Source organism: Gymnoscopelus microlampas (assembly GCF_963454915.1).
Source record: "Gymnoscopelus microlampas genome assembly, chromosome: 22".
NCBI lineage: Eukaryota > Metazoa > Chordata > Actinopteri > Myctophiformes > Myctophidae > Gymnoscopelus > Gymnoscopelus microlampas.
This window is the reverse complement of record NC_139959.1, coordinates 6921257-7209614: the sequence shown is the minus strand read 5'-3', so window position 1 is coordinate 7209614 and position 288358 is coordinate 6921257. Positions and strand designations below refer to the sequence as shown.

At 41.8% G+C, this 288358-nt stretch overlaps 3 protein-coding genes and 1 long non-coding RNA gene across 5 annotated transcripts in view; 2 read left to right on the top strand and 2 right to left on the bottom strand.

The window, feature by feature from the left end:
- nphp3 (nephronophthisis 3) overlaps positions 1 to 20016 on the top strand; it is a 26062-nt gene extending 6046 nt beyond the window's left edge. The window contains exons 9-29 of one of the 2 annotated variants that reach the window (XM_084048412.1): positions 398 to 554; positions 977 to 1051; positions 1267 to 1437; positions 1792 to 1895; positions 3053 to 3167; positions 4835 to 4978; positions 9942 to 10039; positions 11325 to 11427; positions 12350 to 12432; positions 13011 to 13146; positions 13447 to 13611; positions 13735 to 13829; positions 14071 to 14193; positions 15551 to 15740; positions 15988 to 16229; positions 16532 to 16607; positions 16696 to 16823; positions 17574 to 17814; positions 18640 to 18765; positions 19262 to 19377; positions 19485 to 20016. In XM_084048412.1, the coding sequence (XP_083904538.1) occupies positions 398 to 554; positions 977 to 1051; positions 1267 to 1437; positions 1792 to 1895; positions 3053 to 3167; positions 4835 to 4978; positions 9942 to 10039; positions 11325 to 11427; positions 12350 to 12432; positions 13011 to 13146; positions 13447 to 13611; positions 13735 to 13829; positions 14071 to 14193; positions 15551 to 15740; positions 15988 to 16229; positions 16532 to 16607; positions 16696 to 16823; positions 17574 to 17814; positions 18640 to 18765; positions 19262 to 19377; positions 19485 to 19653 (2857 nt within the window). In that variant the 3' untranslated portion in view covers positions 19654 to 20016. Of the gene's footprint in view, positions 1 to 397; positions 555 to 976; positions 1052 to 1266; positions 1438 to 1791; positions 1896 to 3052; positions 3168 to 4834; positions 4979 to 9941; positions 10040 to 11324; positions 11428 to 12349; positions 12433 to 13007; positions 13147 to 13446; positions 13612 to 13734; positions 13830 to 14070; positions 14194 to 15550; positions 15741 to 15987; positions 16230 to 16531; positions 16608 to 16695; positions 16824 to 17573; positions 17815 to 18639; positions 18766 to 19261; positions 19378 to 19484 lie in introns of both variants that reach the window. The other variant, XM_084048411.1, reaches the window with a different exon arrangement.
- A 590-nt stretch (positions 20017 to 20606) lies between these two features.
- On the bottom strand, positions 20607 to 22480 carry LOC311038702. The gene is made up of 2 exons (XR_014600074.1): positions 21990 to 22480; positions 20607 to 21914 (listed from the first exon to the last, which is right to left on the bottom strand). It is a non-coding gene; the product is annotated as an uncharacterized lncRNA (long non-coding RNA).
- A 101238-nt stretch (positions 22481 to 123718) lies between these two features.
- On the bottom strand, positions 123719 to 251633 carry LOC311038960 (phospholipid phosphatase-related protein type 5-like; the record flags this gene model as incomplete). Its single annotated transcript, XM_084048591.1, has 6 exons — positions 251424 to 251633; positions 193662 to 193794; positions 167243 to 167493; positions 142265 to 142441; positions 130565 to 130699; positions 123719 to 123748 (listed from the first exon to the last, which is right to left on the bottom strand). Exons 1-6 carry the CDS (start codon positions 251625 to 251627, stop codon positions 123719 to 123721), a joined length of 930 nt encoding a protein of 309 aa, XP_083904717.1. The 5' UTR covers positions 251628 to 251633.
- LOC311038959 (uncharacterized protein C14orf93 homolog) lies at positions 247522 to 248824 on the top strand. The gene is made up of 4 exons (XM_084048590.1): positions 247522 to 247578; positions 247905 to 247996; positions 248206 to 248324; positions 248432 to 248824. Exons 1-4 carry the CDS (start codon positions 247556 to 247558, stop codon positions 248699 to 248701), a joined length of 504 nt encoding a protein of 167 aa, XP_083904716.1. The 5' UTR covers positions 247522 to 247555; the 3' UTR covers positions 248702 to 248824.
- Positions 251634 to 288358: the final 36725 nt, after the last annotated feature.

Below are 288358 nucleotides of genomic sequence, written 5' to 3'. Positions count from 1 at the left end.
AATACAGAAATTATGTACAAAGGATAAAAAGGGGGAAGAAGCGGCATTGAATGACACCTCCTTTCTATGGGAAAATTCATTTATCCCCCTTGTGGTCTCCTGATAGATGTTTTTTCAAGCCAGTTTTGAAAGAATCCAGTAATTTACATTTTGTAATGGATGGTGTGGCATGGGCATTCCACATTTTGTTGGCAGAATGAGAATCTTCCCATGTTTGTTCTATATTTGGGTAGTACCAGATCATTTTAACTCCCTCTAGTATTATGGCTGTGTGTGACACTAATACTCTCAGTAGAGTTGCCACAGTGTGTCCATACAGGCCCTGCCATCATCCTCACTGATATAAACAATGTATTTTTATTATGTCTTTTTGTGCACATGCACCATGTGTGTGTAGCTCTGTGGTGGAGGATTCTGAGGAGGCCTTTGTGAAGAACCCGGATGGCTGCCCCCTGGTGCTGTATCTCAGGACCGGAGAAGACCACCCTCTCACTGGATCCACCAGACAGCTGCTGGAGAGGGTCAATGCGGCAGACAAGGCAGCAAAAGTCAAGGTGTGTGTTTCTGTGTGTGTTTCTTTGTGTGTATGTGTGCGTGTTTCAGGTGTAACGTTGCTGATTCTCAAGTGCAGAATTCCTCCACGATTCTTTCACATCAGCCAGTCATAAGGCCGTTTCAGACCGGGAGCGATTAACGCGCCTTAGTAATTCGTTTTCAATGAGAGGCGGGCGATTATTTGGGACGCGCAGAGAAGTTGAAGGGCGGAGAGGCAAGCGGGTGCGGTCCCGTGAAATTCTCTCGCTCGTGCTCGTTTCATGCACACGCCACGCTACGCACAGGAGGACCAAACAACAATGATCGCTGCGCAATCCCCGCTGATCCAAGCGAGAACGGCCGCGTCAATAGTCCCCTGTCTGAAACGGCCTATACACAGCCTTTCTGTATACTATGATATATGTGTACATTTCACCTATAGGTGGTGGATCACAGTGGTTCCCCAGAGGACGGAGCAGCCTTGATTTACGCCCAGCTGGAGAAAGTCGTCAAACAGGTACAAACCTCTGACCATTGGATAGGGCAGACACTAATATACAGTATTATGTCATTGCTGTTGGGCAGAAGCCTTGTATGTTTTTGTCACAGGTTATTTTTGTCCATTTCCTTAAAAAAACGTATTTGGACGTACAAGGCCTGATAGTGACGATATGTGTCTCCACCCCTGATTCGTCTCACATGCTGTTATCCTCTTCCTCTGTCACTGCTCAGGAGTTGCTGGGCCTGGAGGGGACAGACGTCGACTCCAAGGACTCGGGCATAGACGAGGGACACGAGGAGGACTCGGGCGACGTGCTGTGGGACCTGCACGACGAGCAGGAGCAGATCGAAGCCTACCAGCAGGCGTGCAGCACCAGTTCCTCTCAACTAGGCTTCCAGAAAGTAGGGCAGATCTCCTCCTCGTCTCAGATCCTTATAACCTCGTCTCTCACTTCTCAGTCACTGATTGCAGTCTGAACGTTTTTCTAATTAATAAAATGTTATTTGAACCAATCTCTATGTTAATGCCAAAATAATTGTGAAAAGGATGAGACCGCACAGCTCTTAGCCATGATGCAAAAATGTATTAAAAGGTACAGGAAACCAACTATTTGTCAATATAGTCTTCCTCAGGGTTGAAAAAACTCCCGGGCAAACATCTAATTTCTCTTTTGGGGTCTTGAGCTAAAACGTTTGGGAACCAGTGCTCTTCTACAGTAGTTAAATATGTGTTCTTTGATGTCTTCCTGTCCTCAGTATATAGATCGTCTTAATGACATGGTGGCAGCCCCTCCACCAACCCCTCCACTGCTGGTGTCTGGCGGTCCAGGCTCAGGGAAATCTCTCCTGCTCTCCAAATGGTAACGACGACTACTTCACCATCCAATCGACTGTTAATATAGGTTGCATCCCCACAGGCAGATTAGATTTTTATTTTAGCTCAGATTTATATAGCACTTTTCTACCCAAAGTCGGTTTTCATAAAAGAAAGGGAACCAACTCTATTAACCCATTAAGACCTGGAACTGTGTCATTTTTAGATTTGAGCTAAAAAGCATTATTTTACACTTTGGGCTATTCAAAAATAGCAGATATACAAGCTCATAGCGCGGCACCGAGTGCCGCGCTATGAGCTTGTAGATCTGCTATTTTTGAAAATTCGTGAAAATGTGTGCAAGTCTTTGAATATATATATTTTTAAAGCGAACATTTTTAACTCAAATCGTTGCTTCTGGGGGGTCCCTGGAACAGAATATTTTGATGGGGGTCCGCGGCCAAATACATATAATTTTGGGGGTCCTTGACCTGAAAAAGATTGAGCACCACTGATATAGAAACATACGTCTTTCAGAAAACTGTTGGGGTTTAGGAGACATGTAGAATCGGCTTCAGGTCTCAATGGGTTAAAATTAATAAAAGGTTAAGTATGGGTTGGGGAGACATCTTAACTCGACTATTAGAGCTGTCAATGTTGAGTGTGAAGTTCTGGGTGGAGCAGGTGCGGTAGTCTGGGCCAGAGATTATGATTTCCAGTTGAGTTTGAGAAAGTTATTTTGCATCCATGTTTTAATGTCTGTGAGGCAGGTGGAACGGGTGGCAGCGTTGACAGTTTTGAGATAATCACATATTTGCTGGGTGAAGGCAGAAAAGTTCATTTCTCTCCCCTGGCGACCTTTCCCTAATGGCACAGTGGACTCTCTCAAGAGAGAAAGCTTTCTTTGTATTGAATTCATGATCTCTGTTTTCCCCCCATTCTCTACTCTGTTTGGAGAGTTATATACTTAAAATAGTATGTCTTATTTTCATTTGGGAAGTGGGAGTCATTGCCCTCATAGTTCAACATCTCAGATAGTGTTATACATTTTGGTGATCAAGGTTTTACCCACTACCACTCAAATGGTGCCATTATTTGCTTTTCATAGTGTACTGTCAGCTTTTCTGAAATGGTAACAATATTTTAGCATCATCCTCCATTGACCCTGTCTGTCTGTTGTAACTGCTCTGTAATGTCCTCCAGGATTGAGCTTCAGCAGAAGCAGGCCCCCAACACGTTATTCCTCTATCATTTTGTTGGTCGGCCTCTGTCCGCCAGCTCAGAGCCGGTTCTGATCATCAAACGCCTCACAGTCAAGGTAAGGTGGCCTTCAGTTCCCACAGAGTCAAGCTCAGCATTTTGTCACGGTTAACATACTGTATATATTGTCGCTAGCCTGTCGGGCAGAAACCTTGTATCGCTGGATTTCATTTTAAAGCTTTTTTTTAAAAGCAGTACTATGCATAAATATATGAATAAAATGTAATTTTTCCAATCTGTATGGTAGAGTATGTTAATACAATATAACTTATACAATTTGGGTGGTTGTATTTTGTCTCCCTGCTCTTCTATTGAGACATTTAGATCGTGTCAAAGGTCATGTCTCACCTAGACACAGGATCTGACACGAATTTTGACCTGATGGTCAAGATTCAATTTATCCCCTGAGCAAGCAGGCAGGCTCTATTAGCTCAATGGTAAGCATTTCAGCACTTGCGCAGGAAACCGGGTTCAAATCCAGGGTAGAAGAGGAACGTTACATAGTGCTTCTCAAGAGCTTGTGACTAAATAGTAACTAGTATTATATATTATATCTCTGCTGTCCAGCCAGAAACTGCTAACTCCAAAACGCTCATTGTTCAGGAAACGCAAAAACAAAATATACGTTTTTCAGGAAATGAAGAAAACCTTATATTTTTAAAACAAAGCAACACTGCCTCATCAAAGTTGGTATAGTGACTTTATATATTGTCAGATACTTGCATGTGTCATTATATTATCAACACTTTAACCAAATCGCGGGTAAATCAACACTTTACCCAGCGCAAGTGGAGTTAGCAGTTTCAGACGAGCAGAAATCAAGCTGAAGTGGAGTTAGGTGTCCAAACAACAATAGCTCCACTCGCTGCTAAGGGAGAGGTTTCTGAAGGGTACAAATTCTCAAAAGCTAACAATGGATCTCCAAGCTCACAATGCATCACAACAACGTGTGAATTAATGCCCTGATGCTTCATGCCACTTATTATATAGGCCTACAATAATAAACAGGACTTTAAATATTACAATAACTTCTGCAAAGAGGTAGTAGAATAGCGCGACAGAAATGCTATGAACGCCTTTCTTCTTGTCACATTGCTCTCCTCATTAAACACTTAATAGATTTTAGAAATATAATTACTTGTTTTCATAACATTAGCGTCAGTGCTAAGTTTGATAAACAGGTACACTGCATAGTTTTAACAGACTACGGGGAGCTTGTTTACGTGATCCTCCTCCTTGTTCACTGCGCAACGCGCTCTACTCATGCTGTTGAAAAGCAGCGCTGTAGAGGAGAGGGGGGAGTTGTTTGTTTTTGACGGACAGTTTGAGGATCCAATGGAGTTGGGAGTTTTCGTCAGAGGAGCTTTTTAATACTTTTCATTGGTTCAAATGTTTTGATATTTTACACAGACCTAAAGGGTGTTCAATAGCCTTGATTTATGAAAAAAAAAAAAAAAACTGAAAATGGAGTTAGCTGGTCCTGGCTGGACACCGACGATATTATATATAATAGTAACTAAATAGTAACTAAATTACATCGGATCCATTGGAACACTTTTCTCAGTTATGTTTCCATTCCCTGAAAAGTAACAGTTTTGTACATACAAAGTTTACGCTCGACAGCAACCGTTATGTAAGATTTTATTATTATCATTATTTTAATGACAGGTTTTGATTCCTTTTTTTTCTTTTCTTTTTTCTTGTCTGGTTAATGTTGGCTCATAGTTGCTGCAGCACTTCTGGTCCATCTCAGGTCTGTCCATGGAGCCTAGTAAGATCCTGGAGGAGTTCCCACGCTGGCTGGAGAGACTGTCGGCACGCCACCAAGGAAACATCATCATCATCATCGACTCCATCGACCAGATACAGGTATACAGACCAGTGATGCCATGTCTGCTTATTATAAGCGACTTTGGGCTTGTTCTTCTGTAAAGTCGCTTGTAAATATTATTTGCGTTTTTTTTTTGGGCTTGTTTCTGAAGTGTAGTTGATTATTTGGGCTTGTTTCCAATACTTTTTGAGTGGTGCCAACCACTCCTATATCTGACTTTGTCTGTGTGTCCGGGTGTATGTCCAATAAACAAACATTGATGACAACATCAATATGGGGCTCATCAAAGGCACCACTCTCTTCACACAGGGTGTGATTTTTAGCGGCGCTAGCCGCTCTATACCTGACTTTGTCCGTGTGCGTCAACGTTCTGATTGGTCAGGTGCGTCAACAAAGTGATTGGTCAAGCTATAAACACATTATAAACACATATCGATGACAAAATGTATCAAAGGCGCCGCTACCTTCACACAGGGTGTGATTTTTTTAATTTCTTTTGGCTATTCAAAAATATCAGATTTACAAGCTCATAGCGCGCGCTACAGTACTACTGTACTACAGCTACTGTTGCACTACAGCTACTGTTGCGAACGTTCAGGGCATACTTGCCAGCACTGGCCTATATATGGATATTCCCATAAATGGAGACGATCGACCTACGAAGTCGTCATAGAGACCCAAGACGTGCGATAGATACGGGGTCTGACATCAGCGAACCCTTCTCCGAGACTCCATATATGGAGATGGCCGTCACGTCCAGGACCGACGTCATGGTCCCATACTTGGGCATAACTGACATGGGCAGCTCCATGTATGGAGATGTCTGACACTCTCTGACATCACCGTGGTGACATCAGGGGCACAGCCAGCAGTATAAGGGTAGCTGGATGCCCTGGTTAAGGCAGTGTCCTCAGCGACGCTCGAAGATCATCTTAACTCTCTCCAGAGTACCAGGAGATTAGCTGGCCTTACAACCCAGTTAATCACGGATTGCATATTCAGTGGCTAGCTGGCCTTACAACGCAGCTAGGCCTTCACAGTGGTTCTTGAGTCCGGTTCTAAACAACCAGCCGATTATCAGTTTAACAGCTACTGTATGAGCTTGTAGCGCTGACATTTTTTGAAAAATAGTGAACATTTGTGCAAATATTTCAATATATATATTTTTAAAGGGAACATTTTTGACTCAAATCTTTGCTTCTGGAGGTCCCTATTACAAAATATTTTGAGATGGGGATCCGGGGGCCAAATGCATATCATTTTGGGGGTCCTTGACATGAAAAAGTTTGAGAACCGCTGATATAGAAACATACGTTTTTTCAAAAAACTGTAGGAGAAGCAAAGATTTGAGTTACAAATGTTCGCTTTAAAAAATAACATGTATACAAAAGATTTGCACAAACTTTCACTATTAAAAAAAAATAGCAGATCTACAAGCTTGCAGATCTGCTAGTATTTTTGAATAGCCCAAAGAAAAAATGACGCGTTCCCGGTCTTAACGCATTGACTGCCATTGACGGGTTTGACAGGTTTTTTCCCAAAGAAAATGCCTCAAGGCATTCAAAGAGAGACTTCAGGGAATAATCCTCTCTGTCTTCCAACGGAAGGTAGATTGGCTATTGTCAGTATATAGGCCGTAAGTGGTTAACAGTAACACACATGCAGACATTACACTTGAAGCTGTCCACCCTCTCCACTGGTTCCCCTTCACAGTTTCACAGTTTATTTGTTGCCTTTAGCAGCCTCTCTGTTAAGCTCACTTATTATATTCATTCCTGCTTGCCTGTCGGTCTGTCTGCCTCTCGGTTCTAGAGATGCGTGAACTATGACTGTGGCCTTGAAATTCAAATAGTTGGGAATCACTGCACTGATTGCAACGGTGTCTGCGTAAATCATTGTAGGCAGGAATGCTTGGCAACGGTTTGTGTTGCGTTTGACATCAGACCAGAGCTCTGGTCTGCCTATATAAGAGTCCACTGGCATACTCTACTAAGACAGTTGAGGTGAGAAAGGCAGAGATTTACAGTATCGAGATAAATAAGTACAGAGGGAGAAGATAGAAGGAAAAATCTCGAAGAGAAGAGAAGAGAAGAGATATATCTCCGTCCACATCACAGTCCATGGAAAACAGCAGCTTTAACAATGAACCAGCGGAGGTTCAAATGTCCAGCTCTGTAGCGGGCCAGGAACAAGGAGACCACACAGGCCAACCAAGATCATACCAAGACTTAAACTCAGCCGCAACAAGTAAAGATACATCCGATGGCTTACACAGGAAAGACCACCACATATGTAATACGTGTGACAAGAGATTCAGTCAGTTAGGTAACCTGAAGGTACACCAGCGTGTCCACACCGGAGAAAAACCTTACCACTGCAAACGGTGTGACAAGAGTTTCAGCTTGTTGGTTGGCTTACAGAGGCACCAGCGAAGTCACACCGGAGAAAAACCTTACCAGTGTAAACAGTGTGACAGGAGTTTCGGTCAGTTGCGTACCCTACAGATACACCAGCTAGTTCACACTGGAGAAAAACCTTACCAGTGTAAAGAGTGTGACAGGAGTTTCGGTGACTTGTCTACCCTACAGACACACCAACGTATTCACACCGTAGAAAAACCTTTCTACTGTAAACATTGTCACAAGAGTTTCAGTTTTTTAAATGGCCTACGGACGCACCAGCGTATCCACACTGGAGAAAAACCTTTCTACTGTAAACATTGTCACAAGAGTTTCCGTTTTTCAAATGGCCTACGGACGCACCAGTGTATCCACACTGGAGAAAAACCTTTCTACTGTAAACAGTGTCACAAGAGTTTCAGTGTGTTAAATAGCCTAAAGACGCACCAGCGTATCCACACTGGTGAAAAACCTTTCCACTGTAAACAGTGTGGCAAGAGCTTCCGTCAATTAGGTAACCTGAAGGTACACCAGCGTGTCCACACCGGAGAAAAACCTTACCACTGCAAACGGTGTGACAAGAGTTTCAGCTTGTTGGTTGGCTTACAGAGGCACCAGCGAAGTCACACCGGAGAAAAACCTTACCAGTGTAAACAGTGTGACAGGAGTTTCGGTGAGTTGTTTCACCTGAAGGTACACCAGCGTGTCCACACCGGAGAAAAACCTTACCACTGCAAACGGTGTGACAAGAGTTTCAGCTGGTTGGTTGGTTTACAGAAGCACCAGCTAATTCACACCGGAGAAAAACCTTACCAGTGTAAACAGTGTGACAAGAGTTTTGGTCAGTTGCGTACCCTACAGAGACACCAGCGTGTTCACACTGGAGAAAAACCTTACCAGTGTAAAGAGTGTGACAGGAGTTTCGGTGACTTGTCTACCCTACAGACACACCAACGTATTCACACCGGAGAAAAACCTTTCTACTGTAAACATTGTCACAAGAGTTTCAGTTTTTTAAATGGCCTACGGACGCACCAGCGTATCCACACTGGAGAAAAACCTTTCTACTGTAAACATTGTCACAAGAGTTTCCGTTTTTCAAATGGCCTACGGACGCACCAGCGTATCCACACTGGAGAAAAACCTTTCTACTGTAAACAGTGTCACAAGAGTTTCAGTGTGTTAAATAGCCTAAAGACGCACCAGCGTATCCACACTGGTGAAAAACCTTTCCACTGTAAACAGTGTGGCAAGAGCTTCCGTCAATTAGGTAATCTGAAGGCACACCAGCGTATCCACACTGGAGAGAAGCCTTACCACTGTAAACGATGTGACAGGAGTTTCCGTTATACAAAGGGTTTGAAGAAACATTTGCGTGTCCACTCTGAGCAAGAGTGTGACAAGAGTTTCCACGACGAATAATAACCCATTAAGTAGGGGTGTGTCGATATATCGTGCCACAATATATTCTGAGGAAAACCTGACAGTAATTGGATCTTAAAGTGGGGAATATAAAACCTTATAATACAAAAAGGGCAAGGACATGTCTTGCCACGACACACTGATGACTCCTGACATAGACACACAGATAACTCCATATATGGGCATAAAAGGATGCACAGATACAGATATCTCCATATATGGGCGTGAAGGGTACACACACAGACACAGACGGCACCTGGGGTGACAGGGCTTTCTCAGTTGCCGCCCCCTCCTTATTTGTTTGTTCTTTAACACAGTGCCTGCCAAAAACGGACATGTCCGTCTTTTAAAATACACCCGTTTACCGCCGAAGACGGACATGTCCGTCTTTTCAAGCAGATTTACTGCTCCATGCACTCCCTGGTTAACTTATTACTTCAAAATCCTGTATCTCGGCTCCTGTGTACTTTTTTTGTGTATTGTGTTTGTATTTTTTGGTGAAACATGCTATTTTCAACTGCAATTATGGAACGGATTACCGCACTCGGATTTTTTCCCCCCCACGATTCTACAAGACTCCTGTGTGTGTGTGTAATGAGGGGATCACCGTGGGGACGGTGATCACGAAATATTTTTATTATGGTTGAAACCATTTTCATGTCAAGGATGCGAACAACGTAATTTATGAAAAGGCTACTATAGACTACAGTGAAGTCGGACTGAATGACTGGAACGTTTTTTCTTTTTTTACTCTATTGGTGTTTTGTTGTAGGGGATTATCTGGCACATGTATCTGTTATGAAAGAGAAATTGTATCATGAGTGAAACGGCTAGTTGCCATATTTGCATTTCCTTACAGATTACAAATTCCTTACATTACAAATCCTTATAAGCTATATATTTCTGGGATGCATAGTAGCTGAAACTCCACAAGATATTGATTCCTCTACACTTACTGTATATAGAGAGAACATCGCTCCTCCTGTTGAGAGCATCTCAGCACTAGAATCCCAGTGCTCATGTAGCCTAGTCACTTCTTTTGGGCTTGTTTTCATACACCTGGTTGCTTGTTTTTTCCCCCCGCAATTCCTGGCAACACTGGTATAGACACCCCACTGGAGGGGATGTTCACAATCACAATGCTCTCATCACAGTTAAAGATTTTCTCTTCTGCTTCCAGCAAGCTGAAAGGCACATGAAGTGGCTGATTGACCCTCTGCCCGTCAATGTGAGAGTGGTGGTGTCTGTCAACGTGGAAACATGTCCTCAGGCCTGGAGGTGAGACACACTTGGAAAATAGACCACGTATCTAACATAAAAACATTCAGCTGTTGTCACTGAAACTACGTGCAATCGCGCACAGTATGAATGTGTTATCTGCAGTGGCGTGCACAGACATTTTGAGGGGCAGGCTCTCAAGTAAATTATACTTTTTTTTGTTTACTTGGTCTGCTCTTTTTTCTTTCCCTCTACACCTTTACCTCTTTGCCAAAAATATTTGTGGCTAAAGTTCTCCTCAGAAAAGGGATGCTAGGTTTCGAGTGGTTATGGTAAAAAGAAAAATCATATCACATAAAGATTTGGCGGACCCCCTGTAGTAACTCTGAGGATCCTCTAGGGGCCCAGGACCCCCTGTTGAAGACCCCTGCTGTAAACTGAAAAAGAGAAAAAACTTTTTTTTTCCAAAAGGGCACTTCTGGTCAAGAGGGCAAAGGGCAGGTGCTCTAGCACCACCTAGAGTCTATCTGTGCACGTCCCTGGTTATCTGTTCCAATGCTACCATATCTAAATACCTTTCTGAACAAGCAATAACATGCAAGAGCGAGTACTATACTGTGATATATATTGACACTGCTGTGCCTATATTTCACGGTATAGCGGCGGGTATGCTCTGTTATTGCTTTTAGACCACACTTTTGTAATTGTTTATAGGACTAACTTCAACAAAGCGCTGGGTTAGTGTAATAAAGTCCGGGACTTCCCCACAGTGCGTGTAAGGTATGTGTGCGGCAAGAATAATTTGTTTTAGCGTAGTTAGTTAATTTATGCTCTGTTGCATGTCAGTGCCGCACGCTAAAAATCAGTGGTGGAAAAAGTACTCATATTTATTACTTAAGTAAAAGTATCAATACTGCAGTAAAGAAATACTCTGTTACTCTGTAAGTAGAAGTCTGGAATTCTAAATGTACTTGAGTTACAGTACAAAAGTATTTGGCATCAAAATGTACTTAAAGTACCAAAAGTAAAAGTACTCTTTTTTTTTTTATTATGCAGAATGTCCCTTTTCAAATTTTCAAATGTATAAAAGTATTTTGAAAATTTCTAGATCTACAAGCTCACAATGCGTCGCATCGCGAGCTTGTTAGATCGGCTATTTTCAAATGGCCGAAATCTATATAGGGCTGAAGTGGTGCTTTCCACCACTGCTGAAAATAGCTAATCTACAAGCTCACAACTAGTGTGTGTGTGTTGTGAGCTTATTGCTCGGCTATTTTAGTCGTTCGATACCGTTGTAGGACAAAGTATAAATCTGTCTTTAATTGTGATGGTTGTGTGTACTCAGGTTGTGGCCCACCCTCCACCTGGACCCACTGAGTGCCAGGGAGGTGAGGAGTGTGGTCAACGCAGAGTGCCAGGCCATGGAGGTCAAACTCACCAAGGACCAGGTGAGTGCTGACCCCTGCCGTGTGCTCGCTAAATGCCGCGGGACAAAAGCTCTTAGCAAATGAGACAATGTCCATTCAACCATGGACCTTTTTTTGGTAAACGTTTAACCTTTGGAATGTGGGCGGTTAACCGCTGTTAACCGTCTATGACGTCATATCGATAAATAAAGTTGCAGTCCTACGTGTGTCCAGTAATAGTCGTTAATATTTTATTTATTTTTATATGACTTAATTTTGGTCCTAACCGTTTAACCGGTTAACCGGTTAAACGGTCCGTTTAACTGTCCCATCTCTCGGAGACATGTGAATGTAAGGTTGCCAGTTTGAATCTCCTATCCAGCTTATTAAAAATCTGGGTGGGAAAGGTAATAAGAAACGCTGCGATGTCAGACTGTCCCTGAGCAAGGCACTTACCCCTGTAACTGCTCTGATGGAGCCGGTGAGTCAACGGGGCAACTCCCACGTGTCCCATGTGAATATCCGTAACTGTATGAATGAAGCATTGCATCACTCGCAGCGCAATACATAACAATTACTTCATTACAGAACCCAGGAATGAGAATGATTTTGAATGATTTCTGGAGCAGGGTCAGTTAAAAACAAAAGTGTTATTATATGGAAGAAGTAGAGAACAACAGTCCCTGGACAGACAGAGAAATTATCTAGGATATTATTATGAATCCTTTGTCATTATGTTGTTACATCGTAACCACAGCAACCTAACCAGTTTAAATCAGTTTGAACATACAAATCAGCTCTGATCACTTGTGCAAATAACATTGTGGGCAGACAGTCCTAAAGATCGGCTTTGACAAACAAATCGGATTTGACTGCCGTCTGAACAAGGCCTTAGGTGCAGCAGGGATTGAACCTACAGTATTATCACCTCTCTGTTACAATCTCTCTGATCTCTTTGTTATAGGAGAAGAAACTGGAGAGGCATTGTCGTTCTCCATCCACCTGCAACGCGTTGTATGTAACGCTACTGGCAAGGACGATCACCAGGTGAGTGCACACAACATTTTCTGATGTGTGTATGAAAGCTGCATTCCATAGATCAAGGGTGGGCAACTTTGATGATGGAGAGGGCCACTATATTTCCACACTCAATCACTCACTCCAGAGGGCCACATTGCATATACTGTCAGGCCATTCTATGTCACACAAAAGTAGCAAAAATAGTCGATCTACAAGCTCAAGATCTGCTATTTTTGAATTGGAATCCTGATATTTTTTTGCTATTTTTGAATTGAAATCCTGAAAAGTAAAATTTGTATTTAATTTCAAATGCATTTAGTTATACTTATGTTAACTTTAAGAACTTAAATACAAATACATTGGACATAAAAAAGAAAATGTAATTTTAATAGTCATTAAGCTGCTAATATAGACTGAATTAATTAAAGGGGGTCATGTTTGGAATAGTAACAGCTGAAATAAAAAATATATCAATATTCCGATATTAACCTGCGGGGCGCATAAAGTGAAGGTGGGGGCCGCATGTGGCCCCAGGGCCGCCAGTTGCCCATGTATGCCATAGGTGTTATTCTTTCCATACAACATGTTGTGTTCATGTCCAGCAGTAGGTCATGCTCGTCGTTGGAGAGCAGTCTGGAGCAGTGTCTCCTGTGTCAGGACACCATGTCACTGTACCGTCTGGGCCTGACCATGACTCTGGACACCCTCAGCACAGACAGGGAGAGACACATCATGAGGGAGGTAAACCAAACAAACATCATTGAAATACACCGCTGTTCATGAATAGGCTTTAGAGCAGGGGTGCCCAAAGTTTTCCATGAAAGAACTACCAAATTGTCTTTATTTGCGAGATGGCATATCATTTTTATTTGTTCAGTTTCCCTTCCTTTCAAATGGCCGTCTCTGCTAGATGATATCAGAGATTCCATGAATAACTTAGACTGCTATGTAATTTTCTTATGCTTTCTTGTCAATCTCTTCTGTTCTTTTACAGGCTTGTTTTTTCTTTGTGGTTTTTTTTTTTTTCTGTTCCCTCGTCAGATGCTGTGTTTGGTGTGCGCCAGTCATAATGGCATGAGTGAGTCAGAGGTTCTGGACCTGCTCCCAGAGCTGGACATGCCCTTCCTCTCCTCCCTGCTCCATGAGCTCAACAGGCTCTGTATTGTGGCTCTGGGCTGTGGACTCATCAGGTTCCAGCACCTTCAGGTACACTGGGTTCTTCTGCCTTGGGGGACGTTAACATTTCTCCCATCATGTTCTTGAATGAATGTCACATCCATGGGAAAGGCCTCACACTGACAAGTAAATGTTTTTCTGTCTGTCTGTCAGGCTTGGGAGGCAGTCAGGCTGGAGTTTCTGAATGGAGGGACCAGTACTGCTGCTTACAGAGAGAAACTGATCCACTACTTCAGCCAGCAACTCAGGTATAACACAGTATGGTTCAACACATGAATACAGTGTATACTCCTCACAACTCAGGTGAGCTCAGACTTTAATCACCACAACTGTGTGTGTGTGTGTGTGTGTGTGTGTGTGTGTGTGTGTGTGTGTGTGTGTGTGTGTGTGTGTGTGTGTGTGTGTGTGTGTGTGTGTGTGTGTGTGTGTGTGTGTGTGTGTGTGTGTGTGTGTGTGTGTGTGTGTGTGTGTGTGTGTGTGTGTGTGTAGTCAGGACGGGGTGACGTGGCGTGTAGCGGACGAGCTGCCCTGGCTGCTCCAGCAGCAGGAGGACAAGGCCAAGCTACAGCTCAGCCTCCTTAATCTGTTTGTCTCCCAGAACCTTTACAAGAGGTACACACTGAATCAAACCATGTGTACTATACACTACACTGAATCAAACCATGTGTACTACTCAGTACACACTACATTTAATACTACCATGCACACTACACTGAATAAACCCGGCATACTACACCATTCACTATACCGATTCGAGCATACTACACGGAATCAAACATGCATTCTCAGAAAGTAGCACCTCTACAAGAGGTACACGTTACACTGGTGCAAACCATTGCTGCGTGCGAAATCCCATGCTAGTACATACTAATCAGTATGCTATTTTCCATCATGCCTTTGAGTGCATGCACATTAGTATGGACTATACTATCAGACCACACAGAATGTTAGGAAAGTGCTCCATCTTGTGAAAAATCAGAGGTACTACAAATACATGTTTCTGTTTCATCACTGTGTGTATAGCAGTTAAAGGTTGTTTGCTGGGGAGCATGTCATCGGTTTCAACAAGTAACTACATTCTAGTATTTAATAGAAGAGTAATTGATGTTACGTCTGAGGTTTGGACACTGCACACTACGTACAGTTTGTTGTTGTTGCAGCTACCGCTTTGCATTGTGGGACATTCATATCTGCGTAGTGTCCAGTATTGCATACTGTAATGTTACTGTAATATTATGCATTACTGTAATATTATGCAATACTAAAATGCAATACAAAAATTATGCATTTTCGAAATATAGTATGCATTTCACATTTCAAAAGTAGCTACTAAGCTTTTGGACACACTAAAAAGTCTCGCACACTAAATAATATAGTTACATTACATTACATTACGGTCATTTAGCAGACGCTTTTATCCAAAGCGACTTACAATAAGTGTATTCAACATAGGTAGGGAACGAAAACTACTAATCACCAGAAGTTTTAAGTACATTTCCTGCAAAAACAAGCAACCAAGAGTATACCTAGCGCTAAGGTAAAAGTGCAATATATCAGCTACCTACTTTCTTAAACAGATGAGACAAAAAATGGCAAAATCAAATGAGCACGAGCTAAAACAAATAAGTGTATCGACTAAACAAGATCCAATAAAACAATACAAAAATAAAACAAGAGTTCGTACAACTAGTTAAGTTCGTATGGAATTTCGTACACAGCCCATGAAAGTAGTTTCATCAGTGGAAAACAAACAGAGATTTACTACAGCCTTGAATTCATGGAGATTTCTTTGATTTAGTCATTTTTGGGTAGATGTACATGGCACTAAGTGACGAGCGGTGAACTTGTAGATCTGCTATTTTTGAATAGACAACGCAACAATCTAAAAGGCTTTTCCGGTTTTAATGGGTTAAAGCACTCATGGCTGATTCTTCTCTTAAATGTTCCATTTGGTGCATGATGCGCCTAGGGGTCATTTCTCCGAGCTGCTGGCCTACTGGCAGTACGTGGGCAAGGACAAGAGCTCCATGGCCACGGAGTACTTTGACTCTCTGAAGCGCTACGAGAAGACCTGTGAGACTGAAGACAGCATGATGATGCTGTCCAACCTGTATGAAACCCTGGGACGCTTCCTCAAGGACCTGGGCCTCCCCAGCCAGGTAGAACATAACTATGACATTTAAACCACTATATCTCAAACCACTATATTATTTGGTATTGTTGTTGTTTTTTGATGTTTTAATTTGTTTTCTGATATGCACTGGTATTTGTATTTAATAAAGGTTTTGGTTTTCATTTTATTTCTTATCCTACTATTCTACTTAGAAAACTCTATATTTCTGCCCTTCTGTGTGTCTGAATCCATTTATTCCCTCAATTGGGAATCATTGGGTCTTGTGGGTTTAGGCCGTAGCTCCTCTCCAGAGGTCGCTGGAGATCAGAGAGACGGCGCTGGATCCGGACCACCCCAGCGTGGCTCGCTCCCTGCACCAGCTGGCCGGGGTTTACGTCCAGTGGCGGAAGTATGGCAACGCCGAGCAGCTGTACAAGCAGGCCCTGGAGATCAGCGAGAACGCCTACGGGGCCGAGCATGCCAGCGTGGCACGAGAGCTGGAGTCACTCGCCATGCTTTACCAGAAACAAAACAAGTAAAGGAGAACTGGATGCTGCTTTTTTTTTGCTTAGTTTTTTATTGTCAAATGTACTCTTATTAGAATACTGCTTCATGTTTGTGGGATTCACTGTAAGTATATGTGACTGGATAAAGAGTCCTTCCAGTTATGTGGTTCACTACCGTAACCCACAACTTAATAGCAGAGCCCGAAGCTCGTTGCTGAAACGGCTGCATTGGTTTATGAAGATGCCAGCCACTGGTTTGCACGTGTTTTGAGATGAGAAACCACACAGGAACTATTTCTATTGTGCAATTATGTTTTGTTTTTATTACCAGGTATGAACAAGCGGAAAAACTCAGGAAGAGATCGGTGAGGATACGTCAGAAGACCGCACAGCAGAAAGGTCACATGGTGAGTATGTGTAAGTCACTCATTCAGTCAGTCAGTCACTGACTCATACACTCCTTTATTAATTGTCTCTTTCTCTTCCTCTTGGCAGTATGGTTTCACTCTGTTGAGGCGCAGAGCCCTGCAGCTGGAAGAGCTGACTCTGGGTAAAGACTCGACTGACTGTGCCAAGACTCTCAACGAGCTGGGAGTCCTCTACTATCTCCAGAACAACCTGGAGTAAGACCCCCACCCCACACACACACACACACACACACACACACACACACACACACACACACACACACACACACACACACACACACACACACACACACACACACACACACACACACACACACACACACACACACCCACACCACACCACACCACACCACACCACACCACACCACACCACACCACACCACACACACCACACACGCACACACACACTCATGCACACATGCACACACTCAGACCTACATACGATAAATTCTTCCATCTTTACAGATGGTAAATATGAAGCTATATATATGTGTGTGTGTGTGTGTGTGTGTGTGTGTGTGTGTGTGTGTGTGTGTGTGTGTGTGTGTGTGTGTGTGTGTGTGTGTGTGTGTGTGTGTGTGTGTGTGTGTGTGTGTGTGTGTGTGTGTGTGTGTGTGTGTGTGTGTGTGTGTATAGTGACCCCTGGGAACCCCCTCAAGGACCCCGGGCCCCGGACCACGCTTGAGACCACTCTCAAGTGTGGCCACCCGGACCACTCCCTTACGGGTCCATTTGGTTTCATTTTACACTCTCAAGAGTTAAAGATCTATAAGGGTCCATTTGGTTTCATTTTACGCTCTCAAGAGTTAAAGATCTATAAGGGTCCATTTGGCTACCAACTCTCCATCATTTAGCTGGGGACCACCTGGAACCCCCTCAAGGACCACTTGAGGGGGTTTAGATCACCACTGGTGATCTAAACCCTCCACTTCCTCTCCCCCCCAGGGCAGCCAAGGTGTTTCTTGCCCGCTCGCTGGAGATGCGTCAACGCGTCCTGGGTCCCGACCATCCGGACTGCGCCCAGTCACTGAACAACCTGGCCGCGCTGCACACGGAGAGGAGGGAGTACGAGACCGCCGAGGACATGTACGAGCGAGCGCTGGACATACGCAAGAAGGCCTTGTCGCCGGACCACCCCTCACTGGCGTACACACTCAAACACCTGGCCATGCTCTATAAACGCAGGGTGAGACTTGTCGGGTGCTGTTGACTCTTGGCTAACACGTTTTCTTGACGTTGCATATTGTAATGCATCAGGAGTACAACCATAACCATTTAAATGCAACTTAGCATCATATTCTTACTTTATTATCACTTTGTGCATTATACTGTAAGTGGGGGCATGCGTTGTAATATTACCACATTTGTGTTTAATAGTTCTATAATGCTGTATAAGGTAGCTATTGCAGTGATTTGAATACTCTCACATTGGCTCTCAAATTTTGCATGTGATGCCTTTTCTGTATAAATGTGTTGTATCGAATTGGTTCATATTGTCTCTAGTATTATCGTTAATAGGCTCTATGCACAGCAGCCATATTGGAAAGAAATTGGGCCTCTTTCTTACTTCCTTCACAGGTGTTACCAATGATACTATTTAAGGCTCTGTTCCATTCTGGTCAAACAGAGTCAGGGTGCTGATATTGTGCATGTTGGCTCACTGGAAACACTGCTACACCAGTGGGTCTCAAAGTGTGGTCCAGGTACCCTCATCTTTCCTTGGGGTGGTTCTACATGGACCCTTACGAGTGTGTAACTCTGAGAGTGTACAAATGGAAACAAATGGAACCCGTAAAGGTCCATTTGGTTCCATTTATACACTCTCAGAGTTATGGGGGTCCTTGAAATTAAAATGTTTGAGAACCACTGTGCTACACTAAATAGTAAGGAAGTAAGGAAGAGGCCCAATTTCTTTCCAATATGGTTGCTGTGCATACTACAGCCTATTGTTGCCTCATAATACCGATTGCAGAGGTTGATTAAATGAAGCCACTCTGCGTGTGTTGTGCAGGGAAAGCTAGAAAAAGCTGCTCCGCTGTATGAGCTTGCACTGGACATCAGGGAGAAGAGTTTTGGGCCCAAACACCCCAGTGTGGCCACAGCCCTGGTCAACCTGGCCGTCATCTACTGCCAACTGGTAAGACTGGTCAACATAAGAGTCTATGTCATTCAATAACACGTTAAGCACCAATGCATTTCTGTGTCTGTGTGTGTGTTGGTGTTTGTCAGGCTCTTGAGGAGAGGAGCTAACTCGGGCTGCAACTATCAATTATTGTATTAGCCATTATTCAATTGATATCTTTTTCATCGAATAACTGAGAACCATGTTTGTTTGTTTTTGTAACAGGTTGATGCAAAACAATTATATTTGATTAGTCCTTTATGTTTCGTCGTACAACAGTGTCACGCAAGAATAGCCAATCTACAAGCTCAAAACGTGCCGCGTCATGATGGGATGCGTTGTGTAGTGAGTCTGTAGATCTGCTATTTTTGTTTTATCTTTGCCTCCTATAATGACAAGCAAAAAAACTTTTTTTATTTTTTGGTGATTTCCCGCCTTAAAATGTATGAAATCGATTAGTTTTTATACATTGTTGCATCCCTAGAGCTGACTATTATTGTGTCTCATATAGAAAAAGCACACTGAGGCCTTACCCCTGTATGAGCGAGCTCTGAAGGTGTATGAGGACAGTCTGGGCCGCTCCCATCCACGAGTTGGAGAAACCCTGAAGAACCTGGCTGTACTCAGGTAACCGGGGAGGAGAAGGGTGCACGGCGATATCAAAGCAACGGTTGAACGACAAACAAGTCTAGGGAATCGCAGTAAAAATTCACAAAGCGCTCGTTTTCTTTCAGCTACGAGGAGGGCGACTTCGAGAAAGCAGCGGAGCTGTACAAGCGAGCGATGGAGATCAAGGAGGCGGAGCCGTCGCTGGTATGTGGCCAGGCCCCATCTCGCCACTCCTCCAGCGGGGACACGGTCAGCCTGCGAGGACCCGCCCCTCTCCCGCACGCCCACAGGTGACTCCAGCCGCCGCCCGCCCCACTCATCGCCACGGAGCGGCGGGGGGGTCTGACGGACAGCTCTGACTCTCGGTGCATGTTGATTGCTGAGCAGAGACCCCTGTGGTGTTTCATCATCAACAAAAGGGATCATCCTCATCACTTTGCTGTGGTGCGGTCGAATGTAATGTTCACTGCCATTGGAATTATGATGTGTACTACAGTATTAGTCTATGATATTTGCCAAAAGAAAAAGTATTTATTGATATTTCTAGAGTATTAATGTAATCGTTTTTTATCAATGTAGGAATAATGTGAACTAAAGTGGGACCAGTCCTTTAACCCATTGAGACCTGGAACTGTCTCATTTTTAGATTTGAGCTAAAAAGGCATTATTTTACACTTTGGGCTATTCAAAAATAGCAGATATACAAGCTCATAGCGCGGCACTGAGTGCCGCGCTACGAGCTTGTAGATCTGCTATTTTTGAAAAATCGTGAAAATGTGTGCAAATCTTTGAATATATATATTTTTAAAGCGAACATTTTTTACTCAAATATTTGCTTCTGGGGGTCCCTGGAACAAAATATTTTGATGGGGGTCCGTGGCCAAACACATATTATTATGGGGGTCCTTGACATGAAAAAGATTGAGCACCACTGATATAGATTAGAAACAAACGTTTTTCAGAAAACTGTTGAGATTTAGGAGACATGTAGAATCGGCTTCAGGTCTCAATGGGTTAAGGGCCTGGAATTCAGGTTGAGTTTCCAAATTCAGATATCCCTTCCAATTTGCAGTGACATATAGGGTAAGGTAAAAAAAATAACGTAAAGGCCCTCAACCTGAAAGACAGCTGGTTCAATACTGTTATGGCTTCCCAGGCATGGAACACTCTAGCTAAGAGGGCATATTCAATATAGAATAATAGGTGCTAATCTGAACTATTTCCCTCCATAATCCTGTATTTCTTTGAGGTAGCACCATGTGGGCTATGCAGTTATCCATATGTGCACAAGCTAGGATTCAGTGGTTCTCAAAGTGGGGTCCAGGGACCCTCAGTATTCCTTCGGGGAGTTCCGAATGGACCCTTACAGGTCTGTAACTGTTGAGAGTGTACAAATGGAACCGAATTGACCCTTATGTCCATTTGGTAACCTCATTTGGTTCCATTTGTACATCTTTAGAATTATGGGGGTCCTTGAAATTTACTTTAGTAATAATCAAGCAATCGTGCCATGTCTACATAAAGTACATACAATACATGTGGTTCAGCATGGAACCTCATGTTTAATTCCATTTCTGGGAACTAGTTAACGGTTCTAATGATCAAACGTTTACCGCGGGGTATTTCAGGGGGTGATTTCCCAGACATAACTAGGCAAAATTCTAGAGGAATCTTATGTGAGGGGAAATCACTCTACATTTCTGACTTCATACAGTATTTATGCAAAATTACATGATGTACAGTAGTTATTAATCTGTCTGAAGGGGATTCTTGGGAATCTCAAAAACATGATGGTGCCACATACAGTAATTGTACTGTACACATTTTTATTCTGCCAGGCTTAATGTTTGAGGCCATAAGGGACACAATTTCAATTCGAAGGAGCTTTATTGGCATGAGAAAACATATGTTTACTTTGCCAAAACAAATGTCAAAATACAATAAAAACAGGGACACATTCTCTTATCACTGACTTTACTTTACTTTATTTGTTTATTTGGACAGGACAATGCATATTAATGGACGTAAATACACCGGATTTAGCAAAGATGCTAGTTTTCAATCGCAGTCCTCACAAAAAAACATAAAATCAGAAAACAGACAAACAGTGGAATACATTTACATAACATTACATAGGGAACACAGCATAAAAATAAACCTAAAACAAGATCACAAATGGTTGCAGCTTTGGTTTTCAAGCAACCATCTTTTCAGATTGAATTTAAAAGATGGAAATGTAGCACAATCCCTTATACGCAGAGGGAGGCCATTCCATGCCAACACTGGGCCTATTACACGAAAGGAGAATTAAATAAGCCTGGATTTAAGTCAAATCCAGGTTTGACAAAGTCTGGTCCGTACAGCCTGGTTTATTCCGTTCCATGAACACCAAGCCAGGCTGAAAAGGAGCGACTTTGTCGAGCTAGACCTTGTCGAGCCAGGATGGTAAAGCCAGGCTTCACGTATTCCTATAAAAGACCATGAAAGTCGATAGCAGAATCCTTGAACTTGACCAATCATGGAGCCCAAAACCAGAGCAGCGTTCTTCTCTGTGGCTGAACAGCAGCTCATGGAACAGTGGCGTTCCCGGGAATTACATTTAGGACAGGCGAGATTCCCCCCGGGGGTACTCGGGGAAAAATCTCGGGGGAAACAAGTTAACAACAACACTACACACACTGACTACAAAACTGAAAAACGTTAATAAAAACAATATGCAAGTATAATCAATCAATCAATTCTTCAGCAGTGGTCTCTTTATGTTGTAGTTTAGTAATGAATGGCTCAAGCTGCTCTCAGAGCCCCTTTTATGCCAGGTGAGTGCAGGTGATGGCCCAGACCCCCCCCCACCCCTGGCACTCCTGGTACCCCATGAAGACAAAGGCATACATTTGCATCACTATATAGGCGAGGGTCGCTTTGCTGAATGGATACGGTGGTGATTAGCTGCCTGCCCGCGTGAATGGACAAGGAGGCGGGCTAATGGTCTGACGGCTACTATTCTGTTTGGATTTTTTTCACTGCCTGTCTTTCAGTCAGTCTTTTACTTCATTTTCTAGGGGAGGCGAGATTTTAGTTCCTGCCTCTACGGTGGGTATGCCACTGATAGCGTCACAATCATTTTTAACCACTTAGCTTTGGCTATTCAAAAATCTTGAAAATGTGTGCATATCTTTGAAATATATATACATTTTTAAAGCAACATTTTTAACTAAAATCTTTGCTTCTGGGGGTCCCTGGCTCAAAACATTTTCAGATGGGGGTCCGCAGCCAAATGTATATCAATTTAGGGGTCCTTGGCATGAAAAAGGTTGAAAACCACTGTTCTAAATGGCAGTGGTTCACAAACTCCGGCTCCCGGGGATACATCAAATTTCTCTTTTGGGTCTGAGTCCCAAGCCTGTGAACCAGAATGTTATAGGTTTGATTCCTATACCTGAGATTGTGTGAAAGTATCGACAAATTTGGGGGGGAAAAAAAAATCATTTTTTTTCACATGGGGGTTGCACACTATGCAAACACTCTATCCATTCACCTACAGCTGTTTCTATGATATCTGTGGATCTAAAACATTTTGAGGTCAAGGCCCCCATGTGAAAAGATGTAGTGTCAGGGCCCCCATGATAAAGATTTATATTTAATGCTTAAAAATAATATATATATATTTTTTCCAAATTTGTTGATACTTTCACAATAACAGGCCGGCTGTGCCTTGCCATGGATTGGCAAGGCACTTTTTTAAAGTTTTAAATACAAATCTTTCTTATGGGGGGCCCCTCATAAGAAAGATTCGTACTTCATTCTTTTTTTTAAAGTGCACGGAACAAGACACTTAAAAGAATAGTTCACCCCAAAAATACTCATTTTTTGTTTTACACACTCCATGAAGCCTTGATTTCACAGAGATTTTTACCAGCTTGCAAAGCTGGTCTAGGAAGAGACAGACCAACTTTCAACACATTACAGATTTGCATTCAACACATTTGATTTGCATTCGACACATTTGCGTGATTGGCTGTCCTTTAAGCCAATGGGGATACTTTCCCCTTTCCCATACTCTGAACGGCCCCCCCCCCCTTGCAGCAAGCCTTAGGGCCATTAGCTGTGCAAACAAAAGACCTGCTTGAATGGAATGTTAAGGAGGCATCTCTCTCTCTCTCTCTCTCTCTCTCTCTCTCTCTCTCCCCCCCCCCCATTGGAGTGGCTGAGATTTTATTTTAAAGACAACTTTTACATTTTGTGCTGCAGATTGGGGCAGAAAAAGCCTCCCGCAAGCTGGTATATTATGACTTTGTCATTTCTTGTTTTGTTTTTGACACATTCCTGATCCTGAGCACAGACTCAGACATATAGACGGGTTTCCGAGCGACGTCATCACAGAGCAGAATGCGCAATCTGCGCATGCCTGGGGGTGGAAGGCGCGTTCGAAAATACAGCCCTGAGCGGCAGTGAGCGCACTGGCCAATACAAACTAATAGGCGAGTGTGCTCCGGTGCGTAATTTCCAAACGCACCCATAGGCTTCCCCCCGCAGCTGCGCGGTCATATTCCTCTCAATGTTTACTAACAGGAAACCTGTCTATTGGTTGGATGCATGGCGCATAAAATAGGCTATCGCATTGTAGATTAGTAGGCGATAATTCCAACATTCACTATACACTCCTCATGTTTAAGCCTAACTGAATTATATATTTATGGACTTGTATATAGATTGTATATATTTTTGGACGACTTGTGCATTTAATTTGTCGGCAGTACTTTGCCACGCTTTCTCCCTGGATCAATTTATTGCAGCCGGGTTTCCTTTCTTGCTTATTATACATTTTACTTCCTCTTATGATTCCAGGAGACATAAAATTTCTCTTTTGGGTCTTGAGTCAAGACCGAGGATCCCGGGGAGACATCAAATTTCTCTTTTGGGTCTTGAGTCCCAAGACTCAAGACCCAAAAGAGAAATTTGATGTCTCCCCGGGATCCTCGGTCTTGATTCAAGACTCTTTTGGGTCTTGAGTCTTGGGACTCAACAAGTGGCTAGGGGCTAGACAAGGTCTAGCTCGACAAAGTCGCTCCTTTTCAGCCTGGCTTGGCGTTCATGAAATGGAATAAACCAGGCTGTACGGACCAGACTTTGTCAAACCCGGATTTGACTTAAATCCAGGCTTATTTCATTCTCCTTTTGTGTAATAGGCCCCTGGTTCGATTCCAGGCCAGGACACATGTTAAGGCGTCACTGAGCAAGACATTGGAGTTGGAGTGGAGTTTCTAGGTGAAAGTGTTTTTTTGAGGTCCCAAAATCTTCCATCGGCCTCCATTATAAATCTCTGAACTTTTAAAGGAGTACAATTCTAAAACTATGAAACATTTCAAAGATTCCTTTTCAGACAAACGTGTCCCCATTAAGATAAACATTTTAAGGTTTGAATGGGGGTTCTAGGTGTAAGTATGTACACTGTGGTATTCAGTGAAAGATTAGATAAAGGTAAAAGCCCCAGGTAAAAGTTTGAAATATGTCCCTGAGCGATTTGAACTCAGGACCTTCTATGTGCAAGGCTTGTATCTTAACCACTGCTCCACCATGGTTCATGCTTTCTCTGGTCTCTTGCACACGCTTAACTTAAAGATCAGATAAAGGTGCAAGAGTCAGGTAAAAGTTGGAAAACTGTCCTTGCAGGACTTGATCTCAGGCCCTTCTATGACTGATCTGTAAGCACTAAAAGACAAATCTGGGGTCGAGCAGGAAAGTTATATAATGAAGCTTTAAATAATAGAGTATTTCAGTGTGAGTGTTGAGTGTTGCTGTGGCGGTCTAATGGTCTGACTTCATGAGTGACAGTGGCTCAGGGGCAGAGTGGCCGGTAGAGCAGCAGGATGGCAACAGTGAGGTTCCCAGTTTGATCCCGGTCTCCCCCGGAGAAAGTGTCCTTGAGCAAGACGCTGAACCCATAATTGCTCCCTATGAGCAGGTTGGTGCCTTGCATGGTTTTCTCCACCATCGGTGGGTGAATGTAATGCACATTCTATGTAAAACTCTTTGGATAAAAGCGCTATATAAATGCACCATTTACTTTCAGCATGCAGCATAATGCAGCTTTAAATGCTGAAGTATTTCAACAGAGATTCCATGTTCAAATCTAACCTGACTCTGCCAGATGGGGGCGGTATTGAGTAACTATGTTCCTCAAGACAGCATAAGCTGTGAAACAAATGTGTGAACCAGGCTTTTTGGATCTGGTTGTGTCAGGTTAGTTCAAATCAGCATTTCAATGAAACTTTACCAACTAAAGGCTTATGCAGGGTGGTAGTGTATATGGTCTAACTTTGGTCTTAGTTAGATCTGACTTTGGTCTGACTTTCATCACAGAGGTTTCATGTTCAAATCCTTGTCCTCCTATAGTTCAATGTTGGAGTACTTTGGAATTTTCAAGGCCAAAATATTAAATATCAACTCAAAAGCATTAGAAGACACCTGCTGAGGGCCCAACGATGCCTTGGTGCAATGGTGTGATGTGCTTGATCGGTTGCCTCTGCTACAGACAGTTTGCAGGTTTAAGTCCCGTTTCCATCAAGGTACTGGAGGACCACCGCACATATCCCCCTGTTTCCTTAGAAGTAACGGTGGGCGGTTATGTTTGAAAGAACTCTGTCCAGTGGACTTTTTATGGAAATAAATTATTATATTTTGTGCCACCGACCCCATAAGTGAAAAATGATTCCAGATTTATTCGACAAGCTGCTTGTTAACTTGTCTTCTGACATCAAAGACAAGTGTCCCAAAGGGGTTTTGAACCGAGGTTTAAAGTTTCACTGGCAGTTGCACTAACTACAGTAGTTGGCTAAAGCACCAGGCCCACTAGGGAGCAGACATGCAGCTATTGGTCATTTATACCAAGCTCATGGAAGCAATGTTATTGGGCATCCAGGTGTCAATCAACTCTAGTCGACATAGCAGGTTCTGACAGGGGGTGGGACTAAAAAAAAGCAGGAAGGAGAGAGAGAGAGAGAGAGAGAGAGAGAAAGAGGTGAAAACAGAGATGTTTATATATTCAATAATCTTGTAGATGAAGAGCTAGGGATTAATATCAGTGATCAGCATGTTTATGTGTTTGGAGCTGGGTTTTCACTCAGTATTTCTACCATAACCAGCTGACAATAATAACTACAATATGGACTGTGGCTGGTCAACTAACGGTAACCAGACATTTCGCCCTAAAACCATTTCGCCCCCGTTTTTGAGCGGACATTTCGCCCACCCCCAGACATTTCGCCCGGACATTTCGCCCTCCCCAGACGTTTTTCCCAGACATTTCGCCCACCCCCAGACATTTCGCCCGCCCACCTCCAGACACTTCGCCCAGACATTTCGCCCTGCAATTATATTGTGCATAGCTCCGTTTACAACTTGTTCTACTGTTTGATTGATGGCAGTTTGCATAGGAAAAGGTACAAACGCCTTAACTGATCACCAGCTATCTGTGTACTTTAATTGCTTTAATTGGCGGCAGATGGCCCATTCCGCACCTCCTGGATCTAGGTCTATTGAAATGAAAATGTTCCTTTTCTCCTGTCTTAGCGTGTGTGTGTGTATGACTCCTGGCAAACCTGTTCACCGCTGCTGCATGTCAGAAGTCATCTCCACTGTTCCTATGTCATGAGCAACAGACACCGTTGGCTTGTTTTACAAATAGGCCTAAAACATGTCTACAACCCAGTCCAGAACTGACAGAATACAAACATTTAGATTCTGCTGGATCTTCGTCTGAGGAATCAAGCATGACACGTAAATCAATCAAACAATGCACTGAAAAACAGGCCACTGAGTCGATAATATAATCTATCCCCAGCCTAAATTGTTGTAATTGTTAGATTTGGCTTGAATCATTCTTTCTGAATGATTACACTTGAAAACAAATTAGATTTAGGAATGTTATTCCTAAAGGCTTCAGAAATTAATAAAAAACATAATGATGCATGGACAGTTTAGCTATATCCTGTCTTTTGATTGGCATTTTTGTTTTTTATTTGCTCCGCAGTCACAGCGGTATATGGAGAACGGGGTAAGATGAACCACTTTTTACTTATGTTGACCTCTAGGCAAGGAAAAATTAGATGGAAGTAAAATCTAAACATTTACTAAAACTTCAAGATGTTTTCTATCAATTGAAATCATGAGTGTGCATCTATGACAAATGGTTGTAAAAATATGGGTTCTTAAAAAAAAGTGGTAATGTGGTTCAACTTGCCCCAGGTAAGGGGTAAGTTGATCCTAGTCAAGGGGTAAATTTACCCATATGATATTTTGCATTTTGAATTTTTGAACTTCAACAAATAATGTATTCACGTATCAACAATAATTTAATAACACATTTCCCTTTTGCAAATAGTCTTATTTATTGTCTTAATGGTATTTAAACAATATAAAACCAATTAAATAATGTTTGTTATTCAGAACCTTTAATATTTGCAAGTGTTAATACAATATTGAAAACTTACTCTTAAATGAGTGTATTCCTCCAAATGAAAGGTCATACAGCATCATTTGAGAAGCAAATACATAATAAAAAAATATGAATAGTGATTAACATCAGGTCAATTTACCCCAAGGCATTTGGTTCATCTTCCCCCATGGCCACCATTTTGACCTAACCTGGCTAAATTAATGCTTCAGGCTTTTCTTTAGCTAAATGATTCACATGGTTTTATACATTGGAATATCACCAACATGCGCTGCGCTGCACGTGCGCTGCACGCAAGGTGTTTCCTGGCATGGTTGGCCACGGATGTAGTTTTCATTGGGCTCAGGCTGTCTGGCGTAATATCCAGCACCTGGGCTTGGCAGTGCCCTACAAAACCAACCCAGATGTCAGGAAATACATAAAGCAACTGCTTGCCCTTCCGTATCTCCCTGCCCATGAGATTGAAGGAGCATTCAATCTCCTCACATTGTCTGCCACAGAACTGCTAAAACCCCTGACTGAGTACATCAAATACACCTGGATAGATGGCCAGTGGCCACCAGAGAATTGGAGCGTGTACAAACGTGCCATTAGGACGAACAATGACGTGGAAGGATGGCATCACAGGCTAAACCGGCACGCAGTGCGAGCAAACTTGCCGATGTATATGCTTGTAACGTTGCTGTATAAGGAAGCTGACCATATCCCCTACCAGATGCGAATGGTCTCAGAGAACCAGCTACGCCGCTACCAACGGAGGGCAACTAAGCAGACCGAGGGCAATTTGGCCCAGTTATGGAAGGCCTTTGAAAGGAACCAGATATCCGTCATGCAGCTACTGAAGAAGGCATCTCGCCAGAGTGTCCCGCCCTATCTCCCTCCCAGAGCAACCCAGTGACACCTGTGGGACAGTAGCACAGAACAGAACTTTTTTTTGTATTTTTAGACATTATCTTTGAAAAAAAAAACATGTTTCTTATTTTTTATTTTTTACATTTGTAACTTTTTTTTACATCTGTACTTTTTGGAAACTAACGTTTTCTTCTATTATTATTATTACAGTTCAGATACATTTGGCACTACAGTTATGTCATAACTAGAGTTTCGGGGGGCTACGCCCCCCTCAACCCCAGCCGCGCACGGGGCCCAGCGTGGCCGTGTGTATATTGGGGGACCCAAATCGCCGGAGTGAAACTGTGGAAAAGTTTTTTTGAAAAAGGAAAAAATTTGAAGAAATAATATTTGTTATGTTTCAGGGGGTCCACAGGGGGTCCGCGGACCCCCTGATGGTCCACTGACCCCCTGTGGAGTGTTGGGACGCGCGGGGACACCCCTGGAACATTGCGGACCATTTCGGTGTTTTTTTTTTTTTCATGAAGGTGGTTGCTTGTTTCTGGCGCAGGCTGTGCAAACCTGGCAACCCAGCGCATGCTGCCGCACGTTTAAGTGGCGTAGCGTCATGAGGGTCAGTGGGGCCGTGGCTCGGTCAGTGAAGACCCTGTAGTGCGGATGATATGTGGCATAGAGGGGCAGATTGCAAATCCACAGAGGAAACATCCGTGGGCTACCATTGGTTCAGCGATGTGTGCGGTCGCCCTGCGGCCCCTCCTCCTCCACCAATGTGCAGTATTGAGAGCCCTGACGTCACAACAATTGGAGCGATGGGCACTGCACTGTGGTTGGTTAGGGTACACCTAGGGCCCAGGTAGAACCCAGTTAAAGCCTGCATGGGCAAACCCAGTTAGGACCCGCCTTGGTCCCACATAAACAGGGCTAGTTGGGGCCCACCTAAGGGCCAGGTAGAAGCTACTTATAGCCTGCATGGGCATCGCAGTTGGGACTGAAGTGGATACCGCTGACATTGCTGACATGGGGTCCATATGGTTTAGCCCACCTTGAAACCATATGGGAACTACGCTGGCATGCTGGCTGTAATGCAAACGCTGCATCATACCTGCAGTGTGTAGTTTGATGTTGTGTGTGTAGCAGATATACCTGCAGTGTGTAGATCAATGTCCATAGGAAAGTCAATGGCCAGCAGTGTTTTTTTTCCCCAGCAGAGTTTCTAGTGTCTCTGTGTCTCTGTGGAAGAGGTTGCACATGAACTCTGCAGCCGCACTGAGGCGCTCCAACACAAACACTCTGACATTAAGCTGCTTCACACAACAAACATCAGCACCACGCTGCTGTTTGTCCAAAAGACACAATATCTCCTCTCCCACCGACGTCATGTGTTCATTTAGCGACAGCCGTACAGACTCCTTTTGACACATTTTACGTCGTTTATCCAGCTCTCACTGACTCTCCACATCGGGCTGTTATTTTGCTGCGATCAAGTCAACGATGTGAGAGATTAGCTATCACAGACGGACGGACAGGGGGTGAAACATAGTCTTGCGCCATGCCTTTCGGCCTGGCGGAGACAATAAAAAACCGAAAGTAAAGGAAATGGCCATTTCTGCAACAGAAGTAGTCAATAAACTATGCTATGAAAACATGGGCCACATTGGCAAAGAATGTAAGAAAGAGGCAATCATGTAGAAAATAGCCGATCTCCAAGCTTACAAAGCCTCTCAACGTGAGGCGTTTCGAGCTTGTAGATCGGCTATTTTCACAATATTTACTTGTGGAACGGAGTCAAACAGAATGGGGGGGTCCCAGATCAAGTACGTGTATTTGGGGGGGGGGGGGGGGGGGGGGGGGGGGGGGCGTGAAAGGGTTGATAAACACTGCTCTAGTCGGAGCGAAATTATCTGAAATTACTACATGACCATAATGCAGCCTAACATGCGTTGCACGGGGCGGTCCTGCCATTACGTTAGTTACTGTAGTTGCTGTGGAGCTACATAGTTCTCCAGAAGACACACACAAACATACACCATCTACAATGGACGAACTGAGCAGCAATATAGACATTCACCACACGAACGTGCTTTGTTGACAAAGTGATTGCACAGCCGCTGCAGGCATGACAACCACGTTAGCGTTAGCGACATGGCAGCTATCACAGCGCCCTGTCCGTCGTGCTGCAACTGCCTGTGATGGCTACAGCAGTAACAGCAAGCTGTCTGCGATGCCATTGTCTGGAGACTGCTCTTAGCGTGACAGGACCAATGAGAGTGAGCGCTGTAGTTGTTGCTAAGATACGGTGGCGTCTCTGCCCCATAGCTTGTAGATCTCTCACACATGATTGGCGTAGGCTGCGTTGCCAGGTCAGACTTTGTGTCTAAGCAATGGTCGGCTTATTTTTGCGCGCCTTTGGGCTCGTTTGCATTGTGCGCACGGCAGCGCTTGTTTAGCGTACGTCAGCGCGACGTGGCAACGGACGTGGCAACGTGAAAGGTGATTGGCTGGTGAAAAGAAACACCCGACGTTACACCAGAAATGGTGCCTGGAGAAAATGGTGACCAAAAAAAAAGTTTGGAAAAAAAGGAAAAAAACCCCGCAGCGGCTGCCTGCTGTTGTGGTGATGAGGTCGTGCGCACGGTAAACGGTACGAAGCTGCCTCCCCTTCCGTTTTGTCCGACATTTGGTGAGTAGAATTAATTATGTTGCGCGGTGGAAACGGTGTAGTGAGCAGTGAGATGTCCCCTACGCGAGGCGTAAATTCAGCGCGGCCACTGTGGCGAGTCAGTAGGCGACATGTGGTCTGGCGGTGCGTTGTTTAGTCGATAACAGAGCTGTGGGGTGTCGCCACCGAGGGTGCGGAAGTTGCTCGCCATTTATATAGTTAGATAACTGTGTTGACCTGTTCTCTTTTATTTTGTCAATAAACTGATATATATTCCTACATTTGACCTATTTTGTTGTGTTGCTTTCATATGGATCTCTTGTTATGTGAGTCAGTTTGATTGATTGATTGAGGTTTTTATTATCAGTTTGCATAGGAAAAGGTACAATTTCATGACAGTACAATTCACTGGTACAAGGTCAACTAAAAGGATAAACACCACAAGAAAGCTTCTAGGCTTGTTTCAATTGGGGTCCTTAAAAGGGACACACACACACACACACACAGAGAGAGAGAGAGAGAGAGAGAGAGAGAGAGAGAGAGAGAGAGAGAGAGAGAGAGAGCTTTTATCTAACCATAACCCTCTCTCATTCTCGCACACAAACGGCCAGCTAGCTTCACTATCTATGGGCGAAATGTCCGGGCGAAATGTCCGCAAAAATGGGCGAAATGTCCGGGCGAAATGTCCGCATTTTTGGGGCGAAGTGTCCGGGCGAAATGTCCGACTTTTTGGGCGAAGTGCGGAAAGGGCGAAATGACTGGTATTCCAACTAACACACTAGCCTGGAGGAGAAGAGAGTGTGTGAGACATTTCAACACGTTTCTGAGTGAGTATGGACGCTATCTGAGAACTTTAATGACATGGACATTTAGTTAAAGTATAGGACCTTTAGAGCCCTAGAAGGCTCTGACAGACAGACATGTGGGGTACTGGGTTCTCCAGCACACACACAGACAGACAGACAGACAGACAGACAGATAGACAGACAGACAGACAGACAGACAGACAGTAAAAGTACGAAAGTATTGGTATCAAAATGTGCTTAAAGTACCAAAAGTAAAAGTACTAAAATGTTTGAAAATAGCAGATCTACAAGCTCAGGACGCGTTGTTTTAAAATGTATATTTAAAAATGTAATCATTTATATCTGTAATGTAACTAGCAACTCAAGTTTTCAAATAATTGTAGTGGAGTAAAAGTACAATATTTGCCTCTGAGATTTAGTGGAGTAGAAGTAAAAGTATAGACAATTTGAAATACTCCAGTAAAGTAAAAGTACCTCAAAATTGTACTTAGGTACAGTACTTGAGTAAATGTACTTAGTTACTTTACACCACTGACTGTGAGTACAGACAATATGACGATTACTGTTTAAAATGTTTCCTTTGGACTGGATGGTCCTTCATGTTAGAATCATTTAGAAATGAAAGCAGAGTGATCCACTGCTTCTTTCTCTTTCATCTGTGATTGAAGTGTCACTGAATTTTAGATTGCATCATATAAGAACTGTGTTCCAAAAATAAACAAATCAACCCGGCGATTCAGGTATTTGACTCTGTCGTTTATTATATTGAGTTACCTTTGATAAAGTCTGTTTTTTGGTTAAAAATGTATTTATTTTTGGATATATTATTACTTTTTCACCGTCATTTGATGCTTCATATCCATATGAGTAAAATCGTCCCATCGCTCATTTGTTTATTTTTGGAACACAGTTCTTATATGACAGGCGATTTAGGATTTCTCTATGGAATTTTCAATAGAAGAAATAACTAGTGGCCTCTAGTGGCAGTGATGTCACACTGCATATAGTTCTCTCTATATATATAGACGGGTTTCATGTTTGTAAACATTGAGAGGATATGACCGCGCAGAGGAGGGGGTAAGCCTATGGGTGCGTTTGGAAATTACGCACCGGAGCACACTCGCCTATTAGTTTGTATTGGCCAGTGCGCTCACTGCCGCTCAGGGCTGTATTTTCGAACGCGCCTTTCCCCCAGGCATGCGCAGATTGCGCATTCTGCTCTGTGATGACGTCGCTCGGAAACCCGTCTATAGCATTAATGTGATCCAATCTGGAACACAAGCGATCCGGAAACAAGCTCTGAAAATGCAGCGCGGACCACCTATCTGACCACTTTGTTTCTTTTTAGATTTTCAAGTGGGCCCTGATTCAGAAACAGTTTGAGAATCGCTGGTGTAGAGGGAAAAAGGTTGGGAGCATCTGGTGTAGAGGGAAACAAAGGTTTGAAACGGCTTGTGAAGAGGGTAAATAGGCTGGCAACTGCTGGTGTAGAGGAAAGAAAAAAAAAAGTTGGAAACCTCTGGTGTAGAAGGAAAAAGGTTGGAAACTGCTGGTGTAGAGGTAAAAAAAAAGGTGAAAACCTCTGGTGTAGAGGGAAAGGGTTTGAAACCTCTGGTGTAGAGGGGGAAAAAAATGTTGGGAACCTCTATAGAGGGAAAAAGGGTTGGAAACTGCTGGTGTAGATGGAAAAAAGGTTGGGATCTGCTGATCTACTTCACGGCGTTCAGTTTAAGTTTTGCTTTGAAGATTAAAAAAAAACAGTTTGTTTTTGATTATTATTTTTATTACATGATGTTTGTTAATCTAATTGTTTATGTGCTGCAGGTGTCACAGCAGATAGAGGTTTGACATTTGTTTAGTGTGTTTTTCCCCAGACCTGTTTGACTTCATGTCAATAAAATAATACATGTTTAACGCTTTGTATAATGGACTGTTTTCGATTAATTAATGACGTGATACATTTTTGATACAGTTATGTCTGTGTCCATGTGGTCCATACCAGAGCCATACAAACACAGTTATGTCTGTGTGGCCCATACCAGAGCCATGTGGTCCATACCAGAGCCATACAAACACACAGTTATGTCTGTGTCCATGTGGTCCATACCAGAGCCATACAAACACAGTTATGTCTGTGTCTGTGTGGCCCATACCAGAGCCATACAAACACAGGTATGTCTGTGTGGTCCATACCAGAGCCATACAAACACACAGTTATGTCTGTGTCCATGTGGTTCATACCAGAGCCATACAAACACACAGTCACTTCAACCCTCTAGACTTAGTACACTGGACCTGAGTTGTCTTATTTCCTGTCTACACCAAATCTCTTCGCCAAAAATAGCCGATCCTCAGCTCACAATGCGTCACATTGCCACGCATTGTGAGCTCTGCTACTTTGTGGCTAATGTTCTCTCCAGAATATGGATGCTGAGGTCCAAGTGGATTAGTGTGAGGGTCCGTGTTGGTCAGTCCACACTGTGAAGTTAGTTTAGTGTTGGTCAGTCCACACTGTGACTTTAGCATTGGTCAGTCTACAGTGGGTACATCCACACATGTCCGTACGCTAGCGTGCAACGGTACGCTACGTGACGGTAGCCCCGTCCACTCCCATGTTAAAAAAAATCACACCCAGTGTGAGTAAGCGGTGCCTACTCTATTTGATGAGTGTGTGCTGTCATTCAGTTGGTACAAATCTATTTGATGTGTGGGCGCTGGCATTCAAACTGGTATTGAGGCGGTACTAAAAGAGTATTTGTGTAGTAATTTTTACTCATTTGAAGTACTACTGAGTATTTTTTACTCAATTTAAGTACTTTAAGTACTCTTAAGTATTGTTACTCAATGTTGTGGAGTCTCGCTCCAGTCCCGCCGGTCAGGTGAGTTTTCCTACAGTGAGAGCCAGAGTGAGGAGCCTAGAGTCCAGCACCTCAGACAGCCCCGTTGCCTAGGGCAACTGATTGAGGGGCGGTACGTGCCACTCTGCATCCTCAGTCAGTTGGAAATGATGACACCTGCGTGCTGGGCAATCAGAAGGCAGCTGGGCTGAGTTTACTAAAGCAGCTCACTCAGGCTCACTCACTCCTGACTCTCCCTGGGGAAACACCGACCGGCGGTAAGCGATACACTCCACTCATTTCTCAGTGTTATGTGAGATCAATGCTATGTTTGAATACAAGTGTTGTTTCTTTTGTTTTGTAGGCAATGTACGAGCGCTCATGAAGCCTACACTGCATCTCCTAAACCCTACTAACCCCTGATATGGGAAGAATCTAAGTCGTTTTTGCGTGAGATGCATGCCCCATGAACTGTTAAGTTTTCCCTTAAATAAATTGAGCTTTGAAGCCTGAACTGTTTCTATTCTCTGTGCCGGGTTGGAGTCAGACACCACATATGGTGGAGCTAATACGGGTAGTCTGACCCACACCAAACACAGATCATGGAACATGCAAATGCGCTCACAGCTTTGCTCAAGAGCCAAAAAGACTTACAAGATGCTGTGCAGCAATTGTTAAAAAAAATAGATACGGATGCTACGGCTCCCCGCCCTCCAAGTGACGTGCTGACCAAATTAGGCCCTGAAGATGACATTGAGGCCTACCTCGAGCTGTTTGAACGGACGGCTACTCGGGAGCATTGGCCAGCAGGAGACTGGGCCAGCATCATCGCCCCATTTCTGACGGGGGAAGCCCAGCGCGTCTGCCGCGATCTCTCCCTGGCCGACGCCCGAGACTACAATAAGCTAAAGACTGCCATATTCTCCAGCCAGGGCTACAGCCTGCCTGCCAGGGCCCAGCGCGTTCACAATTGGAACTACTGTGCCACCCAGCCCCCGCGGCCGCAGGTCGCGGCCCTAACGCGGCTCACTCGCAGTTGTCTCACCAGTGCGGGGGAGCCCCCGTGGATTGAAAGACTTATAATTGACCGCTGTATCCGCTCATTGCCGCCGGAGGCTCGTAAGTACGCGTCCCAAGTTAGTCCTGCCTCGGTAGATGAACTCGTGGCCCTGCTCGAGAACTACCAGGTCAGCTCGGAAATGCTGAGGACTACAAGGATAGAGACGCCGAAACCCGCCCAGGAAGAGAGACCCAGCCGAGATCGTCGGAGAGGAGCGCCGCCCCCTCCACAGCCGAAGCCTGCAACCCCGACTGAGAGAGCACCTCGGGGCCCCCAGCCCCAGAGGAGGTGCTATGTCTGTGGGCAGGCAGACCACATTTCATGGGCCTGCCCAGATCGAGACAGAGACGTGTCCATGCCGTCTGCAGCGAGCTCCGAGGCTCCACGTCCCTGTCTCCACTCCGGAAGCGCCGGCCAACAACACGCCACCCTGCCGGTGAAGGTGGATGGTGTCGACACCCACGCCCTCATCGACTCCGGGAGCGTGGTCACCCTTGTCCGAGCTGACCTGGCGGGGCCGGTCAGCGACGCCACCGTACCTGTCACCTGTGTACATGGAGACATGCGGCGCTATCCGGTATGCCACATCCGGGTCCAGACTCCCAGAGGTGACGCTGTCGTTCCAGTGGGCGTCGTCCCAAACCTCCCGGTACCACTACTCATCGGGACTGACTGCGTCATCTTCGACCGGTACTGGGCGCCCGGCTTGCGTACAGGGCCACCCCGACGAGGGCGACGCCGAAGCCGCCGCCCAACCCCCAGGGCCGCCTGTCCGGCTTTTTCCGCCCCATGTCCGCCGTACCTCTGAGCGGGAGCTCAGGGGATGACGACGGCGCCGCCAGTGGGAGGGAGGGAGAGAAGTCCACCACACCAGAGGAGGGTGACCCGTTTGCAGAGTTCCCTGAAGCCGAGGCCGGGGGCCCCGGCCCGAAGGGTGAATTTGCTACGTCCCAGTGGTCTGACCCCAACCTAGAGGCGGCACGTCAGACTGTGTCGGCCATAGACGGCCAACTATGCGTGGGGGTGAGTGAACTTGCAATACCTCATTTTATGGTAAAAAATGGCTTACTGTATAGGGGGGTGAAAGCTAAGGGGGGGGACCTGGTTGAACAATTGTTGGTTCCAAAGAATTATGTCTCACGAGTCCTCTATCTAGCGCACACTCATCAACTGGGGGCACACCTGGGGGTCCAAAAGACCTATGACCGCATCCTGGCTCGCTTCTACTGGCCCGGGGTCAAACGAGCGGTCGAGGACTTCTGCAGAGGCTGCCCCGAGTGCCAGAAGTCAGCTCCACGGCCTAACCAACGCAACCCGCTGGTCCCCCTACCCATCATTGGCACACCGTTCACTCGCCTGGCCATGGACGTCGTCGGCCCCCTGCCGAAATCGGGCCGAGGACACAGATACATTCTGGTGATACTGGACTACGCCACCCGCTATCCCGAAGCTATACCCTTACGTGCCGCGACAGCTAAAGCGGTAGCGAGGGAGCTCTTCTTGTTGTTTAGCCGGGTGGGAATCGCAGAGGAGGTGTTAACGTACCAGGGCACGTGTTTTATGTCAAGGGTAATGACGACATTATATAGGTGGTTGAACGTTAAGCGAATTCGCACCTCGGTGTACCACCCCCAGACTGATGGATTAGTCGAAAGGTTCAATCACACCCTGAAGCAAATGTTGAAAAAGCTGGTGGAAGCTGACGGCAAGAATTGGGACCAGCTGCTGCCCTACATCCTGTTCGCCATACGGGAGGTGCCCCAGGCGTCCACGGGCTGCTCCCCGTTTGAACTGCTCTATGGCCGAAACCCCCGGGGCCTCCTGGACCTGGCCAAAGAGGCGTGGGAGAGCCAGCCCTCGCCCCACCGCAGCGTAATAGAACAGGTTGATGTCTTACAGGAGAGGGCGAGGCGCGTCTGGCCCATTGTCCGGGAGCACATGGAGAAGGCGCAGGCGGCCCAATGTCGCACCTACAACCGGGGGGCCCGTGTCCGAGAATTCCAAGTGGGGGAGAAGGTCCTAGTTCTAGTGCCTAGCAGTGAATGTAAGTTCCTCGCCAAGTGGCAGGGACCCTATGAAATCGTGGAGAAGGTGGGGCCTGTCAACTACAGGGTAAGCCAGCCGGGCCGGCGGAAAGGTAATCAGTTGTACCATGTAAACATTCTTAAAAAATGGACCCCGGCTGGTCCTCTGCCCTCCTCGGCCCTGTTAACGTCCGTTTCTCCCCAGGCCCCACCCCCAGTTGTCATAGGAGAGGACCTCGCACCCGCACAACTCCAGGACATCAAGGAGATGCTGGGTCGGAGCCGCGATGTTTTCTCCGACCTCCCCGGCCGGACCAGTGTCATCCAGCATGATATCCAAACCTCGCCAGGGGAGGTGGTGAGGCAACGCCCCTACCGCATCCCGGAGGCCCGAAGGGAAGCGATCAGAGAGGAGGTCAAGATGATGCTGCAGCTAGGTGTCATCGAAGAGTCATTCAGCCCGTGGTCTAGCCCAATAGTGATTGTGCCAAAGCCAGACGGCTCTCTAAGGTTTTGTAATGACTTTCGCAAGCTCAATGACATCTCCGTCTTTGATGCCTACCCCATGCCCCGGGTGGACGAGTTGATCGAGCGGTTAGGCCCCGCCCGATTCGTCAGCACCTTAGACCTGACCAAAGGCTATTGGCAGGTGCCCCTGACCGAGAGGTCCAAACCAAAGACGGCTTTCACCACCCCAGACGGTCTCTTCCAATACACAGTCCTCCCATTTGGTGTCCACGGAGCCCCCGCTACATTCCAGCGCCTGATGGACAGAGTACTCCGACCCCACCGTGCCTATGCTGCTGCTTATCTTGACGACATCGTCATTCACAGCGCCACCTGGACTGACCACCTGCTGCACCTGGAAGCCGTCTTGGGGGCCCTACGACGAGCAGGGCTGGTTGCTAATGCAAAGAAGTGTCGGGTGGGATTAACGGAGACAGACTACCTGGGGTATACCATAGGGCGAGGCTGTGTGAAGCCACAAGAGAGGAAAGTCGAGAAGATACGGAATTGGCCCCGCCCTGTCACCAAAAAGCAGGTGAAATCATTTGTTGGTTTAATGTCTTACTATCAAAAGTTTATTAACCACTTTGCTACAGTTGCAGCCCCCCTGTATGACTTAACCCGGCAGAAGTTGCCAAACCATGTAAAATGGACAGAGGAAAGTGAGCAGGCATTCCAGACGCTAAAGAGTGCCCTCTGTGAAGAGCCAGTGCTGGTGGCCCCTGATTTTAAGAAGCCCTTCGTTCTCCACACGGACGCGTCCGGGACGGGTCTGGGAGCCGTCCTGTCCCAGGTTATCGACGGGGACGAACACCCGGTGACGTTCATCAGTAGAAAACTGCTAAAACACGAGAGGAATTATGCAACGGTGGAGAAGGAGGGCCTTGCAGTGAAATGGGCCATCCACCACCTTCGATACTATCTCTGGGGTCGAGAGTTCACCCTTATCACTGACCACGCCCCGCTGAAGTGGATGGCCACTAACAAGGACCGAAATGACCGCATCACCCGCTGGTTCCTAGAGTTACAGAACTACCGTTTTAAGGTCTAGCATCGGCCCGGGAAAGCCATTCAACACGCCGATGCCATGTCTCGCCTTTATGAGGAAGGAGGACCTGAAGCTCCCGGCACGAGCGGCGAGCTTAGGGGGGGGATGTGTGGAGTCTCGCTCCAGTCCCGCCGGTCAGGTGAGTTTTCCTACAGTGAGAGCCAGAGTGAGGAGCCTAGAGTCCATCACCTCAGACAGCCCCGTTGCCTAGGGCAACTGATTGAGGGGCGGTACGTGCCACTCTGCATCCTCAGTCAGTTGGAAATGATGACACCTGCGTGCTGGGCAATCAGAAGGCAGCTGGGCTGAGTTTACTAAAGCAGCTCACTCAGGCTCACTCACTCCTGACTCTCCCTGGGGAAACACCGACCGGCGGTAAGCGATACACTCCACTCATTTCTCAGTGTTATGTGAGATCAATGCTATGTTTGAATACAAGCCTCATGTGTTGTTTCTTTTGTTTTGTAGGCAATGTACGAGCGCTCATGAAGCCTACACTGCATCTCCTAAACCCTACTAACCCCTGATATGGGAAGAATCTAAGTCGTTTTTGCGTGAGATGCATGCCCCATGAACTGTTAAGTTTTCCCTTAAATAAATTGAGCTTTGAAGCCTGAACTGTTTCTATTCTCTGTGCCGGGTTGGAGTCAGACACCACAATGTATTTACTTGAAAGTATTTTTTATCACTTTATTAACTTTAAAGTATTTTTATTCATTTTTGCAACTTTTAAGTATTTTTACTCTTTTTATCAACTTTTAAGTATTTTTACTCATTTTGAGTACTTTTAAGTATTTTTAGCGGCGCTAGCCGGTATAGAGCGGATATTAGCCCTCTATACCTGGCTTTTGCGTCAACGTTCTGATTGGTCAGGCTCGCCAAGGTTCTGATTGGTCAGGTCCGTCAACGTTCTGATTGGTCAGGCTCGCCAAGGTTCTGATTGGTCAGGTCCGTCAACGTTCTGATTGGTCAGGTTCGCCAAGGTTCTGATTGGTCAGGTCCGTCAACGTTCTGATTGGTCAGGCTCGCCAAGGTTCTGATTGGTCAGGTCCGTCAACGTTCTGATTGGTCAGGCTCGCCAAGGTTCTGATTGGTCAGGTCCGTCAACGTTCTGATTGGTCAGGCTCGACAAGGTTCTGATTGGTCAGGTCCGTCAACGTTCTGATTGGTCAGGTCCGTCAACGTTCTGATTGGTCACTATTCATGACATCATAGTGCAGTGTTGTGCCTGAACGCGTTCAATGAACGATCGTTCATGAACTTGTTCGTATTTTGGGCGAACGTGAACTGAACGTACTGTATATCCGCTAGATGAACGTTATTGTGAACGCGTTCATTCTGGCGTTTGTGAACGGCGTTCTCTCTTCGTTCAAGAGTGTCCCAAAATTCCATGGTTACATCGGTTTGTCATGTTGTATTTCATCCTATTCTGTGTTTCCGAGGCGTCTTGAACGCACCATCAGCCAAACGAAGAGAAAAGCAAGGCGGCGTCTCACATTCATGTGCGCAGCGCGGAGACCGACTCCGAGTGAACAGTCTCATTGCACTTGCAGCGACAGCTAGTGAACAGCACAGACAGTTACGGCCACTCGGCCAGGGCGAAGAGCTGACACTTTATCCGCTCTGCGAAGCTCATTTCCCGGCCACAAGCATTTGGAAGTTGACTTGTGTCTCTTCCAAAGTATCGGTGTTGTTTCCTTGGCTTCACTGCCGACAAAATTAACTTGAAGCTGGGCTGAATTAATAAAGTAAACACCGCGGAACGGCGAAATGAGTTTGGGATGTTACAACAACATGTCCGGACCGTGGCTGATGCGTCGTGCACCGTAGCCTACAGCCGACTTTAGGACGGTAGCCCCGGCCCCCGAACCTCTGAATGAACGTATTGTAGTCTGGACGTCCGACCCGACTTTATTTTGGCATTAAAAGTGGACTTCCGCACCTGGCTTTTGATGTTAACAGTGTCATACACTCACTTTGACAAGCCCCCAGCCCCCCCGCCAAGATGAATGAAAAATTAAAACACCATTACATTATTATGCATTACATTAGTATTAACCACATGAACCCCAGATGGGGGGAACATAAGCCAAAAATAGCCGATCTACAAGCTCACAACGTGTTGCAGCGCGACGCGTTGTGAGCTTGTAGATCTGCTATTTTTGGCAGAGAGAAAAAAAGCGTCCAAGAAAAGTAGGCCTCCCACCAAGATGAATGAAAATCTTTAGAAAATAGCAGATCTACAAGCTCACTGTGTCGCACCGTGACCTGTTGTGAGCATAGAGGTATAGGTTGTGAGCTTGTAGATCGGCTATTTTCCAATAGCCAAAACTTAAATAGGGCTGAAGTGATTCATGTATTTGCAAAACCTACATAGTAACTAGTAACTTCAGTTTTCAAATAATTAAAAATAAGTACAATATTTGCCTCTGAGATGTAGAGTAGAAGTAAGTAAGTACTGAAAACTGCTAATACTCTAGTAAAGTAAAAGTACCTCAAAATTGTACTTAAGTACAGTACTTGAATAAATGTACTTAGTTACTTTACACCACTGGAAATAATAAATATAGGGTGCTTTGTGTATGTACACCAGAGAGGATATAATGTATAAGAAAATTAAATAAATAACATTGGTTTTATAATGTATTGGATAAAAAATAAAAGTATAGTAATAATAATAAATAATAGATTCGGATGCATCCTGCTCCATATACAATACAATACAATGCACTGCTTTTCAGTTAATCATTCAAGTTTGAGACAATAAAAATATGCGATTAATAAGCGATTAATCGCGCGATTAACTACACAAATCATGCGATTAAAAATTTTAATCGCCTGACAGCACTAATATATATTGAAAAAAAAGAACGAAAAAGAACTGAACTAGTTCATTTTTTGAACCATGAACTTTAGTTCAAAATTTTGAATTATGAACTGAACTTTGAACTAGTTCATTTTAAAATTTGTGAACTGAACTTTGAACTAGTTCATATTTTAAGTGAACTTTCCCAACACTGTCATAGTGATGTCATGAATAGTAACATAGTGATGTCATGAATAGTGACCAATCAGAACGTTGACGGACCTGACCAATCAGAACGTTGACGGACCTGACCAATCAGAACCTTGGCGAGCCTGACCAATCAGAACGTTGACGCAAAAGCCAGGTATAGAGGGCTAATATCCGCTCTATACCTAAAGGTATATCTGCTACAAAAAGCTACGAAGATAGAAGCTGATAGAGTGGGTACCTAAAGTTTATTTTTTAGGTACCCACTCTATCAGCTATGACAGATCAGTTTTTGCCACTTACCTTGGAATGCATTTGGTGATTCGCTTCCAATGGCACTATTTAGTGCCACTGGAAGCCTTTTAATATTGTTTCTCTAGTAGAAACACATATCTATGACAAAATATATCAAAGGCGCCGCTACCTTCACACAGGTGTGATTTTTATTTACTCAATGTAAGTACTCTGAAGTATTTTTACTCAAGGTATTTACTTTTAAATATTTGTACTCACTTTATTTACTTTTAATAATTTTTACTCACATTGTAGATCGATCGTTTTTGTGTGGGTGTGTGGTTGGGTGTGTGTGGTTGGGTGTGAGTGTGTGTGTGTGTGTGTGTGTGTGTGTGTGTGTGTGTGTGTGTGTGTGTGTGTGTGTGTGTGTGTGTGTGTGTGTGTGCGTGCGTGCGTGCGTGCGTGCGTGCGTGCGTGCGTGTGTGTGTGTGTGGTTGGGTGTGAGTGTGTGTGCGTGCACACGTGTGGGCCTGTGTGTGTGTGTGTGTGTGCATGTCTTTCAGTGGCGCACGTGTTGCAAAGGTGCGCCTCGCAGGACCGTGTGTGTGTGTGTGTGTGTGTGTGTGTGTGTGTGCAGTGCTGGCTTGTGTGTGTGTGTGTGTGTGTGTGTGTGTGTGTGTGTGTGTGTGTGTGTGTGTGTGTGTGTGTGTGTGTGTGTGTGTGTGTGTGTGTGTGTGTGTGTTGAAGTGGCGCATGTGTTGCTTCTTTGCCGTGCTCAAACATATGGAGTTAGTTTAGCGTTGGTCAGTCCACACTGTGAAGTCAGTTTAGCGTTGGTCAGTCCACACTGAAGTTAGTTTAGCGTTGGTCAGTCCACACTGTGAAGTTAGTTTAGCTTTGGTCAGGTGAAGTTAGTTTAGCATTGGTCAGTCTACACTGTGAAGTTAGTTTAGCTTTGGTCAGGTGAAGTTAGTTTAGCATTGGGTGAAGTTAGTTTAGCATTGGTCAGGCTACACTGTGAAGTTAGTTTAGCTTTGGTCAGGTGAAGTTAGTTTAGCGTTGGTCAGCCCACACTGTGAAGTTAATTTAGTGTTGGACAGACCAACACTAAATTAACTTCACCTGACCAAAGCTAAACTAGCTTCACAGTGTCGACTGACCAATGCTAAACTAACTTCACAGTGTGGACTGACCAACGCTAAACTAACTTCACAGTGTGGACTGACCAATGCTAATCTAACTTCACCTGACCAAAGCTAAACTGACTTCACAGTGTGGACTGACCAATGCTAAACTAACTTCACCTGACCAAAGCTAAACTGACTTCACAGTGTGGACTGACCAATGCTAAACTAACTTCACCTGACCAAAGCTAAACTAACTTCACAGTGTGGACTGACCAATGCTAAACTAACTTCACCTGACCAAAGCTAAACTAACTTCACAGTGTGGACTGACCAACACTAAACTAACTTCACAGTCTGACCACACTGTGAAGTTAGTTTATTTAAAATGTTTTGGTATTTATTTATTTATTTGGTAAAACTACTATATTCTGATAGTAATCATTGCTACAATCATTGCTAAATCTTGTGCGGGCTCCATTTTTGTAGGATTGTGTAGGATTCTGTGAGAAGACAGAGGATAGAGGTGCTGTAGAGTGAGAACAGAAGACCCCAAAACAACCCAACAGCAGCCAATCACTGGCCAGCACAGGATACGCCATCAACCAATTAACCCTTTGTCATGTCCTGCACCGCACATTGTCCCGCCCCTATTCTTTTTCAGTTGCCTCGTATTGATATACAGTATATTGTATTCAATTCTTATTTTAAACGTGGGCTTAGTAAAAAGGAACATGTCAGCAGTAGGGATTGGGCATAACACGTTTATTTTTATTTGTTAACACATTGCGTGCCAATCGCGTAGATCTACGCGAACCTTAATAATTGCGCAGCGTGCCAGTCGCGTAGATCTACGCGAAGTGGTCTTTTTTTTCTTTTTTTCCTCACAGGTTCACATTTCATTTTAGGCCTCCCTCGCAGTGACACATTTCATTGTAGCACACCCGGATATGGAAATATCCGTATTCGGAGATTTTCATTCACACCCGCCGTCGCTCTAAATCTTCCCCTAATCCGCCATTATCTCGGTTGCTGTTTAACATAAACCGCGACTACTGCGAAATGGAATGTCACCAATTGAAACGGTCTTCTCTGGGCCACTCACACAGCTACCCTGTGTGTCTACAAACAGTTTAACGCACGATCTTAAGGTATTTAGTGAGGTCTGTGGTGACGTGAAAAAAACTAAAAAACAACAATAAATCGCTGGCACTGGTGAGTACATTATGATGACAGTTTTACAGTTTGAGAACCACTGTTATAAATGAGCGAGTCAGAAAAGTGACATTGACTCATGGGGACGTGGGGTGTCAATCCATGATGGAAGAGTCCCCTCATAGAGTTACAGTCGAGGTGTCTCTCCACGGAGGCCCCGAGACAAAACCACTGATGTGTGATTTGTGTTGAGAGTGAGGCGTCTTAAATCTATTTAATTCACTCCTGACAGACCCTGAAAAATGGTAGGAAAGGGGAAACGGAAGGATTAATGACCCATATTAATTAGGATGATTTCGCCCTTGGCTGTAGCTTGCATCATGCTTGTCACTGTGCACACTCACATTTCAAAATTAAGTTGGAAATGAGACTTTTTAAGCCCTATTTGTATGACAGTATCGGGCAACAAATAGCAGACATAGCTAGTCTAAAAGCTCACGACGTGTCGCATGCTTGTAGATCTACTACTACTACTACTAGATTTAGAAAATCTTGGAACATTTTGGAGTGCTTAACTTTCAAGAGGTATTTAGAAGTTAAGACTTTCTATGAAACACCATAATCACAGTCAGCTCAAATCATGGAGGTAGACTAGAGCAGAGTTTCTAATAAAAGAAGAAATGTGAGTATACTTTTACTTTGGTACTGTATGTATTTTTTGATGCCAGTACTTTTACTCAAGTAAAAATTGTAATACAGCTCTTCTACTTGTAATGTGTGTGTGTGTGTGTGTGTGTGTGTGTGTGTGTGTGTGTGTGTGTGTGTGTGTGTGTGTGTGTGTGTGTGTGTGTGTGTGTGTGTGTGTGTGTGTGTGTGTGTGTGTGTGTGTGTGTGTGTATGTGTAGTGGTATGGCTACTTTTACTTAAGAAAACAATCAGAGAACTTCTTCCACCACTGCAGACGACGAAGCCACAACTTTCCAGAAAGAAGGAGCCATCTAACCTACAGTACAACGTAGACATCCTGCCTGTTTACTGGTGCATATGGGCACCTCAGGTGAGTGACACAATTAATTCCTCTCAAATCCTAAACAAACGTGGGTAATTGTACGTTGAGGGCTATACTTACTTTACTTACTATATGTGACAAAGATTGCTGTGCATAATTCAGTGTTAAAATGACCCCAGAGAGGTGTTCTTAAGTGAAATACCCAAATGAATTCAATGCATTCAATGCATTATTTTCAGAAAAAAACATGACACCCGTGTGATTTAGCTGCACTTTATTGTGTGCATCAATTAATGAGCTATGGATGTCACACTCTCATGTTACGATACGTTGACATGGAAAACATGTCCCTAGAAATGACTAATTTCTTTCCCCGAGCAATCGAGCGGCAGTGTCTTTCATTAGCCTTCTCCCTGCGTCACAGAGGACCCCTAAGTGTTCCAATCAATAGAGGAATAGTTGTCTGTAGATTACAATTATTATCCACCTGTCTGCGGTGGCAGGTTATCATTGTGCGACCATATGTGAAGACGTGTTCGCTGAGGCTCCGGTGAGCACGGGCACGCTTAGTCATAACCAGTCTGACATTTGCCCAGACTTAAGGCATATGAAGAGTCACTCAGCACGCACGCACGCTCACACGCTATGGAGAGCTCTTGTATCCCCCTTGTTACAGACTGCAGTGGTATTGATTGAGCCACCTTATCAAGGCAGTAGCAGAGGGAGCAGGTCTATCCATCACACTGGGAGAGCAGGTGTCCCCATAGAGTGCTGGCAGACGGTCAGCTGCACTTGTCACTGTTAAGGGCTTTTGCTGGTAATTCATTTTCAATGAGAGGCGAGCGGGCAGGTTGGGAGGTGCCGGTGCGGGCATATCTGACAGGTCGGAGCGGCCATAGACTGTAAAATCGAGAATATGGACAAAGGGATTCGTGCCGCCACCAATTGGTTTCTGCAGACCCATTTCACGTTGTGTTCTTGTAGATCGGCTATTTTCAAATAGGCAAATTGTGTATAGGGCTGAAGTGATTAATGTATGTTTTGTAATAATAATGAAAATGTACAATGTAACTAAAGTTTTCAAATAATTGCAATGGAGTAAAAGTACAATATTTGCCTTTGAGATGTAGTGGAGTAGAAGTAAAAGAATTGGAAATTGAAAATACTCCAGTAAAGTAAAAGTACCTCCTCATTATACTCAAGTACTACTTTTGTTAAGGCCTTGCTACCAGTAATACCCTTAGTAAATATTGATCCTGCTTTGTACATTGAAGTTCTTCTAAATCAGCAAGATACATGGTTTTGAAATCAAACTGTGCACACTTCTCCAAAATGGAACCACCAAAGGGCAACCCCAACAAATATGAAAATTGTTCGCCATTGTCTCCCCTCAGGATCTCCAACAGTCAGACTGATTCCAGTATTTGCTTTTCTGCACTGAAGTGCAGAAGAAACAAGTCACATTTTGCTAGCGTGGGGGAACTAGTCATTTTTCATTGGTGCTTGCATATTATAAATGAACTTGCCCAACACTGATTGTGAAATGCTCAGAATAGGGACACTAGGGTTCATTTGGTTAGTACAGCCGCAGAACTGCCTGATCTATCCATGGGTTAGCATGACAACAACACATATTGATTGCAACCAGACAAAGCCAACAGTATGAAAAACTGTTTGGCATTTAATATATGTGATGATAATTATTTAGTTCAGGGCATCACACACATTAGATACATCCTGGTTAAGCTGAGCTAGTCAGCCTGAAGCAGCTCTGTAGGCGTAGGAAAGTGATAAGGATTTTGTTGCTGTCGGGTGGAAACCTTGTATGTCCAAAACAGTTTATTTTTTATCATTATTTTCCCCAAACAAATAGTGAAAATAGACGACCGACGATCTACAAGCTCACAACGCGATGCGTTGTGAGCTTGTAGATCTGCTATTTTCACTACTTTTGTGTGACTGCTGTGACACTCTTGTATTGTATGATGAAGTAGGGCATTATTTTACCAAAGAAAAAAGCATAAAAAGTTTAGAATAATGGAGATACAAGGTTTCGGCCTGATAGCGACAATGTTGTGTTTGCTGGAGACAACGGTAGCAAAAAAAAAGTTTTTATTTTCAATCCGAAATGCCCCAGAATATGACCTAACATTTAATATAATTTCAATATTTGCCAAATGGAAATAAAGACTGCTCTCGTCTCGCACACGAAAGGATAGGATAATACTGTTTGCTTATTCCGAGTATAATTGAATGGCTTGGAGGCGGAAGGAAACGGGATGTTTACCATCATCATCATCATGCAGCACCGATTCTTATTTCTGAATTTTCTATATTTGGAAACAGGCCATGTCTGCCCAGGCTTTGTCATTCACCAGCGGAGATGAATCATCCTCATGTTTTTTGACAGGTCAGCAGTTCATCAGCAGAACAGTAGTACACTCAGTGTTCCATTTGTACAAAATCAATAAATACATAAATAATAAATAAACAAACAGAGGAGAGGCATTTTCTTAACCACAAACCCACAATATGTTTCGGAACGCCCGGGGGAGAAACGCTACAGGGGTCTTCAATGTGGACCCCTTATAACTGCTGGTGAGAGACAGAGAGAGGGAGAGAGAGAGAGAGAGACAGACAGACAGACAGACAGACAGACAGAGAAAGCGAGAGTACCGTAATCAAAGAGGGAAGAAGAAGTAGAGAGATGCAGCCCCCTTGATTCAGATTAATGATCGCAGAGTGCAGCAGAGACAAAGACAAACAACAGAAAGAGACAGAGAGAGAACCAACCAACCAGCCAACCGACCGACCGGAGGGGACAGCAGGAGTGAAGTGATTAAGCTGTTAGGCTGACAATAATTTACTCTTTTATAGTTTTGTTTTGTCTTTTTTGGAGCCTAAAGCTCAATTTATACTTGTCACTTGCCACCGAGATGGGCTCGTATTTCGAATTTCAAGCTAACAATGCGGCGCGGGGCAACACGTTGTTAGCTTGAAGTTCTGTCCGCGTTGGCTAGCGCCACAACCGTGCAACGGAATATAAATTGGACATTAGCACTCGTTCAGGGCCGAGTTTTTGTGAGATTTATGTTTGGGGGGTTTTCTGGCTTGGTGTGTCGCCAGCAGATGGTAGCAATGCCTCAGTTTTATGAGGACATCACAAATAATTACCTCTTGAAAAGTTCTGGTCCTTGGAAGGACTTTGAAAGTGTAAATGCAGATGACTTTGGTGTCTTAACAATTAAAGGGAAGTGGACTCACTGAAACATTTTTGTTATTTTGGGTAGTAAAAACAAAACAAAACATCAACATAGACATTCAAAGATTAAAGCAGCACTATGTAACTGTCCTCTTCTACCCCGGATTTCAACCCGGTTTCCTGCACAAGTACTGACATTTTTGCGATTGAGCTAATAGAGTTGACTTTCAGGTCAAACATGAAACATTGAAACATGACCTTTGACACAATCTAAATGTCTCAATAGAAGATTATACAAAATGTTGTATAATCGCTGTCAACATTTTACACGTGTCCCCTGTGTGTCCGTCTCCAACAGAACAGTACAACACACAGTTATGTAAAAACAGACCCCGGCGGCCACATGACGTTCATCTGAGCTGGGTCTATAAAGCGGTTGGATGATGACAACATGCTGGCTATAAACAGCACTCTAGTATAATGGGACTGTGTTGTTGGAAGATGGCCTAGACATATTTACTGTTGCTGTTCTCTCTTAAAAAACACTTTGTTCGTGTCTTTGTTTGTGTTTGTGTGTGAGAGAGTGGACGAACATTTTGTGCGTGCACTTGTGTGTGTCTGTACGTCAGTGGTGGACCGTGGACAGTAACTAAATACATTTACTTCAGTACTGTACTTAAGTATTCTTTTTAGTGGGCCAAATCTATCTCCTCCTGGGATTTTTTTGCATTCTGCACGAAACTTTCTACACATGAACTTTGGACCAATATCAACAAAAAAAATCGTACTGAAATGCTTTTAAGTGAAAAAAAGTAAGCTTTTATGAGCCAATTAATATTGCAGTTTTATTGCAATTATTCTTCTGCCCATAACTACATAAATGCAGAGTACATTTTTTATGAAACTTTGCGATAAGTAAGAGAGTCATTCCAAACAGTGCTGAAACCAATCTTACTCCAATTGGCCAAAGAGGGCTACTAGAAATCGTTTGAAAATACCAAACTTTGAACAGGCTTAATTAATGCCTTGTTTGTCCGAAAGCCATGAAAGTTGCTTATCTAAAAAAAAAAGTTGTAATATTTTAATGAGATACTATATCATAGATCAGTGGTTCTCCTCATAGGCTGCGACCCCCCAAAATGCCTCAAGCACTTGTTCAGGCATTCTTTTTTTCTTCTTTTGTTGTATGATTTAGACACAGATATTAGACAAGCAGTGTTGTATTTTCTACAATAGATACTGAAACACAGTGGAACGTACAGGGAGAGCCAACAACACAACAGCTGCCTGTGGATGCAAAGGTTTAAACATGTATTTCCAAGGGTAACATTATCACTTGGCACTTGCTCACCCCTTAGGCCTTCCTGTCACCATGGCAGCAGTAATGGGAACTGATTTGATAACTGTTTCTTATCTGTTTCTTATCAGGAAAAAAGAAGAAAAGAAAGTGTGGCTGACATAAGGACTACGATGGCTGATATGACATTGTTGTCCATAGTCATTACACCTTTTTCACCTTATCTCATCCTCCCTTTATGTATATGTTTTGTTGCGGAATAATCAGTGTAAAGGCAGATATATGCATGGTGATACGTGATGCGGGGTATGTTGCTGCGAGCCTTGCTGTTGTGCATTTTGCATTGTGTGTCGGTTTATCGTAAATGTGTATCTGTTACATATTGGTCTGTGGATATGTAATGTGTTGGGAACAGGAGTAGAAGACTAGCAGCATAGGTCCAACAGTTAGTCCTTGACAGACCATGGATATAACGTCAACACAGGTGGTTTATTTACCAGCCAAAAATGTAAACATCGACCATATGAAGCCAGGTCTCACGCCACTAATATATTAAACAGGAACATGCAGCCTTTACTCTGCGCGCCAACATACTACAGAGAATATAGTGGAAGTGACGTCACATATATTGTACACACTCTGAAGAACAGCAAAAACAAAAGGAAGTCTGTCAGTAGGTCTGTCTGTTAACAGCTAATCTTGAAACTTTGCACGCCTATACCAACTATACCAAGGAAGAACCTCTACACCAATTTTGGTTTAGGTTTATAACTCTTGAACCATAGGTCTGTACGTCTCTGCACCAGGCCTGGTTTATACAGTGTATCTTGGTTTCCGCCTTGTTTCTTTTGTGTAACATGAGTGGTTTACACAGAGGCCTAACTAAGACATTGTGGTAATACAAATAATTCAACAGCACAATAATTACCTTGTGACCATGTGACTGCTAAGTAACCCTCTTTACTGGATACAGAAAGAATATCAAATACAAGATATTCTGCTTGTAGCCTGAAGCGGTTTTAATTTTTGTAATCTTCCCTTAAGGGCAACGTTGGGTTTGGAGGAATCGTTTTTTTTATGATGGATTACAACTCGTACTCGTGGTTACAGCCCATGCCAGGGAATGCCTTGCATATGCATGAATCTTAATGTTCCTTCCAAGGACGGAAATGTGAATGAATTTTGAGCTGGGGAATGCCTGAATATGTTTAATGGGTGTATTCAGGATTCAGGTGACTATATTGAGACAGTGATTGTCGACGTCGGCCCAGCAATTCCTCGAAGGTCCTTGATAATCGCTGGAGTTTGACTTGGCATAACCTGCGTCAAGCCTCTGTGTGCCGCCCTCTGGGGACGAGGACCGCTAACAGGAACTCGTCAGTGGATATAGAGCACGTGCTCTGGATTGTAACTTTTTTATTGAAAAATAACCATTCTAAGTGGGAAAACAACGGCACTCTAAAAATGATGATGCATGACGGAAAGGCTCTGAAGCAAAAATATTTGTATTCTGGGTAACGTGTTCGGCTGTTAGCCTTCCTCAGACTTTTTATCTGCTCAGAGGAAAACTAATGGCCGAAACGTGTTAGCCAGAATAAAAAAGATATATATATATATTTTGCAAGGAGCTTGCCAGTCTCAGAGATGATATTGGTATTCAGATGCAGATGTTGAACTAGCTGCAAGGCTCAATGAATGATTAATGGATCCCAAGCGCAGACAGACAGACAGACAGACCCATACGAATATAATAATAGACAGTTCCTTGGAGGGCACATCTACAACCTGAGATTCAGAGAGAGAAAGTTCTCAGATTTATTTTTTATTAAGTGAACGTAGCAATACCACAGTGTAGAGATACTCTCTTACAAGTAAAAGTCCTGTATTAAAAATGTACTTGAGTAAAAATACAAAAGTATTGACATCAAAATGTACTTATAGTACTAAGAGTAAAAGTACTCATACGTTTCTTTATAATAGCAGATCTACAAGCTTTCTAATACGTGAAGTGTAAGATAGGGGTTAATTGGTTAATGTATGTATCTAAATCTACAAAGTAATTAAGATTTTCAAATGACTGTAGTGGAGTAAAAAGTACAAGCCACTGAGATGTAGTGGAGTACAAGTATAAAGTATTGAAAAAAATACGAGAGAGAGTGTTCATAAAAGGTGAAAGGAGACCACTCTGATGAGACTTTCTGTCTGCTAGAGCTGTCCCCTTATTGAATCAGGACACATTAATTAATTATAAAGGATAATCAATGGGGGAGCGGGTCATTATTGAGAAATAAACCCAGACAGGGTGATTAGACCTCGACACGATAGCGTAAGGGTCTAATCACCCTGAAGGGGTTTATTTCTCAATAATGACCCGCTCCCTATTGATTATCCCGCTTATTACACAGCTACTTAATTAAGAAATTAAGAAATTGACCTTAAAGAAACAACAAAACGAAGGATTACGGTAATGAAAGTATTCCATTACTTCATGCCAGGTGCATCCAATGCAACCCGGTCATCTCGGTAAACAACGGGAAGTGTTGATGAAATAGAATCAATTTGTGGTTACTGCATTGTCTATTTCTCACTTCAAATGTTTTCAAAAACATTCTTGAGCGTACTCTTTAGCTGCACATGGCATTGTGTGTTTGTTTACATACAGTAGCTGCCACTTTGGGCATAGGGCACAAAATCAAGCAACACAGATTGATATGAGTCAGAGCACCTGGCTCATTGATATGAGCCAGGTGCTCTTTGATTAGACCGAAGTCTGTTATTGAGCTCAGCGGTCATTATTTAAGCATTATATAAGTAATATTGCGATTATACAACAGTTACCAACAAAACACATCCAAATGTATTCATATTGTGGGGCAATTAATAATAAAAATGTTTCGCTATTGTCCGTTTCCCTGTAAAGAGTAGAGTTTTTGACTGAGAGACATTAAATAGTCCCTGTACCAGCGCTTTGAGTTTGAGGCACCGTCTCATCAACACAGCTGAGCTATCAATGCTTGCGCAGTGGAATGAATTCCAGTAAGCTATATGCTCCGTCGTACGACCGTGTCACGTGGCCAAAATAACTGATCTACAAGCTGACAACGCGTCGCGACGGCGACGCCTTGTGAACTTGTAGATCGGCTATTTTCGCCGTGCGATACCTTCGTACGATAAAGTATAACATACACTGGACTGTTAACGAAATGGGAGTAATTTCACTTTACACAGGAGGATATTTATAACCTTCTAACCATTGATCAACCGTAATTGTACAACAGGTAGTTCCGACCAAGCAATCTGATTGGTTGAAATAGCTTTCTAGCCGTGCTTCAAACCAGCATCATAGCACGGGCCTAATCACATTAATAAATCACTCCGCAGTGCAGTCCAGTCCGCACCTGATTAGACCATTATATGGCACAGCTGTGCTGTGAAGTCACTCTGTCCCACGGTAGGAAAACAAACAGACAGTAGCCTGACCCACCGACGCCACCGGAGAACAAACAGCTATGCAAAATGGACTATGTTGTTAATTTGGTGGATTTACGGTTGATCAATGGTTAGAAGGTTATAAATATCCTCCTGTGTAAAGTAAAATGACTCCCATTTCGTTAACAGTCCAGTAGGCTATATGCTCCGTCGTACGACCGTGTCACGCGGCCAAAATAGCCGATCTACAAGTTCACAACGCGTCGCCATCGCGACGCGTTGTCAGCTTGTAGATCAGTTATTTTGGCCGCGTGACACGGTCGTACGACGGAGCATATAGCCTACTGGAATTCATTCCACTGCGCAAGCATTGATAGCTCAGCTGTGTTGATGCGACGGTGCCTCAAACTCAAAGCACTGCTACAGGGACTATTTAATGTCTCTCAGTCAAAAACTCTTCTCTTTACAGGGAAACGGACAATAGCGAAACATTTTTATTATTAATTGCCCCACAATATGAATACATTTGGATGTGTTTTGTTGGTAACTGTTGTATAATCGCAATATTACACTCGAGGGTGTGCTTTACCTTACATTATTGGCACTTCAGTGATGCTGGCGGAACTCGGCTTCGCCTCGTTCCTGACCGCATCACTGGCGTGCCAATAATGACGGTAAAGCACACCCTCTCGTGTAATATTGCTTAAGTCCACCAAATAAGTCAAAATTAACAACATAGTCCATTTTGCATAGCTGTTTGTTCTCCAGTGGCTGTTTGTTTTCCTAACGTGGGACAGCGTGACTTCACAGCACAGCTGTGCCATATATGGTCTAATCAGGTGCGGACTACAGTGCGGAGTGATTTATTAATGTGATAAGGCCCGTGCTATGATGCTGGTTTGAAGCACGGCTAGATAGCTATTTCAGCCAATCAGATTGCTTGGTCGGAACTACCTGTTGTATAATCAAAGATGAGACACCACAGGGGGAGCACGGTGGCGCAGTCGGTAGCGCTGTCGCCTCTCACGCCGGGGCCGTGTTCTCTCCTCCGCGTCATCAGTGCCCATACCCTGGGTGGGGTTGGCAAAAGGGTGTGGAGTTTGCATGTTCTCCCCATGTCCCCTTGGGTAGGTAACCTCACAAAAGAACATGCAGTAATCCTGGTCTCTATACTGCCTCCCCCTGATCAGCTGGGGCGACCTGATTCAGGGGAAAGGAACTGGTTGGAATAACGTGTTCCTTCCACGTTTGGCACTGGGTGAAAAATGGGTTACAAAATCGTGGGATTGAAAAAAAGCTGACACACCACTGAATTCAGTAATTGACCAATCAGAATTAAGCGTTCAACAAAGCTGATGTGTAATAAGCAAGGTATATTGAGAAATAAACCCTGACAGGGCATAATTTTGCATGTGTTGAAAGTGCAAATAAACTGATTGTGATTCTCATGAGAATGAGCTGTGATTGGAGTGTACTGTATGAAAGCATGGCTGATTGGAAACACATACTCAATCAGCAGACTGACAGCTGATTACAGCTGAGGTGCACATTGTCACTGTCGGGTGGAAACCTTGTATGTCCAAAACTGACTTTTCAGGAAATAGAAAAAATAACCTGTAGTAACCAATGTAGTTATTATGTAAGTCCGAAGCTCTTGTTAGTACTTTTCATTGGTTTAATATTTATAAAACCCACAGACACAATTTCACTTTCACTGTAAGAAAATTCAAAAATAGCAGATATACTGTACAAGCTCACAACGCAACGCATCCCGTTGTGAGCTTGTACATTTTTAGCTACTTTCGTGTCACACTATAGTATGACGAAGTAGGGCATTCATTTACGAAAAAACATAACAAGTTGAAATATGGAGATACACGGTTTCCCCGCCGACAGCCACATCTAAGCCAATAAAGCCAATTTCACCAAGTGCACCTTTTTCAGTATGACTGGTTTTCCAATCATACTGTGATATACTGTGTGTGTGTGTGTGTGTGTGTGTGTGTGTGTGTGTGTGTGTGTGTGTGTGTGTGTGTGTGTGTGTGTGTGTGTGTGTGTGTGTGTGTGTGTGTGTGTATATAGCACATATGCGCTGTGATGGGCCTAAGCTGCTGTTTTTCCTGATCAAATGACCTTGCATAGGCAAGCTTGATATACCACTTCTCTTAGCTGTGCGTACAGTTGGTGTCTACTGTAGCTGTTTGTCACCGTTGCATGCACACTGCTCTGCTCCTCAATGCCACAATGCAAATAAGACAGAATCCATTACTACACCACCAATGCAGCATACGGATATACACAGGATTTAAACAGGATTTAAACACTTAACCACTTGAACCCCAGTGTCCATATTCTGCAGCTACTTTACCACTGTGCCACCCGAACGCCCACTTTTCTTTTCTTTTTCTTAAGCTAAATTAGTCCAAGCCTGACCAAGGCACCAAATTCACACCATTGCCATGGTTACCTCATAGCAACAGCAATCCAGACGGAGAGAGAAAGACAGACAGACAGATGGAAAGATAAGGATGCTGTTTATTTTCATGGCTGTTTCTCCTTGGACAGTGTGTGTTTGTGACCGGGTAGCTCTACCCAGCCCCTGGTGGACTGTAAGGAAGCTTCATTATATGACCATTCACAGAGCTCCCGGCTTATAAAAATAACCTGGTGAGTTGGTGAATACAGTGGATTCGTTTTAGATCGACCTGGGATTTTGTAATTGTGTACTGGGCTGTCTGTAACCTGCAGCTTGGGCTTAAAGCTAACAACAGTCCATGTTAGACAAATGTAATGATTCATAAACATACTCTGAACACTATCATGCTCCTTAGAATGTTTAGCTTAGTTTAAGGGTCTGATTTGTTGAAAATAGCTGATCAACAAGCTTGTAGATCAGCTATTTTCAAATAGCTGATGTATAGGGTTTATAGTGGCTATAGCTGATGTTGATGCTACATAAAAAAATACAAAATAAAAGTCTGGGGACCCTGGGGGTCCCCGGACCCCAGTCTGAGAATCACTGTGCTATTGTATAGTGTGATTACAGGTCAATCACTAAATAGACCCTCCAGAAAACTGCGATTATGCGCATAATATCGCTTATCGCATAATATGCGCTTCGCATCGCATAATATGCGCTTCGCATCGCATATTTCCGCATATTTCGCAACTTTTCCACATATTTCGCATAATCAAGAGTTTTAGCCCGCATAATCAAGGATTTTTGCCCGCGTTTTTCTGGACGGTCTAACTAAACACCGAAGGAGAGCTGTGTTGGTAAAGCCAGGTTATTCATATCTTTTCATACATTTTCATGCAAGTATGGACATGTTGACACATGGTGTCAACATGGCAAAAAAGCACTGGTAGTTGGTACACCTTGTTTCTGCTGGGAACAGGGTTCAATTCCCTGCAGCGCTGTGCTTACTGTTTCACCTTTGTCCTGTTGTGTATGTTTATATTAAATGTTAGCAATCAATTCATTGATTCATAATACCTGAATGCACTTTTTATTATAATATATCAAGCAGATAGCCCTGTGATTACCTGTGATTACATCTTTAGCACATACTCCTATGTCATGGTGTATTAGTCGGCACAGTGGATTAATATTTCGATCGATCTGGGATGTTAAAGTTGTGCAAAACTGTGGTCAATGAATTGCCTCTTCAGCCAGATTAAACAGTAGTCACTTATAACTGTTGAGACTCCTAGATCTTAAAGACGTGTTGACATGGATAGCTTAGTGTCTAATAACATATCTGTGTTATAATGAATGGAGTATGAGAATTATGTCATACAGTGCAGATTGTAGATCGGCTCTTTTTGGAAATTTCTGAATATACCGGTCGGGATTCGAACCCCAGTCTCCCGCATGGTAAGGGACACCTAAGGCCAAACCACTATATATAGCCTCTCCCTTGAACAGGGGAGATATTTGAAGATGTAGTAGTACTTTGGACTGTCTTTGACACTGTAATGGGCTTTGGACTGATATAGACAGAGACAAAGCTGTTCATGTGAAAGATGGTTGCATACTGAGCAACACAGAATATTCACCACATGCTGACTGCATTTTTAATTTCATTGTGGTTCAAGCATATAGGCATAGGATGTTGCTGTGCATTTGATCACTTGCACCTGGGTGTGCATGCTTTCTTTATTATATATTTTAATTTCTTGATGGAATAATAACCTCCTATCCGTGGCAGCAGACCAAAATGATGGCGATTTATAGAATACCTAGAATTAGATAGGGTTTTCATTGTATATTATGTCCCACAGAAAGTAATGCTCACTAATGCACTTTGATGTCATTATTGAATGCACGTCATCCTGGCTTGAAACCTCGAAATTTAGGAACATTATTTTGTTTTTATTTATCATGTACAATTATTTCATTCATTTAGACCTATTTGTGTTTGCTATACAGCCTATATTATGTGTGCAGTGTGCTTGAGAGATATATAGGGTGTATAATTTGTAATGACCTAATAGCACAATATAGCACAATAAGAGTCAAGCAAAGTTGAGCTTTTTGCAAACTGAAAAATGGATTTTGGAGATGGATTTTGATTGGCCATTTGCATTATTCATCAAATTACTCTGAAACCGATGCCAACGATTGTCGTTCACCACTGTCATTGTCTACTGTCATTACCATTAGTTGTGGTATAGATGCTATAGCCATAGAACCATTTACAGTTATCGTTCTTGGTGTGATGGGACAGCCCTCTACACTTATTTATATTTCACATCACATTTGTCATAGTGTAAAATGATCTAAAACACAGCATGAGCACTTGTTAGTGTCAGGTTACTTTTGGTCAAAGCGGGGATCGAACTGGCGACCTTGGGATCCATACTCCCCCTTCTTAGAAACGCTAGTTTTAACATTTCAGATACATAATTGCTTGCAACAGGATTTTACATGAAGCTGAGTTAGAATTGCATCCATTCCCTTCCTTTTTCCTCAACATTTCTCTCCTTTTCCCTTCTTTCTTCTCTTTTTCTTCTTCCCCCCTTCTCCCCCCTCCTTGTCCCTTCTCCCCCCCTTACAATTTAATGTTCTCCAGCTTTAGCTCAGTTGGAAGAGCTCTTGACTTCAGACCACATGGTCATGGGATCAGCACAAACAACTCTGAGCAATCTGGCTCCAACGGGGCAACTAACTTTTTCCGCCTGTATGACCATTGCCATTGACAATGCATTGGGCGCTTAAAGTTAGATTTAAAAAACTTCAAATTATTTCAAAGTAAAAATCTCACACTAAGGTGGATTTTTTTTTTATTGTGAATCAACTTTATAGGTTAAAGTAAGGAACAGCGAGGTGGGCAGTGGTTCTCATAATGTTTAATGTCAAGGACCCCCAAATTAATATGTATTTGACCACGCACAGACCCCCATCTGAAGATATTTTGTGCCACCGACCCCATAAGTGAAAAAATATTCCAGATTTCTTTGACAAGCTTCTTGTTAACTTTGTTCTAACATCAAAGACAAGTGTCACAATGGGGATTTGAACCCAAGTTTGAAGTTTCACTGGCAGTTGCACTAACTAGTTGGCTAAAGCACCAGGTCCACTAGGGAGCAGACATGCAGCTACTTGGTCATTTATACCAAGTTCATGGAAGCAATGTCATTGGGCATCCAGGTATCAATCAACTCTAGTCTACATAGCAGGTTCTGACAGGGGGTGGGACTAAAAAAAGCAGGAAGGAAGACAGTCTGAGAGAGCTCAGAGAGAGAAACAGGTGAAAACAGAGATGTTTATAAATTCAATAATCTGGTAAATGAAGAGCTAGGGATTAATATCAGTGTGGATATATCAGCATGTTTATGTGTTTGGAGCTGGGTTTTCACTCAGTATTTCTACCATAACCAGCTGACATTAATAACTACGAGATGGACTGTGGCTGGTCAACTAACACAACTAGCCTGGAGGAGAAGAGAGTGTGTGAGACATTTGAACACATTTCTGAGTGAGTATGGATGCTATCTGAGAACTTTAATGACATGGACATAGTGGTGGAAAAAGTACTCGAATTCTTTACTTAAGTAAAAGTATCAATACTGCAATGTAGAAGTACTCTGTTACAAGTAAAAGTCTGGAATTAAAAATGTACTTGAGTAAAATATACATAAAGGGCAAGTAAAGTAAAAGTACTCATTATGCAGAATGGCCCATTTCACAAGTTCAAAATGTATACAAATATTTTCAAATGACCGAAATATATATAGGGCAGGGTAATGTATGTTTAGTAATAATAATTAAAATCTACAAGGTAACTAGTTTTCAAATAATTGTTGTGGAGTAAAAGTACAATATTTGCCTCTGAGATGTAGTGGAGTAGAAGTAAAAGTATTGAAAATGGGAACAAATCCTCAAAAGTGTATTTTAAGTACTGTACTTAAATAATTTAAGTACATGAGTACTTGAGTAAATGTACTTAGTTACTTTACACCACTGACACTCTGTTTCTCTCTCCACCCTCTGCCACTCAGGTTGAAGAGCCTCGCTGCATGTCTGGCTGACATCTCAGTGGATGTCTTGTCTTCTCACCACCTTCACTCATTAAGACCGGGAACGCATCTGTGTAACCACTTTAAAACATTATTTTATACTTTGGCTATTCAAAAAATAGCAGATCTACAAGCTCATTGCGCGGCACTTGTAGCTTGTAGATCTACATTTTTTTTTAAATCATGAAAATATGTGCACATCTTTGAATATATATATATTTCAAAGCAAACATTTATAACTCAAATCTTTGCTTCTGGGGGGTCCCTGGAACAACATATTTTGAGATGGGGTTCGCGGCCAAATACATATAATGTGGGGTCCTTGACATGAAGCAGTTTGAGAACCACTGATTTATAGCAACATACGTTTAAAAAAAAAACCTGACATTTGTAGAATCCCCCAGAAGCAAAGATTTGAGTTACAAATGTTCGCTTTAAAAATATATATATTCAAACATTGATTTTTCAAAAAATAGCCAAAGTATAAGATATTAAAGCGGTTAGAATCTAAAATGACAGATGCTTTCCCGGTCTAAATGGGTTAAACTGAACCCAGACCAGACCGAGCTTCTCTTCTTCCCAGGTAAGTCCTGCCCCATGCAGGATCTCACTAATTTCCATAGACAACTAACTCCCCGGTGGCTTCTGTTGGTGTTGTCCTGTTGACAGTCAGCTCTCATTCAAGGCACACATTGCAGCGGCCACTCCATCCTGTTGGTTTACACTCTATAACATTGGCAGGATCAGACCCTTCCTCACCCAGGAGTCAGCCCAGCTCCTTATCCTGGCTTCAGTCATATCAAAACTTGACTACTGTAACTCGCTCCTTACTGGCCTCACGCCATGTGCACTTAAGCCCCATCAAATAAAGCATGCCTGGTCTTCAACTAGCTAACTCGTTTTCAGGTCTCCCCACTTTTCAGCTCCCTCCATTGGCTCCCAGTTGTTGCCTGCAACCTTACAACCCCTCCCACTCTCTCAGATCAGCTAACACAGGGAAGCTGTCCCCAGCTAGTTTAATACTTACAAAAAAAAATTAAAGAAAGAAAAGAAAAAGACTCAAACATTTAGAAAATAGCTGATCTAAAAGCTCACAATGCCTTGCGTTGCGAGTGCGAGGCGTTGTGAGCTTGTAGATTGCTATTTTCACAATATTTATCTGTGGAACCGAGTCAAACTAAATTTCATGCCTCAACTCCTGCAATTCCAAATGCTTATCAGGGTGGGGGTCCCCAGAAATATGATTTTTTTTTGGGGGTCACAGTCTGAAAAGGTTGAGAACCACTGGACTAACACACTAGCCTGGAGGAGAAAAGAGCGTGAGACCCTTCCACGTTCTGTTCCATTGATGCTAGTGACTGACCTAGATATGACGACCATTTGTTCTCATGTGTTTGTTACTTGGTCTTGTTTTTTCTTGACCACAATGTTAAAAATGTTAATTTAGATAGCATGATATTTAGACAGATACTAGGTTCATTGTTTACCTGGTATCCTATAGTTTCACAGATAAAATTGTGTGGCAGATCAAACTTTCTCATAGATTTCACAGATAGCTTCATAGACTTGTTTGACAGCACTGTCATCAGTGTTGTGTTGCATTCATGTTAATGTATTAGTGTATTTTCAGACATTTAACCACTTAAACTCTCAATGCTTACAAAACTTGACAATTTGGCGCTGTGCTGTTCATTTTCCCCTCTACACCTAATGTCTGGGATGCGTTGTGAGCTTGTACAGCAGATCGGCTATTTTACGGCGAATGTTTCGACCAGAATAGGGATGCTAAATAGGGTTCAAGTGGTTAACCCATTAAAACCGTGAAAAGCATCTGAGTCATTTTAGATGTTGCTATGTACTGTATGTACATAGCAACAGGATGTTTGTTTTAATTTTCGGGAAAAAAATATAAGATTTTCTGAAAATGTAGGTTAGGATTTAGAAGGCGTTTTTAGCGTAGTGTTACTGTGTGTGTGTGTGTGTGTGTGTGTGTGTGTGTGTGTGTGTGTGTGTGTGTGTGTGTGTGTGTGTGTGTGTGTGTGCGTGTGCGCGGGCGTGTGCGCGCGCACACTTAACCCTTTTAGACCGGTAACACATCTGTGTCATTTTAAGATTTCTTTGGCTATTCAAAAATAGCAGATATACAAGCTCATAGAGCGGCACCGAGTGCCGCGCTATGAGCTTGTAGATCTGCTATTCTTTTTTTAAATCATGAAAATGTGTGCAAATCTTTGTATATATATTTATTTTTAAGGGGAACATTTGTAACTCAAATATTTGCTTCTGGGGGATTCGACAAATGTCTTCTAAATCCTAACAGTGAAACGTATGTTGACATGAAACCTTTTCATGTCAAGGACCCCCCAAAATGATATGTATTTGGCCGCAGACCCCCATCTCAAAATACGTTGTTCCACAGACCCCCCCCCCCCCCCCCCTCCCCGAAGCAAAGATTTGAGTTAAAATGTTCGCTTTAGAAAAAAATAAATATATATATATATATATATATTCAAAGATTTGCACAGATTTCACGATTTTTCACAAATATTTTTGAATATCCAAAGTATAAAATAATGGTTAAAGTGGTGACACAGATGTGTTCCTGGTCGTAATGGTTTAATGTTAGTTGTTAACTTCTTTGAACACAGTTGTACATTAGAGGTGAAATCTGAATCACCCACAAAGGGCTGTAGTTGACCCAACATACCACAGTGGGGCGCTAATAATCTTCCCCACCACCCCACAGGCCCCAGTGTGACCGCTCTGGCTGCTCTGTCTATGGCTGTTCTACTGTTGTAAAAGAGCAGCAGTGAAATGAATGGATTGTAAATATCACTGTGTGCATCGGTTTGTGACCTACTGTATGACCTTTGTGTTTGACCTCAGTGTGGATCCATTGTTGAGGGAGTGGATCAGGATCCTGATGCAGGGAACTCCACCTTCTATAGACCATGCACACCCTGGTTGAATGCTACCAGAGGGTAAGAATTTAACCCTAGCACCACAAGAATATACCCTGACACCACCCTATATAACACCACACCCTGCCAGAATGTTACCAGAGGGTAAGAATTTAACCCAAACACCACACCCTGCCTGAGTGTTATCAAAGGATAAGACACCACAAAACGACACTATTTGAGATTAAAAACAGGTTCTATACACCCATATTGTTAAATGTAGGGTATGTGAGTTACTTTGGTTAAAATACGTGTTAAATAGCTCTATATTGTGATAGTACTCATTCCTATAGAGTGTTTGTTCAGTAAAAGAGTCTCTCCCATGTCTCTCCAGCTCTTTATTAAACAGAAAATGCCTTTTCAGTGCTCTCTCCTGATTGGCTTACATTTTGTCACCTACCTGAAAATGTGCTATATTCTGTTATATATATATATATATATATATATATATATATATATATATATATATATATATATATATTCTATAAGCTCACAACACATCGCAATGCGACACGTTGTGAGCTTGTAGATCGGCTATTTCCACTACTTAAAAAAAAAAAAAGAGAAAATGATTAAATATGGCCTATTTTGGCCATAGTATATTATTTATTTTGATTATAGGTATCATTCATTTCTTTGTATATTTAAGTTATATGCCATATGCAATTTCTGTTTGCAAAGCCTAAAAGCTAAACATAAATTAACGTAATTTATATATTGCAATGTTCACAGAAAAAAGACAATTAAATTGTTAATCACAATTATTTGTAAGACAATTAATCGTCAAGTGGAATTTCATGATAGTCACTGATCTAGGATCTGATCCTTAGGCCTATACTCCTTACTATTGGTTGATTGTAACAGTTGTAAATACTCTGTTTCTCTCTCCACCCCCTGCCACTCAGGTTGAAGAGTGCATCGCTGCATGTCTGACTGACATCTCACAGTGGATGTCTTCTCTTCTCACCACCTTAAGCTGAACCCAGACAAGACCACGGTTCTCTTCTTCCCAGGTAGGTCCTGCCCCATGTAGGATCTCACTATTTCCATAGACAAACTCCCTGGTGGCTTCTGTTGGTGTTGTCCTGGACAGTCTCATTCAAGGCACACATGCAGCGGCCACTTGATCCTGTAGGTTTACACTCTATAACATTCGAAGGATCAGACCCTTCCCTACCCGGGAATCAGCCCAGCTCCTTATCCGGGCTTCAGTCATATCAAAACTTGTAACTCGCTCCTTACTGGCCTCCCGGTATGTGCACTTAAGCCCCATCAAATAAAGCTCCAGCTCCCTCCATCGCCAGCTAGTTTAATACCTAAAAAAAAGGTAAAGAAAGAAAAGAAAAAGACCCTTACTCCATCAAAATTAATCAACAAACCATACTATAAAAACTGGTCAAACATTGGCCAAATTGGCAAATAATATAAGAAAGAAGCAAACATTTTGAAAATAGCCGATCTACAAGCTCACAACGCCTCAAGATGCGAGTGTGAGGCTTTGTGAGCTTGTAAATCTGCTATTTTCACAATATTTATCTGTGGAACCGAGTCAAACTAAATGTCATGCCTCAACTCCTACAATTCCAAATGCTTATCAGGGTGGTGGGGTCCCCAGTTCAAATATTATTATTTTGGGCGGTCACGGCCTGAAAAGGTTCCTATCACACAAAGATTTGGTGGCCCCCCTGTAGTAACTCTGAGGACCCCTTTGGGTCCCGGACGCCCTGTTGAAGACCCATGGTTTAGACTGATGCTAGGTTCTTGGTTTACCTGTGATCCTAGTGTACTGAGGCACTACACTGTCTCTCTGCATTCTATGTACTGTATGTGTTTATCTTGCTTAATGTGAGTCGCTCTGGATAAGAGAGTCTGTCACTGATCTAGTATTTGATCCTTACTCCTTCCTATTGGATGATTGTGATCAGTGGTGTGTTACCGTGTTACGCTGTATACGTAGTATACCGTGCAGAATTTTGGGGAAAAAAGTGTATACTGTCTAGTGTCCACTAACCATTTCATCCATCGAAAACGCACTAGCGTATACCCACAACCACGCGCATGTGGTCGTGGGTATATGCATTAAATAATTATCGTATACCCCCCTCAGTGCAGGCTGTGTGTGTGTGCGCGCGCACACTTAATGTTACTTGTTAACTTATTTGAACACAGTTGTACATTAGAGGTGAATTCTGAGTCACTCACAAAGGGCCGTAGTTGACCCAACATACCACAGGTGGACGCTAAACTATAATAACCTTCCCCACCACCCCACAGGCCCCAGTGCGACACTCTGGCTGCTCTGTCTATGGCTGTAGGATCTGATCATTATTCTACTGTTGTAAAAGAGCAACAGTGAAATGAATGGATTATAAATATCACTGTGTGCATCGGTTTGTGACCTATGACCTTTGTGTTTGACCTCAGTGTGGATCCATTTTGAGGGAGTTGATCAGGATCCTGATGCAGAGAACTCCACCTTCTATATAGACCATGCACACCCTGGTTGAATGCTACCAGAGGGTAAGAATTTAACCCTAGCACCACACCCTACCTGAGTGTTATCAAAGGACAAGACACCCATATTGTATTAATTAATGTATTATTTATTTTGTTTTTCTGTAATAATTATATCTGCTCTCCTCCCAACAGACACACACGTTATAAGTGCGTGCGCGCGCACGCACACACACACACACACACATACACACACACACACACACACACACACACACACACACACACACACACACACACACACACACACACACACACACACACACACACACACACACACACAGATGTTTATTCATATGCATTTGTGTCAATAAAGATGTCTTGAAATCAAAACCCATCTTTTCATGGTTTTTGACGACGTAGGGTTAGTTAGGTTCATGTTCATGTTTTTTGACTGTATTATATTACAGTATGTTGTCATGGGATACTATGTAGTGTCCTATGACATGAGCTTTTTACTATATTGATGGTTATATTGAACATAGCATAGTATAAATATGAGGTTTTTATGTTGTAACAAAGACATTGAATGGAAGTGGTTGGCATCAATTCAATGTAAATTTCAAGTCAAACAGGCAGAATGCTGTCTAAAATCAGTTAAAAACAGAATGTAGTTTATAACTATGTGGCTCAGCTTATAATTGTTCATTAAGGTGACATGCTGCATGCCATGAGTGATATATACATATTTTCAGTTAAACTCATTTCAGATAATCAGAGAGAAGTTTACGTATGGGTGTAATACCACACTGTCTGACAACCTTATAGCCACTAATTATTTTTTAATGTAAGCTAATGTGTTTGATTAGAAAATAACTTGAAAAGTTTTGGTCATCGAAAACTAATAATCAAATTACTTAAATATGATGAAAAAACTAAACACCACATTAATAAATATAATATTAATACGGAAATATTTAAACATTTGAATATTTGTATCTTTTGACCTGCCATCTCTGCCTTCAATCTCAAATATCACCTAAAATATTCACTTGATGTGAAAGACCTGGTGGCGTGAAGGTACAGCACAGGATTCACATGCAGAAGGTTTGGGGTTTGAATCCTGGCTATAGCAGTTCCAGTTTTTGTGTTCATAAGAAGAGGAGGATGGATTTAGCCCGCCTTCCTCGGGTTGTAGAGGGAGGGGCTTAATAAAAAAAGAAAGAAAAAAAAAACTTTTTTCCCTTTTTCTTACTCAGCTTTCTTCCTCCTTTCATCTCTGCCATCTTGAGCCGTGCCTTCTTTCATCTCTGCCATCTTGAGCCGTGCCTCCTTTCATCTCTGCCATCTTGAGCCGTGCCTCCTTTCATCTCTGCCATCTTGAGCCGTGGCTCCTTTCATCTCTGCCATCTTGAGCCGTGCCTCCTTTCATCTCTGCCATCTTGAGCCGTTGGAATCTCGTTCGTATCATTTCTCTCACTGGTTGTCACCATGGTCCGAGGCTCTCTTTTACAATCTTTCTCAGTTTCGCTTTTACCATCTTTCGGGATGTCTCTTTTACCATCTTTCGGGATGTCTCTTTTACCATCTTTCGGGATTTTTCTTTCACCATCTTTCGGGATTTCTCTTTCATCTTTCATTTCTATTTTCATTATCTGTGAGGTTTGAACACACAGTCTTTGCACTCCGAGGCATTGATCTTAACCACTCTGCCACAGTGGTTCATACTTAATCTGTTCTCTTGCTTGTTAAGTGAAGGATTAGAGGTACAGGTACAAGAGCCAAATACAAACTTGGAAAAATGTCCTGGCTGGGTTCGAACTGGGAACCTTCTGGTTATAAGTCCTGTGTCTAAACCGCTACACCACAGTGGTTCTTGCTAACTCTGTCCATTTGCGTGGGTTGTATTCACTGAAAGATTAGATAAAGGTGCAAGGTGCAGGTCAAAGTTGGAAAAATGTCCTAGCTGGATTTGAACAGGGAACCTTCTGGTTACAAGTCCTGTATTTAAACCACTACACCACAGTGGTTCTTGCTAACTCTGTTCACTTGCGTGGGTGGCATTCACTGAAAGATTAGATAAAGGTGCAAGAGTCAGGTAAAAGTTGGGAAAATGTCCTAGTTGGATTTGAACTGGGAACCTTCTGGTTTCAAGTCCTGTATTTAAACCACTACACCACACTGGTTCTTGCTAACTCTGTTCACTTGCGTGGGTGGTATTCACTGAAAGATTAGATAAAGGTGCAAGAGTCAGGTAAAAGTTGGAAAAATGTCCTAGCTGGATTTGAACTGGGAACCTTCTGGTTACAAATCCTGTATTTAAACCACTACACCAGAGTGGTTCTTCCTTATTCTGTTCACTTGCGTGGGTGGTATTCACTGAAAGATTAGATAAAGGTCCAAGAGTCAGGTAAAAGTCGAAAAAATGTCCTGGCTGTGTTTGAACTGGGAACCTTCTGGTTACAAGTCCTGTATCTAAACCGCTGCACCACAGTGGTTTTTTCTTACTCTGTTCAGTTGTGTGGTATTCACTGAAAGATTAAAGAAAGGTGCAAGAGTCAGGTAAAATTTGGAAAAATATCCTAGTTGGATTTGAACTGGGAACCTACTTATTACAAGTCAACTTTTGTAAAATGAGGGTTAGGGTTTTGGTCCCTAACATTCATCGAGCTCTGGACTTAGTAATTTTTTTTCCGTTTCGGTATTGCGCCTCCGTCATGGTCCAAAACTACATTTTATCGGCAGCCTTGTTAGTTTCAAGTTTTTAATCTTCCCTTGAGTCCAAGTCCTGTACCCTTTTATAATGACACAGTGGATGATTGTGGGTATGCGGTCCAACTAAGGTGGGACTCAGGGAGTTGGACGCCCCTGCCATGCACAGCCCCCAGTGAACATATCTCATATAGTTCACTGGTTATTTTACTCCATAGATGGTCACCATTTGGGAACACCCCCCTCTGGTGGACAAAATAAATCATTACACACACACATGCACACAATGCCTTTTATATTTATGTATGTATATGTATGTATATATATGTATATATATGTATATATATGTGTGTATGTATATATGTGTTTATATAACTCTCTAGTTGAAGCAGTTTTTTAAGGGAGCAACAGATGGGCCAGTGCAATAGAGCATTTAATTTGCCTTTTTTAACCACACAACTCAATAACAATACCTACTCCTACTCCTCCCCCTACTCCGGGCCCTACTCCTACTCCTCCCCCTACTCCGGGCCCTACTCCTACTCCTACTCCTACTCTGGGCCCTACTCCTACTCCTCCCCCTACTCCTACTCCTACCCCGGGCCCTATTCCTACTCCTCCCCCTACTCTAGGCCCTACTCCTCCCCCTACTCCCGACTATATTCCCTCTTTGCTCTACCCCTACTCTACTCACTACTCTACTCCGCCTACTCTACACACCCTCTATCTATCTCAGTAACTGAGACCGAATTGGCCAGATTCGGTTTCAGTTACTAAGGTGGTGACTGGATTTGAACCAGGACACTCCTACAAGTTATTCTACGGATATCAGTCAATTTATCCGCTGCCCCAATTTACCGGGGACTTGACGTTAGTGGGAATCGAACCGTCCTGGGTTGTACTGGATTTGAACCAGCACACTCCTACAAGTTATTCTACGGATATCAGTCAATTTATCCGTTGCCCCAAGTTACCTGGGACACTTGACTCGAGTGGGAATCGAACCCATTCAAGTCAAGTCAAGTCAAGTCATGTTATTGGACAGACGCTCTACCAGTCGAGCTATGCTGTTGGCTGAGAGTTACAGGTTTCCTGGTGGTTTTAACTTATTTTCTAGAAGTTAGTCTGCAAAGGGAAGCATCACTAAGGATATCAGTCAATTTATCCGTTGCCCCAAGATACCGGGGACACTTGACTCGAGTGGGAATCGAACCCACTCAAGTCAAGTCAAGTCATGTTATTGGACAGACGCTCTACCAGTTGAGCTATACTGTTGGCTGAGAGTTACAGGTTTCCTGGTGGTTTTAACTTGTTTTTATAGAAGTTATTCTGCAAAGGGAAGCATCACGAAGGATATCAGTCAATTTATCCGTTGCCCCAGGTTACCGGGGACACTTGACTCGAGTGGGAATCGAACCCACTCAAGTCAAGTCATGTTATTGGACAGACGCTCTACCAGTTGAGCTATGCTGTTGGCTGAGAGTTACAGGTTTCCTGGTGGTTTTAACTTGTTTTTCTAGAAGTTAGTCTGCAAAGGGAAGCATCACTAAGGATATCAGTCAATTTATCCGTTGCCCCAAGTTACCGGGGACACATGACTCGGAGTGGGAATCGAACCCACTCAAGTCAAGTCATGTTATTGGACAGACGCTCTACCAGTTGAGCTAAGCTGTTGGCTGAGAGTTACGGGTTTCCTGGTGGTTTTAACTTGTTTTTCTAGAAGTTAGTCTGCAAAGGAAAGCATCACAGTAAAGACACCAGTGGGATTTGAACTCATGGCCTCTGGATCATGTATATTGCGTCTCAACCCATTGAGCTAACAGATGGCTGACAAGTACAGCCTTCCTGGTAGTTTTCAGTTGATCTTCTGGAAGCCAGTCTGCAAAGGAAAGAATCATAGGAAAGACATCAATGGGATTTGAACTCATGGCCTCTGGATCATGAATACTGCGTCTCAACCCATTGAGCTAACAGATGGCTGACAAGTACAGCCTTCCTGGTAATTTTCAGTTGATCTTCTGGAAGCCAGTCTGCAAAGGAAAGAATCATAGGAAAGACATCAATGGGATTTGAACTCATGACCTCTGGATCATGTATACTGCGTCTCAACCCATTGAGCTAACAGTTGGATGACAAATATAGCCTTCCTGGTAGTTTTCAGTTGATCTTCTGGAAGCCAGTCTGCAAAGGAAAGAATCATAGGAAAGACATCAATGGGATTTTAACTCATGGTCTCTGGATCATGAATACTGCGTCTCAACCCATTGAGCTAACAGATGGCTGACAAGTACAGCCTTCCTGGTGCTTTGACTTGAACAACAAACAAGACAAATAACTTTAAAAAAATGTGTTACAGCATAAATATAAATCCTTTTCATGGGGGGCCCTGACACTACATCTTTTCACATTGGGGTCCACTGCCCAAATACATGTCAATTTGGGGGGTTGACAACAAAGCGTTTCAGAACCACAGATTCCAAGGAAACAGCTGTAGGTGAATGGATAGAGTCACTGACTAGTGAGCCGCAGGTAACAGGTTCAAGCCTCAGCTACAGCAGCAAGTCAGGATGTTAAATCAAATAGGTATTAATAGGAGTGAAATGGTTGTGTTTCTTCACCCCAACTGCACATGACAGCAGTTTTATATCAGTTTACTGTACGTTATTTTCAGTGATGAAGACAAACCGCACAGACGTTCACTGTACTTTAGTACATTTTGTAAACTTATGACTCTGAGTAGAGTATAGCCTGACTTAAACAAACAAATAACAACTTAGTATAGTCAGATTATTTTTTACACAACTTACATTTTGTAATCAAACTACCGAAACGAAAGTTGGTCACCACCGAAACGAAAGTTAAATCCGAAAAAATCACTAAGTGTGGAGGCCAAAATCGCCCCCCCAAAAACCTGTTAGGAGTACGTTTCAGGCAATTTAGAGTTGATTGGTAGTACTTTGTAGTGACTTTTTTTGGTCCCTAACATTCATCGAGCTCTGGACTTGGTAAATTTATTTTTTCACCATTGTGTCACTACCGAAACGAAAGTTTGTCACTACCGAAACGAAAGTTAAATCCGAAAAAATCACTAAGTGTGGAGGCCAAAATCGTCCCCCCAAAAAACTGTTAGGAGTACGTTTCAGGCAATTTAGAGACGATTGGCAATTTTCGTTTCGGTAAAATTTATTTCACCGAAACGGTTTTAACTTGTTTTTCTATATACTTACCAATACTAATATATAACTAACTAACATACTTACTAATATATAACTAACTAATATACTTACTAATACTAATATATAACTAACTAACATACTTACTAATATATAACTAACTAATATACTTACTAATACTAATATATAACTAACTAACATACTTACTAATATATAACTAACTAATATACTTACTAATACTAATATATAACTAACTAACATACTTACTAATATATAACTAACTAATATACTTACTAATACTAATATATAACTAACTAACATACTTACTAATATATAACTAACTAATATACTTACTAATACTAATATATAACTAACTAATATACTTACTAATACTAATATATAACTAACTACTATCGCATAACTAATATACTTACTAATACTAATATATAACTAACTAATATACTTACTAATAGTGTCTATATTATATATAGTGTCAGTGTCTATATTATAGTGTCTCTCTAGCACCGCCCCTTCCCCTCTAGCTCCACCCCTTCCTCTCTGTAGCTCCGCCCCTTCCTCTCTGGCTCCGCCCTTTCCCCTCTAGCTCCGCCTCTCTAGCTCCACCCCTTCCTCTCTCTAGCTCCACCCCTTCCTCTCTGGCTCCACCCCTTCCGATCTAGCTCCGCCCCTTGCTCTCTAGCTCCGCCCCTCCCTCAATCTTTCTGTAATATTTCAGCTGCCTGTTTATATTTGTTCTATAACCCCTCCGCTTTATTGTCTGGAAACCACGGGGGGAAGAAGCCCCCGCGCCCACTCCCTGCACCCTCTCTTGAGTGAGTAACCTATCTGACCGACACAGGTCCTCCAGCCATTAGCCCTATTGTGTGGGACCGCGCCAACTAGTCCTAGCCACGCTAGTACTTGTGACCCTGACTTAGTCCACTGCGCCATCAGTAGCCCAGAAATTCAATGCTTTCTGTATTGATTTTAAGGGTGTCTGGGTGTGTGGGTTCAAGCCTCACTCACTCCTTACCCTGAACCTCTTCTGTAAAGGAAAGGTTCAGGGCAAAGAGTGAGTGGGGCTTGAACCCACGGCCTCTGGATATGTAGGCAGTGTGTCTACACACTGAGCCATCAGCTGCCTTGCTATGAATGGTCTTCATTCCTTTTTGCGACCACGCCACGCAAGACCACGCAAGTGAACAGAATAAGGAAGAACTACTGTAGTGCAGTGCTTTAGATACAGGACTTGTAACCAGAAGGTCCTGAGTTCGAAACCAGCAAGGACATTTTTCCAACTTTTACCTGACTCTTGCACCTTTATCTAATCTTTCAGTGAATACCACCCACGCAAGTGAACAGAGTTAGCAAGAACCACTGTGGTGTAGTGGTTTAAATACAGGACTTGTAACCAGAAGGTTCCCAGTTCAAACCCAGCCAGGACATTTTTTCGACTTTTACCTGACTCTTGCACCTTTATCTAATCTTTCAGTGAATACCACCCACGCAAGTGAACAGAGGTAGCAAGAACCACTGTGGTGTAGTGGTTTAAATACAGGACTTATAACCAGAAGGTTCCCAGTTCAAATCCAGCTAGGACATTTTTCCAACTTTTACCTGACTCTTGCACCTTTATCTAATCTTTCAGTGAGTACCACCCACGAAAGTGAACAGACTTAGCAAGAACCACTGTGGTGTAGTGGTTTAAATACAGGACTTGTAACCAGAAGGTTCCCAGTTCAAACCCAGCCAGGACATTTTTTCGACTTTCATCTGACTCTTGCACCTTTATCTAATCTTTCAGTGAATACCACCCACGCAAGTGAACAGAGTTAGCAAGAAATGCTATGGTTTAAATACAGGACTTGTAACCAGAAGGTTCCCAGTTCAAACCCAGCCAGGACATTTTTTTGACTTTTACCTGACTCTTGCGCCTTTATCTAATCTTTCAGTGAATACAACCCACGCAAGTGAACAGAGTTAGCTAAAACCACTGTGGTGTAGTGGTTTAAATACAGGACTTGTAACCAGAAGGTTCCCAGTTCAAATCCATGTTTCCAACTTTTACCTGACTCTTGCACCTTTATCTAATCTTTCAGTGAATACCACCCACGCAAGTGAACAGTGGGGGTCTGTGGAACAACGTATTTTGAGATGGGGGCCTGCGGCCAAATACATATCATTTTGGGGGGTCCTTGACATGAAAAGGTTTCATGTCAACATACGTTTCACTGTTAGGATTTAGAAGACATTTGTCGAATCCCCCAGAAGCAAATATTTGAGTTACAAATGTTCCCCTTAAAAATAAATATATATACAAAGATTTGCTCACATTTTCATGATTTAAAAAAAGAATAGCAGATCTACAAGCTCATAGCGCGGCACTCGGTGCCGCTCTATGAGCTTGTATATCTGCTATTTTTGAATAGCCAAAGAAATCTTAAAATGACACAGATACACGCAAGCACGCACGCACGCACGCACACACACACACACACACACACACACACACACACACACACACACACACACACACACACACACACACACACACACACACACACACACACACACACACAGTAACACTACGCTAAAAACGCCTTCTAAATCCTAACCTACATTTTCAGAAAATCTTATATTTTTTTCCCAAAAATTAAAACAAACATCCTGTTGCTATGTACATACAGTACATAGCAACATCTAAAATGACTCAGATGCTTTTCACGGTTTTAATGGGTTAACCACTTGAACCCTATTTAGCATCCCTATTCTGGTCGAAACATTCGCCGTAAAATAGCCGATCTGCTGTACAAGCTCACAACGCATCCCAGACATTAGGTGTAGAGGGGAAAATGAACAGCACAGCGCCAAATTGTCAAGTTTTGTAAGTATTGAGAGTTTAAGTGGTTAAATGTCTGAAAATACACTAATACATTAACATGAATGCAACACAACACTGATGACAGTGCTGTCAAACAAGTCTATGAAGCTATCTGTGAAATCTATGAGAAAGTTTGATCTGCCACACAATTTTATCTGTGAAACTATAGGATACCAGGTAAACAATGAACCTAGTATCTGTCTAAATATCATGCTAATATCAATCTAAATTAACATTTTTAACATTGTGGTCAAGAAAAAACAAGACCAAGTAACAAACACATGAGAACAAATGGTCGTCATATCTATACTAGGTCAGTCACTAGCATCAATGGAACAGAACGTGGAAGGGTCTCACGCTCTTTTCTCCTCCAGGCTAGTGTGTTAGTCCAGTGGTTCTCAACCTTTTCAGGCTGTGACCCCCAAAAAAAACATATTTCTGGGGACCCCCACCCTGATAAGCATTTGGAATTGCAGGAGTTGAGGCATGAAATTTAGTTTGACTCGGTTCCACAGATAAATATTGTGAAAATAGCAGATCTACATGCTCACAACGCCTCGCACTCGCAACGCGAGGCATTGTGAGCTTGTAGATCAGCTATTTTATAAATGTTTGCTTCTTTCTTATATTATTTGACAATTTGGCCAATGTTTGACAAGTTTTTAAAGTATAGTTTGTTGATTCATTTTGATGGAGTCTTTTCAAATCATGTGGGGACCCCCCTGGGGGTCCCAACCCACAGTTTGAGAACCACTGTGTTAGTCGACCAGCCACAGCCCACTTTGTAGTTACTAATGTCAGCTGGTTATGGTGGAAATACTGAGTGAAGGAGTACGGGGAGAGTGAAGTGCTAAGGGCTGAGGTTCAGTCTGAAGAGGTGAGTCTTCAGATTACGACGGACTATTGAGTGAGTCTGCAGTTCTAACTGCAATGGGGAGTTCATTCCACAGTTTGAGAGCCAGAAGGGAGAAGAGTCTGGGACGTGTGGAGCGTTGTCCCGGATGTTTTAGGGAAGGGTCTGACCAGAAAAGTACTGAAGTTTGTTACTTAAGTAAAAGTATCAATACCGCAATGTAGAAATACTCTGTTACAAGTAACAGTCCGGAATTCAAAATTGACTTGCTATGACTTTGGTTGCTCTGCAGGCCAGCATCAGTGTTTTGTACTCAGTGCAGGCAGCAACTGGGAACCAGTGGAGGGAGCTGAAAGGGGGGGAGACCTGAAAACGAGTTAGCTAGTTGAAGACCAGGCATGCTTTATTTGATGGGGCTTAAGTGCACATGGCGTGAGGCCAGTAAGGAGCGAGTTACAGTAGTCAAGTTTTGATATGACTGAAGCCAGGATAAGGAGCTGGGCTGACTCCTGGGTGAGGAAGGGTCTGATCCTTCCAATGTTATAGAGTGTAAACCAACAGGATGGAGTGGCCGCTGCAATGTGTGCCTTGAATGAGAGCTGACTGTCAACAGGACAACACCAACAGAAGCCACCAGGGAGTTAGTTGTCTATGGAAATTAGTGAGATCCTGCATGGGGCAGGACTTACCTGGGAAGAAGAGAAGCTCGGTCTGGTCTGGGTTCAGTTTAACCCATTTAGACCAGGAAAGCATCTGTCATTTTAGATTTTAACCACTTTAATCATTATCTTATACTTTGGCTATTTTTTGAAAAATCAATCTTTGAATATATATTTTTTACAGTGAACATTTTTAACTCAAATCTTTGCTTCTGGGGGATTCTACAAATGTCTGTTTAAAAAAAAAAAACTATGTTGCTATGAATCAGTGGTTCTCGAACTGTTTCATGTCAAGGACCCCCAACATTATATGTATTTGGCCGCGGACCCCCATCTCAAAATATGTTGTTCCAGGGACCCCCCAGAGCAAAGATTTGAGTTACAAATGTTTGCTTTAAAATATATATATATTCAAAGATGTGCACACATTTTCATGGTTTAAAAAAAATTGTAGATCTACAAACTTATAGTGCTGCGCAATGCTTGTACATCTGCTATTTTTGAATAGCCAAAGTATAAAATAATGTTTTAAAGTGGTTACACAGATGCGTTCCCGGTCTTAATGAGTGAAGGTGGTGAGAAGACAAGACATCCACTGAGATGTCAGCCAGATATGCAGCGAGGCTTTTCAACCTGAGTGGCAGAGGGTGGAGAGAGAAACAGAGTGTCAGTGGTTTAAAGTAACACATACATTTAGTACATTTACTCAAGTACTGTACTTAAATACACTTTTGAGGATTTGTTCCCATTTTCAATACTTTTACTTCTACTCCACTACATCTCAGAGGCAAATATTGTACTTTTACTCCACTACAATTATTTGAAAACTTTAGTTACTAGTTACCTTGTAGATTTTAATTATGATTGCTAAACATACCATTACCCAGCCCTATATATTTAGATCATTTGAAAATAGCAGATCTACAAGCTCACATTGTGAGCTTGTAGATATAGCTATTTTCAAAATATTTTTATACATTTTGAACATTCTGCATAATGAGTACTTTTACTTATGTACTTCATGTATATTTTACTCAAGTACATGTTTAATTCCAGACTTTTACTTGTAACAGAGTACTTCTACATTGCAGTATTGATACTTTTACTTAAGTAAAGAATTCAAGTACTTTTTTCCACCACTATGTCCATGTCATTAAAGTTCTCAGATAGCATCCATACTCACTCAGAAATGTGTTCAAATGTCTCACACACTCTCTTCTCCTCCAGGCTAGTGTGTTAGTTGACCAGCCACAGTCCATAATGTCAGCTGGTTATGGTAGAAATACTGAGTGAAAACCCAGCTCCAAACACATAAACATGCTGATATATCCACACTGATATTAATCCTTAGCTCTTCATTTACCAGAATGTTGAATTTATAAACATCTCTGTTTTCACTTGTTTCTCTCTCTCTCTCTCTCTCTCTCTCTCTCTCTCTCTCAGACTGTCTTCCTTCCTGCTTTTTTTAGTCCCACCCCCTGTCAGAACCTGCTATGTAGACTAGAGTTGATTGATACCTGGATGCCCAATGACATTGCTTCCATGAACTTGGTATAAATGACCAAGTAGCTGCATGTCTGCTCCCTAGTGGACCTGGTACTTTAGCCAACTAGTTAGTGCAGCTGCCAGTGAAACTTCAAACCTAGGTTCAAACCCCCATTGTGACACTTGTCTTTGATGTTAGAAGAAAGTTAACAAGCAGCTTGTCAAATAAATTTGGAATAATTTTTCACTTATGGGGTCGGTGGCACAAAATATCTGCAGTGTGGGGTCCGTGTGTGGTCAAATACATATTCATTTGGGGGTCCTTGACATTAAACAGTATGAGAACCACTGCCCTATATACTGTACTTCCTCAGAGGGTGGGTCATATTTTAATCCTCATTTCCTCACGTCCACATGATGTGTGTGACCCCCATGTCGTTGACCCCAGTGACCTTGAACCTGGGCTGAACGCACAGCAAAGTCAAAACACTGCATGTTGCTTTGGTCTACCCGTACATATCGTCTCAACTCGTTTTACATACTTACACCTAGAAATCCAATTCAAACTTTAAAATGTTCATCTTACTGTGAACATGTTTGCCTGAAAACGAATCTTTGAAATGTTTCATCGTTTTAGAAATATACTCCTTTAAAAGTTTTGGCACCTCAAGAAACACTTTCACCTAGAAACTCCATTCACATTTTTTATAATTCATCTTAATGTGGACACAAATGCTTGAACTTTTCACTTAATGATAATGTTTTGTAATTTTTGAGATATTTAACCTTTAAAACGTACATCTGAAAACTTTGACGCCTCGCTGTTCCTTACTTTAACCTATACACTTGATTCACAATTTAAAAATTCCACCTTACTGTGAGATTTTCACTTTGAAATAATTGTAGTTTTTGAAATCTTTAACTTTAAGCGCCCAATGCATTGTCAATGGCAATGGCCATAAAGGAGGGAAGAAGAAAAAGAGAAGAAAGAAGGGAAAAGGAGAGAAATGTTGAGAAAAAGGAAGGGAATGGATGCAATTCTAACTCAGCTTCATGTAAAATCCTGTTGCAAGCAATTATGTATCTGAATATTTTTCAAAAAGCACTGAAATGTTAAAACTAGCGTTTCTAAGAAGGGGGAATATGGATCGCCCCTCATTTTACACAATGACAAATGTGATGTGAAATGTAAATAAGTGTAGAGGGCTGTCCCTCCACACCAAGAGCGATAACCGTAAATGGTTCTATGGCTATAGAGTTTATACCACAACTTATGGTAATGACAGTAGACAATGACAGTGGTGAACGACAATTGTTGGCATCAGTTTCACAGTAATTTGATGAATAATACAAATGCAAATGTACAATCAAAATCCTTCTGTATTTTTAGGGCATCAGTCTAGGCTACCACCATGTGTTTACAGAAGGTCATCATTCATCATGCTCACATCATTAGTTATCATTCTTGGTAACTCATCATTAGATGTGCCAATTCATTGTTATGAGTCCTATGAGTCCTAACACATCTTTCAAATATAACTTATTATGTGACACAGATGAGTTTGAGCAATAGCTACTTCTGTTGATGCACATTTCTCATCATTTCATTTTTTAGTTTGCAAAAAGCTCAACTTTGCTTGACTCCATTATTCTTACAGATCGTTTTGGTAAGAACAAGTCATATTTCTACAGCTGTAGAAATATTGTGCTATTAGGTTATTACAAAATATACACCCTATGTATCTCTCAAGCACACTGCACACATAATATAGGCTGTAGGCTAATAGCAAACACAAAATGGTCTAAATAATTGTACATGATAAATAAAAACGAAACAATGTTCCTAAATTTCGAGGTTTCAAGCCAGGATGACGTGCATTCAATAATGACATAAAAGTGCATTAGTGAGCATTACTTTCTGTGGGACATAATTTACAGTGCAATGTATACAATAAAAACCCTATCTATTTCAAGGTATTTTATAAATCGTCATCATTTTGGTCTGCTGTCACGGATAGGAGGTTATTATTCCATCAAAAAATGTAAATATATAATAAAGAAAGCATGCACACTCAGATCCAAGTGATCAAATGCACAGCAACATCCTATGCCTATATGCTTGAACCACAATGAAATTAAAACATGCAGTCAGCATGTGGTGAATATTCTGTGTTGCTCATGCAACCATCTTTCACATGAACAGCTTTGTCTCTGTCTATATCAGTCCAAAGCCCATTACAGTGTCAAAGACAGTCCAAAGTACTACTACATCTTCAAATATCTCCCCTGTTCAAGGGAGAGGCTATATATGAGCCATTCTACCGAATTGGTTCAAATTCAGAGTTGGAAATTGTGTGAAGTTTTTATTCTATTTTGGAAAGACTTTGACATATTCACGTTGCACCAGATCTAAGGAACACATATTTAGTAAAAGTACAGTCAATTATCATATTGTATTTTCATAATCTTTTGGAATATCTTTCCTCTCCCAAAATGTGTCACTACCGAAACATGTAGAATTACCTTAGAATAAAGATACTTTCATCCTCCCCTGTACAGACTATTTCTAAAAATTAATGTAGGTGGTTTCTACAATTAAATACATTAAAATTAATATTCAAACAGATTTTTTAATATTGAATTCTTAAGATTTATCAAAATTAAATGCTATATTTCTTTGTAAAATGTATAAAGTTGATTATTGATTTCAGAATTAATGATAGTTGAAATTACACATACACCTAACCAATCATTATCATAAAATATTGGTTGATAACTCACTATCTTTGATTTTTGACAAAATAACTGGTGTTTCGGTTGTGACAGCACTATTTCGGTAGTGACTGTATTGTTACGGTAGTGACCATAGTATTTTGTTTACAAGGCTGTGCCATAGTCACTTAACTCTTTTTGCTAAACATTCATTGTTGACATAACACATACACCTAACCAATCATTATCATAAAATATTGGTTGATAACTCACTATCTTTGATTTTTGACAACATAACTGTTGTTTCGGTAGTGACTGTATTGTTACGGTAGTGACCATAGTATTTTGTTTACAAGGCGGTGCCATAGTCACTTAAGTCGTTTAGCTAAATATTCACTCATAACAATGTTATGAGTGAATATGTTTGCTTTATGTTAGAAATATAATGAAAAATGATCAATAAAATATAGTAATTCATTATTGAAGCAATAACAATAGGTCTCATCTTCCATATACATTTATTTGGAAGGACAAACAATATTTGCAATTAATATTGAAATGAAGTATTTTGTAACTGAAACACTTGACTAAAACATTTACAAGTCACTTGAGCATGCATCAATATTTTCACAGATTTGGCTTTTCGAACAATGCTTTAGACACTGCTGGACTTCTTTGGACATGCCTCTGAGTGACTTTCTCAGGTGGATGGATTAAGATGATGACCGTGTCCATGGTGCACAGTACCATATATTGTCCTCCATTCGCAGCTGTAAAAGAAGCGTGGATGGATTGTGGATAGTACAAATAAGTTGATGAATGCTCAGTGTACCTTTGTTAGTGGGCAGCTCTTTTGGAAGGATTGCGCTTATTCTGCATATATGTTCCTCTTCCACGCAGATGAGCTTGATTTTAAGAGGTAGGAGTGTGTTATAAAGGGCTTTAGCTGTGGGCTTGTCGGACTCGTACCCCTAGCTACTTGTGATTTTGCAGTTAGCTTCATGGTGGCTCCAACTCCATGGCCCTTTTCTGTGACCAGCTTCCAGGTACCTAACCAATTTACAGCAGTGAATCCCATCTGGAAGGTTCTTTCCTTGATATTGAACGGTCGGCCCATCACTGATGAAGACGTTTTTGGGTGTTTCGATTGTTGTCCTTCAGGAACTAAATAATTGGTTGAAGTTGAACACAAATGGCAGGATGGTCATGTTTCATGGAAGGCGATAAGACATAGAGTGAGTGTACCATATGTCGTGTACACAGACACACATATGTGGTGTACACAGACAACACTTCTAGCCCACATCTCTGTATCACAGCTTTTGTGACACTGATCTCCTCTACTTCTCATAGTAGAGAAGATCGAATGCTCATGCATTCCTTTTTCATTGTCCTCTGTCTTCATGAGCCACAGGTACCACCATGTGACTCCAGTCCCTGATACACTTGTGGTGTGTTGGAGTGACTTCCTATACATGAGACGTTAGCCTGTGTGTCACAGCGTAGGTCTTCTGCAACTTTGCTCAAGCTCTTCAAGTTAATAACTACTGTCTGATCACCTTCGGTGCTAGGTCGTGTGGAAGCCCAACAAAACTTCTCCATCTCCTTTGCCTGTCTCCCTCAGCCCCAAATTTTGTTTTGGTATTTAGGTGTTTTATCTCTCCCTGCAAAACTACATGATGAAATAGAATGTACATGTTACAATTATGTACATGTTTGAAAAACTTACTTTAATAATGTCTCAAAAGCTACCGTCACTACTGAAACTTGAGTATAATGTTTCGGTAGTGACTGTTTTGGTAGTGACAATTTTAGCTATTTTTTAGCTTAACTCAACAATGCTAGGCAAGACATGGCTTGCAAACACAGCTTTGAGCAGTTGTACATGGATAAAAAACATCACATTTGAAGTAAAACCCAAAAGGAGTTTATAATCGCAGAAATGATGTGTTCGGTAGTGACAATCCTTAAAAATACACACTGATTTTCAGACTTTGGAAGACATTTACTTCTGACTGAAGTAAACTAGCTACTCACCAGGTGGCCATGATGAACAGGAAGTCTATGTCATTTCTTGTTGAAAAGTGTGGGAGTGTGGCTAAAACCAGGCTCCACCTATGGACTAAAACTCGTTGTGTTTCGGTAGTGACATGAAAACATGGGACAGCTTTATAATGTTTTTTAATTTAAAGAAAATCCACAAAATCAATCTCAATATTTCAACTTCCCTTTAAGATAAATACAAAGGATGTATTTAAAAACAAAATGTAATAAATTGACAAAAATCATTTAGATATTGTTTTCATGAATTGAAATTTAGGAGTTAGGGGTTGGGACAGCCACCTCCCAATATGAAGTAGCATATAAAGTATGTTTTTTTATATATTACATTTTGTTCTATCTCAATTAATGTATTGTGATTAAATAGATCATAAGATGATATTAGTACACATGTAAGGCCTGACTACTTAATTGTTTTTTAGTTTTTTCATTGTGGGACTTTCAACCAATTCGGTAGAATGGTCCATATAGTGGTTTGGCCTTAGGTGTCCCTCCCTTACCATGCGGGAGACTGGGATTCGAATCCCGACCGGTATATTCAGAAATTTCCAAAAAGAGCCGATCTACAATCTGCACTTATGACATAATTCTCATACTCCATTCATTATAACACAGGGATGTTATATATGTATATGTGTATATATATATTGTATATTGTATATTATTATATACTATTTTCAACAAATCAGACCCTTAAACTAAGCTAAACATTCTAAGGAGCATGATAGTGATCAGTGAGTATGTTTATGAATCATTACATTTGTCTAACATGGACTGTTGTTAGCTTATAAACCCAAGCTGCAGGTTACAGACAGCCCAGTACACAATTATAAAATCCCAGGTCGATCTAAAAATGAATCCACTGTATTCACCAACTCACCAGGTTATTTGAGCATTAAATCAATTGCTTTACCATGTAATAAACTGCCCTACAGAGCCTTTAAACCCTTATTTAAATAGACGAAAAAATCTGGTAGTTTTAACACACAATGTTACATGTGTTTAGTGGCGTTTATGTGGAAAATAAAAGGCACTTTTACCTGTATGTTGCTGCTGCTGCTGCTGCTGCTAGTGCTGTGACCACTGCAGCATAATAGCCTATGCTGTCACAGGCAGTGAGACAGATACAAATCCAGGTCTTAAATGTCATCAAAAACATATAAAACATAAAATCGAAATGTCATTGGGGTCTAACCGGCACCAAGATACCGTCATTTTTGTATTGCCGTGCCTATAATTAATTTAGTGGCATATTAGGGTAGCATAGAGTTTAAGCCTCCATGTAAACAACAATGTCTGCTGTTGAGGAGCTCTTCATTGACTAAAACAGGACAGTCTAAGCGACTAGTCTCATGGTTGGCAAAGTTCTCTCTCTGCCCTCGATAGAGCAGAATTGTCCATATATTCCGTGATTATGGGGGGTTTGTTTACAGTCTGATTCACTTCATGGAGCCATCAATGACCTCGGCCTGGCCTACTTCATCTCGCCATGGGCCGGTTGTCCTAGGCGGTAGATTGGAGGGTCCGGAATCCAAACAATCCACGTTATCAACGATATAGTAGTCGTAACTCCAGGTGGCCAGAGTAGGAGACCAGCGTCGAGACGAATAACAACATTTCAAATTCTGTCTGCAATTGTCTGCAAAAAAGTTAATGTTAATGTTAAACCCAATAAAATATGTCGCATACAAAAATCATTAAAAAACAGATATCAAATAAACCTATCAGAGTGATTGATTCATACATTTCTATTGATCAGGAAATAAAAACATATGTAACATGCATCATAATCAAAAGCTCAGGGGTGTTCAACGTTTTCAGGCCAAGGACCCCCTAGCTGAGAAAGAGATGAAGCAGGGACCCCGTACTCTATATTATATAAAATTGTGTTTCAGATTACAGATTTTACTTAGTCTGCTCTTTTTTTCCCTCTACACCTAGCCTCTTTGCCAAAAATAGCCGATCTACAAGCTCTCAACGCCTCGCAGCGCGAGGTGTTGAGAGCTTGTAGATCTGCTATTTTCGGCTAATGGTCCCCTCAGAAAAGGAATTCTAGGGTTCAAGTGGTTAATGTAAAAAAACTAAATCCTATCACACAAAGATTTGGCGGACCCTCTATAGTAGCTCTGAGGACCCCCTAGGGGTCCCGGACCCCCTGTTGAAGACCCCTGATCAAAAGGATAATGCAAAAAAAGCTCACAGCTTGTTTCCATTGCGGTCCTTAGTATGAGGAGTGTACGATGTGATGTAGTGTGGTGCTGTTGGGTGCATGACATACATAGAGTTCATGATGTGAACACGTCTCTTGAGTGAATGCGTGGGTGTACCTGCCAATCAAAGTTTATGTGTGTGTGTGTGCGTGTGCGTGTGCGTGTGCGTGTGCGTGTGCGTGTGCGTGCGTGTGTGTGTGTGTGCGTGTGTGTGTGTGTGTGCGTGTGTGTGCGCGTGCGTGTGCGTGTGGGGGGAGGATACATCAGATACATATTCACAATATACCATCTACAATATTGATACAAGAGTTCTGGAAAACCAAGCAAAGGTACATATAACTTCAAACATAGTAGTAAATAGAATCCTTATAGTAGACAATAAGCCTCTCCAACTTACTTACTTACTATGTAGCTACTTTTATGTACCTACTACATAAGAGTAAAAAATACTGTTGTTTGGCTCCTTGGACATTGCAGCTGTATAATAACATGTGTTACTATACAGGTGTTAAGTGTCTTGCTCAGGGACACATCGCAACACACAGACTGGGCAAACTGCGGGGCGAAATGTGGACCGATGGCTTCTTAACTTGAGCGATTCTCCCCTAGCACGCTCGGTGTAGCCTTGGGAGCCAACAGTTCCCAATCCCGAGTCACGTGGCCCATATAGCGTGAGATGGCTTGATGTACACAAGTACACCCCCTGGACATGACGCTAGTATGTCGCCGGCACTCAGCATCAAGGGTTGGATTGGGGGTAACCCCAATCCAACCCTTGATGCTGAGTGCCAAGCATGCGGGGGGCATTGGGTATGACTCTTTGGCATGCCTCGGCCGGCGATTGAACCCCGACCTCCCAATGTCAGGGCGGACACTCTCGGACACTCATAAGAGATCTTTTTCTTTTTTTCCTCCTCTCTCTCTCCATGCTGCAGTCACAAGCACTGGGCTGTCTGTTGTAACTATCCCATTAAGACCTGAGGCCGATTCTACAAATGTCTTCTAAATCCTAACAGTTAAAAAAAAACATATGTTTCTATATGAGAGATGCTCAAAACCTTTTCATGTCAAGGACCCCCAAAATGATATGTATTTGGATTGGACCCCCATCTCAAAATATTTTTGAGATGGGGGTCCAATCCAAATACAAATGCTTATAGAAGCAAAGATTTGATTTAAAAAATGTTTGCTTAAAAATATACACAAAGATTTGCACAAATTTTCACGATTTTTCAAAAATAGCAGATCTCTAGCTGCTATTTTTGAATAGCTAACGCAAAAAAATCTTAAATGACACAGATGCTGTCCCGGTTTTAATGGACTTAAGTCAGTCACTCAAAGACAGTAGATGAACGGAAGATTCTGAGCACGTTGTGTTCACACCAAGCAAGAAAACAACACAGTTACTGCCTCTGGGCTATGTTGGCCATGCCATCCATTTCAAACAGTCCCTAAGGGAAGTGGTTCTTGAGGTTAATACATGCTGCTTTCTGAACTATAGTTCAGAGAGTGAAACTCTCAGAGAGTGAACTCTCAGAGAGAGTCTCTCTCAGAGACTGAAAACTTCATCAGGGGCATGGATTGCACTTTAAATCTTTGTATGTGAGCATGATGCAGTAGTCCTCAGGGGTAATTCTAAGCTCATTGTAGAAAGTATAGTGCCAGAGACCTTCTCCATGTCATCCCAGTTTGGGACAATTCCATGCCCGATTGGGTACTTCAGTGTTAGGATACCTCTCTTGCCCTGCGCTTCGTCACCAATGTAGTTGCTCTGCTGGCCCATCATACCCACCATCACCTCCTGATTCCTGGGACGACCGATGATGGAGGGAATGACAGAACGAGGAGTGTCGTCTCCGACAAATCCTGCTTGGACCGTACCAGGTCCATTGTCAATAACTATTAGTCCGGCAGCCAAAGGGACTTTTTTTTGCTGAAGTATGACATTTTGGTATAGTTTTTTTTATTGGCCTAAAATATTGTCTATATACATACATTCATGAAACCATCTGCTGACCGGCTGTCAGCACCTGTCACGCAATTTGCATTTAAAAACTTGCCACTTAAAACATTGTGAAATTAATGGTTGATAAAGGGCTATATACTTCACAGAGAGAAATGGCAACATCGCATGCCATACTATTTTATAATGTTGTCATTTTAGTGCAAATAAATTGCATCCACTCTGCTGCCTCATCTTTCTGTCAATATGTATCCCAGCCAGACTGCCGATATGTTTGGCATCCAAACAATAGGGGTGGGCAGTTTTCCACAGATCGAGACTTGGCTGTGTCACATTCATCAATTTCTGTCACTGTTGCGAGTTTGTGTTCACTTAAAAAAAACAATACCTACTATATATTAGGGGAAGGGGGGGGGTTCAATTTGCTGTGGGAAATCGCTGTGGGGATATGCTTTATCGCTGCTTCTGATCAGACTGAATGAAATACACATTTCCTTTTGGAATATGTAGATGGTCTGATAGGTTTGATAATATCACAATTTAGCATTACTGTGAAACATACATTTTAGTAGTCTGTTCTAGCGGCACCCCTTGTAGCGTACAGCATTTGTCTATACAGAAGGAACCTGAAAAAGAATTGCTGCAGGTTCCTAGTGCCCGGAAATATTTTCGAAAGCAACATGTCAGAAACGGTATTTATTGACTGTCATTAACTGTAAACACATAAACGAATACATTTCCGGTACATTTCTGGTGCCTACTGTACGTCAATATGCCACGAGTGTCGGCCCCCGACACTTGTGCCAAAATGACGGCATCTTGAAACAAGAAATGACTAAAGTCATAATATAGCCGCTAGCGGCAGGCTTTTTTTTGCCCCAATCTGCCGTTGAAAAAATGAAGAAAAAAAAAAAAAAAAAAAAAACTTTTTGAAAAAACTTTTTTTTTGAAAAAAAAGAAAATCTTTTTTGAAAAAATATATGTCCTTTAGAAAGAAAACAAGAATAAATATGATTTGACAGTCATATTATTAGCAGCTGTATTGTGTGTGTGTGCCCCCCCCCCCCCCCCCCCCCCCCCCAACTACTCAAGTGAAAGTATCAATACTGCAATGTAGAAGAACTCTGCCAAAAAATGGCATACCTCAATATGACATTTTGCGGCTATATTATGACTTTGTCATTTCTTGTTTTTTTATAGTGCTGTAACATGTTATGGCCTAATCACTGTCATTCAAGCATAAATGTCTTAACATTAAAATTAAAATAAGTAACTGGTATAGGACTAGCCTACCTATTGTGGTACAAAACAAGTCCCAAAAAACATATGTGTCAACTGCAAAAAGTACCAGTGACAGCAGCTTAGATACTTGGCAAATATCATTGATATTGAATAATTGAATAAAAAGTTTGGGCCCCAATACTGACCCCTGGGAGACGCCCAAATGATTTGAGCTGTATTTGCCCAGCTTCACAAACTGTTGACGTCTGTCCAAATAACTTTGTTTTAATCCAGTCTACTGCAATGCCTCTAATACCAATTTTCTCCAGTTTGTTTATTAATATGGTGTGATAGATAGTGTCAAAAGCTTTTTTGGGGTAAAGTAATATTCCAATTGCAACTGTGATTCTTTCAATGGATTCCATCAATGCCTGAGATGTTGATCTGTTTGTTCTAAAACCATATTGACTCTCTGAGAGTAGGCTACATTAAATCTTTCCAAAAAATAATCTAGTCTGCTATTGAAAAGTTTCTCCAGTAGGCCTATCTTTGAAAATTGTGAACAATTGGTTCCATTTGGACACTGAATTTACAGACCCATATGGGTCCATTTGGTTTGTACTCTCCGAGTTACGGACCCATATAAGGGTCCATTTGGTTCGATTTGTACACTCTGAGTTACAGACCCATAAGGGTCCATTTGTTTCCTAACTACCCATCATTTAGCTGGGGATCCCCGGACCCCACTTTTAGAACCACTGTCCTACACTGTGTGTGTGTGTGTGTGTGTGTGTGTGTGTGTGTGTGTGTGTGTGTGTGTGTGTGTGCACCCGCACGCTTAATAGCATACATTTGTTTGTTTACTTGTTAGCATGTAGCACTCATTAGCATGCTCTATAGCAACAAGTATTACCAAACAGCGCCCAACTACTACTGCTGTGTTTGTTCATCAACACGGTAGCGGAGGCTCTGCTTTTGTCCAATGACCACTTTAATAAGCTTCGCTGGGCTTACAGACCTGAAGCAAATGAATTAACGAGTGGAGCAACACGCTCGCACCGACACATACTCAGCCTCTCTCTGTCTGAGTGAAATGAATGAGGCAGTGCGCACGTCTGTACACCATGTGAAACCCGACACCTACGCCCCCCCCCCCCCCCACCCACCCACCCACACACACACACACACACACACACACACACACACACACACACACACACACACACACACACACACACACACACACACACACACACACACACACACACACACACACACACACACACACACACACTGCAGTCACACACAGACACAGAGTAATTCGCCCAGCTACATCAGCTAATGTTTTGGCTCCCAGACCCAACTTTGAGAATAGATTAACGGCGGTAAATTGTTTTATCGCACGATAAGAGTTCGCCGTTAATTAGTCCGGTAACGGCGTTAACGGCCCGGCCTTAATAATTATACTGTAGGCTATCGCGGATGCAGCCGTTGTGAGCTTGTAGATTGGCTGTTTTCGCCGGAGCTGATGTTTGTGTGTGTGTGAGAGAGAGAGAGAGAGAGAGAGAGAGAGAGAGAGAGAGAGAGAGAGAGAGAGAGAGAGAGAGAGAGAGAGAGAGAGAGAGGGGAGGCGGGTGCTGCGAATGACGGCTGTCCATTGGCCGTCCATGGGCTTTAAAGTAGTGTCTCCCCATTGGCTGTAAAGTAGTGAAGGACAGCCAGGACAGCCAATAGACAAATAGGTGTCGCGAAAACATGTCGCGGATGATGATGTCTGAGGCTGTTTATAGAGCCGCCGCGCTTTCAGCTGGCGGCTAAAAAAATCCACCTAGGTGGAAAGAAGTGGCACTCCAAAATAAAAGTTGCAAAGCCAAACTCGGTTAACCATTTCCTCTGTTTGCCAACGAAGGCATTAGTTGGAATAAAACTTAAGTGCAATAGTGTTTAGAGAAATTGTCAAATGTGAAAAGGTTATTGTGAAAAATGTAATATCATATCAAAAATAAGTTATGGGCAACAAATGGTAATTCATGGCCATATCGCTGCCAGTTTAGGGTTCCATTGACTCGGCGCTCTGCACATCTATTAAAACCAATTGCTGTTTTTCCAACTCCTATACATTGTGTTGCTACCAAGTCATATCGCTACGACGCTACCATGTTCTGCTTCTGTGGTTATCGCTGCGGCTTAGAGAGTTCCGCCAACTCAGCAAGCCCTGTAAATCCAGGCTCCTAAAATGGATTTTATCATTCCCCCGGAAAACAGCATAGACATCTGTGTTGTCAGACCCTTCGCCACCCTTATCCCTGCCACTGAATGCCTGAAAAGGTATTTGTGCAGTAGATTATGTTGCCAATGCTCCAATGGTAGTCCGATTGAGTTCAGTTGTGGGAATTATGTGGAGTGGAAAACAGTATCTTTACCTGCAGCGCTCGCTATTAGCTAGGGCTGCAACAGGTAATCGAACAGTAGAATTTAAGGTGGACATTATAGGTAAAGAAAATGAAATGGCAAAAATAGCAGAGCTCGCTTTTAGATGGGGTATTTTCGGTATTTTTCACGTGATGTGCGCTGAAGTATAAAGTAGGGTTAATAATTGATTCAGTTGATGGGGTCGTGCCATACATGTGTTTATGTGTTACAATGCACCACACATGATGTCCCCGTTTTCGTAAGATAGCTACGGCAGCACCTCATTCTGAACAGATTTCTGTCATTCAAAGGTCTGAAATAAAAGTATCTGCAAAGTGTGATTGTTAATTCTTTATGTCAATTATGTTTTTATCAGCTTAAGTATACAACTTAAGAGAGAGAAAGAGAGATTGCCCATCTTGTTAAAATACCTGTGTGTCGTCTCTTAGTTAAAGCTGTAGCCTACTAATTCATTAGCCATTAAAAGTCAGTTGGTGTGCGTTTTGTGACAGTGCTGCTGTCCGTGGTGCTATACACTGTGCTTGTAGCCCAGTGGTCATCAAAGTGGTCCTGGCCTGGTCCTTGAGGGTGCAATATATGATATGGCATCACAATTAAAGGTAGGGTAAGTGATATTTTTGGGTTAAAACAAAAATAATTTTGTTAAAAGGTTAAAGCACTATATTCTGATAGTAATCATTGCTATAGAGTGTTTGTTCAGTAACAGGAGTCTCCCCGTCTCTCCAGCTCTTTAATAAACAGAAAATAGATTTTCCGGTAGGTGTCAAACTCTCAGCCAATCAGGAGAAAGTACCAATTTTTAAGCTTCATTTTTATAGTGTTCCAGTTCCAATTTTGCCTGCTCATTTCTTAGTGTCATCACTTCCAATTTCACTTGTTTAATCTGTATCCTGACTGAGTTCTCTATCCTTATTGGATAAAATTGGAAATGAAACTGAAACTGAAACGAAAATGCATTTTCTGTTTTTATAAAGAGCTGGAGAGACAAGGAGACTCCTTTTACTGAACAAACACTCTATAGCAATGAGTACTATTAGAATATAGAGCTATTTAACACTTATTCATTATTCTAACCAAAGAAAATCACTTACCCTACCTTTAATTCAACCACTTTAAACTTACATACATAGCCGGTGTACAATGCAACTTGTAGGTCTGCTATTTTCAATCTGCTATTTTGCGATCTGCTATTTTCAAAAAAGTCCCTGGCACTAGGTATTTCCATGAAAAGGTTTGAGAACCACTGTTCTGTTTGTATAAAAAGCGCTGTGCACCAAGTCGTTTCTGAAACATACTGTAAGGTTGCCACTGCATGTTTGCAGCATACCGCACCGCACCCGCGGCTGTAGGTAGGAGCTCAGATGAGCTGAATGACTCCAGTGTTTATGAGTGTTTATAAAGAGCACCCTTTGAGCTGTGAGCATGGAAATAATCCTCCACCCAGGTCATTTGAATAAAATGTCCGAGCCAATTCTTTTACAAGGTCAGCGATAATAATCTGCGTCGCTTCTTCCCTGATCGGCTTCCTGTCATCTCCGTTTATACTGTAGTCGAATAATGCCAGGCCAAACTTTTGCCAAGCGTCTGATGTTTTGTTTTGTCCTTTTAATCAAGACTGCAGGGCTCAACTTGAGCCGTTGGTCTTTTGTCAGGCTGCCACTGCAGTGAACTAGCATGATTGAGAGGCTGTTCCTCATAATGCAACTTGACAAGTGGAGGATCCTGGGTGAAGATTTAAGTAATAGATCATCAAGCGCCATGGGCACGAGCATGGTTTTGACTTGTTGATAAAACTATCTAGTATGGATAGGTAAATAAGCGATGGAGAGGTGATCCCGCGAGGGAAATTCGGATGCCTGAGACAGCACAGCAGAAAAAATTACAGATACAGGGCATAGACGTGCAACAGGTACAGAAGAATAACATAACAATAAAGACACCCTTAAACAAATATTAATAAAAGTATACAGATGTATATACCCTATACAATCGTCCCGCCTGGTGAGAGACACTGTCAATAAACACCAAACACCGCAAGGACTTTCATGAACGGACCTTAGTTAGACAAAGTATTTTAAATGTAACTGTGCCGTTTTACATTTTTTTGCTTAATAAAATATTCAATCAATCAATCAAAAAAAGATATACATGTGTATACGAGAGGACAGGAGAGAAAGAGGAGACCAAAGAAGTGATGGAAAGAAAGGATAAGAGAAAGACGGGTGGAATAAACGGATGCAGAGAAGAGCGGAGAATGGAGTGGCAGATTGACGTGCGTGAGGGTCCTCTGGGTCGCAGCTTTCATCAACAACCTGCCCGCTGACAAACAGATGAGACGGCGGGGGCCGCCGCTGCAGCCGGCACACCGCTCAGCGAAATTGGCTCTTTTAAGATAGAAGGGCAGAGGGAGAAGTGACTTATTGTCACCTCGCAAACGGGGGCCGATATTACCATGGAGAAACTCGGGCCACTTTTTTTTATTGACACACAGGGACGGATCGGCACCAAAATGGACTGAATTGATTCCATCTTCCAGCCCCTCCCCCGCCCCTCCCGGTCTATAAAACGATCTCTGCGGCGTAAACGAAGTGTGATGTGTGTTCCGTTTTTCCCTGTGCCTGCTGCCAAACTGATGAGATGTCTAGGGAGTTGGGTGAAGAACGGGAAGAGGCAAAGAGTGACGGATCAAAGAGAGAAGGCGTGTGTGTGTGTGTGTCCTTGTATCACTATACTTGTGAGGGCCGCATAGCCCTATAAGTATAGTAGAATTTCCTGGTGCTCATGTTTAAACTGATTTGGGGAGTTAGACTTACAATTAGGAGAAGTTTCAGGTTGGGGTTAGTATTAGGCATTCAGACATCTAGGAGTGAAGACGGTTAGAGTTATAAAATGGTAAACGGTGCATTCATATAGTGCTTTTATCCAAAGCGCTTTACATATATTGTGCATTACATTCACCCATTCACACATTCACACACCGATGGCGGAGGAAACCATGCAAGGCACCAACCTGCTCATCGGGAGCATTTAGGGGTTCAGTGTCTTACTCAAGGACACTTTGACACTAACTCTGGGGGGCCGGGATCGAACTGGGAACCTTGCAGTTCCCATCTGGCCGCTCTACCGGCCACTAGTTATGCCTGATTTGTACAGTTGTGTGCCATCAGTGTCGCACACCGGAAATAGCCGTTAGTCGATTAGTACTCTGAGAGAGAGAACCATTAAGTACAAAATGCTTTTTTTCTGGGTTCTGGGACTACAAACTTTGACACTATAGTTTTGGCTACAGTAATGCTTGAATTTCATCCCCGGAATCAATAGAGTGACACATAAAATGTTATCTATAACTTGTGTTATGTTTGTTTACAGCGTCTGGCTGTGTGGGAGACCTTCCTCCTGTCCCAGAGGACCGAGGCCGGCCTTGCACAATAAAAATAGCCATTGTAAGCTAGTACCTCTGACAACAACAGGAGGCACTGTGCTGAAGGAAGTCAAGGACTTCAAGTACCTGGTCTCATGGATCAACTCATCCGAGCAAGATCTCAAAGTGAAGAAGGCACTTGCATGGAGGGCCCTGTATGGAACTCCAACCTCCCCTGTCAAATCAAACTGAGCTTCATCTATGCAACGGTACTGTAGAGTCTGTTCTCCTATATGGTGAACGCTGGACCCTGAAGCCAACCCTGAAGAAGTCTCTTGATGGATGCTACACCAGAATGTTGCGTGAAGTACTGTACTTAACATCAGCAAGAGTGTACATGTAACCAACAGGATCCTGTATTAGGGAATGCCAAGGGTGAGCGAGAAAATAGCAGCCAGGAGAATTAGACAACACTGCCAAAGACATCAAGAACTGCCAGCCAGCAAATTGGTGTTGTGGGAACCGCACCAGGCATCGCACAGGCATCGGTCACAAGGACGTCCCACACTAACATACGTGGATGTACTCAAGAATGATGCAGGAGCGCAAAGTACCAACGAACTGGCCAGATGTATGGAGAACCGGGATGACTGGAAGCAATGATGGAGGGCTCGTCTGTGGACGACCTAGAGAGAGATTGGCTATTTTTGGTGCGCGACACCGGCACGCAACTAAGTGTAAATCAAATCGGCATGACTTGTGAATGTTTTCCTAATTGTAAAAATCCCCAAATCTTTTAAAATCATAAAACGACCATTCCTCTTGACCAGGAAATGTGTCCTCACTATGTCCTATATCTTACAGGTGGAAACCTTGTACAGTCCAAAACCATTCCATTATTTTGAAAATATTTAAAAACAGTGAAAATAGCCTCACAACACATCACGACGTGACGCGGTGTGAGCTTGTAGATTGTCTATTATTACTTGTGTGACACTCTTGTATGATGACAAAAAAAAAAAACATAAGTTGAAATATGGAGATATGAGGTTTCTGCCCGACGGCAGCGAAATCCGAGTATAATGTGTGGGGTCGTTTGGCCTTCATAAGTATAGTAAAACAAGTGCACACATAAATGTATGCATGCACTCACGCACAACGAACAAACACAAAGCATGGAGGGGTAAACCTGTGCAATCCTGGCAAGAGCTCATCTAGGCTAATGGAATATTCATTTCCTTATGGCCAACGCCAGCCATGCTCTGTAGTCACTGAGGATTCCTCATCTTCCGTTTGATTTCTTTTCTTTTTTCCATCATCATAGTAAATTATGAATCCCCCGACCAGCCTGAAGGCACAGCATTAGTGGGAAAGAAGCGCAAGGAAATAGGCACATGGCTGCTAAGATGAAAATGAGGAGGTGTGTGTGCGCGGGGGGTGTGTGCAAAAATGTCCCCACAAGTATAGTAGATCTTCAGAAATAGACATTTTCCCTGGTCCTCAAAAGAGAAATGGTTGTTTTTATGGTTAAAAAAATGTTTTTGTTGTTACATTTAAATAGGAAAAGATTCAGGTTGGGGTTAGCCTTAGACATGTAGGGGTTAGGTTTAGGGTTTGGGGTTATTGTTTCCCATATTTTATGCTTAGTTACGCGCTGATGTCACGCACCAAAAAAACAACAACTGCGAAACGTTGTGAGCTTGTTGATCGTCTGTTTTTAGGCAATTTCCAATACCGTCCTCACAAGTATAGTAATACAAACGTGTGTGTGTGTGTGTGAGAGAGAGAGCGAGAGAGAGATTAGCCAACCATGTTACTACATGCAAGATCACAGTGTTTAATGGACACCAACCTCAGCGAAGATATATTATTCAGCTAGATGCCCACTGAGGCGACAGTGGGACAGCCGCATGCTAACAACAGCGTTGCATCGCAAATGCCCCCCCGCATCGCTCCGTATTAGGGGGCTTATATTATGGCAGTGCTTCATTCAAATAACTCGGATTTAATATGGAATGTGATTATAAGCCAAGTAGGGTAACCTACTTTGGGGGTTAAACATAGCTGAATGCATGAATGCATGCATGCATAAACACGCATAATGCACACGACGCACTCAATCCACACCTTTCCCAGAGTGAGCTACTGTAAAATCCCCCTATTAGGATAATACCCCTGAGCTGAATAGTGTGCAGATTATACAGAAAGGTTTGAATGCTGTTGTTGTTTAATTGACATTGACATGATCCAACCCAATTTCATTGTGTAGCCTACAGCCAGGCTTCAAAACGTAACAACATACAGTACATTGTTCAGTGCATCAACATGCAACAAGAGTTTCACCGATTCTAGCGCTGCATTCTGGCAGTGCTGAAAAGTAACCAAGTGTATTTACTCAAGTAAGTATATTTACTCAAGTACTGTACAGTATTTTGAAGTGCTTATATTTTACTTGAGTATTTCCATTTTTTGACTTCTACTCCCCTACATCTCAGCAAGTGTGTGTGTGTGTGTGTGTGTGTGTGTGTGTGTGTGTGTGTGTGTGTGTGTGTGTGTGTGTGTGTGTGTGTGTGTGTGTGTGTGTGTGCGCGTGCCTGTGCGAGAGAAAGACAATGATAGAGAGATGAAGTAAATTGGGCCTCTGAAACCCCTCTGAAAGATGAAATAAATTGGGCCTCTGAAACCCCCCACACCCGCAGCTTAGCCTGTGGATGTGGACCTTGTACTCTATATTGTGCTTGCTATTAATAAGCCAATCACAAAGACATTTTAATAATCCATGTCCTACTTCAAAACACCTTTGTTGTCTGCTGTCTCTGGAGAGACTGAATGTCGTCGCTGGCAGAAACCTCTTATCTCCATATTCTAGTAGCAGTTTTGGACATATGAGCCTTCCACCCGACAGAGACGATTATGATAATGACATTTTCATAATCCGTGTCCTTTACTTCAAAACATCATTGTCTGCTGTTTCTATAGAGACTGAACTTGCCGGAGTCAACAAAAAATTAACACCTTTTAGATGTAACACTTACATCTTGTATCACGGTTTCTTTACTGTTGAATCTTGTAAAATAAGAGTAAAATTACTTTACACAGTTGCGCCGATCCGCAAGGTCAGGGGTCTGCCAATATAATAGCCACACCAGGGGCCACGTGTGGCCCCCTTCTGCATGCACCTCATAGTCAAAATGACATTAGATGAGTGCTCCAGCTAGGGCATTCCTACTGACCAACGAGGAGATCCTGCCCAAAAAACGTGTTCTTTGGTTGACTTTCTTGATTACATGCCATGTCTCATACAGTTACACCCGGGGTAGGTGAATCTATTGTTTCCTCTCCTGCCTTCCTCGCCAGCTTGTTTAGGTCGTTAGGTCGCGTGCTCAATAGTGTCGTCCCCTCTGATGCAGCTGACCGCCGCGGCGTCATCTGAAAACTTCTATGGTGACATGTCTTGGAGTTGAAGCGGAAGTCAGATGTGTAGAGGGTGAACAGGAAGGGTGGCAGCACTGTGCCCTGGGGAGCGCCCATGTTGCTCACCAGCACCTCCAACCGACATCCCTGCAGTCTCACATGCTATCCGAGAGGTAGTCTGTGATCCATGCCACCAAGCCGTGGTCCACTCAGAAGAATCAGAATCAACTTCATTGTCACATCACAGGTTTACAGGTGTAAAACAGTGGGTGCAATTTGTTTTTGTGCAGGCTCCACAGTTTATTTTTATTTTCATAAGAAAGGGAAGAAGAAGGGTGGGCAAGGGGGAAGAGAGATAAAAAATGTTATATTTGCGCTGCTCATGGTTAGGTGTAAATGCCGGGAAAATATAAAAAATGGAACATCCCTTCAAAAAACGTTATTCCCATCAAGCGATGCTGAACATCGGGCCTTTGTGTGATATGTGTGATTGACAATCGTCTTCATCTGTCGCTCCTTTGCTCTGTGAGCGTAGCAATCTTTTCTCTCTCCATTCACTAGCGAAATAGCTCTCAAAATCTAGCTCTTAGCATGTATACGAATCTGAACAAAGAGGATTGTTTGTCTAATGGTAAACCTACTCCCACACCCCAGCTCTTCACAAAGGGTGGCCAGGCTTTTGCACTCCGGGCCCCTAAGCTTTGGAGAGCCCTACCTGTTGACCTAAGACATGCAAAATCAGTGGCATATGTTAAATCTCTTCTGAAAATCTCTATGTGCATCTCTATGCTCCTGAAGTCCTTTTCTTAAAATGTTCTTGACATTTTTTGTTTCATTGATTATATCTGCATGTGTCTATTTTACATTTTGTGCCTACTGTGTGTTTTATTAACTGATCTTTTGTTGCAGTTTATCTTGAATGCAGTAAAGCTTATCATGTTGCTCTTTTACCCTTCTCTGTAAAGCACTTTGTGACTATGTCTGGAAATGTGCTATATGAATAAATTCATTAAATTAATTAAATACTATGACACACTGCACATCGTCGTCATGACGTTATACTGACATTGGTGAGCTATCGATTTCTGTTGCACTAGATGTCTTTCAAATTCAAAGAGTAAACAACATAGCCACTTCAATGCCCTCAAATGTTGAGAGTGAACAGAGAAAAAAAAATCCATTCCAAACCTAATGGGTCTACAAAATATCATTTTAAAGTTGAAAGCCATTGATTGCACAATGCTGGCCACCTGTTACGTGGTCTGCACAATGTCTACCTAGCTTTTATCTCACTCCATTCACACACCAAAGATCCCCGTCATTCTACTCACATAAAGCTTTTTTTCTCTCATCTATCGAAAAAGAAATTCAATACAAGACCCAAGAGAGCCATACTTCAGCTTTGTCAAACGTATACTTTCTTAAGGGAAAGACTGCAAAGAAAGAAGAACATTTGTGGCCCTGGAGAACGAATGAAAAAAACATGTTTATTCTATTCTATGTTTAGGCTATTCCTCAGCCTATTGTCCAGCCATTGTGAGCTTGTCGATTTTTACTATTTGAAATATGGCTTGAGTGGTAAATTCATAATGTACCTCTTCCTAGAAATGTAGTGGAGTCAAAAGTACAATATTTGTCTTTGAAATGTTGTGGAGTACTCAAAAATACGAATACTCGAGTAATGGGGTATCCAAAAATATGAATACTCAAGTAAAGTACAGATACTCCAAAAAACGTACTTGAGTACAGTACTCAATTAAATGTACTTTACTTCGTTACATTCCATCACTGCTCCTTAACGCTGTGTGTGTGTGTGTGTGTGTGTGTGTGTGTGTGCACAGGTAATTACTGCGGCGACGGGTGTGAAACTGACACAGGCACCAGGTCCTGTCACGTCCAATCTGCCGAAACGTTCCGCCGGTTAATGCATTGGTGGATAGTAACTAAATGCATTTACTTAACTTGCGCTATAGTGCTCAAGTAAATGCATTTAGTTAATGCATTTACTCAAAAGTAAAGTTTTGGAGTACTTGTTTTTAAAATTCTAATAGAAATATTGTACTTTTGACTCCACTACATTCCTAGGAAGGGACTCTTGCGACCCAAACTTACACAAAATTATGAATGAACCACTTAAGCCCTGTTTCAAATATAGTGACAATAGCAGATCTACAAGCAATGTGTCATGTTGTGAGCTTTGTAGATCAGCTATTTTCACTATTTTTGAAATATGTATTTGACTTTTTTTATGTTCTACATTTTAATATAGCAATGCATTGATTTTAAAAAGAAAATGTCCTTTGTATTCTGTACATTGTCCATTACTGGTTGTCTGTGAATGTCAGTTTTCAATGTCGTATAGAGATGGGGTAGGATTTGCTGGGAAGGAATTGATCCATGCCTCTGCTTTTGACATCCCACCCTCTGGGTCATTCATTATCATGGCAGGGTGGGGACATGTTTTATCCCTGCTTTTGGTCCGACAACATGTATTTCTGTCAGAGCGCTTGAGACTAAATAACTAAATTGGATCATTAATTGGATCCCTTTTTCCCATTTCCTGAGAAGTGAAGGGTTTTGGACAAATGGACATAACCTACGAGGTTTCCGCCCGACGCAGCAACGATAATGTCGACTACTTTTCATGTAGCCTACTGCCAGCGTTTTTATATATTTTTCTTCTCCTTCTATTTTTCGTGTAATAGCCTGTCTTCAGGACAACTCATCCAATTTCTGTGCTTTATGCGGTTCTCTGCTAACCACGGACCGCCTGTCTCTTCTCTTTGTGTTTCTGCCGTCACATGAATGGAAGGACCCTCGCCGCGCTGGGCGCCCCCAGGCAGGTTGAGTGCCCAACTCCTTGTCACCGTGACATAATAGGACATAATGACCGCAGCAGCCCACTGCAGTGACATTGCACAGGCATGACCTCATCTCTGTTTCAGTTTAGTTCAGTGTGTTTGTGGCTGTCTGCTCCAAATCCCCACCTATAAGGAGGGAAGATTGCACTTTGATAGCTTTGGCCCATGGCCTTATTGCCTCATATTTACCTCAGATAGACTAATCAAATCTCTACAGGGAATGTGTTTGTTGAAATAGCTTAGCTTTACGCAGATAACAAACTCACTTTCTTAAATGAAGAGTTCTCTGTCAGTGCCTTTTAAGGCCTTAAAGACAAAGTTAAATATGTTTTTAACCCTTTTCGAGCATCATTGGTCATAATGGGGACAAATAATTGATGATATAGTAAATAAATAAAAAAAACAAAATCCCAAGAGCCAAGACACAACTGCACTTCTTGTCTCATGGCACACCAGCGTTCCTCGACACACTGAGAACCACTGATGACAGAACTTGGGGTGGACTCTGGGTCTTTCCTGTCTCTCTGTGGTGTACTGGAAGAGACAGTTAAGCTTCCTGGTTAACAGCTATCGACAGCTTATCCATATATTTATGTCCGTCTGTCTGTTCTGTATGCATGTCCTTTCTTCTGATCGATTTCACATTTGCCAGGTGTATTTATGAGAACCCAGAAGGACCCAAGTGTCGAGTGTTGACGTCGATCGGATGAGGGGTTCTGCAGAACTAGCCCTCTCCCCTGAGCGGGTATGTGTTGAATGGCAGCCATGCCCCAATTGTCACAATAAAAGAAAACACTGTTTCTTGAAACAGTCTTTAGTTGCCTATATATATAGTGAGCATCACAGAAAGCATTGCAGGCAGGGACGTCACAGGCTCTCAGAAGGTGGGGGGGATGGACTTTCGGTGGACTATACCCCTTACTTTACACTTTGGCTATTCAAAAATAGCAGATATACAAGCTCATAGCGCGGCACCAAGTGCCGCGCTATGAGCTTGTATATCTGCTATTTCTGAAAAAGCGTGAAAAACATTTGTACTGTAACTGTCAAATGTAAACAAATTTAGTATTTTCAAAATGTTGCGTTTTTTGTTAGTTTTTTTTCGTGTTTTGGTTACTTTATTTCGGTTTTAGGGTTAGGGTTAGGTTATTTAATTCTTATTTTTGCCTGATTTTACCGATTTATTATCAAAAAATATATACATTTTTTATTTTTTCAAAAAGTAGGGGGTATGAAATCACAGATCTGTGAGGGTGAGGGTGTTGCGTCGTACGCACAGTGAATGGCCGTGACGCCCCTGATTGCAGGTGAAATCATACATCCCATAGTGGATCGATGCTTGAATAAAATCAAGTCTGGGACTGTGGAAAATTCACTCGAAACCCTTCCTGTTTTTGTCTTAGGGACGCTGCTGTGGCTCCTCTCTGCAGTAACCCACAATCTACTGTACCAACAGTAACCAAGACAAAGTGAGAGTGGGTAGATTGGATGTGGACGGTGGCGACGGTTATTGAGATCGATATACCAACATATCCTGCTGTGCCGTCTCGTTGGCCTCGGGCCCTGAAGCCCAGCGGGGCCTTGGTGAGAATCCAGATGAGGCGAGAGAGAGGCAGAAGTGAACCATTTATTTCCTCATAATGATATTGGATGACTTCTGGCCCTCCCAGGGCAGTGCCATTAGAAGAGCATTAGGGCCCTAATTCTTCAGTGGCGCAAGGGCTGTAAGGAGTTCTTAAACTGCAGTTTCGGTACCATTGTATCCACATTTCAATGCGTTAGAGCAGCGTGTGATGCCAAAACAAGGGCACTCTTGTGACACCGTGACTCAGTTAATATACCACCATTGTTGGGCCAGTGGCTTAAGGCAGTGGTTCTAAACCTTTTCAGTCGTAACCCGCCAAAATTATCTTATTTGAACTGGGGACCCCTCCAACATAATCATATTTGAACTGGGGACCCCCAACCCTGATAAGCACTTAGAATGTAGGAGTTGATGCATTAAAATTTAGTTGGACTCGGTTCCAGAGATACATATTGTGAAAATTGCAGATCTATTGCGAGGCGTTGTGAGCTTGTAGATCGGCTATTTTCAAATTGTTTGCCTCTTTCTTAAATTATTTGACAACTTGGCAAATGTCTGATCAGTTTTTTTTGTATAGTTTGTTGATTACTTGTGACAGTATAAGTACAGTATAATAGTAGTGGAGTAAAGGTACAATATTTTCCTCTGAGATGGCAGAGATGTAACGAGGTAGAAGTAAAAGTATTGAAAACTGAAGAAAGTCAAAAATACCTAAACAGTTTACAGACCTGATTACACTTAGTTACTTTGCACCACCGAACTTAGCATCTGCCAAAACAACACACTATTTAAATAACACAGTTCACAAAACCTCACCAAGTCTGTGCAAATACCGATTGAACCTGAACGCGGTGAAATGGCACCACTGTTTATGAAGTAAGATGTTGGATACAAAAGCTTTTGTTGTTGTTGTTTCGTTTTTAACGAAAATACGTCAAAATAAATGCACTTCACTAATTGTGTGCCCTTTTATAAGACGTGAACAAAGAACTTACAAAGGATTTAGCAGCTTGCGGCAAATCCTCAAATAATGCAGTGAATCAACCGTCTGCATAATACAGAAGTGCGTCTCCCGATAAGAATGCTTTTTTTCCTGTCATCTTGCCGTCACGGGAGCGACACATCCCTGCCCTCATTAAAGCCATCCCCGGATGTCACGCTGTCAATCATCTTCACTTGCAGAGCAGTTCTCTGTCGAGTGCTGGAAGAAGTATAGTCAGACTTTACGTAAGTAAAAGCAGCAATACCACAATGTAGAAATACTTTCTTACAAGCAAAAGGCCTTTTACAAAATGTTCTAAATTTGTCAGACCTTTAAAAGGATCCTTGGCTAATAAGCCTTATATGCCTTAATACATTATATTATTATATTATAATTGCCCTCTATAACTAAAATTTAAAATGAAAAACTTTATATTTTATTTATTTTAGAAAGTTGATGATGTCATTTGTCCATGTGTGGTCCAGCCCTATGGAATGTATGGAATGCATGTGCCAACTAAAAAAACAACGTAATACTTCCTAAGGTTAATATGACCATCAAAACAATATTTCAAATGTTAAATATTTTTATTAGCACATGCATTCCATAGATTCCATTGGGTTGGACCACACAGACAAATCACATCATCAATTTGCAACGGGCGTTGTCCCCCTTGAGTAAAAGATTAATTAATTCTAAAATAAAGAAAGTTTTTAATTTCTAATTTTAGTTATAGAGGGCAGGAATGTGTTCATTAACCTCAATGTGTCGTTATGGCACCAGGTGGAAACAAATCAGTCAGCTCAGGGCCGGACTGGGACCAAAATTCAGCCCGGTACGCCAATGAGTCAGCTCCATATATGGGCACGAAAGAGGGCATGTGTACTGTATATATGGGCATATATACTGATGACAAGGGACAAGGACCGACAGATAGTATACAGCACAGAAATCTCCATATATGGCCATAGGCCTACAGTTGGCTCAGCGGTGCGAGATAGGTGTGAGGGACACGTAGCGGCCCGAACTCTGAACCTAATTTAATTCTGCAAAGCAACAGTAACCAAACATGTCAAATAATTGTTGTGGAGTAAAACGTACAATATTTGCGTCTGAGTTGTAGTGAAGTTGAACATTTGAAATACTCAAGTGAAGTAAAAATTGTACTTAAGTACAGTACTTAAATGTAAATGTAGCTACTTACCATCACTGTCCCTATTCTCCTCCTCCCGAACTCCCCCCGGCCTCTCTTTCTGCCTTTGCATCTCCATTCACAGAAGAAGAAAATATATTCCTTGACGTCTGGGGAGGCAGATTATCAGCGCGGCAGTAAGTAATCAACCCTCATTCAGCCACGTAGCCTTTCAGTCATGCACGCTGTGCTAGAAATGTCAGCAGGCCGCCCCCCCCCCCCACCCCCCCGTGGGGTTTAAAGGGAAGATGCACAGGGCCTGCTGATGAATGCTAGATAGAGGTGACGCAGATGCAAGACAAAGCATGTCAACAAAATTATTTCTCCCATTTTTTCGAAATCCAAGTAGAAACCTTGTACAGTATGTCGAAAGCATTGGGAAATGATTTAAAAAAAAACACTTTCAATGGCTGTTGTGTTTTTTTTTTTGTCACAAGCTCTTGTTAATATGTTCATTGGTTCAAAGTTTCAAAAAAAAAAACAGAGAAACCAAATCATTTCAACCTCCCTATTTTGGGCATGCCATTATAGCCACAAACTATCTTCATTTTGTTTATTTTTTTCCCCAAAATTGCAAGAATAACACCTCAAACAATGCTTGCAGATATGCTAAAGTGGTGCAGGGGTAAAGTAGCCCACCTGCCCACCACTGGTGAGGCTGGGTGTTCGAATCCACCGCAGGGCATCCAACTTTGCAGAGCATCTATACGAGCACAATGGACCCTTCGCTAAGCCCCACCCACTCCACTCTGTGACTGGTGGTGCGGAGTTAGTCACACCCAGGCCTGGCAGCGCCTGGCAAACTTTGCTTCTCACCCATTGACTTGCATGTTAAATGACGGCTTTTCCCCTTAAAAATAATCGATCATTTCAGCAGCAAGAGCTTCAAAATCTCTTCTAAATCTAGTCAACAAGGCCTGCAGTAGGCTATGCACTGGACAAATGTGCATGACATTATTTCAATAAAATAAAAACACGGGAAATGTTAGAGGGAGTAATAGCCATGGATACACGACGGTCGACTGTCTCGACCGTCATGGATGAACTTCAACCTGGTGTTTGCACTGTCTCCATTTACGGCCCGTACATCTACAGAAACGTTCATATTTCAAATATAAAGTGCTTATCCCATGGCCACGGATGTTACATTTATGTACGGGTTCTCAAAAGTACCCGTATAATCCGTGTTTGTTCAATAAAAAGCACTTTAATCTGATCGGTGGCCATTTTCTCCATATGCGTTCAACTAAGCGACCCTAGGGGTGCAGTACGTTAGTCCGACAGCGCATTCCTCCGACAGCGCAGCGCTCCGACGTTTCCAATACTAAACCCGAACCAAACCCGCACCCTAACCGCACGCGGATGCCACATAGTCGGAGAAAAGGTCTGTCGGATTAACACATGCCTCCCGGTTGGTAGGTGTATTGCACTCTGATACATTATAACTCTATGAGAAAATGGCCACCGATCGGATTAAAATGCTTTTTATTGAACAACACAGAATATACGGGTACTTTTGAGAGTCCCGTGCATAATTTTAACATCCGTGGCCATAGCATAAGCAATTTAATAAGAAATCTGAACGTTTATATAGATGTACGGACCGTAAATGGAGAAAGTGCAAACACCAGGTTGAAGTTGATCCATGATTGTAACAGGAGTTTTCATGTACCGCAGGGTAAGACTACAGTAGCAGTTAATAAATAGACGAACAAATGAATGAATATACTTTAACGTGCGGAATTAGAAACAGGCAGCGCTGGGATTCTGAATTGTGTTACGATTACGGTGATTAGTATCATTGACACCACCTGGGCGAGTGAGTCGTGTAACTTTCCCAACGTTAAACTCAGGCACAGCCATAGCCTTCCAGTTTAAGCGCAGATTTCAGCTTGGGAAAAGAACCCTCCAGTTGTGGATAAGTGGAATCTGTTGCTGGTTCATAGTCACCATAGCGTTATCGTGGTATTCCTGTTCTTGCTATTATGTTGCAAATGATTGTGTGTGTGTGCGGGCGAAATAACATTGACAGCTATGGCAGGTGACGAAAGTTTGCCAGACCTGTGCCAGGCTAACAACGGTTGCTAAGCTGGCATTGGACAATCGCTTTTGGGGTGGGGTTTAGCGAAGGGTCCATTGGCCCGTGATCGGTGATCTTTATGCATGTGGGCTGGGGTGGTGCCTTTCAGCGAGGAATGTTGAGCGTGAGGAGTAGGATGGAGATGCTACAGTATACGTCCACCCGGTGAGGGCTCCTCACTGGCAGGTGAGCCAGTTAAGATACAACAGCAGTGGCAAGCAGTGGGAGGAATTCATTGGCACAACAACTACATTTGGGAGAAAAAGTAACTGGCTACTCTAAATAAAAAATGTGGATCAATATATATATGTAAAATAATATTAATAATTTAAGATGTGAGCTTGTAGGTAGACTATTTTTGCTGCTTTTGCCCATAACTGTCAGAGTATTCTGGGTTATTGTATGGGGGGGACATAAAAACATAAAATATGGAGATCCAAGGTTTCTGCCCTAGAGGACATGGGTCCTGAAAGTCGCCATACAATTTGTCAATGTCTTTTATGTAACAAATACAAGTGGAATCTATGCAATCTATCCTCCAGGGTTTATCACGCACCGTGTATTGATCATGTACAGTATGTATCTCAGTTCATGATAACATGTGTAATGTTTTGAATTTATAATGTGTGTATGTGACATTTTAAAGATATCTGTGTGGTTCAGTAAGCATGACTTGAATGAACAATGAAGCCTTCAGATGTAAATTAGCTGACACTTGGGCGTCGTCGCTGTCGGGCAGAAACCTGGTATCTCCATATTTCGATTTTTACTTTTTCATGTTTTCGTTGGAATTTAATGTCCCACTTGACAACATGACGTTGTGAGCATGTAGATCAGCTATTTTTGCTGCTTTTTAAGTGAAAGTGGTTAAGTGTGTCTGTGGGTTTTCTACGTTGGTTATGTGTAGTTGTCTTTTTTATGTTGTGACTGTTCTGTGCTTTTTTAGAGGACCACAATGGAGATAAGCCTTAGGGCTTTGTTGTGTTTTTATCCTCTGTGATATTGTGTCCTCTATACGTCGTGCCTGTTCCGTTTATCACCAAATCATTTCGTTCATTCAGACCCAATGAAAAGCACTAACAAGAGCGTGTGACTAAATAACAACTACATTGGATCCATTGGAACACAGGTTATGTTTTGTTTTTTTGTTGTCTGTAAATTAACAGTTTTGGGACATACAAGGTTTCCACCTGACAGCGACGACATGCATGCATGCACTCACAGAGAGCAGAATCCAGCTATAATTGATGCATAATTCAAAGAACTCTGCAGGTTCTTAGATTGTTGTTATGATTTCATGAAGAGCCTCAGAGTCTCTCTCTCTGCATGTAAGGTGTGTGTGTGTATGGTGACGGATGAGGCATCGCAGAATTTTCTTCTGAAAAAAAACAACAACCCAACAACAACTATTATTCTAGCATGTTCTGGTACTCTCAACAGTCACCAGAACAGTGGGTGCCTGAGAACACTGGGCCCCATTTTTTTTTTAGCATAGTAGCCTACTGTCTCTGAATGTGAGCCATGAGAACAGCCTGAGAACACTGGGCCCCATTTTTTTTAGCATAGTAGCGTACTGTCTCTGAATGGTGATTTCTTTCGTGTTTAACTTGACTTCAGTTCTAAAAAGCAGTAGTTTCAAAACTATTCACTCAATTAACCATTATCTCATTATTTTGCTCAGATTTTCTGCTTTCATATGCCATGAAAAAAAAACACAAAATCAACATTGTAGAGGCAGGACAGGCGGTCGGTCGCCTGCCCAACTAAGATCTCGCCTCCACTAGAAAACCCAAATAACCCGAAAAGGTGTCATTGTGTGCTTAATGTCCTCAAAGTCACGCATCCAACAAGCTTTGAACTGAGCAGATTGGACCTTCCGCTCCAGAGATAATGGCCAAAACATTGCAAACAAATTGACAAAATGTCCTCCATTTCACTCGGTTTTTAGCGGTTCTTTCAAGATCTCCCCAGTTGAGCCCACTCTTTGACATTTCTGCCTCGACACTTCTTCTCCAGCTGTTCCATTTCAGGGCTTATCAGGTGGTGTTTGTAGCAGGTTTTCTGAGGGTGTGGCCAATCCAACTCCACTTTCTCTTTCGAAGTCAATGGGATCCTGACTTGTTCTTTTACACAGGCCCACATTCTCTCCACCAGATGTGTATTGGATTCTCCTGAGACAGGTGTTGATGAATGTTTGCAGCCTGTGTGTTGTGTGTTTTGTTGTCCTCCAAGTCTCAGATCCATACACCATCACCTGTTTCATACCCTCCTACAGAGCCACGCGGTAACAAACCAAAGTGTGTTTGATCTCTGCTACCATGGCAACCATGATGTCTGTCCAATCAGTACGCTGCTGTGATGCACCAGCTTGGGAGTGTCTGGGTATATAGATAAGTGTCAGTGCTGTATTAAAGAAAAGAAAACATGTGTGTGTGTGCATTTGTACTCACCCATTATCATGCCCCTATACGACTGAAACATAACTAAAATAATGATTAATGTCGTATTCACTGTTGGTCTTTTATTAGGCGGTTGTGGCGTGGCAGCAACATTCATGATTTGTCACTCTTACATGCAGAAAAGAGCAAAAACACAAGAAAACACCCTCCAGAAGGAAATGAACCAGACCTCATTCATCAAGGAGAAGAATGAATGGGAGGACATGATGACAGACAAACTGATTGAAAGGCTCCTCTCGCAAGAGCAGAACATTAAAGGCATGGAGGAAGAGATCCGGATACTGAAAATTTCTAAGAGGTTGAACGAAGTGGAAGCAGAGGAGAAAAGGAAGTGCCAGATATCCAACCTCAAGGAAGAGTGGAGTGAGAAGAGGAACAAATGGGAGGAGGAGAGGCTCCGACTGATTAGAGAAAGGGAGGCTTTGTCGCAAAAGCTTATCTCCACGGAGAAGAACAAACCCATGAGGAGCAGGACAAAGACAATGACAATGGAGAACAGCGTCTCCTTGAAGCTCGAAGAGAAGATTAAAGACGCGGAGAAAGAGAGGAGGGATGAGAGGAACACATGGGAACAGGAGAGACTCCAACTCGTTAGAAAAGAAGAGGCTTTGACCCAGATGTTTCTCTCTGCGGAGAAGAGGAATGAAGACGTGAAGCACAAGATGGAGACGACAGAAGACAAGTTACTGAGAATGGAAGAGGAGATGAACGACATAGAGGAAAAGAGGAGGGAAGAGCGCAACAGATGGGAGGAGGAGAGAGTCCAACTAATCAGAGAGAAGGAGGCTTTTTTACAGAGATTCCTCGATGCAGAGCAAGACACGAAGAGCAAGATGAAGACAACAGTGAACAAGGAGATGAAGAGTGTTCATCTACAGAACAAGTGGACAAACAATGCGATGTGTTTGGGAGACAAATGGGAGGAGCAGAGGCTCCAGCTCATTAAAGAAATGGGAGCTTTGGTACCAAAGTTTCTCTCTGCAGCACAGAAGATCAAGGCCATGGAACAAGAGGAACATTTGCCCTCGACACATGTGCTGGACCTCACACTGAACCCAAACACGGCAAACGAAAACCTCGCTCCGTCTGAGAGCAACGGAAAGGTGACGCATGTGAAAGAGAGTCAGTCATATCCTCATCATCCAGACAGATTGCATTACTTTGAGCAGGTTCTGTGTACAGAGGGTCTGACTGGACATTGTTACTGGGAGGTAGTGTGGAGTGGATGGGTTTCTATTGCAGTGGCATACAGAGGATGCAGCGACTGTCTGTTTGGAAACAATAAGTCCTGGAGTCTGGAATGTCAGTATGGTCTCCATCATAACAGTTACACTGTCTGTCATAACGGGAAGAGAACGGTCCTCTCTGCCCGCCCCTCTGACTCCAACAGAGTAGGAGTGTATCTGGACTGGCCTGCTGGCATTCTGTCCTTCAACAGAGTCTCCCCCGTCTCAGTGACACACCTGTACACCATCTATTACAAATTCACTGAACCCCTCTACCCTGGGTTCTGGTTTGGTTTTGACTCATCAGTCTCTCTGTGTCAAATGAAAGAGGTATTGTGGAGTTGAATTTGAACTGTGGTCCTCATGACTCACAGATGCCAAAGAACCTGCATGCATTTCCCCACACGTTTTATATTTCACAACGGAAGTCAATGGGACGTGATCAGGCTGGAACCTTGCACATATTTGGGGTCATTGGCAGAACGGGAATTTCATGGAGGACATGAAGTCCATGGCCGTGTCCCTCAAAAAATGATATGCACTGAGGGCACTGAGACCTTGATGCCCCACCCGCACTGTCCCAGTGCCTGAGTTCCTCTGCCTCTTTCCTGTACAGTCTTAGACACCATTGTCTTTTGTAGAGATTCTGAATCCTTAACTCCCCCTGACTCTCCATCCCCTCTTCAAATGAATCCAGTGACTCAGGAGTTTGTACAAATATTGGTAATTAGTAATTACCAATACATTATTTCCATGAAATATACAGCTTATTTTCTTTATATATTTCTTTATTTCTTTCTTTATTTCACTGGTAGTTCAACAATGTATTTAAAAACAACCATAACTCTTAAATCTAAATTAATTTCTGTATTTCCATGGACTTAAAATCATTGTTTTATTTGATGCCCTTACAGCCTTGGCATTTTGTTCTTTGTGCACTCGATATTTGACAACACCAAAGGCCAAGTGGCCTAAACCTTAAAATGATTCAATTCTAGGCCTGGTCATACGTCATAGATGTATCAACAACGGTAGACTTTAGTCTGCAATCCACATGGGAGCCATACCAAACTCATGTGGACCTCGGGAGCCATATGTTTAGATTTTTTTTTAAATGTATTAGTATTTACTGTATGGCTCTGTAGGGTTGGTGAACCATCTACAAATGGGTGACTCTGGCTGTTTCACAATTCAAAGAACGAACATTCATGCGTCCTTGCGAAGGACGTTCTCCTTAAGTTACCTTGGGAGTTCATGAGAACAGAGAATACATTTATCTTATTTGACTTCATAGTTTGAGACCGTATTTGAGGTCATGTGATAACCCACTGCATATATATTTTTAATTATGATAAAGAATAGTTCTTTATGAAATAAACATACACATTCCAGACAAAAGTTATTCAAGTTATTAGATTGAATTTAACGGCCATTATTTTATATATTGTTGTAAACCTTAACACGATTATGTCATGGGTGTTTATGTATTTTATTTAAGATGGATTTTTACATTTCAAAAACACTTATTCATTAATTTTTTTATTTTGTTGGCCCAGACAGTTACACTGAAGGCCATTTTGACACTGACACAGAGCTGAATAACTAATTTAACATTCTATTTATACATAACTTGTTTTTATGTATTTTTTGATAGCCTCCGGACATAAGTGTACACGTCTCTTTCTTGATCATATCATATCATAAATGCAAATGTTTCAATATTATATTATCCGTCTGTCCGTCCGTTCATCCCTCCTTCCGTCTAATGATGTCTGTCCGTATTCATCCTCCTATAATTTGACAAACCTCTGTAGTGGAGGGTGGTGAGACCAAAACTGTTCTGCCCGGTTCTCCTCAGTGGCTGGAGCAATTGATCTGAATTTGCACACAGCCATTGACCATTACCATGTGCACCTAAATCTCAACTGTTTATTAGCGTTTTTGTGTAAAAGAATGTCGCCATGGTTACGGGGCTGCCCAGCTATGGGACAAACTGCCTCCCGGGTTGCCAGATCATGTGCGCATATCCCCACACGGATGTGTCGACCGGGTATGGACTAGTACTAGATAATTCATTGTATCCATACTGCGTACTACTATACATAGTATGCATAGTACATAGTATGCATACTACATCGTTCATTGTATCTATACTGCACGCGACATAATACTACATAGCATACATCCTACTATAATTCTAGTAACCTCTGTCTGTCTGTCTGTCTGTCTGTAGTGGTAGGTGTCTGTCTGTCTGTAGTGGTAGGTGAAGCTACCCGGTTCTCCTCAGTGGCTGGACCAATTGCTCTGATTGTGCACACAGCCATTGACCATTACCATCTGAACTTAACTGTGAAGCCTGTTGTTCAATTTCATCAAATCTCATTAGCGTTTATGTGTAAAACACTGTCGCCATGGTTACGGGGCTGCCCAGCTATGGGACGAACTGCCTCCCGGGTTGCCAGATCATGTGCGCATATCCCCCCACGGATGCGTCGACCGGGTATGGTCTAGTACTAGATAATTCATTCTATCTACTGCATACTGCACACGACATACTATGCATACTACATAGCATGCATACTAGATAATTCATTCTATCTACTGCATACTGCACACGACATACTATGCATACTACATAGCATGCATACTAGATAATTCATTCTATCTACTGCATACTGCACACGACATACTATGCATACTACATAGCATGCATACTAGATAATTCATTGTATCCAAACTGCATATGTAGCGCCCCTGTAAACAGGGGCAAAGATGAATGAATGAATTATAATGAATTCACACGACGGTGCATTCCTCTCGAACACCAGAGTGTATCTTTATATAAAGCTTTGCCAGTGCATCAACACAATCACATACAATTCAGTTTCCATACTATTAAATTCTTTCAGAATGACTACAATAGTTTAGCAGCATTACAGTATCATGTCATCAAACACTAAACCACTACTGCAATAAACATGTGACCCTTTTACCATAAATTCCAATAAAGTGCCATTCAGCCTGTAACTGTAGCATCATTCAATATACTGACATTAATCAAAATAAATGCACAATCTCACAAAATACAAAAGGCACTTGGTATGCTTAAGCATATAAATGTTACCATTACTGGACCAGTACCAGTGCATCAAAAGTGCTTAACTGCAGTGATTACTTAATGCACCTGTAACCATGTACATTCACATTTCAGTTTTTAACTAAATTATAAATGCATTTCTTGACATCACTCTTTTTAAACTCTTTTAACCTTAAGTTATTCTCTTCATGTATTCAAATAACACTCATTAATTGCCCGTTTTTAACTGCATGACAAATTAATCATTAATCACGTTTTTAACCCTTCACCAATGAATTTACTGTTCCACAAACTAATCATGACTGAAAAGATCATCAAACGCAATAATACACGACGTGCAGTACTCCTAATGCACCCATTATACCTCCATGGCTTGGCCATGGTTTTAACTGTATTAAATGCATCATCAATACATCATGTCTTTAAACCTTTACCACATAAATGTGCTGTTAGACAAACTAATCATGGCTCCAAAGATCAAACACAAAGTTACAAACAATACACGACGCGCAGCTAGTGGGCTAGTGGGGCTGCAGAAAGGCGTCTTCACCAACAATCCACTAGTTACCATTTACTCTCAAATACACTCTTAAAGTAAATATAAAACGGTTTCACATGTTCCCATCATGAAGCATCTTTCACATTTATATTTGTTCACACTTTTCAGTCGTCTGATGACAGTTTTACCTGTAAACAGGGGCAAAGATGAATGAATGAATTATATGAATTCACACGACGGTGCATTCCTCTCGAACACTAGTGTATCTGAGGTAACCTCGGTCCCAGCCTCACTCATCTGCGAAAAGAAGAGTATCTGAGGAGGAAAACAGCGCCGTCCCCCTCTACAGGCAGCACTGTGACAGACCAACATAATCGATCACCAATTCACCCAAAACACATACTAGCCGATCACAGAGTGATAGATCAAGATTATGCTGTACAGTACTATAATCATATTAAACTCTGCAAAACGAACCCACAATGTTGCTTAAAATAAAAGGAAATCACTTGAATTAGCTGGACCAAAATAAAGACATTTAAATGAAATACTTTTGACCCAGAATAGCTTAAAAGATCGTTTTTGCTTAAATCAATAAATCAAATAATTTCAATCTACTACACATAGGCCTACTACATTACTGTTATCCTTTTAGCCAAAGTGTTTTACTGTACCTCTGTGCTGTTTACATTTTCGATTCAATTAATCAATCAATCAATCACAACGCGTTGCATGGCGACACGTTGTGAGCTTGTAGATGTGCAAAAACAAAAAGGTGTTGTTCAAAGTGTGGTACTATACTGTATGTCTACATTGCAACCTTTACTTGAGTAAAAACACAATTTGAGTACTTCCTCCACCACTGTTGTTAAGCTGATCAAGGCGGTTCTTTGTGAAGATTCTATTGATGGCGCTGCGAATGTCATGCACAATGTCATCTCCAGAAAAACGGCATCCAATTCACCTCATTTACAGATAATTACGATCCCTGCCGACTGCTGCAGTGGAACGGCACGCAGCTTTAACAATGCGAGAGAGCGTGTGCTGACTCTGATGTGATATATCTTTCATAACAGTCATTATATGCTCCTGTATTTCTTATACTGCGTGTTCGCTGCCACCTGTAAATCCTCTACCGAAACCTTGTATCTCTTTTTTTATATAAATGAATTCCCTACTTTTTGGTAAAACTGTCATGCAAGAGTAGTGAAAATAGCCAGCTTCTAAATTGGCTATTTTCAAGTTTGAGAGTAAAAGTGAAAATGGTTAATTGCATATGTGGGTTTCATAAGTATTAAACCACTGAAAGTATTAACAAGAGCTTGTGACTGAATAATAACTACATTGGTTTTGAACATACACGGTTTCCACCCGACAGTGGCACTATAATAAAGTGGGCTACATATGTGTGCTTTCATGCACGGTTCCATTTGTAAAAGAAAGGAAAAAGGGGTGACGACAGAGAGGGAGGGCATTTTCTCAACCACTTCAGCTAGGGTGACCATATTTTCAGCCCCCCCAAACCGGGATCCTTAAATCAATAGTGCATGTTCGTCGTGCACGCTTGCGTCCATTCATTCACTTTCGCACACGCCACATGTATACGCACCATGTTCCATATAGGCATCGATCAGACGGATTGACACACATCAGCGTTGAACAGAGATACGCAATGCATTGTTCATGTTTTCTGATTAGTTACAGTAGGTGAGCATGTTCATTAACTGAACATGATAAATGTCTATGAAACCACTGAAAGCAACATTTCAGTGGTTGCGAAAACCGGGACAATTTTGTACTTAATGTTGAAAACCGGAACATATTACTGTTTTAGAGATATTTGTCGGGACTCAGTACACAGACAATCTATAATGTAATCAAACACAGAGGCATGGAGATCCCCCCCATCCGCACCCAGCAAATCCAACCCTGATTTCACATATTATTTTTTCTTGATCAGATACAAGCCAAGATAGCTGCATGCTTCATATTTACCAAACCACTCTCAAATATTGAATTGCGCTGCAGGCTCCTGCTGTGCCTTTTTATGTCTATTCAAAACAGGGTCTCGAATGGATTGTCTGTGTGGTGCTTTATAAAAAAGTCAGTACATTCTGCAAGGCAGGGGTAATAACTAGAGCAGTGGTGGAAGAAGTATCCAACTACTTACAGTATATGCTACTTAAGTAAATGTAAACACCACAGTGTAGAAAAAGTACGAGTAAAAATCCTGTATTCAACATTTTACTTGAGTAAAAGTACAATATTGGCATCAAGATGTGCTTAAAGTATAAAAAGCCAAAGTACTCATGCACAATTTCTTTGAAGATATTTCAAAATGTGTAAATTCTGCAAAAAAATCCACTCAAAACAAGCTAATGGCTGCAGAGGGAGAATACTTTCTTTGATGTAATGGACTACACATCCTCTAAAAACTCAGAAATACAGTAGCTACAAATGGATGGCATGTGTTGGACGGACTGCACTCAAAATAATCTGCGTTGCAGCCAAGCTACCCAACTACAAGGTTATTATGTTTTGTTTCTTTGTACAATGAAAACGTCTTTATACTGTACTTTTGATAGGCCTACTAATTGTACAGTACTTTTACTTTTGATACTTAAATACATTTTAACGCGAGATACTTTTCTGGGTCAAACACTTTGACCCAAGTGATTTTCTTATGGATGACTTTAACTTTTATTGGAGTAAAACACATCTCTATATGTACTTTTACTCAAGTATGGTTTTCAAGTATTGTATACATCAATGCTTATTTCTCCATGTTTAATGTTTAGGCAGAATTGGGCAGAAATCATAAAGCGGCTGGACAGCTATTCACACCAAAAAAGTTATAAAATAATAAATAATTACATTGGAATCTGGAATAGGGCCACAGTAAAGCTCCACAGGGGCCGGATTTGGCCCGCGGGCCGCCAGTTGAATATCACTGGTGTATAGCATGTGTCCTTCACAGTCCAGCGAGGGTCGTCCTCGAGGACGGTGACAGATACAAATGGATCCATCAGGTGAAAACCGGGGTCATGTTGGAGTCTTTCACGGGACACAGATAAGAAACATGTCAAGTACAGCCAAAAAAGACAAAGAAAACGTTTGTTTGCCAATTGCCTATATAATGACATGCCCAAAATAGGGACACCAGGTTAAAAGTAGCTTATGAATATATGGTTGCAGACAAGAAAACGCATATCTATAACATATGTGTGAAACATGTCACACGTAGATGGATGGGCGTGGATTGTGATGCACTCAGTGTCAATCTAAAAATCTGATCAATCTGCAAAAACAAAGAAAATATGCATATTTGAGGTTAGCTAAACCCCAGCATCCGTATTGTGGGGAATGTTTTTTGCAAGCAGATCGACAAGCTCACAACGTGTCGCGCTGTGACGCGTTGTGAGCTTGTCGATCCGCTATTTTCAGCGAAAGCTTTCACCCACAATAACAGAAAACAGAAAAGACACTAGTATGAGAGAGTCCAGTCTACCATATGGGGTTTAAGTGGTTAAATGTGAACACTATGTAGGGAAGAAATTCGATCACACCAACACTCAAAGCACTACACTGGCTACCGATACAGGCCAGAGCCGATGCATTCAAGGTGCTGCTTGTGACCTACTGTATAAAGCCCTGAATGGACACGATCCATCCTACATGTCCAGGCTTTCACAAATCATGCCCCGTTGTTAGAGAAGCCGACTGTTTGGACATGTTTAAATCTAGGCTTAAAACCAATGTTTTTACCTTGCATTAAGGTTCCTGCTATGTCCACCTCTTCTTACCTGGTTCTTCTTATACTGTATTGTAAACTTCTTTTTTTGCTGATTTGTACATTTACAGCTGTGCGCTGCCACATAATTGATTGTTTGATCATACGTGCTGGCACATTTACACTGTATTCTTTGCTATTGTGTTTTTGTTGTGTAACTTGTTGTGAAGTGTACAGAGACCCATTGGGGTGATGTTTAAGTTACACTTAAATATATATATTTTTAAAATGAACTGAAGATGAATCCGGCTGCACTAAAACCCTAACCCGACCCACAGGATGATTACAGCTAGGTAAGATGTAAAAATGTTCCAGCTCCATCACACCTGCGTCACCATTACCACCGACTGGTTGAGAGTGGCTACTGTGAGTGGTTTCCTCCTGTGAGGAACACAGTGTGTGGCCAGTCACATTTTAGAAAAGAAAGAAAGAAAGAAAGAACTGCCATCAAAGCTCTGCATCAATGTAACAAGTAACGATAACCTTCATAGAAATGTAACGGCGTCAAAAGTACTATATTTATATTTGAAATGTCGTGGAGCAGATCCAAAAATACAACAAAAAAACAAAAATAATACTCAGGTAAAGTACAGATACTTTAAGTACAGTATTCAAGTAAATCTACTTCATTACTCTCCAACATTGATTTTACCTTCATAAGGAATATACCTAAAAATCTGAGGGCCCTTTCCTGCTAGACTACAGAGACACCGTTGTACTGTATGGAGTATAACTCAGGCACAAGAGTGTCAACAGCTTGTCAGTGGAGTTGTTGGGATGTTCGTAACTGTTTGTTTTTTCTTAAAACAAATATTTAAAAACAGCTTCTTCTGAGATGATATTCCCAGGACTGTTCAGTTCCTGTTTGCCCAAACGTTGATATAATAGGCTATTGTTCTCTGACCATCTCTTCAGTGTATTCCTGACTCCAACTTTACAGTATTTAGCACTCAGTGAGAAACGCAAATGAAAATTCTAGTTGTTTTCTACCGCAAATTCAACACACGAGGCACAAGACGATATTTCAGCGAATCAAACGGATCGGATTCATTTGAACCTTTTTTTTTCTTCTTTTTTTTATTCAAAGGCTGTACGTTTCACATTTTCTACAGTGTAAAAGGTCAAAATTGTCATGAAAGTTGTAATGAAGAAGAGACAGCAAATGAAGGTTACAAATAAATATGAACTGAAAAACAACCAGGTTTTACCAGAATAGCAACGACATCCATCCAAAAAATTGTCACTGAAAGCAAACCAAGCACATCACCGACTTGGAATGAAAGAGAGCAAAACAAACAAACAAACAAGTGTTTAGTAAAAAAAAAAAGAAAAGCGAAAAATAAAATAATTAGAAAAGATATTGTTGTTGTCGGGCAGTAACCTTGTATAAATGGAAACAAATAATAATAACCACCTGGTTGCACCAGTTCCAATAGATCCGATATAGTTATTATTTAGTCACAATCTTATTATGGAGATACAAGGTTTCTTTCCGACAACAATAATATACAGAATTGGAGAACAACCTCAGTGGGCATAAAGAAGTGCCATACACAGCAAGGCTGGTAGCACAATTCATATGCACATAAACAGGGTGAATATCAACACTATTCACAAAACAGAGTATAAAAACATAATGTGACCAAACTTCCCAACATAATAACACCATATATCGCAATGTTGGTCATCTGTTAAAATGACTTGAAAAAACAACACAATAGTTATCTGAGAATAAACAAAACATTTAACATTTCGTGTTTTGTTTTTCTTCACGGACGGACAAACGCACCACACACGCTCGGACCGCACGCACGCACGCGCGCACACACACACACACACACACACACACACACACACACACACACACACACACACACACACACCCCCCACACTTAGCAATAAGAAAATAGACAGCAGTAATGTGTAATATGACCAAAAAAGGATATATCATTACACTTTTTCTTTCTTTTTTTACATGTACATTTTATACAGTTGTATTCTCTTTTGGATATAGTCTATATATAATACTGTCACAAGTTGTTGCGATGCACATTTGAGCAGATTTCTCGTGGTTTGTAAGCAGCGGTGACACTGGCGGGCATTTTCTTTTCTTTTTTTTGCGATGACAAGAACTGTATCTCGAGTTTAACCACTTAAACCCCAGCATCCATATTTTCTGTGGAAAAGTTGAGCAGAAAATAGCCGATCTACAAGCTTGCGACGCGTGGTAAGCTTGTTAGAACGGCTATTGTCTGCGAGGGTATTTCATGTAGAGCGAAAACAGAAAATACACTAGTATAGAGCCCTGAGGCACTCCGCTCAACAACATATGGGGTTTAAGAGTTTAAAGTGCTGCCGTTCGCGTGTTTCTACCTAGAGACCACCTCTCTCTTTTTTTGTGTATAAGTGCTTCAGTGAGTATTACAAAAATAGAGATTTTAAAGGGGGATAACAGAATGGGATCTGTCACTATACGTTCTAAATTCCTCTCCTGGTGGAAATAAAGCCAAATACAATAGGTTATTACTACCCTAAAAGAGAATGATTTCACATGGCCGAGGGTTGGCACTTTGACTCAATTCTTATACGCTACAAAAGTGTGTGTGTGTGTGTGCGTGTGTGTGTGTCTCAGGGCTATTATAGTATGTCGTCGCTGTTGGGCAAAAACCCTCATATCTCCGTATGTGTCGTTGTTTTTAAATTTGATTTATTTACTTAATTTTCGTAAATGAATGCCCTACTTACGCAAAAAGTAGCAAAAATAGCCGACCAACAAGCTTCCAACACGTCACATCGTGATGCATTGTGAGCTTGCAGATCTGCTGTTTTCACTATTTTTTTATTTTGTGAAAGTAGTCTCTTAGTGTTTTCTCTACACACTTGAAAACAACATCATAAAGCTATGGAAAAATTGAGTTAAAGGTCCAAATTCAATCACAGCAACAACTACATTGGTTATGTCCTTCTGTGTTAGGGAGGTGATGACGATATTTTGAAGGTCAACACGATATATGGAGCAGTGGTTCTAAACCTGTGGGTTGGGACCTCCAGGGTGGTCCCCACATTATTTATTTTTTATGACAGTGAAGTGACAATTTAAGGACTTTTAAGACCTTTTTTTACACCTACAATAAAAAATGTTTAATGAAAAAGGACCATTACTGCATCAAAAGTAATCAACAAACTATACTATAAAAACATTGGCCAAATTGTCAAATAATATAAGAAAGAGGCAAAAATGTTGAAAATAGCTGATCTACAAGCTCACAACGCCTCCAATTGAGAACCACTGGTATAAAGCATACAAAAACCGACACTTTTGTTGTGTATAAGAATTTGGGAATTGTATGAACAATGCAGGAATCACGTCTAGCACATCTGGTACAAAATGAAGTACTGTGCGTGGCATCTTAGATCTAAATCATATGACCAGGGTTATTATAGTTAACTAAAAAAAGAGAAACCCAAACTATAATGGATCAACTGAAATAAAATAAAAGAGGCTTTACAAAAAAATACATTATAACTAATTGAAACTGTATTGTGTTTACACAACAAACTAAAACAAAAGTTTTAGTTTTAGATGGATATGATATAAAAAAAAATCAATATTCTAACTGTGCCAGTTTTAAGGCTTGTGCAAAAATGCACACATTTCAAAAAGTGAAAATTGCCCTTCTACAAGCTAAAACACTACAACTACTACTATGAAAATAATCCTTTTCCAAAACAATTAGAACAACCACACAAACCTAAACTGCAATAGAAAACAAAAAGTCAAAATGAAATAAAAATTAAAATAACTAACAAAGCTAAACTATTATAACCTTGCTTATGACAAATGCTGCCAACGAACATTCCCATCACGGGATTACAGTATAGCTATATCACAGCCATTTGCATCTAAAGCCTCATTTATATTTGGTTGTATACTGTTGCATCCACAAATAGCAGAACTACAATATCACCACGTGTCACGTGCGTGACGTGTGGTGAGCTTGTAGATCTGTTATTTACTGAGCACGCAACTAAGTATAAATGAGGCTTGAGACTGCAAAGTCATTCTCTCCCGTTTCCGCCAGCCAAACCCTCTGGCACTGGAAAACAATTTAAAGTGTAACCTTTACAATTAAACAAATGCATTTTGATATAATCTTTCACTGGTATACTGTATTTTTTCCACAATAACCATTCCACATAAAAAAAAATACTTCTCTAAACACTATTTACAAGTGTCTGCCTCGACACTCGCGCCAAAATGACGCAGGCACTCGGAAGAAGTGCTTTTGAATGAGAAATGTTGAGTAATTTTTTTTGTTTGTTTTTGAATGCACCAAGAAAGACGGTATGAGACTAAAGACAACAATGAAACTAGCTACTTGTGTCCTGTAAATCGACAATGCTAAGAAATCTCAATTTTGGCCTGTGAGTCGAACCAACTGCGGTAACTTTCATCCTGAAATCATGTAGAGGGACATGGGCAGATCTGTTTTTGACGATGGATTTATCTCCATGGCTCCACGTTGTGCATTTACAGTGTTGGACGACAATGTCTGCTGGCAAATAATATTGCTTTTGTAAAAAGAAAAGAGATTGTAAGGGGAAGTGATTGTGAAGATGATTGTCTGATGCAGCTTTAGCCTGATTTATTCTTAGTTGCACGCCAGTGTCATACTCAAAAAAATAGCAGATCTAAGAGCTGCTGTTTTCAGAGCACAACACCAGCGCACAACTAAGCATAGCAGGGGGAGTTTAGAAACCCTTGTGGGGATTTGGGGGAGGGAGAAACACAGTAGGAGGTAATATAATGGATTCACATTGATTAGCTCAGGTTGTCTACATACTGTACACGCGGACGCACACACACACCCATGCACACACACGTTCTGGACACACTGGCCCCTAAAACCCTCATGCTCCATAGTGGTGAGGTATCGACAATACAAAGTGCCACAAAGGTAGATTACGTATCAAACCGTCAGACAATTCTCGTCCAATCCATTGGGTTTCAAAGTGGGGAACACCAGGTGGTGCTAGGAGGCCCAATTGGACCGAAAAATACATTTATATATATATATATACTATACTCTCAAGATAAAAAAAAAGATGAGACAAATTGTTACTGAATAAACAAACATGAGTAAAAATGACCCTGTGCTAGGTTAAAGAATTTGCTCAAATTGATTTAGTTATTTTTTATTTGCAGTGCAGCAAATGGTTTAACCTTCAAGTAAAAAAAAAGTCTCCAGCACTGAATCTCACTACAACCTCTAAATACAAGTCTTCTATCTTCTGTCTATCTTTAAATACAAGTCCTTAGGAATAACCAGAACAACATTTCAAACGGGAACACACATTAATACGTGATATAAATCTCTGTTTCTCAACAGGTCCAAATCGACGCCTTTGGGTCTGTAAATCTCAGAGTTAAATTAACTCTGAGGACTGACCTTTAGGCGCTGTGTTCACAGATACCGTTTTTTGAGCGGAGAGACACCTTGGATATCATGATGTCCATAGAGTACGCACGCATTGTTTATTGACACGCTGTGTGTTTGAAACCGATCAACAGCCAAGACAGCCAAGAGGATCAAAAGAGCAGCGCTCCTCTCCAAAAGTTGAACTGTTTCCAGCTTGAAACGCTGGAAACCAAACAATGGTCGTCTCGAGTGCTGAAGCAGCGATGCTCGTGCTGGTTAGAGGAGCGCACCAGCGCGTCTCTACCATAGAAAAGCATGGCAGACAGGCGCTGCCAGCTCAAAAGGCGCTCTCTGTGAACACGGCCCCTTATAGTGTAAATCACTGCTATAAAGCATATTTTTTTCTCTGTCTAGAGGACAATCCCGAGACATCTTTTCCCCACAGTCGGCTTGCTTGCTGAAGATCCGCTTGTCATATTAGAGTTGTGTTTATAACACACCCAGTAGCCAAACGAAACCCGTAACGAAACATGTATGCTTCTCTTCCAAGTCCCCTTTAGGACTTTTATGCTGAATGGTGCTTCATTCTGGGAGGCAACAGTTCAGGGAATAAGGTTTAGAATAGAAAATCTGAAGCCACTTGTTCCACCAAACAATTAAAGATTATTTTTTTTCTGTGTCTTTTTCTTGAGCTGCAATTGACACACAGGGAGTTTGGGGGTGGCAGAGGTGGGTACAAAATTACTCGGCTACATTTCCTTGAGTAACTTTTTGAATGAATTGTACTTGTAAGAGTAGTTTTAATGCAACATACTTTTCACTTTCACATACATTTGTGAAGAAGAAACTGTTTCTTTTACTCCTTTACATTTGGGCCAAAAGTAACATTTTTCAAATGACTTTGCAGCATTCTGATTGTTACTTGAAGTTGCACATGGTAGCCTACTTTCAAAGTTTATTTCTATTAGTCGAATACTTTAATTTGACATTTTAGACATTTCAATTGCATTCCGATAGACACCAAAATCAGATCGTTCAAAGTAACTCAGTACATGAGTAGCATTTTTGCTAGACACGTACTTACTCTTTCTCAAGTAATTCTTTGGATGACTACTTTTAATTGTACTTGCGTCACTATTATTTCAAGTAACATTGCATTTACTTGACTGCGTTTTTTGGCTGCTCTACCCACCTCTGGAGAGGACGGGGGGCGGGGGAGGACGGGGGGCGCAAACACATTACACTGTAGCGACATAACAGCGGAACCAGACATACAACACAGCAGAATGGGGTTGTTGTTGTTTTTAGCGAGGCTGCGCTCCATAACCGGCAGGGATGGTGAAGAGCGTGGACGTCCAGTGGGTCTGCCACACGGCCGACTCCACATCATGTGACCTCAGCGAAGGCGATGTGGTTCTGTAAGGACGAACACACACAGAGAAAGAGAGAGAGAGCGAGAGACAAACAGGGACACATGTGAGACACAGTGGACAGACAGACTGACATGGCAGACTGATCATGTTTACCCATCATGCAATGTAAAGGCAACAACATGTCAGAAAATGTCACTGCACCAGCACCACACCCATGCAAGCCTGAAAAGATAATAATAAAAGAACCAATCAGGATAATGTGGCAAAGTTTGTAGTCCCAAAACCCGGAAACAAGTTAGCATTTTGCACTTCCTGGCTTCCTCTAAGTCTATGTTCTTTTTTATGGGGTTTAGGTTAAATGTTTTAATGTAGTAAACACAGGTTTATGGGCTTTTCACGTTTTGTTCTATACGACAGAATATACCTTAGTAGAAACCCCACTTGTACATTTTGTAAGCGTCTACGTGTCTTGAAAAGGCATTCGCTAACACATGGCTAAATTAAACTAAAGACGTTGTCGGGACATTACACGTCATCATACCGAATCATACGACAAGACATAAAGACGTGACCACGTTGTAGCTTGTTCATACGGTAGCTTCTCAATGCTGGTGATTTAATTTAAGCTTCATAAATCATAAAACGGTTGTTAATTCGTGAAGATTATGTTGCGTAACAAAACATGTAAGTATCATGAACTTTTTATTTGCCACAGAACTTATTTCAACAATAATTAACTTGCGCCCTAGCATCCCTATTCTGGGGGGTACATTCAGTGAAAAGAGATTAGGTGTAGAGGGAGAAAAAAGTGCCATCTCAGAGGGTTTAAGGGGTAATATAAAAGACATAGCGGTTGCATCTGAACGAGGGCTTTCCGCTTCACTTCAAACTCTTGCCAGTCTATTCCACAAGCCAAGCTAAAACAAAAAAAGCACAGCATTATTTCCGATCATTTCAAATAGTATTCGATCAATGGCTGGCAAGGTCGGCAGCAATCTTTAGGCTAGTGAAATTTACAGCTATTACTTTGAGGTGTGGTGGTTATAGGGCTGGGCGATATGACTCCAAATCAATATCACGATTATACTACAAGCTACCACTGTACAACAAAGTATAATACAGAGCTTAAAGGACCACTTCACCCATTTTCAACCTATCTTCATATAATTGGTCCTCACCAATGCTCATTATAATATGGTCCCATTTTTGTCTACCCAGTCTGTGTCTCAGAGGACGGCTGTGGACAGTTCAGAAACCAACCTACCAGTGAAACCGCCTAATAGAAACTGCAGGCTTTCTATTCATGGAAAATTTGGATGCTGAAATAGAAGCCATTGTTTTCGCATTAATACAAATAAATAGAAGCCTGCCTGCCGATAATGTCATGGTAGGCGGGTTTCTGAACTCTCCACAGCACAGACCAAGTAGACAAAAATACCATATTATAATGAGCATTAGTGAGGACCAATTATAATGAAGATAGGTTGAAATGGGTGAAGTGGTCTTTTAAGTGGTTAATCAGACTAATCAATTTAGTTGTGTCCAACTAAATTATATACAACAAACAAAACCTTCTTTTAAATTATTCAATTAACCTAACCTACATGGGGTTCTAAATGTCTTGATGTTTTGACATATTTCCGGTTAATTGCCCAGCTGAGGGCTTGCAAGCACCGCAGGCATTGATTTTCTAATCTATTTAATCTGCATGGCTGCGAGTGTGTAATGCCTGATTTGTACTTGGTTAACAGGGTTTGTGGTAAGGCAAGACAAAATAATCGATCGACAATGGCTAAACACATCACCTGAAGGTACATGACAGAGTCCTGAGGTAATTCCTTTATAGCACAGCCTGCACTACACACACAGTGCAGTGGTAAAGTACACAGTTATAGTGGTACATTACACAGTGAGTGCAGTACAGTACAGAGTGGTTGCAGTATACAGTACACAGTGGTTGCAGTATACAGTACACAGTGGTTGCAGTACAGCAGTGTGTTGGGTGGGAGCTAGAAGCAGCCATGCAGAGGGTTGTGTTTTGGTGCGGGTGGGTTGGGGAGCATTGTGTAGGGTTGCTAAGCAGGGAGGGACGAGCGTTAAACTGTAGCTCAGCTAGCTCAGCTAGTACCTTGGTAATCGACTTCTGCAGCCATATAGCTCTTGTCAGGTCCCCATATCTGAAACCAAACCAGAGCCGGTCACATAGAGGCTGATGAATCGTGCTATACAATTCTACACCAAACTCTACACTGACCCAACAGCCTCATCTTACGATAAATGTCCGAAATCTCTGTGTCTATGTCGGGTGTGTCCGTATGTACTTCACGTATCTCAAGAACCGTCCGTCCGACCGACTTCAAACCCAGCACGCGCATTGCTGGCGACCCGAGGGAGTGCCGTGCGGCGTGCCCAGCGTTGAGCTGGTCGGATACGCTTAATACCAGAGATATAGACCCGTAGCGTCAAATGGGTGTGTGCCCAATGGTCAGATATGGACCAGATGTTTCACCTTTTTGATGCAACAACGTGACAATGTGTTGACAAGAAGCAATTCAAGTTGATGCTACTGTACATTGTCACTGTCACTGTGAAAACAGCATGTAAAATAATTGAGGGCAGGAGTTTTTTTTAAATAATGGTCAATAAAAAAAAACGTTAACCACATTAACTCTGGTGTCGCTATTTTGAGCAAATGCATTCATCGTGCGAAGAGGTATAGTGATTAAGTGGTTAAGAAAGCCCCCCCCCCCCATAAACAAACAAACAAACAAACAAAAAACAAACAAACAAACAAACAAACCTGGAGTGAACAATTCAATCATCAGCAACAATCCCAGAAAAAGCAAATTCCTTGGCTCGTTTATTATTTTTCAGGGATCATACATAGCGACTAATTGGTTTATGACTGTGCCATCTTCAAGCTGTGCGTCAGCCATGTGCTTGTGAGAAATACATGGACATTGAGTCACTGCTTGAGTCACTGACAACCCAAAAAGTACAGCTTTATTATTATTACTATTATTATTATGTTCTTTTTCAAAAGGTTGTGTCACTCTGCCCTGACATTTTGTTCACTGTGGTTCCTTTGCCTCCCAGGCGTCTTCATGGCAAGCTATTTATAGAGTCGTGGCTGTTAGAGTGGATGTGAGATTTTCCCGCTCTTTGTCGGAAAGGAAAAGAGATAAATGCTCACCACAAACACACAACACAGCAAACTTTGGAACGGTAACAAGTAACAGTGGAGAAAAGAAGCCCAGAAGAGCTGGGATTCAAAGCGGAGGTCAAACTGGAGGCTGCAGCATACTCCAGGCTAAGACAAACTTTTTTCCCGGCTTTGACAGGCCAATAAGTTAAGCACTGCCTTGACGACCTTCTGTTGGGCATTTCTTGTACCTCTGAGATTGTGTAACTAGCCGAACACCTACACTAGCCGAACGTTGTGTGCGATTGGCCAGAAGTTTATGGTGGTCGTGATTTTTTTTGTTTTTGTTTCTGCATTCTGCCCAAGGCTTGATTCTGCCAGCAATGAACAATGGGTGGGTCTCCCTCTAACAACTTTGTTGAGCTCTGCCGAAGCATAAAAGAGTTGTAGTTCCTTTTGGAGTACACAACAGCCTTGAGAAGGAAAAGAGCAGCAAACGCTCTGGACAGTGGAAGGACTCCTCCTTATCCTCTCTTGACCTAGAAACCGAGAGAGCAAATCACATCTGGAGCAGTGGCTCTCTAAGTGGGGTCCAGGGACCCATTGGGATACTTGAAGGGGTTCCAAATGGACCCTTTACAGGTCTGTAACTCTGAGAGGGTGCACACATGGAACCAAATGGACCCTTACGGGTCCATTTGGTTCCATTTTGCACCTTCTCAGAGTTGTGGGCGGTCTTTATAATGGGGAAACGTTTGAGAACCACTGATCCAGAGGGTTTTTTGTCATGCGTTCATTGTTTATATACTTTGGGTGTCGCAGAAAGGGGCAGGCACGCTGGAACAGGGGCAGGCCCCGGAGCCACTGTGCGCAGGACAGGAGCCACTCTTTGATGAGACAAGAACCTTCCTCCTCACTGCTCTCTGTCTCTGCTACATGTACCGGTACATGCTACCAGAAGACATCAGAACAAAGAGCGATACAAAATAAAAAGATTACATTTTTATTGACAAGACACCTTTCATACTCCTTTGATGTCCGGACGGCTTGACCCCACCTTCCTCTGTGTGTGGACAGTACTGCATGTGAGGGGGCTACATGCTACCATAACACATCAGAACAAAGTTCTTATGGGCGATAAGAAAATAAACTAGAAAAAGTGCTCCTCGGAGCACAACTCTCCGCCAGAAGACTTGTGTTGGGAATGTTGGGAATGTTCTATCTGTATAAGTGTCCTATCCGTCCTGTCTGTATAAGTGTCCTATCCCTCCTGTCTGTATAAGTGTCCTATCCGTCCTGTCTATGTAAGTGTCCTATCCGTCCTGTCTGTGTAAGTGTCCTATCTGTCCTGTCTGTGTAAGTGTCCGATGTTTGCTGTCTATGTAAGTGTCCTATCCGTCCTGTCTGTGTAAGTGTCCTATCTGTCCTGTCTGTGTAAGTGTCCGATGTTTGCTGTCTATGTAAGTGTCCTATCCCTCCTGTCTGTGTAAGTGTCCTATCTGTCCATTTCTCAGCCATGTCAACTCGAAATCATGCTCGCTGGCTTGGGCGCCTAGCTGTTAACTAAGCATTTGTAGGATCGAGGCCTTCCCATCTAGAGAGGCTTTAGCTTAATTAAAGTATCTGCTTTGCATGCAGGATTGTTGGAACTGTCTTACCTCACTTTGAAAGTGGCACAGACACTTTCAAAGTGACATATGTATTTTATAGGCCGCTATACGTCACTAGCCAATCGGATCACACTATTTCACCGTATTGTCACGTGTCACGTGAGGCTTGACCAATGTTAGTCCCAGTTTCAGAAAGTGAAAACAAACTCTCCTGGCGGAGAGAATAAAAAATCACACTGTCATCACCACTATCTGTAATGTGATTGGCTGACTTTGCAAATTCAGGACTGTGATTGGCTAGCGAAACACATGACACATGTGCAGCCCTATGAATAGCAGTATGGACTTAAAGAAAAGTCATTTATCCTTTTTTTTAAGTGAGTCATGTTGTGATGACCACACACCGCCCACTTCACACTAGGTGTGATTTTTTAAATTTATTTACAAGACACCTTTCATACTCCTTTGTTGTCCGTACGGGTTGACCCCGCTTTCCTCTGGTTCCGAAGGCTTCTACCAAATGAATCCATCCACCCATCAAACTCACTTATCCACCTAAAGTTCCTTATTGATAAAACACCATCGTACTCCTTTGGGTTGACCCCACCTACCTCTGGTTTCTGAACGTGCCATTGGAGGGGTGGGTGGGTGGAGAGTAAAATCAGCTATGTGTGCTGAGGTGACCAACTCACTGCGTATCACCGCTATTCAGTGATGTCATTTTGTGGTAATCCACCCACCCAATTCGGAGGGTGGATGGATTCATTAAGACATGTTTTTTTACTTTTAAACAAACAAAAAAATTCTTTTAACCACTTAGACTACCTTTAATTGAACTCTGAGAGTGTAAAAATTGAGAAACGCGTAAACAACTCTCAAGGATGAATAAATAAAATGCTCAGGATGGCATAGTTGTGAGGCGTTCTGCGATGCGGTCCTCCATTCCCCGGCCCTATCGCTGCTGCATTCACCTGTAGGGCTATCATGACATTTCACTTGACGATTAATTGTCACTAATGATTGCATTACCAATTGATTTGAGTTTTTGGCATTGAACATGGGAACGTAAATACAAATTACATTTCTGCTTGGCATTTAGGCATTGTAAACAAAAACTCCACAGGGCTGGTTTGACAAATGACATAAATATTCAAAATGAATAATGTACTGTATGTATCTACTGTATGGCAAAAATAGGCCATATTTAGTCATTTCATACTTTCAAAAAGGAAAATAAATGCTATTTTTCAACATATGCATGTACTGTATACAGATGAATGGAAACGATTCTGATGATTATGCAAAAATGTATTGTGATTATCTCTGATAAGTGCGATCATACGATTATGTAATAATTGTGACAGGTCCTACCAACATGTTGTCTCTGTCGGGTGGAAACCTCATATGTCCAAAATTGTAACCTTTCAGGATTCACATTCAAAAATAGCTTGTTGTGTAAACAAGCCGTTTACACAACTGTTTGTAGACACACAGGGTAGGCGTGTGAGTGGCCCAGAGAGCAAATTTTCAATCCGCGACAATCCATTCTCTAGTAGTAGAAGTTTGTAAACAGCGCGTCTGAGCGGAGCACGGCGGAGAAAAACAAAGCTGAGATAATGGCGTTTAAGGGGAAGATTTAAACAGGGGGCAGACGGAAACGGAAATCTTCGATTGACGTCATTTCCGTATCCGGGTGTGTTACAATGAAATGTATCACTTCGAGAGATGAAGGACGGTGAGATCTTTATAAAATCAACGTTTTTCAAAATTACGTTTTTTACATCAGTGGCAGATTTGGTAATTGGAAAGAAATACGTTTTTTACGTCAGTGGCAGTAAAACGGCGGAGGCGCGCCACCTTAAGCGGACTTGAGGCACGAGAGGCACGGCCGAGCGAGCCGTTATAGGCGAGCGAGTCGGCGTGCCGAACGTTGCATCCAGATAGGGCCAGAATCATAAATCATCATGTTTTCCCCCCGTCAGCATCTGATGTCGCAGGTATCTCCACTCCAAAACGTCAAATAGCGCCGTATTGGTCAAATCCAAAGGCCAGCCGTCACCCGCTTTGACGGAACGGGTGTGAGTGTGCGTCGGTTGGTCCTACTCACCTGTGAGGCGATGTATTTCTCCAGCGGGCTCTCTACGCGGCCCATGCCCGTGGCGCCGCTGCCCGGCAGCGGCTCCGACGGCACGTCTTCGCCGAGCAGTAGCTTGCCTTTGAAGTTGTGCACGACGCACACCACCTAGGACACACAAACACACACACCGGAGGGGGTCAGATGCCAATGGAGAGAATGTTGTGTGTTTGTGAGAGAGAGAGAGTGCGAGTGTGAGTGTGTGTACTTTATTACTATACTTGTGAGGGCCAAATGTCCACACAAGGTCTGCAAATTCAAGCGTACCCTTTACTATGGGTGCAGCCACACTGGAGGCGTCAAGTGCACGCTTCAAGACATGCTGACCGTCTCTCAGAGCACAGTTCCATTCAGGAGTGTTTACTAAACATACTGTAATAACCACCAGCACAAGTGCCACCAGCAATATGCTCACATATTAATAGGCTACCGAGTCTGTAAGCTACTGTCCATTGCAGAGACACATCTGTCTGAAAACGGACCCGTTTGTTTTGTTTTTATCCCTTTCTTTTTTCCTTTTTTATAAGACAATACAGACCTACTGAGAAATTAATTAATTATTGCATAAAAACTTGCTGTGCCTTGAAATGGCTATAGGTGGGGGTGTGGTCGAGGCAGCGAGACAGAATGACGCAATGTAGTTCGTCAAGCTTTCATGGATTACTTTCTTGGCTTCTGTTGTCTACGGGTGTCCAAAGTTTGTTGTGGCCATTTAGACTGTGACTACATCCAAAACAAGAGGGAAAAAAAGAAACCGAAGCACCAACTCCGAATGAAGGTAATATAATGTAATAGCCAGCCATGAAAAGTTATGTGTTGAACTAGGGGGCCCGAAAATCGGCTTTTGCCTAGGGCCCATTCTGACGTTAACACGGCCGTGTGTGTGTATGCGCGTGCGCACTTGCGTGAGAGTGAGTGTGTAAGGGCATGCATGCGTGTGTGTGTGTATAGCCATTTCCCTGTGGCGAGGCACGATGGATGCTGGTCTTACATGAGGCCTAATGATGAACACAACCTGGCTTTGATGTGCAGTCTGAAAGGATCAATTGCAACAGAGGGAATAAAAACGCGCGCGCGCACGCACGCACGCACGCACGCACACACACACACACACACACACACACACACACACACACACACACACACACACACACACACACACACACACACACACACACACACACACACACACACACACTGAGTGTGTTGGTGTGTGCTAATGTAAGATCTTCCATCTTCCACATTCTCGCCCTCTCCAGTGGCTCCTGGTTAAAATCTCTCTCTCTTTATACATTTCTAAAGGCATATACAGTATGTTCTCTGTTGCTGAACATGAGCAGGCTTCATTCAATATCTATTTATTTGCAACAGCCTAACCCACCTTGTGGACCAACACTACGAGCATAGGAGCATAATACCATTAACTGTTGTGGAGAGAATAGTTAGATTGAACAACACGTCCCTGCAAAAATGGGAGGTAGGTGTCTGTTCAGTGCTTCTTGATAATAAGAATAATTTGAAGAGAAGAGAAGAGAAGAGAAGAGAAGAGAAGAGAAGAGAAGAGAAGAGAAGAGAAGAGAAGAGAAGGTCCAGTGGTTTGCGATACCAGCCCCGGATAGACGCTCAGACAAAAAGACAGACAGAACTTTTAAAGACTCACAGACCCTCTTCTAATCTAGACGTCTCGTCCCCGGGTAAAAAAAAATAAAAAAGTTATTTTACAGCAATAGGCTTCTTAGACATGGTTGGAAAGTCATGATCAAAATACACTGTCAAGAATTACAATCTGAAATCCATCCATCTGTGCAAACCAGAATGGTTTGATCCTCAAAATCTGCTGTCTAAGCCATTGCCAACAGATGTGTGCAGCTTGAGAACCCTGTACATGCTGCTACTTTCTTTAACCCCTCCTCAGGGCCGCGTGTTATGTTTACACCTGCATATTGTTTCTGTCGGGCAGAAACCTCTTATGTCCATATTTTAACACCCTAACACCCTACTTGATAATACTACAGCGTCGCACGAAAGCATCAAAAGTAGCAGATCGACAAGCTCGAAACGCGGTGCGCGCTGTTTTTGAATTTGAGTCCTGAAAAGTAACGGTTTTGGACATATGAGGTTTCCACCTGCCAGAGACGATATGACGCTAATGTTCCTATTAGCACGTGCACACGACCTGCGTACGATGCTAATATGTTCTAAACATCATGTGCATCTGCATACTGTACTACTGTGTGTACACTGTACAGTATGTCTTTGATTATTTGACCCGTTTTGTATCCTGATGTGTTCTGTTCTTTTCTTATCCTGCTCTACCCCTATCCTCTATTCACCCACTTCTTTATCCCATTTAGACCTGAGGCTGATGTAAAAAAAGACGCCTTCTAAATCCTTACCTAAGCCCTTCAATTTTGTATTCAAAAAAATTTAAAAAGTAAATTAGATTCAGATTTCTAAAGCCAGTGAATATTTGTGTGTCGCTGGCAACCGACAGAAATAACATTAGCACATGATTAGCATATTACACTACGTGGCTATAAATATCTGCCATACTGGCGCACAGCATGTGTTGGCACGTGTGTGCAGAGTGCCCGCCTGTGTGAGCACTAAGCAGTGTTGCCAGATTTTGCAAGAGAAACAAGCGGCCAGGTCCATGAAAACAAGCCCAAAAGAAGCGACTAGGCGATACGTTTTACCACTTTACATCGGCTATTTGAAAATAGCAGATCTCAAACTCAAAACGTGTCGCGATGGGCTTGTAGATCTGCTATTTTCAAAAAAATATTGAGAAAAAAGTGAAATATTTTGAATATTTTAACATCTTGTATGGGGGTCCCTGGCACAAAAAAAATTCAGATGGACAATTACCGGTACATATTAATCTGGTGGTCCTTGACATGAAAACAATGTGGGAACCGCTGGTTTAAACAACATTAGTAAGCAAGCCCAAATAAATACTACAGTTTAGAAACAAGTCCCCAAAAAAACAACAACCCGCAACTACCAATATTTACAAGCTACTTTACAGAAAAAAATAGCCCAAAAAGTCGCTCATAACAAGCAGACATGGCAACACTGGTACTAAGCACATGTTTGAGTGTGACTACAGTGCACTGTGTATGCTTCTGTGAAGCTTAATTTAATCCATCATGTGAGGGTGTCACTTGGCAAAGAAAAAATAACAGATCTGCATGCTAATAATGCCTCGCACCGCAATGAGTTGTTAGCTTGCAGATCTGTGCTTTTTTGGCAAGTGACACCTTCGTACTACAGAGCATGAATTAGGCTTTAACAGACATTAAACACCTACTAATTACAGAGCGCCCTAGTTTCTGCACTGCGTTCGAGAGAAATGAGAAGTCGTGGTGCAGTTCTTTAGCTACTTCTCAGCTAAGTAAAAGGAGGATGAAAATGTAATATGTAGAGGGGGGGTACCAGGGGGTCCCCAGCAAAAATTGTTAATATAGCATCACAATCATTTTAACCACTTTAACCATTTTATACTTTGGCTATTCAAAATAGATATACAAGCTCATAGCGAGCTTGTAGATATGCTATTTTTTTACATTGTGAGAATGTGTGCAAATCTTTGAATATATATATTTTTAAACAAATCTTTGCTTCTGGGGGTTTCTGGCACAAAACATTTTCAGATGGGAGTCCGCGGTTCTGCAGAAATGCTCATTCTGCATGGCTTTTCCGCGAAGCGTTAAATTGACAACTTGTTCCCGGATCAGACTCCATCTGTAACATTTCTCTAATGATTCAACGGTTTATCAAGTCAGATCAGGAAACTGATGCTGGAATAGTCCAGTCTGTGTTTGTCTATTTGTTTATTCATTCTTTAATTTTTTTCTGTATTTCTTTCAAGCCACGCAAACGCATCGTAGGCGGTTTATTTTATACCAGATAAATCCATTAAATAAATACAGTCAAACCAACCAAGCACTGAGCAGCGAGGATGCTTCCAACCTTAACCAATTTAACCACTTGAACCCCCAGCATCCATAAGAGATTTTTGGTGTAGAGTTTACTAAGTCTAGAGGGCAGTGATGGAAGAAGTACTCACATGTTTTACTTAAGTAAAAGTATCAATACTGCAATGTAGATATACTCTGTTACAAGTAGAAGTCCCATATTCAAAATGTACTTGTGTAAAGGTACAAAAGTATCGGCATCAAAATATACTTAAAGTACCAAAAGTAAAAGTACTAATTATGCAGAATGTCCCATTTGACAAGTTTTCAAAATGTATGAAAATAGATGCGACGCATTGTGAGCTTGTAGATCTGCCATTTTCAAATATATATATGGCTGAAGTGGTTAGTGTGTTTGTGGAGTAGAAGTAAAAAAAATATTGTAAAGAATTGTAAACACAATACTCAAGTACAGTACTTCATGCAACTCCGAGGCAAGGCAGCTGCTGTAAAATCAATTCATCATTATTATTATTTGATTTATTTTTAAGGTGAAAGCCTCTGATGGAAGCCCTGCTCTCCACTCTGCTCCAACTCCTCACAGACCTATTGGTTCTACAGCATAATGGAAACGGACAAAAAGAAATAAACCCCATTGGCCTCCCTCAGAGAGACAGACAGAGAGAGAGAGAGAGAGAGAGAGAGAGAGAGAGAGAGAGAGAGAGAGAGAGAGAGAGAGAGAGAGAGAGAGAGAGAGAGAGAGAAAGCGAAAGAAATTAGAGGGGGCAGCATAAAGGGAGCTTGACAGCTCCATTTCGTTGTCTTCGCTCGTTTCAAGTGCAGCTAGGAAACGAGGCGTGTCAGAGCCTGTGTCATTGTCACTTGTGCTGCACATGGCCCCAATGAACAGTACAATCCTCTGCGTTCATTTGGACTCAATTGGACCCGGATTTCACAGCGCAGTGTGTGCAAATGCAGCTGTGTGTGTGTGTGTGTGTGTGTGTGTGTGTGTGTGTGTGTGTGTGTGTGTGTGTGTGTGTGTGTGTGTGTGTGTGTGTGTGTGTGTGTGTGTGTGTGTGTGTGTCTGTGTCAGCGTCTGTCCGTTCCGAAAAATGGATATACTCAATGAAAGTACAAGTACCTCAAAAGTGAACTAAAGTACAGCACTTGAGTGAATGCACTTTGTTACTTCCCACGACTGTACACAAGAGGCAATACAAATGAGTATTCAGCTATTCCTCCTACACAGTACAAAGTAGGCTACATCAGCTCAGTCTGTCAGTCCTGTTACCTTGGCTGCAAAGTGCCAAACAAACATGACTACAGGACGACCAATACAGCATATCGTTGTTGTCGGGTGGAATTGTTGTATGCCCAAAATATCAATATATATATTGAAAATAGCAGATCTACAATCTCACAACGCCTCGCAATGGTGCTTATAGATCTGCTATTTTCACTACTTTTGTGTGACAGTCTTGTATGATGAAGTAGGGCTTGAAATTTGAAATTTGGAGATACAAGGTTTCTGCCCAACAACAGCGATATCAGTCCACTAATCACAATGTTCTTCGTTGCTCTGGTGCTACTGATGAAGACTACGTTGCGTTTACTGTGTACTCAAGATATCGGTGATGTTGCGGTTTCTGATACCAGTGAGATAATTTGCATTTTTCATATATAAAAAAATAGCCGCCCATATTACATATAACCTAGTAAGCCTACAGTAAATCCATATTCTACTATAGCTTTGGTCATTTTCAATATATTATGTATAGGACTATATCCCCATCAATACATATTACATATTATTTCCGCAATCCGCATTGACGAGAAGCCACACCGGCTGCCATACCTTCTACCTGGAAGTAACAGTGATTTCATTCACCGTGTTTACAAATCAGAAATGGGGAAACAAATGCAATCGGGAGCTCAAAAACGGAAAGAGAGCGATACAAGAGCTATCCGTGTAACAGCTAATAATATATAATAATATTGGTCCCCACTCGTTGGGGTGTTTTTTGTCACTATATTGCACATACGTGAAATTTGTCCACTGCATTTACCCATCCTATAATCACTAGGAGCAGTGAGCAGCCATTGTGCGGCGCTCGGGAGCAATTACGTTAGGGTTAAGAGTCTTGCTCAGGGACACACATTGATGCATTGCTGGCCTGCCCGTACCTGGGACGACCAGGGGCTCTGGCTTCCTAGGCGGGCTCACTAACCAATCAGCTATGGCCGCAACGTGTGCATCTTTAACCACATACAGTGCATTGGTTATTTGAAAATAGTTGGGTCCTTGATATGAAGAAGTTTGAGAGCCACTGAATTACACAACCCAAACCTCTATACCAAAGGGATATTGTGCTTTCAGTAAGCCTCTCTACGAGCACAGTGGACAGTGGATAGAGAGCTACAGTATAGGAATAGTGAGGCACTGACTGGCAGATAAACCATTACAGCATACCACATGCTGGATATAGAGAACTTCCCATAACCTTGTCCTTCTGTCACTTCATATGAAAGAGAGAGACAGCGATAGTATATATATATATATGTGTGTGTGTGTGTGTGTGTGTGTGTGTGTGTGTGTGTGCATGTGTGCGTGTGTGTAATATTCTGCTGACGGCTACATTTCCATCTAGTTGAGCCAAGCCAGTCTTCCCTATCCGTGACTTATCCTCCACCGTTATCCACTCACAGCGATGGAAAGAGTGGCAGAATCCTTCTACACACACACACACACACACACACACACACACACACACACACACACACACACACACACACACACACACACACACACACACACACACACACACACACACACACACACACACACACACACACACACACACACACACACACACACACACACACACAGTTGGCTTTACAGGGATTCCCCAGGATCAGGCTGTAGGGAGATTCTCTCTAACTCAGCAGGACGAGCCTCTTGGCAAGGACGCACAGCGAGAGCGTGAAGGAGTAATGTTGGAACGTGACCCGAGGGGTTGTGTGCGTAGGAAGGAGATGAGTACTGTGTGTGTGTGTGTGTGTGTGTGTGTGTGTGTGTGTGTGTGTGTAGGAGGTGAGAACTGGATCTGTACGGACCCACCCCCTCTTGTGATGGCTTGACAGTCAGTCACAGGGAATTTCTGAGCGGATACTGTTGTGTGTGCGTGTGCGCGCGTGTGTGCGTGTGTTACTATATTTGAGAAATAGAGATTTTGAGGACAATTGTCCTTGTCCTCACAAGAGAAATGGAGATTTGTGGATTTTACAATTACGAAAAGAGTTCAGGTTGGGGTTAGGGTTATAGGATTAGGCCATTAGAGGTTAGGTTTAGGGGTTGGACCACTTAAGTTAAGTGGTCATATAGGTGGGGTGCAAACGCTTTTGACATTTTCAAGTGGGTCCCTGATCCAGATCCAGAAAAGGTAGAGAACCAATTAGTTAAAGGGGCTACACCATGAATTAAAAAAAAATATATTATATATAAATATTGCCCCCTAATACGTTTTAAACAGGTTGTAAGCCTAAAAAACACCCAGATATTTTTTCTCACAATCTGACTGTCTGTCATTCCAAGATTTTTCAGCTGCAATACCAAAACGTCCTATTGGGCAGGGGGGAGCTACTGAGCAATTCTGTCTGGCCATCGTCAATGCAAAATCAGTGCAAGTGACATCACTTGCACAGCCATTCTGAAATGGCCTGTTCAGACACGCCCATTCAGGAAATCCATGAAATGAGCATGAATGACTGAATGTTAAAAAAAAAAAATGTTTTGGGTACAAGAGACACTGGGGAGCCCAAAAAATACTAAAAACCTAAAAAAAAATGAAATTCATGGTGTAGCCCCTTTAATATATAGCGTCACAATCATTTTAACCATACCTATTTTATACCTTGGCTATTCAAAAATAGCAGATATACAAGCTTGTAGATCTGCTATTTTTGAAAAATCATGACATTTTTTGCAAATCTTTGAATAATATTAGTATTATAGTGATAATTTTAGACTCAAATCTTTGCTTCTGGAGGTCCTTGGCACAACATATTTTTGAGATGGGGCGTCCGCAGCCAAATACATATCATTTTGGGGGTCCTTGACACGAAAAAAGGTTGAGAACCAGTGAAGTAGTGTATGTGACTAACATCCAGCCAGTCGCTCAGTGGCGACACAATATTGTCTGATGCTCGTTCTAGTTGTATAGGTTTGACATTCCAAAGTTTCAGAGAGCCTGCCATTGGCACTTCAGTGGAACATCAGTGGATTGTCCCTGCATTGTCCTAGACATGGGGGGGGGCAGGATTTACCAACTTGTGATATGGTGCCAGGTGCGAATTGGCCTCAGTTCACACCAGGCAAATCAGGCATGACAATAAAGGGGGGGACTTTACAGGAAAAGTGAAGAGAATTAAGTGTGGTCCGGTAATCAAAATGTATTTGAGTAAAAGCACATAAGTGTTGGCATCAAAATGTACTTAGAGTACCAAAAGTGAAAGTACTCGTTACGCGTTTTCAAAATGTATAAAAATCTTTTGAATATAGCAGATCTACAAGCTCACAACGCTTCGGATCGCGACGCGTTGTGAGCTTGTAGATCTGCTATTTTCAAATTGCCGAAGTCTATAAAGTGCTGAAGTGGTAAATGTATGTTTTGTAATAAAGTAAAAGTAAATATAGTAACTAAAGTTTAAAAAAATAATTGTAGTGGAGACAATATTTGCCTCTGAGATGTAGTGGTGTAGAAGTGAAAGTATTGAAAAATGGAAATACTCCAGTAAAGTAAAAGTAAGAGAGAACAACAACAAAAACCCAACACATCACACCACACTGTGTTCATTAGAGTTAGTGATGCCTATATCACAACATATTTTATTTTCCAAAAGGTAATTCATGAATTAAACTCAGTCTGACTAGAAGCAAGGATAAAACATGTCCCCCACCAGCTATAAACAATGGATGACCAGAGGGGGGGGGGGGGGGGATATAAAAAGCAGAGGCACGGATGGGTGCCATACTGGGACAAATAACATACCGTTATACAATGCTTCTTTGTCTGTCCGCCTGGAGAAAACATCATCATCGCTGTTGGATGTAAACCTTGTATGTATTGTTATTTTAATACAACTGTAAAAATAGCACAACGTGAGCTTGTGGATGTGCTATTTTCACTACTTTTGTGTGACATTCACGTACAACAAAAGGCATTAATCTGCGAAAAAAAAAGGTAAATCCAAAGTTGAAATATGGAGATATGTACGAGGTTTCGGCTCCTACAGCAACAACACGTGACGTACAAATCGGTGAGGCCCTGTCTCTCTACAAGAGAGGATTATGAAACGACGCCATTTCAATCAGAGCTCGAGGGAGGCGGAAGGGTATATGATTATTCCAGAACTTGTGATTACAGTATGTGCATTACCACTGATTGCGCATCCACCGGATTCACAAGGTCCACTGTGTCCTAATGGAAAACAGCTACGCACTCAGACTGAAACATGCATCCTCCCACACAGCACAATACTTGACTATAAGTAACGCAGGAAAGACACGGGTAACTAATGGGTTGGAAAGATCGATAGACACGCAGCCGCTTGAATTGGTAGCAGCCAGTGCTGTGTGGAAGGAAGCGCCGACCTTGATGCACTGCAGAGGTAGTTCCAAAGTTCCAGCTGTCTGAGCTTAATTGTGTGCAGAGCACTGTGTCAAAATCAAGTCCAATAGAAATAAGATGTTAACACATTGCCTGCCAAGGACATTTCAAAACGTTGTTTGAAAATTTCACAAGAGGGCGCTCTAACACAACTTAGGAATGATCCCTTGACTCTGAGAGAAGGAATGGACGGATGTGACGTCACCCGAAAAAAATACATTTTCGTCCACTCCTGCTTCTATCGTCTGAAACAATATAGTGCGCCTGAGACAGACACAGATGCACTTGTTTTCTTTACATTGGTAGCCAAGCTGTATATGACATTCCATGTCAGTCTAGTTTTTTTAACGACGCTCTGCAAACCGTGGCTGTGCTCGAACGTCCTGTCATCTGTGTTACTAGCACCAACTAGCAGCTTAGCTTAAACAATAAAAACATGCCGACAAAACACGGAAAGTTAGTAACATTTTAACTTGCTCTTTCATCATAGAAACAAGTGGGCTTATAACCAAAACGATCCATGTTCTTTGGGAGAAATGGTGTTAGTGTTCCGTGGAGAAATATTGTTAGTGGGAATGAAAACATAGTCGCACCACCGGAAGTAAAAGGCTGAAGGCAGACCAAAACCCCGGTTTCCCTGAGCACGGGTCCACCGTACAGCTCCGCCCAGAGCCAAATGAACAAGTGAAAAACAGCAGAGGGCGCTGTTTTTCCTTTTTATTTGACGATGGGTTCCCAGATTGGTGTTACATAACAAAACAATAATAAGAAAAAAACTAAACAAAGAAAGAAAAGACAAAAGAAATAGCAATCATTTCCCTCTATACCAGCTGTTACCAGCCATGGTGTTTACCTGCAGAAACACATTGCCCTATCTCTGTATTTTGGTCTTCTAACCGTTTGTTTTGGTCGACGGAGATGTTTTTGGGAAAACCAAAACAAACAGTGAAAACACCTAAAGCAAGAGGGCAATGTGTTTCTGCAGGTAAACACCACCATACTGCTCCAGTGGCTGATGACTGCTGGTATAGAGGGAAATGATGGGTAAATCATTTTGTTTTGTTATGTAAACAGGGCAAAGTCACATAATATGCCTTTAAAGGGCAAGACCACTTTGGTAGAGGTTTGGGTTGTGTAGTTACCTTGCCATGATGTAACTCCAAAGGTGGTCAAGAAATGAAAAATAATTGCTCCATTGATTAGGAATTGATAATTAAAAATATGCTCCCCATTGACTTACATTGTACACTGAAACAGCTCTCAAAGTCACTCTTTTAGCCCGTAAACAAACACAAACTAAGCTGATTCAGACAATATAGAACATCACCAAACCCAGTACCGTTTATTTTTTTTATAAAAATGTTAACTTCCTGATGATTTTACTATTTGAAGATCCGGATCCGAATCCGTCGATCCAGTCCAGGTTTTCTTTCTAATAAAAATAGCTAAATCAACAGTAAGTTAACATTTTTATAAAAAAAAAAAAAACAGTACTGGGTTTGGTGATGTTCTATATTGTCTGAATCGACTTTGTTTAAATTCGTTTACATGCTAAAAGAGCGACTTTGAGAGCTTTTTTACTGTACAATGTAAGTCAATGGGGAGCATATTTTGAATTATCAATTTCTAATCAATGCAGCAATTATTTTTTATTTCTTGACCACCTTTGGAGTCACATCATGGTGAGGTAACTACACAACCCAAACCTCTACCAAAGTGGTCTTGCCCTTTAACCACTTAAACCCTCTAGCCTTAGTGAAACGGACATGAGTTGTAAGTCAACTGTACTTGGTACACTGGTTCACTCTGCACCAAATCTTTTGCGATGCGTTGTTGACAGCTTATAAATCGGCTGTTTTTGGCAAATGTTCCCCCCAGAATAGGGATGCTGGGGTTCAATTGGTGAAATATATATTGTGTCTATCCCATCCTCAGGCATTTAACAAGCAAGTAAAACAAAAATGTATGTGTTGTTAGGCCAAGTCCAAATGTGGGATTTGTGAAACAGCATGAAAGCACAACATGTGTACAATTATGATGTTTTTGGTATTATGGTTCTAAACCTGTTGCTGTATATAGTGTGGTCTCACCAGGAAGGTGGCGATGGCGATGCCGATGATGAAGCCAGCGATGACGTCGGACCAGTGGTTGCGGTACTCTGCCACGCGGTTCAGTCCGGTCAGGAAGGCCAGACATACGAGCGTCAGAGACAGCACCGGCTTGGCTAGACGGGTCCCCTTGGCCTGCACTGTGTATGTCACATACATCTGGGAAGACATACACACACACAAGTTATGACTAATAATGCTCTTTATGGGCGGTGGTAACATGTTCCTGCTCCACTGTATCTAAAGGAACATTTACCCATATGGTAAGTTACAGTATGCATTAAACCGAGAGAGAAACAAATGTCATCTTTCACAGTAGTAGGCGAGGTGGGGTTCTGAGGCTGACAGTTGTGGTGGTGAGCCATTTATTTGCTGAATTTCCATTCCTATATTTATGCTTTGCTTTTGATAATTGCAATGAATGTCAGCAAGTATGCTGGGATGTTGTTTGAGGCAAGAAGTTTTTTTTGTCTCTAACATTTATTGAACAGAAAGGATTGTAACCACATCATGGGGCATGTGGACAGGTCACTGTCAGGCGGAAACCTTGTATGTCCAAAACTGTTGTTTTTTCATTATTATTAAAAAAGAATATATATATATATATATATATATATTAAAAAAATAGTGAAAATAGTAGATCTGCTATTGTCACTACTGTTGTGCGCTGCTCTTCTCTGATGAAGTAGGGCATTAAATTACGAAAAAGAAGTTGTGATATGGAGAAAAAAGGTTTCTGCCTGTCAGCAAAAATATTTAAAAGAAGATGTGCTCCAGTGTCTTCCTCCTGGTTTAATCCTTTTAAAGGACCACTTCACCCATTTCCAACCTATCTTCATATAATTAGTCCTCACTAATGTTCATTATAAGATGCCACCATTTCTGTCTACTCTGTGTCTCAGAGGAGGGCTGTGGACAGAAATCTGCCTACCAGTGACATCATCGGTGGGCAAGTTTGGCCATTTCAAACAAGATTTCAAACTTTGAGTGTCGGTTGAGTGTCTAAACGGAAGTACCACCCAACAAAACTACGTTGAGGCTTTACAAATCTGTTCACATTCTCCGTGAATGAAACAAGGGGAAAAACATATGAGGAAGTCCTGCCCCTACAGACACTCTCTGCATTAGGTCATGACCAAGCTTTTCTCCTCGGAGATGAGTAACGGCCAGGAACGAGGCTAAGTTTCTATTAGCTTGGAATCCCCACTGATGATGTCATCGTTAGGCAGGTTTCAGAACTGTCCACAGCACCACTAATGACTCACAGCGTGAGTAGACAGAAATGGTGACATCTTATAATGAGCATTAGTGAGGACCAATTATATATTATATGAAGATATGGTTGAAAAGGTGTGAAGTGCTCTTTTGATTGATTGAATATTTTATTGACAGTTTAAATGTACAGCAGTTCATGAATAAAGCCAAATGGATAATCACCAAAAAGCTCAAAACAGCCATAGCCATAAACATTTGAACACCTAGACAAACGTTAGTACAACAAACAACGATACAAAAAGGTACACATCAAAATATGCAGTTCAATTCATGATGATAACTCACAAGGTTATATACCCAATGTGTCTCTAATGAATAAAAACATGTTTTATAATTTGAATATGTCTTTCCAACAGGTGTATTGGGCTCATCTGAAATGTTTTGAGTGCCAGTGAGCAGTGTGGGCTTGATCTTTTTCTACAAGATTAATAAACGACAAAGAAGACATCATGTCTTGTGTTTCAGTGATACTGCCCTAATAATGTTAGTTAAGGCCGACAACAAAGATAACATTTTCAAACACCCATTCCAAAAGCCTCGAGCACTTTAATGTTTGAATGCACACTTCACTGACTACACTTGAAGTCCTATAAAGACTACACTTTAGAACCAGCAAAATCCCTGTTGCATTTATTATTTATAGTCACTTAACGAACACTCTCTCAGAGCAGGGACAAATTGAGAGTAAAATGTTACTAGGAGGACGATTAACCACGTTTAGCCTGTAGCAACTCATAATGTAATAATGACAATGTGACGTCACACACACAAAGCTACGAGAATCATTGCTCTTCTTGTGCCAACTAACCACTGTTAAACTGGCCAATTTTACACAGACAGACAGACAGACAGACAGACAGACAGACACACGCTCACGGCGGCGAGACGCACGAACGCTCCCTCCTTCCCGCGGACGTGGTCGGAAATAAAGGTCCGTCCCGGGCCTCTCAAGTCTTAACCCATCCCGGAGGCGGGGTGAAATTTTCACTTAACGAGCCCCTGAAGGGTTGGCCGTTGGCTTAGCCGCAGGCTAGCGCGTGGCTCACATACTGGTTTCGTGCTTGTATAAAACTACGCGGCCCGAACGTCTAGCGTGACGCGTCGTTCACTTTGCAGTGCCACCTTACAGGCACCTCACAGTGTGAGAGAGAGTTTTGTGCTCTCCTAAATCCACGGCAGGCTTTGAAAGTACCCACTTCAGAAAGAGGTGACGTGCATCACCTCTCCAATGACCAAAACCCACTTTGTGATTACTCAGACCTGGTATGGCAGACCTGTGGGGAGTGTGCAGTGGTGTACAATGTGAAAAGATAGTTGAAATCGCAGGAGATGAAGTTAGCAGTTTATTTGTGTAAAGGGTCGTCGGCGTGGGTTGTGTTGAGGATGGAAGCCGTCGAACTGGTGCATCCTACCTATTTATAGGTAGGATGTGATGTCATGCTGTCGTGAGATTACGTCACACTGGCGTGTCTCATCGTGATGTCACGACCGTGATGTCATATGACGTCACACTGGCTACATACATACTGACAACCGACATGGCGCAGGATTCAAATTGTATATATAAGATAGGGTGTTAAGTGGTTAGCATGACATTCGTCATGCTAATCACTGTGTTTCTCAAAATTGGGGTCCAGGGATTACCAGGGTTCCTTGAGGGGGTACCAAAAGGACCCTTATGGGTCTGTAACTCTCAGGGTTATGGGGGTCCTTGAAATTAAAACGTTTGAGATCCACTGCATTGGTGGATATGTGACCAGTATATTATAAGGGAGAACCAGTCTAGCGGCTATCACTCAGTGGACACAATACAACCACATGAACACCCAACAATAAACAGTGGAATGCCATCATGTCTGTGTCAGAACATAACCACAATACAAAGATATGTGTTCAAACGTGTTGATTCTTGCAAAAGGCTCGGACATTTGGGGTCCAACCAGCTCTAGTCTAGTAGAGTATAGTTTTGAGGATAAACTGCCAAGGAGCAGGGCGCCCTGGACAATTTTATAATCCAAAATAAAGCCGTGAAATTGGTCTTGATTCTTACTAGCCTTACGAGTTCAATTTAGATTAGTCTGGAAAATGTCAGAGAGAGAGAGAGAGAGAGAGAGAGAGAGAGAGAGAGAGAGAGAGAGAGAGAGAGAGTGAGAGAGAGAGAGAGAGATTAGAGGGGACAGCATAAAGGGTGCTTGACAGCTCCATTTCGTTGCCTTCGCTCGTTTCAAGCGCAGCTAGGAAGCGAGGCGTGTCCGAGCCTGTGTCATTGTCACTGTGGCGCACATGGCCCTAATGCACAGTCAAATCCTCACTGTTAATTCGGACTCAAATGGACCCGGCTTTCACTGTGCAGCGTGTGAATGAGGGAGTGTTGAATACTTATTAACACAGGTTGTAAAGCTATTCCTTCAACTTAGCCACTCAAACCCTACGGTATGACCATACCGAGTCCCACAGGGCTCTGTACTAGTGCCTTTTCTGTTTTCGCTCTACATTAAAGATCTTCGCGGGAAAGTAGCCGATATACAAGCCCACAATGCGTCGCAACGCGTAAGCTTGCAGATCTGCTATGTTCTGTTAGAATATTAGTATTCTGTATAGAGTATTCTGTTTTCCCCAGAATACAGATATTGGGGTTTAACACATTGACTGCCAGGCCCGTAGTCCTACGGGCCGTTAAATCCAGCCGTTAACTGCCGGGTGTTTTCCCATGTTAAATCGTGCAGGTGCAGATTCCGGATTTTTTTTGCACTTCCGGTTTCGAAGGGGGCGGACCGGAAACGAAATAATACTGTTTCAGTTTTTTGTCCCGCCTCCGTTTCCTGTCTAGCGATCAACTTTGGACGCCATTATCTCGGCTTGTTGTTTTCCTCTCCGCATCCCCCATTGTAACGTTTTGCTCTCGTTCTCCAAAATGGCTGGTCGGATCGCGGCACGGTTTTCAGCGTTTTGTTCCGTCGGGTCCCGTGTTTGTGTCGAACCAAATGAACGCGGATTTTAAACGGATTTAGCGGGGCCTATGACGGAATCAAAAAAACAAAAAAGGTAAGAAAAAGCTTGGCACTACGATGGACGTTCTGAGATTAGCCGTTGGCGGTGGATGTGTTAAGTGGTTAAACTCTATTGTCCATAATACTGTGGGAAACAACATTCAGCGAAAATAGCAGATCTACAAGCTCACAACAACACGTCACAATGTAACATGGTGTAGAGGGAAAAGGGAGGGTGCCATGGAGAGGAGAGGAGAGGAGAGACCACTGTCTCGCGTATGGCGTCCACAGCTGGCTTCAGCCTGGCCATTAATTCAGATAGAGTAAGTCAAGCGGAGGGGAAGAAGCCTTGAGCATTGTTCCTCCCCCGCTTCCCCTCTCCTCCTCTCCTCCTCTCGCATCTTCTGTTCACGTGGGACTCAGCTGGGAGGGGAGTGAACCTGTGTGTCAACTCCATCAACCCCCGTGACAGCTCCAAATGATCACCATAATACATTATCCATCACACTTCTTCAGGCACAGTCCCAGCGCTCTCTCTCTCTCTCTCTGTGCAACACAGAGCATGGCAAGCATCAAGCAACCACAAGTGGTTCAGGAGATTTCAGGGTCACGCAGCAAAACAAAAACATTGTGATATTGTGTTATTGACATTTGGGGACAGCAAAAACCCAGGCCATGGTGTGAAACGAGAAGAGAAGGAGTGAGGACGAAGACGCGGAAATAATGATGGATATAATGTCAACCAGCTGTGTTAATACCATAGACCGTAAAAGAATATGGACATCGTCACGCCCCTGGTTTCTACAGACCATCAAATACGCTTTTCAATATCCAGTCTGGAAAATGGACTCAGAAATTAATCCTATTGTTTGGGACCAGAGCGGTGGGTGGGAATGAATGCTATTGATTGTGTAGTTTGTCAATCAAAATCATCACAAGGTAGCCACGCCCCTCCTACAGCATACCCTACTTTATCAACAATTTTTAAATAAATGGGACCATAATTTACTAAAACGCATTCATGGTGATTGAAAGAATAACTTTAAACTATAGCGACTGGAAGCATATAGCATTTATGACAATGTTTATTAAGGTAATAATACAAGTGTAAAGTTCGGCAAAAACCCATCTGCTTGAATAGAGCCTAATTGCTTCTGACACCAGCAGGGGTGAAACAGTGAGACTATACAGGCCATTCATATGAACTGTCACTTCCTATATAGCCTCAATTTACAAGCTGGATGCTAGCTCCTTGGTTAATACAGATTAATGGAAACCATTCTAACGTTTATGCAAAAAAAATATTGCAAATAGTTCAAATAATTGCGAACAGGTGATTATGTAATAGTTGTGACAGGCCTAAAGTCAGCGGCTTTGCTGACTCATAGGACATACCTAATCTTTGCACAGGAAAACTAGTTGTCTGTGTATGGGAACAGATGGAAGCGCCTTGGCAGCAAAATTTAAATGGTAATAAAACAAATTCACTGTATGGGTTATAACCGCTTGGAGTGAACTCCACCCCTCTCCTGATTGCTCTGGGAAATGTATTCGAAGGACAGAGATTGTGTCCGCTAGTCATGTGAGGTGAAGGTTTCGAGAGAAAAAATAGAAAATAAACTCTCTAGTCTTTCGGCTGTGGGAGAGGGGTTTTTGCATTTTGTGTTATGTGAATGTATAGTGAATGTTGCGGCGCATTGAATCAAAGCGATAAACCTGAGCCGAAGGGAAATGAAAACCTAAAATATTAAAAACCGAGAGCTACAATATCCACTGAAGTCTGAGATCATCAGAGACATGTACATGCACACACGCACACAGACACACATAAAGGAAAGAAAATAGAGACAGGAAAAAAGAGCAGGGAAGGAGAGAAAGATGAAGGGAGGGATATGCATGTATGTATCAATAATGTATACTGCATTTATGAATTGATACAGACGTGATTTGAGGCAGCAGAGAGAGAGGGGGGGGTGGATGAGGGAGAGAGAGACACATACAGAGAACACCCATATGGCTCACAAAACTACAACAAAATATATTCATATATCAAATAAAACATTAGAAATTAATTTCTGCTCTTGACCCGTATTTTCCCCACCCGGAGGCGAACTTGCGTGGTCACATTAACAGCCATTGCAGAGCGTTGTACAGATGGGCTGTTGCTCAAGCCTATAATTTTCCTGTTTAATATCCGACATTAGCAGACATCGGCACGTCACTATATCAGAGGCTTGTCGGGGTAAATGGGGAGCCCAACACAATAAATCGCAAAAAAGGGCAGATGAGCTCGGGAGACATGTCCTCCTTCCACTACACTTCCCACATCAATCTGCCCATAAACGTTCAAATGATGTCATGTTATAATCGCAGAGGACGGATGCAGACGCAATAAGTCCCCCGTTAATGAAATGAATTAGTACTCTGCTGACTTTAAAGGTTGATTTAAAGGTATTTTTCTCACTCCGGCTGGACATCATTCACGGTTTGAAGAATTGTTTGTTAGGCGTTTGACTGTTTTATTAGGAAGCAGAGCGGTGCAGACATGCAAGATATATGGGAGGGAGTTGAGGAATGAGAGTCCACCATCCGTGAGTTGGATTCAATGCAGGTCAATGTGATGAATATGATAATAAGCTAACTGCTAAGCTATGGGTCAATGTGATGAATGTGATAATACGCTAACTGCTAAGCTATAGGTCAATGTGATGAATGTGATAATAAGCTAACCGCTACAGGTTCCAAAACCTTTCCATGCCAAGGAACACCAAATAGCCCTACTGTAGCCTCTGCCTGCAGGAAGAGGGCCGGCTAGCCGGTTCTCGAGATACGTGAACTAGATCAGTGGTTCTTAATGTTTTCAGTTCCGCGACCCCCCAAAATAGTCATATTTGAACTGTGGACCCCCCAACCTGAAAAGCACTTGGAATAGGCATAACCTTTAGTTTGACTCGGTTCCACAGATAAATACTTAGAAAATAGCAGATCTACAAGCTCACAACGCCTCACATTGTGTTATTATATATTTTTTTATTATTATTATTATTATTATCCCTATTCTAAAATGTCCTTTCTTTTACATTTGGCCCCCGTGGCATGTCCTGGAGGCCCCCCTCACTTAAAAAAGCTGCGTGCTAACTAAGCCATCAGTGCACCCCAGGCAGGCACCCCAATTTTACCCTGCCTATGATGCAATGTGTGGCAGGGCATTGTAATCAATGTCGACGGCCTGGCTGTCAAGCCATTCACGCTCTTTGTAAAACAGAACAATGAACAAGAAAAGATTAGGACAACACTCCAAAATTGACTTCTTATTTGCCACACGGATGTTTGGGACACGGTGCCCTTCTTCAGGGCCTAACAGAAGGGAGTCAAAAAGGAGAATGAATTCAGGACCATGACATAAAAATAACTTCAGCCTGATTCTGATCATCCTTGGGTCAGCGGATGCTGGGCAGGTGCGTTTGGGATTATGCCATGCCATGCCATCCATACTACAGCGTCACACAAAAGCATAAAAAGTAGCAGATCCGCGGCACCGCGAGACGCCGCGTTTTGAGCTTGTAGATATGCTACTTTTGCTATTTTTGAATTTGAATCAGTCACAGTTTTTGGACATAGGAGGTTTCGACCCGACAGAGACGAAATGTGTTTTTTATACAGACTCTCTGGGCACTGTCTTCCACCCACTTCCACTATCTTCCGACCAACACAGTTACCATTTTTACCACCGGCGCCCACGGCCCACATATGACCTTGCAACCTCTTCAGCGCCCATGGGCATGTTGTTGTGTTGTGAGTGGTCTGGCGCAATCAGGCACACTGCTATCTTACACACAGTGTTTGCCAGCTGCTAAGGTAGTCTTATCAGGTAGTCTTCTCGGCGCAATGACGGCACAGATATTTCCTTTCTACACTCCATGTATTAACAGGTCACCAGAAAATGTGGGGCTCGCGAAGTGCACAGCCGTCCATCATGCTTTAATAAGAGGTTTAAAAAATAACCTGAGAGTGAGCGTATTGTCTGTCGGGTGGAAACCTCATATGTCCAAAACTATTCAGGATTGAAATTGCTGGGCAAAATAATATTTTATTTATATGTGATATATAGATCTACAAGCTCGTACTGTAGATCAACTATTTCCGGTATCTGTTCTGGTTTCTTTAAAAACTAGCCTGAACAACTATCTATCAGGAGACCACAAGGGGAGGTAAATGCACATTTTTAGAAAGAAGGTGTCATTCACTGCTGACGTTTTTCCTTTTTTCCCTTTTCTCCTTTGTACATAATAGTGTTTTGTATTTTTTGATGACATGTATTATTGAGTAATTTTTTTATGCTAATGAATTGAATACATAGGACCACAATGGAAACAAGTCCCCAGGACTTTCTTTGTGTCAGAGTTAACACAAAAAACACACTTTTAGTCTTAATGTCCGACTGTACCTTGCTCTGTTTACATTTCTGACTAATAAAGAATTCAATCAATCAAATCAAATCCGGCCTCAGGGTTAAGCTTAAAAAATATGTATTGTAAAAATGTGCGTCCTAAAACATTGACGTCCTCGCAAGTATAGTCATACAAACATATGTTTGTGTGTGTGTGTGTGTCAAGCTTGGAGCTATAAGACACACAAGGGCCTTTGCTAAATGACCTAGATAACAAACCCAATCTGCTGTCCCCATCGCGGTGCAGGAATCATGCGGGGCCCGAAGCCATTCATCCCCGGGTACACTCACTCACCGCTCGCCCCAGACAACACGCTCGCTCTCACGCTGACACAGAAAGAACGCCGGCATCACACTGGCACACAATCACAGAAAATAGATGTCATTTTTCTTTCATCTTTTCACTTTGGTCTGCCAGCAGGAAGATGGGGGACATTAACATTCCTTGCTGGAGGATGTCAAAAGACCACTTCCAAGGTGTGTGTGTGTGTGTGTGTGTGTGTGTGTCTGGGTGTGCGTGCGTGCGCAACGTGTGCGTGTTTAACCCATTGAAACCGGTAAAGCATCTGTGTCATTTTAGATCTTAGCTATATAAATATAGCACATTGGTTGGCTATTAAAAAATAGCAGATCTACAAGCTCATAGCGCGGCACTGAGCTTGTAGATCTGCTATTTTATGTTTTAATCGTGAAAATGTGTGCAAATCTTTGAATATAATATATATTTTTAAAGTGAAAATTTTTTACTCAAATCTTTGCTTCTAGGGGTCCCTGGAACAAAATATTTTGAGATGGGGAAGCCAAATACATATCATTTTGGGCGGTCCTTGACCTGAAAAAGTTTTAGAACCACTGAATAGCAAAAGGATTTAGAAGACATTTGTAGAACTGGCCTCAGGTATTAATGGGCTAATTTCTGTTCTTGTGAGGATCAAATGCCCTGCAGTTGAGTGAAAATGTGATGAACCCCTCCTGAAGAAACTACATTTCCCTGGTTCTTAACTCTATAGGGTGCGGTTTTAGGATTAGGGCTTATGTCAGAGCTTATGTTAGAAGATTTAAAGGTCGACAGAACCATAATAGTAGTAGTTTACAGCGTGTGTGTGTGCGTGCGTGCGTGCGTGCGTGCGTGCGTGGAATTTCTAAAGCCATACTCGCACTCAAAACAGCGCAACCGAAATTGGATCCCATCTGAGGAATAGACGGAGACAGGGGAAGAGTGTCAAAATGTGTCTATATTGATCCTGTGAAGCCACTCGCTTCATGCCAAGGACCCCCAAATTGATATTTTTTGGGGCCGCAGACCCCATCTGAAAATATTTTGTGCCAGGGACCCCCATACGAGAATAGAATATTACACACTGACGAAGGCTGGATAGCCAAAACGTTTGTTTATTGTGTAAGGCATAATGGAGAAATAAAGAACTGACTTATCTTGTCACTCAGAGTGCGAACCTTCACTCTGATTGATTGAATTCTTTATTAATTGCAAATAGTACAGAGGTATGATTTTACAATGATTTTTAAAAGCATAATGAAGCTCTATGAAATCTATGAAAAGGTTTAATCTGCAACACAATCTTACATACACAATATGTAGTGGGTCCCTGCTTCATCTGTCTCTCACAAGGGGTGCTTGGACTGAAACACTTTGAAGTCCCCTGCTTTAGACGGATCAGATGCAAAGTCATGTGTGCACACTCAAAGTAGAAACAAAAACGATCACACTCAATCTATATAAATGTAATTTGCCGGGGGCACGGCTCACAAAGACTCACAATAACAATATAATAGCCAGCACTCCCAAGTCCTTTTGGTAGTTTTTGATTCATTGAGGCACGGGCAGCATACACAGACACGTTTTGGTGTCAAGCCTTCCTCAGCGTGCCGTGCACACTCAATTCAAAAGTGTCAAAATATAATAAAAACAGTTGAAAATGGGGAAAGTATATACAGTTGGAGGGGGTACAGCATTGTGTAAACAGAGCTATGTCACATTGCGTCGTTATAATGTTATACTGTATATACAGGGTGTAAAGCTTTTTGAGAAAAATAGCAGCAATCTTTTGCAGTCACTTTGGGACAAATACCAGCATTTTTTTTCAAAACTATTTACTATTTACTACAAAAAAGCCTCACTCACACACATGCATGTGCGCGAGCACGCGCACACACACACACACACACACACACACACACACACACACACACACACACACACACACACACACACACACACACACACACACACACACACACACACACACACACACACACACACACACACACACACACACACACACACACACACACACCACTCCTGAGGCCTATGGGAAGTGTAACTGCCAAAGCGCTGAGTACTGTAGCTCGCCATTCATCTAATGTTTTGGGGTTTGTTTTACGTTGTAGAGCAGTGAATGAGGCACTGGGGAAGAATTTATGGTTGGACTGTGACCCAGTACTTACTCCAGAGGCAGCGGTCTTCACACCTCAACCCTCCAATGAGCAGCAGAAGATCCTAATTAGCTTCCGTAAAGAGTCACAACATGCTGCAGAGGCTGGAAATCACACCAGTTTTGCAACACCCAAAGCTGTCATGTCCGCTGTGTGGAGGGGCTGGAACCAGTCCACTGAATTAATTGGGGATGACTATGCTGTACTGTACTTGGTACGACCACTTAAACCAAGTGGTGGAAAAAGTACTCAGATGTGTTACTTTAGTAAAAGTATCAACACTGCAATGTAGAAACACTCTGTTAGAAGTCCGGTAATCAAAATTGACTCGAGTAAAAGTATCGGAGTCGAAATATACTTATATATAACCAAAAGTTAAAGTTGCGACTTGTTGTGAGCTTGTAGATCTGCTATTTTTGGGTAATACCCCAGGATATGGATGCTGGGGTTTAAGTGGTTAACATACTTTTTTCCCTGAATGGATATGCAAGGGATGATTGGCGGCCAGCCGGTCATTAGATGATTAGATCCCGATGCGACGGTAGGCCCTGGCCTACCGTTGCTCCCAATCAATACCAAACTTAGAAGAGACACTGTTCAGGGGTCTGCCTTGACCATAGTCACACCAGGGACCACGTGTGGCCACCAGTCATCTACGAGCAACACATTCAAAAAATATGTTTGGCAGGATTTCCCCAATACAAATACAACCCTGCACTGTGGCTATAGGCATCGTGCTACCGGAAGATTCATACCGTTGCTGTCGGGCAGAACAGCTACATGGGTCACACAACAGTAGCAAAAATAGTCTACAAGCTCACAATGTCGGCTATTTTTGCTATTTCAAATTTCAAAAAGAAAATCTATAAATAAAACTAGAAAATGTGCTCCTCGGAGCACAAGTCTCCGCCAGCAAATATTGGATTTATTCCAAGATTGGAACTTTGATGATAGTGTGTACGTCAGATGGCACATTGACTGCATTACTGTGGATTGCCTTGAACTTGTTGGCAACTTGTTGGCAAGCCAACAAGTTTGATGAAGGCAATACGTTGACTTACCAACCTTTCCTCTAACGGGTGCAAATCCTGCAGTTCTCGGGGTATGGCATCCAGTAATAAGTTGTTAGCCCATAAGTTGCCCATAAGTTGTTCTCGGGGTATGCCAGTGTGTCTACATAATGTATTGCTCCGCCATTTCTCAACCATTTCGTGATTGTTCCTGTCTTACCTCACTTTGAAAGAGACCAAGACTCTTTCAAAGTGACACATCTATTTATAGGCCGCTATACGTCATGTGCCTCACTAGCCAATCAGAGCACACTCTTTCAACGTATTGTCACGTGTCACGTGAGGCTTGACCAATGTTAGCTTGGCCGAGGGGGGGGGGGGACGGGGACGGAAAGTGAAAACATAGTCTCCTGGCGGAGACAATAACTGAAAGTGAAATTTGATTAAGACCTGGAACTGTGTCATGTTTAGCTTTGAGCTAAAAAGCATTATTTTACACTTTGGGCTATTCAAAAATAGCAGATATACAAGCTCATAGCGCAGCACCGAGTGCCGCGCTACAAGCTTGTAGATCTGCTATTTTTGAATAGCCCAAATGTGTGCAAATCTTTGAATATAAATACATTTAAAGCGAACATTTTTAACTCAAATCTTTGCTTCTGGGGGTCCCTGGAACAAAATATTTTGATGGGGGTCCGCGGCCAAATACATATCATTTTGGGGGTCCTTGACATGAAAAAGATTGAGCACCACTGATATAGAAACAAACGTTTTTGAGAAAACTGTTGGGATTTAGGAGACATGTAGAATCGGCTTCAGGTCTCAATGGGTTAAGTCTATATGTGGGTTTTATAAGTATTGAACCAACGAAAAGCGTGAACACGATAACACAAGTTACTAAATAATAACTACACTGGATTCATTGGAACATTTATTTATATATACATATATATCCTCTGAAAAGTTACGGTTTTGGACATGCTAACACACAGTAGTCCATTCCACTCCTAGATCACCCAGCATTAGGCAGAGGTACCCTGATCGGCCAGATAGTGTTTACATAGGGACATGGAAACACCCACGCTGTTCAGATACAATGATACAACCAGATGGGCAGAGGAGGAACATCCAGACACGTAATCGTAGCAGCCCAGGGTTGCCTGGGAAACGTGGTGGATGTCAGACCATTGCTAAGCAAGAAAGGCACTCGAGAAAGAGAACCTGCATGCAGGTGGTAATTTTCTCTCTCTGTCTCTCTCCCTCTGTCTGTCTGTCTGTCTGACTGACTGACTGTCTCTCTCTCTCTCTCTCTCTCCCTCCCTATGTCTCTCTCCTCTCTCTCTGTGTGTCTGTCTGTCTGTCTGTCTGTCTGTCTGTCTGTCTCTCCCTCCCTCCCTATGTCTCTCTCGCTGTATCTTCTCTCTCTATCTGTCTGTCTCTCTGTCTCTCTCTCTCCCTCTATCTCTCTCTTTCTGTCTCTCTCTCTGTATCTTCTCTGTCTGTCTCTCTGCCCCTCTCTCTCTCTGTTTCTCCTCTCTCCCTCTCTTGCTCTCCCCTTCCTCTCTCTCCCTGTCTCTCTCTCTCGCTCTCTCTCTGTCTCTCTCCCCTCTCTCTATCTCCCTCTCTCTCTCTGTCTCTCCCGCCTCCCTCTCTCTCAGTCTCTCTCCGACTCTCTCTCTCTCTCTCACTCTGTTTCTGTCTGACACACACACACGCACACGCACGCACGCGTGTTGACAAGATCAGCTATTTTTTGCAGAATGTTTGCCTACTATTGCAATATTAAATAAACACGCTCCAAAAATGCCCTGATCCAGAAAATGTTCGAGAGACAACTATCTATCTAACCAACTGTTCAGCAAGTTAATTATTGAAATATTGCCTTTCACTGGTTTTGTGGAGTAGGAGAACACAACCCTGCTGCCAAACCTCTGAAATTGCACTACAGTCAACCGCCAAGTTTAAATGTATAATACCCGCACAGCACCAAGGGGAGCAGATTAATAAAATGATAGAAATCATGCGGATTTGTCATCTATATATACAATTGAATTGGCAATGGCAAGTTCGGCTGTGTGTTTGTCTGGGTCTTCAAAAAGTTAAGTTTCGCTTTCGGTTTCACCTCCGGGTGTTGCCACATCCATGAAAAACAAGCGGACCATCATGGGCTCTGGTGTTGCCAAATCATGTGCGAGAAACGAGCACCCGTGTTGCAATGAACGTCTACGCGCTACTGTCTCTGTCTCCGATGTGCGGGCCAGACGACTACAGGTTCGGGCCGCTACATACTGTAAATAGAGTGTGTATGAAATGAAAAGCCTGCCAGGTACTTATAACAAGGTGTTAATTAGGTGACGTCTGTCTCTTTGATCTTTGATAGTTTTTTCCTCTGAAAATCGATCAAACTATAATAATAAGGACTGTCTATCTATCACCATGACATGGGCGTGAAGGATTTAACATGTAGGCAAGCTGTGACACTTGCTAGTTTAATTGTTTTATCAGCTCAAGTACTTTGCAGATGGAGTACCGTTTTTAGTTAGTGTTCATTTGTTTATGAATGGTTTAGGATGATGTATTTGCACTGTATTAGCCATACTGGTTACAGTAGATTAACCGATTCAGACCTGAGGCTGATTTTAAAAACACCTTCTAAATCCTAACCTAAGTTTTATGAAGAACTCATATGTCCAAAACTGGCTCTTTTCACCATTCACATTCAAAAGCAGCAGATCTGCTACTTGTGATGCTTTTGTGTGACGCTGTATTGTGATCAAGTAGGACGTTAATTTATGAGAAAAACACACAAACAGTTATAATATGGAGATAAGAGGTTTCTGCCTGACAACAACGATATCTAAAATGACACACAGATGCTTTCCCAGATTGAAAGGCTTTCCAGGTCTTAATGGGTTAAATGAGGATCTTGTTCCCATGAGATCCTGATCTATGGATCAGGTCTTATTTCTGATGGTGAGACATACAGTAAGTACAGTAAGTGATCTATGGATCATACAGTAAATAAAGTACAGTAAGTGATCTATGGATCATACATTTAAGTACAAACAGTGAAGGTAAGGTAAGGGAACACACACGCACACGCGCACACACGCACACACACACACACACACACACACACACACACACACACACACACACACACACACACACACACACACACACACACACACACACACACACACACACACACACGTTTTCTCCATCTGTTGATATTGAATTGCTTTTGTTCTCTTGAATTATACACCTTATGTAAATATCAGTTAATGTATCTGCTGCTATAATAACTGCCTCAGTGTGTACAGTACATGACAGTAGTATGTATGTATAATTCAATTATAAAAGAATAAGAAAATCCCACGATTTTGTAACCCATTTTCCACCCAGTGCCAATTGCCTAAGCTTGTATTCCAGGGTGCTACTCTCCCTCTGCCAGCCTAGGGAGAGCCCAGAACTGAGCTCATGTCTCCTTCAATGCATGAGGAGCTAGCAAGCCGCTCCTTATCACCTGACAGGGGGGAGTTTCCCCGGTAGGACGCGGCGCGTGGAAGGAACACGTTATTCCAACCAGTTCCTTTCCCCTCCATCAGGTGCCCCGGCTGACCAGGGGGAGGCAGTGTAGAGACAAGGATTACTGCATGTTTTTTGTGAGGGTACCTACCCTAGGGGACATGGGGAGAACATGCAAACTCCACACAGAAAGGCCCTTTCACCAACCCCACCTAGGGTAAGGCACTGATGACGCGGAGGAGAGAACACGCCCCCAGCGACCCCTGCGGGAATCGAACGCAGGACCTTCTAGCTGTGAGGCGACAGCGCTACCGACTGCGCCACAGTGCCCCCTAATTCAATTCAACAGGCTTTATTGGCATGACATGTGACATGTTGCCAAAGCACAATTACAATTATGACATAAACATCATAAACAATTATGAGAATAAAAGCTGGACTTGACATAAACACCTTTAGACAGAGAAGATATGTATGGTGTGGTTTATGTCTATTCATGAAATATATATATATATATATATATTTAAGTGATCATTTCAAAGCACACTCTACACACACACACTAGAAAAGCAGTCCATTACATTCAGTATATTGACACTGTTTGAAGAACCAAGATCCTTGACTTATTGAGTGTCCAGCTTGTACATTAACTTTCCACTGGTTACAATGTCCAGTGTTTGTTTATCAGTCTGTGAGCAGTACATGAGGACATGAATAATATCTGCAGTCACTCTGTTTCAGAATGAAGGGATGTGGGGGTGTGCTTGTTTTAATTTTCTGTCTGTCTGAGGCCGGGGCTCAGGATGGACCAGGTACTGTCTTACAACCTGACCTCTGGACTGAGATAAAACTACTCAAAGACGTGGTGGTAGAACAACGAGTTCAGCTGAAGAAGTTGAAGGAAGAAGCCAAGGAACAGAGGAACTTGGTCGTGGAGCTGAGAGTAGGTATGGCAAAAGAAAATGCAGGTTAGGATGATCAACAGTTTAGGATGGTCAACAGGTTAGGATGGTCAACAGAAACTATGATTTAAACAATGGAGTTTGAAGAAGTTGTAAAGATAACAAGCTGAGTGAAGTGCTTAATATGTTCCTCTGAAATGTTTCAGAAATGGCTGCTAGACTGGGTGCTGGTGAAAGTAAGATGGAGCACCTTAGGAGCAGTCTGGGTGCTTGTGAAAGTAAGATGGAGGACCTTACGACCAGACTGGGTGCTGGTGAAAGTAAGATGGAGCACCTTACGAGCAGTCTGGGTGCTGGTGAAAGTAAGATGGAGGACCTTACGACCAGACTGGGTGCTGGTGAAAGTAAGGTGGAGGACTTGGAGAAACAAGTGAAGGTAAATTGAGATGTAAAAAAATTACTTACTTTAGTGTTTTAATGACTTCAGTTGAGCTCAGAGAATATAAACGTTTTAATATAATGTATTGTATATGTGGTCCATATAATCCACATGAGAAAGTATCTCCACTCAAATGAAACTGTTACTGCATGAGTATTTATAATGGACTTGAAGGACAACTTCACCCATTTTCAAACTATCTTCATATAGTTGGTCCTAACTAATGATCATGATAACATGGTAAAAAACAAATATTCTACTGTCTCTGTCTCATAGGAGTGCTGTGGACACTTCAGAAACCCGCCTACCAGTGACATCATCGTTAGGCAAATTCGTTTTTTTAATTTTTATTAACGCAAGAAGAATGTCTTTCATCATAGCATGCTAACTTCCCAGGAATAGAAAGCCTGCAGTTTCTATTAGCTTGGATTCCCCAGCGATGATGTCACTGGTAGGCAGGTTTCTGAACTGCATGCAATAATGGTAACGGTGAATCTGGTTTTGGCTATACGGAATATATATCTAATGGAATGATCGTAGAGCTGGAGCAGGGAGACAGAATTTACATGAGTTTACCTGCTGGGTACAAGCTCACTGATGACAAGGACAACCACAACATTTTCATTGGTTTTCTGCTCTATCCTATGTAACAGTACCATTACATTAAATAGATGAGTGTGTGTTGGCCTCATAATGTATTTATACATTCTGTCAATAAATCCATATTCAAAAAGTACTGTTGTTGTCTCCGCCAGGCCGAAAGGCATGGCGAGAGAGTATGTCTTCCACCCCGTCCGTGTGTGTGTCCGTGTGTCCGTCCGTCCTGTCTGTGTGTTACCAGCTAATCTCTGGCACCGTTGGCCCGTTCGCTCCCAAACTGTGCACACACACTCCCTGGATGCCAATTCAGAACCTCTGCCCCAATTTTTTCACATGGGCCTGTTATAGCGCCACCAGGAGGCCGATTAGTGCAAAACCCATTTTTTTACATTACTCCTACAGATTTTATCCAAACGTCATGCAAATCGGTACACAGTATCTCTATAGTCATGTGATCAACACGGATCTGTCCGATTTCCCATATTCCATCCTCATTGCCTATGGTTGGCTTCCAAAGTTTGCAGGATTGGTCCGTTTTGAACAAAAATCCTCAAACTATGCACGCAGCTTGCGATTTCCGTGGAATTTCACACGCACATTCCCACTAGAAATGCCACCCTTTTCACATTGGCCTGTTATAGCGCCACCAGCAGGTCTAATTTTAGCAAAACACATTTTTGGAACAAAATGCCTCAAATCATGAATGCAGTGTCCGATTGCCGTGAAAGACCTAAGAATAAATGGCACCCTTTTCACATAAGCCTATTATAGCGCCACCAGAAGGCCAGAATAACGTACCTGACCTGGCGGAGACCTGTGCTCCGAGGAGCACTTTTTCTAGTTTATTGTCTGTTTGACTGATTATTTCAACACTATAATGCATCTAGAAGACCAGCGATGACGTGTTTTTGTCCATATATGACACATGCACTATATGAGAAAATAGCATTCATGACATGATAATATTCAGTATCGTAAGAAGACATCATATTCAGTATTGTAGGGAGACATAATATTTAGTATTGTAGGGAGACATACTATTTAGTATGGTAAGAAGACAGAACTCAAGCTTGTAGATCTGTAATAGCAGATCTACACATGCTTGTATATCTGCTATTTTTGAATAGCCAAATAAATCTTAAAATGACAGAGATGCGCTCCTGGTCTTAACGGATTAATAGTGTTATCTGTTGACAATTTGTTGATCTGTGAGCCCAGCCCACCTGCTATTTACAGATATAACTGCTACATGGCATTAGCCTATACTGGACTCAGTTCCTTTAATATGAAACTCTCTCGTATAAAGGATTCTCTGACTGGTATTTTTTCCACGTGTACCAAGTTAACCATAGTACAATCTGGGAACCCATCGCCAAATGAAAAGGAAAAACAGCGCCCTCTGCTGTTTTTTACTATCTCACTTGGCTCTGGGAGGAAGTCGACGTAGCACACGTACGCAAGGAAACCGGGGTTTTGGTCTGCCTTCAGCCTTTCACTTCCGGTGGTGCGACTATGTTTTCATTCCGACTAACAACATTTCTACATGGAACACTAACACCACTTCTCCCAGAGAACATGGATCGTTTTGGTTATAAGCCCACTTGTTTCTATGATGAAAAAGCAAGTTAAAATGTGAATATCTTTCTGTGGTTTTGTCTGCTCCGAGGACACTATTGTTAAATGAGTTTCGGTTTGTTTCTAGTGGGGAAGGATCGGCAGGCACGTAAATCCCGCCCACTACATTTGATTGGGTAAAGCGCGGCCTGCTTCCTGATCTGAAGGCACGCCCACTTGTAGGCCAGTGCGTACGCGATATGACGAACCCCCCCCGACAGATTCAAACGCAGAGCAGAATCTGTTCTTGAGAGATTAACCACAGTATAGCCTACTGTGCACTTCCTCACATATTGTGTTTTTTGTCGGGTGGAAATCTCTTGTCTAAAACAGTTACTTTTCAGGATTCAAATTTAAAAGCATCAACATTAGCAGATCTACAAGCTCAAAACGCGGTGCGCGCTTATGTGTGACAATGTACCATGATCAAGTACGGCAATGATTTACGAAAAAACACAAAAAGTTCAAATGTGGAGATAAGAGGTTTCTGCCCGACAACAACGATTTATGCTTCATTTAATGATGGCATAGTGGACCGAAAATAGCAGATCTATAAGATATCTGCTATCCGCTATTTGCGGTCTGCAATGTCGTTGAACAATGAAGCATAAACTAGGCATCAAGCAGAGCATCTATTAGCTTCAGAAGAAAATGGTTCAAATGGGGAAAGAAGTGGTTGGCTGCCCATTTTTCCACATAACTACAGACAGGCTGGGAGCGAGACAATTTTCAAATGATTTTTTATACATTTTGAACATTGTGAAATGGGACATTCTGCACAATGAGTACTTTTACTTATGGTACTTTAAGTATATTTTGATGCCGATACTTTTGTACTATTACTCAAGTAAATTTTGAATACGGGACTTGTACTTGTAACAAAGTATACTGCATCTGCATTGCAGTATTGATACTTTTACTTAAGTAAAACATGTGAGTGCTGCTTCCATCACTGCCAGATTGAAGTATCAATTATTTCTCAGTAATCACGCCAATTTCTGTACAAATATCTTAGGGGAGGGAGTGGGCAGATTTTCTCCCCTACTGCAGTGTTGGTGCATTTCCAAAAGCTCTTTTGGATCACTGGAAGCATCGGATGCAGAATTTATGTAAAGGTCTTATTTAGCTTTTCCTTATTTTTGCCAATCAGCAGCAGTCTCTATGTGAAATATGGGTCGTGGAGCGGATTACTTATTTATTTCACGGTTTCAGTTTGCATCCTCAAAGGAGACCCGTGGGACAGAGAGCAGATCATATAAGCCATTGGTTCTCAAAGTGGGGTCCGGGGACCCCCAGGGGTCCTTGGGGAGGCTCCAGGGTGGTCCCCGGCTGAATTGGTTAATAAAGCATTGAAATCATTTTAACTACTTTATCCATATTTTACATTTTGTCTATTAAAAAACAGCACATATAGAAGCTCACAGCTCGCAGCGCGAGCTTGTACATCTGCGATTTTGAAAATAATGAATTTGGGGACCCCCCTGGGGATCCCGACCCCAAGTTTGGGAACCACTGCTTTAAGCATATTTTGATGCAATACTTTTGTACTTTTACTCAAGTAAAATTTTGACTTATAGCCCAAAATGTATATATATTTTTTTATGTGCTAAGAGTGTCTGGGAGGTCGGGTCGGGTCCCTGTGCCTCCCTGCTTGGCATTCATTATCAAGGGTTGGTTTGGGGTAAGTCCCTGCGACATACAAGCGTCACGTCCAAGTGGTGTACATGTACATCAAGCTGCCTCACACTACAGAAACAGGAGATAGGCTCCTGCCCTATGGGCCTAGCGGCTCAGCAAGGCTTACTTAACCAGAAGAGAAGATTTGTGTCAACATTCTTCAAACACTTTCAAGATTTCCGAAAATATTTATATTCATTATTTTAAGTCTGGAACCATGCCATCCAAATTATGAACACCGAATCCCGATATTCTCTAAAAGTGTCAAAGACATCTTTTTTCTTTAGGCCGTTAATGCTAGTTGGTACATCTCACATTCGATCCAGACAGACAAATGGCAAACCAACACTTATCCAGAGCAGAGCCTCATACAATGGTGGAGCAATTACTGTCAACAAAACAAGAATCACTCCTAGGTTCACTTGTTGCTTTGTGTTTTGTGAGAGTGTGTGTGTGTGTGTGTGTGTGTGTGTGTGTGTGTGTGTGTGTGTGTGTGTGTGTGTGTGTGTGTGTGTGTGTGTGTGTGTGTGTGTGTGTGTGTGTGTGTGTGTGTGTGTGTGTGTGTGTGTGTGTGTGTGTGGATGTGTGTGTGTTTGTGTTTAGCCTCAACTCCCTCCTGTTGTGACTGAGTTTGTGTTGTCCTAGTCTTCTTTGTCTTGTCCTACAGTATGTTTCTCTCTTTTGTTCTCCTTCTTTTCTCTTATAACTCATAACACTTATGATGTGTTATTGACTATCACAAATATTATGCAAGGCATAATTGACGGCGAACCGGTCATTGTTGAGAAATAAACCCTGACAGGGTGATTAAATCCCGACGTGAAGCGGAGGGATTTATTCACCCTGAAGGGGTTTAATTCTAAACAATGACCGCCTCACCGTCAATTATCCCACTTATTACACAGCTAACTTAATAAATAAGTTAAACAACAAAACAAAGTATTTTATGCCAGGTGCGGCCGAAAACAACAGGAAGTGTTGATCAAATAGAATACATTTTTGCTTACTGCATTGTCTATTTCTCGCTTCAAATGTTTTCAAAAACATTCTTGAGAGCAATGTTTAGCTGTAAATGACATTGTGTGTTTGTTTACATGGCTGCCATGTTGGATTACAGCATAAAATCAAGCAGCGCAGCAGGTGCTCTGCCTCTGAGCCTCTGATTAGACAGAGGTCTGTTATTGAGCTCAGTGGTCATTATCCAGCATTAAACCAAGCTAGTTTATTAAAAACTCACAGACAAACTAGACATAGCTAATGTTCTGAACACTTTGTTTGATATTGTGAAAACGTCCATCCGTACATACATACATACTGTACATACATACGTAGTTGTTTCTGTCTTTTGTAAGTTTTCTACTCAGCACCTGCCTTCGTTGGGATTGGATAAGGGGCTGGGCAATTAAAGCTAGGGTAAGTGATATGTTATTGTTAAAATAGGTGTTAAATAGCTCTATATTCAGATAGTACTCATTGCTATGGAGTGTTTGTTCAGTAACAGGACTCTCCATGTCTCTCCAGCTTTTTTTTAGAAAACAGAAATGCATTTTCAGGTCGGGATGTCCAATCAGGAGAGATAACTCACACAAGATGCAGGATAAGCAAGTTAAATTGGAAGTGATGACACAAAGAAATGAGCAGACAAAATTGGAACTGATATACCATAAAATTGAAGCTGATAAATGGGTACACTCTCGACTCTCCTGATTGGCTGAAATGTGTCCACCCGCCTGAAAATGAAATGTATTTTTATAAAGAGCTGGAGAGACAGGGAGACTCCTGTTACTGAACAAACACTCTATAGAGTCTATAACAATGATTACTATCAGCTTTAACCTTTTTACAAAACACTTTTTGTTTTACCCTACCTTTATATCAAAATCGATTCTTATACCGATAACCAACTTATAACAGAATAATCGAGAAGCAAGGTTTTTATTAGCAAGCAATGTTTTTCTTATAACAAATGGACACGAACTAATTTGAATAGATTTTTTATAAAAGATAAATCGATTAACCCTATATTATACTTCATTGTACATATGGTGGCGTACAAAAATAGCAAATAGCCCATCTACAAGCTAATCGTTATCAAGGCAAAAGTTTGAAATAACCGTGATATTTATTTCAAGTCATATCGGCCAGCCCTAGTTTGGATGTGCGTGTTCTCCCTCATCTGAGGTTCAACAATATGCCTTGTTCGAGGATATGAGCGCGTTCCTCATTATGCACACAAACGTCCTCTCATTTAGTCTTGACATCGTCAAGCACCTTAACATACATTCCTTTTTTCAAGCAAGGACACAGTGACACATCCCATTTTCACCCAGTCTTTGATTCATTCACCAATGAATACATTTGTATTCATCTTTCTATTAATTCAGTCACACATCCATTACTGCGATCATTCATAAATGGTGTCCTTTCTTTTAAAGAAGGGGACAAATAATCAGTTAATTCACTCAGCCTTTCTTTCAAACGAGCACGCTTGCATTCCGGCTGTTTTACACAGAAAAGACAGAATGAAATGACACCATTATCTCCTCTCTCATCCACAAAGTATGCCATCCATGCGATCCATTATCCCATTCACACAATACAGTGGCAATTGATTGACTCCTATTTTATTATGCACTTTAGATACATAGAATGCTTCCCCTTAATTTATTATGCAGATTAGTTATATCATGCACTTTAATTTATGTGTCTCCTCTCCCCCCGCTCCTCTCCCCTTTCATGCTCCTATTCTCTATCTTTTAACTGCAATGATGGCTCTGCACAATCAAGAATTTCACCGATATTATGTGATGTGACAATGAAGATTTATTTGGTTTGATTTGATTTGACGGTTGGAGTCGCTAAACCTTAGCGTTTTGCACTTCTCTCTCTCAAAGTCTTTCGACTTTTTGGAATGGGTTAAAAGGGGATTGTGGTTAAAAGCCTGAACTAAGGTGGTGGTAAACAAAGGTATAAGGGAATTTCACGTTTTGTCTTACGACATAAAATATGTTAGTAAATACCCCACTTTTCCATTTTGTAAGCTTTTACGTGTCTTAAAAAAAACTGTGGCTAAATTAAACTAGCAGATCTTGACGGGGACATGACACGCCATCACACCGTGCATTTGTAGGGCGTGTTTCTTGTAACGATCAATCAATCGATTGTGTTCTGGCTTGGATCAATGGAACTAACATAGTATCCTACTATAATTCTAGTAACCTCTGTCCGTCTGCAGTGGTGAGTGAGTGAGTGAGTGAGTAGGTGAAGCTACCCGGTTCTCCTCAGTGGCTGGAGCAATTGCTCTGATTTTGCACACAGCCATTGACCATTACCATCTGAACTTAACTGTGAAGCCCGTTTTTCAATTTCACCAAATCTCAGCTTCTTATTAGCGTTTTTGTGTCAAACACTGTCGCCATGGTTACGGGCCTGCCCAGCTATGGGACGAACTGCCTCCCGGGTTGCCAGATCATGTGCGCATATCCCCCCACGGATGCGTCGACCGGGTATGGTCTAGTACTTATGATTCCCCGAACTACAGAAATACGTCATCCATATGGACCACTCTATAGCAAGTGGGGTCCGGGGACCCCCAGGGGTACTTGAGGGGGTTCCAGGGGGTCCCCAGCTAAATGATGGACAGGGACCAAATGGACCCTTATGGGTCTGTAACTCTGAGAGTGTACATATGGAACCAAATGGACCCTAACGGGTCCATTTGGTTCCATTTGTACACTCTCAGAGTTAAATTGACATAGATTTTACAATATAAATTGCTGTCCAAGTGATAGAAATGCCATTAAATGGGGGTCTGTAGCCCTAATGCATGTCAAACTGGGGGTCCTTGAAATTAAAATGGTTGAAAATCACTGCTAGAGCCGTAAAAAATCTTCTCTTATGGGGGTCCCTGGCATATCTTTTCAAATGGGGGTCCGCGGGCTAATAAGTGTCCATTTGGGGGTCCTTGGCATGAAAAAGTTTGAGAACCACTGCTCTATAGAAGAAGAGAAGCCGGACTTACGGCCAGGTAGAGCGCAGCGTAAACGCTGAGCCCCGCCTCTTTGGAGGGGAAGGTTTTGCGGGCGCGCAGGATGTCCTCCGGGTCGCCCGTGCACGCCTCCTGGTGGCTGATGTAGCGCACGGCCAGCTGGCAGCCCAGGGCGGTGTAGTTGGGCTTACACACCGTGAGGAAGTAGGGCGTCAGGTTCCCCGTCACCACCTGGCCCGCGTTGACGAAGATGTCCACCGTGAAGAGGCCGAAGGTGTACACTCCTGGCAGGGAGAGAGAAAGAGAGAACAATTCAACAACAACAACAACTGTTAATGCCTAACAAATCCACTGTCGTGCAGTTAACAACCCTAACGCACCTGTACTTAACCCATTCAAACAGGGAAAGCATCTGTGTAAAACATTTTTTTTAGCATTGGCTTCGTGCCACGCTATGAGCAGCTATGACCTGAAGCCAATTCTACAAATTGCCGTCAGGTCTTAATGGGTTGAATGCCATGACGCTGTACTGTGAGCACAGGTTTGGCCTGTGTAGACCTATTGGCGAGAATCTGGCAATACGATACATCACAATACATCACGTGTCAACGGAGTATATCATTGCTGTCTGGCAGTTAATGCCCTACTTCGTCATAAGCCCTACTAGAGTGTCACACAAAATAAAAGCCAATCTACAAGCTACAAGCCATTTACGACACATGACCAAGTACAGAACCAGCTCGGGTCAGGTGTACTAAGTGGATAAGGATGTTCCCTATGTCACACAACCACACCCGTGCACAGATTTGTAAATGGGTTCTAAAATGCGTACTGCACGGCGGCTGTCAGCTTTAATTTTCGTCGGACTAAAGGCCAGTCCAGACCAATGCAACGCAATGTGACGAAACCGTTGCAGAACGTTGCCGTGGTTTGAATCACCCTGTTGCAGCTCAGGTTAGGTTAGGCGGCTCACTTTGTCGCAAGTGATTCTGCTTGTTCAATCACAATCAAAACGTCTCAGAAGCTATCAAACGTTCAACCAATCCGAGTGTGTACAGCTCTCTCTGGAGAGACAGTGGCAGAAACAGCGGCAGAGCATTGGACTGAGGATCAAGAAGAACTGCTTATCAGCCTTTTGGAGGAATTACAATGTTTATATAACACCTAGTTTAAAGAGCTAATCCAACAAAGTCACCGAACAGAATTCTGCACGTTGTATAGCAGAGAAACTATCTCTCTTTCTCTCGCTCTCTCACAGACATGCGCACGCACACGCACACACACACACACACACACACACACACACACACACACACACACACACACACACACACGCTGCGTAGGTTTACCAGGTCAGGCAGGTTATTGTGGCCCCCTGGTGGTGCTATAATAGTCCATAACTAGGAGACAATAATAGGTTGAAGTGCTATGGAAACAGTAAACTATCTCTACTCCTCGCCTTGATGTGTCTGTAACTGAGTTTAGTTACTGAGTTCCCATCTGTTGCTGTTATCGCATAGGCTAATTGTCTCCGCCAGGCTGAAGGCGTGGCCGAGACTATGTTTTCGCCACTGTCCGTCCGTCCGTGTGTGTGTCCGTCCTCGTGTCCATCTGTCTGTGAACAGCTAATCTCCAACACAGTTGGACCGATCGGCGTCCACACACTGTGCACTCTGCACACACACGCCCTGGAGGCCAGAGCAGAACCTCTGCCCCAAGTTTTTCACATCGGCCTGTTATAGCGCCACCAGGATGCCGTTTTTTTCAACAACAAGATATTACTCCCACAGATTTTGTCCAAAAATCACGCAAATCAGTACACATTATCTCTATAGTCATGTGATCAAGACGGAACTGTCAGATATTTCATATTCCATCCTGATTGGCTAAGATTGGCTTAAGTATGCTAGTTTTGAACAAAATGCCTCAAATCATGAACGCAGCGTCCGATTGCCGTGAAACTTTGCACGCACATTCACACGAGGCCAAGGATGATATGCCACCCTACATTTTTCAAATCGGCCTTTATGGTGATGCCATAACAGGCAGATTCACGTTTTGGCCTATAACTCCTGAACCGTAGGTCATACAATAAAAAAAGTATTTCCCCTTTAATTTCTTGGATCACTACGCAACTGTCCAAATAAGCCCCGCCTATTTCAAACCTGTGACTGGATTCCAAACTTAGCTGGCCCACAATAAGGTACCTGGCCTGGCGGACACCTGTGCTCCGAGGAGCAAATCTTTCAACTTGTTACTGTGGAATCGGTAGCAGCTTGGCGCCTGGGTGTAGATTGTCAAGTTGCAAACCCCAGCTTTAGGATTCTGTTGCAAGTGGTTGTGTTGGTCTGGACTGGGCTTAAGACTCTGACTGGCACCCCGGCATAACAATAAGGTACTGTACCGCCACAACAACGGTCTGATTCCTTAGCGGTTCTCTTTAACGATTCCTATGTTTTACAAAATCTATATACTTTTGGCCCTCATTATCTTTTTTGATAACCACAAATTCAATCATCGCATACATATTATTGTGCATATATATTCGTGGTTCTCAAAGTGAGGTCCAGGGACCCTCTGGTTTACTTGGGGGTGTTCCAAATGGACCCTTACAGGTCTGTAGCTCTAAGAGTGTACAAAATGGAACCAAATGGACCCGTAACAGGTTCCATTTGTAAACTCTCTGAGTTATGGGGGTCCTTGAAATTACAAGGCTTGAGAACCACCATCATTGTAATTGTACAGCAGACGTGAAGTCCACATACCAGCTCTGACTGTGTAGATAAACCGGTTCCGGAAATGGTTCCAAATGTGACGGAACCAATTCCGGTTCCTCTATGGCCGGATCACAACCCTATTAGTGGAAACGTGATATCCAAATCGCTCGACACAGCCCGTAAAGCAAGACATCGCTGAGCGTTGGGAACAGCTTCCCTCGCACTGCGCTTGCCAACCCCTATATATAATATACAAACACACACACTCTTGGTAATGGGCCCCCAGACGCTGCCATCCATTCCCATGGCTCTTAAACTAACAGGGATGTGCTTTATGTCTCTGTGATTGCGAGGGCTTTAACGAAAATGATTGCTTTTCCCCTGTGAGGACCCAGCCTTCTGTCACGCTAAATCACCAAAACAGGCCTTCTGCCAGACACACACACACACACACACACACACACACACACACACACACACATACACATGCACATGCACGCGCAAACACACACATTTGCGCAAACACATTGGTATTACAATACTTCCGAGGACATATACATTTTAGGGCAGCAATTTTATTTTATGAATGCCATTTTACCTCTTTTTTTGGCCATTTTAATCCTAACTGTAAAGTCTGAGTTACAGTATACTCAGTTGTGCATCGGTGTTGCATACTGAAAATAGCAGATTCACAAGCTCACAACACATGCAATGCGTTGTGAGCTTGCAGAGCAGCAACGTTCAGTGTGGGACAACCGTGCACAACAACATAAATCAGGCATAACTGACCTTACTCTAACAGAGCAGCCACCTGGGAATTGGAAGGTTCTCGGTTCGATCCCCGGCACCGCCTGGGTTAGTGTCAAGCAAGACACTTGAACCTCCCGACATTCACACTATGTGTGAATGTAAAGTGCTATAGAAATGCATACTAGAAACTTTTCCTAAATGTAAACCTAAAATATTTAACAATAACATACTATATTCTTAAGGGGATATTTGGACCTCACACATCACACGCACGCACGCACGCACGCACGCACGCACGCACGCACGCACGCACGCACACACACACACACGCACACACGCACACACGCACACACGCACACACGCACACACACGCACACACACACGCACACGCACACACACACGCACACAGCAACAATGGGAGCTTTAGCAATCAGAGTTTGCAACTGTTCACGCTCATTCCAGGACTTTGAAGCCTGTTTAGCTGGCAGACATCCATGAAAACAGGCAGCTATACAGAGCGTGACTCATCTATCATCTCCCTCCGCTTCTCTCTCTTTTCTCTCGCTACATTTCACTTTAAATGCCACAGTCCAAGTCTTTGCCTTCTCTTGCTCTACGGTCACCCTCAGGACGATGACAGGCCCCCCTTCTCCTTTTTTAACAACCATCAAATAGATTTTGTCAAGTGCTGGCGTGACTCAGCGACCGAGACTTCGCCACAAGGGTTGGGAACGTGGTAAAATGGTAAATGGATGGCATTTATATAGCCTAGCGCAGGGGTCTTCAATGTTTTTCAGGCCAAGGACCCCCTAACTGAGAGAGATATGAAGCAGGGAAAATGTATGAACATTATGTAGCAGAAACAACTTTTTCATAGATTTCAGAGATAGCTTCGTAGACTTGTTTGACAGCACTGAGTGTATGTTGGAATCATATCAGGTTAATGTGTATTTTTCAAACATTTAACCACTTCAATACTTAGTAAACTTGACCTTTCACTCTGTACTTAGTCTGCTCTTTTTTCCCTCTACACCAAACCTCTTTGCCAAAAATAGCTGATCTACAAGCTTGGTGTGAGCTTGTAGATCGGCTATTTTTGGCTAAAGTTCTCTTCAGAATAGGGATGCTAGGGGTTCAAGTGGTTAATGTAAAAAAAAGTATCCTATCACGCAAAGATTTGGCGGCCCCCCTGTAGTAACTCTGAGGACCCCTTTGGAGACCCGGACCCCCTGTTGAAGACCCCTGGCCTACTGCCTATTCTAGCCTTTCTGACTACTCAAATGCACTTTAAAACACACGCACGCACGCACCCACAGTGTAACATTGTTACATGTCACACACGGTACACATTCACACACCAAACTGCTCATTAGGTGCACTTAGGGGTTCAGTGTCTTGCTCAAGAACACTTCAGCATGAGGCCACGAGGAGCCACAGAGTCCAAGAGGGCCTCCTGAGCCACTGCCATCCAAAGTGTTCTGACAACTGTCCCACTAGCACACAGCCTGGAATCCAGACAGATTTGCTCCATTCCATATACGTATGAAGATGTGGTTGAAAGTCAGTGAAGTGCTCCTTTAAGTGATCCCTTTCGACTTTGTCAAGTTTCAGTGTATGTTTGTGTGACTGTGTTTGTGTAAAAATGCGTGTGCGTGCCTGTGCATATAGAGAGTGAGGCAATGCACCTATTCTTTGATGAGATGCCAGCCCTTCTAACAGTGCAGTCTGATGCAACAGCTTCCCAGTCAACCTCAGTTATCACAGTACCTCAGACTGACTGCGCACCTGCACACACACACACACGCACACACACACACACACACACACACACACACACACACACACACACACACACACACACACACACACACACACACACACACACACACACACACACACACACACACACACACACACACACACACACACACACACACAGAAAGTGGAGTACACCGGCACATAAGCAATAACGCACAACTAATGCGCATATAAATCCAAATAACTGGTCGTATCATTGCTGAATGCATTTAGAACACATTAGAAAAGCTCGTTTTCATTTTCTCTGCGATTTCTTCACTAATGACTCAGATTCTCTCTTGCAGTGAAACCAAATCAATATTTAACACTCCACAATTATGAATGGACCTTTATCTGTATGAGTTGTTGTGTTCTTTTATTTTATTTTTTTCTTTAAAAAGTTACAGTAAAAAAGTATTGAAATAAAAATGTACTCAACATACCAAAAAGTACAGTGGTGTGGTCAAGTACATTACTTTTTTTTAAAGGTAATTTTGAGGTATTTTTACTTTACTGGAGTGTTTCCAATGTTTTACTTTTACTTCTACTCCACTACATCTCAGAGGCAAATATTGTACTTTTACTCCACTACAATTATTTGAAAACTTTAGTTACTAATTACTTTGCAGATATAAATAATTATGAAACATAGATTAACCAATTTAGCCGTATTTTATACCTAGACTATTTGAAAATAGCCGAGAAACATATATTAACCACTTTAGCCGACGCAACGCGTTGTGAGCTTGTAGATCTGCAATTTTCAAACATTTTAGTACTTTTACCTTTGGTACTTTAAGTACCTTTTTATACCAATACTTTTGTACTTTTACTCAAGTACATTTTTAATTCCGGACTTTTACTTGTAACAGAGTACTTTGATTTCAGTATTGATACTTTTACTTAAGTAAAACATTTGAACACTTTTTCCAACACTGCAAAAGTATACTCATTACGTATCTCTCTCCTCAGTCTCAGATGTTGTCAAGCATCTGCGAGGCTCAAGGGGCAAACCCACTTCGCTGGAATTGAAGCTCACTACTGGGTTCTCGTTCAGCCTGCTGTTCCCGTTAATGGCCCAGCAGATGTTGCTATTTCACCTTCGGTGGTTGCAATACATTATAATCTCAATAGAAGTCAATCAGGTTTTGGGCGAACTTTACACTTGGTTTTATTACCTTAGTAAACCCTCTCATAAACACTTTATTTTTTCAATCGCTAGTTTAAAGTCTTTTTTAAATCATCATGATATAAGATTTAGTAAATTATGGTCCCATTAATTTTTAAATTAATGCTAAAGTAGGGTATGTTTCTAGGGCTTCTACTAGTTCTACCGAGCGAAGACCCGCCCTCGCTTCGGTTGCAGCCAATAGCATTAATTTCCGGTTGCATTTCGGACCGGAAATAGAAAGATGGCGGATTTCAAATCGCGGAAAATAGGCTTAATTTACGGTCTATAGAAACCAATGCCGTAACGTTGTCCATATTCTTTTACGGCCTATGGCGAGGCTACAATTGCCCCTCACATAGCATTCCCTCTCGTCTTCTCTAAGAACTTTTCGATTCTGTTGGATCAAGTGTTTTATTATTGATCAATACCTGCCTCAGCTCAGGATGGGTCCCAGCTGATTTTAACCCATTAAAACCGGGAAAGCATCTGTATCATTTTTGATTCTAGCCACTTGAACCATTATTTTATACTTTGGCTATTCAAAAATAGCAGATATACAAGCTCATAGCGCGTCACTTCGTGAGCCTGTAGATCTGCTATTTTTGAGAAATCGTGAAAATGTTTACAAAATACATAATTTTGGGGGTCCTTGACATGAAAAAATTTGAGCAGCACTCTGCACTTTTTCAAAAAAATGCATTTAGAAAACATTTTTAGAATCGGCCTCGGGTCTTAATGAGTTAAACATGCTGTGGTGCAGCCTTTATAACCACTTAACGTTTACGTATGCGTTGTTGAGTGGATTCCCTCAGGACACTATACTCGAGACTTTTGCGTTTTCGCTCTACATTCAATATCTTGGCTGAACGTAGCCGGTCGAGAAGCTCACAACTAGTTGCGGTTGTCGATCTGCTATATTCTGCATGCTTAAGTTTTCCCAGAGGAATACGGATGCTGGGGTTTAAGTGGTTAAACATGATGTGAGGCCCGGACTGCTGACCTAGCGGTCCGGGCACCTAATCCCGATCCAGACGACCGTTGCTGTGTGTCACTCCCCGTCTCTCTCTATCCCCATTTCCTGTCTATCTGCTGCATACTATCAATAAAGGCAGAAAAAGCCACACAAAAAAACATGATGTGGTGCAGCCTTTAATCAAAACGAAAGAATGTGCTCCTTCCATTCTCTCCAATATTAGTCCCATCTCTCAGCTATACCATTTATGTCTAATGCCCGAGAGAGAAAGAGCAGTTTAATGTTCAACCACAGTCCTCTTTAACAAATCATGGTATTCATGACAAGTTTCAGTCTGGCTTCAAACCGAACTATGCTACTGAAACAACTCTACTGCGAGTTTTATGTTTTATTAACTATCATTTCTACTGCAAATGTGTGTAGCTCTGCTGTTCTTCCGACACTGTGGCTCATAGAATCCTGTTCTCATGACTTTAACAGTGTGTAGGCATTACAGGTACCGCCATATATTGGTACTGTACCAGTCATACCAGACAGACAGGGGTTTCTCTGTGCAGTTAGGGGATTTGTTTTCCTTTTATCTGCGGGGTTCCTCAAAGCTCTTCTGTTTTATTGTAGGCCTATACTAAAAACGAATGCTGTTTGGGTGTTTGGCCCCTTCCTACTTGAAGCTTATTTGTGGAAGAACAGGACACTTACGATACTGTTATTGACTATTAGAAATATGTTATTTTGTTCTAGTTCTAAATGTCCACAGGTTGACAAACTAGACATATGTTCTGGACACTGTATTTTATATTGTGTAAAAAATATTTGAGGCCGATTCTACAAATGCCTTCTAAATCAGAAGGCATTTGCAGCGCGTGCGGTACAAAGTGACGCACTGAAAATAAGAAGAATAAAACCCACATGTGTCACTCTATAAACATGAGCCAGCATGTACTACTATCAGGCTATAATGGAAAAATAAAATGATAAAACATTATTCCAGATCCTCTTTACTGCCGGAGCTTTTCTGGGTCAAACAAAAAACAAGAATGCTGCAGAATCTTTCTATGCACATGTTTGAAGAAGCTCGAAAATGAAGGCAGTTTAATTGTGTGCACACAATATCCAGTATAAATGATTTCCTCTGTTTATGAGAGCATCTTCAAGAGGGTTCCTAACCAGCGCGCCTGAGCGCTTTGAACCTTGAAACCCGGCACGCAACAACTCCACCACCACATGTTCTTTCTCCGGAGGGGAGCCTTTCATCTATTAATAAAGCATTTTCTTTGCTCATTGCTGCTCTCTGGGTTTTGACACTAACGGAGGGATTTGCGGTCAAACTATAGCGAGACTCTGTCTGATCAGCTTGGAGGAGGAGAGGACCAGAGAGCTAACAGAGCAGAATGATGCGCTAACAAGCGACCTCTCTCTATATTTAATCTTTCCCCCATGAGTCATTATGTAAAAGTGTATGCTGACCGGGTCGGGTCTGCACCCGGGTAGACAGTCATGTAACCTATTCACCTTATTCCTGGCCCTTCTCCAGGGTGGCGCCGTTGCCCTTTGCTGCTGCTTCATTCGATATCTGGTCACTTCCTACCTAGCAGTCTGCAGGTGTAATGCAGGTAATCAGTGTGTTTTCAGATTTTGCAAGAGAAACAAGCGGCCACGTCTATGAAAACAAGCCCAAAAGAAGCAACTAGGATATTTGAAAATAGCAGATCTACAAGCTCACAGCGCGTCACACCACGATACTCTGTGAGCTTGTAGATCTGCTATTTACCAAAAATGTTGGGGGGAAAAAGTTTTTTTAAACATGTATCAACACAAATCTGGTATGGGGGTCCCTGGCACACAATATTTTCAGATGGGGGTCAGTGGATAAATACATATTAATCTGGGGGTCCTTGACATGGAAAAATGTGGGAACCACTGGTTTAAACAACATTAGGAAGCAAGTATGTTAAAAACCCATTTGTTTCGTATCAGGACTTTGTCTCATGAAGTTTTACCGTACGTAACTTGTTTTAACTTTATTATATTGTGGTTGATTGTGCAGCACCTTGTAACTATGTTTTGAAAGGTGCTTTATAAGTACTTACGCATGCACGTACACACGCACACACACACACACACACACACAAACACAGAGAACGTGGGCTCAGCCGTGCAGAGAAAACCCCCCTCCTTCCAGCTCGCTATTGTGCGGCATCGCAGGTCAGAGACACAGCAGCAGCAGCAGCACATCCGCGGTACAGCACGCCCCCACACAGTGCATGACAGATCTACAGTAACACTCAGACATAAATAAACATGAGGTGCCACGGCCCGCGCGGCGAGGCATGCTTCATCTACCACACCATGTCCAGCGTCCAACGTTTTCAGGCCAAGGACCCCCTAGCTGAGAGAGAGACGAAGCAGGGACCCCTTACTCTATATTGTTTAAAATTGTGTTTCAGATTAAACCTTTTTTATTTCATTTGGTCTGCTCTTTTTTCCCTCTACACCTATACCTCTTTGCCAAAAATAGCCGATCTACAAGCTCACACGCGAGGCGTTGTGAGCTTGTAGATCGGCTATTTTTGGCTAAAGTTCTCCTCAGAAAAGGGATGTTAGGGTTCAAGTGGTTAATGTTAGGTAAAAAAATAAATAAAAAATAAATAAACATTTGGAAAAAAAACAAAAACATTTTGGAAATAATTTGAAAATAATTTGAAAATAATTTGAAAATAATAGTAAAAACAAAAAAACAAAAAAATCTTATCACACAAAGATTTGGCGGACCCCCTGTAGTAACTTTGAGGACCCCCTAGGGGTCCCGGACCCCCTGTTGAAGACCCCTGATCTACTGTACCACACCATGTCTCTCCAGCCCCCCCCCCTGCTTCATCTATCACGTCATGTCTCTCCAGCAGTGTCGTAATTTGCATAGGCTTGTTGTTGGGTTATGTGAACCCATAAATGGGACTTCAACCGCAAGGGGCCCCTCCAGGAGGAGATTCATTATTAATCAATTTAAGTTCATTAATTTATGTTTTTAATAAATTAAATAGCCGCCCATATTACATATACAGTAAATGCATCTGCTATTATATATAATATAAATATATATATACTAGAGGGTCGGGGCGCTGCGCGCCCCTCCCCCCTAGCCGCTGCGCGGTGCTTTGTGTTTGTTGGTCTCTATAATATATAAAGCCATAATAGGAGATGTTCCCAATGGAGCTATGCCCAAATATGGAGTGTGTTGTCTGACCTCACTTGAGTCTCGTTGGGCGGTTATATAAAGCCATAATAGGAGATGTTCCCAATGGAGCTATGCCCAAATATGGAGTGTGTTGTCTGACCTCACTTGGGTCTCGTTGGGCGGTGGTTCGCGATGACGCTAAGGAACAACATGGCCGACTGTAATGTTGTGAGTTTGTGTTAATTATGCTGCGAGGGGGCAGATGTGTGCTGAGCAGTATGAAGTGGCCTACAGACTGCGCGTAGTAATTCTGCACGTTGTGGCGTGTCTTGTTAGTGACATTGATATGTTGTTTTTGTGTTTAGTCCCACACAGTGGCAGGTTTTTTTGGGGGGTTTTGGGTTTAGAAATGTATATATAGATATTTTTTTAAATTTCCAATGTATTATGTATAGGATTATATCCCCGTAATATTCATATTATTTCCGCAAATCCGCATCGACGAGAAGCACATTCAGGCTGCCATACTCTAACTGAAAGCAACAGTGATTTCATTCACCTAGTTTACAAGTCGAAAATGGGGAAACAAATGTAATCAGGAGCTCAAAAACATAATGAGAGGGATACAAGAGCTAGCCGTGCAACAGCTGCAAAGTGTGCATATTTTAAAAAACAGTGAAACCGACCAAGGAAAAAGAAGCAGAAAGTGATTAGGCTGGCGATTGCGTAAGAGCGCCACAATCCGTCAAATCCGTCATAAAAAAAAAAAAAACATGGGAAAAACATGTTCAGAACCCAAGATATGATGATTTGAAGATTTGCTGCTCCATCCACTCCTTGTTTAACCTATAACTTAAAAAGGCTGTATCTCGCTTCCTAAGCACTTTTTTTTTACAATGAATTTTGGCTGTGGCACTCAGAGCCAAAATTCCATAAACATGAATAAATAAGCTTGGCACTGAATGAGTTAAGAGCCGCGACTCAGTTCAAAGTAGCGGACCACATCCAAAGATTGTGAATAAACCAACAACCTCCTGTTGCTCCCAAGTTGGGGTGGTTTGAAAAATATCGTAAATATTTTGGAAAATGTTGAATAATTTAGATTTTTTTTTTACATAAGTCTTCTCTTCTGGGAGTCCCTGGACTCCCTGGTACAAAACTTTTTCAGATGGGGGTCTGTGGCCAAATATATTCAAATTCAGGGGTCCTTGGCATGAGTCTCAAAGTTTGTAGCCTCGGAAACCCAGCCTTTTTTTTTTGTTTCAAAAGAAAAAAAGGCTGGGCGAACCATGCAGGAACGATGGTCTTAGGACCTTGTTATCTCCTAACCAATCAGAGTGCAGAGTCAGCGTGCTCCGTGCACAGGCCGGGGGGAGGGGAGGGGAGGCGGGGACAAAGATTGGTGAAGCAATAGGAAGCGGCGCAGGAATCCAGCGCCTGGGTTTGGATCCGCCCTTCAAGACCATCGATTGGGCTCGCTCTTTCAGTCTACAAAGTTTGAGACCCACTGCGTAGGAGGCTCGGTGCTGTGCTAGATGTCCCATCGCCCAATCATGGTCCAGCCGCAGTTCCGTTCTGTCCATTGGACCGTGGCAGTGTGCTGTGACAAGGTGCTCCACAGCCGCAACCATTTATAGACATGTCATCGCTGTCGAGCAGAAACTTTGTATCTCCATATTTTCATTTTAAATGATGTATTATAATAAATAATGTTATACTTCAAAAGTAGCAAAACATAGCCGATCTACAAGCTCACAACCTCAAAAATGTTCTTAACCCATTACTAAGACCTAGAACTGTGTCATTTTTAGATTTGAGCTAAAAAGCATTATTTTTACACTTTGGGCTATTCAAAAATAGCAGATCTACAAGCTCATAGCACGGCACCGAGTGCTGCGCTACGAGCTTTTAGATCTGCTATTTTTGAAAAATCGTGAAAATGTGTGCAAATCTTTGAATATATATATTTTTAAAGCGAACATTTTTAATTCAAATCTTTGCTTCTGGGGGTCCCTGGAACAAAATATTTTGATGAGGGGTCCGCGGCCAAATACATATACTTTTGGGGGTCCTTGACATGAAAAAGATTGAGCAACACTGATATAGATATAGAAACATAAGTTTTTCAGAATACTGTTGAGATTTAGTTTAGGAGACATGTAGAACCGGCTTCAGGTCGGGTTAATTTAGTGACATGCCATAAATACGATAGAGAGTATGCACATGCATCACTTTTCCACCGGGACACGCCCCCCCTCAGCTAGACTGAGTGGCAAAACATTGAGCAGCATGGAGTGCTGGGGTTTGGAAGCGCTCGTTGGAAATCACTCAGCGGTTCTGCGTACCACCTGTTTTGAAATTGCACATAATGCAGGAGGCAGCAGGACGTTGCGTTATTAAAAAACGAGAGCTTCCAAACTCCAACACTTAGAAAAAGAATCACCTGCACAGAATATATTGACAGGAAGTAGCTCATAACATGTCTATTATTAGGATTTTTATCAAATAAAAAATGTGCAGATAGAAAGAGGATAATTCAAGCTTTCCGTACAGCTGCAATGTTGCTGAGTTTAACGTTGTTTAATACAATCAGATAGTACTTTTCTGTTTGGATGTATGGGCTGTCAAGGCCAGAAAGATGTTTTTTTTGCCACTCAGTAGGCGTTCCCGCATAACTTCCGGGTACGATGATGTCACGCGCATAGACTCAATAGCGATGCCAGGTCGAAAGCAGTAAAGTGGCGGTCTGCAGGTTTTATCAATATTTAACCAATGCAAAGTATGCTTATGACTTAACAATAATTACATTGGATCCATTGTAGTAGGCCTACAGGTTCTTTTTTTCCCGTGAGAAGAAACGGTTTTGGGCGTAAAAGGTTTACACCCGACACCGACGATATGTTAATTAATGCCTCTGAGTGCCCATAATGTGTGCTCTTAAGGCACACAGGCAGGGCAGAGCCATTAGTATTGTGTGCGCCTCAGCGAGCAGTCATGGGGGTAGGGGCTGTTTATGGCTTCTCTTAAAGTGACTGCCGTTCCAGTTGGTCTCAGTAAGAACTCCATCTCTCAGATTAAAAGGCTGATACAATGGTGAAACACAAGAGCCTGCCAGCAAACACTGTCTTGCCCTTTTAGAACATTTGATCACTTCTCACTACAATATAGGACATATAGATCTTTAAAGAACACGACCACACTCATGAAAAAAACACAGAGGGTGCAACACATAGACACATTGCCTAACGGAAACAGCGACTCTCTGTCTGAATCATCGAAAGCCAAGGAGTACAAGTTAGTTGTCTTTAGTTGTTAGTTAGTTGTTAGTTGTTACTTGTAAGCTTGCGAGACGTGAGACGCTCTAACATGGGGTGGAAGATCATACAGTACCACAGTTTGGGCACAACAGCGGAAAAGTATCTGTCTCCCCTGGCCTTCAGCCTTGTTTGTGGGACAAGAAGAAATGACTGGTCAGCAGACCTCAAGACCCTTGTAAAGTTATTGGGAGGTAGAATCTCTGATATGTACATTGGTGCCAACCCATTTAGAGACTTAAAAACAAACATTAACATCTTAAACTGAATCCTGTAACGAACAGGACCCGTTACCTGTGATTATCTCAAAATCCAATCCAAGACCGACCCACCTGTTAAATAATAATAAACCTTATTTGTATAGCACCTTTCATGACATGAAATGCAGCTCAAAGTGCTTTACAGAGCAAGAATAAAGCACAAGTGCTTACGGAAAAAGTACAAACAATTAACAATAAAGAAAAGCAAAAACATAAAACAACTTAAAACACATAGCAAAAAAAGACATGAATGACAGCACAGAGATTTAAGGGGCGGTTTGGAACATACCTAGACAGGCAGTCATAGAGGTATGAAGGTGCCAGACCATTGAGAGCTTTATAAACAAGTAAAAGCATTTTGATATCAATCCTAAAAACAACCGGGAGCGTAGCCTATGAAGTGAAGCTAAAACTGGAGTAATAATGTCCTCACATCTTAGTTTTAGTTACAACTCTTTGCTGCCACATTTTGAACAAGCTGTAATCTGTCGGTTGTTTTCTTTGGCAGGCCAGAAAAAGTGCATTGCAGTTATCAAGCCGAGAGAAAACAAAAGCGTGGATCAACGTTTTTTGCATCGCCCAGTGACAGATAGGCTCTAATTTGCGCAATATTTCTAAGATGAAAGAAGGCAATCTTGGCAACATGATTAATGTGTGTATTAAATTTAAATTCAGAATCAATAATAACCCCCAGGTTCTTTACTGTAGTGTAACTTTCTACAGTCAGTGTACTGAGTCTACTTATTATTGATTCTCTCTGCTCACTAGAACCAATTATGAGCAATGGACCCGTTGCCCGCCCCGTTACCTGTGATTACATACAGTATATCCCAACCCCAGTCTGACTTTGAAAGTGCTTTATTTTAACTTGCCTTGCATTTGAACACAAGATACATTCTGCTGCAGTGCCTCGTGTTATGGCAGAAACTAATTACAATTAGTAATTAGTTTCTACACTTTCTATGTAGCTGGCTATTGAGTACTGACAAGTTGTTAACGTTAGCAGATTTGCGATGTGACGCGTTGTGAGCTTGTAGATCAGCTATTTTCAAATAGCCTAGGTATAAAATAGTGCTAAAGTGGTTAATGTATGTTTTATAATGTAATAATATATATCTGCAAAGTAACTAGTAACTCAAGTTTTCAAATAATTGTAGTTTGCCTCTGAGATGTAGTGGAGTAGAAGTAAAAGTATGGACAATTGGAAATACTCCAGAGTAAAAGTACCTCAAAATTGTACTTAAGTACAGTACTTGAGTAAATGTACTTAGTTACTTTACACCACTGCTAGTTTGGACATGGTCATTGTAGGTAAACATTAAAAAAAAAAGATAATCCATTATTGTTTCAAAATAGCAAAAATAGCTCATGTACTGTACAAGCTCACAACATGTCGCATCGCAGTGTATGTGTATGTAATTTACTCTGAATGTGCAAATGTGTGTGCTTGTGTCCATTAGCCTCATACTATGGGAAATGGCTCTGACTTTTGTAAGTGGTCCCTGGGGGTGGGGGGGGGGGGGGGGTTGTGGAGCTCAGTGACATTCTCCCATTCTCCCCAGAGTCTAAAAAACCCATTAGTGCAGAGCCCTTTGAGACTCTGAGTACACACGGCCCTTTGATTATGTGACATCTAACATCCCTCAGGTGTAGAACAAACAAAATCATAATAAAAGCACTAGAACACTGTGTTCCTCGGAGTGCAGGTCTCCACCAGACCAGGTTGCCTACCCAGGGCCCGTAAACTGTGGCAGTCATTATAGCTAATCCGAATGGAATCTGAAAAATCGGACTGATACTGAACATCTTGATCACCACATGACTCCAGAGATACCACATTCTGTGAGTTTTGGACAGAATTTGGACACACAACACCTTTCCGGTCCAAATCTGCTGCTGAGCTAATCAAATTTAGCGATGAGAAACTGACCCGGGAACAGGAAAAGTGCAAAAGGGAACTAGAGTTACGCACAGAGCCTATACACAGCTAATTTAATTCATCAAAAACTCATGCCTCCGGTTGTAATAGAGGTCCAGTGAGTAAGCCTACTGTATATATTAACTCTTTGCCTGCCATGGACATGTTAACGCGTCAAATTCTGCCAAGGCTTTCCCTGCCAACTACGAGTTTTTGTTTTCAGTGGTTTTCCACTAGATGTCGCTGTTACCTATCCTATGGATGATGCTTTCACTGAGTTCCCAGAAGTTTTCGCCAGCTCTCGGCGAGGAACTTCTGGGCCAGAGCCCTGGTATTTGTGGGCGGGATATAACTTACGCTCAGAATCTGAGCAGACACGCCTCTTACCGGTCTGAGAGCTGTGCAACTCGTCTAAAAAGTCCGACAAAAGGCAAACAGCAGTAAACAACAATGGCGGCCGCACTTTCTCAAGGGGAAATTGCTTCCCGTCGATCCTATTTAGATGCAACACCCACTGCATGTGGATCCCGCCCCCTTTTCTTCATTGGCTGTTGATTTGAATCACAACACAGTGGCCGCGCACCTGCTGTCCAAGCTCCGACTCAATGCCTCCCAGACTAGATGAGACAGACCCGGAAATTACGTCACTTAAAAAAATGAAAGCTTGTTTACTTCCTGATTATTTCCTGCAGTGAAATGGCCATATCTCTGCTAGATCTCCGTTCCTCCTGCTTTACGGCAAAACAAGCCTCATTTTTCCTCATGCCTCATGGTGAAAGTGGTTCACTATTACACCATTGATCTGGCAGTCAAAAAGTTAAACATTCAAATGGAATGCTCAAAAGGGTCAAAAGCAGAGGAGGATTCAAACTGAGTATCCCCAGAATCTGGGCCAATAGATCATTTGTGATTTTAATAGTTTGTTTGCATGTGCTGTACCACGATTCAAATTCATAGCAGAGATCAACTGAGTGGATGCAATATTTTCAAAACATGTGGATAAAAAATGGAACGCAATTGGTCTAAAATAATAGAAAACCAGGGAATCCAGTCTCGGCTTCTTCAGTAGTGGTGGAAACCAGGCAATTTTCTATAAGGCTGGGAGGAAACAAGCCAGTGGACAGAGAGACATGGATAATGGACCAAATATATGGGCCAGCGGTAGTCTGCATTCTGCAATATACAGTGCATGCTTCAAGAATCTGGTGGGGATAATATCCAGTGGGAAGGAAGTGGATTTCATATGAGAAATGGTTTCCCCCAGGCAGAGGTGGAACATAACTTTTTCAGGAGTTTTACTATTTGATTTTTCAATACTTCTTTTCAATACTTCTACTATACTACAGAAAATCGATAGAGAAATATTGCACTTTTTATTCCACTACAATTATATTTGACAACTGTAGTTACAAATTACTTTGCAGATTTTGATTATTATTATTACAAAAACATTTTTGATACAGGACTTTAGCTAGTTAAAAGAGTACTTCTATATTGTGGTATTGCTACTTTTACTCAAGTAAGAAATCTGAGTGCTTCTCCCACCACTGCCTCCAGGGTTGCCATAGAAATCTGCTCAAAATGAGTTTACAGAGCCGTGGGCAAAGGTCAAACACCAAGGTATCTGGGGTCAAACACTGAGGTCTCTGGGCCAAACACCAAGGTCTCTGTGTTCAGGAGAGATCTGCAGCACAACTATTTTATTTATAACTGTGTGTGTGTGTCTCTGTGAGGGTGAAGAAGGGCATTGCTGAAAAAGGACATTTGTGGTCAGCAATCTCTTCACACATTTTAGAGGATGACTCTAGTGCAGCAATTCCCAACTTGTGGAACGCGAGGGTTATGCAAGTGGGCCCCAAATAATTGGCAAAGCATTAAGATTGTATTAGCCTCTGTCTCGGTATCTTTCATTGAGATACCATAAATAGGAACTTGAAGTTTACAACGTTGCTTCCATTGATCCAAGCCGGAACACGATCGATTCATCGATCACTAAAATAAAAAGGCTCTGAGAATGCATACAAGTGGGCCCTTATCCAGAGAGGGTTGGGAGCCGTTGCTTTAGTGCAGTGGTTTATAAACTTTTCTTATTTGACAATTTGGCCAACAAGTTTTTATAGTATAGTTTATTAGTTTGTTCATTACCGTTGATGCAGTAATGGACAAAAGTAATTAATGTGCAGATAACCTGTTTAAACTGATACTGTATATTGGTTTGTGTTTGTTTACGGTTGAGTGAAAACAAACTATGTTGCACATTAAAGTCCTCTAGGGGCCTCCAAATATCCTCTGGGGAACCCCTGGGGGTCCCGACCCACAGGTTGAGAACCACTGCTCTAGTGGCTGAATAAGTGGTGGGCTGATGACAGAGTCAGTGGGCCTGTAACAGCTCCCTGGGGTTGAGACACTGAGAAGCAATTACATTGAATAAGTAAGAACTTGTGGCGTCCTTATCAGCATACTGATAAGCAGTTACTGCAGAGCAGCGGTTCTGAAACTATGGGTCGCGACCCAAAGTGGGGTCACTGGAAGGTGCTGGAAGGTGCTGTTGGGGTCGCATTGGCAACCAAAAAAGACAAGACATTTTTTTGTATAAATATAATCTGAATATAATTGTCTCTCATCATCATCATCATATTGAATTATTCACTCTGTTCATCTTCACATGAGAACTGGCACTCTCATCAAGACAAGTTGTCTGGTGTCCATTGTTGTGTGAAAAAGGATTTATTAGTGCCTGCATATACTGCATTTACGCATTTTGATGTTTGATAGAATAAATTATGTTGCACAGGCTTTGATTTTGACATTGATATTCCAGTGTGTGATCTTGGGGCCTGGCACAGAAGTGTCTTTGTAAGATGAGTGGAGACAGGCTGGCATGTTGAAAGTATTTCCATGTTCTTATGAATGAAAGGGTTTTGTTTGTTGTTTATGTTCGAGTATCACCCGCCCCTTATCAGCCGGGTGATAAGGGGCGGGCACAGGCTCTTATGGTGTGTTTGTTCTGCCATGAATCATTAGTTGAGAGGTAGATCAGTCACTATAGGGCATCGCAGTTGCGGCCACTTCCGGGTTCCACTGCAAAATACTCAATGCATTTTTCCCATTGACTTTTCCAAAATCACACCCTGTGTGAAGGAAGCGGTGCCTTTGGGGCGGGGCGTAACTAATTTCAGTTCGTCCCTATTGGTGGTCTGAGTCCACTTAGCAAATTTGAACTTGGTAGCATGCTGCAAACTGGAATAATGGCAGTATAAAGCCCAGCCAATGGGCAGACAGAGGGGGCGGGGCTGAAGTAATTACAGTTTGTCCCTATTGGTGGTTTTAGTCCATGCACACAATTTGTACTCCGTAGCAAGCTGCGAACGTGAGTTATGGCTGTTTAAAGGCCAGCCAATGGGAAGACAGAGGGGGCGGGGCTTCAGCAATTCATGCTGGTCCCTATTGGTGGTCTAAGTCCACATACCAAATTTGGACTTGGTGGCATGCTGCAAACTGGAGTTATAGCTGTTTATCATCCCGTGCTCAAACGGGCGGACGGACATAACATACGCTGGGGGTCCCTGGGCCCCGCTTTCATAACTTCAGCAATTCATGCGCGTCCCTATTGGTGGTCTAAGTCCACATACCAAAGGTGGACTTGGTGGCATGCTGCAAACTGGAGTTATAGCTGTTGACAATCCCGTGCTCATCTCGGGCTCAAACGGGCGGACGGACATAACATGTGCTGGGGGTCCCTGGACCCTGCTTGGATAACTTCAGTAATTCATGCGGGTCCCTATTGGTGGTCTAAGTCCACATACGGAAGTAGGACTTGGTGGCATGCTGCAAAGTGGAGTTATAGCTGTTTAGAATCCCGTGCTCATCCCGTGCTCAAACGGGCGGACGGACATAACATACGGGGGGGGGGGGGTCCCTGGAGCCCGCTTTGATAACTTCAGCAATTCATGCTCGTCCCTATTGGTGGTCTAAGTCCACATATCAAATTAGGACTTGGTGGCATGCTGCGAAGTTATAGCTGTTTGAAGTCCCGTGCTCTAAACCAAGGGGCAAGGCTTGGATATTTACGATGAGGCCAACACGGAAGCTTATGAATGGCCAGAGTGGCGCTGTTTTAGCCTGCGCCGACCTGAAGTGTCAGAAAGAATTTATTTTAGCGCAAGTGAATGGGTTTTTGACAAACTTTAGACTAGATTTTCTTACCGTAATAAAAATTGTCATAAATTCTATATGCTTCCAGTTGCTAGTTTAAAGTCTCCTTTCAATCATCATGATATGCGTTTTGCTAAATTATGGTCCCATTTATTCTAAAATTGACGATAAAGTAGGCTATGCTCCAGGAGGGGCGGGATGATTTGATTGACAACCTACACAACCAATAGCATTCATTCCCCGCCCCCGCTCTTGATTGACAAGCTACCCAACCAATAGCATTTTTGGGGGTGTTTTCCGGTTCGCTGGTCACGTGTCTGGTCTCAACCAATAGCGTTTGAGTTCCGGACGTGGCCAACTGTATATATTAACGATGGAGGAATGCATGTTCCTGAACTATCGGCTTCATTTTCGTTCTGTAGAAAGCAGGGGAGTGGCATTGTCCATTCTTTTTTACAGTCTATGCTCTAAACGGGCGAGCGGACATAACATACGCTGGGGGTCCCTGGACCCCTCTTTGATAAGCAGTGGCACGTGTGGCCAAAGAGAGGAGAGATGGCATAGGCAATGTCCAAGTCCGTGTGTGTGTGTGTGTGTGTGTGTGTGTGTGTGTGTGTGTGTGTGTGTGTGCGTGTGTTTGTATGTGTTGCTTGTGTGCCGTGCGCATCCCAAGCTCAAACGTACATACGGACAAAGTCAAGTGTAGAGCGGTTGGCACCACTAAAAATATTTATATCAATTAATTTAAGCCTAGAATCAAGCCATCCAGGATCCTGGTGAATCATGACCATAAAACCTTTTTTTCTGTGATTTTTTTTTTTTTATATTTAATGATATGATATACTATATTTAATAAATACCCTTTGTTTTGCCGTTTTCAAAAAAGTTTTATCACAGAATCAAACGTTTTATGGTCATGATTCACCAGGATCCTGGATAGCTTGATTCTAGGCTTAAATTAATTGATATAAATATTTTTGGAAAAGTCAATGGGAAAAATGCATTGAGTATTTTGCAGTGGCACCAGGAAGTGGGCAGGAACTGCTATGCCCTATTGAGTGACTGAATGAAATGTACTAAAAGATACACGTGGATGTAGATGGAGAATTCCTTCTTTGGTGCGATGGACAGAATCCACTTAAAACTAATACGTATGACTGTGTTAAAGCTATGAGTGGTTGGACATGGCAAATTCTTTCTTTGGAGTGATGGACAGAATCCACTTAAAACTAAAAGATATGACTAACTCCAAACAAGTGTTTGGAGATGGAGAATTCTTTTTTTGGAAAATAACTCAAACGTAGCTGGATGTAGATGAAGAACACTCCCTTTGATGAGAGAGAGAGAGAGAGAGAGGCATTTCAGGCAAATGTGTTTCTTTGTACTGTGAAAAGCTCTTTGTACTTGTATAACTTTTGATACATTTTAACACCAGATACTTTTGATACATTTTAACAACAGATACTTTTCATACGTAAGTACTTGTAATGTGAGCTACTCACTTTAAGTGATTTTCTTATACAATCATAGTAAAATTTGTAGCATATTGGCATGGGCACTGTGGCACATTAGGAGTCCAGTAGTATACATTTATTTTATCTCAACCCGACTCGGCTACTGTAATGCACTTTATGTTGGCATTAGCCAAGCCTGCTTGTCACGACTACAGTTAGTTCAAAACGCGGCCGCTTGCCTCTTAACAGGGGCACGGAAATATGATCACATCTCCCCGATTCTTGCCTCCCTACACTGGCTCCCTGTTCGTTACAGGATTCAGTTTAAGACTTTAATGTTTGTCTTTAAGACTTTAAATGGGCTGGCACCATTGTACATATCGGAGCTTCTACCTCCCAATAACGCTACAAGGGTCTTAAAGTCTACTGACCACCAGTCACTCCTTAAGGTCCCAGCAACAAAGTTGAAAACCCGGGGAGATAGATCATTTTCCTTCATAGCGCCCACACTGTGGAACGAGCTTCCACCTCATGTTAGAGCATCTCAAACCCTGCCTGTGTTTAAATCACGTTTGAAAACGCACTTGTTCTCCTTGGCGTCTAGATCCAGATTGAGAAGCTGCTGTTTTCCTCCAGGCATTGTGTCAAATGTTGTCCTGTTTTATTTTCTGTTGTTTTTTTTGCTCTTGTTTATTTTAGTATTTTGTTACTGAGTGTACAGCACTTTGGTTCAACACTGTTGTTTTAAATGTGCTCTATAAATAAAGTGGATTGGATTGGATTTCTGGTAACATTATTGGCAGCTCATTTTGTATGTCTGTGGCAAAAAAAATATTTTAACAAAAATGACCCCTGTCACATACTGTACTTCTTAGTTTATAGGTGCAATCGAATCAAGGATATTTGAGTGGGTTCTGATCAAATCAAAAACTGGCATCCACGTCTGTGTCCCTTAAAGCAGTGATTCTAAAACACCTTTGTGTCAAGGACCCCCAAATGGAAAGGTAAGCCCTAGACCCCCATTAAAAAAAAGGGAAAACAGGGTAACACTTTACTTAAAGGTTGGGTCTATATTGGATTATATTCACATCTAAAATGCATTTTAATGCACTTATAAGGCATTATAACAGTTGTTATAAATGTTTCTAATCATGAATGACAACTTATAACAACGTTTATAACATATTATCAGCGCTGGTCATAATGTATTATAAGTTCAGTCGAGCAGCACATCATAACTACCATAACTTAGTTATAAAGTCTCTTTGTTATAAGTTTCTATGCATAATTATAAACATTTAGAACAAGTGTTATACTGCCTTAGAAGTGCATTATAATGCATTATAAATGTGGTTATAACGCAGACCCAGACCCAACCTTAATAATGTGCCAAGGACCAACATAATAAGATAAGATCTGCTTAGTTTAGATCTAGATGTATGGACAGACTGTACGATAATAACAGACTGTACACAATTAAAAAGATTGAAAGGGGGGTAAAAAATGAGTTGATAAAACAGTAGAAGAGGGACAGAAAATGTATTCTAAAAGCTGAGCAAAATGTAATTAAGACACAACTTTAAGTAAAAACAGAGAATATTGGAGGTGGAAAAGCTACCAAGAGAGAATGAGGAACATCTTAAATTATGTCTACACACAGCAACACTACCGCTGTGGCCTGTCAGCCTAGGAGGCTGATGAAAGAGCAAAGTCAGGGGGGGGGTCGTACTTAAGAGGGACTATGTCATCAGGACTCAGCCACAACTCGCTGGGGATCATAAAGAAGTCTCTATTGTTTGACATAATAAAATCTGGAGATATAAAAGACTTATTGGCCAGAGATGTGACATTTAAAAGAGCCGTTAGAACAAAGGAGGTGATAAGTAGACTGCAAACTAAGTTGCAAGGCTGACAAAACGTAAGTTTTCTAAACTAAAGTTTCTTTCTTCTATGCTTCCTCCTATAACTTAGTAAACATCTGTCTGTCTGTCTGTCTGTCTGTCTGTCTGTCTGTCTGAACACGTTTTTCTCCTCACTGGGTTCAGCAATTGATCTGAACTTGCACACGGGCAATGATGATAACCATGTGCAGACACCCAGGAACGATATTTTTCACTTTTCCCAAATTCAAGCTGTTAATTAGCGTTTTTTGGACGCTCTACGGACAGAGTTTTCGCCGTTACTGCGCGTGCGTGGCCACGTGCGCATGCATGTATGGGCATGCGCGGCCACGGGATCCCCAGAGTATGTTAGCTAACAGCACTAGCGTGTTGTTTTCTCACTGATACATACAATGTGCATTACATTGACCCATTCACACCCCGACGGCGGAGGAAACCATGCAAGGCTCCTACCTGCTGATCAGGAGCAGTTTGGAAGGTGGATGTGTGTGTGGGTGTGTGTGTGTGTGTGTGTGTGTGTGTGTGTGTGTGTGTGTGTGTGTGTGTGTGTGTGTGTGTGTGTGTGTGTGTGTGTGTGTGTGTGTGTGTGTGTGTGTGTGTGCACATGCGCGTGCGTGCCTGTGGGACTGCCGACTATGTGCCGTGCGTCAACGTGGTAATATTAATCAAATAAAACCCATGTCAGACCACCCTTGTGTGCACATTAAACACAATTACCAAGTCAGCCTATAGTATCAATTTAAGAATACATCAAGGATTAAAAGAATTTATGTCTCAGCAGGATTTGTAAAACACTTGTGCATTCATCTTCAGTAGAATCCACTGCTGTAATGCTGTCTTTACATGGTCTCCTTAAACATTAAAACAAAAATCGATCAAGGCAACTGCAGTTGATTCAGAACGCTGCTGCTCGAGTCCTTACTAATATACCCATCACTCCGGTTCTTTAGATCTTCACTCTGGCTCCCTCTCTGTCGAAGAATTGATTTCAAAACACTGCTGTTGGTTTAGAAAAACTAGAGCTCAATCGTTCCCGATCCTGTGCTACTTTATGAACCGTCTAGAACTTTGCTCAGGGCCCTGTGGGAAGGATCCCACTGAGAGTAAAGAAAACCTAGTGAAACAACAACAGGGTAAAATGGTTAGAGTGGATAAAAGTTTGAGTGCCAAGAAAAAATAGCATTTCACAAGTATGTGATATAAGCAGGGCTGCAAATATCGATATCTAGGCCTGTCTCAATTATTGTATTATCGCCTAATCGCAAATTATTTGAAATGATCGTTTCGATGTTGAAAAAAGTTCATATGTTCTCAAGCATTTTATTCAAAAAAAAAATAGTGGAAATAGCAGATCTACAAGTTCACAATGCGTCGCGATACGACGTGCTGTGAGCTTGTAGATCGACTATTCGTGTTTCTTTAAAAGTATAAAGTTATTAAATATATCAGTACTTTATTTGCATATTAAAGTTATTTGCCATATGTGCCCTGATAAACTTCAAAGCCTAAATGCCAAAGAACATGTCATTTGTATTCATATGTTCCAGTGCTCAACGACAAAAATACAATTGAATCGTTAATTATTACACAAGACATGTTGTGTGACAATTGATCGTCATGTAAAATGTCATATTATCGTGACAGCCCTATGGATATCTGTCTATCAGGATGTGTCCTGAGCCCCCCTTCTCTACTCCCTGTACACCTGCTACGACTGCATGGTGACACACTATACGCTCCAACTTAGTGGTGAATTTTGCCGATGACACTTCCTTAAAAACCAAGAGACGTACAAGAAACACTGTGCCAACAAAGCTTGCAGGATCATCAAAGATCGTAGTCACTAGGCATGTAATGATTTTTTGTAAACCGATTACAATCGATTCAAACTGGTGACAATTTAAATCGATTTAATACAAAAAAAAACGCAAAGCAAAAAGCACAGGGCGTGTTAAAAAAAGAGAAGAAAATACAGGATATTTGTAAGAGAATTGATAAAAAAAGAGTTTTCAGTCATTTACTACTGTATTGAAAAGAGGATAAGAGAAAACACAGTATTGTGAATTTTCTATCATTTGTCTGGAAAATAATTTTGTGTTTAAAAAAAAAAATCGTAAAAAATGGTATTGTGAACATAGTATCATGTTTGAATCGTATCGTGAGTTGAGTGAACCGTTACATGCTAGTATTCACCCCAACCACAAACTGTTTCAGTGGCTCCGCAGCCATATAAGGACACTGGGCAGTTAGTGCTAAAGAGCTTCTTTCCCCCCCAGACAGGCACACGCATGAACGAGCTGGCCAAAGTAGAGAAACATAATCTTGGCAAACGCTAATAGCGTCCCCTGTGAATTACTATGAATCGCCTGCTTGCATGTGGTATAATGAGATGTATGGAAAACCAATCGTACAATACACAAACCCAGAGGCGATTTAAGAAAAGAGGCACTTAGAGCAGTGGTTCTCCCAGGTGGGGTCCGGGGACCCCCAGGGGTCCTTGAGGGGGTTCCAGGGGGTCTCCAGCTAAATGTGTTCATACATTTTAACCCCTTTATCGATATTTTATAAGTTGGCTATTAAAAAATAGCAGATCTATAAGCTCGCAGTGCAGCATTTCGCGCTGCGAGCTTGTACATCTGCTATTTTTGAAAATTCTGAAGAATTTTGAAGGAATTTAAGAATTTTGAAGCGGGTTGCTTCGTGCCGCACTGCGATCTTGTACATCTGCTAATTTTGAAGAATTTTGCTGTTTTGAACACAAATCTTCTCTCCTGGGGGGGTGGGGGGGGGGGACAAAACGGTCCTTCCTTGGCATGAGAACCACTGACTTGGAGAACACATGGGACTTGAAAACTCGCGAACCTTACCGAGGAACCTGAAGGTCCTGCGCACCAGGGGGTTGAGGTAGCAGCAGTCGCCTGTGGCCACCGTCTGCTCCGAGCGGTCGAACTCTTTGGACGTGTACTGGATCAGGAACAGCACCGTCTCCGTCACCGTGATCTGCACAGCAAACACACAGCAGGGGGAGAGGAAAACGAGTTATATCACATACTGCAGTGGTTCTCAACCTGTGTGTCGGGGACCCCAAGGGGGGTCCCAACACGATTTTTTAAGGACTTTTAAGACCTTTTCAATACTTCAAAAGAAAGACAAAAAAGAAAGACAAAAATACCATTACTGCATCAAAAGTAATCAACAAACTATACTATAAAAACTTGCCATGAGCTTGTATATATCTGCTATTTTCAATAGCCAAAGTATAAATGATGGTTAAAGTGGTTAAAATGATTGTGAAGCCATCTTTTTCCACCGGGTGGCTGCTCAGTAGGAGACTCAATTGAGACTCCTACTAATTATTGGCTTAGGAATGCAACAAAAACAAAAAAATCTCCATGAATTTAAGGCTTCATGGGGTGTGTAATTGATAGAAAATAACACATTTCAAGAGTTTGTTCATAACAGCAGGGAGAGCTTAACCCATTAAAATGGAAAGCATCTGTCATTTTAGATTTTAGCGTTATGCTATTCAAAAATAGCAGATCTAGAAGCTCAGAGTGCGTCACTTCGTGCCGTGCTGCGAGCTTGTACATCTGCTATTTTTGAACATTTTTAGAAAGATCTTGAAAGTGTTTGAACATTTTTTAATAATTACATATACATATCAATTCGGGGGTCCTTGGCATGGAAACGTTTGAGAACCACTGGTTTAGAAGGCATTTGTAGAATCGGCCTCAGGTCTTAATGGGTTAAAAGTACCTCAAACTAATTAAATTCAGAAGTACAGAACTTGAGCAAACATACTCGGTTTAAATGACTCCCCACCACTGCCTCGGAGGAGTGAATTAAGAGCAGCATTGACTACAGCCAGCAGTGACAACATAAAGCGAGCAGACACAAAACAGACCCTGACTGAATAAGATCACATTGAATTACTTAAAGAAAAGAATCAATGGCAGCAGTGACAGATGACTTCTTCAGTCCATTTGTCCTGCATGATGGCAGAGTGCACCTGCGACCAGACAGAAACGACTTAACCCATTAAGATCTGAGGCCGATTCTACGAATGCCTTCCACTAAATCAGTAGTTCTTTTTTTTTTTTTTTTTTTTTAAACTTTCTTTTTATTTTCTTTTTCTTAGGGCAGGTTAGGTCATGTTGGGCATCACATATACATTAAATTAAATGAGTACATTTCTGGCAAAGTTAACATTCTCATGTTAAGGGCTATTCAGTCCAGATGAAATGAGAGGGATCCTTATTTGAAGCAACTTCAGTCCTTTCGTTGAGAGATATACATAGAAATAAAAAACAAGCAGTAAAGTGTACAAAAATAAAAAGTATATAACATAGAGGTATTAAATCAAGCAAGGTATCCCCACGCATAGTACAGATTCACATACTTGTACATACATACAGATATACATTCAAAAAACCCCACTTCTTTACAGGTCTTTCACAGAACTATTTTCATATGTAATATCCATTTTAACCAGTATTTACAAAAAGTATCCATATGGAGTCTTACAGAATATGTGAGTTTCTCCATTTCGTATATGTTCTGTACAATGGCTATCCACTCCCCCTTTGTTGGTGGGTTTTTGTCGAGCCACCTCCTGGTTATAGCCTTCTTACTGGCCACCAATAATATTTTGAGAAGGTACTTGTCTGCGGTGCTAAATTCGGGTGGTATGTTACTCAGGTAAATTTTGGTAAAAGTACATTCAAGCTCAGAACCCATTATTGCGTTAATATCTGATACAATCTCAAGCCAGTAGTTTTGGGTTACTGGACAGTCCCAGAATATATGGAAGTGGTCAGCCATTGTATTATTGCAGTCTCTCCAACAATTCCCCGATTCTGGTGTACCATTTTGTAAGTATTTTCTCCTTGGGGTAATAAAGAACCTAATCATGGTCTTCCATGAGAACTCCCTCCAAAGGCCGGAACTAGTGGTGGTGGTTATCATATCACATATATTCAGCCATTCCTCCTCTGTTAAGGTTATGCCTGCTTCTTTTTCCCATTTAAGTTTAACATAGGAAGTGGAGTGGTTCCTAGCTGTCTGTATACCTGAATATATTCTTGATACCAGTTTTTTGGTGGTGTTGCCTTTGTAGGCATCAATGAAAATATTGATGAGGTCTGTTTTGTTTCCCACAGCCATTATGTTTTTGTCAAAATGATGCCTTAACTGCAAATATCTGTAGAAGTCCTGTTTTTCTAGGTTGTGGTTATCAATGAGATATTGGAAGCTTTCCAAGCCTGTACTGGATGAGATCAGACAGTATGCTGTAATACCATACCGATTCCAACGTTTAAACCTAGAATCCAGCCGTGCTGGTGTAAAGTCTTTATCATACGCCACCCATTTTAATAAACGTGCCTCTCTTTCTATTTTTTGGACTTTGCATTCTTTGAACCAGATATTTAGGGGAACCTTTGTCCAATTGCTTATTTCTTTTGTGTGCTGCTTCATGAGAGTTTTATCACCCAGTATGGCCTGGAGAGGGATATTCAGTTGGTCCAATTCTATGTCTTTCCATCTTGCTTCATATTCATTATTGCACCAACAGACTAGGTATCTTAGTTGTGCCGCTTTATAATAATCTTCCAGGCAAGGAAGTGACATGCCTCCCTTATCCTTCGGTAGTTGTAAAGTTTTGAAACGTACCCTAGGTTTCCGACCTCTCCAAATGAACCTGGAGATCATCCAATTCCAGTTATCAAATTGTTTCTTTGGGATTTCCACAGGTAGAGATTGAAATAGGAATAACAATCGTGGCAAAATGTTCATTTTTATGGTCTCTATTCGGTCATACATACCAAATATCACCGGTACCCATCTGTCCAAATCCTTTTGTATTTCTTTTGTGATTGAGTCATAGTTTTCTTTATAAATGTTGACTAGATCTTTTGGTATATTAATGCCCAAATATTTAACAACATCTGAGTTCCATTTGAAGTTATATTTTTTACGTATATTCTCGTGGGGTGAGTAATTAAAGGAAAGGGTTTGAGTTTTGTTTACATTTAGTTTGTATCCAGAGTATGAACCATATTCTTCAAGACAGGTCATGAGTTTTGGTAGACTGGTATCAGGATCGGAAAGTGTGACCAACACGTCGTCCGCGTAAAGGCATATCTTGTGTTCTTTACCGTTAAGTGAGACCCCCGATATGGAGTCATCTTCTCTTATTGTCTGAGCTAGTGCTTCTATAAATAGCGCAAAGAGGGCGGGGCTTAAGTTACAACCTTGACGGCATCCCCGTTCCAGGTTGATTACTCCTGATAGACTGCCGTTTATTTTAACTCTGGCAGTTGGTTGGTAGTATAAAGTTTTTAGGCAATTTATAATTTTTTCGTCAAAACCAAGGCGTTGAAGTATCATGTATAAGAATTCCCAGCGACAAGAATCAAAAGCTTTTTCCGCATCTAAGCTAATAGCTAAGAACTTTTCATTACTTTTGCTCATGCCTTCTATCAAAAACAAGGCACGTCTGACATTGTCCTGTGTTTGCCTATTTTTTATAAAACCGGTTTGGTCCGTGTCAATTAGGTCTGGGAGTATGTTTTCAAGCCGTTTTGCCATTATTGAGGCGAACAGTCTGTAGTCTATGTTCAGTACAGAAATAGGTCTATAAGAACTGCATTCTGTCCTGTCTTTGCCCACCTTTGGAATCACAGATATTATAGCTTGTCTCCAAGACACAGGTGTCTCCCCGCCCTGAAGGACGTAGTTAAAACATTTTTCAAGCATAGGTGTCAGTGAGTCTCTAAATGATTTATACCATTCGGCCGGAAAACCGTCTCCCCCTGGCATTTTATTGGTCTTCAGTCTGGATATAGCATCATTGATTTCTGTTGTTGTTATGTCCTGAGTTAACCCCTTATTTTGTTCTATACCTATTGATGGTAAGTCCAGGGATTCCAAAAAATGTTGTACAAGGGTAGGTGGTGCTGCTTCAGGCTGTGTATATAATTTCTTATAATATTTTTCGAATGAATGCTGTATTTCCTCTGTAGTGTAACTCAACCCGTTGGTATCTGGGTCTTTGATTTTAAAAATGGATCTTTCAGTCTGTTCTTTCTGTAGTTTCCATGCCAGCATTTTTTTTGCTTTAGGCCCATTTTCATAGTACCTTTGTTTTACGTATTTAAGTTTGATTTCTACTTGTTTATCTAGTATCTTATTTAGTTTTTGTTTTGTTGCATTTATTTGTTCTAATATATGGGGGTCGTTTGAGTCCACATGTTCTTGTTCCAAATTTTCCAGTTTGTTTGTTAAGTCAGACACCTGTTTCTGTTGTAATTTTTTGTGTCTAGAAGACCACATTATTAATTTTCCTCTCATCACACATTTTGATGAATCCAATAGAACACTAGGTGTTATTTCTTCATTGTCGTTAAATTCTAAGTAATCCTTTATTTCTTTTTTAACATATTCCTGACATTGGGGGTTATTTAGGAGACTTGTGTTAAGTCTCCATACTGTGTTTTTAGGTTGAACATCCAGGTTAAGCCTTAAGTAAACACCTGCGTGATCAGACACATCTTTGACCCCTATGTTACAATCTATAATCCTCTTTCTGTATTAAACATAAAAAAATAGTCAAGTCTACTGTGGACCCCATGTGGATAAGAAAAATAAGTAAATTGTTTTGCTGTTGGGTTGAGATCCCTCCACACATCAAACATGCCTGTCTCTTTAAGTAGCTTTTTTACGTACAGTGATTCCGGGTTAACTTTTTTTCGAGGGTTTGAAGAGTCTTTAACCTGTAATTGAATATTCCAGTCCCCTGCTGTAATAAGTAAGCCTGTAACTTCAGTAGCAATCAACCCAAAAATGTTCTTGATTAATAGTTTGTCTGGTCCCGGTGGTCTGTAAACGTTAAGTAATGTTACTTCTTTAGAGTCCAGTATCCCCTTGACTAAAATATAGCGTCCATCTTTGTCAGCTATTTGTGTGGTGGGTTGAAAAGTCACTTTGTTTGAAATAAGTATTGCAACCCCTCTTGCATTTCCCTTGGTGTAGGATGAATAGAATGTATTTTTAAATCCCATTTTTTTCAATTTTTCGTGTTCATTTTTTAACATATGTGTTTCTTGCCAAAAAATGATTTGCTGGTTCTCTCTTTTCATCTTAGTTATTATTTTGCTTCTTTTAACTGGATTCTGTAGCCCATGTACATTGAGTGTAATTATTTTATATTCTTGTTGCGCCATCTAATGTAGTACAATATTTTTTCAATGCAAACCCAAGTAGACCTTAACCTTTCAACATAACTATTTACAGTATCATGAAATATAGAAATAAAAAGTAAAAATAAAAATAAACTTACAAAAGAAATAACTTCCAAAATCGAGGTTTCTTCAATAAGCAATACCTCAGATGTAAAGGAGAACCCCTGTGCTACAGAGGGCCTTTGATGTGCCAACTGATTGCTGTAATCCAGTAATTCAGTGCACATGACACTAGGTGGAGCTCTTGGCTTCCCAGACAAAAGGTCTGTGTCTTTTTTAAATGTTTGGTTTAGGGTAAATATCTCAGAACAATACTGTTATTTAATCAGGTTTTTAAAATAATAATAATAATATTCTTAATAGACAAAACAAAAACGTTTCCAAGGCCCTAATTGTCCTTTTCTCACTGTTATATATCCATTCTTACATTAATTATTCGTTAAGACAGTTATGGGATGGTCTTACCACGTTGGTGGTTTTCATTGACAAAAAAGGAAGAAAAAGAAAAAGGAGAGAAAGAAAAAAAGAGACAAAGAAATAGCGTCGTTCTGCTCTGCATAATACTAATAACAATAGTCTTAAAAAAAAGGGGAGGAAAAAGGAGAAAAAAAAAAGACGAAAAAAATAATAGTCTTAATACAACAAGACAAAAGCATTTCCAAGTTCCTACTGACCTTTCCTCAATGGTGTATATCCATTTTTACATTAACTATTCGTTAGACAGTGTGGATTGATCTTACCATGTCGGAGGTTTTCATTCACAAAAAAGGGAGAAAGAAAAAAGAGACAAAACAAAAAAAAAAAAAAAGACGTTTTACTCCTCCTCTTCGCCGTCTTCGTCCGTTGCGGTGCCGTCCGATGGTGTCGCCGATGCGGTGCCGTGACTGCCGTCCAGTGGTGCCGCCGTTGCGGTACCGTCCGGTGGTGTTGCCGTCGCGGTGTCGTCCGGTGGTGTTGCCGTCGCGGTGCCGTTCGATGGTGTCGCCGTTGCGATGTCGTCCGGTGGTGTCGCCGTCGCGATGTGGCGGAACTCCTGAAGCCTCCGTGCCACTCTCTCCCGTTGTGCTGCTCTCCCACGGCGGCTCGATCTGCCCACCTTTATCCACGTTTTCTCCTGTAGCCTCGCCAAGCTGTCTGCGGTGGTAGATGAGGTTGAGGGTTGTTGTTCCTCGCCGTCGCCGGCCGCCATTAGCCCCTTCTTCTTCAAATCCTCTCTCGCCTCCTCCGCGCTGTTGTAGGTGATGCTGGGGAGTCCCGCACCATCATAAAAGACTCGTAGTTTCGCCGGTGGTGGGGTGTGGAAGGTGATACCTTTGTTTTTCAGAACCAGACGGAGCGGGGCATATGCCATTCTTTTCTTCTGTATCTCCGGTGGATAGTCATTGTCGAAGTACACTCTTTTCCCATTTAGAAGAACAGTTTTCATTTTCCATGCGGTACTACGCACCAGTTCTTTAATCCTCCCGTCCATAAAGCACATTACTATCGAGCGGGGGTTAGAAGTAGGTGGTGGTTTAGCGGCGAGTGATCTGTGACAACGTATTATGCCAAGATCCATGTCGAGGGCCAACTCTGTTTTAATGAAATCGTTAATAAACTCCATCATGTTGGTCCCTTCTGCTTCTTCTGGTACATTATATAAGCGTAAATTAACTCTACGGGCGTGCATCTCGACTTCTGTTAATTTTGTTTGCATTCTTTCTTGTTCTTCTACGAGCATGCATATTACTTCCTTGGCTTCAGTGCCCCACTCCTCTGTTTCTGATACCCTTATTTGGAGTTCCTCCACGTTGCTTGCCGTTTCTTTTATGTCGGAGACTAGTGTGTTAAGCTTGCTGTTGACCTCCTCTCTGAAATCTGTTAGATCTTTGCTTATTTGTTTGGTAAAAGAGTCTTTGAAGTCGTTTAGCTCGCGTTTAACATCGGTCCGGATGGCTTTAATGTCAGCATGTATTGCACTCATACTAGCTTGTAGGCCCGACATGGCGTCCTGGTTCTTTTCCGCGTTGGCGTCGTGATTGTCGTCTCTTGTCCGTCTTTCACTTCTTTCCTGTCTTTGGGATGATTTACCCCTATTATTACTGTTCTTTCTTCGGTCATCCCCGTTCATTTTGTGTTTTTAACTCAGGGTATATTGAAAATTAGGGGAATAAAATAGACCTTGTCTGGGAGCTCTCGACTTACACAGCCGCTCCTGCTGGTGCCATACCGGAAGTCTCTAAATCAGTAGTTCTAACACTTTTTTGTGCCAAGGACGCCCAAATTGATTGTATTTGGCCACGGATCCCCATCTGAAAATGTTTTGTGCCAGAAGAGAAAGAAGTTATTCATCATTTTTCAAACACTTTCAAGATTTTTCAAAAATGTTCAAAAATAGCGGATGTACAAGCTCGCAGTGTGGCACTAAGTGACGCTCTGTGAGCTTGTAGATCTGCTATTTTTGAATAGCGAACGCTAAAATCGAAAAAAGGCACAGATGCTTTCCCGGTTTTAATGGGTTTAAACTCATTAGAAGGGGTTGTCTCTATAGGACAATGTTCTTCCATGGTTCTCTAACATTGTGATGTCAAGTTAATGGCAAAAAAAAAAAATTGACTGCGGACGCCCCATCTGAAAATATTTATATTGAGCCAGAGACCCCCCCATTCTGAAAATAATGATAATGAGCCAAAGATAGCTGATCTACAAGCTCACACTGCGTCGCTTGAAGATCGGCCATTTTCATTATTTGTGACTAAAATGGTAAATGGTAAATAGTGCATTCATATAGCGCTTTTATCCAAAGCGCTTTACATAGATTGTGCATTACATTCACCCATTCACACACACATGGTGGAGGAAACCATGCAAGGCACCAGCCTAATCCTCGGGAGCAATTAGGGGTTCAGAGTCTTGCTCAAGGACACTTCGACATTAACTCTGGGGGAGCCCGGGATCGAACTGGGAACCTTACGGTTCCCATCCGGCCGCTCTACCAGCCACTCTACCCCTGAACCACTGCCGCCCCATATAGCAGTGGTTCTCAAACTATTTCATGTAAAGGACCCCCAAATTGACACGTATTAGCCCGCAGACCCCCATTTGAAAAGATATGCCAGGGACCCCCATAAGAGAAGATTTTTTACGGCTCAATAGCAGTGATTCTCAACCATTTTAATTTCAAGGACCCCCAGTTTGATATGCATTAGGCTACGGACCCCCATTTAATGGCATTTCTATCTCTGGGACCCCAATTCATATTGTAAAACCAATGTTAATTTAACTCTGAGAGTGTAAAAATGGAACCAAATGGACCCTAACGGGTCCATTTGGTTCCATTTGTACACTCTCAGAGTTACAGACCCATAAGGGTCCATTTGGTGCCTAATCTATCATTTAGCCATGGACCCCCTGGAACCCCCTCAAGTACCCCTGGGGGTCCCCGGACCCCACTTTGAGAACCAATGCCATATAGACTATAGTCTTGATTGGGATTGGATTTTTGGCATTGGGTTGTCGCTACTACGAGGTGTGTGTGTGTGTGTGTGTGTGTGTGTGTGTGTGTGTGTGTGTGTGTGTGTGTGTGTGTGTGTGTGTGTGTGTGTGTGTGTGTGTGTGTGTGTGTGTGTGTGTGTGTGTGTGTGTGTGTGTGTGTGTGTGTGTGTATGGGTGTGTGGGGCGGACACACACACACAACTCATGACAATGGAATGAGACAGAGAACCCAGATGGAGACAACATAATTTCACACCTCCGTTCACACAATGTACCATGGGACAGTGTAGTAGCCTCCCCGAATAGAAAGTGTCAATGACTATTTCTCTGCTGTGTTTTCAAATTCAATTCCATAAGGTTTAGTTCCGAAACTATGGAGTCGATCTGAATAAGAATTGTCTAATTTTGTAGCTATGACTCTCTACTTTCATATGAAATGATGAAAACAAAAAATATAATTAACGGACGGTTTTGGACATACAAGGGTACCGGCTGACAGCGAAGATAATAAGGTTTGCAGGACAAATGGGTCGCTCTCAGACAACTGTATGGACAGTAATTGTCATGTCCTTGGTTAAATTCCAGCTCCATACATGTACTGAATGCATGCATGTATGGATATATATATAGGTACAAAGAGAAGTCAAACACGCTTCAGCCAGTTGAAGGTGGGCTCGTCGGTGGAGGGACAACTTTAATCAGAGAGAATAATACCTCGGCACTGCAGGAGAGACTACCCAAATAAAACACTGGAGCACCTATTTATTATTTAGCAGGGGTGACTGGCGTTTCGACTTGCATCTTCCTCAGAGTCAAACGGGTTGACTCTGAGGAAGACGCACGTCGAAACATCAGTCAGCCCTGCTAAATAATACATACGTGCAGACCAGTCGAGCAGACGCGTCTCTGAAACAGTGTTCAAAGGAGTTGAATATGTTATTTAAAACTGCAGTTTTTATTAGAAGCCTCATAGTAGGCCTAGTTGTAAGTTGTCTTGGTTTATGTTTAGTTAGTTTGTGCCTGGAAGAGTGCATGAATAAATCCACTAGATGCAAAAAAAACAAAAAAACTCTTCATTTTAATATATATATTTTTTGGTAATGTTTAGAAAGATGCAAGATGAAAGATGACAGTACTTTTCAAGGATGGGGCGCATCAGAAATAGTTGCTGTCGAGTGGAAACCACATTATGTCCAGGATTTTACTGTTTCCTGTTACTTTTCAGGATCCAAATAAAGAAATAGCAAAAACAGCCGAATTACAAAGCTCAAGGTGCGTCACATTGCGATGCGTTTTGAGCTTGTAGATCGGCTGCTTTTGCAACTCTTGTGTGACACTGTAGTATGACGAAGTAGGGCACTCATTTACAAAAACAAAACAAAAAAATAAAAAGTTAACATATGGAGATAAGAGGTTTCTGCATGACAGCAACAAAGTACAGAACCTATGGAGCAGTCTGAGGCAGATTGCTTGGCTGTCTTTACTCCCCCCCACCGGCCATGATGGTTGAGACAGGCAGAGGATCCAGCCAGAGGCCAACCCCTGGTGGCTGAAAATAACAAACAACCAAACCAAAGAGTGTGGGCGTTCACTCTCCTGACACCATCCCTGGGGCTATATTTCACATAGGCAGGCTTGATGGAGAAAAATAAAATAAAATACCTGATCCACAAGCTCACGCAATGTGACGCGTTGTGTGTTTGTAGATCTGTTATAATAATACTGCTTATGCTTTTTATTGTAAAGAAGCATTTATAGGGCTTAAGTGGTTAAATGTTTTACGAATCAAATGTCCTGTTTCTTCCCATCAACTACTTGAACCTCAGCTTCCATATTCTGAGAGCACATTAGCCAAAAATTGGCGATCTACAAGCTCACAACGCATATAGCTTATATATCGCCTATTTTTTGGCGAAGGGAGGTTGTGTAAGGGAAAATATCATGCCAAGTACAGAGCCAACTCACCTCCGTTTAACTAAGTCTAGAGGGTTTAAGTGTAGCCAGCCTCATTTACATGACAGCTTTCAAAACACCAGCACTAAGCCAAAGCAGGCACACAGCCTTGACTAAATGCCAAAAAATGAAAAGGCCAAGCATGAACGATCATAAGTTATGCGAGAAGCAAGAACGGCACAAATGGGAGGGCTGTATACTCTGAATAAGGTGTGCATAAGGGAAACAAATGATTTGAATACTATCCTGTTTTGTTTCAGAAATTATATAAACTATTATTTCAGACTATGAGTAACTCTAGAAGCGCAAGAAGTATTTCTTCAAGCCGGAGGTTATTTATTCTCGGCACATACAGGTCTAAGGATCTTTACTGGCAGTCATAGCGTGAGTGGGTAGAGAGGTCTGTGCTCAGTGTCGAAGTTTCCCTGAGCAAGACACTTAACCCCTAACAAGCCTCCCCCCCGAGGGCTCATCTTGACCTCTGAGCAGCCATCAGCTGGGTGAAGCTGAAACTGAATCCCCCCCCTGCGGAATTAATAAAGGTCAACCTTATTTTGGCAGCCTAGTAGTTAAACACTTAACATGCTACATGCGTGTGGGTGCATAGCAGTTAATAGAGTGCAATAAGTAATTAATTACACATGAAAAATCAATCAATCACCAAGTTGGAGGCTGCACGCGAGTGCATGACAACCCGGTAAATTAAAACCATTTTGAACATGAACAATTAATAAACCAAACCATAGTAATAAGAAAACATATATAATATAGCATACCAAATCATAGCAAAAGAAAATCAAACAAAAAAAAGCAAACACATTAGAGAACGCACATGAAATCAATATCCCCATTAAGACTGAGATACTTGAACTAGCAACTACAGAAGCAAATAGACTATAGGCAAAATACCCAACAACCCACACACTGAGGCCTGCTCTAACACTTACACATTGTACTGAAGCCGTGTCTTTCACCGAACATCGCATTAAAACAAAGAAAAGAAAATGATCAATTAAACAATTTTACAATTTTCAACCTGGTGTCCCTACTATTTGGCGTGGTGTAATTACAGCCAAACATTTTCAAGTTTAGCAGATCTGATGCAGAAAGATGTGCTCCGTAGAGGGAAAATGTCCACCTTGTTGCTTGTTATCCCCGCCAACAGGCCGTATTGGCCGAAGACGAGGGATTATGTTTTCACTCCTGTGAGTCCGTCTGTCTCTCTGTGAACGGCTAATCTCAGGCACTGCTGGACCGATTGGCTTGAAACTTTGGACGCACACTCCCAGTAGGCAAAGTAAGGACCTCTGTTTTTTTTTTCCAAATTGGCGCTATCACAGGCCAATTCACGTTTTGGCCCTTTACCTTAACTCTTGAACCGTAGGCTATAGGTCGTACAATGAAAATATTTTTTTCTCCCTGGATTCCTTGGATCATGACACAACTCCCCATGTAGGCCTTGCTTTTAAAAAATAGCATATCTTGAAACATTTTTGAAAAATCTTGTGTGTGATAGGATTTTTTTTACATTAACCACTTGAACCCTAGCATCCCTATTCTAAGGAGAACTTTAGCCAAAAATAGCCAATCTACAAGCTCACAACACGTTGTGTGCTTATAGATCGGCTATATTCGGCAAAGAGGTTTGGTGAGTGGAAAAAAAGCAGACGAAGTACAGAGTGAAAGGTCAAGTTTACTAAGCATAGACGGTTTAAGTGGTTAAATGTCAGAAAATACACATGAACATGAAACTATTTGGAGATGAAAAAGTTTAATCTGTCTGCAACACAATGTTATACAATATGTAGTGGGGGTGCCTGCTTCATCTCTCTCTAAGCTATAGGGGTCCTTGGACTGAAAAACTTTGAAGAGCCCTGCCTTTATGTGTTTGATGGCTAGACACTGTTATAGGAGATAGAGAGAGAGCACACTACAGTATGATTAATTTTAGAAACAGCATTGTCTGTGACTGTCATCTGTGACACAATGTTCAAACACCCCCACAAGGTGTTACGTGCCGTCTCTCCACCTTTGACTGAGGTGCGAAGCCATAATCAGAATCCAATCTGCAGTTGCCAATTAACACATAAAGTACAAATGCACACACGCACGCACGCACGCACGCACGCACGCACGCACACACACACACACACACACACACACACACACACACACACACACACACACACACACACACACACACACACACACACACACACACACACACACACACACACACACACACACACACACACACACACACACACACACACACACACACACACACTTCTTCGACAGTGATGACACTTGTGACTCAAGTAGTAGGCATGTCAGTCTAAGTGCACTTAACATAATTATCTTGTGATTCAAATCTGCCAAAGACAGGGTTTAGTTTAGGTCATTCATTAGCAATAGGCTTGGTTAGAGATGACAGTTTCCATAGTACAGTATCTTGCATAGAGAGAGAGAGAGAGAGCGAGAGAGAGAGAGAGCGACAGACAGACAGAGAGAGAGACAGAGAGAGAGAGAGAGAGAGAGCGACAGACAGACAGACAGAGAGAGAGACAGAGAGAGAGAGAGAGAGAGAGATTTGATATATATATTTCATTTGTATGTACTGTCAGTATAGTCGAGTTGCCTGTGCCTCCCAGTCAGTGCCTGTCTGGATTGTTGTTGTCTAGCCCAGTGGTTCTCAAACTTTTTAATTTCAAGGACCCCCAGTTTAATAAGCATTAGGCCACGCCGCCACGGACACCCATTTCATACCATTTGCTATCTCCATGGGAACCGAATCTATACTATGAAATCCTAACTCTGAACGTGTACAGATGGAACCAAATCCATTTTGTAACTCTGAGAATTTGTACATTCTCAGAGTTACAGTCATGTAACTCCTCAAGGACCCCTGGGGGTCCCCGGACCCCAGTTTGAGAACCACTGGTCTAGCTGGCCTCCTTCTCGGTGTCAACAATTAGATGGAGATTGTTTACAGTGTTGAAGTCACCACAACCCTGGTTGCCAAGGAGACAAAGCGAGATGGGACCCAGAGCTGGTATGGCGATGACGCCATCGGAGGAGGAACCACCGTTTATCACAAAAAACGTGTATAAATCTCTGCACTCTCAGAAATCTGGAAGCTATCTCGAAGAATTTCCGACACTTGTAAGATATCTTCTCTGAATAAACCCTTTAATATTTTTGTAATAAGAAGTTTCATCTCTCTATTGGTTTAATTTATATTTGACACGACAGACAGTGAGCTGTTTTTAATGGAGAATTTAAAGCTATCAGAGAGAGAGAGAGAGAGAGAGAGAGAGAGAGAAAGAGACAGACAGCGGTGTCTGGGTGTATGTGGGTGATAGTATAAGAGAGGATGACATAGATAACGCTGTCTGTCTGTCTGTCTGTCTGTCTATACATGCACACGAACGCACACACACACACACACACACACACACACACACACACACACACACACACACACACACACACACACACACACACACACACACACACACACACACAGAGCGCCACACAGTGGCTGCTCACTGCTCCTAATGATTATAGGATGGGTAAAATGCAGAGGACAAATTTCACGTATGTGCAAATATATAGTGACACATAATGAGTTACATCTCTCACACACACACACACACACACACACACACACACACACACACACACACACACACACACACACACACACACACACACACACACACACACACACACACACACACACACACACACAGTTTCCCAGTGCACTACTTTGTTTCCCAGAGTATACAGTAGTGCATGTGTGAGGAGACAGCTCATTGATTGGGGGTTCAGACAGAAACACATCATTGTACACACTGCTCACTGGCCAGTCAGCTGGAGACAATCCAGCTGTCAGGAGGACTCCTGCAACACGACGATTCCTCTTGTGCTACAGTCAAGATAAGCATGTCAGAGCTTCTGGCTGGCTGAAAAGCCACTGCTGGAGATAGCTAGGACCTACACTGTGAATTCCGGAGAGCGCTAATTTAACTCTCAGAGTGTACAGAAGGACCCTTATGGGTCCGTTCGGTCCATCCGTACACTCTCAAGAGATGCGAAAGGGTAAGGCTCCATTTGGTTCCATTCATACTCTCTCGTAAAGAATCTAATCGGAAACAACTTTCTTGTCACAGCGCTGGTTCACAGGTGGGTGAAATTAGTTTTGTAAGATCCATCATTTTGTTGTTTTCCAGAAAGGGAGGAGAAGAAGAAAAATGAGGGGGAGGTAGCAGAGACAGGGAGAACATCTAATTAAATAAGCTTGTCAAAGAGAACATACAAAAAAAAAGAAAAACGTTTCCAAAGGTTGAGATTAATTAGATTAGATGTACAGTTGTTGTTTCCTCAACAAACAGGCTGTTGGATTGGCCCTGCATGTGCTCAATTGCTTGTATTGAAAAAGGAGAGGATATTTGCTGATAATATTGTGCCATAATTAACTATCTACAACTTTACATACTGTTAACAACAGTTTTTTTGTTTTGGTTAATGCGGTGAGAGGACTGCTCACTGGATGATTGAGTGGTGATACAAACATAACTGACACAGTGAATTAACAATTAGACTTTGTGGATTACAGAGACATTTTGAATGTCAGCAATCTCAGGGACAGATAGAGAGAGGTAGAGTCTTAGTGGTTCGGGACCCCACATGATTTTTTTGGGGGGGGGGTCCCCAGATGACAGTGAAGTGACAATATAAGGACTTTTAAGACTTGTTTAATACCTCTGGTGAAACATTGGCCAAATTGTAAACATTTTGAAAATAGCTGATCTACAAGCTCTATTCTGTACTCTTCTGTATTTATCTGTGGAAACGAGTCGATCTAAATTGAATGCCTCAACTCCTACATTCCAAATGCTTGTCAGGGTGGGGGGTCCCCAGTTAAAATATGATAATTTTGGGGGGTCACGGCCTGAAAAGGTTGAGAAGCACTGAGGTAGACAATGGATGGGTATGAGAGGGAGAGAGAAAGAGGGGGAAAGGGGAGGGGAGGGAGATAGCAGAGTCAATGTACAACTGGCAATCACATACTGCACTACTGTTTCATGGCTCTAAGTCAGTGATTTCCAACCATAGAGTTATAATATATCTAGAGGGCGGACGGCCCCGCCCCCACCTATTAATTTCAATGAAACTTGCTCACAAGCGCACAAAGCACCCGGAAGTATCTCTACTTCCTGGATTTGCTCCAACGTTGGAGCCAACAGAGCAGACGCAGTAACGTTTCAGACGATAGAAGTATGCACAGTAGGGTTTCAAACGGTAGACGCGCGCGCAGCAGTGTTTTAAATGTGGGCGTCTTGCAATCCCAGATTTGACCACCAGGCGACGGCAGTTTCACTGTTCTACCGCGGTTCTGGGGGCTTGTTCCCAACCTGTGGAACTTGAAGTAGTCCCATTGATATAAGCAGCAACACAATTGATTTATTGATCATTAAAATAACACACTCTGAAAAGACACGTGGCCCACCCATCTGACAGGTGGGCCCCCAAACGCTCGTGAGTAAATATCCTGTTTTAAAATGTTATTGTATCTCGCCCCTGTCCACCTATGTGTTTGTCTGCTTGTTTATGTGTGTGTGTGTGTGTGTGTGTGTGTGTGTGTGTGTGTGTGTGTGTGTGTGTGTGAACAGCTAATCCCCAGCACAGCTCGGTGTGAAACTTTGCACGCACACTCCCAGTAGGCCAAGGAAGAACCTCTAAGTCTAACCCAATATTTTTTCATCAGCCTCTTGGTAGTGATATTAAAAGGCTGCCAACACTCTTTTATCTTTTTATCTCCCGTCGAGACCTCAAGCTGTGGGGGGGATGTGGTCAAGTACACTGACCTTTCAATTTCAGACCACATCAATGATTTCTGATAACATGTACGCAAATGAGCTTGCCTCTGATCCACACCACGCAATTAGCATTCTGGTCCACACATCAGCTTCAGGAACGCTGGAATGTTACTGCAACCGTGCTGCACTTTGAAGATAACTTTGGTAGAAGTTTGGGTTGTGTAGTTACCTTGCCATGACTTTACTCCAAATATTGCAGAGATATCTATCAATAGTTGCTCAGTTGATTCACAAAATAACCTCCTCATTGACTTTAATGACTTACATCGCACGGTGAAACGGCTCTCAAAGTCACTCTTTCAGCACATAAAGGAAAGCAAGCAAAGCAGATTCTGTGAACACAGCAACACAGCATTTTAATTGTTTTAATTAAAGTAAGCCTATTTCAAATTGATTCTACTATTTGAATTAGGAAGAAGATACAGACTAGATCTGTGGATCAGGATCCTCAAATAGTCAAATCTATTTATAAAAAATCCCAAAAAGTGTATCAACATCTCACCGATATTTGGAGTTGCGTCATGGTTGCGTCATGGCATAACCACACAACTCATACCTCTACCAAAGTCTTATTAGCTTTATCTACTTTTTTTCCAACCCAATTGTTCACCGCTGTCCCCCGGGGCTCTTCACCCAAAATAACCGCTCTACAAGCTCAAAACGCGTTGCTCGTTGTGAAGTTGAAGATCAGCTATTTTACATTGCCTACGTCCCAGAAAAGGGACGCTATAGGGTTCATGTGGTTAAAAGATTGAATGAATGAATGAACAAATGAACAAATGAACGAATGAACAAATGAATGAATGACTGACTGAATGCATGAATGCATGAATGCATGAATGCATGAATGAAGTGATTAAAAGCCAGAGTGGACAGAGAGACATAGTAGACATAGTGAGAGTTGGCGCAAAGGAGTGAGACTGCATGCAGCCAAGAACCAGAGAGACTCAACAGCAATGCTAACTTCCGCAGGACAATAATTCAGCGCAGGATTATCATACCCATTTGTAACAGTCCAACAGACCTATTTAAAGCAGCCAGGCATGGATCTGTGGGCTATCAGCGTGAAGTGGGGAGAACAGCAATTCACTATGGCTCTGGGCCATGATCGATGGCCTTTTAGCGGCAGGCGTGATGCTCCAACAGGCATAGGAACTGGTAAGCGGAGCATTTCCAAAGTGGCTGTCCTGGGGTTTGATGGACCAAAAATGTATTCTCACAAAATGCTGTTTGATATTGACAGTTATACTGCCAAGTCTTCTTCTCATATGACATTGCAACTTGGCTGTGTATGACAGCATTTAGGTGAGACTGAGGCTGGGGGAATTTGACGTAATTTATTAGAATTTTGGGGCACTTGACATGAAAAAGTTTGAGAACGACTGGTTTAGCTGATGCCGTCATCCATGGCGGCTCTCAATGAGCGAACAGGTAAGGGGGTTGAGTGCCTTGCTCAAGGCTGCTTTACCGAGGCACGTGGCTCGCAGCAGGGAATGAAATCTACAGTATAACCTTTCCATTAAGGCATAATAACATTCAGCCATATTTTGGACATACCCACAGGCCATTTTCCCATTAATGACTTTATTATTTATTTTTTTGCATTTTCTCGGAAGTCTATTAAAATGTTATCAAACTTTTTTTAATTAAAAAAAGAAAACTTTAGTGTAGCCACTGTTATTTTCCCCCACACATTTCTGCGTTGTCACTGCTGTTGTGCCCAACTGGGTCACCAGCCTGTGAGGAGCCCCCACCGGGAGGACGTAGCCCCTCCGTCCTACTCGTGTAGTTCATCCTATCAATCAGACCTCAGGTGTTCAAACGACACTTAGACTCCATTTCTGATGACCGCAACCTGCCATCGCAAGGATGATTAGCTTTTAGACAGAAACACTGTGACGTCCTTTTATTGTCCCAACCTTGGAGAAGACGCCATCTCGGGGAAAAGACAACAGAAAAAACAAACACTGCCCAAATATTGTCTCAATGTCTCAATGTCAGTGCACTCAGTCCCCGGCCACGCACCAGTAGCCAACCCCCCCCTTTCCCCCGTCACACTTACTGTATGAAGAGTGATGGCACTGGTTTGACGTTGCCAGTTATGAAGGTAAATGACAGCAGAGAGAGAGAGATAGAGATCGAGAGAGACAGAGAGAGAGACAGAGACAGAGAAAGACAGAGAGAGAAGTAGACAGAGAGAGAGGTAGACAGAGAGAGAGGTAGCTGGAGGGAGACAGAGATAGAGAGAGACAGACAGAGACAGACAGAGACAGAGAGAGACAGAGAGAGAGGGAAACATAATTAGTACTGCCGTGTTGCAGAGAACCTGTCAGCTTGTATTAATGCTGATGGGAGAGTGGGGGCCGAGTGGCCCGAGGCCACCGCGCCGCCCTGTCCACCGCTAAGGCTTTTGGGAAATCAGACAGCCCTTGGTCCCGGGCCGGGGTTCAATGTTATCACAGGACGGACGGAAGGAGGGACGGACGTGAGCCAACCAACCTCTGGTCTGGGAGAGAACTCCAGCATGTACGGATGCGGCTCCACGGTGGTTTTAATTTTATCACATATCCTAAACCATCCACTCTCCATATTCGGACCCAGAAATATGGCATCGGTTTAGCTCTAATGTTTAGGATTATCACCATGCCAGCTTATGATGGACATTTTTGTCAAAAGAAAACTCGCCAGGGGCCCCTGGGTGCCACAGGCGCACCGTTGCTCCGATCTGCACCAAACTTGGCACAAACGCAGTTCAGATAGCCATAACTCGGTGACCATTGTCACTGATCTGCGCAATATAGGGCTGGATTTGAAGGCTGTGTGGCGGCCTGGAAATCTAGTACTGTATATTATCTTAACATTCTTATACTATACCATTACTACTGTATCTGACATTGTTGTTATACTATATTATATTATTATACTATCTTATACTATTAAATGTATTATTATTGCTACTACTGTACTTAATTTGCTTGTATAATCTCTCGCCCGATACGGTGGAGGCAGATGACCGCCCATCCTAGAGCCTGGGTCTGCCTGACGTTTCTTTTAGTTAAGGGGGAGTTTTTTGTTGCCACTGTCGCAAAAAAATGCTTGGTAAAACTTGTGATTTGACACTTTAATACATTTGTATTCAATTGAACCACCTTTAAATCTAAATACATCGGCTATTGGAAATTACTTTCCAGCTAAAAAAAGGCACAGTGGTTCTCAACCTTTTCAGTCCATGACCCCTCAATATTAATCATATTTGAACTGGGGACCCCCCACCCTGATAAGTACTTGGAATTGTATGAGTTGAGGCATTACATTTTGTTTGACTCAGTTCCATAGATAAATATTGTGAAAATAGCAAAAACAATGAAATAGCAGATCTGCAAGCTCTGTGTTGTGAGCTTGAAGGACACTGGACGATAAGCCCCTTGAGATGCAGCTTCTCGTTTTCGAGGGGGTCCTTTAATTGGTGTGCAATTGTTGTTTACACAGCCTAAAAGCCAAATTTACTTGAACATTAAGTATGTTTAATGCGAAAACCACAATTAAAGTGTTAATCGCGATGTTTTGTACAGTGTACTACAGGACAATTAATCGTCAAGTAAAATGCCATGATTGTGACCGACAGCCCTAGACATCAGGTTGATGAGACAGTGCTGCTGTGACACTGTGTGAGAGAGAGAGAGAGAGAGAGAGAGAGAGAGAGAGAGAGAGAGAGAGAGAGAGAGAGAGAGAGAGAGAGAGAGAGAGAGTTATTCCCTCTGTCCATGTGATGTCGTTCCCGTCAGGCAGAAACCTCGTATCTCCATAATTCAATTTGTGATGTTTTTTTTTCTTCTTCATAAATGAATGCCCTACTGCTTAATCACACAGCAGTGTCACACAAAAGAAGCCGATCTGCAAGCAACACGTTGTGAGCTTGTAGAGCTGCAATTCTTTCACTACTTTTGAAAGATTTCCGATGTGAAAGTGAAAGTGGTTAAGTCTGTCTGATAAGCTTTAGTAGCAGTAGCTTGTGACTAGATAATAATACACTGGATCCATTGGAAGACAGGATCTTTCTTTCCTTCATTTTGTCTCTGTCGGGTGGAAACCTCATATGTCCAAAACAAATACTCTTCAGGATTCAAATTCAAAAACAGCAAAAGTAGCATATCTAAGCTCAAAACGTGTCGCTTTGCGCCGCGTTTCGAGCTTGTGGATCTGCTACTTTTGATGCTTTTGTGTGACACTGCAAAGTACTACAGCGTTAATTTAGGAAAAACAAAAACAGTTAGAATACCGAGATAAGAGGTTTCTGCCCTAGAGCAACGATTTGCTGAAAAGTAGTGGTTTTGGAGGTGTTCACCCCACAGCGGCCATGTGTGGGTTTTTGGCCAGCCAGCCAAGTCTCGCCTGTTTGCTCTCCCAAAGTGTTTTAATGACCTTTAATGGATCTGTTGCCAGGCTACCGAATGGAGCATGAATCCATTCATTTTCGCATCACTGCAGAGGATGGTTAGAGGTGTCCAACGCCATAAACACATGCAGTGTTGGAAGTAGTTAGTTACACTTACAGGACCTGTCACCATTTAGACCAGTGGTTCTACAAAGGTTTTCATGTGAAGGAGCCGCACATTGATGTTGTATTTGGCCACAGAAGCCCCTTCTGAAAATATTTTGTGCCAGGGACCCCCAGAAGAGAAGATTTGTGTAAAAAAAAAAGAAAAAACTATATTTTTTTGAATGTTCAAAAATAGCAGATGAACAATCTCGCAGTACGGCACAAAGTGACACGCTGTGAGGTTGTATATCTGACAAACTTTTTCTTCCTTTCTTGTGTCACGTGTCAATAAATGGTGCATTTGTATAGCACCTTTATGCAAAGTGCTGCAATGTGCATTACATTGATCCACGCACGCACACGCACACACACACACACACACACACACACACACACACACACACACACACACACACACACAATGAAAGACAAACACCAACCTGCTCATCGGGAGCAGTTAGGGGTTCAGTGTCTTGCTCAAGGACACTTGGACACTAACCCAGGGGGAGCCGGGGATCAAACCGGGAACTAGGGCTGCACAATATTAGGAAAACGTGCGATATGAGATAACATTGTTGAATATTGAAATGATATTACTTGCAATAAGTAAACAAAATATTGAAGTATACAGTTTGAACCTATGTTTGTCTTTCTGCTGCTATAGAACCCAGACAACGAAAAGCTTACTGTATGCACACACTGAAAAAAGAAGAAATAAATGGATTATTGTATATTTCCATGAGCCAACAACATGGTTTTACTGAAAACATTGCACCTGTGTACAGCTGCTACTGACCATCAATATATACACCTCCAAGTTAGCAATAGTTTCTCACGGCTCCCCATTAACTCATTATAAGACCTGATGCCGATTCTACAAAATGTCTTCTAAATCCCAACAGTTTTCTGAAAAAACGTATGTTTCTATATCAGTGGTGCTCAAACTTTTTCATCTCAAGGACCCCCAGAATGATATGTATTTGGCCGCCGACCCCCATCTCAAAATATTTTGTTCCAGGGACCCCCAGAAGACCCCCAAAGATTTGAATTCAAAATGTTTGCTTTAAAACAATACATTTTAAAAGATTTGCACACATTTCACGATTTTTCAAAAATAGCACATCTACAAGCTTGTAGCGCGACACTCTGTGCCGCGCTATGAGCTTGTATATCTGCTATTTTTGAATAGCCAAAGTGTAAAATAATGCTTTTTAGCTCAAATCAAAAAGTTACACAGATGCGTTCCAATGCGTCTTAATGGGTTAAACATCCTTTATACCTGGATTGATAAAATGTGATATTGCTTTTACAATATGTATATTGTGCAGAGGGATAAAAATAAAAATAAATAAAAATCCTGCCTGAAAATCTTTGTCAGAAACTGGGAACGAGCAGATTTTTGGGGGTGGGAACACCATGGGATTAGACTATACAGTTGGTCAATGTTCTCTTCACACAATTATGGTTGTGATTTTCATTTTGCTGAGGTCTGATGTGGGCGGGTCCTTGGGTACCTTCAGGCTGCTCAGTGACATCATCGAAGGTAGGCTTGTTTCCCTGCCCCCATCCCATGTCTTTTCTACAGGCAGGTTTGAGTGTAGGATTGGGTGATTTTCACCCGACGTTAGTCATAGAGAGTAAAACAAATCGGGTGGGCTCTCCCACAGTTGTCAGTCATGTAGGGAGACTGTGCCTTCACTCGACAATGCTCACATGTCCCAGGAATGGGAGAACCAAAGAAGAAGTTCCCAGCTCCATTTTATATTGAAGCATTAAAGAAGAGAAGGCTACTCAATTTGCCATGTATTGTTGTACTTTAATATATTTTGATGAGAAGTATTTTCTATGGAATATATTATGTTGGGTAAAATATAATGTTATTTTCAAATCTGTCCTAATATCATGAACACGGATATTCTCTCAAGTTTTCCTCGTGACATACCGTATCTTAGGGGGAAAGATGGACCTATTTGCGCACCAATATGACATAAACGTAAGGTGCTATAAAGCACCAATGTAATTCCGGGGTGCCCTGGATGAAAAAGTTATTAACAGGGGTGACCTGAGCCAAAAATGTTTGAGAACCACTGATCTAGTTACATGTAATGGATTAGCTACTTCACAAGGGCGTGAAGGTGACAGAGGGAGTGATAAATAGTGTGGTGAGCAGTCTGAGACGCTGTGTCGAGAAGTTGAGATGTGCTGCGTTCAGCAGCTATCCCCACACTCTAACAGCACCAACGGAGCACTCAACCCAGTACTTGAGTCAAAGTAGAGATACTCCTGGTCAAATATTAACCCTTTAAGACCTGAGGCTGATTCTACAAATGCCTTCTAAATCAATATGTCTGAAACATTTTCATAATTCAAAATGATCAACACTTTCAAGATTTTTCAAAACTTTTCAAAAATATAATACAAAAATATATTAATTACTTTACTTTTTGAATATTAATGGATTGCTGTATTAAAATGTTGATCTTTTCGAACAAATGAATATTTCCCAGAAACAAAAAATATCAATAATAGTGAAAATAGCCAACCTACAAGTTGTGAGCTTGTACAGCGAATTAGCTTATAAAAAGGTACAAAGGTAGATCGGCAAATATTGTACTTTTTACCCTTCCTAAAAAAGTAGTGGAGTCAAAAATACAATATGTGTCTTGGACTGGAGTGAAATTCAAAAGTACTGTATATATAAAAAAATAATAATAATAATAAATAAAATACTCAAGTACAGATACTCAAAAAGTTTGCTTCAGTAGAGTACTCAAGTACATTGTTACTGTCCAACACTGCGGTGAATCACTGCTGACTCGGAGGCTTGGTGCCCTCTTTATACGAGATCCACCATAAAACAATGGTGCAGAGTAAGGGGACAGAGAGCTTATGTGGCTTTAGAGGGTGTGTGTGTGTGTGTGTGTGTGTGTGTGTGTGTGTGTGTGTGTGTGTGTGTGTGTGTGTGTGTGTGTGTGTGTGTGTGTGTGTGTGTGTGTGTGTGTGTGTGTGTGTGTGTGTACGTGCATGTGTGGACTCGAGGACTTTCAAAAGAAGAGTGTGTTCTTTGGTCTAAGCAGGGTCTTATGACGGAGGGTTCGAGGTCGAGCTCCCATTTCAGTTCTGTGTCTCTGTTCCACTCTCTAACCTTATCCACTGAACCCATTAAGCCTGAGGCCGATTCTAAAAATGTCTTCTATATTTGTAGAAGGACCCCGAAAATTATATGTATTTGGCCGCGGACCCCCATCTGAAAATGGGTTGTGCCAGGGACTACCAGAAGAGAAGATTTGTGTTAAAAAAAATAGAAATACATTTTTTAAATAGCAGATGTACAAGCTCGCAGCACTATTTTTGAATAGCCAATGCTAAAATCTAAAATTACACAGATGCTTTTTTCAGTGGTACAAAGTACATTCACTGAAGTACTGTTCTTTTAGCACAACTAGATTTTCAGGCCGCGTATTATCAAACCTAGTCCTATGTTTCGCAGATAAGAGCAATGGTGACCGAAGTGTTAAACACTACTACAACACTGCTGCCGAGCTGCGATGCACTTGCAGAACCCAGGTCCACTGACATACCTGTGTGACCTTGTGTTCGGGAGGTAGGGGTCTCCGACCACTTCCTGGTAAGACCGGAAGTGAACAGATCCACATCCGGGTTGCACGACTGAACTCCACAGCTCTCAGAGAGTGTGTGGGTGAAGTGGTCATTGTTGATGAAATTGGAAGTCTGTGGGACCACCCACCGAGATTGAAGCATTTAACATACTGGGAACTGGAGTTATGACTGTTTAAACTCTGGCCAATAGGAACACAGAGGGGGCGGGGCATCAGCAAATTACAGCCCATCCCTATTGTCCGTCTAAGAGCTCCAGCCAAGTTTGTGGTGTTTAGCATGCTGGGAACTGGAGTTATGGCTGTTTAAAGCCCAGCCAATAGGAACACAGAGGGGGCGGGGCTTAAGCAATTACAGCCTGTCCCTATTGGCCATATAAGAGCACCTACCAAGTTTGGGGTCTTTAGCATGCTGGGAACTGGAGTTATGGCTGTTTTAAGTCCAGCCAATAGGAACACAGAGGGGGTAGGGCTTAAGCAATTACAGCATGTCCCTATTGGCCGTCTAAGAGCACCTACCAAGTTTGGGGCGTTTAGCATGCTGGGAACTGGAGTAATGGCTATTCTGATGGCAGACCCCTGACCAGGGTTGGTGCCAAGTTTGCTGCGCATCTGAGCAACGGTGCGTCTCGCAGGTCCACATGTTACGTTTGTGACGTACTACCCACCTGCCCACAATCAAAGTAGCTCACAATCAGCATTTGGGGAATTTGTTGTTCTTTTACTTTGGTATTGTAAGTCTATTGTGCTGCCAATACTTGCCAATACAAAAGTATTGGCAAATCAAATTGTACTCAAATCAAATTTTGAATACAGGACTTTACTTCTTCCAGCACTGTGCTTTTTCTTCCAACTGCAAAGTCAAATAATCCGTTTTTTGTTTCTTTTTTTTCCTTGCCTGAAATGCATTTGGGCCGACTTCAGGGCTCCTGGCAGTTTTCTAGTAGCTACGTTTTTTTTCTCAAGGGTTTTGTAGGTTTTTTTTAATGTTGTGACTGTTCTGTGTTTTGTTTTTGAACACCGCAGGGCTTTATTGTGTTTTTATCCTTGGTGATATTGTGTCTGCTACAGTATATGTTGTGGAAGTGCTGATGTGGTCCTTCCTTGTAAAACCAAATAAATGCATTAATGAATGAATTCATTGATTCATCTTAAATGTTCTCCATACTCCTTTCACCAGGTCAAACCCACTACCAAACGGACCATTGCATGCACAGCGAGCGTGTGTGTGCGTGCAAGTGTCAATACTACATCTTGGTCTACGCGCATACTGCATTTTCTTAACCACTTAAGCCCTATATACGATCTAAAAGCTTGGGACCTAAATAAAAAAACTGATTTTGAACATTTGCCCAAAATAGGAAGGTCAGGGTCAATGTCTTATGGTTTAATAAAATGCTACAGCCAGTCATTGAGGCTTTTTTCATCTTTGTTGTTTCATGTCATGAAAGCAGGGAATCATAGCTACAAATTCACATATTGGTTGTGCAGTTTGACCAACCAGTTTTGGAGATATGGCTTATAGAGTGATGTCTTACACAGATGCAGAGACTTGAGATAACAGCTCTTAAAGTCCCCAGTCTTTGTTCCCTGAGATTTTCACAGGTATCCCAGAATTCTTAGCTGCAAGGTGAGGGTCTGAAGGGGGCAGGTAAACACCCCAGGCAGCTGTCCCACAATTAATCAGTCTACAAAGGGAAATCCATGAAGGCCTATTTAATTCAGTCCGGCCAAAAGCAGGGATAAAACATATCCCCACTAGCCATACAAATGAATGACCTGGGGGGGGTATCAAAGGCAGAGGCGTGCATCCCCTCATCCCCCCCAAGCAGATCCAACTCTGGTCATACTAAACATGACCCTGAGCTGATAGACATCTCTAGCATCTTGTAAGCCAAGCTAATTGCAACCCTGGGGGGAACACAACACAGGAATGCTTGGTTCATGGAGCTTATTGCTGACGCTCAACTAGTGTTAGTAATAGAGATGTCTAATCGTTGCTGTTTGGCAGAAACCTCTTATCTCCATATTCTAACTTTTTGTGTTTTTTCGTAAATGTATGTCCTACTTGATCATACTTCAGTGTTACACAAAAGTATCAAAAGTAGCAGATCTACAAGCTCGAAACGCGGCGCAAAGCGACACGTTTTGAGCTTGTCGATCTGCTACTTTTGCCATTTTTGAATTTGAATCCTGAAAAGTAACAGCTTTGGAAATATGAGGTTTCCACTCGACGAAGATGTAATAGTTTATTTGCTCATATTAACTAGTCATTCTCAGTCTCCATTCTTTTAAACACCTAACACACACCCACACACACACACACACACACACACACACACACACACACACACACACACACACACACACACACACACACTTACACAAAAGAGCTGTCTCTTTGCTCAGGGGTCTTCCAACGTTTTTCAGGCCAAGGACTCCTTCTAGCCTATTTTCAGACATTCATTAGTAAACCGAATCTACAAGCTCACAACGTGACGCGCTGCGAGGCGTTGTGAGATCGGAGAATGTTCTGCAAAGAATAGGGACGCTAGAGTTCAAGCGGTTAATGTTAGTAAATGTCAGTAACTCCGAGGACCCCCAGGGGTCCCGGACCCCCTGTTGAAGACCCATGACGTAGCTGATAATTTGTTCTATTATCTATCCGATCACTCTTTCATTTGCTTTGTGCTTTAAAAAAAAAACTGGGCTGCAACAAATCTCGGTTTGCACACCCATGAAATTGACAACGCTACCACTGAATGCTCCGTAACAGCCACAGGACAAATCTGTCTTTTGACTTTTGAGTGTGTGTGTAGGGCTGTGTGTGCAGGGACCCATTAAAATGTAATCAACAGAGCTTAATGGAGGGTACCAGTGCCCTAAATATGATGGACTATCTGTCACCAGCCTCTGTATTTTGAGGGACTGAAAAGCATACAAATACTTAACCATAATCTATGCTAAATTCCTCTATTAATGCAGTGGTGTAGAACTCCCGCTGTTCCTTGATTGGCGTTGTCTGTTAAACACCAACATTGAATACGTTGTCATCTGCGAACGTGAGGACTTTGCAGTATTTTTGAAGGCCAGTCGTTGAGGGAGTTCCAGGGGGTGCCAAGCACATATTAATTTGGGAGTTTGTGAGATTGGAAATGTGTGATAAGAACCTCTGTTGTAGTCGGTAACCTACCATCTTTCCTGATTGTCTTATGCTGCAATAGCACATATAAAAGTACAACCATACTTAACCACTTAAACCCTATACTTTGTTGACTGGGGTCCACCAGGGATCTATACTTCATCTCCTCCTTTTGTCCCTCTACACCAAATGTCTTTGTCAAAAATAGCAATCTACAAACTCACTATGCATCGCTTTGCCGCACATTATGAGCTTGTAGCCAAATGTTTCCCACAAATGTTTTCCTACTTATATTAGGACATGCCCAGAACATGGATGCGTTAGCGCACACACACACAGTGCTGCCCCCATTTTCAAATAATTGTCTCCGCCAGGCCGAAGGCATGGCAAGAGAGTATGTTTTACCCTCCGTCCGTCCGTGTGTGTGTCCGTGTGTCCGTGTGTCCTGTGTTACCAGCTAATCTCTGGCACCGTTGGCCCGGTCGCTGCGAAACTGTGCACACACACTCCCTGGATGCCAATTCAGAACCTCTGCCTCAATTTTTTCACATGGGCCTGTTATAGCGCCCATTATTTTTTTACATTACTCCTACAGATTTTATCCAAACGTCATGCAAATCGGTACACAGTATCTCTATAGTCATGTGATCAACACGGATCTGTCCGATTCCCAATATTCCATCCTCATTGGCTAAGGTTCGCTTCCAAAATTTGCAGGATTGGTCCGTTTTGAACAAAATGCCTCAAATCATGAACGCAGCTTGCGATTTCCGTGAAATTTCACACACACATTCCCACTAGGCCAAGGAAGAAATGCCACCCTTTTTGACATTGGCCTGTTATAGCGCCACCAGCAGGTCTATATTAGCAAAACACATATTTGGAACAAAATGCCTCAAATCATGAATGCAGTGTCCGATTGCCGTGAACGACCTAAGATTAAATGGCACCCTTTTCACATTGGCCTATTATAGCGCCACCAAGAGGCCACAATAACGTACCTGACCTGGCGGAGACCTGTGCTCCGAGGAACACTTTTTCTAGTTTTTCATGTGCTCCTTTCTTAATGCCTGGAACATGACAGAAAATGTCAGTGCCCAGAGTTCCTAAATTTAATAAAAACAGAAAATACAAATACAAAGCTATACATCCTCTTTTCATGAGTGCCATAGCTTTTGAGGCCCAATCCTGATAACACAACTCCTATACCCCACGGAGTAAAACTCAGATTACACCTTGTAAATTATTCATATTCCAGCATGCATCCAGTCCACCCATCGTCTTTCACTTCATCCTGGCTTAAGCACACACGTTATGATAAGCCAGCTTTTTTTTGTTTTTTTTTGCCTTAGTGAAGTGTTTTGATCCTGACACAGAGCAGCTTTTTCTCCTGAAATGGCCCTTCAAAATCCTGCCATTATCCCTCTGTGTTTACATGACCCTGAGAGCAGTCAGCCAGCGGTCAGGGGATTAGACTGGACTGCGATGGGCTGGTCACCCTGGTTCTTAATCCAGGAAAACATGGACAATGCATCTTAATCCGTGGCCGCTAATACCGCTGTCCAGGGTAATTGGATAGAGGACATATGGACAAGTGAAACACTATTTTTAAACCACTTAAACAAGTCAAATAGTGAAAATTGCCTATTTTTTGCCAAACATTCGCTTACATGCCCAGAACATTGACACTGAGGTTCAGGTAAGGTTAACAGAGAAACATTTTGTGGCATTTCTGCTTTGTTATAATATCTGGATCATTTAGGTAATAGGGGTGGGACAAAAACAATTATGCTGCCACATGACTCGCAAAACAGGGTGATTAGACCCTGATGCGAAAGCGGAGGGGTCTTTATCACCCTGAAGGCTTATTACATGGCTACTTTATAAACAAACTAATACATTAACCCAAAAGTAACGACAAAACGAAGGATTTCATTGCTTACGGTTTAGAAAGCAGTCCATTAACTTATGCCAAGTGTGTCCAGTGCAACGTGTCGCCTCGGAAAACAACGGGAAGTGTTGATTAAATAGATACATTTCTATGTCTTGCTTCAAATGTTTTCAAAAACATATATATATATATATATATATATATATATATATATATATATATATATATATATATATATATATATATATATATAAATATAAAGGTTAGATATAAGCAACCGTGATAATAATATAGTGTAGTGAATAATTCTTCTGCACTCGCTGATGAAGACCTGTTAGGATCGAAACGCGCCCCCCCCCCCCAACCCTGCAAGTGGGCACACTTCCCTTCCGCACGTACGCCTTCTTCCACAACTGCGTTATGTAAGGCTTAGTTATTCAGTGCCTTTGTCTAGTGTCATTACAAACCCGCTGAGCTATTTTAAGAGGATAAACACGGCAGAAATAGATGGGGGAAAAGTCTGACATTCCCAAGTACAACCAACCCTAGTCAACACAACAGCTCGATGACTGGCAGGGATTATAATCATAAACCCTGCAGTCTCCTTAACATTTCGCCGCATCTCCGTTCTTGTAATACTGCTCACCAAAGCGCTGCTCTGTGCTCCATAGTCAACGTTGTGGATATGATATGGATCGTGAGATAAGATAAGATCGTGTGAAATGGAACTTGATACTGTGATACTGTCGCACCAAGCACAGACACTGTTGTTTGAAAAGAGACATTGTTACACACTACAGTATATCGACAATTTGGTATCTGGATAAAACACAAAATTATGTTTTCCTTTAAGAAAGCCAGACTCTTTCAATAACAAGTCGATCTAAACAAAATATCTCTGTCTCTGCAACACATTGTTTTTCTGTGTTTACTTTTGTAAGGCAGCACCAAGGGCAGCAATCATAAAGCACTTACAGCTTTGTAACATGACAGCTGCCAACACAGATCACTTACGCTTAGACTGCAAAAAAAAAGTACCACTGCACAAAAGAAGAAGGACATAAAATAATAACAGATCATCCATTGAACCGTTAGTATTAACTGGTAGGTGGAATTCCTTAATGGTTAACATCCATTGGCACAACACAATTTGTTGGTTTGTTGTTTGGCCAGTTCATAATGCCTTATAAAGAATCTGATCAGGTTTCATGTTGATTCTGTGAATAAATTCATCATTCCTGCTTTTTCAAACCATTTTATGGGTATTTCGTTTTGTTCAGTTTACGCAGATTTTTGATGTACCGTAGATGAAATGTCTTGCAATATCAATCATCGTAGATATTGTGTATCATCATGATATTGCCGTTATCGAGGGCAAAATATCAACACATTGTATTGCATTGCGAGATACTTGTACCCTATTATGTACAGTCTATCAACAGTTAATAGAATGAGTACAGTCTATCAACAATGGCTGTATGTGTGAATGTAAGTGAGCCACAGAGTTATCCTCAGAATGAGGATTAGTAGGGAGTGCAGATTTATTGCTAAGCTCTGCTAAACACTGGAATAGAGAGATAAGAGCCACTGCTTGACAAAACGCCAAAAGGCTTCCTGAAATGGATTCAGCATTGCTCTCAAGACTCAAGTCACATAAAGATTACCTGCTGAATGCTTGGATAAAACTTTGAGATCATGTCTAGCATGTCTTGGCAGAGTTGTCAGATTTTGCAAGAGAAACAAGCGGGCCAGGTATATGAAAACAGGCCCAAAAGAAGTGACTATAGGCTAAGTTTCACCACTTTTTACATTACATTACAAAATAGCAGATGAGTTTGTAGATCTGCTGTTTTCTAAAAATATTGAGAAAAAAGTGAAATTGTGTTTTTAGTTTTTACATTTTAACAACAAATTTTGTATAGGGGGTTCCTGGCACTGAATATTTTCAGATGGGGGTCTGTGGACAATTAAATATTAATTTGGGGGTCCTTGACATGAAAACAATTTGGGAACCACTTGTTTAAACAACATTAGGAAGCTGGAAGCCCAAATAAACAACTGCACTTTAGAAACAAGCCCCCCAAAAGCCACAACCCGCAAGCAACTACCAATATTTTTGTCAAAAATAACACTGCTGTCTGTCTGTCTGTCTGTCTGCCTGCCTGCCTGCCTGCCTGCCAGACTGCAAAGTATATCAGCCAGTACATTGCTCTAAAGGAAATGCATTAAGAAGCAGGGATAAAAACATACAGTACCCTCACCAACCATAAAAATGCGTGACGAGGGGGGATATCAAATGCAAAGGCATGCATCCCATATGTGTTCAACATGGCCATGCTGAACATTACAGTAATGACAATGGCCTGTCCACCAACCAGGGCTCTTTCTACTCCTCACTCTCAACAATGTGAGGAGGAACAAAAAAAGAAAGAAAAAAAGATGTATGGATGGGACGGTTATCGTTTCGCCGCGATTTTTGGCTAATGTTGCACCAACATTATGGATGCTTAACAAAAGTGTCATTTTAAGAATCTTAAGCATATTTTGATTATCGTGATGATAGGCCTGAAAATCCATCTTTCAGGAGACCATGAAGGGAACTCACTGCCAAGAAAGGAGTTGGCATTCACTTCTGCCATTTTTTTTTTCTTTTCCCTTTTTCTACTTTGCACATTTTATATTTGTTGATATTGGGGTTTGGTGTTATTTTTATGTTGATGAATTGAATACATATGACCACAATGGAAACAAGTCCCCAGGACTTTTTTTGTGTTATCCTTTTAGCCCAAATGTCTGACTATACCTCGTGCTGTTTACATTCCTGTATAATAAAGTATTCAATCAATCAATCAATCAAATTAAATGTTCATATCGTCCCATCTTATCCATATCTTAACTTTTTGTGTTTTTTTCGTAAATTAACGTCCTACTTGATGATACTACAGCATCAAACAAAAGCATTCGCGCCGCGTTTCGAACTCGTAGATCTGCTACTTTTTCTGTTTTTGAATTTGAATCCTGAAAAGTAACAGTTTCAGAATATGAGGTTTCCACCCGCCAGAGACGATATAAGAGGCTCTGTGCATAACTGTATGGTCCCAGTTTTAAGTTATTGAGACCTGAAGCCCATTCTACATGTCTCCTAAATCTCAACAGTATTCTGAAAAACGTATGTTTCTATATCAGTGGTGCTCAATCTTTTTCATGTCAAGGACCCCCAAAATTATATGTATTTGGCCGCAGACCCCCATCAAAATATTTTGTTCCAGGGACCCCCAGAAGCAACGATTTGAGTTAAAAATGTTCGCTTTAAAAGTATATATATTCAAAGATTTGCACACATTTTCACGATTTTTCAAAAATAGCAGATCTACAAGCTCGTAGCGCGGCACTCGGTGCCGCGCTACAAGCTTGTAGATCTGCTATTTTTGAATAGCCCAAAGTGTAAAATAAAGCTTTTTAGCTCAAATCTAAAAATGACACAGTTCCAGGTCTTAATGGGTTAAGAAGGTGGCTGGCACACCTGTTCCCTGTTCCAGTTCATTTTCACACAGCTTGGTTTGATGGGCTCAGCAGGAGGTTTAAACTGGAAACACATGTGAAGGTGTCATGTGTGTTTCCAGTTCAAACCTGCTGGGAAACAGGTGCACCGGCTTCTGAAAACCGGGACTATTGCGGATACGGGTGGTGCCTTTTCTAAATGTCTGCATGCTGTTGACAAGAGTGAGGGGAGAATGGCCTTGCTTTGCTTTTGTTTTTTTCATAAATGAATGCCATATTTTATAACAGGGTCATGCCCACAGCAGGTTTAGTCGGTCTGTCGGTTTAAATGTTAACCAATGAAAAGTATTAACAAGAGCTTGTGACTAAATAATGAGTACATTGGATCCAATTGAACACACATTATAATGTTGTTTCTCCATTTCCTGAAAAGTAACCGTTTTGGATACACAATGTTTCTGCCCGGCGATATGATTCACATCATTTTCATTCACATCATACAAAAATGATGTGTACTGTATACAGGATATACAAGATATTTTAATAGGATGTAAATTAATGACCTATTTTCTATCAATTGCACTCCTCATGAAGCCTTGAATTCATGGAGATTTGTTTTGGTTTTGTCCCATTTGTTTGTCCATCATGGCCTCGGAATGCGACAAAAAAAGAAAGAAATCTCCATGAATTCAAGGCTTCATGGGGTGTGTATTTGATAGAAAATAAGTCATCTTTTGAGTGAACTACTCCTTTAAGAGGTGAGAGAGAGAGAGAGAGCGAGAGAGAGACAGAGACAGAGACAGAGACAGAGACAGAGACAGACAGAGACAGAGACAGAGAGAGAATGATATGCAGCAAAGAGCCTCATGTGGGATTGAACCCGGGCCAGCTACAGTAGATGGAGCACTATAGCCTTATTTATGCATTATGTGCTCTTATGCCCTATTTATGCACCGTTGTGTGAGAGTCATGTTCCAAAAATAGCATAACTATAAACTCAGTACTCACAACGCGTTGCTTCTGAGATGTGTTGTGACCATATAGATCTGCTATTCTCAGTGCATGACAGATGTATCACCATCGTACAACGAAATACGGGCTTGTCTCTGTATTCATTACTTAATTGTTCATGCAGTCCACCTCATGGAACCAGATGCATTCAATTATGATATTATCCAACATAAATATCAAACATATCCGTCTACATTTCCCAAAAGGAAAGGAAGCGCCAACATGAGACCGATTTGAAAAAATGTAGGGTGTCATTTCTTCCTTGGCCGGGTGGGGAAGTGCGTGCTAAGTTTCACGGCAATTGGACGCTGCGTTCATGATTTGAGGCATTTTGTTCAAAACGGGCCACTCCTGGAAACTTTTGAAGCCAATCTTAGCCAATTAGGATGGAATATGAAAAATCACACCCTGTGTGAAGTGAGTGGTGCCTTTGATGAGCCCCGTATTGACCCCCGTATTGATGTTGTCATCAATGTTTGTGGACAGACATAGAAAACAGACTAGAAAATGTGCTTCTCGAAGCACAAGTCTCCACCAGCAGACCCGTGCTATTTTAACCAAAGGAAATCACTTACCCTATCTTTAACCATAGTTTTCTAGAAATGTTCTGATTCTTAGATTAGAACATCTAAGGATTAGAACATGTTAGCTTGGCTAACATGTTCAATCAGCCAAGCTAACATGTCCAATGTTAGCTTGGCTGATGGCACTGATGTCACTTCGAAACATGTAAACAATGTTTCGAAGTGACACACCTATTTATAGGGCTCTATTTCGTCATGCGTCTCGCTAGCCAATCAAAGCACACCCTTTCAACATATTGTCACGTGTCACGTGATGCTTGACCAATGTTAGCTTGGTGGACACACGGAGATACATACATACATACATACATACATACATACATACATACATACATACGGACACACAGACAAAGCCAGATATAGGAGTGGTTGCCTTCGGCACCACTCAAAAATACAACATGACTATAGAGATAATGGCCCTCATTTATCAACGGAGCGTATAAACCGGTGCATATTTTTCCATATATTCGGCCGTACACCAACGTCGAAGTCACATTTATCAACGCATCCTACACAGCTGATCCCAGCGTACATTTGGTCCCAGCCTTGATAAATCTCACGTCTGAAAACGAGCGTCATTTAAATAACACGCCCTTAAATATTCTCGTAACACCCCGATTTTACGACATGAAGAACCAGAATACGACCAAAGAAATAGTTTAGCCGGCTCGTCTCGCCTCGCTGCCTGTCAAGTCACATAAACACACCACACACACACAGGCACGCACGCACACATGCACACGCCCCCCTCTCTCTCGCTCTCTCACACACACACACACACACACACATGCGCCCAACTGTGTCTTTCATAATCCGTTACGGTGCAATCTTTGTCAGTCAGTAGGCTTGTAGCCTACATGAATGACATATTATGATAGGCCTACCAATCACATCGCCATGAATGGAATACGTTTGTATATTTATTTACCCCATACCGAGCAGTGCGCGTTCGAGTTACACTAAAGCAGTCATGTATTCCCCATGAGACTCGGGCGGTCTGCAGACTGCAGTGATCCCGTGCCGCCACCCACGTTATAAGAGATTGGATCGTCAGGTTTATATCCTTAACCCAGCCAGGTTGTAGCCTATATAACTCTCTATGACATAACTCCATACCATAGGACAAGCTACTGTAAGTTTGTAGACCTCATTGTCCCGACCGCGCGACTCCCGACGCAAAAGCGCTCGTTATTTTGAAAATAGCAGATCTACAAGCTCACAACGCGTCGCGATGCGATGCGACGCTGGCTTGTGAGCTTGTAGATTTGCTATTTTCAATGCAGCCAGATCTACAATCTTATCTGAATGACTGTTAAAGTAGTTTGTTTAAATTAATGTATAATGTTATATTTTCACAGGGATTATTTATTAGTGTAGATATACATTTTGGAGTGGATATATGTGTCCAGATGCCTGTCAGACCGTCAGACAATGCTGCTCCGCAGGTCTAGAATGGAATAAACGGGCGCAGCCAACGTCAACAACTGGTCTCGACCAGACGTGAGATCTCAGCGTAAAGTAGGATGAAGCCCACGTCAGGATATATTGATAAATGCCGAGAGGTGCGGTGATCTCGCCGTACGCTCATTATTCAGGCTGCACCGCGTTGATAAATGAGGGCCAGTGTGTACCGATTTTGTTTGCTTCAATAGACATGCTGGCTTCTATGGAATCCAAATGACTGAAACCAGTCGTGGAGACTGAGTACTAAAGTTTCAGTCATTTGGATTATAGAAGCCAGCATGTCTATTGAAGTAGTTAAGTCACCACTGCTCTGTAGCCAGGAGGCTGTCTTTGAAGGCTGGGGAATACTGTGGGGGGGCGACTGTGTCCAGCGAGTGGCTTTGTGCCGAGGAGGCTGGTTAAAATCCTAGCATCTGCAACACACCGTTGCTGTCAGGCAGATGATCTCTTATCTCCATGTTTGAACTTTGTGTGTAAATTAATGCCCTTCTTGACCATACAAGGACATACAAGGTTTCCGTCCGACAACATAGGACGACACGTAGCCTAGATCTTGGGAGTTCAGCGGGTTCGGGCGAACGCCCCCGCGGGAGGAGCATGAGATAGATGCTGAGACAAAGGAAGCGGGTCCTTTGTAGCTGGCTAGCTCTCTCTCTCTCTCTCTCTCTCTCTCTCTCTCTCTCTCTCTCTCTCTCTCTCTCTCTCTCTCTCTCTCTCTCTCTCTCTCTCTCTCTCTCTCTCTCTCTCTCTCTCTCTCTCTCTCTCTCTCTCTCTCTCTCTCTCTCTCTCTCTCTCTCTCTCTCATTTAGCAGGCGGTAAACCAAGAACCTAGCATTAGTCAAACAATATACTATTGAAAAAAATAATCTATACATTGAAACTATAGGTTACCAAGTAAGCGGCAGTGGGCTCAGGGGTAGAGTGGCCGGTAGAGTTGCCAGAGTTGGCGTCGAAGTGTCCTTGGGCAAGACACTGAACCCTACATTGCCTCCAATGAATCGGTCGGCGCTAGCTTGCCAGCATTGGTGTGTGAATGTGGGAAAAGCGAGGACGCTGGCATCGACTGTTCGCCGCTTCACCTCCCAATGTTCCCATGAATGAACCATTGTGAAGCGCTTTAAGCACTTGGAAAAGCGCTATAAAAATGCAATTCATTATTAAACAATGAACCTAGCATCTGTTTAATTAACATGCTCTCTCTCTCTCTCTCTCTCTCTCGCCCCACTCAAACAGTGACGTTGAATAAATTACAGTGGCCCTACCTGTATATTGGGGATACCGCAGGCCTCTGTGCCAAAGCCTTAGCCTGCATCCACACACACACACACACACACACACGCACAGACATAAGGGCACACTCGTATGCAAAGACACACCCTGCAGCAAACCGAGGACTGACAGGTCGCTGTTGCCTGTGTGTCCTGTCAGGTGGAAGAGCCAGATGGGATCTGTGAGCAAGAGACTAACCCCTCCACAGACTCTGGTTACGCCATTTACGACACAACCAATCCACTCCATTCACTTCCTATTGGACCAGGGCTATTATAGTATTATAGTTATAGTAACTCAAACTAGAATTGGATAGTTAATCAAACTGATCGATTTAATCAAAATCAATTAGAATCTTTTTATATATACAGTACACACACACACACACACACACACACACACACACACACACACACACACACACACACACACACACACACACACACACACACACACACACACACACACACACACACACACACACACACACACACACACACACACACACACAGTAACACTTTTTTTTAAATTATTCAACTAATCGATAAAACATATAGACACTGTATAATCATTGCATTGGCCTCTTTGTCGGTATAGAATCTTTCACGTAATAAAATATTCTTTGCAGTTATACGGGAAGTATATATAAAGATGACTGTGTCCATTCTCAACCTTTTCAGGCTGCGACCCCCCACAATAATCATATTTGATCTGGGGACCCCCCCAAAATAATCATAATTTGAACCCCACCCTACATTTAGTTTGACTCGGTTTTGACTCTGTTCCAAAAAGGTTTCCATTGTGAGCTTGTAATTGTATTTGCCTCTTTCTTATATTTTTGGTAAATTTGGCCAATATTTGTTTTTATAGTATAGTTTGATGCAGTAATGGTATCCCCCCCCCCCCCCCTTTTTAGGTATTAAAAAGGTCTAAAAAGTTCTTACATTGTCACTTTACTATCATATGGGGACCCCCAAAATCATGTGGGGACCGAACCCACAGCTTGAGAACCACTGCATTATAGAGCGCGGACGTGAGTCCATGAGTAAGACCTCAGGAGAGTCCTAGGCAGAAGTAGATAGATACCATAGCTTTTATCACCTCCCACCCCCGGACCCTCGGGCCATCACTTGTTGAGAACAGCCTGTTCAGAGGACCAGCTTGGACTAGGAGGATATCGTTGTTGTCGGGCAGAAAACTCCTATCTCCATATTTGAACTTTTTTGTGTGTTTTTTTCCGTAAATAACCCATTCAATCCGGGAACGCATTTCTGTCATTTTAGATTTTTTGGCTATTAAAAAATAGCAGATATACAAGCTCATAGCACAGCACCTAGCGCGCTATGAGCTTGTAGATCTGCTATTTTTGAAAAATCGTGTTTTTTTTTGCAAATCTTTTAATATATATTTTTTTTAAGCGAACATTTGTCAAATATTTTGTTCCAGACCCCCCCCCCCCCCCCCCAGCCCCAGAAGCAAAGATTTGAGGTACAAAAGTCGGTCTGTGTGGCAGTTGGCCTTACTGCCGTCATGCGAGAGTTAATGCATGGCCAGAACAACGCGTAGGTGTATTTAACACCGAGGCGTTGTTGCGGCAACAATGCCTTCATCAGGACGACAGTTAGTTACCTTGATGAAGGCATTGCTGCCGCAACACGTAGGTGTATCTTTTGCATTAGCCATTTTCATACAGGAGTGCCTTGGTCTCTTCCCTTTTTTTTGCCATGCACCTTGTTGTGGTATTGTTTTTACTTTGCCAAACAGATGCGCTCCTCTCTCTCTTTCTTCTAAATTCTAATACCTATTGAGCTTGCGCAGAGGGACCCAATACCAAACAATAAATACAACCTTGAACCTTTACACCTTATAGCCAGCAGCACTGTATTGCTATGAGGAGCGCACTTTTTTCTAGTTTGGTGTTGAAAACGGTCCGGTTGGACCAAAATCCATACTTGATTCATGGTGAGTCTCTTTTCCCACGAACAGAGTGCAGCTTGTCAAGGTGAGAAAAAACAACAACTTTCATCTATCATCACAACCAATACACATGTATCTCACACACACACGCACACGCACACACACACACGCACGCACGCGTGTGTATAAACCCGCACGGGCGCACACGCGTATAAACACGCACACACGCACACACTCACACACGCACACACACACACAGTCACACACGCTATCCGAGCACCATCTGTGACCTTACCCATCACTGTAGCTCAGTGAATAGGGGTATTTCTGACCTAGTTCCTGACGTCCTATCATCTCAAGCTATCGATATGTTAACATGGATCTACGAATGTCTGCAGTTAAAAACGGGGGTGGCAAAGCTCTATTCTGCAGTGAAACAACAGTTAAAATAGCTGTGATTTGGATGAGGAGGCTATAGATTCTATCCTGACGAACCCCTCTCATCCCCTCTATGATGTCATCGGCGGAAGCCTTCTATCTCCATATTTCGTTGCTGTCGAGTCTTGCTGAGGAGTCTTGGTCTGGTTTCAAAACTGCCTTTGTGTCTGTTATTGATAGCCTAGCGCCCAAGAAGGTGGTGAGAGTCAGAGCCCGTACACAACCCTGGATGAAGGAAGACATCCTAAATGCCATCAAACTCAGAAACAAATTGTACTCTGAGTTTAGGAAATGCAAAAATTTGCAACTACTTGAAAGATGCAGAAATCAACGAAATGTAGTAAACAAAATGGTCAAAACTGCCAAAAAGAATTTCTTAAATGAAAGCATTGAGGCAAACAAAAGCCACCCACAAAAGCTGTGGGAAGCGCTACAGAAATTGGGCTGCAACAACAAAATTCAAACCAAAACTACAAACATCTGCATTATTTCAAGTGGCGTGCTCATTACCGACAAGCAAGCGGTTGCGAACTGTTTTAACAGCTTTTTTACCACCATTGCAACCCAGTTGGTAAGCAAACTTCCTCAGCATTCAGGTTTGTACGGCTCTGACCACATCCATGCTTACTATGACAAACTAGAGGCTAAAAAAAGACTCCTTCTCATTCAAACCAGTAAATGCTGATGATGTGCAGAGAAAACTTTTAGCCCTCCAGCCGAACAAGGCCACCGGCCTTGACAATATCCCCACCAGATTCCTCAGAGACGCAGCTACTGCTATTGCCCCCATAGTAGCCCAAATCACAAACCTATCCATCAGCCAGTGTCACGTCCCACAGGATTTCAAATTGGCAAGAGTAATCCCTCTACATAAAAAAGGAAGCAAATTAGAACCTGGCAACTATAGGCCTGTTTCCATCCTTTGTTCCATCTCAAAGGTTGTAGAGCGATTAATTCAAGAACAAATCAACAGCTACCTCAGCGAGCATAAACTGTTGTTTGAATTCCAATCGGGCTTCAGAACCTCCCATTCCACTGACACATGCCTGATGTATTTGACCGACTACATCAAACGTGAGGTAGACGCGGGCAAATACTGCGGCATGGTCATGTTGGACCTCCAAAAAGCGTTCGACACTGTAAACCATTCAATTTTACTTGATAAGCTGAGGGCGATTGGTTTTGACTGCACATCATTAAACTGGATGAGATCCTACTTGGAGGGTAGAGAGCAAGTGGTTGACATCAACGGAACCATGTCCTCTTCCCTCCCGGTGAGCTGTGGGGTTCCTCAGGGCAGCATTCTTGGGCCGTTACTGTTCCTTTTATACATTAACGACATGAGTGCTGCCTGTAACTGCAAATTGTTCCTGTTCGCTGATGACTCGGCACTCCTGATCTCGGGAGAGGACAAGTTGCAAGTTGAGGAGGCGCTCAGCTCTGAACTCTCAAAAATCCGTACTTGGCTTACCGATAACAAACTGTCACTACACCTTGGGAAAACTGAATCCATTCTCTTTGGGACCAAACATTCCCTCAGACAGATGGAGGTAAATGATTTCAAGGTCAAAGTCGATGACACAATTATCGCTAGCAAAGAAGAGATTACCTGTTTGGGTTGTATTCTCGACAAATACCTGTCAGGTGAAAGCATGGGGACAAAGGTGGTCAAAATAGTAAACCAGAGAACCAAATTTATGGGCAGAGTTTCCTCTTTTGTCAACCCACAGGCCCTCAGGACCCTCTCAGGGGCCCTGATTCAACCACATTTTGACTATGCTAGCACCTCCTGGTACTCCAACACCTCAGTGTCACTGAAGACTAAGCTTCAAACCTCCCAAAACAAACTGATTCGGCTACTCCTCGGATTGGGGCCCATGACCCACCTTTCTCCCGCCCATTTTGCCAGCCTAGGCTGGCTCAGGGTGGAAGACAGGGTTAAACAACTAAAAATGGGACTGGCCTTCAAAATTGTAAACGAAAATTTGCCCGATATGCCCCCTATTCCCGCATATCTGAGTAAATACCTCCAAAAGGTTAGTGACACCCACAGTCACAATACCAGAGGGAGCGTTAACAACAATTTGGTACCACCCACCCATAAAACAAACATGGGCAAATTCTCCTTCTACAGCACTGCCACCCAGGATTGGAATGGGCTAACCCCATCCCTCAAAAAATGCAGTTCGCTGGGCTCATTTAAAAGAGCCTTAAAAAATCACCTTTCAGGAGGCCAAAAGAGGAGGTAGTACCATTTTCCCATTAGATAGCCGACCCCCCCCCCTGTTCTTGTACATATCTCCCCCCCCCCTTTTTTATTTTTTTATTTTCTTTTGTTGTACATAGTATTATATGTATGTATATATGTATGTATATATATATATATATATGTGTATAGATATATATATAGATATATAGATATATATATATTCTTGCTGTTTTTTTTATTTTCTTTGTGTAATGATATTCGAACTGTGATGCCACTATATATGTCTATGAATTGAATACCAAGGCCCTCATTGGAAACAAGTCCGCAAGGACTTTTATGAACGGACCTGTTAGACAAAGTATTTTAAATGTAAATGTGTTGTTTTACATTTTTTGCCTAATAAAATATTCAATCAATCAATCAATCAGTCGGGTGGAAACCTCATTGCTTTTCAGGATTCAAGTTCAAAAATGGCAAAAAATAGCAGATCGACAAGCTCAAAACGCGGCACGAAGCGACGCGTTTTGAGCTTGTCAATGTGCTATTTTTGATACTTTTGTGTGACGCTTTAGGATGATCAAGTAGGGCGTTAATTTATGAAAAAATGCAAACAGTTATATAAATATGGATATAAGAGTTTTCTACCGGCAGCAACGATTTCCTTTTTTAAGTTAATGCCTTACTTTGTCATCCTACAGTTAGGGTTGTCAACTACCTGCCATTCGAATAAGGGACGTCACAAAAAGGATACAATCTCACTGTGGATATGTACAGTTTTAGTATATTGTATTAAGCACTTGAACCCCAGCATCCATAATGTTCTTGGGGGAACATTAGCCAAAAATAGCAGATCATTACAGCATTATATCAGATAGATAGCTGAAAAGTAGAAAACAATGTCGATCTACATGCTCACAACACCTTATTTTTTTATGAAAGTGATTAAGTATGTCTGTCTTTTAACCAATCAAAAGAGCAGTAAACAATAACTACAATGGATCATTGGATAACACACACAGGCGATCCCCCCCCCCCCCCCCCCCCCATTTCCTTTTGGACATACAAGGTTTCCACCCGGCAGTGACAATGCGCTAGTGGGGATGAGGAGACTCCCCCCCCCCCCCCCCTGTCCTTTGTGCCAGTAGCCATCAGGCTCCACCACCAAGCATGACCTCCATATGGTCTGTTCTGCTCATGTTCTTGGATTACTGACTCCTGCTTGAGTCTCTGGCACATTCAAAAATGGGCTAAGGATGGGGCACATTATGAAAATGTAATGTCACGATTATTGTGGCCAAAATAATTGCGATTAACGATATTATCGCGATAATCAACATAATGCTTAAAACTCTTAAAATGACACTTTTGTTAACCACTTGCACCCCCAGCATCCATATTCTGGGGGAGGCATTAGCCAAAAATAGCAGATTTACAAGCTGTGGTCCAAGTACAGTTAACTCAGGTCCAGTGTATGACGGACGATTTGATGATGAATTAAAATGTCATGATTATGGTGAGCAATTTTTCATCTTTTCGATGAACAAAAATAAATTATTATCGTCCAATCCCTAATATGAACCACTGGCATGCACTACAAGAACCATGCCAGATGCTTGTTAAGGATAACTGTCAACAGACTTAATAATTCAGTCTTACATTCACTGTTGATAAGAATGGTTCTTATCGTCTCAAACTCAGTTTAATATAGGCTTCAGAGGGTCTAAAATATGGAATTCTCTGCCATTATATCTACTGTATGGGAGTTGTCTGCTCACCAATTCAAGAAGGTTCTGAAATTGCTTCTCTGAACGACCAAATGCTTTCCATATGGTCTGCCTAATTAACCTGGGTCCATTCAATATTTTCCCAGGAGGTTTACTTTTTGTGGCTTATTATTATTATTTTTTAGTATTTTTGTTTTGTTTTTTCATCTGTATGACATGTCTATTAATGTTTTATTTAACGTAATTTTATCCTATGAATGTACAAATATATATTTGATACTATTGATCACCATATTTTGTTGCAGAGACTTGAGCATCTGGTTGGCATTAAGGGTGCTGCATTGAACTGGTTTGAGTCCTATCTGTCTGACAGATTTCAATTTGTAAACGTTAACGATACACCTTCACTACGCAAAAAGGTTAAATACGGAGTTCCACAAGGCTCTGTACTTGGACCAATACTATTTATTCTATATATGCTTCCTTTAGGTGAGATAATTAGGAAACACTCTATAAATTTCCACTGCTATGCAGATGATACACAATTGTATATATCAATTAAGCCAGATGAAACAGATCAACTGGCTAAACTTCAAGCATGTCTTATAGACATTAAGAGTTGGATGACCCGTAATTACCTACTCCTCAACTCGGACAAAACTGAAGTTATTGTACTTGGCCCTAAGCACCTCAGAGATAAATTAGCCAATGAGAATTTTAACCTAGATGGTATTACCTTGACCTCCAGGGCCACTGTAAAGAATCTGGGAGTCACGTTTGACCAAGACATGTCCTTTCAGTCCCACATAAAACAAATTTCAAGAAATGCCTTTTTTCACCTGCGTAATATTGCAAAAGTTAGGCACATTCTGTCCCAAAATGATGCAGAAAAACTTGTCCACACATTTGCTACTTCTAGGCTGGACTATTGCAACGCTTTACTATCAGGCTGCCCAAGTAAGTCCCTAAATAGCCTGCAGCTTGTCCAGAATGCCGCTGCGCGCATACTGACAGGAACCAGAAGAAGAGATCATATCACTCCTTCATTGGCCTCTTTGCACTGGCTCCCGGTTAAATACAGAATCGAGTTTAAAGTTCTCCTCCTCACATACAAGGCTCTCAATGGACAGGCACCAGTATATCTCAAAGAACTCATCGAGCCCTATAAACCAACCAGAACACCACTGCGCCCACAGTATGAAAAAAATGCTTACGGCTCCAGGAAACCCCAAAAAAGTTAGAACAGGAGGCAGAGCATTTAAGTTTCAGGCACCTCAGCTGTGGAACCTTCTCCCAGTCTCAGTCCGCGAAGCAGACACACTCTGTATATTTAAGACTAGACTAAAAACCTTTCTCTATGATAAAGCCTATAGCCGAAGTGTATAGACTCAGTCACCCTATAGTTATCCTCTCTCCCCTCCCCTGCCCACCCCGGGCAGGGGAGGGCAGGGGGAGAGGGAGTTTTTCGTTGCCACTGTCGCAAAAATTGCTTGTTCAGGGTGGGATTGTCGGGTCTCTTCTCTACATGTAAAGTGTCTTGAGACAACTTGTTGTGATTTGACACTTTAATAAAATTGAATTGAATTGAATTCCCGGAGAATGCCACTTCTCAAGCCCCAGGAGGGGTTTTAGGCATTCTCTTTCACATTTTTACTGACTCTTTGTGTAAATTCTCTTGTAAATGAAAATAAACAAACACACTAACTGTATACTCCTTATATTCACCGTTGATAGATGAAGTCCAAAACTAGACTAAAACTAAAACATTTCAGGTGACAAAAATATGACTAAATTATTCAAATGACTAAAACTATATATAAATGTGCTGTCAAAATGAACACTGCACTGTACCAAGCTCTCATATTCACGGTTGCTAGTAAAAAATAAAACGTAATACCCACTTATTTACACCTGTACACCTGTGGTGCTGTGATGTGACAATAAAGCTGATTCTTATTCTTATTCTGATTCTTTGTATAGGCCAATTCAATCATGAATTCATGAATAGATGAATATATATATATATATATATGTATATATATATATATATACATACATATACACACACACACACACACACACACACACACACACACACACACACACACACACACACACACACACACACACACACACACACACACACACACACACACACACACACACACACACACACACACACACACACACACACACACACGTTAGGGCAACAGATAAGTGACACCTTCAGAATTTACATACATATTAAAGGCCATATCTAGACAGGAATACCAGTTGCTTTAAAAAAAAAAGAACAAAAAAAAAAGATATGGAACGGACTTAAAATGCTGAAAAAACAGCTCTCCGCGCATGAGGAATCATGATATGAGGAGTACAGGAAGTTGGTGGTTGTACAGTACATACAGTTTTATCTGTACTTGGTATAAATTGCCCTATAAATGTACATTGTAAATGTCTAGCGTTTACGGCCAGATATTTGCAAAGCTATGGAAGCCTTCCAACTGTTAACAGTGAAATTTAATGTATATTGATGATACAAGGCTATCCGTGTGTTTGTTTAACCCATTCAATCCTGTTGAATGGGTTAACGCATCTGTGTCATCAATGTCATTTTAGATTTTAGCTATAACCATTATTTTATACTTTGGCTATTCCGTGCTATGAGCTTTTAGATCTGCAATTCTTTGAAAAATCATGACAATTTTTACAAATCTTTGAATATATATATTTTTAAGTGAACATTTGTAACTCAAATCTTTGCTTCTGGGGGTCCCTGGAACAATGGTTTACAAATATTTATGCTCCATTAGAACATTTACAACAACTTTTTTTCACCATTTCCAGAAAAGTAATGCTTTTGGACATAAATGGTTTCCACCCGACAGCGACGATATTGATTGTTTATGAGAATGACAAATCATACTGTAGCTAAAATTAATTTCTTCACATTATTTGAATTTACAAGCATTAGAATTCTACATTGCCCTGTCTTTTCCTCAGTCAGACTGAGTGCAGATGTCTAAGTATTAGACTCTTAAGTCTATTTATCATATCGTCTCCAAAACTGTTACTTTTCAGGATTCAAAGAAAAAAAATGCAAAAGTAGCAGAAAAAAGCTAAAAAAAAGTTTTGAGCTTTTAGATCTGCTACTTTGATACTTTTGTGTGATGCTGTAGCAGTGGTTTTCAACCAGTGTTCCGGGGACCACCAGTGGTCCTTGAGGGGGTTCCAGGGGGTCCCCAGCCAAATTAATAGTTAGAAACCAAATTGACCCTTATGTGTCTGTAACTCTGAGAGTGTACAAATGGAACCAAATGGACCCGTTCCATTTACACTCTCAGAGTTAAATGAACACTAATGATGATGATATAGTGTAGATTAAGACCCCCAACTAAGAGATCAAAATGGTTGAGTCCCTGGCATTTCTTTTCAAATGGGGGTCCGTAGGCTAATATGTGTCAATTTGGGGGTTGGGGGTCCTTGACGCAAAAAAGTTGAAAACCACTGTTGTAGTATGATCAAGTAGGGAGTTCATTTATGAAAACACTTTTTTTTTCAAAGTTAAAATATGGAGATACTGTAGGAAGTTTCAGCCTTTTATCTTTGTATGGTATTCTTATCTCTCTACTCTTACCTGCACCCACCCTGTGCTTCGTTCTGACTGCCGTTGCTGCCACGCCACCCGAATTTCCCCACAGGGATCAATAAAGGATTTATCTGATCTCATTCTTCAAGCTAGCTGGGCTATAATAAGATGTGTTCAATTAACCTTTGAATAGTGTGTTGTGCGGTGCATAATCATTGGCACAGCATTGATTTGTACACCGAGTTAACAACTGAGGACACAGCTCAGCACTCAGGGCCATGTTTATCAATCCATTTGGGACTGTATGTACGTGGTGCAGTGGTGGAAAGTAACTAAGAACATCTACTCAAGTACTGTACTTTAGTAAAAGTTTGAGGTATTTCTTTTTTACTTTACTTGAGTATTTCCAATTTTCTAAACTTTTGCTTCTACAGTACTCCACTATATCTCAGAGGCAGATATTGCACTTTTTACTCCACAAAGAATCTTTGAAAACTTTAATTACTACCGTAGTTACTTTGAAATAACTAACTAAAACGTACATTAACCAGCTCTCTATATACTTTGGCTATTTGAAAACAGCCGATCTACAAGCTCACAACGCGTCACTTTGCTTTTGCTTTGCTAGGTTGTTAAATAATGAACTATTGTCAGAATGACGGATTCACTGCACTCCAGCTTAAGACTCAGTATGCAAAAGAACTGAATTAAGTGATGTGGTGCCAATTGCTAGCCTAAGGGATAATTCATGCAATGTAGTACGATTGCATCGCGTCACATTTTTTTTCAGTTGTAAATCTGTTATTGTCAGTGAGCGACACTATTGATGTTGCCATTTAGGCTTCAGCCTTCACATGAATGGCACAAACAACGGCGTGCACGGTTGTAAACCATGCATGTTAATTTGTCTAAATGGAAAGAGGTGGAGTCTGCAGGCTATAGGCCGATATTGATCAAGCAGTGGGCTGGGGCCCACAATTGGGTCGCCAACATGTTCTGATCCCGGGTCACGACACGGACAAACTTCCACAGTGGAATGGTGTGTAAAATGGCATGTGGTGTATATCTTGTTTAGAGCACTGGTTCTCAACCTCAGGTCTGGGGACCACGAGGGGCCCAAATGGACCCTTACGGGTGTGCAACTCTGAGAATGACAGAGACAAGACCAAGACCATCACATTGTGGTCCTAAGACAGGGCAAGAGACTGACACTATACTAGGGTTGCCAACAGTCCCGTATTAGCCGGGACGCCCCGTATTTGAGCCAAAAGGGGCGTGTCCCGTACGGGACTTTGTTTGTCCCGGACTCCGGTGCAAAGGGAAAAATAAAAAATATATTTCTGTTTGCGCACACTGCAGTGTGTCTGGCTGCGTGTTTGTGTGCTGTATGCGAAGGGCGCTAGGACCGCTCAGTTGACAGGGCAGGCACAGTGCTCGCACGAGTGCTTGTGTGTGTGTGTGTGTGTGAGATTTTCTCCGGTGGGAACGGCATCATTGTTTGTGTGGCATGTCAGCCTGTTCCCAACCCTAACCCTAACTCTAAAACCGAAATAAAGTAACAAAAAAAGTAGCTTTACCCGCGGGAAACCGGAAAAAAATCGCGCGCGCGCACGGGGGACCCATGCACGCGCGCGTGCATGTGTCCCGTTTCTCCAGTTCTGGATGTTGGCAACCCTACACTATACAGCCATAGAAGACAACTATCAAACAATGTCTTTTTCAAGGCAAATCTAAATCTCAAAGTCATTCTGAACCACTTGAACCCCTGGGTCCATTATTCTGGGGGCGAACTTTAGACGGTTATTTGTTATTTGGTGTATACGGTAAAAAGTGGTCAAAGTACAGTACTCAAGTCCAGCTCTTTAAGACTATGGGACTCCCTCTTTATTTGGTGTTTTGCCCAGGTGGGCGTGGTTATATGCTTAAACCTAACCCTAACGTTAACCTCAGAAATTATGCCTAAACCTATCCTCAAAACCACGCCCACCTGGGCAAACACCTGGGAAAGAGAGAGTCCGCTAAGACTACATGGGGTTCAAGTGGTTATGATGCCATGTTGCCGAGGCGTCTGTCACCAGGGTTGACCAAGTTGCGATTGACATAAATGGCCATTCTATTGCATGTGATGGTACCAGCAGCACTGTCAACTGCACACTCCACCCCTCCCTGAATAACCTGCCTCCTCCTGACAGCATGACGTTAAACAAAACCCCCTCAAGCCTGACTGGCTGCTCCACCGGAGCTCCTCTGTGTCCAACAACACAACAGTGGCACCGTGGTGCCGCTGTGGGATTCCCAGGGAACCAGGGTGTTACCCGAGCTTACATGCTCACTCGGCAAAAAATACTTTTACGTAAGAATAAAGACAGGGTGGTCAGCCAGTCCAGTTTCTGGAGGCGTCACTTATTCTTTCGATAGGACCAATAAAACAAGTTGCCTTTCCTTTATCTTTTTTTCTCCCAGTTTAGCCGTTACACCAATTCCCCATTTTTCCCTCATGTACGCCCTGTCCAAGGTCTTCTCTCAGTCGAACCAGTAGAAGCCCTAAAAGCATACTCTACTACTTGTTCATCAATTTGAAAATTAATGGGACCATCATTTACAAAAACGCCTATCATGATGAATTGAAAGAAGACTTTAAAGTGGCATAGTAGCATGTCTAGGACACATCTTTGTTGTGTGTGTGTGTGTGTGTGTGTGTGTGTGTGTGTGTGTGTGTGTGTGTGTGTGTGTGTGTGTGTGTGTGTGTGTGTGTCTGTGTGTGTGTGTGTGTGCGTGTGTCTGCTTGCGTGGGCTGGTATTGTCACGTAACAACCAGCTATTGGCAGAGACACGGTGGTGGAGAGCACGACCTTGACAACCCTGATAAGACGAGATGAATCCTATAGAGAGAACAGTAGTGTACAAGCTCAATCACTTAAACCCTATAGCAGGGGTCTTCAACAGGGGGTCCGGGACCCAAGGGGGTCCTCAGAGTTACTACAGGTGGGCCACCAAATCTTTGTGTGATAGGATTTTTTTTTACATTAACCACTTGAACCCTATAGCATCACTATGCTGAGGACAACTTTAGCCAAACATATCTCGGATCTACAAGCTCGGATCTACAAACCGAGCTTGAAGATCGGCTATATTCGGCAAAGAGGTTTGGTGTTGTAGAGGGAAAAAAGAGCAGACCAAGTACAGAGTGAAAGGCCAAGTTTACTAAGTATTGATGGTGGTTAAATGTCTGAAAATACACATTAACATTAATCTAATATACACTGATGACAGTGCTGTCGAACAAATCTATGTAGCTGTCTATGAAATCTATGAAAAAGTTACATCTGCAACACAATTGTATAAAGTATGTATTGGGGGGTCCCTGGCTTCATCTCTCTCTCAGCTAGGGGTCCTTGGCATGAAAACGTTTAAGACCCCTGCTCTATACTTCAGTTGACCGGGGTGCCCCAGGAGTCTAATACACTGGAAGAAAAGAGGCATTAATGGGCATTTTGGGGCATTTGCAGTTGCTCAGTGAACCCGCAGTTTGCTGGTGTTTTTGTACGTCATTGGAAATTTACAGTTGAAAATGTTTACTGTGAAATTCGTCTATATACTTTGGAAATCAGTGATTTACCGTTCCTCTGCCAGACAAAGACCCAGCAGGAGACTGGCCATTTCCTTTGACATCCAAATTCACTCTTTGTTTAAAGAGGGGGTCTCTCTCTCCCTCTCCCCATTACCAAAGCAAAAATGGAACAAAACAAAACTATACTTTTCAAGGTTTTTGTTAAGGGCTTAAAAAAGGGCTTCATTTGTTAATCTTTTTTTTTATATATAATCTAAGTGAATAAGAATAGGTGACAGACTTAATGGTGTGTGTGTGTGTGTGTGTGTGTGTGTGTGTGTGTGTGTGCGCGCGCGCGTGTGCGCGCGCGTGCGCGCGTGCGTGCGTGCGTGCGTGCGTGTGTGTACTCAGTACACATCCCAGTACAGTATCATCAGTGTTAATAAAATTCAGTTAAATTAAAATGGATGTCTATTGTTCTTCTTAAATGGTTGCATAATGAAATACAATGTTTATAGAAAATATTACATTGCATTTGAGATTAAAAACAACTATTTATGTTAAGCTGTATTTGTCTCTTCAACCCCGTTTACCAACTTCAACCCTGTTATCCTAGTCTCAACCCTGTCACGCCTATATTTTCTGTGATTATTTATTTAATATTTTATGAAAATGTATGTAATGTTTGTTTATTTCTGTCAGAAATGTTCAGAGCAATCATAACAATACCTTGCTTAGTTAAAAGTCAGATGCTAAAGTAGATTTATGATTAAAAAAAAGCATCAAAGAATACAAAAATTGGCACATTTAAGGCTTTAGTATAACAAAAGTGGGAGAATTGATGTACTTTTTATATTGTCACAACTTGAAAATCCTTGAAGGAAGAAAAATCTCTTTTTCACTGGACAGGATCCCTCACAAAAAAAGTAAGTAAAATGTCTGTAATATTTTTTTGGGTGATCATTAGAATGTCTAGAACATGTACATATGTTGTTATTATGGTAGCAAATAGCAATGCACCTGTTCATCTGGCAGAGTGGAGTGGAGTGGGGTCTTATTAGTTTTCACAATACATTTATACAGTTATATGTGTATGTTCCCCTATATACTGCATTAGCTTATAACATTTCATTGCCTATAATGTTTTAGCAACACATTTTGGTAATGTTTGTGATTAGCAATCAGTGTATGGTAATTGTTCATAGGGAGTCGCCCAGTTAAGACTCTCTCATCATTGTTCATGTGATGGGTGTTGGGGATTGTCCACTTACAGCCATCCTCAATCCCTTTGTTAGGCTAAGAACCATCAGTGATGATGGTGCTTATCCTTTGTGAGGATAAGCAAATTACACTAGGTTGCTTGGCCAGACAGTATTGTGCGACTTGTGAAATATGTACCTGCAGTGAGATGTGCTACTAATGTACTAAAGGTATGTCTTTATTTTCATTTCAGAATGCCACAAGCAAGGAGAGAGCCTCGCTTCACTGCAAGGGATGTGTTGGACATTGTAATGAATGGAGAGAGTGACGTGGACATCGACTAAAATAAACTACAATCTTAAAAATATGTCTTATTGATGTTATTCTTCATAATGTACTGTTCTGAGGCCAAATATTATTCATAATGTATACTTTTCTGAGGCCAAATAATAAACCATAACCATATAAATGAACCCTTAAGTTGTTTTAGTGAAGTATATAGACATTTGCCATGTTATTCTGACAGTGAGTAAAATGGCCTATAGGAAATGATGCTACCTGTTAGACCCAATTGTAATATTACAACATTTCAATAAAACCTTACGAAAACATTTTTTTTTAAAAACATTATATTTTCCTCTCCAAAGTCCTCCTTTCTACTTTTTGCAAGTAGAAATATATCCGGGTCTTGCAGGGTTAAGTAAAAGTACAACCTTTTTTTCCCCTTCAACATTATATATATATATATATATTTTAAAAATAGCACTTAATTCTTTTGGGCTTGTTTTCATAGACCTGACAGCTTGTTTTTCTCGCAAAACCTGGCAACATTGAGAACAACATTAAGAGAGCCAATAGATTATGTCCATACTGGACCCCCTCCAATCACAGCACATTTCATTGTGGGGGCGTGGTTATCATCCTGTTTACCCTCACAGCTGAGCTGTGTGAGTCTCTTTAAAAGTAAACACTTGTGTGTGTGCTGAGCTCCACACGACTACTTACTTACAATAACTACTACTGGTTACTGTTGGAAGGAGTGAGATACTTTGTGGATACATTGCTGTCTATTGTTGTATAATGGCAACAAAACGGTCCTTGGCTTTTTATGCAGCCCAGCCTCAAGGCTCTGGGCGAGAACCAGACGTTACACCGGTCAGATCTGCGGCAGATCGGCGGCAGTCGACTCCGCGAGAAAGCCCTGTGTCGGGTGACCGTGTAAATAGTATTATCACGGCTTTGAATGGATTGTCGCGACAAATGTCGAAATTTGAAGAAATGGTAGAACAGAGATTTCAAAGTTTAGAAGATAGATTCGAGAAGATCGAGCAGTTGAATGGTGCTGCTACTACTGCTGCTGAGAATGCCACTGATTCTACACTGCCCGCAAAAAGGATTAAAAGAGCAAAGAATTCAAAGCTTGCGGTAAGTGAAATTATGTCTGGAAATAGGCTGTGTGTGTCCACATAAGGCGAGAATGCCTTTATGCTTTTATAGTCCAACTAACTTTGTGAATCTTTCTGTTTGCAGGAGGCGGTGAGACGTCTACACAACTCTGAAAACAATGCCATGAGACTTGATCCAAAAGAAAGGTACGTTTTTTTTTTGTTGTATCACTGTGTAATTTACCCCAGCTAAGTAATAACAATACATAACATTTATATAGCGATTTTCTTAGTACCCAAAGTCGCTTTACAACAAAACAACAACTTTATTAGGAGATAAATACTTCTAAAAAGGAACCAGTAAGCTCAGGCAGAAACAGAGGTTTGAATTAGGGGGGAGGGGAAGGTGGGTTTTGATGCAGGCTTTGAATAGGGTGGGGTGGAGGTGTGAGCTTTGAATGGAGGGGGTTGGAGTCTGGAACTGGTGGCTGTGTGTGCTGGAATAAACTAACATGCTGCCTTTTTATTTTCAGTATCAATTCTCCACATAATCTTGCAGTGATGACCCATATGTTGGATCAGGTCAGCATTGCTTTCCCCGACGAAGACTGTGTCGTTATAACGGGTAAGAAATATATGCTACTTTTACTTAAGTAAAATATATAAGTACATCTTCCACCACTGGCCCCAGTAAAAGCTTAGACTTTTACAGGGGCCAGTTAAAAAATGCAGTCACATGTAGGTTCTCTTTTAGAGCAGTGTAGATGTGGAATTGTGTTGTTTGTGTAGATAAACAACTAAATAGATCCTAATTGTGTTTTCCTTGTATTTCAGCGGCTTGCAGGACACACTTTGAGTCTCTGAGAAGAAGCCATCGCCTGGACCAGCCAGAGAATGCTGACCAGAAGAAAAAGATGAATGCCTCAATGAAGACCCGACAGAGAAGATTGAGGGTAAGTTATATGGAACTGTTTGTAAGATGTTTTTTTGTTTTACATTCTGTGTTCCTGTAATAATGGTAATGTAATACATAATTTAATTGCTATTCTATGTTTTACAGTTGATGACCACCAGGACTGCATGTCTGGAGTCTGATGGAGAAAGGGCCGTGTGGGCGCATGCAGTTCCTGAACTAATGTCAGATGAAGAGGACGGCATCGTAGATGGACGGGCGGTGTGGATTGTTTCATCTCCACCCGAGAGAGATGAGGAGCTTTCTGCTTCAGGAGAGGAAAGACAACCGAAGAGACCCGCGTTCCCTTCATCACCACCGCGTGCGGCGAGACACACTGGCACAGAACAGCTCATTTTTAGCTCTCTTACACAGTAACTGTTAAGTTGTCCAGTTTGGTGGAGGGACTCCAAAGAGAAGCAGAGGCCGTTCGTTCAGCAAGACACTGCATGAGAGACAGAACTACAATTTATTTTTGTTATTATTGTCCCCTTTGTGGGAGTTTTTTACAACTTCTGGGGGTCCCTGGAAAAAACATGTGGGGATGGGGAGATGGGGATTTTTTACTGTTTTAAAGGATATTTTTGAATAGCCAAAGTATACTGTATACTGTTTTTTTTTATTTATCAATAAACACAATTTACCTGACTGAGATTGTTGCCTATTTGTTTTCAGAATCTTGTATGTATATATGTATGTGTGTGTGTGTGTGTGTGTGTGTGTGTGTGTGTGTGTGTGTGTGTGTGTATATAACTAAATAAATACATACATACATATATATATATATATATATATATATATATATATATATATATATATATATATATATATATATATATATATATATATATATATATATGTATGTATAAAATAAGGGAATAAGGGGGGGGGGGGGGACCACCTCCCAGATCCCTAGGAGGGGGGTCACCTTGTGAGCCCCCCCCCCCCCCACACACACAATGTGACCCCCAAAATAAGGGAGGGATGCCCACCTACGTCACAGCCAATCATAGGTGGCTTATTGCACATGCTCAGTAGCATTACTCGAGATAGGGAGGAGGGAGGGGGGATCTCCCCCCTCCCAAATTGTGGAAATCCAGGTTAGGGCTGAAGTTGTGATTTTCTGGCAGCAACCCCAGCAGGGGGTCACGCATACTTAATTTGGTACCATACAGGAGTTTACCGACTCAGAAAACTTTGAGTTTTCCGAGTGGAAAATTCTTGTAAATACACAAATTTTCACAGAATTTACATCTCATTTTCATCTGTTTTCATAGCCGGAACCTTCTTTTTTGCGCAGTGATACTTGATCCCTATCTTTTTTCCCCCGCTCTCTCTGGGATCAACTCTTACGGTTTTCTGATCTGGTGTAGAGCAGATATAACCCACGGCAGAAACCAAGAACGCCAGTGCATCTCCAAAAAGATTCCCCATACTGTAGCTATATTTTGTTTAGTTTGGTATTCTCGTTCTGTTTGGTATGATAATCGTTTGGTATATCCATCCTTTATTGGAACTTGTAGTGGGACTAATAAAATGTATTCTCGTTATGTGGGGGAACAAAAACAATGCGGCACCAACAGGAACCCACAACCGGAAATCATCTTTTTTTTTTGTTCTGGGTCAGTTTGGAGTGAAAACCAGGCTTTCCTCCGTGTGGAAAGCCTGGTGACGTGAGGTTACTCATACACCAAATATCCTTGCGACTGCATTGTGAGCTTGGCTATTTTCTCTGAATGTTTACCTATTATGACATGTCTAGAATGTGGACGCTAGGGTTCAACTGTAGGTAGGAGGGGATGAAGAGAACAGGTGCCTCTCGGGAGCGGAAAATGAAATGTCCTCGTCCGTCCTATAGCCTGTTCCGTTCACTGGCTGTCTGAAAGCAAACGCGCCGTCAATTGTCTTCGGTTCTGTTCTATTCTGGCTGTATCTCTCACTCTCAATCCCAGCGAAGTGTATTTGCGCCGAAGCTCCTCCGCTACAACATGCGTGAAGGCGTTGGCAGGTTGAGTGAAGACATCCCAGACTTAATTACATCAGAACGTATGCAGCGCAACAAGGGCTACCGTCGCAGAGCGACGCCCGCGGCGGCAGAGGCGATAGAGCAAAACTATAGCGCCGTTAAATCGTTTTGAGTGCAATTTGCTTGCTTCCAGGCTTCCCTCCGCCTGCCATGCCAACATGCTCGGGGCTCTCTTCTTATGATTCGCAGCGGTTGTAAAGGCATGCCTCACGTGCACTAAGGGAGAGGGTTTGAGGGGTAAGATAGCAAGGACATTTTGAGACAGACATCAGCCTGTTGGCTATAGCTACCCAGAGTGGGCGGCACTGGATATAGAACGAGGGGCAGGAGAGAGGGAGAGAGAGAGAGAGAGAGAGAGAGAGAGAGAGAGAGAGAGAGAGAGAGAGAGAGAGAGAGAGAGAGAGAGAGAGAGAGAGAGAGAGAGAGAGAGAGAGAGAGAGAGAGACAGAGAGAGAGACAGAGAGACAGAGAGGAAATGGTAGAAAGCAAATACAATCATGGAAGAAAAGTGAAAATGATGCAACGGATGCAAGAACAAAATGGTAGAGAGAGAGAGGAATGGATGGAACAGGAAGGAGTGAACAAGTGACAAGAGCTACTGTACAGCAGGATACATACAAAGAGAGAATGGAAGCAAATAAAGTGTCTTCTCAAGGCTGGTCCAGAAATAGGCTACACAGTGAAAAGATTTAATCAGTCATGCGAAATGGGAAACCGTAATATGACCATTGTGCTTCAAAGAACAATTTGACTTAACTGGGGAATTAATTAGAGCCATGAGGTGGCTGTGGTCGACATGCTGCCTTGAATTGACAGCTCAAGGCAATGAATCGCAGTGACAGTCTCTTTATATTCCTAAAACCACACTACACCCCACCACCCCCAACCTCCACCAACCCCCAATCGATTGCAATTTCTTTCAAGTTCATTCTCCAAATCTCCCCTGTGTTAGGTTGCAGGATCTAATTGAAACAACACAAGAAACATAAATATAAAGCCACCGACTACTAGTCAGTGACTCATAGAAACCAGCCCTGTGTATATTAGGAACTTGTGTCGGGGGGGTCAACTCACCACCAGCGTGGGCACCCCTGCCACCAGCGCGTACAGCAGCACGGGCGGGATGGCGCTGTTCTCCTCGGGTCCCAGGTAGGGCTTGGTGTAGGCCAGGTCGTAGCAGAAGAAGCCCTGCACGTGCACGTTGAAGGTGTCCGTGCACTCGAAGTAGTACGCCAGCATGACCGTCCCCGCCATGATCACCAGCTGAAAGTAAAGCATGTTCGTGAGAGGCGTGGAGGGGAGCGTTGCATCGAACAGGTCCCCGCTCCACGGCAGAGGAGCGCACAGAGACGGAGGAGGTGGAGAGACTCTCCCCTCTTTCTCTCTCTCTCAATCGTTCTTTCTATCTCTCTCTCTCTCTCTCTCCTGCCTTCGCCCTGCTTTAGCGGCGCACACGCAAGCTCGTTTTTTTGAAAGCCGCTCAGACGCTCATCATCACTCCCGGGGATCTTGTTAACGGGCGCGTCATGACTTTCGCGCGGTTGTGAGCGGAGCCCGCTTTTCTGGCACGATGGATGTGCGAACGCACCGCTCCCCTTCCCCTGCTCTACTCACTCACTCGTACCGGATTGTACTGAACACACACACACACACACACACACACACACACACATACAGATAGAGAGAGAGAGAGAGAGAGAGAGAGAGAGAGAGAGAGAGAGAGAGATAGTGAGAGGGAGGGAGGAGGGGAGAGAGATAGAGATGGAGAGAGAGAGAGATGGGTGTGTGAGTGTGTAAGCCAGCGGGGGCTGCTTTCGATGTGTGTGTGTGCGTGTGTGTGTGCGTGTGTGTGTGTATGCCCGCGTGCGTGCGTGTGTGTGACACTATTAAAGGGCGTCAGAACATCGCGCTCTCGGTGTGTGTGTATGCGTGTGCATGCGTGCGTGCGTGACACTATGAAAAGTCGGCTCCATGCATTCCCAGATAGATGAATGGAGAAAGACGAGAATAATGTGTGAATGGGGGAGAGACAGAGAGAGAGAGAAAGAGAGATAGAGAAAGCAAGATGGGGGATGACCTGCTCGCTGAAGCAACACATCGCACCGATGTGCCGTTTTTTCAAATCCCAAATCCAACAGCTTGTGTCGAACGTGTATCGGCGTTTGAAGAGCTGATGACGCGCACTGGACCTAAAGCTTGTCCGCGCATGAGGCTATCATGCTATCTGCATTATCTGTCAGGTGACGTGTAAAAGAAAAAACAGCCTAATCGATTAAAATATTCATGGAAGAAACGTTGCGTATATTAGCTGGATAAAAAACAACAACAATGAATTTAGCAACAGAACAAATAATTGACAATGCTACTAGAGATCTCAAAAGTAGAGCTTGACCGGTTTGGCCGATATTATCAGCGATTATTTGACTGTTTTGACGACGACATCGGTATCGTCGATTATGTAGCTGATGTTTAACCCCTTCCAACCTGGTGTTGCTATTTTGGACATGTCATGATAGAATTTACCACAACTGCCTACCGATGATGTCACAACCTACAGGCAGGTTTCTGAACTGTCTGCAGCCTTCCTATGAGACACAGAGAGAGAAGATAGAAATAGTTGCATCTTATGGTGATCTTTAGGACTAACTATATGAAGATATTTAGATTTCTAAAGATGAAATATGTGTTTTGTTGTTGTTTTTTTACAAAACATTGGTCAAAACCTCAATAATCCACGTTCTAGGACTGTTCAAAATTCTGGCATCGGCCAGGCTCTACTCAGTAAAAAGGGAATTGAGATGCCATTGGACTCAGGACAGGGAGAGAATAGACACGGGGGGGGACAAAACAACAGGAAGATAGATGGACAGGGTGAGGACAGACAAGATGGAGATGGAGAGCGTATATTAACCCATTCAATCCGGGAATGCATCCGTGTCATTTTAAGATTTCTTTGGCTATTCAAACATAGCAGATATACAAGCTCATAGTTCAGAGTGCCACGCTATTAATGAAATGTGTGCAAATCTTTGAATATATACAGTATATATTTTAAAGCAAACATTTTAACTCAAATCTTTGCTTCTGGGTATTCTACAAAATTTGTAGAATACCCAGAAGCAAATGTCTTCTAAATCCTAACAGTTTTTTGAAGAAGCGTATGTTGCTATATAGCCTATCAGAGGTTCTCAAACCTCTTATACCTTGTCAAGGACCCCCAAAATGATATGTATTTGGCTGCGGACCCCCATCACAAAATTGTTCCAGGGACCCCTCAGAAGCAATGATTTGAGTTAAAAAAAAGTTCACTTAAAAAATAATCCATATATTCAAAGATTTGCACACATTTTCACGATAAAAAAAAAAAATGCAGAACTACAAGCTCATAAGGCAGCACTCTTTGCCGTGCTATGAGCTTGTATATCTGCTATTTTTGGAAGCCAACGAAATCTAAAAATGACACAGATGCGTTCCCGGTCTTGACGGATTAAGCTGCTGTGACACATGATTAATGGCACCATTAACGTGTCATTCTGTCACTGGACCCACAGCTCACCGTGCACGGCCTGGCTATACCGGCTCAACATGCTCAACACTCACTGTAGCAAGGCAGCACGGACACATCTATCTCAGTGGTTCTCAAACTTTTTCAGGTCAAGGACCACCCAAATGTATATCTATTTGGCCGAGGACCCCCATCTGAAAAGGTTTTGTGCCAAGGACCCCCAGAAGAGAAGATATATGTATAAACATTTTTATGGGGCCAGGCTTCCAGCATGGACCCATATTGTTATTCGCATTATTTCCGTTTCTTCTTCTTCTGCCACTTTTGGCAGTTCTGGCTGAACCGTGCAGTCGCTTTTTATGAAACTCGGCCATATGATAGATGGTCATGAAAAACGATCAAGAAATAATTCTCACAATCTTTCGTCAAAAGGTGGCGCTATAGCACTCAATTGAAAAATGCCAACTTTGAACAGGTACAACTCATGCCGTGTTTGACCTACAGCCATGAAACTTCGATGCACACATGCGTCTCCTCATGCTGAACAACTTTCACACTCTGACTTTTGACCTCTGACCTTTAGATCTCCCACCATTTGGAATTATATGAAAAACAGTTAAAACCTATCTCCTCCTGGGATTTTTGAGTAATCTGCACGAAACTTTTTACACATGAACTTTGGACCTATACCAAAAAACGTTTGCAAAATATCTTCCATAAGTGAAAAAATGAAGCTTTAATGAGCCAATGAATATTGCAGTTTTATGACAATTATTCATCTGCCCCTAACACATACATGCAGACTTACCATTCTTTGAAACTTTGCAGAAATGTAAAGGGCCATTCCAAATATCACTGAAACCAATCTTACTCCAATTGGTCAAACGGGGGCGCTATAGCAATTTTTTGAAAATTGAAACTTTAAACAGGCAAAAGTCATGCCTCGTTTGGCCGACAGCCATTAGACCTGCTTACACATGTGCCTTGACTAATGAGGAACACATCTATCACGTTGACCAGTAAGCACCGCCCTTAGATTGTCCGCAATCTTGAGCAGTTTGAAAAACACTTAAACCCAGGATTTTTCAGCTATTTGCGTGAAACTGTATGATCTGTGTGATCTCCTTTTTCACAGGTTCTTGTCTGTTGGTGGCTTCTCGCTTAAATGTGTGCCCCACAACCTGAAGGTCACCAGTTCAAGCCTCACTTGGTGCAGACTTCATCTGAGTTGCATTTCACACAACATGACTATCAATGAATACATCTGCAATTGTTAAAGATAACATGAAATACTTAATTGAGTGTTTTTTACATACAGCTGATCTACAATCTCACAACTTTTCAGATAGCAATGAGAGTATGTTTTTTCAATGTATAACATACTTCATTGTGAAAATAGCCAATGTACAATCTGACAACTTTTAATGGTTTGTGAGCTTGTAGATCGGCTACTTTCACTAATTTTGGTTCTGAGGAGATGTACAATTTCTTCATTGGTAAATGGTTTGTGAACGAGTGATCTTAGTGTTAGTGAAACAGGGGCTTGGGTCATGACAGAAGGCAAGAGTTTGTGATCCTCAACAGACAATATCAGCCTGGACAAAGATATAGCACTATAGGTAGTGTTGCAGCTACCTAAGAGTGCTTCATGACCGTAAGGTTGCCGGTTCAAGCCTCACTTAATGCAGACTCATTTAAGTTGAAATGCAAAAAACATGACTCAATCTATTCCGTTTCCATGGCGCTCTCTCTCTCTCTCTTCAATCTATTCCATTTCCATGGCGCTCTCTCTCTCTCTCTTCAATCTATTCCATTTCCATGTCTTTCTCTTCAATCTATTCCGTTTCCATGTCTCTCTCTCTGTCTCTTCAATCTATTCCATTTGTCTCTCTCTATGTCTCTTCAATCTATTCCGTATCTCTCTCTCTCTCTCTCTCTCTCTCTCTCTCTCTCTCTCTCTCTCTCTCTCTCTCTCTCTCTCTCTCTCTCTCTCTCTCTCTCTCTCTCTCTCTCTCTCTCTCTCTCTCTCTCTCTCTCTCTCTCTCTCTCTCTCTCTCTCTCTCTCTCTCTCTCTCTCTCTCTCTCTCTCTCTCTCTCTCTCTCTCTCTCTCGGAGGGGTGGCCATAGCTGAGTGGTTAGTGAGCCCGCCTAGGGAGCCAGAGACTCTGGTTGCCCCAGGTACGATTCCAGGCCAGGTCAGCAAATGTGTCGATGAAATGAAATTTGTCCCTGAGCAAGACTCTTAACCCCTAATTGCTCACAGGCACTCATTGGAAACAAGACCGCAAGGACTTTCATGAACTGACCTGTTAAAGGAATTATCATTTCTCTCTCCTGGCCCCATATTATCGCTGCTTGCAGCTATATTTTTTTATTATTATTCAACATTTTCCAAACATTTTCAATATTTTCCCCAAAAATTCAATGGATTAGGTGTAACCGCTTTATCCATTATTTTATACTTTGGCTATTCAAAAATAGCAGATATACAAGCTCATAGCCTGGCACTTTGTAGATCTGCTATTTTTGAAAAATCTTGAACATGTGCAAATATTTGAATATATATATATTTTTAAAGGGAACATTTTTGACTCAAATCTTTGCTTCTGGGGGGGGGAGTCCCTGGAACAAAATATTTTGAGATGGGGTCGGCGGCCAAATACATATCATTTCGGGTGGTCCCTGACATGAAAAAGTTTGAGCACCACTGATATTATTACAACATACGTTTTTCAGAAAACTGTTAGGATTTAGAAGACATTTGTAGAATCGGAACCTCAGGTCTAAACGGGTTAAGTGGTCAGATGGGTGGGCCGCAGACTTTTCTGAGACTTTCAAGTGCAGGCCCTGATCCAGGAAAAGGTTTTGAGAAGTGCTGGCCTAGTAGGCAGCATGTCGTCATCAGCAGTGACTGTGCATGTATCTCCTGTGTTGACACGGCTGAGTCCACTGAGGACCTAACACAGGGGTGATGGAACTTTGATGATGGAGAGGGCCACTATATTTCCACACTCACTCCAGAGGGCCACATTGCATATACTGTCCCTCCGTATTTTTACTTTTTTCGCACAAAAATAGCAAAAATAGCCGATCTACAAGCTCAAAACGCGTCGCAGTGCGACGCGTTTTGAGCTTGTAAATCTGCTATTTTTGCTATTTTTGAATTGGAATCCAGATTGTTTTTGTGTTATTTCTTAATTGGAATCCTGAAAAGTAACATTTGTATTTAATTCCAAATGCATTTAGTAATACTTAAGTTATCTTTATGAACTACACTGGTCGTGAAAAAGACAATAACATTTTAATACTAGTAATTAAGCTACTAATATAGACTGAAGTAATTAAAGCGGGTCATGTGGAGCATGTTTGGAATTGTAACAGCTGAAATCAATAATATATATTCCGATATTAACCTGCGGACCGCATTAAGTGAAGGTGGGGGCCGCATGTGGCCCCCAGGCCGCCTGTTGCCCATATATGACCTAAAAGTACAGTGCAGTGCAATGCCCACACAGCTCCACTGTGTGTGTCACTGCAGCACTCAGGCAGATAGATGCACTGTGACATGTTTACGTTTCCACGTGCCACGTTGGCAGAGTGCCACGCCTGGGGCGCTCAGGGCACACGCTCCACACAAATGCAAATGGGAGGCTAAGTGGGGCCATGTTCTGAATCCCTATTTTGGGATTATGTCATTACAGGCATAAAGACAGTACTGATTCATGTAAAAATTGCGATTCTTATTGTCAACGATTCAAAGTCGATTCACAATTTGCAAAAATCGTTTTATTTAAATAAATATTTAGTTTGAGCTGTTGGAAATAACTAGGCTACACTTGTTTGTTAAAGTCCAGATGAAAACAATAAGACGTTGTGAATTCAAATAATTTCGATAAAACTGATTGGGAATCATTTTAAAATGAGAATCTTTTTTTTTTTTAATCGTTTTGAATTGAAAACAAATATATTTTTTATGGAATCTTGACCCCAAGAATCGGAATCGGAATCAAATCATGATAGCAGAAGATTCACAGCCCTAGAAAGGAACTCTTTTCTTGTCTCCCAAAGAGAAAAGTCTGGTAAAAGAACTACAGTTGAAAGTGTCTATAGGTGCAAGCCTTGCGTTGTACAGTACAGTATTCCCACAGAAGATGTACATTTTGACACGGTTTTCATGCCGAGGGAATGTAAACAAAGCTGCACAGCATCAACGTTTATGAAAAAAATAAAAGATACAAAGGAGATACAAAGTTTCCGCCAACAGCCACGGTATTGTCTCTGTCGGGTGGAAATCTAATATGTCCAACACTGTTACTTTTCAGGTCTACAAGCTTTCGGAGCTTGTAGATCTGCTACTTTTGATACTTTTGTGTGACGCTGTAGTATGATCAAGTAGGGCATTAATTTATGAAAAAACACACACAAAGTTAGAATATGGAGATAAGAGGTTTCCGCCCGACAGCAACGATATCCAGATTGTGTTCAGTATGTAACAAGATGAGGATAACAGCACTGCAGGGGCGGACTGGGAACAAAAATCAGCCTGAGAATTCAAATGACAGCGGCCCACGTATCTGTCCAAACTGACACAAAAATAATCAAATAGTTAGAGCAGACATCAGCCAAAAGCACGTCAACCAGCCTATCAGTCAGTCTATGAAAGAAAAAAAAACTACATACTAAAGGACTCTGCAGCTCGATAATTAGAAGGACCAGTCCTCAACGTCAATCTTATCAAACAATGTCATATTATGACTGAGGACAAAAACATACAAAAAAACACTCCACCCCCTCCTCTCTATCTCCACCAGTGGTGTAAAGTACATTTACTAAAGTACAGTACTTAAGTACAGTTTTGAGGTAGTTTTACATTACTGGAGTATTTCCAATTTAGTACCTTTACTTCTGCTCCACTACATCTACATCTACAAGTACAATTCTACTTCAATACAATCATTTTAAAACTTTAGTCACTATCTACTTAGCCTCGATCTCCAGGCTTTTATTTTCCTTCACGTTTTGCTCAAAAAGAAAGCCTGGACCAAGCTGTTGACATTCCTGGCATAGGAAGTGGGAGTCAACCTCTCATTTCCCCAACCATCCACAGTGCAGTGGGCGTCGCTCCAAATGTTCAGTGTTCAGACGTCAGGGCTCTCAATGCTGCACATTGGGGAGGAGGAGGGGCGCGGAGTGGAGCGGGGGCGGGCGCACAGATCGATAAACCAATGGGAGCCCCCAGCTGTTTTCTCCGGAGATTTTGAATCCGCCCCTCTATGCCAGATATCAGACACGCTGGGGCAGGCTACTAGTTACTATGTAGATTTTTATTATTATAACAAAACATACATTACCCACTTCAGCCCTATATACATTTCGGCCAATTGAAAATAACCGATCTAAAAGCACATAATGTGTCACAATGCAACACATTGTGAGCTTGTAGATCTGCTATTTTCAAAAGATTTGTATACATTTCAAAACTTGTAAAATGGGAAATTCTGCATAATGAGTGCTTTCCACTTTTGGTACTTTAAGTACATTTTGATACCAATATATTGGTATCAATCAAATATGCTTTTCCCGGTTTTAATGGGTTGATACAATTTGAAATCTTATTTGAAATGACCAAACCTTCCTACCGATGATGTCAATGGTAAGCGGGTTCCTTAACTGTCCACAGCCCTTCTCTGAGACACAGACCGAGTGAACAAAAAGGGTACCATACTATAATAAGGTCAATGTCAGGTCTCTGCTCTACATGTAAAGTGTCTTGAGACAACTTGTTGTATATAGATACACTATAATCAAATTGACATGAATTGAAAACAGAGAAGTTACAGTACTATAACCACCTTGTTGAAATTTGCAGATATATCACATGGACAGAAAAGGGTAGAATTAATCACCCACGGTAACTTGTGGCAAATTAATATATTTAAATGTATGTAAATAAAGTGCACAGTGCAAGGCCTATACTTAACCCTGAGGGAGTGCACACATTCAGAAAGTGCTGCTTTGTGCAAAATTATATAATAATATGCAAAATAATGCATGTTTTAGAACACTAAAGCGGACTCCCATTATAAATGTCTTAACGGTAGGGTAAGTAATATTGCTTTGTTAAAATAAGTGTTAAATAACTTTATATTCTGATAGTGATCATTTCTATAGAGTGTTTGTTCAGTAACATGGGTATCCCTGTCTCTCATGCTCCTTAGTAACCAGAACATTCATTTTCCAGTCTGTATACCAATGTTATCCAATTAGGAGAAAGCCCGGCAGCCAAAGGTTTCGTTTTTTTTTATTGGCCTACAATATTGTCTATATACATTAATTCATGAAACCAACTGCTGACCAAATGTCAGCATTGAGTAATTTAGTTTTTTATAGGAGGTATATGTGACCATACCTCTGTATTACAAAAATAGACTACTCAAATTTTCTTGGACTCGTTTTCTATTCACTTTTATTACTGAAATGCAATGCATAGGCTCAGTGTATAAAATTGTTGCAACAAAAAAATATGTTGAAACATTTGGATAATTAGCCAATTAATAGCCATAGAGTCAAGGACACTTTTGAATGCAGATGCCTTCCAGTGGATGTATATTCAACTTTTGAAGTCCAACTCATGAAAATCGATCCTCATCCTGTGTGCCTTGGTTTATCGGCCTCCAAAATTGAATGGACATTTTATTGAGGAATTGTCTGACCTTCTTTCTTTTATGGCATCTCGCTCTGTTAGACTGTTAATTTTAGGTGGACTCATTTAATCTCACACAGTCAGTTTCAGGTCCAACGCATAAAAAAGGTCCCACTCTAGACCTTGTGCTCTCTTCTGGTTTATCGATCTCCATCACTGATATAATTAGCACTGGCGTCTCTGATCACCAATGATTATTTTTTTATCTATGCTGTCCTGCACTATGCCGGCTCCCCCTCAGGTCCACCACCTCAACCGTTCTATGAATTCAATGATAGCTACTAATTTCTCCAATTCATTCATGCTCACTCACTCACTTTGTATATCAGACGCCATCACCTCTTGCACGGATACCGAAACCAGGCACACTTTTCAACTCCACTTGCTCAGACACCCTGGACTGTGATAGCTCCTTTAAAACCCACCAAAAACAAGCCTGACACTGCTGGTACCCCCTGGTTAAATGCCTCTACGAGTGCTGAAAGAAAATCGAAGAGGGATAAATTACAGGTCTCCTATGAAATCCTTAGAAAATGCCTAAAGGCCTACCTAGCATCTGTGAAGTCAGCCAAGACCCAAAACCATGCAGATCTAATTAACAAGAATGCCCATAGACCTCAAATAATATTATTATTATAAAACTACATTTTATAGACTCGACTCCAGCCCCTAGCCCGGTGTCCTGTGAGTCATTCCTGCATCTCAAAATGGACCTGCATCTCAAAAATATTTTGTTCCAGGGACCCCCAGAAGCAAAGATTTGAGTAAAAAATGTTCGCTTTAAAAATATATAATATAAATTCAAAGATCTACTATTTTTTTATAGCTAAAAACTAAAACGACTCAGACGCTTTCCCGGTTTTAAGAGAGAAGAGACGTCAGCTGACAAAGAGCTGTTCGAAGATACAAACATCTGCATGGACATGGTGATGGAGAACCCCCCTGCGAGCGCTGTCTACCTGGAAGAGCTGAGAGAGCAGCTGCAGAGGGACAGTGTGTGAGCACGGGCAAGCTGGCAACCCCTTTGGTAGCAAAAAATCCCCCTTTTGGGACACCAACTCTTTTGTTTGTGTAAAACAGGAACTCAGTTTGGCTCCTCCCCCTTTCTTAATCCACTTCCTCCCGGGTGCTTCTGAGCTTATTCCTACTAACAACATTACATGTTTAAGGCAGTGGTGCTGACAGATTCTACTGTTAGCAGACTCTGTGTTGAGAGATCAGTGCATGGGGTGATGCAGCTGTGTGGAGAAGGATGGCCAGCACACGGTACAGCACAAGAACCAGCACTCAAGCTGTACTGAGCAGACACTTACTGTACGGTTCAGTATGGTGTCTTGCTGGAAGGACATAGACTTGCCATCCCTTCAACAATGAGGAATGACGTTCCTCACCCAATTAGCCGCGGACCCCCATCTGAAAATATATTTTGTTTGCCAGGGACCTCCATACAAGATTTGTGTTGTTAAATGTTGTATATATTTATTTTATTTATTTACATAGCAGATCTAAAAGCTCACGACACGTTGTGCCGCGACACATTGTGAGCTTAGAATTTAAGTGACTTTGAACATAGGCTGAACCGTTGATACAAGGCACTGGCAAGATGGATCCATTCTTTCATGAACCTTGTAGATTTTTAGCTTGGCTATTTTTAGATAAAACATTTAAACATGGCATTCATAACGTTGTCATCCTAAAAACAAGTATGGTAATACAAACTTTGTCTGGCAGGCACAGACGAAGTTGACATTTCAATCATCAGATAAGCAGACTTATCAGATAAGCAGACTTCTGAGGCCAGACACCAGTGTTGCCAGATTTTGCGAGAGAAACAAGCAACCAGGTCTATGAAAACAAACAAGCCCAAAAGAAGCGACTAGGCCACATGAGCACTTTAAACCTATATATAGCTACATAGGCTATTTGAAAATGAATGAACTACAAGCTCACACTGCGTCGAGATGCGATGCGTTGTGAGCTTGTAGATTTTTCTAAAACATTCTTGAAAAAGTGACAGCATATTTTTAAAACATTTTAACAACACAACTCTGGTACGGGGGTCTCTGGTACAAAATATTTTCAGATCCGTGGACAAATACATATTAATCTGGGGGTCCTTGACATGAAAATGCTTGAGAACCACTGTTTTGAACGACGTTACACAGCAAGCCCAAATAGGCAACTACACTTTAGAAACAAGCCCAAAGAAACACAAACCCGCAACTACCAATATTTACAAGCAACTTTACAGAAAAACAAGCCCAAAGTCACTTATAATAAGCGGACATGGCAACACTGCCAGACACAGGCCAGAAAGGCAGAGGGTGACATCAAATAAATCACTGATATCCATCGTCCTAATGACTCAACAAAGTTAAATGTCAGCATTTGAGACCAAAACAAGTCCAATTAAAGGAGCTGTAAGTGATGTGTCTTGGTTAAATGAGGTTTATTGTTAAAAACGTAAAGCTGTGTATTCTGATAGTAGTCATTGCTGTGGAGGTTTTGTTCGGTACCGCGGTCTCTCCCTGTCTCTCCAGCTCTATAGTAAACAGAAAATGCATTTTCAGGTGAGTTAAAAATTTCATCCAGCAGAGACAACACACAGAAATGTGTGTGAGGAGGAAATAATTGGGCACAACGATTACATTGGGGAGACACAAAAAGAAAGAAAGAAAGAAGCAGGAAAAAATATCCCTCTAATCTTGTCTATCCATAGAAGGATGACTTTGAAAGTGCCAATCAGTATCCAGAATAGCTGAATTCATTTCAGCCCACGCCTTGCTCCAGTCTCTGCTAGTTTCTCTTCTCTCACTGGACTTGAATAAAGCTAGAGAACACTGGTACCCTCTCAGATACGATAAGATGTTTTCGTCATTGTTGTCACTGTATTCAGAATACAACGGCACTGTGTTTATTGCACCCACTTAAATCCCCACTACAACAAGTGGTTTTCAAAGTGGGGAGGAGGACATCTCTCAGTCTATACTCTCAACCATGGATGCATCAAAAGCCCTCAAATGGAATGACTCACAGGCAATCAGATGTGGGTAATGGGGATGGAAGCATTACCAAGCACTTAGAGCTGGAAGTGTGGATGTTTGTACATCTTACCTAACTACCTCTCTCAAAAGTGTGTGCGTGTGTGTGTGCGTGCACATACGCGTATGTATGCGTGCGTTCGCACGCACTTACGTACGTTTGCAAGTACGCCTATGCGTGCGTCCGTGTTGGAGGGGGGCTAAATGAAAGCGACAATGACCGCCCATTTTGTTGATTTGACTGCATTTCAATCAAGATTTGTCTATAGGCTTTGTGTAGCACAGTGGTTCTACCAGCAAGTCAGTGCATATATTAGGTGGTTTCAGAGGGCTACAGGTTCTGTAAATGTAGTACAAATTAATTATTATGGAAATTGTATTGACTTATACACTTTTACTTGTTGAGTCATGTTTGACTAGGAGTATTACCCCAAGTAACGAGGCTCTCTTTGTCCACCACTGGGTATGTCTGCAAGGGGGAGTAAAAAACTATCTGGGGCCATAAAAATAAAAATGAAATGTGTAAGTCACTTCACTTGAGTAATACAGTACTGTGGTAGCAGGAATAATAGACTGTCAAATGTGTATTTATTCTACTTATATTCAACCTTGTAGAACACAGTTCTACAATTAATTCTCTCTTACCAAAGTACTCGTTTAGATTTGACTGCAGCTGTCAAGCCAACAGCTGACTTCACCCACGGACTGTGACTTCTACTCTCTGTGTCAGCATATATTCTGTCCTAAGTGATACATGGACGTCCTTAACTTAACCAGTCAGCATTATTATATATTGTACTGTCACTTAGTATAGCTTGTTCATATGTATCTCCATTTAGGGAGAGCATCTCTGTGTATAAGAGGTGTCCAAGATGACACCTCAGTAGATGTACCGATGCCATTTTTTCCTTCCCGAAAACCGATTCCGATAGCCATAACTTGCGTATCGGTCGATACCGAGTACCGATCCGATACCAGTGTGTAATTTAAACACATCTAGGACAGTGGTTCTCAAAGGGGTCCTTGAGGGGGTTACAAATGGACCCTTACAGGTCTGTAACTCCTGAGTGTACAAATGGAACCAAACGGTGCTTGAAATTAAAAGGTTTGAGAACCACTGATCTAGGAATAAATACAAATCCCATTAATAATTGTTAATGTGCAGCTACAAGTTAGTACAATCATAATGTAAAGTATAGTACAGTAAGAGTATAAAACGAATGAAGCGATCAAAATATGACTGTAAATTACATTATCATCACGTGATAAATTATGTGTTATCGGAATTCTTTCGCGATACTGGTATCGGTATCGGAACAACTATACTTCTGCCCCATACTTGTTGGCCAGGCCAGGAGGCCTGGGGTTGTGCTGTGGTCATGCTGTTTTTCTGCCCGAATCTTCCTAAAAAAAATCGTCTTCACTTCACCCTGGGTGGATATTCATATTTTCCATAATAGTACACATTAACCCATTCAATGCGGGAACGCATCTGTGTCATTTTAGATATATTTGGCTATTCAAAAATAGCAGATATACAAGCTCATAGCACGGCCAGAGTGCCTCGCTATGAGCTTGTAGATCTGCTATTTTGGGAAAAATAATGAAGATTTGTGCAAATCTTTGAATATATATTTTTTGAAGTGAACATTTGTAACTCAAATCTTTGCTTCTGCGGGGGGAGCAAAATATTTTGAGATGGGGGTCCACGGCCAAATACACATCATTTTGGGGGTCCTTGACATGTTAAAGTTTGACCACCACTGATATAGCAACATACGTTTTTCAGAAACCAGTTACTGTAGGATTTAGAAGACATTTGAAGTTGCATTCCCGGATTGAATGGGTTAAGAACCAGAATCAAACAAGTCTAGGGCCTGTGTCTTGTATCCTGCTTGAAAGCAGCAGGGGGAAAAAACAGACTTGTCAGGGAGTATAAACTATAAATGCTGCTGAAATAAACTGTATATCAAAGCCCAAGTACAGCTGAGATAAAAGGACCTTTCTTTATCATCTTTCCCCATGAGGGGAAGCCTGGTTACTCTCCGGAGGACAGGCATCCCAGTGAGCTAACAAGCTTTGTCATTCGCCCCAACACACAGGTGTCACGGTTCAAAGCACCGGTATTACCACATGAAAGGTACAGGTAAAAGCGACTGACAGACTTAAAATAAAATAAGAACATGAAAACAAAAACAACTTGCAGACTCCAAGCAGCAAGAGATCAAACAAGAACTTTTGTAAGATTCTGATGGCCATTAAAGGTAAAATGAACATGTTTCTAACAGTGGGCCACGACTAGACTCGGAACAACCATGTTCCGTGTCAATTGGATGTTTCGTCAACGACACGTCAATAGAACATACTGAAGCCACAGTTCCTGGGGCTGTGTTAAAGTTAATACAAGGCAAGAAAAAAGCTACTGCTGTAAAGTAATCCACTCTCTGGGATAGCATGCCCATCGTAAAGCCAGGCATTTCTGCCCTTCAAGGAGGACAATGCTTTCATCCAGTGCACAACTGCTCACTGCGCACAACTACTACTACGACTACTAATAATAATAATGATTGATTGATTGAATACTTTATTAACAGTTTGCAATTAGTGCAGTAGAGTTCCATTGTGGTCTAGCGTGTCCATTCATCGATAATCATAATCATAATGAATGATAATGATAATGATCATCATCATCATCATCTTTTTTTACATCCGGAGACTCCTGTCCAGGACAGGCTTCAGACGAGCCTCCTGCAGGAGACTTGGCTCATATCTGAATTTAATTTGGCGTTAGGAACCCATTGCGACCTAATAATAATGCTTTAAACTTAAATTGCACTTCTGTAAGCACTCAAAAACACTTCACAGAGTGAACACATAATAATTTCACAACTGGCTTGCAATCATTATAGGCGAAACATTTTAAGATAAAATCGATGAAGACAAAAAAAACATATCGTCGGTGTCCAGCCAGGACCAGCTAACTCCATTTTCAGTTTTTTTTTTTTTTTCATAAATCAAGGCTATTGAACACCCTTTAGGTCTGTGTAAAATATCAAAACATTTGAACCAATGAAAAGTATTAAAAAGCGCCTCTGACGAAAACGCCCAACTCCATTGGATCCTCAAACTGTCCGTCAAAAACAAACAACTCCCCCCTCTCCTCCACAGCGCTGCTTTTCAACAGCATGAGTAGAGCGCGTTGCGCAGTGAACGAGGAGGAGGACCACGTAAACAAGCTCCCCGTAGTCTGTTAAAACTATGCAGTGTACCTGTTTATCAAACTTAGCACTGACGCTAATGTTATGAAAACAAGTAATTATATTTCCAAAATCTATTAAGTGTTTAATGAGGAGAGCAATGTGACAAGAAGAAAGGCGTTCATAGCATTTCTGTCGCGCTATTCTACTACCTCTTTGCAGAAGTTATTGTAATATTTAAAGTCCTGTTTATTATTGTAGGCCTATATAATAAGTGGCATGAAGCATCAGGGCATTAATTCACACGTTGTTGTGATGCATTGTGAGCTTGGAGATCCATTGTTAGCTTTTGAGAATTTGTACCCTTTTGAAACCTCTCCCTCAGCAGCGAGTGGAGCTACTGTTGTTTGGACACCTAACTCCACTTCAGCTTGATTTCTGCTCGTCTGAAACTGCTAACTCCACTTGCGCTGGGTAAAGTGTTGATTTACCCGCGATTTGGTTAAAGTGTTGATAATATAATGACACATGCAAGTATCTGACAATATATAAAGTCACTATACCAACTTTGATGAGGCAGTATTGCTTTGTTTTAAAAATATAAGGTTTTCTTCATTTCCTGAAAAACGTATATTTTGTTTTTGCGTTTCCTGAACAATGAGCGTTTTGGAGTTAGCAGTTTCTGGCTGGACAGCAGAGATATGTCCCAGTTCATATATATATTTGTTTTGGGGGGACAGAGCATTGTTTCCCAAACAGAGGGTCGGGACCCATGTTTGGGTCGTGGCCCAGTTTTTATGGGTCACAAGTAAATATGCCATTTTTGTTTTGTTTCCTACATTTAAAAAAAATATATTTTATTTCAAATGATTTAAAAATGTTTAACTAAAAAAAATCGAAACTTTTAATTTCCAACAATTCCAACATTTTTCAAAAGTATTTCATAAATAAAAAAATCTAATAATTTCCATAAATAAATAGGAAAACGTTTAAGAAGTTTGGGAAAATAGTTGATCTACAAGCGCACAACGCGGCGTGAAGCGACTCGTCATGAGCTTGTAGATCTGCTATTTTCACTAGTTTGGGTCCAGGGGAAACATCTTATTTCTCTTTTGGGTCTTGAGCTGAAACGCTTGGGAACCACTGGTCTAGAGAACGCTGCCAATTAGCTATAAAATGAATGGTTACATTGGGATCACTGTCAGAGCGATTTGATGAACAATAGAAACACTGACGTCCAATCAAACTCCATTCAAATGTGCACATCATGTTCAACACGTCGCTCACGTTCAACATGTTTACAGAACGTTAATTAGGCTTCATCAGTGTGGATGCTCACATCATTATCATTATAGTTATATTCTATTCTTGGAGTGAAGGGCCCCTTCGTCAGTCTGGTGCTGTGGATTTTAAACTGTAAGTAGAAGGCCAAAATGTAACATGAAAAACTGTCAGGCAGAAACCTCCTATCTCCATATGTCTAATGTTGAAGTTTTGATCTGTTTTTTTGTCATAGTTTTTCCTCATAAATGAATACCCTGCTCGACCCTCGTAGTACAAGAGTGTCCTGCAAAAGTAGCGAAAATAAAGCTAAAAGCTCACAACGTGTTGCATCGCATAGAGTTGTGAGCTTGTAGATCTGCTATTTTTTGCTATTTGGGAAGATAGTCTCTCGGTGGGTTTTATAAATATCGAACCAATGAAAAGTATTAACAAGAGCTTGTGACTAAATAATAACTACATTGGATCTATTGGAATTAAATACAGGGTCTTTTTTCCATTTCCTGAAAAGCAACGGTTTTGGTCATAATGAGGTTTCCATCAGCAGACAGCGACGAGAACATTAGGCCTCCAAAATGACATACTAACACACTATTTAGTATGCCAAATTACTAGTGGCCTCACTGGCTTGTAGTGAGCTTGTAGTGAGATGCTATTTTCAAAAATAATCTAGAGAAAATGTGACAGATGTTGTCACAAACACAAATCTTGTGTGGGGGTCCCTGGCACAACACATTTACAGATGGTGGTCTGCGGCCAAATACACATTCATTTTGAGGTCCTTCACATGAAAAAAGTTTGAGAACCACTGTCTTAGTGTACCGATCAGCAGACGCAAAACATACCCCACCAAGATACCATCAAAACATAGGGGAAGAAGAGGCTATGAATAGCCCCGTTATGCTCGATATACTGTATAAGAAATGCTTAGAGTATGTTTTATTGCACCATTTTTGCCCATGGCAGCACTGTGACCCAGATACAGTAAATACATCAAAGACAAATCTGTAAAAAAAAAAATATATATATAAAAAACTCAGCTAACAGCCATGCCTGTCACTTTGAAATGCATGTCCATATCTCCTGGTGAAATTAAATCCAGCCAATAGCTTCACGAGGGGACAAGGCGATGATTAATCAAATAAATCCATTATTTCGCTTTTGCCTTGTCTGACGCCGAGTTGATTATTGGTGGAAAGCAGTCTGAGTACATTTACTCAAGTACTGTACTTATTTACAGTTTTGAGGTCATTTTACTTTACTTTGATTGATACTTTATACTTCTATTCCACTACATCTCAGAGGCAAATATTGTACTTTTTACTCAACTACTATTAGAAAACTTTACTACTGTAGTTACTGGTTTTACAGTAGATGAATAGAAAACATACACACTTAAGCCTAATTTATACTTTGGCTATTCAAAATGTCTGATCTACAAGCTTTATATCTGCTTTTTAAACAGAAAAAACACTTTTTAAAAATATTTTTGTACATTTTTTGTAATACTTTTGGACTTTTACTCAAGTAATATTTTGAATACACATATTTTCATGTCGTTGTGATATTGTTACTTTTACTTAAGTAAGAAATGGGAGTACTTCTTCCACTACTGAGAGTGGAGAAGTGTTTGATTTCATCATAAAGCAGCGGTTGTTGGAGAAGGGCGGAGTGGCAAACTTCAAAGAAAAACACACGCTCCCAGCAGCTGTGGCTTATCTGGTGTGTGTCGCACTTCATAAGGCAGGGGTCTTCAAGGTTGTTGTTTTTTTCAGGCTAAGGACCCCTTTGCTGTGAGAGAGATCAAGCAGCTAGGGACCCGTTTTCCGTTGATTTCATAGATGGCTTCATAGACTTGTTAGACATCGCTATCATCATTTAACAACTATGCCCTCCTTAGTCCCACACTTAGTAAACCTGACCTTTGGCTCTGTACTTGGTCTGACTCTTTTTTTCCATCTACACCAATAGTCCAGGCAAACTAGCAATAGCCGATCTACAAGCTCACAACGCGTCGCATCGCCACAGCATGTCACAACAAAGTAATTGTGACAAAACATGCTTTCACCCTACATCATTTCCATGAGGTGTCCAGAAAGTCCTAAGAAATCCTAGTTGCGAAGATTTGTTTAATTGGCATCAATCCAAAACGACCACCAATTATTTGCATTTGTATTACTATACTAAGAGACATCAACATTAGCATGGCAACTTTAGTAATGCCATTTAAAAAAAAATCTTGCCATTTTTAACCACATATCGTAGCCTATGTTATATTTAGACACACATGCACGTGCAGTCTTCACGATTCATGCCACTTTACATTTACAAGCTTCAGATGCCCTATTTCTACACACAGGCAGTGTAGTTGTTTACACTGGCTCTGACAGTGTGGCTACTGGCTAGTGATGAATAAACATGAAGTTAGTTCTGTCAGTGTGTGTCTGATCAGAGAGCAGGGTGCGGTACTGTGTGCTGATTGGCTGCTAGGTAACATTAGGAAGGCTGGAGGCAGCACTAACTGGACATTAGTAAACGGATAGCTCCGTTGCTTGATTCTAATTGGCTGGGTCTCGTTATATAATACAGTAAATTGGTTCTCAAAATAATCATATTTTAACTAGGGACACCCCCACGCTGATAAGCACTTGGAATGTAGGAGTTGGGGAATTCAATTTAGTTTGACTCAGTAGCGAGGATAAATATTGTGAAAAAAGCAGATCTACAAGCTCACAACGCCTTGCAAGCTTGTAGATCGGCTAATGGCCAATGTTTGACCAGATTTATAGTATTGTTTGTTGATTACTTTTGATGCAGTAATGGTCTTTTTTTTCCTTTTTTTTACGGTATAAAAAAGGTCTTAAAAGTCCTTAAATTGTCACTTCACGGTCATCTGGGGACCCCCCCCCCCATCTGAAAAGGGGGAAAAAAGAGTCAAATAAAAGATCTACAAACTCAAACGCTTGTAGATTGTCCAAACAATAAACCAAATGCACCCTCAGGGTTCCATTGGCAGTTATGAATGTTCATGAACTAATGCATTCCAAACGGGGGTCCTTGAGATGACAAAGTTTTAGAACGACTATACGTTTGTTTATAATCTGTCCTGCTTGTATTCACATTTGTGCTGCCGAGGCACAATCGCACAAAGTAAGATTAAAACCTCAAACCGCTTTCGGTTTCACTCTGCCCTACACAACAGTAAAGGCTGATTGAAAATAAGAGTTGAAGTGAAACTGACAACAAATAAAGGCTATTGTGTTTTGTTTTGTTTTTGAGGTTTTGCCTTCTGTATCTAAAGATGCAAATGCTGCAGTTTTGTGTTAAAAGTGCTACAGAGCTCATCTGTGAAGCCCATTTTGTGTATGCTGTGTGAGACAAGCTGTGGCTCATGGCTCATATCCCTGCGCACACTGTTGGAAGAAGTAGGCTACACTTCTTACTTAGAGATGCCCGCTTCACCCATTGTCAACCTATCTTCATAATAATTGGTCTTCACTAATGCTCATTACTGTATAAGATGCCACCATTTCTGTTTACCGTGTCTCAGAGGGCTGGTGACAGCTCATAAACCTGCCTACCAGTGAGGTAGGCAGGTTTAGTCATTTCAAACATGTTTTATTAATGCAAGAATGCTTCATGCTTCTATTTCAGCATGTTAACTTTAAAGGAAGAGCGTGAGGCAGGCTGTAGTTTCTATTAGATTGGTATTCCCATCAATGATGTCATTGGTAGGCAGGTTTCTGAAGTGTCAATGGTCCACCAATGAGATGCAGAGTGTGTAAAAAAAATCCTCTCCTTTAATCATGGCATTAGACAGAAATGGTGGTATATTATAATGAGCATTAGAGAGGACCAATTAGCTTTAAATAAAAATGGAAAGGATTCTATGGAGCTCTCTCTGGTGGAATAACTGTGTAATCACAACCCTTAGAAGATTGTGTTGTGCAACGCAGGTGTCTCTCTCTCTCTCTAACACACACACACACACACACACACACACACACACACACACACACACACACACACACACACACACACACACACACACACACACACACACACACACACACACACACACACACACACACACACACACACACACACACACACACACACACACACACACAGCTGCTGTTTGTCCTGGTGACAGATGAAGAGGCAATTACACAGCAGCTCCAGACAATCCCCTGGGGTCCTTAGTTGGTTCAATTAATAGCAGATACAAATTAGGCCTTCTCTTCCGCTAAGCTGCTCCCCTGACTGGCTCTTTACCTCTCCAACAACATCACTCCTCTACATTGCCGCAGGGTTTTGCTGTTGTTTTATCGGAACTCTGTTTTAAAGTTAAATGACCGGCATGGAGCAAGAGAAAGTAGTGCATCGGCCCCCAACCTTTTCTGGGTCAAGGCCCACTTGAAAATCTAAAAAGCGTCCGCGGCCCACCCACCTGACCACTTAACAAGTGGTCCGATGGGCGGGTCCCGTGCGTTTCCAAACATTTTTATTTCAATTATCATTTTAATGATCAGTCAATACAACTAACGTAGAAGTCATGTATGTGTAATTTAAGTTAGAGTTAACCTAGTTATTTATCAAGGTTTAAAGGGGCTACACCATGAATTCAAAAAATAATAATAATATTTAATATCATATTGTTTATGTCCCTCAAACGTTTTTCAAAAGGTTTGAGCCTAAATCAAGCCTCAGATATACTCATTCCAACTAACTTCTCTCTGGCTTATAAAGCACTTTCACCTGCAATACCACATTGTCCTGTTTGGCACGGGGCGCTATTGAGACAGTTTGTATGCATGTTATCTCCTGGTTCTGTGTGGAAAAAGTAAAACAAAAAAATATGAAAAAATGTTTTTTAAAAAAGTTTTTTTTGTTTGTTTTTTTTGGTTGCAACTGAAAAATGGGAGGAATTGTTCCCTGACGTGACGTAGGCAGGGGGAACAAATCTGACGGACTGTTTTCAGACCAATTTACATAAAAACCACAGATAGCCTATGAAAGCCTGCATGCTCGAAGTCGGGTATTTTTTGGAACAGAAGAGAGGTGGGGGAGACCAAAAACACACAAAAATTAAGAAAAAGTTAAAATTCATGGTGTAGACCCTTTAAAATAACATATATATATTTTTTTGTTTATATTTATGTTATATTATTAATCATTGCTCAACTTTTCGTGTTTTTTCGTAAATTAACGCTCTACTTGATAATACTACAGCGTCACACAAAATCTTCAAAAGTAGCAGATCTACAAGCTCGAAAGGTTTGATCTTGTAGATCTGCTGCTTTTGCTATTTTTGAATTTGAATCCTGAAACAGTTTTGGACATAATGAGGTTTCCACCCGACAGAGACGATAAATGCATTCTAGTTAAATGTTCTCAAATAGAAACTTTAAGCAAATCTAAGTTTTTCAAAATGTATTAGAAAATGTTACACTTTTTGACAAAATATCGGTCAAAAATCGGTAATCATTAATTGGTCTCAAGGGCGCTCCAAAATCGGTATCGGCATCGAACTCAAAATCCTGGCATCGGTCGGGCTTTAATCGTAATACATTTTCAAGCAGTGTGTTAAGAACCGCATGTTCTGACAGCTTGTCAGGGGGGAGGAAATTAAAATAATTTATAGGAACATAGCGTTATGCAATATGTCGGATCCTGACTTTTATTGTCAACAAACAGTTATGGTCCCAAGGTGAAATCACCTCAGAGCTGAGCTCTAATATAACTATATAAGCCTGCTCTTTCCAAACTGTGGTTTGGGACCTATGGGCAGTTCGCAGGGAGATTAATAAAGGATCACAAACTGTTCCTTGACAAATCAAAGTTGGCATTGTTATGCCACCGGTGATTTCCCGAGTGTGCACTGTGCACAGTGCTCATAAAAACAGGGAACAATGTCAAGGAAGATGTAGGCCTACTCAGTTTTTAAAAGTACAGTAAAAGTACACAATATCAAAACCACAATAGCAACAGCTATACCACAATATAAAAATGATATAAAAAATACTGTGTTCAACATTTTACTTCAGTAGAAGTGCAAAAGAATTGGTATCGACATATACTTAGAGTACCAAAGTAAAAGCACTTTTTAAAAATGTGGAAAACTTTTTTTTCAAAAACAGCAGATCTACAAGCTCACAACGTGTCACATCTCGATGTGTTGTGAGCTTGTAGATTGTCTATTTTCAAATGGCCTAAGTATAAAATATGGCGTAAGTGGTTAATTGATAATCTAATTCTGCAAAGTAAATGATACGTAGCTTGTGAGCTCAGTTCAGGCAGAATATACTCGAGAGGTTCCAGACATGCGCATTACTATGTGGGTGTATACGGATGCGTTATTACAACAGTGTTATGCAAGATGCCATACGCTGATGTAGCAATCAACCGACCAAATTGGCGGGTTATTCAAGCTCACCTCAGTCTCTGTTCTTCATGCTGTCATTGGTCCCTGGACTGTTGGTATGTACCAGTTTTCCTTTTTTTTAAGATATGTTTTTGGCTTTTTATGCCTATTATTGATAGTATACAGTAGACTGACATGGGGAGAGAGAGAAAGGGAGTGACACGCAGCAAAGGTCGTTGGGATTGGGACTCGAACCCGTGACACGCCTAGGTGCCCGGACCGCTACGCCAGCCGTCCGGGCCGGTATGCGCCTGTTTGCTCTCACCACCACCAGTGGGCTCTGCTATTAGTTCTGTTCCCCATGGGGGGTTGTTATTGCATATCTGTCTCCCTGCTCTTAATGATTAATGATGGTTGTCTAATTGTGCTGAGCAGGGAGAAAAAATGTAGCAGAACCTGAACGCCAATATTATTATTTGTTTATCCACACTTGTCTCATTCTATAATAAAATATTGGTTCAATCTACTACTAGTGAGTTATCTGACTTAACTGGTATCTAAAGCTTTAAAATAATTGCAGTGGACAAATGTACTATAAGTACAATATTTGCCTCCAAGACGTAGTGGAGTAGAATTATGAAGAATCAATAAACGGAAATACTTGAGTAAAGTAAAAGTAATGTACTTTGTTACTTTCCACCACTGAAAGTCACTGTAAGCCGGGAACCGAGTCCACAGAAAGTGGGTTTATGGGCGCTTTGGATATCATTTCTTCTTACAAGCCAATAGTTGAACTATTTTTCTACTTGAGAGGCCCGGAGCGTTTCACTACAAAAACACTGGAGCGCAAAGAGCACTGAAACGCGAGGCACTGCACTCCTGGCGCATCTTTACCACTAAAACCAGGAAAGCATCTGTGTAACCACTTTAACCACCATTTTATACTTTGGCTATTCAAAAATAGCAGATCTACAAGCTAAAGCACAGCTACGAGCTTGTAGATCTGCTATTTTTGAAAAGTTGTGTGCACATCTTTGAATATATATTTAGTTTTGGAACTACATTTTTTACTCAAATATTTGCTTCTGTGGGTCCCTGGAACAAAACTTTTTCATGTCAAGGACCCTCAAAATGATATGTATTTGGCCGCGGACCACCATCTCAAAATGTTCCCTTTAAAAAAAAAAGTAAAGATTTAAAGATTTGCACAACTTTTCAAAAATAGCAGATCTACAAGCTCGTAGTGCGGCACTCGGTGCCGCGCTATGAGCTTGTATATCTGCTATTTTTGAATAGCCAAAGTATAAAAAACTAGAAAAAGTGCTCCTCGGAGCACAAGTCTCCGTCAGGTCAGGTAGGTTATTTTGGCCTCCTGGTGGCGCTATAATAGGTCAATGGGAAAAGGGTGGCATTTCTTCCTAGGCCGTGTACGGCAATCGGACACTGCATTCATGATTTGGTGTGATTTCGTGTTTTGCTAAAGTTGACCTGCTGGTGGCGCTATAACAGGCCAATGTTAAAAGGGTGGCATTTGTTCCTCAACATAGTGTGAATGTGCGTTCAAAGTTTCACCGTAATCGGACGCTGCATTCATGATTTGCGGCATTTTGTTCAAAACGGGCCACTCCTGCAAACATTACATGTCAATGTTAGCCAATCAGGATGGCATATGAAAAATCAAACAGATCCGTCTTGATCACATGACTATAGAGATCATGTGTACCGATTTGCGTGAAATTTGGATCAAATATGAAGGCTTAATATCAAAAAATGTGTTTTACATAAGTCTGCCTCCTGGTGACGCTATAAAAGGCAAATGTGAAAAATGCAGGGCAAAGGTTTGTCCTTGGCCTCTAGAGAGTGTGCATACAAAGTTTTACACTGATCGGTGCAGTTATAGGTAAAAACACGAATCGGCCTGTTACAGCGCCACCATGAGGCTGATTTGAACATTTTCAAATGGCATTTCTTCCTCGGCCTAATGGGAATGTGTGTGCAAAATTTCACGGAAATTGCATGCTGTGTTCATGATTTGAGGCATTTTGTTCGAAACAGAGTACTCCTGCAAACTTTGAAAGACAATTTTTGCCAATCAGGATGGAATATGAAAAATCTGAAATGAGCCGTTTCTTTTAATGACTATAGAGATACTGTGTACCGATTTGGGGGATTTTTGGCCAAAATTTGTAGGAGTACTGTTCAAAAATGTGTTTTGCACAAATCGGCCTCCTGGTGGCGCTATAAAAGGCCCATGTGAAAAATTTGGAGCAGAGGTTCGGCTTTGGCATCCAGGGACTGTGTGTGCACAGTTTCGCTGCGATCAAGCCAACGGTGCCAGAGATTAGCTGTACACAGACAAGACAGAATGACACACACACACACACACACACACACACACGGACGGACGGACAGGGGGTAAAACATACTCTCTCGCCATGCCTTTCGGCCTGGCGGAGACAATAATGGTTAAAGTGGTTACACAGATGGGTTTCCGGTCTTAATGTGTGAATATGCATACAAAAAGCAATTAAAGGTCATTCACTTCTTATCTGGCAGGTGCCACATAATTATCTAGAAACGGGAGACGTTTAAATGTCATTATGCGAATGGCCCGTTGTCCCACTTTGGGACATAAACTATAAACTGTCTGATAATAGATAGCCTCCTGGTGACCATTCATTCATAATCATTGACTGATCCCGGGGGAAAGCTCATATCTATTATTTACACATGGCTCAGTGGGCTGTGGTGACCAGATCTGTATGAGTGATGACAGTCAACGGGTGGTGGTCTGTGTGACATCAATCAGTGTAGGAAGCAAGCGTGCGCACACACACACACACACACACACACACACACACACACACACACACACACACACACACACATGCGCGCGCGCGCATGCGTGTGTGTGTGTGTGGCCTCTAACGTGCCAAGTTTGAGAATACACACGCACACACACATGCAGATGTTTGCGTAATTTATAGAGATGTATTTCATTTGTATTTTGTTTTACTAGTGTTACTACTTCTCTGTACTGCTATGACAACTGAATTCCCCTCAGGATAAATAAAGGTCTATCTATATATACAGACAGACTGCATCAGTTCCCGGACAGACAGGGAAGAGGATGAGACAAACAAAGACAGACAAACACTTTGTCAACGACATAGACACTAACTACATTGGTGGTCGACCATTCATCAATGCTGCCACAATATTGGTACATTACAGGCAACCTGCCATAACTCCACTGCAAGAAATATGCCATAGTTATATAAGTACTTAGTTTCTTCTTTTCCTTTCTGTTTATAACCATTGCTGTTACTATTTATGAATGGTATTACTATTTTACAGTGGTGGCTCCTGGCAAATATTTCAGGGAGGGCAAATTTTGCAGTGTGTGTGTATAATATACACACACATGCGTCCTAGATTGCGCTGATCAGAGCAATGGCCACCGAGTTATGGCCATTTGAAATGTTAGAAACTGCTATACTGTACACTGTTGTAGTGCCCCATATGTGTGACTACTGTCAAGGCAGCACAGGATCACAGGGCTAACACTTATGAGAAAATATACCAAAGTCAGTGCAAAGAAAGTCTAAGCCTTTCCCTGAGAAATTGCACCATGTATTGTAATGCCTCGTGATCAGTGGTGTAAAGTAACTAATGAACATTTACTCAAGTACTGTACTAAGTACAATTTTGAGGTAGTTATACTTTACTTGAGTATTTCCAATTGTCAGTACTTTTACTTCTACTCCACAACATCTCAGAGGCACTACAATTATTTGAAAACTTTAGTTACTAACTTACTAGGTTTTGATTATTATTCAAAAACATACATCAACCACTTCAGCCCTGTATACATTTCAACCATTTGAAAATAGCAGATCTACAACCTCACAATGCGTCACGATGTGACGCATTGTGAGCTTGTAGATCTGCTATTTTTAAAAGATTTTAATGCATTTTATACATTTGAAACCGTATGCATAATGAGTTATTTCTACTTGTGGTACTTTAAGTACATTTTGATACCAATACTTTTGTACTTTTACTCACGTGAATTTAGAATTTCAGGCTTTTACTTGTAACTGAGTATTTCTGCATTGCAGTATTGATAAAAATGTGAATACTTGTTCCATCACTGCTCGTGATACACATCAGTCATGATCATAAAACATGTCAGATGTGGTGCCTATAAAGCATCTCTTCAGTTGAATTGAACTGAACTGCCAATAAAGGCAGTCAGGCAGAGAGATGAAGCGAATGACAGAGAGAGAAAGAGAGGCAGAAATACAAAGCTACAGAGAGGGGAGGGGGGGTCGAGGTACAGTAGGATGAGGGGGCGAGAGAGAGAGAGAGAGAGAGAGAGAGAGAGAGAGAGAGAGAGAGAGAGAGAGAGAGAGAGAGAGAGAGAAAAAGAAGCAGCAGCAACAATGGCGGAGGGCTGAGTAGTTGGGCCTGTCACAATTCTTACATAATCGTGTGATTATTAATTCCATTAATTACATAAAACATGTCATACTTCCGTCATTATTTCTGTGTCGTTGTCCATACTCGTCTAACCACTTTCAACATTTCATCCCGATGTTGGGCATACAACATTATTTTATTTGTCTGTTTGTTTTATGTTGAAAAATGTTCATAATAAAAAAAAGAAAAAAGAAAGAAAGGAAAAAAACAGCAAAAATGTCACAATGAATATACTGCTATTTTTGGAAAGTTTTGAACAATTTTCAAAGTATAGAATTATTAAGGATATGGCCTGTTTTGGCCATAGTACATTATTTATTTTAATTATTGTTATCGGTCACTGTCAGTCATTCCTGTGTATATTTAAGTTATTTGCCATATCTTCTGCCCCGTGCAATGTTTGTTTACACAGCCTAAATGCAAACTGCTTCATTACAGACAGTAAATAAGTACAAACACACACACACACACACACCCCACACACCACACACACACAGTTCTTATATGCCGCGATATTAAACACGTCTATGGGAATTCCGAAAAATAGCCGATCTACAAGATCACTGCGACGCGTTGTGAGCTTATAGATCTGCTATTTTCAGAGGGCAACACCCGAGCGCAACCAAACATTTAAAATGACTTGTCTTTTAGTTCTACTGGGTCTCTTCTCCACTAGTCCTTCCCTAACATTTTAGTCTAGTTTTTTTATTTGTTGACAAAATTGTCAATATATGTAGTCTTAGTTTTAGTCACCAAAGCTTAGTTTTTATTTAGTTTTCGTCAGTGAGTAGTCGACGAACATTTTTCGACATAATTTTAGTTGACAAAATCAAATAAGCTGTCGTCAAGTAAACTTTAGAGCCTTATTTGTTCTCTCTCCCCCTCCTCTCATTAGATGGAAAGTTAAGTCGTCTCGGCTCTGAGCCTGTGCTTTGACTCAGTGTGCAGAGACGGTGCAGACGGGCTCGGAGGCAGAGCCGTCACTTTCACTTTATAATTGTACCATCCGTCACACGCGTCTATACGACTCTATTATCTCAGGTGACTGAGGGAAGTTTGGTACCCTTCCAGCTCAGTGGCCTTGTGGTTAGAGTGTCTGCCCTGAGACTGGGGGAGGTTGGGGTTTCAATCCTCTGCTCAGTCATACAGTATGACAGACTATAAACAATGGGACCCAATGCCTCCCTGCACTCAGCATTAAGGAATGGACTGGGGGGTAAGTCCCAACGACATACTAGCGTCAGGTCCGGGTGGTTTGGGATCCAAAATTCAACTAAGCTGTGTAATAAACCCCATTAAAGCCAAAAAAAAAGTCTGTTTCTGTTAGTGTTTTCTATCATTTACTTTCCCAATGATTTCTTGTACAAAACAAATTCAAAACAATTTTTGTTTGTATAACATTCCTTTATGGTGAATGAAGAATCCCCAAACCAGAAAACACTTGATGAATTCAAGTAAGACGAAGGACAGGATTAACAACAACGAAACAATGTCACAAATCTGTTATAAACTTCAACACAAAGCAAATTATTTTTTTGGGGTGAACTACTCCTTTAACTCTCTTCATTAACAGTCACAACAGTGTCCAAATACAAAGTCTAATTACCATGAGAGACAACACATGGCTGACCTTAGTAATCAATTTAAATTAAACAAAAACACTTCACTAATCACATCTTAATATTTTTCAACAAATACACCTCGCGCTGTAGCAGAAGTGTTGTTAATAATTGATGGAGTGGAGGGCAGTTGAAGCTCCGTAGCTAGTGCTACTATAATTAATTCTGGAAAATAAGTATTGCGTACCCATCTCACACATCACTATGCATTCCTAATGTGTTTACAAAGAGAAAGAGAAAGAGAGAGAGAGAGAGAGAGAGAGAGAGAGAGAGAGAGAGAGAGAGAGAGAGAGAGAGAGAGAGAGAGAGAGAGAGAGAGAGAGAGAGAGAGAGAGAGAGAGAGAGAGAGAGAGAGAGAGAGAGAGAGAGAATGACAGCCAAGGTTCTTCCCCCCCCCTGCCTCCCTAAACCTTGTATCACCTTTCAGGAATCTTGTTCTCAACACACTCTCTCTCCTGTACATAGTTTTACACAATAAAATCATGATGTAACCCATAACATGTACTGTACACATGTAACCACATGGACCCTTATGGGTCCACTTGGATTGGGTCATATGACCACTGAGCATTGGTGGAAGAAACTACTCAGATGTTTTACTGAACTCATTCAGTGCCAGACTTATTTCTGGCTGTGTTTGCCCAGTGCCAGAGATTTTTCGAACCTTTTCAAGTAGTCACAGAATATTTATCTCCAGTATGATCAATCCCCTGATGGTTGCAAGTAATATCTGTTTTGTTAAAATAGGTGTTACATAGTTCTGTATTCTGATAGTACTCATTGCTATAGAGTGTTTGTTCAGTAACAGGAGTTTCTATGTCTCTCCAGCTCTTTAGTAAACAGAAAATGCATTTTCAGGTCAGGATACCAAGGATACCAGGATATCAAATCAGGAGCGAGCGCTCGCACAGGATACAGATTAAACAAGTGAAATTGAAAGTGATGACACAAAGAAATGAACAGAAAAAATTGGAGCTGGAACACTATAAATCTCTCCTGATTGGCTGAAAATGTATTTTCTGTTTATTAAAGAGCTGGAGAGACAGGGACACTCCTGTTACTGAACAAACACTCTATAGCAATGATTACAATCAGAATATAGAGCTTTCACTTTTTAACAAACATATTTTTGTTTTAACCCAAAAATATCACTTACCCTACCTGTAAGTAAAAGTAGCAATACCACAATTAAAAAATACTCTGTTACAAGTAAAAGGCCAGCTGTATTCAAAGTTTTACTTTGTACAAAATATGTGTATAAAAAAATTGTCAAATTTCTTTAAATATAGCTGATCTATAAACTCAGAATGTGACACATCGCGAGACGTTGTGAGCTTGTAGATTGGCTAATTGCTTAACCCATTCAATCCGGGGACGCATCTCTGTCATTTTAGATTTCTTTGGCTCTTCAAAAATAGCAGATCTACAAGCTCATATCGCGGCACTGGGTGAGAGCTATGAGCTTGTAGATCTGTTATTTTTGAAAAAACGTGAAAATGTGTGCAAATCTTTGAATATATATTTTTCGAAGGGAACATTTGTAACTCAAATCTTTGCTTCTGGGGGTGCCTGGAACAAAATATTTTACAAATGTTCGCTTTAAAAATATATATACTTAAAGATTTTCACAAATCTTCATTATTTTTTAATAGCCAAAGAAATCTAAAATGACAAGAGATGCGTTCCCGGATTGAATGGGTTAATGTAGGTTTTGTAATAATAATCTACAAAGTAACTTGTCACTAGTAAAAAAAAAACAGTAGAATATTTGCCTCTGAGATGCAGTGTGGAGTACAGAAGTACAAAGTATAGAAAAGTTGAAATACTCAAGTAAAGTACCTCAAAGTTGTACTTGGGTACAGTACTCGAGTAAATGTACTTAGTTTACCTTCCACCACTGCCACTGAGGATTCAACAGTGTACCTTGCTTCAAGCGCGTGCTGCGCCCACACGCACACACACACACACACACACACATACACACACGCGCACGGCTGGTAGAACTAACAGTGTCAGCCAACCTGCATCCGGATGTAGCCAGTGACTCAACTTTCATTACTAATGTTTCTTTCTGGGGGTTTTTCTACTTATTTTTTCAAACAAGGTGACTGCTGGGTCACTGTGAAATGATAGTGTTATATAAGCAGCAGATGCGATTCTGGACTCCAAGCTGCTTCAATCATTACCCAGTGAGTGAGTCACAGAGATAATGAAAGAATATGCATTCGCCCACCCGGCCGACTAAACTGCTGCTCTCTCTGACTTCTAATTGAGAGTATACAATGATTAAAAAATTACGTAGTGAAGTAATTTCTTTGTATATTTAAAGGTAGGGTAAGTGATATTTAAACAATATATTAAAACAAAGTATTTTGTTAAAATGTTAAAGCACTATATTCTGTTAGTAATAGAGTGTTTGTTCAGTAACAGGAGTCTCCCCGTCTCTCCAGCTCTTTAATAAACAGAAAATACATTTTCCGGTAGGTGTCAAAATCTCAGCCAATCAGGAGAAAGTACCCATTTTTAAGCTTCATTTTTATAGTGTTCCAGTTCCAATTTTGCATGCTCATTTCTTAGTGTCATCACTTCCAATTTCACTTGTTTAATCTGTATCCTGATTGAGTTCTCTATCCTGATTGGATACAATTTGAAATAAAACTGAAACTGAAACGAAAATGCATTTTCTGCTTTATAAAGAGCTGGAGAGACAAGGAGACTCCTTTTACTGAACAAACACTCTATAGCAATGAGTACTATCAGAATATAGAGCTATTTAACACTTATTTTAACCAAAGAAAATCACTTACCCTACCTTTAAGTTATTTGTCATTATCTGCCCTGTGCCATTTTTGATTACTAAGCCTCAACGTTAAACAGAAATGTCATTTGTATTCACATGTTCCAATGTTCAATGCCGAAAACACAATGAAATCGTTAATTGTAATTATTTGTATGACTATTAATCGTCAACTTACATTTTGTAATCATGACAGACAGCCCTTTCTCTGCCACCAACATCAAGCCATAATGTAACGTAATAACTTGTGTGTGATGTTTATAAGTCCTGCAATAGGAAACAACCCCACAAGCTCAAGACTCAGTGAAAGACAGCTTACCTCAAACACCAGCGTCATGTACCAATCCTGCCTCTCTTTGCGCGTGAGTCGTTTTTGCGGCATGGTTGCTTCTACTCCAACTAGTATCAGTCACTGCAAAACAGAGAGCACAATATTAGTAAATCCTTATAAATTACTGTCTGTTCCTTCTGAAGGTAACATTGTGTACCTGCAATGTGAAAAGGGTGGAATACTTTTACTTTTACTCACAGCATATTCAATTTTCTTTAAAAATATATTGCGGTGTAAAAATCATGTAAATAAGTTGTTGAGCTTTATTGACAGGGTTTCCTGCAGGAAAAAAGTTAGGCCCGGTGCAATGGCTGGGGAGACTCATGTGCGCCCTTGCAAAACGCGTAATTTTCTTTTTATAAAATTGAATAAAAATTGAATTAAATGGAATAAAATGATTTATTAATAGAATTAATTAATTCTTATTTTTTCCCTCAAAATATTAATGATTGTGATGATGGAAAACACAACTGCATTATGCTATTGTTAGTCACATTTATTCAACACTGTGTTAAGCTTTGTACAACTGTACCAGTGTTAGATTGTATCAGACATTTTTAAATGTAAGTCCAGTTTCAATCGCCCTTGTTAGTTTTCATCATATTTAGTCAACCTCATCCTGTTTTTATTTAGTCAAGTTTTAGTGGACTAAAAGTCGAGCATTTTAGTCTTTATCTTAGTCCAACAAAACATTAAGTATTTACTATTTAGTTTTGTTTCAGTCAAACAAAAACAGCATTTTAGTCTAGTGTTAGTCAATGATAAATCTTCTAGTATACTCCATTCCATGCAAACTTGCCATTTTGCCACACTGATCCCAGTACAACCCAACACTAAACACCTTATAGAACCAATGTCCAGTTCTACCAACTGATACCAGTACAGCATGACAACCTGGTTGTAATCTAGAACCAACCCACACTGACCCCAGTACACAGCCAACACCTGGTTATAGAACGTGGGTCTTCAACAGGGGGTCCGGGACCCCTAGGTGGTCCTTAGATTTACAATAGGAGGGCCACCAAATGTTTGTGTTAAAGGATTTATTTTATTTTACATTAACCACTTGAACCCTAGCATCCTTATTCTGAGGGGAACATTTGCAAAAAATAGTGGATCTACAAGCTCCCTATTTTCATCAAAGAGATTTGGTGTACAGGGAAAAAAGAGTGAACCAAGTACAGAGCCAAAGGTCAAGTTTACAAAGTACTAAGTTGAGGGTTTAAGTGGTACATTTCTGAAAATCTACATATTAATAGAAAATATAATGTGTAAACAAACAAACATCATGAATGTACACATCACTGATGATAGTGCTGTCAAATAAGTCTATGAATCTATGAAAAAGTGTAATCTGCAATACGTTATACAATAGTGGGGGGTCCCTGCTTCATCTCTCTGACAGCTAAGGGGTCCTTGGCCTGAAAAACGTTGAAGACCCCTGGTATAGAACTATACACTGATCCCATAACATCCCAACAAGACAACACTTGGTTACAGTCAGAAGAACCAATGTCCAACGTCTGAAAACCAGGTTAGAACAGTAATGCAGTAGCCACTAGCCCCCCCCCCCCCCCCCCCCCCCCCACACACACACACACACACACACACACACACACACACACACACACACACACACACACACACACACACACACACACACACACACACACACACACACACACACACACACACACACACACACACACACACACACACACACACACACAGGTTATTATTGGGCTCGTTTTGGCTACATGCTACAGGTTTATGGTACGTTAAAGACAGCTGACATTGCAACATACACATTGACCATTTCCACTCACATTCTCCACACAATTCCTGGGGGGGGGGGCGGGATTATATCCATCACATCAGCCAGTTCCCCGTTCTTTAGTCCAATAAAGTCTATTATGTTCCGTTATTGTCGCTTGGCGAACGTAAACTTGATAACGTTGGATGGATCATGTTGCAAACACCTCGACTCAGCGACAGAAGATAAACTGCGTGTGTGTGTGTGTGTGTGTGTGTGTGTGTGTGTGTGTGTGTGTGTGTGTGTGTGTGTGTGTGTGTGTGTGTGTGTGTGTGTGTGTGTGTGTGTGTGTGTGTGTGTGCGCGCGCGTGTGCTTGCGTGTGTAGCTGCACGTGCAAGCAGCTGCTTTGTTTTGTTATGTTATGTGGGAAGAACGTTCGTCCCAAAACACGCTCACCCCGGGTCTAATCCGTTGGGGTCCGTGCGCGAAACAAATGGGGGCGAGTGTGATTTGGGGCGAGGAACGGTTACCACAGTGCGCTTCTCGACAAACTCAATTGCGGCGGAAATAATATGATTAATATTATGGGGATATAATTCTATAGACTACATAATATATTGGAACTTACAAAAGTAAATGTAATAGCAGATGCATTTACTGTAATATGGGCGGCTATTTTTTTTATTATTTATTAAAAACATTTCTGAGCCTTGTGCTTGCATTGCAACATTGGAAATGGATTGATTGAGTGATGTACTCTATTTAGTAAGACATGAGAACAACAGTACATGGAAGTACAAATTCACAATACAAGGTCTACTAAACTGGGAGACTCATTAAGCACTGAGCTTGTTTAAAGGGCAAGACCACTTTGGTAGAGGTTTGGGTTGTGTAGTTACCTTGCCATGATGTAACTCCAAAGGTGGGCAAGAAATAAAAAATAATTGTTCCATTGATTAGAAATTGATAATTCAAAATATGCTCCTCATTGACTTACATTGTACGGTAAAACTGCTCTCAAAGTCACTCTTTTAGCACAGAAACGAACGCAAACAAAGTTGATTCAGACAATATAGAACAACACCAAACCCAGTACTGTTTTTTTTTTTATAAAAACGTCAACTTCCTGTTGATTTTGCCATTTTTAATAAGTAGAAAACCCGGACTGGATCGGCGGATCCGGATCCAGATCTTCAAATAGTAAAATCAATGTAAGTCAATGACGTACAATGTAAGTCAATGAGGAGCACATTTTGAATTATCAATTTCTAATCAATGGAGCAATTATTTTTGATTTCTTGCCCACCTTTGGAGTTACATCATGGCAAGGTAACTACACAACCCAAACCCAAAGTGGTCTTACCCTTTAAGATGAGATCCCCATGCACACAAATCATGATGACATATAAGAGACAGACAGATATACACACTACTAACAGAACGTCATACAATCAGCTTACAGGTTACTGGTATGAAGAGTGAAAAATATGTACAAGAGAAGGAAAAAAGGGGGGGGTAGGTTAAGACTTAGACAGGGGCCATTTTCGAATTGCAGCCTCCTGAAGGTGTATCTTTAGGGCAGTTTTGAAAGTGAGTAGGGTTTTACACTCCTTTACTCCTTTTGGTAGGGCATTCCACATTTTTGATGAATAGCATGAGAACGAGTTCATTCCCTTTGTTGTGCCAAATCTGGGTTGAACATGATTCGTGGAGCTGCCTCTAGTGTTATGATCGTGGACTTCATTAACGTTTTGGAAGTATTTTGACAAATACAGGGGGATCCCAATGTTGTGGTGTATCTTGAAGACCAGGCCCATAGCAAGTTGTTGTACTCTGTCTCAACCCTAAGCCATCCAATCCTAGCAAAATGAGCAGGGGTTAGATGGGTTTTGTGATTGAGGCCAAGAAGTAGCCTTACTAGTTTGTTTTGGGATGTTTGGAGCCTTGTTTTTAAGGCCTTGGACTGGAGGTGTTGTGATACCATGAGGAGCATGCATAATCGTAGTAACCTTGTATGAGGGCCCCTGCAAGAGTATTCAGTAAGAATAGAGTATTCTTACTGACTAGACTGCCGGAAAGTTTTATCCTTTTGAGAGATATGTACAGATTATGTTCAAGTATGCATTTTTTGGTGTGTGTGTGTGTGTGTGTGTGTGTGTGTGTGTGTGTGTGTGTGTGTGTGTGTGCAGTGTGTGTGTGTGTGTGTGTGTGTGTGTGTGTGTGTGTGTGTGTGTGTGTGTGTGTGTGTGTGTGTGTGTGTGTGTGTGTGTGTGTGTGTGTGTGTGTGTGTGTGTGTGTGTGTGTGTGTGTGTGTGTGTAAAAGTATAACATATTTGCATGGTACATTATACCTCACGGGTATGAATGCAAACACAGGCCACTAGATGGCACCAGGCGACAATGTTTTGGAGTACATAGGCAAGTTTATTTCTGCAGCATATTTGTGCCAGTGTTTAGTAAGAAGTGTTTTACATAAACCATCAGAAAGGCATCTAAAGACAACTAAAGAAAAGAAGTAAAACATGCACATAAAAATGAATAAAGTGAAATGTTTGTTTGTTAAACAGAGTTTGGCACAAGCCTCAGACGCTGTGGAAGTTTGTTCTGACTATGTTTGACAACAACTAAAGGCTGCCTCACCGTCTTGTTTTATATTAACTCTGGGAACAGGTGGTACAGTGGACTTCTTCAATTTTCATTATGTAAAGTAAAACAATCTATTCCATGACTCACTGAAAGCCATTACAGAGATCTAGGAATTGGTATAATTAATACAGTAAGTTGAGCGTTGTCCTTCTGGTTAGAACTCTGCATTTAGGTCTGTCACAATTGTTACATAATCTCCGAATCGCAACCATTTGTGATAATCGCAAATGTTTTAACACTAACCCATATTTTGTCAGAATGGAAATAATTATGTAAATATGACATTTCT

Excerpts from the sequence above, each read along its gene's own strand:
- LOC311038959 (XM_084048590.1), top strand. The coding sequence starts at position 247,556 with ATGAGACTTGATCCAAAAGAAAG. Across the intron at positions 247,579-247,904 it reads AGACTTGATCCAAAAGAAAG|TATCAATTCTCCACATAATC; the intron begins GTACGTTTTTTT and ends TTTTATTTTCAG. Across the intron at positions 248,325-248,431 it reads CCCGACAGAGAAGATTGAGG|TTGATGACCACCAGGACTGC; the intron begins GTAAGTTATATG and ends TATGTTTTACAG.